Source organism: Excalfactoria chinensis, chromosome 6, assembly GCF_039878825.1.
Source record: "Excalfactoria chinensis isolate bCotChi1 chromosome 6, bCotChi1.hap2, whole genome shotgun sequence".
Classification (NCBI taxonomy): Eukaryota; Metazoa; Chordata; class Aves; order Galliformes; family Phasianidae; genus Excalfactoria; species Excalfactoria chinensis.
Window position 1 is genome coordinate 17,874,481 of NC_092830.1, and position 288,358 is coordinate 18,162,838.

Consider the following 288,358-nt stretch of genomic DNA (forward strand, 5'->3'; position numbering starts at 1 on the left):
GAAGCCCTGTTTGTTTTTAATAAGTCATGATAATATTCTATCGGTTGAACTCATACAGATAACTGGTTTGTTCTCAAAATGATAAAATGTGTCAAGATATAAAGATCATCTCATTCCTTAAAAACAAAAAGACGACATGACTTAAAATACTGTGTTCTACTTCCATGCAGGCAATTCCTACAATCAATCATCCAAAATAAACTATATTATTTAGAAGCTACTTGAAAAGAGAAAAGCTGAAAACCTGCTTTGAAAACCTGTAAAAATGTTTAATAATAGAAAGTATCTTAATTTTTATGTGCCTTTTGCTCTTTTATATTCACTGCAACTTTATATATCAATCTACTAAGCAAGATACTGCTTCACTGCTTCATTATAACAAAGTTATAATGCTAATAACATTACATGTTAGTAATTTATCTGAAGAAATGCACAAGTGATTACTGAGGGAATGACTGTTACATAACTGAGAACAATAAAAGCAACTAGTGGATGCAGGGCAACCAGAATCTTAGAATGGCCTGGGTTGAAAAGGACCACAATGATCATCTCGTTTCAACCCCCCTGCTATGTGCAGGTTCACTGACCACCAGACTAGGCTGCGCAGAGCTACATCCAGCCTGGCCTTGAATGCCTCCAGGGATGGAGCATCCACAACTTCCCTGGACAACCTGTTCCAGTGCATCACCACACTCTGTGTGGAAAACTCCCTCCTAATATCTAACCTAAACCTCTCCTGCCTCAGTTTAAAACCACTTCCCCTTGTCCTAGCTGTAAGGTTGTATTTGAAATCCAAAATGCCTTTAAAGTCAACCCAAAGGATATAGGGTGAAGCAATCATTAGACTAAATGACGAGTTTATGTTACTAACAAAAAGCACTGAGAAGCGATGGGAATTAACATAAGATAGATATGTGGTGTTCATTCTGTAACACTGAAAAGGAAGCAGTGAAATGTGCTTCGAACATATATACGGCGTGAGTTCAATAAAGCTAAAAACTGGTAGCCGACTTTCCTTTTTTGCCATTTGGCATGTAATGTACAGTAGGTTTTTGCACCCATGCAGTGAGAAACTGGTGCTTGCTTTGTGATTTACATCACTTCTTCACATCAGCTTTACCTGAGGAGTATTCTACATTGCCACTGTTTGAGTCACCTAGAAGAAAAACTTAATGTTGCACCCTCTTCAACATTCATTTGAATTTCAGCTGACTATGAAGCCTCTAATTTAGAGAAACAAAAGTCATTAATGCACAGTAGTGAGGGGGGGAGCAACAGATCTGCAAACTCACATCTAAGAAAATGAGAAAACAAAGAGGATCTCCTACACATAGGAAAAGAATTACAGGCCTACCTAAGCTCTTTTGTTTCCTTTTTTTTTTTTTTTTTTTTTTTCCCTTCCCTTCATTCCAAATGCCATGTCTGAAGACACAGAAAAATCAAATATACAGAAGATGACCAAAGCACGTGCATGATAGACTATTTCTTAGCTGTTGAGGGTGGGGTTGGAAACACTAGAAACACTTTTAATACAGTTTGGATTATAAAAGAACACACTTAACTTAGAAGGACTGATTGGCTTCAGTGGATGAGTCACAGCTGCCTAAAAAAAATTTCAGCATTCAGATATTCACTTCCCAAGGTCTTCATTTTAATGTGAAGTTCTACTCTGAACTTCAAGCATTGTCCTCAAATATGCTGTATTTATGTGTGCAATGCATGCTCCCTATAGTAGTTCAGTTCATTTTCAGTTACATATAATACTCAGAGGGAACTTGAGTATTCAGCCTCTGAGATCGTGACTGCATTCTTAACTGAATTCCAGTGGCAAGATCAGATAGCATTTGCCCTTTATGAATCAACACAGTGTGGGTGCTGGGAAGGGAAGGGTTGTGCTTTGTTCCCATTTACTTTTGCATGGAAATAATCATAAACTGCATAGAGACCAGAATCACTTCCTCCTAGCTTCACCTGCAGCAGGTAACACAGCAGTGTGGGCTTGTCAGTCTTTCAACCAGTCTAGCAAGCTAGGCAAACACAGAAGTGTTAAATCAGTCAGCAACACCTGAGCTCTTAGGAATCCCTGGGAATCAGTGCCTGAGCCACCAGGCTTTACTTTTCATGAAGTTCCTGCAATAGCACAAGGCCTCTGCTTCTCTTCCCATCCCCACCACGGAGGCACAGCATGTGGGACCATCCAGCCTACGGCCCAACCAGAAGCCTGGTTTGACTTGCAGATGCAAGTACATTTATCTTGGGCTGTCATACAGAGAAGTCTTTCTCTCATAAAAGGAAAATATGTTGTCTAAAACATGTAGTGAAGTCCACAAGGCTGTTTTCAGTGTCATTTGGTAGAGGAGAAGAAAAAAAAGCCTTCAAGGATACATATGAGTCATGGGATTGGGTTTCCAGAGGGCTCTTTGGGATTCTTTTAGACCAAGAGTTTTCTAACACTGTCAGAGCAGGGGCTGTGTGAAACTCAGCAATTTTGACTGTCATGCTATTTTTCAGTTCCAGCTTTCATCACTTTGTGCCTTTTGGGTCTAACTTTGCCTCTACTTAAGTGGTTGTCAATGTAGAATAAATCACATGAAGAATACTTAGGGCCGTGCTCTTTGCCCAGCCCACATAATAGAGGAAGGAGCTAAATCCTCAAAATAAAGGGGTATGCTCCACTGCTTAGTGTGGCTATTGAAATCTTGGAGACTAACTGATAAGCTGAAATTGAGAAATAGTTGTTTTCTTTAGCATGTACTCCATTAGTATCTGTGAGGGCTTACAGACCTCTGCTGCTTTTTAGAAAAGCAGGAAAAAAATCAGCTGTGACTTTTGAGCACAATGCATGAGTAGAAGAGAGCAGAAACGAATGTATTGCACAATGCATGAGTAGTTTCAGTACAAATTAATATATTGTGATGGGTTTAGAGGACAGAGGGGTCCAGAGCTGGACCAGGAACAGTCAAATCAGTGATTTACAGCTTTCAGTAGTGAAGCCAATGATTCTTGAATTCCAGCCTCTGCAGCCGTGTATTGTCATTCAATTTTTTGTCAGATGCAAACTACTGCAGACATTCCTTCTCTAAGGGATGCATGCTAAAGGACACTGCAACTAGCTAACAAATGGGAAATTTCACTACTGCTTCTTTACATTTTAGGGCAGGAGATGAAGTGGCCTCTTGAAGTATGGTTTTAAAGAAGAAAAAAAGAGTGGCCAGATTCAGGCAGACTCTTGCACAGGAAGCTCATGCAAGTCTGAAGACTTTACAGGGGAGGCTGCTTCACAGTAGGAAAAGCTTATTTTGTTATTGTTAGCAGCCTGAGGTGTGCTGATTATTTTGCTCCTGGTATTTTGCCATCTCTTTTAGCATGCATTGCCACAGAATGACTCACGAGAAGGGGTTTTTGAATGGAGCTCAGTCATTTTGGCACAGATTCCAACTCTGATCATAGGGAAACCATTTACTTTTCCAATTACGTGGTCAAGGCACAACCCCAAGTACTGCAGAACCTTCTCTTCCCATATTAACCTAGCAGGAATAGCCAACTAATAAACAGAAGAAAGTAAGTGTTTGGTGAATATTATAGTCAGAAACTGTACACAAAAGTCTTCAGGCAGTCAATTTCCCCTCATTACTTGCGTGCTATTCTTGAAGGATCTTCACAGAGTCAGCTTTCAGAAACATATTTCAATAGCAATACTACAGATATAAGAATTAGAATTTCTTTCTTCTACAGTTAAAGTTAGAAGTGCCATGTAACTGACTTGTCAGTTTCAGTCCTTCATCTGGTGAGGGTTCTCTAGTGGAAAACAATCTGGTGTAAAGTTAAGCTAGACCAAAGCTAGACAGATCTCATCAAAGCACAAACCTTAAGCAAACGTAAGGCTTCACTGTCACCTACACACTTGTTCTGTCTATCTAATCCACACAATGGACTGTTGACCATGAACTCTTCTCCCCTGCGAGAACTGAGACCAATCCCTTTGCACTTAACTTCAAAACATTCCTTTTTTTCCCCTCTTTTTTTTTTTTCTTTCCTTAATTCCACTCTCTCTCTGATCATAGGAATTCTCTCAGCAACTCTTATTCAACACCGGAAAGCATTTCAGTTTTTCACAGATCCTCACATCAGTTAATGTTTACAGTACTGTAGTCCTCAGTTGGACAGCACTGGGCTGATGCCCCAGTCATTGAAGTCAGAAAAGATTTCACCACAGACTCTAATGAACACAGGATGAGGCCCACGCAGCAGATTTTGTATTACATCCAGGTGTATTTATATGCAAAAGGTATTTTTCAGTTAATGTAAATGACGGTATCCAGTGGGTATATTCTAACTCTGCTCTGTGCAAAAAGCTTTTTCATTTGCTACACTTTTGGTTCAAGTACACAAAATGAAGTGGGATAGTTAAAAACACACAGGTTCTACACCTGATGATTTAACATATTTTATTTACACTATTCTATAATGATTAGATGTAATATTGTCTGCTCCTGTCACTCTCTGCAACGTGTTTGATGATTTGGGGAATAAATAAAACCCAGGGTTAGCAAATAAATGAGAGCAGAATTGGCAGAACACCAAGTCTGCTTTATTTGACTGAGAGAGAGATGTGTTACATGGCCTGTTTGTTTAAATTATGCCAAGAGCTGAGATACACCAGGTGTTGTAGACCATGGAGTAGAGCCCTTAAAGTGTTTGCAAAAACCAGATTTCTGTTTACTAGTTTGCTAGAATACAAAGCCAGAGGATTTAAACTGAAAAGTTTAAGGAATGGAGGTCTGTGCTACTATTTTCCTATCATTGTTATTAATTAAAGTAACAACACTATACACAACAATGTCTATCCAGTCTCTGTGTATCTGCTTCTGTGGGAGAGCCGACAGTATATATAATTATGTCAAATTATTTAAACGATTATACTAGTGATTGTGAAATATCATATGACAGTTCTTCAGTACAGATGAAACAATGGAACTGAACTTTCATTAAATTCAGTAAACAGCAGTTGGATCTGAGAGATCTACTCTGTCAAGATTCCCCCGACAAGCTCTTCCATCAGAGGTGGCTAAGATGGTGGGTTAAAGACATGGAAATCCTGAACTATTCTTTTAGAATGGGTGTGAAAGTACACAGCTTCAGTGCCACAGAAAGACCTTAGTAAAAAGGACCTAGCACAAATGATATGTAAAGATGTGAACTGGTACTTATAGACCATACCAAGGTTGTGTTTGCACATTCATTACAGTGGTAGCTGGGTCACCAGCTGTTTGCGCTGCTTTCCATAGCTCCCTGCAGAGCCAGCAGAACGGGTCAGATGAGTGATCCTCACCCAGTTCATTGCAAGGCTGCATAACCTAGCATAGAAGTCTGTTTGAAGTAATCCACTTAACTTTGCACTGCTGTGGGGGCAATAACCTTTGGCAGTGGAAGAGGTGAAAACAGCAGGAGTTTTGTCTTAAGCTAGTAAAGCAGTTTCTGCAGTGAATGTCAGACTGCAGCCTTCATCAGGTTCAAAATTGGCAGGGAGATGGGGGTGGAAAGAGATAGAGACAAAGAAGGTGTGTGGAGGGAGGGAGGGATGGGGTGAGCAAGGGGGAGGATAGAGAAAAAGGAGAGGGGGAGAAACAGAGAGAGGGAAACTACTATTTTCCTCTATGATCTGTAACCAGCCCTCTGAGCATCTGTCTACCAACAACATAAAGGCTAATGCATGTGAGGCTTCTTTAAGTTTCACCCAGTCATTTATTTGTTTTAGTGATTTTCTTCTCTGCCTTGAATAGAAAAAGATTACTTTTTAAAAACCAACTGCAGCAGTGCTGACATGAGTTATCTTCCAACCAAAGTACATTGCCTAGGATTCAGTTATCTCTGAGGCTGTCTTTTTCTCTGTATCTTCTAGTGGTTATAACTTACAACTGCCTGGAGTGCTTTTATTGTCTGGTTCAAACATCTTGATGGACAAAACATTCCTACTGACTCTCTCTGGAAATCTCTCTCCCTCTTGAAGCCTGCCAAAGCCTGAATTTCTGTGTGCACAGAACACACTGCAAGTAAAGTCTGCTTAATCTCACTTCACGTTTAGCAAAAGGATATTGGGATAGTCCCAAAAAAATGCTAAGAAATGTGTGCTGAGCTAATGAAGAATATGATAATGCCATGTGGAAGTATATAAGTATGTACAGTGCTTAGAGAGGCTGAGTTGGAGCAAATAAAGAAAAGAGATCCCTATGATAAATTCCTAATGCCAGCAAAGTCAGAGGTAAAATTGCAAATGGCTTCAGTGAAAGTAGCATTTTGTCCGTTTCCTTTAAAAAAACAACAACAACGACAACAAAACAAACAACAACAACAACAAAACAAAACAAAAAAAACCCACCTCTGTAATTTGCTAATGGTAGCATATCTGTATGTGATCAGTTCTATGCCCATGTAAGAGACATGGAGATTAGTGCTGTACAAAGTAATACACACATTTCTTAATAAAACTTTCCCCAAAAGTTTCTTGACAAGACAGTAAAAAATCCACTCATTCTCCATTAATACGAGCACAAGCATTAAAACACAGGATAGATTATATGTGCAAAAGTATGGCTTATATCACTGCCAAAGTTTTTTTAAAAACCATTATTAATGGTCTTATGAGCAAAATAGACTCGATGGGTCTGATCTGCCAATGTGTTTCTCCATTTGTATGTCAGTGTAACTTCATTGATTTTCATGCTATTATGGCAGTGTAAAAATGAAATAACACAGCGTTGAAACAAACCTATTCAAAGACTGACTGATGGTCCTGTTCAGAAATCAGATGAATTAAGGAAAGCAAAATACACTGAGAGGAGGTGATGTTCCAGCTGTGCTGTAGTGGGAGGAAGGATCACACAGTATAACAAATAAGCTAGTTCCAATGATAAAACACATGTTTCACAGTGGAGAAATGATCTGAAATGCCAGGACTATATACGATTTATTTAAAAGTCTTACCACTGTCTAAAAATAGCGTCAAGACTGTGTTTATCCTCTTTGAGAAATACGTTGATCTTCAATTCTACATCTCTATTTCTTTACAGAAATAAAGTTTGTTAAGCATGGGTTGCACAGCCAGTAAGATTTGTTGCTTTGGGACTTGGGACAAAATCTAATTTTAGGAGGCTCTATGCTCCTGCTTATAGTGGTGAGGTAGAATATCAAATGAGCTGTTTAGTGGTGTTAGAGCCACATGTTTACACTGGTTACAAGATTCATTTTCATAATTCTTTAAATGACTGGCCTTCACCCTAACATGAAAGCAAACCTTATTCCATTAAGCCCTCAGTTCACCCAGCTTACAAAAAAATTCACCCTCTGTGTATTCTAAAGTTTAGTTCACATAACCAGCTGCTTGGTTAGGGTAATTTAAAACAAAACAGACCTATTGCTTCTCTCTAAGTAGGTAGATAGGCCACAATACGTTGTAGACTCAAACTATGTTAGATCACTTTAAGACATAAGTCTCAAACATGAGAAAAATGTATGTGATAAAATAAGACCAATGTTGTTTTTGACCTAGTTTGAACAAAGGTGCAGAAAATCAATGAGCTGCAGAGCAGCCTAAATGCTTTGTTAGCCTTCTACTACAACATTACATATTACATGCAAATAATGGTACAAATTTAATGCTACCGTTCGTGTCAAGTGATTTCTTTGAATCTATATTTTATATTTTACTGATCTCGAACAGTAACATTTTTCTTTTCAGTGCAAAGTTGCTCAAGGTTCAGTGGAGACTCTTTTAAATTGCTGCTTTCAGAAAAATAACAATGTAAAATGACATTATGATGTATAGCACCCTTCTGAAGACTTGAACCAGTGCAGCAGCAAGCCACTAAAACCTCTGGGAATGAAGCAATCTCCAAAGCTCTATTGTCCAATTGTCCTAACTGGATCATTTTTAATTAGCTGCAATTAATTTCAAGTGACAGCACACTGAAATATCAAATCAGAAATCACAGAACACACTGGAATTTAGAAATGATCATTGTTAGATAGCTTCTCTCATACAAAAGAGAAACAGATCTGAATATTACCTGCCTTAATCACTGCATTTTTATTTTTATTTTTTAATTTATTTTTCTCATAAGGATAAGGCATGCAGTGATGCTTCCAAGGCAGTGATAAGGCTTCAGCAGTCAGCCAGATGATACACATCAGGCTACAAGTAGTCCATTGCCTTTTGCTGTTGGAGAAATTAATGTCTATCAGTTCCAACAGCTGTCCTGTTACAGCTAAAATGGTTTAGGGTTCTGGAGACAATGTAACAGGCTACAAATTATCTACAATTTTGTCCCATCCCAATGGGATGGTTATTCCTGCAGGAAACTCAAATGTTGAAAGACAGTCCTTATCAGCAGATTTCAAAAGAACCCAAGATTTGCCCTACTGTGAAGGCATGTTGGAAATCCTGCCTTTGTTGGTGCTAGAGGCATCCAAATGAAGGGATTTTGCTACCAAGAATTGAAACTACCTATGACCACTCAAGCCTCCAGCCTTGCAGCAGTTGCCCTATCCCTGCCTGCCCTTTGGTGGGTAACCTTTACCCATTTAGCGAAGCTTGAGGTGTGGACCTTCAGATCTTTCTGATCTGTGCAGTAAAAGCACTCAAGAGTTCACACAAAGGGTTGCTGTACCCTAAGGCTAGAAGAAATACATACCAGAGAATGGCTGCCTTTCCTTCAGTGTGTCCTTTGCTAGGATCAATTGGCAGCAGTGTGCCTTACAGATACAGACAGAAGTGCTATAGATCAAATGTATCACACCACTGATAGGTCACTGAATTTAGAATACTGAATTATGCTGTTAAGTGTTTCGATTTTGTAGATATTGTCAGGCCATATCTATGACAAATTAAAATGCTACATCATCTAATCTTGACACTGCTAGAGACAAAATATGTCTGTGAGGTTAAATGGGGCCAAATTTTCAATAAAGTTATTTTTATGACAAGATATACCTCTTGCAATTCATAGTGCAAAACAAATGTTCTCAAATGAACTTAATGCGAATGAAAGAAGCTAAATCACCATCTGCAGAAACTCAAATCCTGGACTGACAACACAATAGACTGGAGAAGACAGATAGAATACTCAGCATTCTGTGTGCCACTTTGCTTCCATCATAGCCAAATGGGAAAAAATATTCTGAGGAGATGGTGTGTGTCCACTTAGTTCTTACTAATTTAACTGAATTTGCCTGAAGAAGAGCAGGTGGTATTGAGAGGTACTCTTGTCCCTATCTCTGTCAGCTTCTCTGCACATGAACCAAGACAAATAACTTGCTTCACAAAACATTTTTCAGATGATAACAACTAATGTAGTCAAACCAGTTATGTACAGCAGAGAGATTATGCAATTTGGTCCTTGGGTATCCTTCTGTCTTACAAACACCATGTTATTTTGTCTCCGTGATTAGCAATTGCATATATTTTTACTTGCCAGATTTTTACAGTTTGGAAATTTAATCATGAAGCTGACAGAGTTAGATGGACCAGGAGCTACCTGAGATAGAAACAATACAAGCATGAATGTAGGTGGGTCAGCTGAGACGTATTTTTCAGGAAAATGCATCAGGAAGAGTTATAGTTCCGCTAATCAAACAATACAAAATAGAAACCTGTGTAATTCTCAAAAAGAAACTTGCCCTCCCTCAAACAAAAACTACTGAATCACATTTTTATAATGGTAATATTTAATTAGTCTTAGAAATTCAAGAAATCTACTGATTCTTATATGATTTTATGCTGGCAAAATGATAACTAAAAATATGAAGACTACCATAAAGATCAACTAATCTATCTAAGACACTTTACCATCTTAATTGAAAATGTCTGTATTTGTTCATGTAACAAAGGCAAAATATTAGAAATGATTGAATAAAGTCAGCTCATACATTTTTAAAATATGATTTACTCAAAGAAGCTCTGTCCTGTATTAGGGCCCCTGAATATCAAGTTTATTTTATTACAGCATCTTGCTCCTCCACCTGCAATCAGAGCTTCCACCAAGACAGCTGCAGTCTCCTGGGACCTTACATTTGGAGTGGGCAGGACTAACAAAGCATATAGTGAAAAATAAAAGCACAGCAACGTGAAGCCACACTGCAGGAAGCCCAAGAAAAGCCAGGGTTTGATTTAGAATAAAATTCTGATGCCTTGATACCCTAATCCAGGCTCCTCGTTACAGGACAAGTTGATGTTTAATGAGAAATTAGATTTGGATGAGGTTCTTCCTTACAGCACAATCTATCAAATTTCTGCTGCATCAAAACACGATCAATGATTTATTTTCTCTCTTTTAATACTTTCAAGGTCCTTTCTTTTTTACTTAGAGGAATAGAATCTACCCAGAGCTGAGAACAAATGCAAACTGCAATAGACTTAGATCTATCTGTTGATAGAACATAACATACACATACACTGCAAGACTTGGAGGGGAAAAAAAGCTACTGAACTATTTCTTTTTTTGTAATGCACATGCTTTTCTTATAACACAGTAGATTGCCCAAAAGTAACAGATGTGTTAGTGGCAAAGATAAGATAACCTGCCCATATTTCTAAGTGCTGGTTAGTGCATGGTGTGTTTTGTGTGTGTGTGTGTTTTTCCTTCTTTTTTGTTACTTGACTTAATTAAAAAGATTAAAAATAATAACATGACCTTTGATGCTGTTCTATCATTCACTATATTCAGGAGCTTCTATTTTTTTATTTTTTTATTTTTTTTAAATATCACACCATAAATGGTGTTGTCTTTTAGCAGAGTGTGACAGGAGCTTAATTCCTGGTGCCTATGAATCAGGTCAAGAGTTCTGTCGATGACAGTGAGTAAGAGATTTACAGTAGACCAGACAAACTATAAAAACCTATGGTAGGGATTATGAGTTATCAAGATGTGCTGAGCTGGCACACACTGCTGAGTCTGTGGTCAGCATTATCCAGAGGGAAGCTATAGCACCACAGCTGCACAGCTTTCTATTACTACCAGTTAGCATCAGAGCGCATATCAGTAATGGAAAGACTTTAAAAAGGTTTGAAGGCAGGAGGATAAAGAAGGGAAATCAGGAGGAAAATGTATGACAAACAATAATGTCTCCAGGACTGGCAACTCGTAAATCCAAAGGTTGCTTGCAAACAAACTGTACGTTCAGCACTTTAACAAAACCATTCAAGGAAATAATGTCAACTTCAAATTGAAAGCCTTCTATTCTCTTGTTCTGGCAGGAAGCGTGAGGAAAGCAATAACTGTGGGAGGCTGCAGTTTTTCACGCAGTGATTCTTTCTTCATTGCACATATTATCAACTGTTTACCTGCAATGGAGGAATGGGCGAGAAAGATCTGCTCTATCATGCTTTTCTTTGAACTCTGTTTATTCCTTTCTAGATTATTAATATACATATAAATGTATCGCTTATTGGCTTTTGGTATGTTTGCATCGATAAAAGCAGAGAGGTATACTACCTCTTCTAAATCACTTGACCCTTCACTAACTAAAATGGAGTTATTATGATTCATATAGCTGAAGATTAAGTCAAAGTTTTCCTTTCTGCAGATTGATTAGATATCCCAAATGAGAGTCAGTTTGAGAACTGAGGTATGTTTAATAAAGATTCGCCACACTTTCTGCAGTTTTCAGTCTTTTTCATTGCAATACAAATGCCACTTACAAAGGTCTTTTACATTTAGTTATTTCACTTTTCCCTTAGTTGCTGGCACTTCAGGACAGATTAAGAAAGTCATGACCACTGCGACAACTGCATTTTTCTCTGGATGCTCTCCTCTGCACATATTTTAGAATAGAATGAGAATCTGGGGATATGGCATTTATTCCAGCTGCCTATTGGCCACTGCAGCTTGCAGTCTTAGGCAGCACTATTCTGTTTTCCTTTCAATAGGTAGGACAGGGAAGTTGGTAGTTCTGAAAGAGGTACAGCACCATACTGGTTTTGCCCAAGGAAAATAAAAATGTAGTTGTGGTTCTCTAAAACATAGAGAACATTCACCCAGTCAGCAACCAGCTCCAGGAACTTCTCCCCAACCTGTCCAGATTCCATTTTATCTGAATTGATGTTGGTCCAACTTGCCTATTAGTCTCCCAAGCAATCTGATTCTACCAAAGCAAAGAGATTAAACCTTTTGGTACAACAGGAGAGAGACAGCTGAGTGCCATCTGCACATTAAGAAAACCACTTATAGTCTCAAATGTCCTCATATACATATCAAATAAAAGTTCTGGCCAGAATGGCATCCTGTAGAGTTTACCATAACAAAGAGTCTACTTAAAGAATCATCCTATAACATTTTTTAAGATTTACTGAAAAGAAAATAACTGACTCAGCAAGGATTAACCATATCATTTTTACCAGAAACTCAGACCAGCTAAAACCATCTTGTAATCAGCTGTACAAAAATTAATTGAAAGACACAATCTGTATGCATATAGATCTGAACTGAGCAAAGTATACATAACTTTCTGAAATAATTAAATGAACTGCACACACCTAAGTCTTGCAGTCAAAGCCCTTATTCCCCAGTTTCCAAGTTTGATCTCTGTCAGGTTTAGGACATGTTACTCATTTTAAGAGATGGATTTTCAAAACTATTTCCAATAACGTACTAGAGGTAACCAATGCCTTATCTGTCTGCAGGAAAGTGCTGAAAACTATCTTTCTGTCTACAGAGCAAAGTAATTGAGAGGTAACTCCAAATTACATGTATAAGATAAAAAACCCCACCACTAACGACAAAGGTCTCCTCTACAAGCACTCCTACTTTCTCAGAATCTGCCTGTTAAATCTGAAAATCTGTGAAGTACATTGAAAATTATGTACCACATGGAAAAGTGGACTGTCTACATGTCTGCAAGCAAGCTGCTCACTGACCTACCAGCAGTGATTCAAATATCCAGGAACTTATTAGTAGAAGCCAGCCATGTAGCAAGTGGTTTTATTTACCACTTCCCAACTTTTTCAACATGCAGGAGCTTCATGAACTCAAACCAAAGTCTGTCTCAAACACAGACACTCCACAGATTTTTTCCTTCCCCAGTTTAACAGTGATGCTACTATTAACATACTGGGCCATGGCCAAGTTAGCACTCATTGTACTGAAAAGCAAGGTTGATCATCTGTGCTCACAGATGATCATTGCTGACTATGAATAGATAATAGGTTACTATTCTTAGACTGAGCTATGCCATAAGCACTGAAGTACTTTCAGAGGATAGCCTAAGCAGAAAGGGTTCAGTAAGCCATCTTTCTTTTACAATTTCCTGTTTTCAAGCTATGAATGTGTGTTAGACAGATGTTTTCTCACATGAAGAAAGACTCTGTTTTAGAATACAATAAATTCTATAACAGGAATAAGATTTCTTTAAATTTGAATATCTCATTTATATTGTTAACCTGAAAGGCATTATAGTATATGGCAGAAAAGGGAGGTAATACGATATCAGCAGCACAACAATTGTATGAGACTACTAGTCACAGCAGTAACTGAAGCAAAATGCTTTTTCATTTAATGCAAGATTTTAAAAATTATTACTTGCCAAAGTCATTACAGTTAGTAAGGCCAAAGGAAGAGACTTCAAGCACTAAAGTTTGGTGACAGCACACGAGTGAGGAAGAGGGAGATGACTGAATTCTAAGACTAGGAAATTCCAATCTGGCTTGGAAATAGAAGTAGGCTCTATACACAAGACATGTGTAATTTGAATCTGAAAACTTTGCTGTGCCATTTTGCACATCATACTAGATTCTACAGTGTTCTAACAGAGGCCCCCTTACAAGAAACATATTGTTTTTCCCCCATTAGGATATCCCTTTCATGCCTTCTGTGCCATAAGAGTTGACTAGTTTTCTCTGCTCAAAAGGGCAGGTGGAAGACGAGATGGAGGAGATGGGACTGTGGGAGAATACGGGTTTAAAATCTAGCCAAGAAGCTAGTTTCATTAGGGTGGAGAAGGTTATAGCAGCTGTGGTTCATATCTTGGAAATTGAGTCTAGTACTGGATTTCATCTCTTTTCCTGTGAAACTCTGTTTAAGTTTGTGCCTAACTCCTTTCTGAAGACTAATATATGCACAGAATAACAGCACTTCTTCACCGGCTACTTATTAATTTAAATGCTAGAAGACTGTGCTTTGATCTAATAGTCTAAAACGAGTTGAGGACAAACTAGCAGCTACGCTATAAGCAATGTTTGTTTTAAATGTGGAACAACAGAAAGAGTCATCTTTTTAGTCTTTCCAAGTCTGCCTATCAAGATTTAAGTGATGAGAATGAAACTGACCACAGAACCTTATTTTAGTTCCTTTGCCCACACAGCACCAAAGCATTCTATTTGTTCCCTAAGACTACTGCCTTGTTGAGAGTGCACTTTGGGTGCTGCTCTGCATGTGCCCAGGACAGTGCAGTTGATGAAGCTGGTACATCAAGGGTTGCTTATCTACTCCACTAACTAGAACACATGAAAGACACAGATATGGTTTAAAAAAACTACTGACTGCCAGTTAGAAGAATTTGAGCTTATCTTTCTTCTTTATCCAAAGATAATATCTTTATCTTTTATCCAAAGAATTTTTATATGATGCTGAACAAAGTCAAGCAATCAACATGAAACACTGAGGCCAGATGCAATGGCCAATTCACATTGTACTTGGTATTGACTGGAATCTCACTTGGATTTTAATATCATTTTTGTAAGAAGCTGAATACTGAGGGAGATCAAATCTGTAGATGACTCGACATAGACAACTTATACAATTCTGGCTTTCTTTTTCTCTGTGCCAGAACTGTGTGTATGTAAAACAAGAAAGCAGATGAGAAGGGTCAAAATGATGATTTAGTCAAATTTTACAAAGTCTGTCATAGGCTGAATGCAAAATTAGGAAGGCAAACAAATCTCTTTCTTACTGTATAAGGCAGAAACCTGACGGAAATAACATGGGACCACATTGAGGACTTACTACATAGTTTTAGGTTGTTGAGGAAGTAAAGAAGAGCATTTTAAGTTGCTCAGGCTGCCTGATAAACAGTAGAGCTAGAAAAACAACACCTAGGGAGAACTCCTCTAGAGGGGAAGAACACAGAAGTACTCAGGAGGTAAGAGCTCCCAACCAACCAGTGTGATTAAAGTGTGTAACCCACCGAACTCTGGAACAGAAACAATAATCAGCTTTTTGTGGGGCAGACATTTTGTGACTCTGAGGGGGTTATAGAAAACTCACACAGACAGAAGCTACACCTGGCTGCCATGCTAGGATGGGTTTGTGGTGCGGAGTAGAACAGGCCTGAGCTCTCTTCAGAGCTCTGCTATCAGGTATTGCTGGTGTAACTGCAAACCAGCAGAAGGAAAAACAGGAATAGAGGCAGAAGCCAGCATGAATACTCTTGCCAATTGAGATGTGCTACTCACAGGGGAGGAGAAATAGGAAGAAATTGGCCTACTTTATAGATGGAAATTGAAGATTTTTATTCTTTCCTACAAAGTTGTCTGGCAGACAGACATAGACAGTTCAGCAGCTTCCAAGCACAAAGACACCAAACTGTGCATTCACCAAATCTCAAGTTGTGGAGAGGCAGATTTTAGCTACAGCTTGTGTGAGACCTAAGTTACAAATCTGACCAGGTAGAACAAGGGGTATTTGCAATTCATTTGAAACTGTTTTTTGCACAGAATGCCTTAAAGCACTGTGCAGACTCATGCTGCTAAATGTATCGGGGTTAGTAGAGGTTTGTAAGGTTGCAGTACCATTGTGATCATTAGGGATAATCTGGCACTTTGAAAAAGACTAACAAAGGTGATTCTACACTGCCCATCAAAAATCTCTGGCATTTAGATAGTTGATTTCCCTTCTGGTTAATTAAACTTTGCAGTATATTTTGTACCAGGTCCCTAAATATGCATGCCTTTTCCTTACATTTTACTTCAGGTTTTGGAGTATTCAGGAAAAATACTGTTTTTGTAATGTAAGACACGTATGTTAACAATGCAAATGTTCTTATGCTAGTGTAAAGATTAACATTTTACACAGGCTTTTGGAAGTTTGTAAAGACTTCCCTTAAAAACTGCTGATCTAAATAAGTCTACTGGGATCTATCCTTACTGTTAACATTGGCAATCCCAAATCAGATGACTGATACGTGTAATGCATGCAAACAGCAATGTAAGAACTGCTATGCAGTTAGAAAAGTGTTAAAAATATTTACATCAAAGGAAATACTGGAAAAAAGAACACGGTCTGGATTATCTCTCTTTCTGCCTTCTCATTTTCAGACCTGTGTTGGGTGCACTGTATTTGTTACTTTTTGAGGGTCTGTGCTTTACTTATAAAAAGACAATTTAAGTCTGCTATTCAACATCCATTTCTCACTAATTTTTATAATCTCTTTTTCAAAAGATATCATAAAATCATGGTTTCCATTCTGTGTTTCCATATTCTCCGTCACTGGGACTTTAAAACAAACTGTGCTTTCTCTTGTGATATGGTAGAAAAAAAAGGGAAAAAAAAACCAAAAAAGATTTCCACTTTGGCCCATCTACTGTGTTAATTACAGCTGTTTGCAAAGCATTGCCTTATGACCAGTATTTTAATATTTTTGAAAGATTTATGAATTTCTATATGCTATATAAGTTATATTCTATATAAGCAAGCTTTTTGTTATTCTGTCAGTAAATGTACTAGCACCTTGAAAGTATTTTAATCTTGTACATGCTGATTATATATCTCGTGCTTTCCATTATGTAATTACAAACAGCTTCTCTTCAAACAGATACAGATTTCCTTCATCCCAGAAGAGTCACCCCTAGCTGGAAATACCAGCAGCTGGTTTTCAATTTGAAAGGACATTGCAAAACCATTTTGGTCAAAATATGAAATTGCAGCAGCAGCAGGAAAATACTCTGTTGAAACTACTCGGTAAATTCAAATGGGCTTAATGCCATATCGTCAAACTGAATCACAGCAGTGTGACAAATAGCACAGTCTTGTCAAAATACTCAGCTGGTGTAAGTCACTGTCACTCCACTATTTTCAAAATAGCAATGCTGATTTACATCATACGATGAACTGGGCTCTCTGTCTCAATTTAGGATCATTAGAAAGTTGGCACATCCAACAATACAGACATCCCCTTCTACATTTCTGGGACACTGGCTCCAGGAGATGCCATCCTCCTGCACCACAAGACTCCTCCTCAGATTTCTTCCCTGATGTCTGTCATCCAAATATTGATCCACTGCTCAGGCCATAAAGTCTGACCAGATTGCAACTTTTGCTGGTATGACAGGATGGTTTAATCACGAGACATTTCATATAAGATCCACCAACATTAACTATACATTATTCAGACAAGCTTATAAAATTCAAAGCTGTCTCCTAAGAATAAAGGGACAACACCTTCCTTTCACTCTCTCTCTCTTAAATAAATAAATAAATAAAAATAAAGTAGATAAAAAAAATTCAATAACTTTATCAGAGGCAAGTGAAATTTATTATATGAGAAGGACCTGAGAGGCTTGGGATTGTAGACTGTATTGATATATGTCTTCCAGGAGCTTAAGTAAAATGTTATTTTGTATCTGCCATAAAGCAGAAGAAAATATTGATGGCTTTTTTTAAGCTTGATGTCAGTGGACTATAATCAGAAAAGGAGAGAAGAGAATAAAACATTGAAAATCTTTCTTCCCTCACTGAGGGAAACTTACATACCTCTATTTTTAGAGACAAAAATCTAATGTAATGCTTATTTGGTTAACCGGGTTTCAGCTTGTGGTTTGGTTTAAACATTTTTTGTTCACTTTATTCTTACAGGGATTGTATGTGTGACTGTAATGTCTTTTGAAGGGACAAATTGGTGAGCACAACTATTAGCAGGGTGACATCAAAGAGCATTAATCTTTTGTTCTATAGCAAGGCCAAGACCACATTAGTGCATTTCACCCAGTCATTATTAAGACTGTAGCCCAAGGGTGTAATAAATGTTTTATGGCATGCAAACCAAGGTAATGGAATGCAAATTCCATAATACATCCATACATTTATTTTCTAATAGAGTAAATGATAATGTATTTTATCTAAGGAGAGCCGCTGAACAACAGCACAAGTTCAGAGATACAGAATTGAAGATAAGTATAGCCCTGACTTCATTTGGGATGGCCATGTGAAACAAGAGGAATAAGAGGTCTATTCTCTTAGAAATTAACCAGCAAAAGAGTTGTAAGAGCAAACACTTTCACCTTATTCTTTAATGTAAATCTCTTTTTGGGAAGGTGGATGTGGTTATCTTACATTTTTATTTCTAATTACATTTCCCTCTTTGAATACTAATGGATTATTTTGCTTATATTTGCCTCTGAAATATATGAGAATATTAATGCATGAGTTTTTAATAGGTATCAGGGAAGGCGTTTTCCCAGCAGAATGTAAGTTATGCTTTATTACACTGTATTCAGAATGTGATAGATTAGGAAATATTCCTCAGGTACTGCAGTTTAAGTAACCTAAATAATTATATAAATGCATGTCAGTGTTCTTGCTTCTTTAACCTGTCAAACTCCACTGTAAAGGCTCTGGTAATCACAGTGCTGGCTGACTGGATTAGTGTGTGAAACCTCTGTAAGCCATTTTATCTGCCCCTAAGAAATGTTCTCATTTCATTCTTACCTTATTTCCTGATAATGCGCAGTGCTTTTGATCCCACCTAATAGACAGCTAAATGTTCATTCATTGCTGTGTTTCTCAGATAGAAATACAGTAACCAAGAGAGTAAATTGTATTACAGAGTATAGCCCAAGTACACACTCAGGACTGATAAGTAAGTTCAAAGACTATAAAAACACTCTTAACTAACTAAGGAGAATGGACCGAGAAAGTTTCTCAGTGACTGCTGGACACCATGGTAAGACTGCATCACACGCAGCCCCAGCAATAGAGTAACCTACCGCAGGAAAGCAAAACCACTCAAATTCTCCTCTCTCAAACTTTATTCCCCAAGGCCACATCTTTCTCATTCCATTCATAAAGTGAAAGCTTTGTCTATGCAGCATAAAAGTTAATGACAAGGACATCAAAGTATTCTAGCCCCTCACATCATTTTTCACCAAAGCAAGCTGTCTCACTGACCTTGGATACACTATTTGCGGGACCCGGTTCTGAGTCACATTCCTAACTGAAAACATTTATAGTCTGATCCAAAGCACACAGGAAAGGTTGGAGAGATTCCCACCGACTCTGCTGGTCTTTGGATTAGGTCTTTTATGGAAACATACTATTTAGTGTGTCCCTCGTTGTGTTTTCTATCTTTGAGAATAAGTTTAAAAGAGAATAAGTTGCCGGGACAAGTTCATCCCCAAATTCACTGGATCTACTCTGGAAGTCTCAGTGTCTGGAAGCAGTCACTTTACCTTTCAGTACTCCTAATGGCTGGGGCATGCAAGAGCTGCTTTTGTGGTGACTGAGTATTTCCAGGTGAGAGGAAACTTATGCCAAAGGGGAAGAAAGAGAACATCAGTTTAAAGGGATCCTTGAGTAACACTAGCGCTCTGATTGAGAAAGCACAATTAGCTGCTGCACTGTGGTTCCTGCTGTGGGTGACAGGATCTCACAGAGGTGGTAGTGCTCTTATTTAGGCTTTATGGCCCAGAAGTTCGAGTGTGGAGTGATGAAAACAAAGACAGGCTAAACCAGACAGAAAATATTCTGAACAAAGCAAACCATTGCACTTAATTTCAATAGAACAACAGAGGAAAAACCTGCTGTTCAGACACACAGCCTGGGGTGCTGCTGAAATATGACTCTTTTAGCACACTAGGCATTCAGACCTATTACTTTCCAGTAGAGAAGGAAGCCAAAATGAGGAAGAAAAGGCATGCACTGTAGTACATATCTCTTACCTAATTGTGATAAATATACCCCAGAAAGAAGACATGCAGTTGTACTTAACTCTGGGAAGTACAAGAAGAAAAGAATATATTTCTTCTCACAAAGATAAAACATACTAGACCCACTAGTTGCCAACTGTGATAGCAGCCACTGAACCAACCCAGTATTACTTTAATGTTTCTTTATGAGTTTAGTAAACATAGAAACCCTCTTAAATTATGTTTGTGTCTTATCTCTAAAGTAAAATCTCAGGGCTGGTAAGCTATGAGATTGCCTGGAGTACTTGACTGCTATGAACCACAGCCTGCTCACTGCTCCTACAGGGCCTGTACAGACTGGGGCTCAAAGTAATGCGGTGGTTCTTAAAGGATTGCCTCACAGCTTTCACTGAGCATCAGGGGCTACCAAACATTTCTATCTACAATGACCTCTATGACTTGGCATGACTTTGATTCTATTTTATACTTTAGTTACAAGACCTGTCTGTATGAATCACAAAGTTATGCAGAATAATTGCTTAATATTCCAAATCTGCAAATGCTAATATAGATGCTCTACTTCATGTAACTGAGCAGCAACTTTGGCTTTGCTTTTTCTAAGGATGGGAACAAACCACGAGACTTAGACACAGTTTGTGAGCATTAGTAATATGAATTTTGGCTAGAAAATTCTATAGTTTCAGTAGAGAGAAGGCAAGAAGCTATAATAAAAAATAACACAAAATAAATATTCAAATTGAACAATTAAAATAGTCTTTGGCACAATGTAAGCACTTTATCACAACACAGGATTTACTGAATATTTGATGCAGGATGTTGGCCTTTGAAGACAGATTCTAGAAAGTTCTTAAATTTACCGTCAATTTTTGTAAGATTTTAAAAATAAGTGTTGTAAAACTCAATACTAACCTATCAGTTATATACTTGTTTACCATATAAATGAATGGAATGGTAGAACTCACTGGTCTATCAATGAAAAAAAGTCAATTTTTATTTCTTTTGAACAGAGTGTTTTGCTTAAAAATGTGAAGCAGATTGAAACAAATCTCTATTGGCTCAGGGTTTTTGATTTGTAACAAAAGGAAAAAGTGAAAGTTTGGGCAATACTAAAAAATAAATAAAGAACTCTCCTCCCAGCTTTTCCCGGGTTTTACCAACTAAGAAATTCAAATGCAACCACCTCAAGAAGGCCTTTATTTTATTTGTATTTTACTAGGGTATTTCACTAGCAGACATTGACTATATTAATCATTACTTCATCAGCTTTTTCCAATGACAGCTAACATTAACCTCTGCTAAGTGACATGCTAAACTTTCAGTTTTCTAAGTGTCAAGACTGAAATGTAGTTCACTCACTGGATCATCCTCCCCTTTATTCTAGGAATGAGAGCTCTTTCATTTTCTATTTCCTTATGAATAATTAAAGTGAACTTGTTTAAGTTAATATTTAATTCTTAAGCAGATATTAAAGAGCTTAAGAGGTAAAATGAAAATGCACAGAAGTTTATGCATTTCTCCAGATGATAGGAAGTTTATTCCATTTTATGCTCAAAACCTATAACGGTTAATTTACTTCTTTATGCCAATAGTGCAAAAATTTCAAGTTTGATTTTAGATCATTTTCTTTTACCAGTAGTATGGATCCTGGAAAAAAAGTAAGGTACTTATGAATAACCTACAACATACATCTCATATAGTTTATAAAGTAGTCTACATGCACACATTTGTTAGGTGAAGATCTAAAAAAATCAGCTGTGAGCTTGGAAGAAAGAAAGGTAGTTCAGCAGTTTTTGTTCCAAGATGTCTTCAGTTAGCCAACCAGAATAATTAATTAATTATTAAAATCATAGCAGCTCCCTCAATTTCTGAACCAGTTTCCAAAGAAATAAAACATCCTCTTGCTGTTTTAGTTTGGAATAAGATTCCTGGGTACTAGTTATCCTCCCCCACTTCATTCAGAAGCAGAAATATCAGCTTAGCCAAATTGTACCTTTGCTCATTTGCCACCACAAACAGTCCAAAACTTATTAGGATAGTAGCATTTACTCATATGCATATAGCTGCTGAAACAAGGGGCAACAATGATCAACTGTGTTTTTTCATGTGCTGCACCACTTCCATTTTCCCCACACTCCTTCCAGCCAGCACAATTGTTGAGGTGGTAACGTTAAAGGAGAAGAGAGAAATGACACTACACTAAGGAAGGACACTGTTACTAATGGAAAATCAGTAGGGTGGAGCTGTTATTTTTACTGGTTTACTGAAGAAAGTGAATTAATTTGTATTCACAGCAAAGGAGAGTAACATGGCAGAATTTATTTGGGTTAGGATCTTAAAAGAAAAACATCGTAAAGAACCATGTGGAGAGAAAAAAAAAAAAAAAAAAAGAACTATACTGTTCAGAATTTCTTCATGCATTGATTTCTTCATTTGTTGACAGTCTGAATATACTGTACAACCCTTAAAATACTAATGAATTGTTCTGAGTCAGGTTCTTTCTATCAGCCTGAATATATAGAAACATACAAAGGTGGAATGGGAATGACATGCTTTACAGTTTTCCTTTCAGCTAATTGCTTGCCTGTAAAATGAAGACACCACTGAGTCTGGGCTAAGGCCTTTTATACAGTGGTATATTAAGGGGCAGTGAGTGATTCAGCACATTCTGTGATTCTGTATATAAGATAGAGAAATTCAAGTGGTTCCAGACATTTTAAATGCTTTCATTTTGCCAGATCTCTATCTTTCTCTTGGCAGGTTAGGAACATTTCTTACAGTCTTGCCTACAGCCTTGGGATATTTTCTTGAAAATTTTGTTTTATCATCATAGTCATCTATTCATGAAAAGACTAAACCAGAAATTACAGTTACAATTTAAAATCTGTCTGGCTGAACTGCCTGATGTGGACAGTGGTAACTCAACTGTCACTTATATCACTGAAAGTAAGAAGGTTAAGATCTAATATTCAAGCCAATTCATTTCTCTGTACCATCCCAGGAAAGAGCTGCCCTTCCACATTTAAGCAACAGTTGAATGATCAGATTTAGATAGTTAGCAGAGATACAAAATAGACAAGGAAAACAGAATGCAGGAGAGCATAGAATGATTTTGTTATCAATAGCATCAGTTCCCTGGTGCACCGTACAAGTCAGTGATTATATCAATGAAGTCATCGACAATATCATAAGGATGAGCAAAAAAAAAAAAAAAAAAAAAAAAAAAGAGAAAGTTCTTGTACTGACAAGTCACCATTTGGCTACAAACGCTGTCTGAGATGTTCTAGCAGTCCCACTAAACCTATATTTACACATTAATTTGACTAAGAGCATGAGCCACCAGATCACAAGGTGTGAAACCCCATTAGTTTGATGACTTCTTGATGTTTCTGAATATATTCTGGATTACCAGTCCTAAATACATGAATCTCAAAGATCCTCATGCAGTATTGGTGGGTGGGATAAAGAAAAAAAAAAGAAAAAAAATGAAAAAACAAGTCAAAACAACAACATAAAAACAAAGAACCAAACCAAATTAAGAAAACCCTCATTTCTGTTGCCATTCCCTCCAGAAGAATTGTGTGCTTTCAGCTAGCAGTTTTCAAAGTTTTCAATAATTTCAATAATTGGAAGTCTGTGGCTTGACCACAGATGAGAGAAATTCTATCTGTCATTCTATGATTCTACCACCCTGTACACATCTCCTTGTAATACACATACCTTCAAATAACGAGCAACATAGGCAAGCTTCTTTGTGGTACAAAAAACGTCTGTATTCATTCATTTCATTTCTAGCTATGGTGCACTGAGGCAGTGCCCTGACAAATACAGGTCAAACCTCAATCATTAGCCAAATCTCAAACAATAATGCTCTCTGAGGTACTTTTCTGGGAACTGAGAATTTATACCTAATGGGAATTGAGTTAAAACGTTTGACTGGGGAGTTTCTAAGGAAAGTGCACACTATAGCAAGAAGCGATTCATTCAGCATGATTTTTCCCTTCTGAACTACGAATAAAAGAGCAATAAATACAGCTACTAAATTAAATACTACCTGTTAGAGAGATGCTGTCTTGTATGGCTGACGTTCTAATAAATGTGAGCACTGCAAATTTCATTGTGCTTCTTCAAGAAGTTTGGAGCAAATTCCAGTCTGAGAAACTACACTGCACTTACCCCCAAATTCCACTTCAAATTTCAGCTGAAAAAAATCCAACACTACATATACTGCACATTTAAAGGCAAACCAGCTCACTAAGGACTGCAAGAAATGATTCACTCATACGCTCTTACCCCTGGAAACAACTGCTCATTACAGGACTTTAAATCTGTGCATACATCACAAAGTTAAGAAGTAGTGTCTCAGTGAAGTCAGCTGATGGGTCAGGTCCTACCTTGCAAATGATTTTCCAGTATTTCCACACACTGGGTATACAACAGATGAAACAGGCCTTTAAGACTTGCCTCATTTTCCCTGAATCCAGTGAGATTGCGCAGTGGCTTTACAGGAACAGGGTCTTTAAGCACTCAGAAGACAACAATGAGAAGAGAGTCCTCATGGTTTGAAACTGCTGTCAGTACATCTTTGTTTTACAGATTGATTCCAACATCTGCTTTCCATTAATACCCATAGGGGGTAAAAAAGACCAAAGATTTTTACTAGCACAAAAACTGCTTAATACTAGCTTGCAATTGCCATGGAAATTGGTGCATCAGCATCCTCTAGGAGAATCTGGAAATGAACCTAACAAGCTGCAACACCAATGCAATTGCTCTGCAAAGAAAGGCTGTGTGGTTAGATAAATGTGGGTAGCACTGCCCTCTCTCATTTTTTCCATTCTCCAGTGTATATTTGTTGCCATTCTTTATTTGCAGAGAGTTTCAGTTTGGAGTGGCTGATCAAATTAACTATATCTTCACATTTTAAAGGCAACATTTGAAAGGTTTCTTAAGCTTGAATCCTAAAGGATATGTTTGTGTGAAGGTCACTGTCTTGCTTTATAGTTGTTTCTTTATAAGTCTAAACCTATAGAATTGATTTGTTTCTAAGCATGTTTGCTCTGAAAATATTTTGTAGTCCATACAAAAGTATTTTCTCCTACAAAGAAAACATGAATTGCCAAGATGGAAATCGTCTACTATCTGTCTACTATGTGATAGGTCTATCACATTGCTTACAAACAATGAGAGGAAAGGTTAATTTAAAAATGTGCCCCCAGTTATAAGAATGAACTTATTTCTTCAGGTGAGCAGTAGGTCTGAGAAACTTTACTATTTTGGCTTTACATTGCAGGTACTTGCAAACTTACACTTTAGATTTCACATTTCTAAATTTTGCAGTATCAGTGACCCACAGTCACCAACTGTCCTCCAATCTCACTTCTCAGATGTCTTCATGTCATGACTGTTCTCAAGTGATAAATATTTATAGCTAGCTGCAGATGTTTCATTTGCAAAAGAAAAATTTACAAGTAAGGAGAAACTGGAAAAAATGAATATTAATAAACTGCACATGCAGAGAAAATGAGAAATTCTATATGGCTCAAATCCATGAGAAGAGAGGGGGCATCAATTTGTAATGGGCAAATGATTCATAACAACTAACATGTTCAATATATTTCCTCTCTCTTTTATTCTAGCAAATTGCACACCAGCAGATAGTGATTTTCTTTAATTTACTCGTAATTCATATTTTCCAACTAAGTACTTTCTGCAAAAAGTTATTGGTCTTAGATAGTCTGTTGCAAAGTATTCCACGGTACAAGATAAAAGTTGAGTTTGAGCAATTCTGATTGGACATTAGTTAAGCTTTTGTCCCCTTACTTAATAAAAGTAACTCTTAAGATTCAGTTTTCTGATCTAAATTTTCACATGTACAGATTTCTTTACTTTCAAGGAACACTTCCAATACTAGATTAAAATACTCTGCTCCTAAAAACTCTCACTAGAAATTGCACTGCCTTGAGCAACTCTAGAAGATAACTAGAAAAGTAGCAATAAAAACCACAAGCAAACTGAACTGTCTGTAAAAAATGAAACTGATGCTCAGCTGTGAATCACAGTAGCCTTTAAGTACGTAAACAAGTAGCATTTATCAGAGGTTCAAGACAGACTGGAGTCAATGCATTCAATAACTTAATCTATTAGCTAGTAAAAAAATAAGGACAAAAAAAGTCTAGTTCATCCTTCTATATTAGAGTGAAAAAACATATGTCCGAGTGGATAGAATGTTTGCTTTTGTATTCCTCTTTCCTCTATTAAGGTCCACTCAGGGTTTTCCTGCACTGATATGGCCCACTTGGGGTAATCTAATACATACACAAAACCTCAGAGCTACACTGGAAATACACAGCTAAGAGAAAGACTAGAACTTTGGCAGATACAGGAAGGTAAAAGGTGGTATCTTAATGTGAAGGAGGTCCAGTCTTTTGAGGATTAATATAAACTCAATTTTGATGAAATCCAATCCAAGCCATTCTGTGATTCTGTGAAAAGCTGTTAGATTCACTTTCCCTATTCACCTCAGAGAGGCTGGATGACCACAGTGACAATTTTAGATACACATTTTGCACTCGGCTCCAGTTTGGAATGCTAACTCTAAATATTCTGCAAGAAATAGGATACCATAACTCTATATTTTCAACCTGTGGCATTCTGGGTAAAGCTTCTGAGATGAGGCTTTTGCATAATTGCAATGCTGTTCAGTCCAAAGCTGAACACAATACCTAACATGCAGCCTTGCAAGAGCCGAGTACAGGGGGACAACAATCACTTCCCTTCTCCTGCTGCCAACACTATTTCTTGTACAAGGCAGGATGCCATTGGCCTCCTTGGCCACATGGGCACACTGCTGGCTCATGTTCAGCTGAGCATTTACCAATAGCCCCAGGTCCTTTTCCTCTGCACAGCTTTCCAGTCACTCTACCCTCAGACTGTAGCGTTGCCTGCGGTTGTTGTTACCAGGCACTTGGTCTTCTTGAACTTTATCCCACTGGCTTCAGCCCAACGTTGCAGCCTATCCAGATCCTTCTTAAGGGCCTTCCTACCTCATGAAGATCAACACTTCCTTCCAACTTGGTGTTATTTCTGAGTTTACTGCGCATGCACTCAATTCCCTCATCCAGACCATCAATAAAGATATTAAACAGGACAGGCACCAATATAGATCTCTGGGGAACATCACTTGTTGCGTGTGTGTGTCTGTGTATTCTAACTGAAGAACACAGCATTCACATATTCCTAAGTGTGGGAGAACTGTTTAATTTTACAAAGTAAAAACAAGGCAATTTTTAGCTCTTGAAGGGAAGTTTTTCTCAGTGAAGTGGGCTGAAGAGCCATGGAGCCATTTTCCAGGAACCTAATGTGCAATGACATCAGCCTGGCTCCATCTATAAGCATCATGCATACATCTCTATACTCATGTGCAATACTGCTGAGAGGGCAGTCTACAGCATGACACAATCATCTACTAAAAGCATTTATCTGTAGAGTTGCAGTTTCTCATTTTTGAGAAGATGGGCAACAAGAGATGTGCATGCTTTCAATATATACATATCACAGAAGTCTGCATGAAAGATCATGCAAGCTCTGACATGATTGGGTGGAGGCTCATGAATATATTGGATAAAAAACTAGTCTTAATTACAGTGTGTGTGAAAGATTCATATCAAAATTCAACAGCTGTGTCATTTATTAATATGTTCTTACTAAAGGCTTGGTGAGTCAGATCTATTTTGTTATCTGCAGTTCTTTATTTTTGGTTAACGCACATTCTGTTGAACTCATGAGTATGTTTCCAGTAAGAGTGATTCTTTCATTTGAGCTCTCAAGGACTGCAAAAGTACTCTTAGCCAGAGAAATCAATATTGCTACCTCCAGACCCCGTTTATGAGGTTTGTGTACTGAATGATTCTAGATGTTCTATTCAGAATTCTGGTTTAGACCTCACAGGACCTCATCAAGTATGTTCAAATTGTCACTAACCTCACTGGCAGGCATCCTAACATCACTCACCCGTAACCTGCAGGTGCTATGAGTCATATGAACTTATTCAAAAAGTTTAAAGTCTGTGGGAATTTCCCTAGGAATTTCCCCAGGAATACAGAATTCACCATGAACACTGCTATCAAAAACACGTGGAAATATTTGGAAAGAGGAAGTAAAAGTGAATAGTTGTGTGTTGTTGTTATTTTGTTTGTTTGTTTTTAAATACATCTACAGCAATGCCATCTGTCCAACACTCCACATATTTTGTATGTACACTTAGCACAACACATTATTGTTTTGTCCTTCATTTCTTTTTCAGACTTACCATGTGGTGACAAAGCAGTAGGATAAGAGCATGACCACTTGGAAAAGAGTGAGTAAACTCAAAAAAATATCTTAACTCAAACGTTATGAAAATGCTAAATATAACACTGAAGAATGAATTTTTTATTACAGTTCTGTTGGCAAAAATGATTATTCTGCCCACAGACAAGGAACAACATTTTTCCCTCAAACCTTATTGCTGGGAGTAACACACTCCATGCTGCAGCAAAAGAGGAGTGGGCTTTGGAGGAAGATTTTTTTTCCCTTTCCTCTTAGAAAACAAGAAAAAAAAATGCAAATAGCAAACTAGGATGCAGGAAGATCTCAGGATCCTAGCAGAAAAAAAAAACTACCTTGCTCCTTTCCCTTTCTCTTCCACCACTTCCCTAAACAGCCTTTTACCTTCATCACCTAAATTAATTTGCTAGGACTTGATTTTGTAGGGTTTCATGCTACAGTACAAGTGCACATAGGGATAACCTGGGCTCTGGCCTGGCTGATGAACAGGATCTTCCAGACTACAGCCATGAACATCAACTCTTCTCAAAGATTTCCCTTCATTTTAGGATACTGACTAAAGTTAGCTCTTGGTTCCAAAGCTATGCAGCATTAACAGGGTACTATCAATACAAATGCTATATATATATATAAAGAAACTAACTTGTACTCATAGAATCACAGAATCATCATGTCAATGATACTTTGGCTGGACTCCCATGACATTTTCATAGGGAACACTGGAAACATGCGGAAGTCTGGACTGATTCATCTTTCATGTATTGTTTCTGTTCTGCAATTTGATTTTTGCAACCTGTCTTTCAAGGTAAGGTAAACTTTTCAGATTCAGTCTTCTTGACTTACCATCAACACCTCTACATCTTGTAGTTTGTTGTTCACTACGACACACTTTCTCACAGGTGAGTTAGCATAACATGATGTTATATTTCAAAAGCAGTTTCAAGGAACAATGGAAAGAGAGCAAAAATGTCAAATACGGGATTTCTATTTTTGACCTATCGTGGAATATGTAGTCAGGTTGCTGGTTTACATCTAGAGCTAAATTAATGCAGCTCATCTCCCATGTAGTCTGTCTGGTGGATGGTGGACTCCTTGGATTATCATTTTTAGCTTTTTTTTTTTTTTTTTTTGTGTGTGTGTGTGTGTGTGTGTGTGTGTGTGTGTACTGAAATCACCTCCACAATGATCAATGTAATTTTTCCATGTTTAAGTGTTTAATGAGTAAATTAAATTCCCCACACATCAAGTCCTATTGCTTAAGAAATCTCAGAGTATTGCTGGAAACAATCCTTGGATGGGAGGATGAAACTCTCCCAGTTCTTTACCCTGTGGGCACATTGCTTTGAACTGGACAACTTTAGATGTTTAATGGAATTTCTCCTATTTATCAAGGCTAAATCTAGCTCTGCAGAAAGTCCCTTTACCTTTAAAGCCAGGATGTCATGATGGCTTTCAAACAAGGCTTCACATACATTGCAAGTTACACAAAAGAGGGAGAAGAGCCAGAAGTAAATAAAAGAAAAAGACACAAATAAAATTGGAGCCCAAGGATATTGTTTTCTATATTCTAATATTTAAAGAAAAGTAACTTTTATGTGAATGTGAGTTTTTCCTGGTGAGAAACAAGCTGAATGTGGCCGATGTATAGAGTTGAACAATCAACAGTCTGAGTATTTAAAGGTATTTTTTCACCAGAAAAATACAGCTTAAAAAGGCAAGTTTATCATTTTACACATAAAAAAAAGATGTTTTTATGGACAATTCTGTGAGAACAAACACTAATTATTGAGTAAGTTAGAAAATAATAGTAATAACATCAGACTGGTGATTGCTGTCAATGAATAATGAACTGATGCTCTTTGTGTATTTATTATTAGATTTCTGTGCTCATCAGAAATTGAGAGTAGCTTTGTTCACTGCATATATCTTCATATTGCAATCAATATAATGGTACACTTTTCATAGACATCATGCTTTAATATTAATTTGTTCTTATTTATACACCACGGAAAGACAGAGAACATCTTCACTTCTATGATAAAGCCTTCATTCAAAATAAAGTATGGTTATATCATCACTGGGGTTAAGAAGATTTTATGTTTACTACTCAAAAGATTAATGGGTCACTCAAGCATTTACATTCTCATACATTTTTATGACAGTGCTATGAAGTAAATTTGATGTATGTTTAGAAGAAAATGATAGGTTTAAATGTCTAACAGCTGCTCTTTTGAATTTCAGCAATGTTTTAAGTGTTGCTACCATTTAGCACTTCCACTATTCACTGCAATTTACTGTTTGCCTGCATTAGTTATTTGTATTTGCACAGGAAGACAAAAGGGAAAGAATTAGGTGCAGAGTAGGAACAATTTTACTTCCTTTAAGTCACCTGAATCTAATCAATCTTGTGGTAGGCAATGCTGAGAAAAGAAACAACACCCCACACACAACTTCCCCTCCCCCCACTTTTTGGAGCACATATAGAAAGATTTTGATGAAAAAGCATCTTAAAAACTGTGTGTGTCAATACACACCCTTTGCCAGATCTGGTTTGAAAACTATTCCATGTTTTGTAAGACATTAGATGTCTTCCCTATCGCAAAACCAGTTTTGATGAGTAAACAACCTGGAGGGGGGGCTGATTTCAGCAAAACAGGCCATTGAAATGGCATGGGGTTGGGAGTGGCAGCAGCAGCAGGAAGTTCTGGTCTTTTAGCTCCAGTCAACTGTAACAACTTCAAATGCTGTTGCACTCTTTTCCTATGTGAAGTACGCAACACTAAATGTAATGCACTTGGTACACTTAAGACTTGACTATTTAACACAGCAGGGGAACATGGTTCTCTAATCACCCCCTACCACGAGCCAGAGCCAACACAGAGGCAATTAAATGAGAAAGATCAGAATGTCACTATAGGCAAGAACAAGCTGTGTTCGGAGACAGGGTAGTCACCAGGGACCACACAGATCTGCCTTCGTGACTCCTCATTCTGTACATAGCATCAGTTGTTTCAAGAATACCTGTGGGCTACAGCAGCCCTTGCAGTGCATCTAGCAGGACCGGGTACAGCAGGGAGCTAGGGTTCTTTTTGAAGCCCTTTTCTACCACAGTCTGTGCTGCATACAGAGCCTCAGTTCTATGATGAAGGAGCATGTGTGTGACCACAGATTCCCATTTGTCCCCATTTTGAAGAGGGCTTAGTTCACCCCTGAGTCAGGGTTTCACAACTGCCTCATTATGTGAATGAGCAAAAAGACGACTACACTGAATTCCAAAAGCAGCCAATAAATCTTTCAGAAGCTTAATTTTATTTTAGGAACGGTGCCTCAGGCAAGACTTGTGTGGCTTAGAAAGGAAAAAGTTTAAAACATTCGCAAAAGTTCTGTAAACCTGGTTCGCCCAGTTTCTGCTGTGTTACGCTGCTCTGAAGAAACTCAAAGCTTAATGGCTCCATCAAATTGGGAAATAGAAAGCATACCCTGTCACTTACAAGAGACACAGGCTGTTGTTAACTCCAGGGTTATCATTGCAATATATTTATTTCATAGTCAACTTCATGACTGTCTGGAGAAACATAATGTGGAATTCAGTAAAAGAGGCACTCTGTTAGAGCTCTAAAGTTACAAAGCAGAGCTTTATCACCCATCCTACTATTGCTTTCAGGCCATGCAGAACAGACAACATAATCCCAGTAAATATCAGCTATGCATTTTACTGGGCTGGTCTTAAACTTCATAAAAACATCTTCACGATTCCTGACTTACTAGCATTACTCACTGACATCCTGTACTCCCTGAACAGCCTCAAGAAACCCAGCTGCAACAATCAGACTCAGTCTCTGGCATCACTCAGTCCTTCCATCCACCCAGTTCTGTCCACGTCCTCCAGACACCAACAGACCAAAAGTCCACAACAGGAATCTTACGCATTCTGCAGAGGAAATGTGTGACTATATATTGCATCCCAGTCTAAGGCAATTTCCTGTATGGGAAATGAGGTTGCTAGTTCCACAGCACATCTTGCTACCTGAGAGAGGCTAGAATTAAAGGGGTAAGGGTGAAATCAGTGATAATTTTTCATTAAATGGAAACTAAAGAGTGTATGTGTTGATGGGGAATAGTTATATTTATCATTCTCTCAATGATGCGCATCTGAGTAGACTCTGGGCCCTCCTACAATAGCAGCCATCCAAAATCTATGAAGTTTTGAAAGAACAAAGAAGAAAATGTCTTGTGAACTTTTTGACGCCTCAGAGAAGTGAGGCCAGCTGACTCAGGCATGCAGAGAGAAGTAACTCAGAACTACAAAACAGAAGTAACACAATAGAGCCGCCCATCCCTAATCTGGATGCTGGCTAAGCAATGCTTTGAAATGATCCACAGACTGTAGAAAGACAAAAGAAGCTGTTTATACACGTCCAGTACAGATAAACTACTTCTTAAGATATTTTACGTAAAGCATATGAAAAACTGATCATTCAAATTATTGGTCGCTTTATTTAAACTCATAGTACCTTGTTTTTCCTATGCCTGAGATTTCCTGTATACTTAATGAGGCTCATAATGGTATTGTACTTTTCTTGTATATCGATGAACAATTTAAAGTCATCTGGACTGAAGGACATGTGTCAGCAGAAACACAAATTCTTCAATTCAATAGTGTGTGGCAACATGTCTAAGAAATAATCTAACAGAAAACTAGAGAATTTGAACTTAGAGAAGTTGGTAAAAATGCTCAAATCAAACTTTTTTTTTCTACACCTATTTTCCAGAATAGATGAATTTCCATAAATAAATATTAAATATTTGTAAATTGAGTTGGCACAAAGTTACAATACTGGGGTGACTTTTGAGCAGAAAAATATTCTCAGGTTCATTTTTGAACAATTTCAATTCCATTCTCCAATAATGTTTTTTAATTTTATTTTTTTTCCTATTTAAGTCCTTGTTACACGGACAGCTTTTTCCTCAAATGATTATTTGCAATATTTTAAGAAATCTATTTATCAATTTATTATATTTTTATACCTATTCAGTAAATCAGAAATATTCTCTTATTATTATAATGATATTGCCTAGCATTATTTTCTTCTATACATAGATTAGTTGCCTGATTTCTCCAAACATACTTAATTATGACTAATAAAAAACAGATAAATAAGTGCAGATACACAAATTAGGACAAATATAATGTTATTAATGCTGCTTTAATTTATACTCACAGGAAAACTTACAGCAAGGTATAAATTTACTTGCTGAAGAAAATAAATGAAAAGATAATTAAACTCTAATTAAAATTACCCTCTGATGTACAGCTGCAAGGATGAGCAATTCTGATTAAAGCATCATTAACCATGTACGTTTGCATTTGTTTGTGCTTACAGCTAGGCATGAATTTATTTGGAGGAAAGAAAAAAGGATTTTATTTCAGCATCCAAGAACATACTTAGTCCACCTAAAGATTGTGTATTTAAGTTGCTCAATAGCAATGGATTATCCATATGCTTAAGATTAATCCCAAATGAGCACTTTTCTGAATTCAAGTCAAAATGACACTTAGTCACAGGCTTCACCGTGCTTCTGTGCTAGCAGGAAAAAAGGGTACTGAACCAAAACACATCATCTTGCATGACTGTGTATCAGGAATATACTTTGTGTCAGTCCTTTAATTCCTAGAGAAAACACAGGAGGACTCAGTCCTGAGGAGCAAGCATACAGAGTAATATCCTGACAGGATCAGCAGGCACGTAGTTAGAAGTAGAGGTGTGCTCAAGGTGCACAGAGAAAGATATCACTTTCAACACTGCATGCAGACATACAGGTAGTGCCTGAAACTGGTATCATACCATGCACACCTGCAGAAATTCTGTTTGTGAGTGCACACAACAGCTAAAATAGCATGCCAATTGCCTGGGTAAAACAGATTTGCAAATGGAACGCATATTTGCATATATGCAAGATAAAAAATAGCATCATATAATTTCTGAGTCACATAATGAGTCACAGAAAAATCATGAGCGAAAAATGAGTCCTCTGCAAGTGCATCCAAATAAGCACACATGCACAAACCTCTCTCATCTACTTGATACAAAGATGAACAAACAGGATTGCATCCTATTGCATCTGTGTTAACTTTGATGTCCTCAGAAACCATAGACACAGTCCTTATATACTACAGCACCTAGGCTAGACCTAATAGCTTGGCTGCAGATCTTCATTATCCCACAAGCACGTCCCTGCAGTACTGTGTTCAAAGCACCCTAAATTTGCAAAGACAAACGATCATTTAAGAAACAGCTTCTATAAGCACAGGAGGAATGAATGAGTAAACATACCTTTTGAACCCTGCAAAGTATGGAAGAATATATTTCCAAAATACATGAAAAAAATAAGTTAAAAAATAAGACAGTTTACACATCCAAAGCAATCTCTTGATAACTTCTAGTTGCTAGACTGTGAGACTGTGATCTTGATTGTAAGGATGCTGTAACTATGCTCTAACTTGCTCTGAAGCTTCTGCCACTTCTTGCAACAGCAAATTGAAGACAAAATGGAACTAAATTCCAGTAAGTCAATGATGTGGTTTTACATTCACTTTCCCTAGGCTGAGATGATGCAAAGATACAGAGCATTCAGAAATTATTCACTAATTTCTATATTCTTCTGAATGGTCTTTATAGAATTAGAAAAGAAAGCAATTTAATTGAGTTTCAAAGAATTCCCCAGTGTCAACAGCTATTTATATGCATATGTTTTCCCCACTAGCTACATATAATATTTTCAGTCAAAATAAGAAGAAATGGCATTCATTTTGGCTTTTGGCTCTCTTCTCCCACCTTACTGGCTGTTTGACCTGCCTTTGGACTGGCAGGGCCCCACTTAAAGTTTTTCACCTTAGGAATTTTCCTCTGTAGTTTATGGAAGAAACATCATGGGGCAAAATACAAAGCACTCTAGACTTGAGACTTCAGTTCTCACACTGCGGTCAGCTTTAAAGGCTGGATTATGCAGCTACAAAACTTACAAACAAAGAGGCATCTCTGACTGTCTTGAATTAATTCTTATGAAACAAGAAAAATCTATGTTATAGTCCTTTCCTGAAAGGGCCTCACAGGAAAGGAATAATTATGGAGGTCTCTAGACAAAGTATTTTAAAAGTCCTATTGTACTTACATTGAAGTGAATGGTAAAGATTCTGCTGACCTCAGGAGTGTAACACTTTACATTTGTAACCAACACAACTGTAGGAACTTATACGGTATAATTGATGCAATTTTTCCTCTTGGATTAATTTCATGGAATTAAATCTGTCCACACTGTGTTTTCAGGAAAGTTTTCTGCAGTTAGCTCTCCCTGCTGTACTATATTTTGTTTAATTTCTATTCCAATTAGCATCCAAAAGGTCTAGGCTCCACCCAAACATTTAATTATTTCAAGCAGTGAAGACTTCAGCACCCACCAACTCTGCTTTATACTCTTCCCTGTTGTTACGGGTATTCCAATTCACACAGCTAGAGCTTTAAGATCATAGCTTAAGAAAGCTGTTCTGAACACACACATGCTGTGAAATCCTCATAGCAAAAGGCACAGGCAGAGCTAAAGCACAGAATGGGGAGCAGATGCATCAAGTACTTGATGAGATGCACTTGATGAGGAAAGGCCAGCTGAATGGTGCCGCAGATCTATGGCCCCTGCCCTTTATGTCTTACACAGCTATTTTGCTGAGCTGACTCCAGCAGTATACTTGACCATAAAAGAAATGAACCTGAGCAGCCCCCGTGCAGAACCTCATGCCAGGAGGGAGAAAGGCAGACAGCACTACACAAAACTGTGCTTCCAGGGAGGGCTGGGGCTGCACCACGTCTATCATGGCTCCTCTCACAACCCTGTCTCTGCAAGGGGAGCATGGCTCAGCATGCTTGGCAAGCCATGCCTTTCTTGATCTGCCTGTTCTGGGAAGCAAAGGGAGTCTGGGCCTTACATTTTGATTTTAAGTTTTATACATCTCATTCCCAACTGGCAAAAGCTTTTTCTGCTAGTTTCCTCAAGGAAAAAATATAAAGAAAGGAAAGAGGAGACAAACATTTCTAGAATTATTTGTTAATATTATTTTGGCAGTTGTGCATGTACTACTCTCTTGCTGTGACCATAATCGAAGCCTAATGTTGCTCCCAAGGAATTCTGTGGCACTATTCCCACTGACTGTAGTGCAAGCAGATTGGGGGCCTTTGTTTGGTCAAAGCTGTTCCAGATGGAGTCCAGAGGATTCCCACCCGGCATTCGAGTTCTAAAGAATGACTCTGCCCTTCTCTTCCAGAAGTAATTTTCTGTCTCCAACTACAACTGACCTATTGGGACCAATAGTGGAAGTGAGCCACTGCATTGCGCAGCATGACCCCTTGGAAGAAAGGAGCAATAGGCGTGTACCTGCATGCTCAGTGTTAAGACTGCATCTTTATCTGATGTCTAACGTTATATTTATCTAAATTCAAAGTGCTGGACATTTACAGGAATACAATTGCTTCTGGGGCAGAAATGCTCAAATGGGACATATTTTGAAGAATGGCAGCTACATAGACAACTTTGCACAGAACACTGAAATCCCAGCACTGGTTCATCTACACACATAGAACCACGTTAGAAACATAATATAGAAAAAAGGCGAGCTTCCCTAGCAGGGAATCTGAGATTCACAGAAGGAAAAAGCGGTTAGTTTTCTAGTGAGGCCCCCTTGGGATCTTAGTGATGGAAAAAGAAGTTAGAAACTTAAATTTGCATTTTACTCTACAAAGTACAAAAAGTAGCCCAGCAGTGGTTTTGTTCCAATGGAAGTGGGCCTAGTTCATAGGGAACAAACATGGAGAAACACCAAGTTTTTTGGTATTTTTAAGTAAGCATAAATATACCACTGTTCTCCTTTGAAAACTTAGGCTGCTATCATCATTATGTATCACCTTTGAAAGAAAACTTTCCCTCCCTTGACTTTGTTAATCACTCACTGCTGACCTATGGCTCTAATCTTGTAAGCAAATCAATCCTTTTTCATGCAAGTAGGACTGCAGCTTTAGGCCAGCAGAAAATAAAAGTGCTGTCTACCAAGTTACCAGAGTACTCAGGTTATTATTTTTTTTAAGCTTCAGTCTTGTTTTGACAATACCACAAAAAGTTTACAAGCTCTCCATTCAGATGAGAAGAATCACCAAATCATACACCAAGTCCCCACACACCTCCTGACATCCCTGTGACTGCTGAGGCCACTTAACAGTTTTTCCAGTGCTCTCTCACTCAATAAGTTCAACTATAGGAAATTAAACATCGTGCTCCCTTCTATTTTGTGACTGAGCCTATGCAGGCTAAAAGCCAGGCACCCTGCTTAGCACTGTAGTATGAAACACAACACCAGCAAAAGCACGGGGACAAAAGGCACCTGCATGCTTAGATGGAAGATTTTTGTGTTCTCAAGTGGGATGGGTGCTGTTACAGCACACAGATACCTTTGGTACACACTGTAATAGCCAGCTTAAGAATTCGTTTCATAAATCAAGGTTTCCTTGTCTTTCTGGTCAATTTAGCCACAGAAACCAGTTAGACTTCCAACACAAAAGGACATACAAACACTCGGTAAACATTTTCTAAGAACTATTATGCTAAAACAGAACTTTTGTCAAGTTTCATTAAAGCATGGATTGCGAAACAAGAGAGCTTACAAAGAAAATTATTTAGGCACCCCTGTAACAAATGTAACATTCTTGAACGTTGAATCAACAGGGAAAAACAGGACTTCTAACCAATTGTTTTGCTTTTCCCTCTGCACAGTTATTATATGGGCTTTACCTTTTAAAAACAATTGTAGATAATACCCATTTGCCAGAGGCATTTCACTGGCTTCATTAGGTTACACTAGAGAATAAATGCAAGTTTACAAACATTGTCAGAAAACAGGAATGGGAGGGTAGGGAACTACATTTTATTTCTTTACTTTAACGTTTCTCTTCACTGAAACAAGCTCATTTCTTACTAGCCTGGGAGGTGTTGATTTTAAGCAAACAGACAAAACCAAGCAACACTATTTTTTGGTAACGTTTTTCAGCAAATAGCTTTCCTTTGACTTTTACCAGGCACTGAATTGGGCTTTGAGGCTCCATTAATACAAGTGAAATCGGTGATTGTCTCCAGGATGACATACTAATGAAACAGACTTTGTAACCAAGAGGCAGAAATAACTAGAAAGCTTTATGGGCTTCTGAAACTTGTCCAACAGTTTTCTCTTTGCTACATTTCAATCTGATGAAAGAAAGTCAAGGAGCAGAAAAGGCACATATGATAAGGTATGTGATGCTTTGCGTTCAGCACACAAATTTGTAAGACATTTTCTCCCTTCTGTTTTCTCAGTGAGTGAGTGAAAGCTTGCACATGTTTGTCAGACTGGCCCTTGACTAAATGTCTCTTCATGGAAATAAGGGGATATTTATGCACAGTGACTAATGAATGGACGCATTCCAGCATCTGCTATTGTGTATTTCCTGTAAAGTCATTTATTATTCTATCTAACAAACACAGTGTTCTTGGGTTGATGCATAAGATTAATGAGGCATTTTCTCCTATTCAAGAAATAAGTTCAGAAGACACATTTTCTCCCATTCAGCTGTGCTGATAGTTTAATTAATGCCATTAATACATATAAGCCACCAAAAACTGTTTTATGGAAACACTGAGGAAAGTTAGCAAAGCAGGGAAATTTCAGAGATGAAGCTACAGCATAACATTCTCCTTTGTTTCAAGGTAGTACAGGATTGTTCAGACAGAAGGGTGATCTTAAGGGCTGTACAAGTAACAAACAGAAAAGATGTAATGAGCTGAGGTAATGACAGAATATTAGTCTTAACTATCTGCTTGTGTGGGCTTAGTCAAACTCTTAATGTAATTTCATTACAAGTTTTTTTTGTTTGTTTTTTGGGTTTCTTTATTAGTATGGATGCATGTCATATTTTTATACCTTGTAGTGCAAAGAGAGGAAAAGAAAGAAAATACTTTCTCATTGGAATGCACGAGTTAATGCAATAGATCATTACCAGTGCTGTGGTTTAAAGACAAACTAGAGGAACATTACAAAATATGTACTATTGCACTGATAAGACAGGAGGACTGTAATGGCACTTTCAGTGCTCCTAAGGATGTTTTGCTAAAGTTTCTACACGGGGAGATTTTTTGTTAAGGATATACAAATGCTTTTTTTTTTTGCCTAATTGCCATGTTCACCCAGACCAGCACAGTAAGCTCAAACAGGAGTGTTGTTGGGTGCACATTCCAAGAACTAAAAACTTGAATGCAAGGAGTGACTGTAAGTGTGTGTAAGGGGGGGAACATGCCATAAAGGTATTTAGCAGTGCTTCCCAGCCTTTTTCAAGTAGCAAAAAATGCACCAGAATACAGGTGTACCACTGGGGCACCAAACTCCAGGCTTTCTCATATATAGAATTATTGTTTCAACCACACTCCTCTGGTAAGGATAATCTCAACTGTGCAGTTTTCCAAATTGCTTATCTCATGATCCCTGCTCTCTCCTGAATCCTACAGGTACAAGATGTTAAACAGCTTTTAGACTGTATTCTTAATTAATTAGAACAATAGTCCAAAGCAAAATCCATCAGTGATGCAGACCTATACATACAACAAACATACACATTACAGATATAGATGGCTGCCTGCTGAGCTTCTTAAGACAGAGCCTCCTAATTAAATTTTTTCTTTCTTCACTTTCACCAGCTTTATCTCAAAGACTGATTACAGGAGGAGGGAAAATTAATTAATCTCCTCCCTCTCACCCCAGACCAAACAGGCTTTCAACATGAGTTGTCTCTCCAAACAAGAGATTGGCAATGCACAACTGGAGCTGTGTATGGAGGAGCAATAGATCACTGTGTGTCTAGGCTGATGGTAGAGCTGTGCAGTGCTCTCTCACCATGTAGCTTTGCTGTTCCAGCTAACACCTGCTAAAAGCAATCACTTGTGTGCAGTGGATGACTCCAGGCATAGGCATGGATGTAGAGTTTGGTACTGTGCTTGCTGGAACAAGTTGCTCCTGGACTCTAAGTAGAGAAAGCCCATTAAGGTGTTCTGAGTGTTGCTATAATACATAACAAGGTCCATACAGGCCACTAAGTATCCAGGGAGATACACTTATGCCTTCAAGACATCATAAACCTGCGCTACAAAGAAACAGTTTTGCCTACACTGGAAATTCATAGATTAATAAAAGGAGTCTGTGTAAGCACCTTATAAAATCACTTTCTCTCACTCTCCCATCCAGCAGCTCTAAACTGGTAAAAGGCTAATAATTTTCTCAGCCTAAAACAGTGATGCTATCCACTGGTGTAGGGACATGCTATGAACAATGGACCTGCCATAAATGTGCTTCAAACCTACGGATATCAGTCACACCGCACACAAAAAAAAAAAAAAAGAAAAAGAAAAAAAAAAAGAAAAAAAAAAAAAGAAAATCAGAGTAAGAAGGACACAGGAAGCAGCATTTCCTTCACAAAAAATATTTCCATGAGCATATCTAGCTATTTGAGGTGCTTGCCCCTTTACTGTGGGAGTAACACATCTGTGCAGAGACAAAACAGAATGAAAAATTATGTATAATCCACATAGCTATTTATGAGAACAGGCTTGTTATTTAGATGTACTACTCCAAATTGCTTGGAAGAAGTTTGGTCAATAGCCTGAAGAAATTTTATTTTTTCTCTGCAATGGTTTCTCAGTGCTTAGCCTGTGGCTGTTAGCATTAGATTTCAAGACACAGTGTACTAAACTGTATTAGGCATGTGAAAGGACTTTCATTCCTCATTAGCTGTGCATAAGAAAGGATTGTAACTTTTAAAAAGAACTAAGCAGCTTTGTAAAAAATTCAAACTTCCCTTTAACAAAAATCATACTTGTTAAACTTTTTTTTTTTTTATTCCCAGCTGAACTATGCTTCAACTCAAAGTAAATAAAGTCATCACTTGACTCCATTCTGTTAGAGGACAGCATTCAAAAAAAAAAAAAAAAAAAAAAAAAAAAAAAAAAAAAAAAAGTCCAATGGGTCCTTGAACAGAGGTCCCTTGTCTGTCACATCAAGACACGGCTTATACTTCACACACTATTGACCACAAAAAGCAATCTTGCGACTTCTGAAGCCCTAACACACACACGCACACACAGGCAAAAAAAGTAAGTAAACTTTTCTTGAAATGTCAAGCATGGGGGCTGACTGCTCTCATCTCCTATGATTAATGACTTGTGGCCTCATTGTGTAGAGGCTGCTAATTAGCTTCAGGCTAATTAAGGCCACAGAATGCAAAATTCAACTTGATAAACCTGGATGGCACCACTCCCCACCCCAAGCAATCCTGATGCAGAAACTCTGGCATCTCGTTTGTCGAGAAACGCACCAAACACTCAGTAGGAACTATAGTAATCTCAAGCAACTCTGGATTTCAGCTTCACCTAACTACAAGCTTAAGCTGTACAGTGCAATAATTATTTTTCAGACCTACCCAAGGTGCCCAGTTGTTCTCTAAAACTTACTTGATACACTTAGAAAGCAGACTTGACACACTAACAATTCTTTTTCAAGCTCCATCCGATGTTTAGTCAAAAAGCAAAACAGAATAGCTAGTGGATACTTTTCATCTTCTGTTATCCACATATTAATAAAGAGGCAGTTAATTATAGCATTTCTAAATAATTGTACACAGTCTTCTTAAGTGTGCTTCATAGATGCTTAATAAATAAATAAATATGCAAAAAACAAACAAACAAACCAAAAAAGCAAAAAAGTATTAATTTCTCCATTGTTACAGCCTTTTGACCACCTGCTTTACTGAAACTTTTGTTTGGTAAAAGCTTCTTGCTGCAGCTATTCAGAGGCAGAGGTGGGCATGCAAAGTTTCATTCTCTTCCACCCTCCTTCTTAACCACCCCCCCACCCAGCATTGGATTAAGTCTCCTTGTTAAAATGATCATCTCATGGAAAAGCATTACATTCCACTAACACGGGAAGGCTGCAAAGATACTTATGCCAGATTTTTAACACTAACTTCATCAAACTGATGCACTACAGCTTAAGGTTGATTAGCTTAATAACTGACTACTTGTCCTCTGGGCACCAGCAACCAAAACTAAAAATTTTAGCAGTTCATATAACTATGTAATACAGTAATATGGGTCTTCTTTTTCAGAGACCTGTGGCTGCAAGAGGAGGAAAACAATGTACATTTGCAGAACACCTCTAAAGAGGGAATGGATGAACTGAAACACCGATCGTTTTCCCTGTACTGTACATAGTATGTACATAGAGATCACATAAAAATCTGTGTACAAAGGAGAAACTAGCAGGATTACTTTGGTGGCACTGTTTTTAATTTCTATTATATATACATGCCTGAACAACTCTGAAGTGTCAGCTGTTAGAATTCAAGAGGCTTCCTGTCATGCTCTGCATTTCCCAGAGAACTATCCCTTTGTGCCCCTCAGCCAGCAGTGGCACCCATTACTCACTCATGCTCCTTTAAACCCACAGGGTACCTGGGCATCTGTTGTACCAAATACAGCATGTCATGTAATGTAAAGATGGTCACACTTAAAAAAAAAAAAAAAAAAACAAGTTCCAGTATTTGCTAAAACACTTCTATACAGGTTAATACTTGAATATCTGTAGTAGGCCTTGCCAGGGGAAGTTTCCAGGAACAGTGCTAAATTTATGATGAATGGCAACAGATGGTCATTAGAAATAGTAACTTAAGGAAATGTGAGATGACTACGATAGGCAATGCAAGCAGGACATCATTCACAGCCTCTGTCAAGTCTCCAACAAGAAGCTTAAGTATATGCCTATCTTGAAACATTTGAACAATCCCTTTGAAGTCACCAGTAATCAGGTTTTTAAGTTCCTTCTGTGACTACAGGTTTATTTTCACTTTAACTGTAAAGCTTATACACTGTGTGGTATAAGCACTAATAGAACAAATTCAGCACTACTGTAAAGTGGCACAGCTCCTCCAACATCAATTGATCAATGTCTTGTTCAAGACCTGGTATTTATGTTTATAAGCATTTTCTAGGCTGCACACTGTTTTTACTGCCTTGTTTTGCTTTCAGCAAAGCTCTTTTTAGTACAACAACTTACCGTCTTTCTAGTCAGACTTTGTTTATAAAACCTTTATTGTTTAGGAACAATATAGTTGTGACCTGTTAGAATGAAGGGCTGCAACTGGGGCCCTCTCCATACTTTCTCAGGACACGCTTTGGGTTAGAGTGAATGCAACACACAGCCCTATTGATGTCAGCCAGGAGGGGAAAAATAGATCCCACCCAATAAATCTAAACATAAATCTTTTTCCTCTATCTCACCATCTGTATGAAGTAACCTAAAGCACAAAATTAATAAGTAGAGCAAGTATCCCCAAGCCTACAAGGCTGAAATACTGCTTGCCATTGTATTTGGTTTACACTTAGTTGGTTTGAGGGAATTTATAGGCATAGAAAGCAACAGGTGGAAACATAGCTTGGGCTAAGACAAAGTGAGCAGGATTGATTCTAACATCATGAGTATGCTTCAGCCTTGTGTGTCAGTTCCCTCTGACCTCTTCTAAATTTCTTCAGGAGGATATTTGTGACTTCTTATTGTTTCTTAGTTTTAGATCTCTTAGGGCAAGTGTTTCAGTGAACTTTCACAGGGGAAGCAATTTTTGAAACTACAACAAATTTCTTCTGCACTCTGAATAATGACTCACGCACTTAGACTTACTCAATCAAAGGGCACATCAGACACTTTGTCCTAATACCTGAGTGGTTTGTGGGGCCTTAACTGGTAGCAAACATCTCAGTTTCACTGAAATCAACAAGCTGTGCTAGCTTACACTAACTGTGGAACTGCCCTTCTACTTCAGTTTGGCCCTTTTGCATTACACAGCCTTTTATAAAGGATAGTACTAATTTTTTATGCAAGTGCAAGGCACAGCTGTAGCATTTTCTTCCTAGTCTGTAGGCACCTTTAAACCTCCTCTGCTAATTTTCAGTATTTATCAAAGCTGCTCTCACAGATGCATATGTAATTAAGAGAGAGGAATGAATCATAAGCAGCATTATCTCCTTTCCTTATTGTCAGGGTTGCAGTGTAAGTTCCTCAGGGCACAGTACACATAGTCTTACGTCTATGATTCCATGCACAGATGTGATCCTGACTGTATCAGATATTCTACCAACTCAAATGAATTACACATAGTAACTGTAATACAATTAACACTGCTAATACTAATTTTCCTTGTTTTTCTTCTCTAATTCAATAGATTATTGAATTCCCCCTGCTATCCCAGTGCTTCATTTTCTATGCCTTCTTTGCATGCTTAGGACCACTACATCTACCTACAAGACACTAAACCCAAACCATTTTAATTACAAAAGATTGAGAGGCCCCAGAAGCTTTTATGACCATCTAGATGTACCCTAGTTACTAACAGAGTAGATAAAAATCTTTACTGTATTAATGGGGCTAAAGAAACAAGTAGATAAGCCAGTAAAAAATACATATTAGGAGAATGAAAGACCATCTAACCCTGGGTAATTTTCACATTATAAAGGATGTACAGCATCACCTGAAGATATGTGAACCTTTTACCAGTAGAGATATATTCAGTGGAAATAATTTCCTGAATTCACTGAACTACAACACTGAATAAAAAGTGCTGAGTATATACTTAAATACAATAATTCACTCAGTTATTTTGACAGTATTTAGAATTGTAATGAGATAAACAAAAGCATACATCTTAAATGACTTTGACCCTTGCTATTCAGATTCTGAAGAAATAGAAAAAAAAAATACTCTGAGGTTCTAAGTAGTTTAATTTCAACTTTTTCACTGTGTAAAACATGTCTGCAAACAAGCTTTTATCTCATCTATGCATTATGGAAAAATCCTGTGGAGTTTTTTATATTAGTATCTATACATTGATAAAAAATTAATAGCAATAGCAGTCAAAATTACAAGTTAAGTTTTACCAGGATACATACACATGCCCACACCCCGTATGTATGTAGTGACGCACACTCGCACATTCCCCTTTCCAAATCCCATGGGCCTTGACTAAAGTAATGTTGCTACGAAAAATAAATGAAACTTTTAATAATTTATTAGCTGGCTACAGAGTTTAAATATAATCCATACTAAATATCTGGGCAAGGAACTAAGGCCCCATACTGCAGAAACGCCTTAGATCATTTAAAACCCAGTTCTGCCCCAAGGCGTATCAAAAAGCTTCTATCAGACCCAGAACTTAAATGACCTTCAGACCACGTCTAGCAGATCCTGGGAATACAGTATTTTAGTGAAGCTGAACAGTACAAGTACAACAGGCTCAGTCACTTCTGGAATACCACTAATAACTCTGGTTTTCTATTTTTGCCTCGAATGTTACAGAGCAATTACACACACAAACTAAGCACTTGCAGTGAAACAGCCACAATTTTTTTGGGTTTTTTTTGTAAATGTTCTTTTGAGAAGGCACTTTCTGTTGTTCTGTTTTGGAGGTCAGGCTACATCTCTTTTAAATATGACTTCCTCTGGTCATTGGCCGATGGTACTAGCCCTCACTCGAATTTACTATGGCATTTGAACATGTTTAAGAACAGGAAGGAAGATGGTCAAAGAACAGAGAACTTTCTTCATAACAGAGCAGAGAAAGGAAGAGCTTTCCATAGCTTCAGTGGATGAAGGCTCAGATAACATCTAAGTGTATTCTAGATGATTAATACAATATGTGCTTTCAACATAAGTTTAAATCACTACTCAGGAAAGAAGAAAAAAAGCCAGGGAAATCACCAAAGCAAGCAAACAAATGAAACCTCCAACTGCGTTGCTTAAACACACACTTCAATGCAGCAGCTACCTTTCTGTCCAGCATCACTATAGCTTCAACAACACAACAGATTTCCAACTTGTGAGACTTTCAAACACTACTGCAGTAAGCAACAACAGCAAAAATCCAGCTTCAATGAAATAATTTCTAAATTTGAATTACTACTTACATTTTTGTAGTCTTCATTCTGACATCAGGATTTTTCTATGTCTTCCATTTGAGCAGAGTATATTCGAGTGCTTTGCAGCAAGTAGATGCTGTTCAAGATGTGGAAAAAAAATCAAAATTAATATTTAATTATTACTAAAGACTTCACCTTAATCAATTTCTGCTAGAGGGAAAACATTATTGTAAATGCATCAAAACTAGAGGCATAACAATAGCTGATTTTGTAAAATAACTATTCTGCTGAATCAATGTGCATATTCATCACATAACCTTCTATAGCAAATTCCAGGGAACTTGATTTAAATTACTACTTTGAAAACACTTTGATGCAAAATAATTAGTCAGGTAATACTATTAAAGTTGCAGTCACTGGTAATACAACCTACTAACATCTGAGCAGTGTTCTCAAATCTGTGTCAACCAACCTGTACACTGCTGCTCAATTACTAACCATTCCTAATGACATAGAATTTCAACAGAAAAGGACGATAGTTATGAAACAGAGCTGCTTCTTGTGCATAAGACAGACATAATGGACTAGACTAGGAGATGAAGTGAAGCAGTGAATCCACTGCTGTTCCTCCAGGACTTGTGAAGGTAAAAAAAAAAATCCATCCAGGAATCTCAACAAAGATCTCATTGTTTTCATTGTTAGGGAAAAGAAGGAAATTAATTGAAGAAGCTAAAAAAAACAACAAACCAAACCTAAAAAGAGCACTTAATAATGCTCCTCTTCCCATCCCACGTAGCCAAACCTATTCACAACAGGCACAGCATACTCATTCAGTAGTACAATAGTTATTTAAGAATTCACAGAATAAGGTGTAAAAGTTTATTTACACATATTTTTAAATCCCACTTATAGTAGAAGTAGAATAACTATGCTTTGTTCTAGCACAAAACATTTTATGAGAAACCATAAAGCAGCCCTACCCTCCATAGGCAATGCCTTTGCTTCTCAGAGTTAAGAAAAATACTTTGCTTCCACTTCATAGCATTTGTAGTTTGTGATCGGCCTGTGACAGCTAACAATCATCACCAAATGAGTGCAGATGTTCTCATTAGCTCCAACAACTATTTTGGCCATGAATTGGATGCTGATTGTTAGGGCATGGGAGGGATAGCAACAGCTTACAGCTGTCACTACTACAATCAGCAAGGAGCTGTAGAGGACTTTAAGGGCAGCTGTGGTTCCACAGGAGAGCATAAGGAGTGTTAAGAGATGCATTTTGGCCTAGTACTCCCATTTCTACTAATGTATTGGGTGCAAAGTTAATTTTGGCAAAGGAAAAGTGAAAATCCTTATCTCTGCACGAGAGCCTGTGTGTCTTCAGCACAGCAGTCAGGTGGTAAGATGTCAGAAACAGTAACCCAGGAGATCCCAGAGCTCAAAGGTGCTACAGGAGGCAACGAGGGAAGAGGAGTAAAGTACAGACTTAGGGAACTGAAGATCTATGGCAATAGGCCAAAAATGTACATTTGGGTTTGACAAAAGAAAATGCCTAAAAACAGATTGTCTGGGTATTGTGTAATAGTTGTTGTCACTGGATGTCACAAGGTAGTAGTAAGGCTGACCAGGTTATCATCAGGAACAAAAGTGAAACCATCATAATTTATAGACAACTGTGAGACAATATTGGGTTCTAGACCAATTTAATACAGTAGGTATAAGAACACAGGAAAGGAAGGGAGGGTTTAGAGCATACAAATTCTTGTTTGATGGCAAAAATAACATAAATAACAGCAGCAAGGTGAAACCTGGCTTCTTTTCTTTTTGGTTGTGATGCAGAAAACTTGGGAGAAATACATTATTATTGCACAATACAAACCAGCTGTCCCAAGCTAGGTCATAACTAAACAAAGGGCAGCCAGAACTTTTCTTTCCTCTTAGCAATTAGGAAATTAACCTGATTTCAATTGTTTATTTTGCACTACAAAGCTGCCCAGATCAAAAACACTTAGAATATTTTAGATGCTTTATAAAAATTAGTGCCCTGGGATGTGAGGGGAAATCACCAGTACTTAAAGTTGGTAATTGAATTTATTAATTATAGTGAACATAATATACCATTCTGCAAGCAAGTCATCGTAATGCTTAATAATTGATTGTAATTTCCCATAATAAATACTAATTAATTCATTTACAAAGTAGTGTAGCTTTATGTTTATTCACTTTTCTATGAAATATTTGTATTTGTGTTATGTCAACAATTTAATATGCTAAAGTCATTTATAAATATTTATATTAGTTTCAACACTTCTTAATAAAAAGCAGTTGTTTCACATAAATACCAAAGCAATCTTCAGAGCACATCTGTGTCCACAGCAAGCGTTCGGGCCTGGCTTGTGAGCCCTTTTACCATCTGTGAGCCTGCCTGCTGACAGCGCACCCGCCAGATTAATATCCCAAAGAGCAGACTGAGTAGGCTAGCGGGACCTTGCCTCCACCTGGGGTTTACTGGCATTCAGCCTGTCTCTCTTCAGAGCCCAGCTTGTCTATGAGGAAGAGATTCAGTCACTCCTCAGAGAGAAGAGCCTCTCCCTAGCCCTGAAACACCAAGTTCTGAATAACTTCTCCCACCCCCATACAGTTTTCTACCTTTCTTGAATTCTTTGTCCATATATTATTTCTATGGCATCAGAGGTCATTCTCAGCTATGTCTGTGAGCTCTAGACTCCATGAACTCAGCAGTTTCCGAGCAGAAAAACATCAGCCCTCAACTCTTAGCCATGTCCATGGCTTCCTCTTGAAACCACCACTTATTAAAACAGGAGGGGTGTGGGCTCTGGTATACCCCCAGTAAAGATCTTTCCATGTGGAAAGTCTCATTATTTATTTCCTTGTATTGCTGAGAAGTATCCTTCCTTCAGGCAGGCTGTAGTGTCCCTGGTGTGGCAGCGGCATCCCTATGTACATGAGAAAACCCTTGGATAGTCTTGCTGTGTGTTATGGTAGTTCAGGCACTGCTCCTCTGCCTTGTAGAATGGCATGGAGTCACACGGAGTTAGCAAGGGCTGGAACTCTTCATCTCAAGTGTGACAAGAGCTGGATGCTATCCTAATGCTACACCCACTGTTTTAAAAAGGCAGATCTTGACACCCTCACCCAGGCAGCATGAGCAAAATCTGCCTTTCAAGGTTCTTCTCAAGGTTCTGCACTGCAGCTGTCACGAAAGGAAGCTGTTCCCAAGCAGCTCAGACTGGGGGAAAATTTTTAGAGATGTAAATCTGCCATTCTGCTCACACCTTTGCTGCAAATGTGAACCTCTGCAGTATGAGGCTAAGATCTGGATTTTGGCTGACTCATCTAGTAGACACAGAGCTCCTGCAGTCTGTGCTAAGACAGAAACACATAAGGAGTAAAAGGATTAGACTGTATTGTAGGTTCAGAGCCAGGCTTGGTGGAGTGTTAATCTCCAACGATATCATTGCCAAAGTCACTTCTTAATCTGACAGTGCAAGAGAGACAGCCTCTGTCTTAGGACCTGGGGCTAACCTATTTGATGTCACACTACAAGTAGAGCAGGTGCTGGGTTTGCAATGTATATTTGATGTCTAGTGTTGAAAAGTGAATTGATTGAAATGCTGTCAGGCTGCATTTTGAATGATTGCACTACTAATGTCACCTACAGGCATCTTGATGGACATTTTGTCTTACACAGAATACAGTAGGCTGGAAATCATCATTTGCAAATCATCACCTTTGAAAGTACAACTACCAATTCAACTGAAAAACAGAATTGGAAACATGTTGAAGAAACATTAACCTGAGGAAGTGAGCAAATAAGAAACACCAAATATTTAGGCTCATGGATTTCTCATTATGGGAATTTCCAGCCTACTGTATTTCTTTTGGGGTGTTGCATTTCAAAAAACATATTTTGCTTGATAATATACTTTACTACAGGAATTCTAATCAGGTTTTCTTCTAACTTTTTACTAGCATTCACCAATATGACATGACTGGGTTTTGCTCATTTATGAAAGAAGTTCTACAAAAATCTGTCACAGTGCATGAACATGAAAAAAAATAGTAAAATTAGTAGTAAAACAGTAGCATATTTTTGAAAGGATATGGGGACTTAGCTAAATAATTGTCATTGAGATTAACAAGAAGCTGGTGTTTAAATCCAATAGTTGATCATATAAATCACAGTTCTGACCTATTTTTCCTTGCCCTTGACACCATTCTGAGTCTTTTATTAACGTTCATGTCACAGGATTGAGGCATATATGGTTTCCCCATTTCCGGTGGCTATTATTTTTGTTAAAAGTAGAATTCTGTGATTAATTTTATGTCAATACAGAGATTAAATTTAGCAACATGGTTAAAATCACTGGCTAATGGGTTCTCAAACCCAGCACCCCAGAAAGAGGAAGAGGCAGGACTAAGGAAGTGCCAGTATTTCACCACTGTCATCTCTTATTGTCAGCTTATATTAGTTGATCACCAGTGGTTCTGAAGCCTTCCTTCAAGTTCCCATCTGTCAAATTTTAAGAGATTTGGGATTTTTTTTACCATGAACATATACTTCTGAAAAGCAATAACAACAACAGAATCTGAGATATAAGCTATATGTCCAGCTGTTTCATTTAGAAGTACTGTTTCCTAGGATGACAGGGTATTTATATATATACCCAAAGTAATGAGGATTACAGAACACAGCATCTCATAGTGAAGGAAATTTCAAATTCTGTATAAATTTGGCAGTGCACCAGGGAACCTCTACCCCTTCCACTAACAAATGGGGACAGGGAGGCCATTTTGATCTGCACAAATTCACAGAGCAGGTGAAATGAGTTCTATACCTAAATATTTTTTAAAAGATTCCATGTTAAAAGAGCCATTGCTTTCACAGGGGCAAAAAATAAACAGAATCATCAAGGGACTTACCCCCACTCATTTGCCAGCCCATGCTCATGGACCTGAGAGGCAATTATCAACTGTAAGGGCTGTAAGAGCCCTGAGCAGAGTGGTATAGCACTTGTGGTAGCACCAACTACAGAAAGTGAGATGTTCACACAGATCCTGTTTCTCTTGAGCAGGGAACTTGTAAGGGGGCTTCAGAGGGGCCAGATTCTGACAAAAGGAAGGCTGGTTGGAAGCTCTTCAGCTGCACAGCATGCTCAGTGATGCTGAATCCTGAAAAAGGGCCCCTGTCACAGGTGCAGCAAGAATGAGGCTTCTCCAAACAGAGATGCCAGAAATGAGAGTAACCCATGTGCAACCCTGCATCTTCTGAATGGATCCAGGCTGGTTGTTGTGAGGGTTCCATTGATAAATCTCAGACAAGGCTATATGTATTCAAGCACAGGATCCACCCAAGAACCCTAACCAGGAGAAAGGGTAGAAGATGTGACACAAGCCCAACATGCATTTAGGACACAGTGCAGAAGGTAAAGTTATCTTGAAGTGGAGATGTGGAATATACCAAAAATGCAGTCAGCAAGCCAGGATAGCAAGCAGACGGCACAGGAACACCAGTAACTTGGTTTAGAGACCAGCTTGGCTCCTGAGACTTAGCTGAAATGAGACTCCTGGACCTGTGGGCAAGATGGTGGTCCCAAGTGAGCTTCTTCAGGGCCATTAAGGCCAGTCAGGGTCCTGACATAACCTAACCCATACCTTGGAAGAAAATTAGAGTCTGAAGCCCTATTTATGCAAGAGATAATGCCGATTACTGAAGACCTATGTTTTACCTTTGAATAAAAATATTTGCACACTCTTAAGCTGGTTAGCTTCCTGCCAAAAAGAGAACAGACATTCTTCAGTATCTGACATCCCTTCCCACACAGGCATGTATTGGGGCAAAAGTAGTTTTGCTCAGGAGGTGTGAGGTAGTTTCTCCTCTTACTTGTCTACTGGTTAAACTGAAGAAAAAAACTGTTAGCTTCTATCAAAAATTAGGTAAGAGATTTTCATAAGTAAATGGTAGGCTTGTTAGCTTTTGTGTCAATTTAAATGTAAACAAAATTAATGGCTCCTAAAGGAATCTTTCAATACTGAGAAATTAGCTGGCTGCCTGATTACTGAGAATTTGTATGCACATTCTTTTCTTTCACTGATCTGCTCTTTCAACATCAGGAATGGTAACACTCTGGGAACTGTTTACCTAAGATCAGTGTGCTTCAAGTGTTACTTAGGATCTCAGTTAGGATTTCTTGGTTTTTAAATGTTTAGTCCTTGGGGGGAAGTGAAAATGACAGCAGGAAGAACCTGGAGGTACTAAGCACTGCTGAAGCTGGCACTTGATGACAGGAGGGGAATGAACACACCAGGCACTACATTTTATGATACAGCAAACAGGGAAGTTTGTATTAGATTGTATCAACTCTTGCTGCGCCTTGAGCACATCTGAGAGGAAAGAAACAAACTGATGAAAGTTACAGGGTACAAAAGCGAGAAAAGCATATGGAGGATGGGAAGTTGGGAGTATGTGTAAAATAGAAATAAACATTTTGAAAAAAGAAACTCGTCACCCCTCTTGTGAAAACAATTGTAAGAGATGGTTCTGTAGTGTGCTCCTTCCTTCCTCACTCGCTCGCAGCTCCACCAGGGGCAGTCACTTTGCCCAGGTAGGGATAGTTTTAGTGTTCAAAGAAAATAGCCCCAAGTCGGCGCAGTCAACCAAAAAGGACTGGGTACATGATGCTAGGTTGCAAGAGCCTTCTACAGATGGACTAGTGACTTTTAAGGGAATCCATCACACAGGTAAGGCAATCTTCTCATAAGAAATGGTGGAAACTACAGATTCTTGTTTTCAGAAAGTAAGCAGGCTGATTCAGAACCTGAGAATAGTGATTTGAAACATAAGTACCCCAGTTCTGAGCACTCACATGCATTTGGATGTGTGTAAACTGAGAAACCTCTTGCTGAGTCTGCTGTAGGTCACCATTTCCCAAAACTGAGTGGAGGTTCCCAGTGGTCAGTGTCCTGCCCTCCTGGGTAGTGTTACTGAGCGCAGACAGCAAGCTTTTAATTTCTCAGTCACATCACTTGCCATCGGTCAAAGCTACAGCAGAGTAGCTATTCCACCACAGAACAGAAAGGCTATAATACACTCTTCCAGGAAGAGAAGTGCTTTCTGATCGTTGAGGATAACTACAGCAGTCATCCATCCATCCATCCATCCATCCATCCATCCATCCATCCATCCATCCATCCATCCATCCATCCCCGTGTTTGGAAACAAGTTGGATTAGTAAAGATTCAACAACAAAAGGCAGTTTGCACTCCCTTTCAGATGTTTGACCCTCTTCCCTGCTGGGTTAAAGTCCTCTCTCAGTGTAGCAGTCATCCTCAGGAAATCCTACCAGAGAAAGAGCAAAGTCTACCTTTCCCATGTTACTTTCACAATAAAAGTGTAAAGTTGTGACACTCTGAGAGCAGACCATGAATTCCATAGGCCAAACTATAAACACTACAAGAATTCAAGGTCCTTGACATTTTCACAGAAAGCAAAACTGTGAGACTGAGGAAAACAAGCTAACGGCTAAATTATGTCTACCAGCTCCTAAGAAGGATCAGTTAAAATAAGAAACTGCAGTCACAATTTCCTGCTTGATTGTCACTTTCTTCCAGTAAAGAAATAGTCTGCTACTGGCCCTTGTCAAGAGCAAATTATTTTCCCTTCAATGCCAGCTCAGCTCCACATGCCCTGTGTAGTGGGGAAGCAACACTTCAAGAAGCCAGTTTTCCCCAGACGAAATGAAGTACATAGACTGGTAATCTGCACAGATAATATAAAGGGGTAACAGCACTCTATGCTGCTCTCAGTAAATAAAGAGAACAAGAGAGTTTTGTCCTAAATGAACTGGAAAAAAAAAAAAAACACCAAAAAACAAAAAACTGTCATGCAACTATTTTTTGCATAGGAACACTCACTGATGAAAAATTTGAATCTGTTGGGAGCAGCTTTAAGGATTGTTAAAACAGAGTCTAAATCCAACCATAACAGAAATGTGGTGAAAGAGCTCTCATAGTTCAGCTTGTATTCTTGGTCAGATCAAATCAGTACAAATACAAAAAATACTTTTTGTAATTAACATTAATTACAAAGAAAAATGTTTTGAGCCATCTTAATTTGGACCTTCCAATTTGTTTGCTTTCAGAATGGGCAATATACACAATAAGAACAGGCATTCTGTTCAGAACATCCTCACCTTATCCTCTCAAAACACTTTACATGTACAGAAATAAGGAAAAACTGACAACAGTGAGGATCCAAACTGCAAGGTACTCACGCTGGAGGGCTGTTTGGAGTTCATTCTATGACACAATTCCAAAGTCCTTATTCAGCAGCAACATCAATTGTAGTTTTGCTGAGGAGGGACTGCCTCAGGGAGTTCAGGACTTAAACCTGAAGAAACAATTTTAATAAATTGAGAACAAAGTCACTGAAGCAATGATGTAAGGCTTTAAATTCATTCAATTATCAAAGAGACATTTCTCTTCAAATGTAAATATCCTAGTTACTTGATTCAGAGGTGCATTTTGGTGCTTTACTTTTCTTCATAGGAATTTCTTCAGTCTAACTGTCTGTCATACTTACAACCTTTAGTAAGTCCAGATTTCGACAACTCTTCCCTGCATACTCAAGTTTCTGAACTTATTTTTTCCTAGGCAACGAGTAACTTGATCCATGTGTCCTGTTGATTCTTTCAATGTCTAAAATTTGGTCTGTGCACATGCACTTCCTCTACCTGTCGGTGTTCTCCCTGACAGAACAGGCTGTAAGCACTCACACACATGCTGGATGCAACAACCGTCCAGCTGTCGCTTTTTTGAAGGAGAAACTGGAGATTTTTACCTCTTACTTTATGTTCAGGGAAGAAATCCCAGACCGCTCTCACATTCAGCACACATGACAAGTATTACTTTGTTCAGCTAAATGCTTAAAATGATAACAGGGTTTCTGAGCACAAGTGGCGGCATCCATCCTAGTATATGATTATCCACACCCATGACTCTGGCAAGCCCAGACTTGGTAGAAATGCCGTGACAGTCACAGGACTGCACAGTTGGAAAGGTTAATAAGAATCCCCCAGCCTCTCACTCCTCTGTTCCTTCATTCTTACGTTCCCATGAGTATCTCCTGGGACACCCCTGCGAGAATAACATTTGTCAGAAAGCGGAAGGTAACCCAATGGGAAACATCAGTGAACCTGTGTTTACTTTATTTAGAAATGACACCCCATCCCTGTCCCCTGGGGCAAAACTTCTTTTCGAGACATGACCTCAGAGATGTGCTACACGCACCCTGCACAATTTATCACCATGCTGCCTATAATTAGGTTTGTTAACATACAGCCTAGTGCAGTCTTGTTGACTGGGAACTTAATCAAGTTACTATTGAGTTCTTGTATGCATTGCTTCGGGTGACTGTTTTACTTGTAGAATTATAGCTTCGACCAACGTGAGGAAATTAGCTCTGGACACAAGTTTTTTACTTTTTTCCCCCTACATGTGAAAATATTTAGCAAACAGTGACAATGATGGAAAACAGTAGGAAACAAAATGTTCTACATTAGTATAAAACATGAAAAATGCAGCAAGGACCCTCAGTGGTACAACATGTGTTATGCTGGCTGGCAGTCCATTAGGCTTGATAGACATTTCACTTACCTAAGTCAAATATAACAGTCTAGTATTCATTAATATAAGAAGGGGGTTGTGGAATCAAGCCTACCATCTGGTTAGAACGACAGAATAATCTACAACTCATGATTAGGTCTAAGGAGTGGAATTTCACTTTAATCTTTTTCATTGCTCGAAATTTCCATCTGCGCAGTACGGCACATCATTTTTCTTCAAGACAAATGTGCTGTTTTTCATGTTCCAAAATTAGATCAGAAGAAAACGATTAATCATGTCATGGCCTGGGAAAGGAAACAAAGCCCTGATATTTCTCTCTCTCCCCCTCTCTCTCACTAGCTCTGGCTGTTTGCAAGGTCTTTTCTTTCCCTGCCTTGATTTTCCTCACAACTTTCAGAGATTCACATTATGTTATGCTAGAAATGTTCAGGAAACAGGAATATGAAATAAAGACGTGGCTTTGATTTGCATAGCCATTTTTATTTTTCCCTTGCATCTCCCTCCCCCCAGTTTGCCACTTCATCTTTTCCTCATCTCTCCCTCCCTCCTCTCTCTCCACCCCCTACCATGTGCCCCCTGGCACAGGACGACAGATGGTGACCTGTTTGCATGTGACACCGTAACTGAATCTAAACTCAAGGAAACAAGTCACCGGGCTGCAAATTAGTGAGACCACACAACTGTCAGGTGGCAGTCCCCTTTGACAGTTGTAGGCCATTATAGGAACATTGATGTTTTCGCAGTGTGACAAAAAGGAATCCTTTTTGCAGCAGACCTGTCTGTCAGCTGGCTCTCAAGTCATAACAAATCCCTGGCACTCAGCTGAGGCTGAACATTCGCAGCGTCAGGAGGATGATAAATGACCTGCAGGGCTTTGAAGTGCCTTGGCAGTTCAGATGGGTCCGCAGTGCTGACAGAGAAATATACACAACAGCGTAACCAATAATGAGAACATTAAACATTCCTGCTTTGTGACAGGCTGACAGAAAAACCAAGCCTCACATCAATCATCTTTGGAGATATAACCTTGACAATTAGCCCCCTCTCTGATACTCAAAGTAACCTTTTTTTTTTTCTTTCTTTCTTTTTTTTTTTTCCCTTCCTAACCCCTCCCACCCCCCTCTCTTTTTTTTTCCCCTTCTTTTGCCTGGCTTATCTTCCATGGTTTTTCTTTCTGGTTTGGCAGAAAGGGAAAAAAAAGCATATGGGAGGGAAAAATACAGAAAAAAAAAAAAAAAAAAAAAAAAAAAAGAGAAACCCAACCACCTACACCAAAAAAGATCTTTTCCTTTTCCTCTGTGCAAAAATAAAATATGCCAGGACAAAGTTTATTTGATGGACTTCCACCTATTTCCCCTTAGGAGAAAGGAATATATTTTTTGCCCTATCTTCAAAAGCATCTGTCACTACAAATACTCCTAGTAGAATTCTGTTTACATTTTATGCTTATTTTGTTCCTTAGGTTTTTCCTTCCCCAACTCATATTCATATCAGTGCATTCTGTTGTCAAGGATCTTTTCCACTTGCAAGAGTGAGATGATTAAGCACGAGACTATCCCCTTGTTATGGTATTCTAGGATCATTCAATAAAACAGATAGAATCTCTTTTTTTTCCATAACCTTGTGCTTTCTTCTTTTAGTATGTTCCTGTGCCTTGGCTTGCCATTTCTTAAATTTTTTTACAGGGCAAAAATAATCTTCAAAGGACAAATGAAAGGTGCACCTAATCCTGAAAACTGAACACTAAACACCCCTCTGGAATAATTCTCACAGCAGTATGGGGATGCATTCTAATCTTGACGATGCTCACTCCACTCATGGGCAATTCCCCTTTCTTGCTAATCAGTGAGGGACTGGCAAGAATTTATCCCAGTACACGACACCTCGCCACACTCTCCTGATGCCTAAGGGCTTTATGAAGTTGGGTCAATAGGCATGGTCTGATTTCCTTAAGAGGTGAATTAGGCTCCTGGGCACTTTCTGTTCTCCTTCCCTCTGGGTTCGAATCTCCCAGGTCATTACTTGGAGCCCCACACAGAGGCTTCAAAGGAGCGTGAGCATCCTTGTGAAATAGTCTCAGTCATAACTGAGGTTGCAAATGGTGTTTATTGCAGTGGTTTAATCTGGAGGAATGCTAACAATCTGAAAAGGCCTTCTGTCATTGAAATTAGTAGCAAACTGTCTGAGGTGTGCCATGTTCAGGTCTTTGTCTCCTTATTCCCTGAGGTAGATCTGCTTTGCTTATGCAATGACAAATATGCACTCTTGTTCTCAAGCACAGCACAGCTCAAATGCTTTGATGTGAAGTTAGGGCAGCAAAACAGATTTACACACAACCAAGCATTTGTAAATTAAAAAAAGCTGGGTTTCTAACCCTGAGGTAAAGTCTGTCCCCAAGGCTGATTTTCCTACACATACTTTAAGGTCCCTCTGCAGTGTTGCTATAGGGGAAAGAAGATGAAATGTTGACAAAACCTAGGTCTTCGATGCAGTGATAAGAGAGCCAGCTACAGACCCAGACAACAGTGCTGGAATAATGCATTCCAGAATCTGTCAGCTGACTCCTGCTGCTGTCAAACTATGTCCTGTGCACATGGCCACAGCTGCTGAAATCACCGTTAGGTCAGTGTGAAGGAGAAAAGAAAGGTATTAGAAAGATGATCAACTGTGAGTAGAAAACACTGCTCATTGCACGGCCTCATTTGCACTGATTATGTTATTCCAACGAAGAGTTAGCGCAGTGCCAGTTTCACAAAAATAGCAACAGAAGATCAGTCTCTGCAGGACTGTGAGGAGCCATTTCACTTTAAAACAAGTACTTTTTAAGAGACCAGTCTGGCAGTGCCATAAAAAAAAAAAAAAAAAAAAAAAAAAAACCACCCAAAAAAAACTACTTCTCTTTGCCTCTGCTATACTTGCCTAGTGGCTACTTACTAACTTCCTTACAGCACACTGATAGCTTTATGTGTTACCACATTGTGTAGCCTACCTGGAGGGGCTGTAGTCAGACAGTGTGATTGCTAAATCCTGCTAAGGCTCTGGAAAGCCCAGACACGGTCATGCTTGCTTGATGTGAGCTGAGAAACCAGCAGAGCCGGGCAGAGAAGGACTGCATTCATCAGCAGGAGTCTTCTTGCTCTTCCTTCCTGGTCTAAGGCCTGTTTCTTGCAATAGAGGGACATCACTCAAACTCTGGTTTCTTTGCTGAAAGAATCCTAAGTTAATTCACACCACTGATTTCCTTAAGTTGCATTCCCCAACTCATTAAAAATACTGCTTTGCTTATTATGAGTCAATCTTGCAGCCAGAGATCTTTTCTCACCACGATGGCCAGCACAAAGGCAAAGGCACTCCTAGCTGTCCCTCCCAAGCACAGGAGCACAAACTGGGGAGTTAGAATCCATGTGACACTTACAGAGCTACAGTCTTGTCACAGTCAGGCTCTTGTGGAAGTGGGTATGATTTTCAACCATGTTCACCAGTGGCTTGGAAAGTCTATCTTTCCACTTTTCCGCTCCACTCCATTATGATACTTTATGGCCTTCTACAGCATCACCAGTAACTGTGTTTGGTTACTGGGTGCTGGGGACTGAATCTAGGAAGCCTCTTGAGAAGACATGCCTTCAGACCTCCCAGCAGCTTTCTCCCACATTTCTGCAGAAGAGGACAGGCTGCTTTCAATACCTCTTAATGAAGAGAGGGATGAAAATGTCCTCCTTTGCCTCCTTGACCAGACAAGGAGTCCTTGTTTTTTGCAGCTACTATTATAGAGTTTATGTTGTGGAATACTATGGCTTTAGGAGGGATGGGATCTGAATGCATCCATATCAACAACAAGACTGTCAGTGGGCAGAGCAGATGGCTTATACCATACTGAGAAAAAGACTGTGGTGCAGTGCAACCACCCTCTTTCTTCTGATCGTGGGGAATAACTGAGCAAACTCTGGCACACTCAAAGATCTGAGCAGCCCTAAAAGCAGATTATGGCATAAGTCAGTTGGTTATCAGAAAGGCTGTGGAAAGGAAGAACCTGGAGAAGGCATTTGGCTCCTCTGTCAGATCAGGAAGCCATCATTTGTATTGTCTGTTGGTAAAATCTTTAAGAGCCAATTTACCTTGGATTTATATGATAACAATCACATCTCCTGGACCCCATAATTCTCACTCTGACATTTCATTTGGTTTGTAGCCTCAAGTTAATCACCACTCCCTGCCTCAGTTTCCTCACAGACAGAACTGGATACATTCAAATTACGCTCACCTGAGAGGTGTGCTGTAAAATTTAATTAAGCCCTGAAAAGTACTTTGCAATTGTAAGATGAAAAAACGCCATTAAAGGCTTGTAGTATTATATTTCACTAAGACTCTCAGAAATATTTTGGATGGAGTTAAAGAGAGAAAATAAAAGGGAAATAAATCATAAACATTGCAATACAAACGCTGCCCACCCCTTCTTATCTGTAACTCACAAGGCATATAGATTACATCTAAATAACCCTTTGTATGAAAAACCATACATACATTTGCACGCAAGATGTAAGGACAGTGCTAGTTTTATATGAAAGAGAATATACATGTTTCCTTGCATACCCTCAGTGAAGCTAAAAGGGTTAATAAAATATAAGTTGAGATCAAAAGAAATCTGAGGTGACATTTTGGCCTTGAGGCCTTCTCTTGGCTGTGGGAAAACAGAACAAGGCTGCTCCATAACCTATAAGCTAAAGTACAATTAGTTGTGTTTTCAGACTGCCTTTATTTTTGTAGGTTAAATCTGCAGAGATATGAGAATATGCAATGAAAGCACTATGAATTTAGTTTTTCCAGTGGAGAATTACTAACGCTGTTAAACATGAATTTGACCTGAGAAAATTGAAAGTTATGTAATTAGAAGACCCGCCCAGATCAGAACAAGATAAAATATTAAAATCATCATCATAAAATGCACTCAAAAGGGAAGGGCTTGGTGAACGGGTGTGCAGCTGCAGTGTCATGCACACATCCTGAGGACAACTGGAGGCGCTTGGCCTTTCATCTTTTGCTAGAGACCTCCCCAGGACCTATGCATTACAGCACGAAGAACCACACACTCTATCAAACCCTGTTATTTACATAACACATGGCAGGGAGCGGTTATGGAATAAATCAATACTTTGTGATATTTGTTACAAGCCACATGGCACAGCTGAGCATTTCTAAGGCCTTACCCAAGGTCTGGCTTAAAGGGAGCTTGTTACAGCTATATTAAAATTGCCTAATAAGTGAAGTTCCCAGGCAACTGCATTGAGCCCTTTTTTTTTTCCACTGGACTGTAGCCTAGTGAGGGCAGGGCATTCATTTACAGATGGGGTCGTGTTCTGTCCTACTCCAGAACACACACTTTCCATGTGAACTGTAAGCCCACCTCCATTCCCTTCTGTTCCACCTCCAATAAATCTGATTCCTAATCACAGCTTCATGCTTGCTCAGTGCCCTGCACCTGGTTCATAATTAGGCCCAATAAAGTACCTAAAATATGAAGCAATAGTAACTGAAAAGTATGATCCTGGAGATGTAGCTTTTGCATTATTGGAAAAAAACAATCTAAAATCCACTAAACAAAAACTCCTCTCTGAATGCAAGATACAGCTTGCATTGTGTAAAAGCACACTAAGAAACAACAGACAACAACAACAACCCAACAAACAATAAGAAAAATGTATCATTCTGTTCTTTCATACATAATAACGATGTAGGCAGTCAGAGGCATAAGGAAGAGCAAGAAAATCATACCGACATGTCAGCCCAGTGAGGAGTCTCCACCAAAGTCAAGGAGAGAATGAAAAAACCTTCACAAACCATGAGCACAGACCAAGAAGCAGTAACAGGTTACATAAGGAACTTCCAGAAAAAAAGAAAATCTTTTCTCACTAACCTGTGAGGATAAATTTATAAAAATTGAATTTATGTACAATATTTACATGTTAGTAAATCATTTAATGAAAAGTCATCTGAAATATTTAACTATGTTTATTTAGATGCAACTGGAAAACTGGGTCTAAAAACGTTAAAAATTCAGCCTTTTCTTTACTGTTTCTCAGAGTTCATACATTAGTCATCTGCTGCCTCAGCTGTATCAGTGTATCTTTTTTTTTTTCTTTTCTTTTGTCTTACATCTTCCTTACTCCCTTTGTTTCAATGGCCATTTCAAATATTTTTCTCTTTCCATGCTCTTCCTTCTCAGCTCCTTGATTTCCAATTATTATAAATCAAGTTCAAAACACCATTTTACAGCACTGCAAAACACTGCCCTTGGACCTCTTTCTTTATTACTTCTTTGACTAGTCCCACTCCTTAAAAGAAATATCAGGCTTGTTTAGACTGAGTCTTCTTTTCCTACTGTAGTCTTTATTTTTCACCTATGTCACAAAGTATGTTTATGACAGCTTTGAATTCATGTTTGCTAGAGGCTTTCCACAAAAGCTCACATGTTCTGTTGTACAACCATGGCTCCACTGAGAAAGCTTTTCATAGCAAAGAAAGCATTAATGGATGTCACCAATTTCCCTCAAGTGGTCTTATGCACATCCATATTGTCATAGAAACTAAACATATAACATTTTCCCAACAGCCCCACAGTACATGCTTTGAGGATACCGTTCCTTGGGAAATTTGTAGGAACTGTGTTAAATTCAGGTATTTTTGATGTTTCAGTAATATTTTAAAACCACCAATCAGGTAATATGAAGAGCTGAGACAATAATTAAATTTGCAGACTATATGGAATTAGGACATGTTACAAACATAACTTAAGACAGAGAAATAATACAAAGCACCTAGGAAAGCTTAGAAATAAGAGCAGGAAATAACAAAATGAAATTCATCCTGGAAACATGCAAAGGTACAGTACATCTGGGGGAAATATTTCAAAATTAAATACCAAAGGTAATCCGATCTTGTGGTTCAAGGTGTAAACTGATTGCCACAGCTGAAATAATCCTCTCAACCCTCCTGCTCAGCAATGTTTAACTGGCAAGGTAGGCTACAGAGGGTTTTGAAAGATCAGGCACAAGTTATTTTTGGAGGCAGGATGCTGAACAGGAGGCCTGTCTCTACAGAAAATCCTCTGCAACAGCTATATTCGGGGAATAGCCAGATCCATTCAGAGCACATCCACATACTTGGGCAAGCAAAATATTTCCTTACTTCCCCTTTCACACTCAACAATTACCTTCATCTGCCTGTTCTTCATGCTTACTGACAATGCAGCACAGATGAGCTGTGCAGTGACATGGTGACAATGGCACTAGTTGGCTAGAACAAGTTACAAGAGCAAGGGATGGGGACACCAGGCTGGTGAGAGGGTGAATTATCAGCACTCTTAGGATTCGCAACCTCAGCAAAACTGCCTGAGCTTCTCTTCATTTTTAGCAGCCACAGGGATTGCTATACCAAAAAAGGAGTAATGTTGTCAGAAACACAGAACCAGATCCTCAGTTGATGTCAGTCAGGGTTTTTCTGCTGACTTCAAAGAGAATAGCAAATTTAATGCGAGTCTGTAGCAAAATAGGATATTGAAATGCTTCAGTGCAGCTTTATTTCATCCTCAGACTCATCACAATCAGGAACTAGAGAAGAGATGAAGCATTGATAAAACCACAACAAATATATCACAAAGCTTTGGCCCTTGAATGCCATCAGCTTGTAGAGAAGCTGGAAAGAGTCAAATGGAAATCAATAGCAATGAAGGATTTCAGACAGATGACTTCAAAAAAGTCACTATTTTCCTCTGTTTCACAAAAAACAAAAGACAAGAAACATCATTAAAATAAATAAATTAATAACATTCCTATAGAAAATCAGCCTCTTCCACTGCTTCACAGCTAAACTTCTACCTAGGAATTAGCTTGCAACTACAGATTTAAATAAACAACACATATATCCTTACACATTCCCTGCCCTTTTCTTCCTAGATAAACAATCTGAACAGAAATGAAATTAGACACTGAGATGAGTCATTGGTTTCACCACTCATTCAGATCTGTTCATTGTCCAACCTCCACCTCCCCACCGTGCTCAGTTGATTCAATTTATTATGAAATTCCAGAGGTGCGAACGGCTGGACAATCACTTAAGGAGTCTTTGCAGTTGGATTACCTCCTGTCACTGAGGCTGTGGTATGGTTGCACACAGGCCAAGAGCAGGATTTAATAGCAATTACACTGGGATTGAATATCTCTCCAAAAAGATTTGCTGTACCTTAAACAACAAACCATATACTTTTTCACAAGAATTTTTGAGTCAAGTTTACAGTTTGTGTCAAGCTAAGTAGACAGCCTGTTATTCCATCTGACCAGACTGAAGCAAATAGTTTCCTGTGGTGCAGCTATTCTTAAAAGAGTTGCATTGACACATATGAAACTTCCAGTCTATCCTGATCTCATGGAAATTAATTTTCTCATGATATTTCAGAGAGCAAATGGAAAGAAAAAGAAAGGAAAAAAACAAAGTTTCTGAATAATCTCATTGTCAATTAGTCACACTAGAGAGGACTAGAAGCTCCAGGGAGAATTTCTCAGTGGGACTGAAAGCATCTTACAAACACTACTAACATATAGGTTACATGCAGTTGAGGATGGGCTCTGATTAAGACCATTATTATACCCTAAGTAAGTTGGTCTGTTCCTAACTGTGCCACACATGTCTTGCATAAACCCAAAGAAATCATTTTGCATATACCTTAATTCCAGGCCTGTAAAGCTAGTGTTTCCTCAGTCCTATCTATTCATGCTTCAATCTAAATATATAGACAGTGCATCTCACAAAAGCAGACAGATTTTTAACAGAGGAGAGAAGGGATTTCCAAAGCAGGTAATACCATTACAGGCAACCAGTGCTGTCACACCTCGTTATACATATATGTCTACAAAATCTCCAACCAGAAGATGCAGAATATCTGTGTTTTGCAACCTCTAGACCAAGAGTTCGTTAACAATCACTTTGGGTGGGCTGAACTTGCATTCAGTCATCAAAACCTGCGAGGAGGTTATGGGTATTATGTACCATTATGCATAGTCAAATAGCTTTGACTCTCTTTGGCATCTAGGTTTTCCAGCAGTCAGGAACCTCCACAAGCTCTTTATTATAACAAAGTTGAGCATGAAGATGGAAATGAAATTCTGATATAATGGAGGGTGGTGTCTGATACTATCAGGGCTTTTAATATTAGTCTCATTGCTGCAGGGTCTGAGCACTTCCATCTCCAGTTTGGTGCTGGCATCATCCAGCTGTCTGATAAAGAGACCTGTAGGCAAAGTTGTGGTCATGAAACCTGAGATGAGCAGATCTTCTACCTGTATAATGAGATAATTAAAAATTAATTTAGACATAGCCTGTATAAAAGTGCTGAAGCATATGATGTGGGGTATAATCCTATGCTGGATTTGACAATCCACAATGGCTACTGCATATTCAGTGTCTATGAACAGAATTACATTCTCCTTCTGCCAGACTTCAGTGAGAATTTACCTCACCGAGCACTTGAGGATCTGCAGATTGCAGACTAAATGGTTGGTCCGTGTGATGATGTGCAGAGATAAGAGTTCACATCTAGAGGTCGTATTGCTGCATTTGCACAACCATGCTGTTTCTCAGACTGAGCAGTATTCTGCAAAATGAGCATGGATACGTCTACTGTCTCTCTCACCATTCCTAGTTCCAGACCATTCATGCTGAACCAGCTTGGGTGTCTCAGTACTTACAGTGTTGCTAATGGGCTGAAAATACCTATATCAGCAATAAGTACAAAAGGTATTTTGCCTGCAAGGCACGGAGACCTCTGGGAAGCACGTGGAAAGCTGAAGGCAAGCTCTGATTGCATTCCTCTGCCAAAGAGTGTCTATCATAGTACAGACATATACGAGTTGTCTGGAGTAGAAGCAGCAGAAATCATTGTGGTAGGAGTGCACTGAAGAAGTCATGCAAGTGAAACAAAGAGCCCCTGAGATTCTCAGTCGTTTTGAACAATCATCTACTGTAAGCCATAATCAAGCCATACCTCAAACCAAGTGACAATTTCTCTACTGCAGATACACAGGAACAAGTGAATTCTCCAATATCTGGTCCTAATAGACAGGCCAAAGCTATGATATAATATTATGGCTCTGCTTGAAGAAAACTAGAGGTGTTCCATTGCTTGTCTGTTTCTTAACTAGATACTGAAACAGTCTAGATTAGCCATATGCTGTAATGGACTTAAAATAAAACAGTATTTTGGTTCAAGTGAGAACAACTGGATAGTTGACTTGGCTTGGAGACTGAAAGCCATATAAATATGAGACCAGATATATGAAGCAAGATAGAATATGCTTACTCAATGTGATAATTAATTATTGAATCTGAAAACAAACTCTACAACTTATGTTTCATTAAACATAGGTAAGTCATTAATTTGTTTACTCTATTAGTAAATGAAACACTTGTTGCTCAATAAGTAGGTTAATTAATCATGTAGAAATATATCCCACAGACACAATTAGGTAAGAATTACATATAGCCACACTTACTTTTGTGGTGTTACCAACTATGGAATCAGTATGACTCCTGACAGGAATAGCCTCAAACAGTCTAAGCAGAACAGTGATCATGTTAAACAACCACCTACGTCTTTCATACTCATGAAGCTTTCTCAAACAGCTTGAACACATTAGCCCTTTACTCACCATCATGAGTCTACCAGCATTCTGAAAGCAGGAAAGACATGGAGGCACAAGCAAGTTCTGTATGTTCTAGTTGAGGAGCCCAAGGATGGTAGCTCTAACTCCTTTTGGACAAAGAGAATCAAAACAACAGATACCATAGCCTGGATGAGATGCACAATATTTATCCTGAGGAGAAGCCTTCCATTATTGACTTAAAGACTCACTAATAGGGAATCAGCATGGAAGAAATCCCTGTTTAATTCACTGATTTTAGCCAGTTACTGCATATTGCTCCTTGGAGCCTCATGGAAGTTCACAAAGTACCTAGCTTTTCCCACAAAAGGGCATGACTATTTCCCCAGCAGCACTGTCAGCAGCATACCTACAATGACTTTTCAAAAATATTATAGCTTGAGTTAAATGTTTTTTTTCTTTTTCAAGATTTCTTATATAGAGAGGGAAGGTAAAGATAGCAATCATTAGTTACAGCCCTCTGTTCCAAAGCTGCCTTTCAAAAGGCTACAGTTTATCTGTACAAGAAGCTGTTCAAGACTTCATTATGAAATGAAGAACAAACAACCTAAAGAGCAAAATAACACTGCAAACCATAGCAGCTTTTGCTCTGTGCACATAGTGAATTTCTTTGACTTTGCTTGCTCTGACATAAAACAGAATAACATACAGATGATTAATTAGAAAAATGACCAGTATAAGAACACATACAGAGCAGAATACATACAAGAAAGGACTGAATAAAACATTCTTCCTCACCCCTTCCCCACATATGAATGCCAAAGATTTGGTGATTCTGACAATGATATTAACACTTACCAGACAAGTTCTGTTTGATGCCTTTCCTGATGGAGCTGGCCAAATTCATAATGATTCTGTTACAAAAGGGAAGAGAAAAAACATGTTTAGTGGTGAGCACAGAAATATAAGTTAGAAAAGAAAAAATCCTCCTGATCAGAAGAAGGAAACAATTCTATTATATCCTGCTCCTTCTTCTGCTTCACACATAAGACCCTTACTTTCTTAAATTTTCCTTATCATATGTATCCTTCCTGACAATTTCATACACAGAATTTTTACTTTAAATGTTTTTAAGACCTGACTCGGTTTTCACACAACCCTAAGTAATTTTCTGGGAGCTTTTTGGGTTTGCCCTGCAGTCCAAACTGTTGAACCCAAAGGCTTATAGCAAGGAGTTAACATGAGCTGTGGTGCATATAGGCTTGCTTCCCACAGAGAACAACCAGAACAAGGCTCCTGAGACACTTTAACCCACTCATGTCCTTGATTTGTTTAGAAGATTCTCAATTCAACAACAATAAATGGAATTTTCCCTATATACTTCTTTTTCAGTTTCATTTGAAAGGGAAGAGTATAACTATCTCACGAGTGACATCATTTAAAGATTTTTGAAACATTTGGGTACTTTCCAGCTGAATCTTGTGTAGTGTCCATGCAACAAAGGTGAGGGCTTTGAGGTAGAACTTGATCTAAGACTTTGATATTCATATCTTTCTCAGACTCTGCTGATGTTGCCTTTCAGCCACACCTATTTCCCAATGAAACTTGCTTAGAAATACGCCTTCAGAGTACCTTTTCATAACATCCCTATATATGCTGGATCAAAAGCACACAATGCCTATGATAGACTCAGTTTCTGCTTGTAGCAGCATCAATCTGGCTTATTGGGAATGTAAAATAGCAGCAGTATTTGCACAGAACACCGTAACTGTTCAATTGGATGAGGTTAAAAAAAAAAAAAAAAAAAAAAGCATCTTTTTTTATGCTAATTGCTTCCATGAATGTCTATATATGTAATTTAAACTGCTGATGAAGCCACCTAACAAACTGAGGCCTAAACAGAAAGAATATGGATGTACAGTAAGGATGTGCTCTGATAGTCAGCTTCATCTAGTTGAACTGTAAAAACCTACTAGAATGGTCAGACTCCTTTCTTTTCCACCCTTTCTCCACCTTGCCTGCCTCTCCTCCTCACTTTGTGGCAACGTGCATGGCTGCGCACCTCAGCTGTCTGCCATATCCTTTCCTTGTGCAGCTGCCTGCACAGCCGGATGGTGCTGCTGCTGACATAGATCAAGGACAGGGTACAGACACTCACCCTTTCAGCACTTTCCACTGTTTTAGAAAATGAGTAGTCGCTGGCTGATACAAAACTGCCCCTTAGGTATCGCCCATTTTTGGCCATAAAAAGAAGCAAAAAGCCAGTAGGTTTCCAAGTTATTTGCTGCTTGACAACAAACTACATTAATGATAATGGGTAAGTATTTGGGATACCTATCTTAGTGATAATGTGGTCCTTCTTAGTACAAATGGCAACAGATAAAAGTCAGACAAATGCTTTTTCAAGAGGTGGGATAATAAATGGAAAATAAAATGAAATAAATTTGAAGGGCAGGTTTTATGGACAGGGAACAGCAAGTCTTGAACATTCATTTTTCATTACTTTCTCATCTTCTCAGAGAATACTACTTCCAAAACAATATTTAATTTTGGTGTCATGCTAATTAGTACTACATGAAAAGCTGGCTTAGGAGGCAGATCTAAACCAAATGGTGGAACAGGCAATACACTAGTGGCTTCAGCAGGATTTGGATTAAGACTTCAACATTTGTTTGTTCCTGCTTTACATCTCTCATTCTGCTAACTCCAGAGGGAAGACTGCAGAAAAACACTAAGAAGCGTAAAAAGAAAAATCTATGGAACTGCAGAATTGAAAGTGCCAAACTAACTTCTTTTTTTAGAAACTGAAATACTTACTATTGAGGGAAAAGACTAATTAAAACCCTTTTTCAAGAAAGAATTAAATTATAGGAGGAAAAGGGACAGCTTCCTCTACAGCAGTTAGCACTATCCATTATAAGTGCCAAGATATCAGATGAGATAGATCACCACTCTGATCCAGAATGGTGACTTCTGTCTAACTCACTGCCCTACCCAACCAGAGCTCCAGCAAGGAACTATTGGTCCTGCAGGAAAATGGGAGGCAGGCACCAGTGCTGTTCTGCAATATGATGTACAGAGGCAGTTCCCACCACTGTAAGAAGCTGCATGGATATGTATTTCCAAGAAGGGTGAGGTGAGAGCTCTTGGGATGTAGTTACAGGAAGTTTAAGTTACCAGGTTTGGAAATTTAGGAAAGACATTGCAAATAACCCAAGGTTTACATGGCAGTTCCAGGACTTGTGTGAATCAGCTCTCGGCTAAGGGAACTTGCCGATACAAAACAGATAAGCTCCATCTCATTTGCAATACTCTGAATCTCGGTATCTGAATCACCTGGATTTCCACCAGCTTTCTAGTTCTTCCTCCAGGCCAAGGAGAATGTGAAAGCAGTGCCTGCAAGGCACTCTGCCTTTTGCAGCATGAAGAAAAATAAAATCCCATCTGATCATGAAAACTGATCCTCCATTTTCGCACAGGAAAAGAAGTTGTAAGAATAAGGAACTTCTTCCCTTTCTTTCACACCCCCGCCTTCTGAGTGCTGACAGAAGTGAAGATGAGGCTTCGATGCACCCAGCAGATGCCCAGAGGCACCAGCACAGCACCGGGCCCCTCCCAATGCCACACTGCAGTTCAAAGCTGTGAGGATGGGAGAACTCCCACCGCGCTGCACTGCAGCTCCCAACCTGAAAGCCATGCGCCCTGCAGCATTCTTTCTGCTCAGCATGTCTGTGTATCTTCTACCAGCACAGTCCCATACTGCTCCTGTTGTGCACACACAAGAAGCAGCCCTGTACCTCCTGCCTGCAGTACCTCCAGGTACAGGTGCCAGCTAGAGCTCTGCTGAGCTTTGCTGGCTGCTTCTGCCCCAGCTCCCCCTTTCCACAGGCTTACCCTGGTGGCTGCCTTTCTACACAATATCCAAATTTGGGAAGAAGTTCATTTCTCAGAAATACAGGGTCTTAGATACTTGGATGATTGGTTTAGCCAATATATCAACAACAGCAAAAGGTGGCTCACAGTGGCTCTGTTAACACCGGTGTTCAAAGCAAATGAAATTGCCTGCTTGTTACAGACAGTTAGGCAGGTCCCAACCTCTGGTTAGAGAGCTCAGTTTTATGTCAAAGCAAACAGTGAGAGGATTCAGACAAGGAGTTCAAGGCTTCTGCTGACACACCTTCAGGAAAGCTCTTGCTGCTTTCTAAACATGTAGCTCTGGTGTGCACTGAAGGGCTGGGAAGAAAAAGACGAGGAGGAGGAGAACAGATCTCTTCATTCTTTCTTATGGCTCTTCCTGTTTTCACGACTGCGTATTCAGTGGATTGCCTTTCCACAAGCAAACAACTGGAGACAAGCTCACCCCAAATGTATGTTCTCTCATGTTTCCAGCACTTGCTCTCTGTTCTTGCTGAATGTTCAGTTACAGCATGAAAAATGGATATGTGGAATGAAGACATTTCCCCTTTGACTAGCACACTTGCAAAAGGTATGTCAAGGATCTGAGGCAAGGGGTATGGGCAAGCTTTCAAGAAAGTTTTTCCCCCCTTCTCCTTTTCTTGCTTATTGGAAGAGCAATAAATATCAAGCAGACAGGCCCTTCTCACAGTTACAAAGCCTACCTGTAACTGAGCTGGATAATTAGCAGCCTTGAAGATGATATATGACTTTCATTACCCTTTGGGACTGGAGACTAAATGAGGACAGAGCTAATTGCCGTGCAAAGCAGTTTGGCATGAATGAGAAAAATGCAGGCGCTGTCTCCTGCCAAAAAAGGGCCCTATTGCTGCTCTGATCTCATGGCTGGTTTTTGCCGCAGGAGTTCACTTGGTGTCCATAAATCATGGTCTGCTTACAGCTGAAACTGCACTGAGTCATCAACATGCAATAAGCTGAGTGACAGATTCCAGCCTGACTACATTAGAACTTCAAACTTAGTCCTCCCCCCCAACACTGCCCGTACTTAACAGAAAATTAAACCCAGACTACACAGACATGAAGGCTGTGAGAAACACAAGGCTTATTTACTTGACAATAGTTTTTTAAGACTAATGTTTCCAGGAAATAGCATCATGCAATCTGAAAGGGAGAGGGCCACAAGTACTGAATTTATAAAATGACCCACTGCTATAGCATTCAGTTTGTCCTTCTCGTATAATTGCTGATTAAAATATATTACCCTCCTTTAATGATCTAAAGTGGCACTTTGTCATTTGAGTTCTCACAGAGATAGATTTAGTCAGCTATCTGAGAAAATATTTTGCTCTTCTTTAAAACTAGGCCAGGAGAATCTGAAACCTGATTGCAAATCTGTTTTCAAAGTGACCTGGGGCACATTATTGTCTGTATTGCACCCTTAAGAAATGTGGGCTTATGGGGAATCTAAACCATAAGTGCGAAAGACAGTCCTTGAAGATACTCTTTTCCTCTCTCATTCTGTTTCTCAGAAGATTTTTTACTTTTCCCTAACGGTACCTTAGATCTATTCTTTTTTAATGGGAGAGATTGTGCTGAATTTGCAATATGGTATCCTGTCAGATCCCAATCAATTAGCCCACATCAGCTCAGTATAAGGCAGATACCAATTTAACTCACAGAGCTAAGCCGTCTGATTTTCTCTGAGGGCAGTCACATAATTCATTCTTTGTAGTGCCAAATTATATTTGACATTTAATTTAAAACTCAAGGTACCATAATGCAAAATCTCACTAAAAATAATGGTGATAAAGCAGAGGAACATTTCATTTGACAGTGAGGATTTTTTCAGCTTATTTATGCACCCAAACTTTCCCTGCCTCCCACCTTTCAGAGACCCTGAACTCACCACTGTTGGCTGCTCAGGCACTTGCAGCTGGTATTGGCCTCCACAGGTGCTTGCCTACTGCAAAGGGGCACTTGGAGGTGAAGCAAGAAGGCAGACTGGTGCTCACCTCCTACATTGCAAGCAATCCTCTCCATGAAGTTATGTGAGCTCAAAGACAGCTCATGTATTATTGCTGCTGTTGCTAGCAGAAAGCACTCTATCAGTAGAGTAGCAGAGCTAACTGCAGTGGTTGTACATTCCCTGGCTTGGACAAGGGAGAGTCAGCCTGAAAAGGCTGAGTACTTTTTACTTTAGAAGATCCACTACGAGAACTTACCAGTTTAATAGCATCATTCACATTCTCTGTCATGCAGCAACTCCTCTCACAGCTACCTGGCACAATGGAAGTTTGGTTCATGAAGCACGTACAAATTCTGATAATACAAACTTAGCATAGATATTAACAAAATAGACCAAGGTCTCCAACTTTCTTGAAATAATATACAATGTGCTGCCAAACCATCTAACCATGGGCTCAGTCAGTGCTTTCAAAGGATGAAGAGTCAAACTATTTCTAATACGAGCACTACTCTGCAAAAAATACGTACCTCTGTCAAAGCGAGTTGCTAGCAAGGACAGTTTCTGCAGGTAGTGTGCACAGTGCTAAGAGGCTGGTGACTTGCCTGGCTCAACCAGACCAGCTCTGTGAGAAGAGAAGAGAAAGTAATGGATAACAGTAGTCTTAGCTTTCTTGAAACAATACCATATAGCAACAAACAAAATATGTTGGTAGCACAAAGTGACTCAGCTCCTGTCCCACTGAAAAAGTTACTACTTTGCAGCAATAAAAAGGAGCAAATATATAATGTTCTCATCCTTTATAAACCAGACTAGCTGTCGGGGGAAAAAATCATCACTGGTCCCAACATGCTTCTCAACTTAAGATGGATGACTAGAATTCTGGGATGTTAGGTCTTCTCATGGATTTCAATCCCTTATTAAGATGAATACTGTCCAGGGCTGAACTCTGGTGTTTTGAGAGTGAGTCTGCAGACCTCAGGTTAGGGATTCTTGTTTTATTTCACTTTTGCATGTAGGTACATGCATGTACTACTGGGAGTCAAGTTTAAAATCTTCTTCATTTGCCCTGGTGAATAGGTCCATTTCTTTTAGTATGTGTTACACTATCCACAGTTGTTTTACAGAGTATGGTGTACAAAATGTGAGCAAGAAACAAAACTGCTGCTGTATACCAGAGAGTACATTATCAGTGTACCTGGAAATGAAAGAAGCTATTTCTGAGGATGCAGTATGTCTATGTGGTAGGCTTAAATTAGTAAAAAAAATTGTGATAGTATTACTCTGCTGTAGATTTTTCTCCATTCTATGAAATTTCATCATGAAATACAAAACACAAACCCAAAAACTTCTGCAAAAGGAATACTTCAACATTACATAACACAGAGGGCTCCTTCCTTTGCTTTGTATCCTATAACTCGGATATTTGAGACTTCCTGAGCTGAGGCTGTAGCAAGACCTACATTTTGAATTGTATGGTTTATGTTTTTCAGTTACAAGGACACACTTGCCCTTCATAAGTCTTGATAATCACTTTTAAAATCTAATTATACTTTGGCTTTTGTGGCATCCTGCAGCAATGAGTCCCACAGTTTACACTGCCTATTTACATCAGTAAGTTTTTACTGTTGCACAGAAAGAAGCTTCTAAAAATAATGAGTACTTTGAAGCAATACTAATAGATACACAGGAAGTAAATTTGCAGATGGCACCAAAGCAAGCAAACAAACAAAAAAAGCAACATTTAAATGGATAAAAAAAGGGATAAATACATTGACTAAGATTTCAGACCATCAAGTGCCTAGGCCAGTTCAAAGTGTTGAAAACTTCACTAAAATAATATATAAACATAGAAATAAATCTAACATTTAAATGTGTCTCCGTTTTGAAGGCCTTATCCTTAAACTATTTTTATATATTTGGCTTATAATTGCTTTATGAGGGTTGTATCAAATATTGGGAATTGACTCAGAGTCCTTACACTAAGTAAGGAAGCTGCTACTTAATTACACTGTGTGAAAACATCAGCAACAAACACATTTTATAAATACAATCATGGTGGGAAGCCATAAGGACTGGAATGCAGAGAGAGAGAGACTGAAAGAGAGGATACAAATGATCTCACGGTATTTACACAGTCTAATTTCTACAGAAAATTGTACTTCAATTTATAGTGATGTAAAGGAGTTCAGAAATTAGCTTGTTTACCCTTCATTTAAAATACTGCCAGACAAATGGATTGCGGTTTTTGAATCCTTTATGATATGGGATTCTACCATTAATAGCAGAGACACATTTGTCACCATCTTTAATCACAGATATTTGTGCAAAGATTTCAGCAAGCTCTGTGCTGCTCTAATTTAAACTCCTTTAAATCCTGAACAGCTCTGCTGTGGAATTTAAACCTCCACACACAGAATTCAAGCCTGTCTGACTGCAATTCAGGGTCATCATACCCACATCAAGAAACACCTTCCAAAGCATAAGCAGCAGATCTTAGAACAATTTGAACTTACTGGTCTGTGTCTGTCCATCCAGTCTGAAGAAATGTAGCACTTTGCATTCCATCATCACCGATTAAAATATTTATGGAATTCCAGGTTAGTTAGCATTGCAATATTCCAAGTCCTGTAGGAAGCACAACTCGCTTTTCAAATTGGACAGCAGAGGCTGCTGCAGCATCCACATACAATAAAGAGAAATCTAGCCATAAACAGTAAAGTATAAGTTGACAGCTAAAAATAAAAAATACCCCAAAGTATCTATCTATTTATCTATCTATCTACCAACCTATCTACCTATCTCACTTCGTAGTTTAGGAAACAATTGCTTTGCCCGAAATAGCCAAGACTGGGAAAAATAAGGACAAAAAATGAATCCAGATTTCTTCAGACTCATTATGGAACTTGTACCACAAAACCATTTTGCTCGGGGAACAGTAACCACAGCCTGGCCAGCAGGCTTCTGAGTTCATCAGAAGAAACTCCCCCTGATTTCGATCAGTCTACTGGGTTTTTCAAAGAGTTTAGTTAAAAGAAACCAGCAGCTAGAAAAAAGGTTGTCACTGAGGCACTACCACAGCAAACTAGATATTTTGGTTTTAGGGCATCACTAACTCAATGGCCACGAATAATATAATATTCATGGAGTCCCATCTGGTGTTCAGATCTGTGTATAAAAATACTTCGCATTGTTGGTCCAATAATTTTAACTAAAACTGGTAAAGTGCTATACAGGCACTTGAAAAAAGTAGTGGAATAAAAAAAAAATAATAGATTGAATAAAGGAGAAAAAATAAGCTTGCTTTAGTCTGAGGGGAATAAAATTGAAGCCTGTTAACCTTGCACATAAGTTCCACACCATTGCTTTTTAAAATCAGTTGAAAATCATTTAAAATCAAATTGATTTTGGCTTTTACATTCAGATGCACTTCATCCTTTCACTTACTCGTCTATACAAGTAATGTCTTCAGCTGACCTGTGTTTAAAATAGGTTGAAAATCAGTTTGTATGTTCACATGCTTATTGGAATTTTCTCATTTCCATTTCACTCAGAGCCAATCACAATCAGATTAACTTGCTGGGGAATATGTCAAGAGGCTGATTTCATGGGTGTTTTAGCAAAGAAATGGTTCCTAATGTAGTGAAACATTTTTTGCTTGTAGCACGTTGTCTATTGCCCATTTGTGTCAATAAGTGGGAAGATGGATAATCAGAACTGTTCTTATTTATTCTGAAAAGCTCTCTTCTCCATCATGTATGGACTCATAATCAATCACGAAAGAGCTGTAAAATCACAGGAAAATATTTCCTAGCTTACGTCTGCTTCTTTCCATTACCAAGATCTGGAATATCTGCAGCCCTCGATATATGGAGTGGTAGGGTAAACTCCTGTACAGGTCACTCCTCTGTTCACCTGCTGCCATCCAACTGCAGATCATTTGGACTGGATATCTGCTATGTGAACTGACATTTAGTCATCCAGACTGAAAGCAAGTGAGCTGGAATGAGGCAACATAATGCACTATCAGGACTGTAATAGGTTGTAGAACACCTGCCATTGACTTGGATAGAAATGATAAAACCCTATGAATTGCCTTGTTTTCTGCATTCTCTTCCCCATGCTCCTCAAATATCTACTTGTACTTAATTTGTCATTGGTGCTTTAAGGAGGGAGGGATGGCATAACAGGAGAACAAGAAAATGTGAAGCAGATGCCCAAGTTCTATTACTGACTCTGCTGGTGACTGGGTAAGCTGTTTATAGCATTGTATCATGTTCATTGATTTAGATGGCTCAGTTTTAGGTTTCCAAACTGAGAAGATGTACATGAGTCAGTACTTCAACACTTATCCTCTTCAAGAAAGAGTTAGAATGAGTTTACCACCTTACTTGCAGACATCTCAAGCTGTGCATTGAACATTCACAATTAAATGATATCAAGAAAATGTTTACTATAAGCTCACAGTGAGTCAATTTACTTGTTTGCAAATGAAGAATTAAAAATATATCACAAGGAGAGACACTGTAGGTTCAAACAATATTTTAAAGGCCTCTGCAAATCGCAAATGAGACGTTAAAAATCCACGTGCAAATATATTTCAGAGATGATGAGTGGGAATGGAATGGAAAGTTATATAATATGATAATATCAAGAATCCAAATGAGATCATTTAGCTATTTATTGGTGAAAAGAAGTCCAAAAGGATCACTGCAGATGAAGAATGGAAAGACAACACAGAAACTGACTAGTGCAGGCTGACATTCTTCTTCAAAGAGTATTAGCACTAGAGAGTAGTTACAAAACTGTAAGTCTTAGAAAACAAGTCTGATTTAATAAATATTTACTAAATTGTATAAGAATTGCCTGGCATCAAGCCATAAATATTAAATTCCAATGTAAATATTAAAAGATGATGGTTTTTCAAATAATCAATTTAAGATTATAAGAATTTTTTGATTAAACATGAAAAATAGAAAAAAAAAAAAAAATCCCAGAAAGTCAAACAAAAGCCCTGACGGTTAGATTCCAAAAGAACAATCCATTCCGAGTTCCTTTCATGTGCCAACAACTATTATTTATATTGTTTATGCACTTTCATCATGACAGCCCTAACACTGAGCAGAGCAGATAGATTCTAACATTTACCACATTAGAAAAAAAGCTCTCAGAAGGTAAATAAAGTGAAGTGAGGCTGTATTTTGGATCTGGGGAGATGTAAGACCATTCTGATACTCTGCTTATATTGATTATTTTATACTGTTTAATGAATTTCAGTACTCTCTCTACAAAATAAATACCGTCTCAATAAACAGAGCCTGCATTTAAAGGAACCATCCTATTAAAACTAGGTTTTTTTTGTGCTTGGAGAATCAGAACTGTTCCATGTTTGTTTCAGATTTTACTTGAAAGCTCCCCCTGCATTAGTATGACACTGCTTCTGAGACAAAGCTTAATTGTAGTGTCTTTCCCTTTTAAAAGGTAGCGACACCATCTAAGCAAAAATAACAGTACAGGGAAAAAAAGACCCCCATTACAGCAAACTGTGGTATTAATGAAATTCTGTTTGTATTAAAATTTTCTTTCAACCCCAGTCTTCCTGTTCATGGGGATAGTGTCAACCTGTCAAGCATTTAATCAAGAGTAGTTCATTGATGCTTCCATTATGTCAAAAAGCCTCACCTAGGTGACTTCAAGGGGAGACAGCAGGTCTGATTCTTCCTCAACATGTAAGACTGTGTTTTTCAGTCCTCACCCCCAACTTTTAATGTTTAGCATGTGTGCATGAATACAGACAATAGATTTGTAGTTGTTATTATTACAGCAAAATTAGTGCTGATTTTGATTGATGTTGTAAAGCTAGGAGAATTAAAAATAATTCCATATATGAAAAAGTACTTTCTTAATTTTTAGGTTGGTGAAAAGGGGCTAATCAGAGAGCCAAAATCTGCATTCAGAAAGCCTCTCACACAACAGCAACTTTAGCCAAAATTTCACAATAAACTATCATAATCCAGTCTAGAATATTCCTAGAAGTGATTTCACTCAGTTGATGTATTTGAAGACATGCTGATACTAATTATGATATTAATTAATATCTAAAGTAAAGAATCCTCTCTATTGCATGCAGCTCAAATTTGGGGCCAGAAGCCGGCCTCCTGCTGTGACTACTTTACTGCAATCAGCTAGAATGAAATGGGCAAAAAGTAATTTTTAGCCAAGAAACTGAACCTTCATGCTCTGTGAGGAGAATGAGGGATTTGAAAAAAAAAAAAAATTGTAAAAACAAACCAACAAACAAACAGGGTCTTTACAGCACCTTCCTTTAAAACATATTACTTACTAAACCACTACAGGCAGACTAAGAGAACTGTTGCTGGGAACAATTCTCCCTGATCCCAGGAAACGAAATTATTTCCTAGGGACTTTAAGAAAGTAGTGACAACCAGGAGCAGCCTTAAGACAGCTCAGATTTCCTTTTCAATATTGGCCTGTTATGAGGTTGACCCATTGTGAAAGTCAGGACAATTTTCGTACCCTAAGCTACAGACAAGAAAATTCCCAAGGAAAGCTCTAGTCCTCCCAGCTTCAGAGTAAAGTCCTGCAAGAATTTGAATTTCTATGATAGAGTTTCTATTCTACCATAAGCAGGAACAAACCAGCTTTTTGTTTTCACAGTAATGCCCATTATTTATCAATTAGATGTATGGTGAAATGACTTAAAATACAGTGCTTGTTTCATGTTCAGGAAGGGAAGTCAGGGAGAATTATGATATCCTGAAGATATGGTTTAAGAAACCTCTTTGACTTTAAATAAGTTTGCAAAAACTTATTAATGGACAATGGTGCCTCATAATCCATCTAAATAATTTACTCTTAACTGTTCTGTAAAAAAAAGAAAGATTCTCATCCAGCTTCTTGCTTTCTTTTTTTTTTTAAACATGTCATGTATAATTAGAAGATGACTATATGGTTCATTTATAAAGCCAAAAAACAAGACAAAAGCTCTAGTAATGTGAAATGACCAGCTAATTACAACACTGGTTTAAATTATGTTCCTAGGTATTACTAGCTCTTTCCAAAGGGGGTTGGATAACTGTACTATTTATTCAGCCCCAAAGACCAATTCATTCTTGCAAACATATAGCACATTTAAAATGTAGCAAGGTTTAAATCATACAAGCTTATTGTTTTAAATTCCAGCATTCTACTTAATGGTTTGCACGTTGTTTTACACAAGGAGAATATAGTTTTATTGTGAGACGTCAACAAATAAAATCACGTCCCATTTACTTTCAAAGTAGATGAGAAGTGATGGAATAAGAGACCTAAACAACAGGGATATTTTGCCTATAGACAGGGAAAGCTCAAGGCTGATCAGAATATGTTTAACTAGGAAAATACGCACTCAGAGTATTAGCAACAGATACACATCTGAATATATCCACCCCTCAAGACTAGACTGGTGGAATTATAAAGAAAGTAGGTTGGCCCAGTCTTTCTCTCACTGGAGTCAACTGGAATGCTTGATGGCTTTAACTGAGCCAAGAGAAGTCCTTAATTTAGACCTTATGACATCTGCACTGGACCAGGGTTTCTGGTTGGGGATCAGAGCTTTATGAAACACATTCAGGGGGTAAAGTACTAAGAGCAACAGGGCCAGGAGGTCTCTCAAAATTTAGCAGAACTGAAGCTAGGGTCTACAATAGCTGACAAAGCTTTCTTCTTTGTCCAAGGAACCTTAGCTGGCAGAGCCTGGAGGTCAAGAGCCACACAAGAATATTTTATTTCATGATGTCTAGTACTGAAGGTGCCACCAACTAGTGAGGTGGAAACACCAGGGCCTACAATGACCTACAGTGAAAGCATTCTAATGGATTGTCCCTGCAAAGTGCAGTCATTTGCCTTTGGCATTAGGAACTCCACTAGGAATTTAAAATAAATATTTCAAATTGTTCTTTTTGTAACATGAAAACTGCTTTTTCACAAGAACAGTTTTACTTAACAGCTCCAACAAAGCATATCCAAGGTAACAGAGGCACTGTATCTGCAAAACTTTTAAAGAACAGGTACTTCCCAGGTGCCCTCAGTTGCTCCTGCTCTACTTGCCTTGACCTGTTGCGTCATGTTATGCGATATCAAACTGCCATCATGTTCCATTTTAGAAGTGATTACACTTCCCTGGTGGGCAACGTTGCTGCTTGCTGAGTGTTTGTGAGGTTTGATTAATTAGTGCTTATGAAGCGCTTTGAAATTCTTGCATGAGTGATGTTACAGAAACACTGAATATTGCTGCTGTTATACAGGCAGGTACATGATTAAAGATTTGATGTTGCAAGGTGTGGTGGGGCCTTACCTTCTCTTTGGGAAAACGTTCTAGTTTCCTCCGCTTTCCCTCTGGCAAACTAGTTCAGTTTTCCAACGAAACCAAAAGACTTAAATCTTTCTAATGTAGGGAAAAAAAATAAAAATAAAAAGATTAGATGTAGGGTATTTCTCAGAACTTCTTGCTTGTCTAGGTTATTGCACCTCTAGGTGGTCTGATAAACTTCAAGGGCACACTGGTGATTAAGTTCATTCTCAGACTCAGTCTTCTTCAAGTCTATTTTTTTTGAATCAACTACAGTTCTTTTAATTGCTTTCTCCTCTGGGTATTTTACATAGACACCTGACTGCCAGTTAAAGCATCTTCCTAAAGTATCTTTATCTGTGATATCCTCTCCTGGGCTGGATAGACCCACCTGTCTCTCCCCGATCTCTCCTGCCCAGAGGGAGCTGTTACACGCTGTATCCCTTTCCATCATCTCTGACTGTGAACCTGACGGCTCCCATCTGCTCTGGGAATTACAGCTCCCCACAAGCGATTCATTCTTGGCCAAAGCAGGAAGCTGCAGGGCTGGGCCCACAGCTGGCCTTAAAAAGCCTGAGCTGAAGATAATCGTTACACAGACTTACCTATTTCAGTATTTCCTCCAACTTGCTTACTGCTGCCACTCTTGGCTGCAGCCACTACCGTGCTGTTGTGGCGCTTCAAGAGCAATGTTTTTCCACACAGCAAAGGACAGGATTCCTCTGCTCATGCTCGACGCCCAGTGCCATTTGAGAGGCCCTAAGGTATCCAAGACATCTGCATGGAAATAGCAGGTATGACGCAGGACGTAAGGCAGACTGACAGTCTACCAGGGTGCAAACGGATGCCAGGCAGGCTATGCTGTACTAGCAAAAACAACTCCGGATACCAGTGATGAAGCAAACAAGTTCTCCCCACACTGCTTAACTTCCCTGTTTTCCTTTATTATTGAGGGCCCTTGATCAGTTGTGTTGATCCTCTGTGTTGATAACATTTTACATCCTTCTTGTCTTGGCCACATTAGTCTAACAGACTACAGTTGCCTGCTTCTACCTTTGGTTCCAATCGCTGCATGGTGCCTTAATTTTCACTGTTCCTGCTTGTTCTACTCATCTCATGTCCTGCACCCAATGACTTCTTTTGTGCCACTACCTCTCCTAATAACTTTAGAGCTATTATGGTATCTACAGTAGCGGCTGGGGTCAGGCTATTGGTGCTTGCTTAGTTTCTTAATACCTGTAAAGAAAGAGATATCATTAATATTTGTTCCAGACTTCAGCAGACATGTTGTCTTAGACTCCAAGACCTGTATCCCAGTGCATGTCACTGTCTATACCACAGGAGTATTTAGCATTTATGAGGTTCAAAATAACCAGTCCAACTACCCTTCTTATCTGTCTAACACTATCACAGTTTTTTTCAGCTGCTTTCAATACCAATGCCATCTGCCTATTCTGCTCTGTATTTCCAGGGAGATAAATTTTGGGCTTGAGTTTTTATTTGCCCTAGAATATTCAAATTCCTAAATGAGGGGTATGAGGACCTTCTCACTTGGTTCCAGTGAGTGAGGCATGTTATAACTCAAAGCCTGTACCTTCAGTTTTCTGATCACTGTTCTTACCTGTGCATCTTCCAGAAACTAGGTTAGTAATCTACTGTGGCCATAAAGTTTCTTTCATTAGAAATGAACCACTCTGTTCCGACCTTTTTCCAGAGCTGGACTGGGATTTCATGAGGCATTTCTTGTCAATCACTATATTCTTTGCACAGCTTGCACCATTCCACGTATGACTGCAACTGGGTGTTCTTGCCTGGCCTGTAGATACATTTCCTGGCTCATCTCAGGCATGTCTTTATCCCCAGGTGTGAAATATGTATCCACCGCATGATCTCAGCTCTTAAATCTCCTGGGATTATCATTCAGTTTCATTTAAAACAAAATCCATGCAGTTCTTCACCCACTTCCTAGAGGGGCTGGGAGCAGGCACAAGCTTCTGTGGCACTTACTCCTTGCTCTCTGAAGGGCCATCAGATGCAAATTGCTTTACTGTCCAACACACAGCACAGTGTTCTGTTGGACATCCTTGAATGGCTCCATCCGAAAAAGCAAAGTCGGTGGTAGCTTTCAGCCTGCATGTCCCTGTTGTTCAAACACCAGTGAATGCTCTAGCCTGCATCTTCGCACCAGAGATGTTTGTCCCCCTTTTCAGACACCACTGCATCAGTGCTTCAGATTCTCTGCAGGCCTGTAATGCCTGTGACACTGTCCACCTTCTTCTCAAAATGCCCATTTTTTCTCATCTTTGAGCATTTTCACAAGATCACACTCACAATAGTATTTCCTTATAGCACTTCGCCAAGTATATGCAAGGTATTAAAAAATACTGAACATCCTACCCATACCTTGGCTCTGGGGCATTTCCACACTGTTCTCAGTGGTCAGGAAACGCCCAGTGTGACAGATTCATAGTTTGGTTGACTTTTAGTTTGTCTCCATTCAGCCTAATGGGAAAACTCCAGCATCCACCTAGAAGAATCATCACAGGTAAACATCATGACCTTTAATTGCCTATTATTTGACATCTCTTTCCCACAGTATAGATGTCATCATAGTTACAGCATTTGTGGCTAGAAGCCCAGTACTCAGGTAACATTAAATATTTTGGTTTCAGAGCCGACATTGGTAGGCCTTTGTGCTCATCAATACCTGCTAGAAGGTGCAGCAAAGGCTGTCAAGGCAGCTAAACAGCTCTTCCTCTTCAGCATGGTACAGTAATTGATTCCCTGATTTCCTGCTTAAGTCTTTAACCAACTACCCATGGTGATGGGATACATGCACAGAAAATAATCCACGTACAAAAGATACAGATGGGAGTGGACAGAATGAAGGTGCATACCCAGCTCAAGCCAGGTGATCACTCCTTCTCTGCCAATTAAATTCACATTGTCATTTTTCTAGTTTAACAGTAAGTATCTATTTTGCATTCAGCTCTTTGATTCTGAGCAGATGTGTTCATTCTTACTTTTTAAACTATGTCACCTTTCCTTCAATGTGGGCTTAGGTTAATAAACCATACATCAAGCATTGCTTAAAAGCTGGCTTCATAGAATGATAACTGATGAGGGAATTGCTTTTAATTACTGTACAAGTGAGTAGATAAAAATCACAGCTCTAATAATCAGCTCCAGAAACTGACAGCAGCAAAATCTCACATTTAAAACGTGGATTATTTTTTCTTTCAGCATTCAGCTACAGAAGGCAAATGTTAGCGGTTGGATCATCTTCTGTAAGCAAGCCAAAGTTATATGTAACATTTTTGGATGCTAACAGGACATAGTTCTGGCAAAACAGAAATAAGGGTAACATTAAAGATTAGTGCAGGCTTGGAAAGGAAGAAAAGTGCTTTTCTCAATCCAGACTTTCAGAAGAACAATCATCTCACCTACATCTGCTGCTAAAACTTTTAAAGTCCAAGGACAGTGAAAACAAACAACTTACTTGCACAGCTATCAAGTCAGAGAGAGCATGAGGCTTCCCAGATTGCCTTCAAAACCAGCAGCATTTGGCCCATTACCATCCACACCAGGCTAATGTATTTTTAATAGTTCACCTCCTAAAGAGATACTGCAGGCCATGAGATGCAAATGAGCCAGCCAGAACTGACTGAGTTTGTGCTATGTGAAATTTCAGGGGAGGATGAAATAAATGAATGTAGGATTACAAACTGGGTTTGGTGCTCTGGTGAGAGGAGAAAAATGTGCTCACGAAGCCCAGTAAAACTTTCTTTTCCTGGTTTATTAGGTGTTTGCAAAAAAGTCTCAGTTGCAAAGTATGACATGTTCTTTTTCTGAAGACTCATCTACAGCACAGAGACTCTGATAAATAACTGCTTTCTTTCTTAGCCAACTATGCAGCGTATGGGAAGCTGAGACTTGCATTATGGCTTTGCTAAAACATTAGACGTTGCATGAAAACTGCCATGTGAACTCCATTTTGAATGTATTTCAATGCAGGTTTTTAACAATAGGAAAAATAAACACTTAGCAGCTCAGGAAACCAGAATCTAAAATACTGTAGACATGGTTTGTTTATTTGTTGCTTTCCTGCTATAGATCAGCCTGTCAGGATACCTCCTTCATGTAAATATTTAAAATCTACAACAAAACAATTCCGATAGGAAAAGAAAAAAGAAAAAAAAAAAAAAAAAGAAAAAAAAAACTCTGAAAAGGAGAGAAGAAAAGGAGGATGCAGAGTTTTTATTAAAAAAAAAAAGAAAACAACAAAAAACAACACAGATGTGTCTCTTTTTGGATCTATCAAGTGTATTCTTTGATAAAAAGGAGAAATACAGTGATTGCAAAGGTGCAATATGTAGTGAACAGTACTTGGCTCCTTGAAACCACATGCTTGATAGACACAAAGTTACCATATTCCTTTTTCTTTCAATGTTTTTGTTGTTGTTTTTTAAAGTATGAGGCAATAATTTTAGCTCTCAAAAGTCGACACGAAAAACTGAAAATCCAGGATTTAAAAACTAAAGAAGTTCAGAATAGTAGTCATCTGGAAGTCTCCTCTTTTCATGTCGGTAAAGTATAATGTTACTTCACACCATTTGGCTGCAAATGTAAATTACACCTTTTTTCAGTTGTTAGGACAGGATAGAAAACCACATAATTCTAATGAGTCATAAATGTTTCACCATTTTTTTTTCTTCATTTAATTCATATGGTGCCAACACCTGTGAAAACAATCAGCATCATAGCTGTGTGCTCTACTTAAATTTGCTTTAGGGTATGCTTGAGTAAAAGCTTTTATATCTCATGTCTCTACATTATTAACAACATGATGCCCTGAATCATTCTATAATTTAAGTATACTCATTTCATTCTCAGCTATTTTATTAGGACTAGAAAAGATGCTCAAAGACTCTGACAGTCTTAAAACAGACACAGACACACATAACTAGGCTTGATTCTTACTGTAACAAAATATCTATAACAAGATCTTCACATTATTTTTTATGTGCTTTGGCAGTTTTGCACCTTGAATTACAAATCTAAACTGTTAGTACAAGAGCCATATTACAAAGCTTTCTCCTAAAAGGCTTTGCAATCATTGCTCTAAGGTGAGTTCATTTCACAAGAGCAACATCTGCACTGAACTGAATTTTAAGCTATTGCCAAAGGAAAACATCTTGTTTTCCAATGTGAAGAGAGCAGTGGATGGAAGCCCAGTTCTGGAGTCACTATATGGTGAAGGACAGGTATACACTTCAGTGTTGCTTTAGTTATAACTGGGTAATGGGGTTATGTTAACAAATGGTGAAGGCACAACAGCCAAAGGTTTTCATGAATACTAGGAGTGAAATTTGCAAATGCACTTCACTGTTTAAAGAATCAATGTAGTGATGAACAGAATATATCAATCAATTGACTTTCAGTGAACACTTGTTCTCCAACCGTCTTAGGAATTCTTGCTAACCCCATTTGTCATCCATGTAGCCTTAAACAACTTCAAACCGAACAATTTGCAAAGGGCTTTTACCTACCATTTTATAATAAACATTAGGGTACTGAGCTCTTCCTGCATTTCAATTAGATTGTGGCTCAGTCATCCTCTACAAAATTCCCCTATAACCATACAGCTTAAGAAAAATAGATGAGTGAGCATAGTATGGTAAGCTGGAAGGTGTAGAGACCATGATCTGTCCCAAAGAGATCCTTTTCACAAAACGTGTCCAGAGAGTACATTCCAGCGTTGTAGTTTATTATGAGCAACCATCCAAGGCCAATTTGTGATCAGGAAACAGGCCAAAGCTCAGCTGATAAATGTTTCAAGCAATCTGTTCAGAGTTGTGATTCACTGCAATAACTTCCACTGTAATCCAGAGGTGGAAACATACTCCGTGTAGCTCACATACTGAGGGCGCTACTGCCTTCAGAATTTTGGGTGAGGACTCAGAATGTCACAGCTCAACAACATGTCAACCAGGACAGACAGATTAAAGCTTGTGAAAACAGCCTTCTCTCTGCAATGGAGTTTGGTCCTGCCTGCATACACAAGAACAACTGAAGGGCTCAACTAATTGCTCCCTGCTACAACTACTTCAACATTGACTTTGTAGTGACAAAAAAAATAAGTGGTTTGATAGCCTCCCTTACCCTGTTGGCCGTGCTTCTTCTGATCTGGCCCAGAATACAGTTGGCTTTCTAGGCTGTGAGGACACACTGCTAGCTCATATCCAGCTTGCCATCCATCAGTACTCCCAAGTCCTTTTTGGCAGGGTATGTTCTATCCTTTCATCCCCCATCTTGTATTGATAGAGGGGGTTGCTATGACCCAGGTGCAAGACCTTGCACTTGCTTTTGTTGAACCTCATGAAGTTCTCAAGCTTGTCTAGGTGCCTCTGGATGGCATTCCATTCCTCAGATGTGTTGACTGACCCACGAAGCTTGGTATCTTCTGCAGACTAGCTGAGGGGGAACTCAGTCCCAGTGTCGATGAAGATGAGTCCCACTAATGACCCCTGAGAGACACGACTTGTCACTGATCTCTACGCAGACATTGATCCATTCTCCAGGTACCATCTTGCAGATAGTTCCTTGTTCATTGAACAGTTCACCCACCAAATCTATACCTTTCAAATTTAAAGAGGGTGTTGTAGGGGACTGTGTCAGAGGCCTTACTGAAATCCAGATAGATGACATCAGTGGCTCTTCCTTTTTCCATTGATGCAGTTATACCATCATAGAAGTCCACTAGGCTGGTCAGGCAGGACTTGCCATTAGTGAAGCCAGGCTGGTTGTCTCCTATCACCTCTCTTCTCTTCCACATGACTTAGCATAGATTCCAGGAGGATCTGCTCCATGATTTTCCTAGCACTGAGGTGAAGCTAACAGGTCGGTACATCCCTGGGCCATTCTTTTTAAACTTCTTAAAAATGGGTGCTACACTGACTTTTTCCCAGTCTCCAGGGACTTCAGCTGTCTGCCAGGACTTTTCAAATTTCATAAAGAGTAGCTTGGTGACTACATCAGCCAATGCCCTCAAGATTCAGAGATGCATTTCATTAGGTCCCATAAAATTCTGGATGTTCAGGTTCTTCGGATGGTTGAGAACCTGATCTTTAACTACAGTGAGAGGGGTTGCATTGTCCAGTTTCACCTCTTTCTAACCTTATTCGTTTTGGTCTTCTAGATATCATTTTGGAAGCTCAAACATAAATCCTTGCAATTTAGACAGTAATGATCTTCACCTTCATTGGGAAGAGGTTATCCTGGCAGAATTCATTCAGGAGGCCATTCAACGTGCTTGCTTCACATTCTTCAATTCTCAGTAGTTTATTCAGTTGAACATCTGTTTGATTTGAATTTCTGCTAAGATGTTTAAAAATATAAAAATAAAAATTTCACTAAAATAATTCTCTGCATTCTTGAAGACATCCAGACTTCCTGATCACTACACTACCCATGAGAAGCAGCATTTGGTGCTGTGCATTCATTTTAAACTTTGAAGTGGACCAACAAGGGAACAATTATGCTGGCTGAAACAAAACTTAATTAATTGAATTAAAATGCAAAAGCCATCTGAAGCTAGGGGGTGTTGAAGCAAGAGACAGGATAGAATTAGCTTTCTTTCTGAATTTAATTTCTGTTACTGAAATGCTCTAGTAAAAACTGAAATTTTACTTATGGTGAAAACTCATTTTCCTGACTGTACACTGCAAATCTTTCTTAGTTTCAATTCTTCCACCGTAAAGGCAGCTTCTATGCTAGGAACTTTAGGAGGGCAGTTCTGAAATGTTATTAATGAGAACTTACTGTAGACTTCATATTTGATGTAGGTGCACTCTGCCTCCTAATGGAAGTCGCATGTGTTTTTCCCCTAAGCATGCACTAGTAAGTAATGACCCATCATCAAGCACTGACTGATGACAATTGATCATATAGTCGTCTACAGCAGCAAAAAAATTAGAGTAATCTCTCAAGAGAATAATCAGAGAACAATTTTCCAGGGCCACTACTATGAAGAGGCTTGCTGAAGAAGAAAACAGACTTAGACTTCACTCTAGATTTTCTTTTCTCTCCTGGTTTTCGTTTTATATACAAGGTTTACATTTGTTTTTAAAAAATTTTATGAGGCAGACTGAAATGTTAAGGGGATTAAGGAATGGGAGACAGAGTCTTTTACCTCCAAGCCTTCAGTTCAAATCCGGCTTGGGTTAGTAATGAACAAGAAGTATTTACCATTGCTGCTCAGTGTCTATGCAAAATGGATTGGTGGTTCTGGCTCAGTTCCCAGCAATAAATGCGCATGCCACAACTGGCAACTCCGTTGCCATTCTCAGCAGACAGGGCCAACAGTTAAATGAAGCATGAGAAGCAGAGTTACCTCTTCTCCACTACGGGCCAGGATGGAGTCACGTTGGCAGGAGAGGCCTTCTCTGATGCTGCCTAAAGTGGGTTGTGCCCTGGATTAACACAAAGACATCAGTATCACAGACTGTCAAGCTAACACCTTTTTTTCAGGAAGTTAAATTACTAATTTTCTGTGAAAAAGAAAATGTGAAAACAATAGTTTAGATGTTGCTTAGTGTGGTATAGATTGGTGACTCAGAGCAGACTACATTCTTCCTTACGTGAAAGCGTAGATTAACCTGCCATTTTAAAGAGATTGAAATCTGATGTAAATGCAATATATTCCTGCTACATAAGGCTTCTTTGTCCTGCCAAGGGCATGGCCCTAGGACAGAAAAAAATCAGAGCTTTTTTCTTTCCAGCAATCACATGACAGATCATTTCTCAGGCTAGGATACTTTGACTCATTGACACCACAAGCCAGTAGACCAGGAAGTTTGTTTTTCCTTTTACCATAAGCTTAGAGTAATTCCCCTGAAATAAATGGAGTCAACCACCCACACAGAAAAGCTTAAAAGGGAGCAGAACATGCCCTATTCTTTTTAAGGCCAATACTGGAATGAAAATGTGACTGGTACTGTTAGCACTGAAATTGTAAAATGCCACTGTGCTGCTGCTCTGAGGCGATCAGCACTATCAACAGGAAGGGCACCAAACGTTTATCCATATATATGGTTACAGCAAGCAAGGAGTACAACCTAGGCCCTTAGCCTTGAAGTGAAAAATGGTAGATAAAAAACACATGATTATTATTATTATTATTTCCTAATAATAGCAAGATGGGTCAAGAAAATAATGATTTCAGTCCATACAGCTAGATAAATTAATGATGATCCTCTTTATACTTAGGATATATAGGATATTCACTGTGGACCCTAAAATTTCCATGGATTTCAACACTTTATTTACCCATATTTCATTACTGCTTTAAACATAATTATCACAGCATCTTCACGCAGAAATTGATAAATTTTGTTACTTGCTTGTCAAGATGCTCGTGTTCACTGTACTCAGTCATCACACCAACCCAGAGACTGATGTCTGTGCTGGTCTATTAATAAAAGTCTATTACAGTACGTTGATGCTACTCCTCTCAAACATTATTAATGCAAGCCCTGCAGCAAGAGGCATATTTTTAACTTGCAACAACACAACAAGGCCTATTTCATTACTATGATTAACCCTCGTACATCTTCGTCAGACTGTCCATTCCTAGCCATAAAGAACAATCAGAGTCTTTTCACTTGTTAGTTTTCTTTGTCTTAATAAGGTGTTGTTCACATGCCTAATTGTTCAAAAATAGTTGGTGATTTTCAGTACCTATAATTGAGGCTTAATAAACTGTGACTATATTAAGTGCAGATGATGTTATGGAATGCTGAGCAGCCACCTTTTGAAAATAAAAAGATTACAAGTTAGCAATTCAGAAACAGAAAGACCCAAAACTAGTCACTGATTATTCATACCTTATGTTAGAGCTCAACTGGCAGCAGACGGTGCATGAAAGCTATTTCTCTAAATAATATGAGATAGAGCAAAAATCAAAAAACACCTTGAACATTGCTCAGATTCCTAAAAGCAACATGCTTGTGGCAGTGTATTTTTTAGATGCTTCTCTAGGACAAAATTTTCGCCTTCTTTCATTGGAGTTTTAGTCTGATTCAAAGCGATTAACATCAAAATGTATTGATGCTGCTGAAGTAGCCAAATTATTAATAGCTGAGACACATTTGATTCTTCAGAGATCTGGAAAAACAACAACAAAAAAACCCAGCCTGTAAACAAGGTGGACAACAAATGGATAAAGACACTGATCTTTTAATACCAGCTAACTTATTTTGCAAGCAGCACTTGAAAAAGTCTGTAGTGACAGAAATGGCATAGTGACTTAATTAATCATAGTTTTAAAATACCACTCCTGAAAATGACAAATCTTCTGACTCAATCCATCAAAATGCTTACAAAGCATTTGACTTTAAACATGGGAGCAATGCCTTAAAGTTTTCTTGAATGATACTCACTTGTAGCAGTCCTACATAATCTTAATAGTTTCACTGAGTATCACCAACCTTATAAAAAAACCCTACAAGGTAACTTATACATCAGTCCTTTCATTTGGATAATAACTCTCATTTTCCAGAAAATCTAAGTTCAACAATCACAACAAGGATTACCAAGCTTAGATTCTCAGCTTGCAGAAACCACTGGTCCTCAAATGACTGCAACAGAGCCCACAACTCATTGAAGTCACAGCCTTGGGACCCTAAACATTGCTGTTAGTCCTAAGCTCTCAAAGACTGATGGCTTGGAGCTGAATCAGAAAGGTCATGCTGGATTTAGTGGAACCAGTTTAAGGAGTTACCTTTCCCAGCTGTCTGCAGCTGTCCCTCACCAGCTGAAACAGAGCCACTGGAAAACAATATGGCCCAACCCTCATCATACAGCTCACAGCCAGTACATTAATTTTAACTGAAAATGGGCAGCAAACTGTGACAGTTGATAAAATGGCACTTGCCTGACCATCCTGCATCTGCTAATAGGATGTAAACCTCTGGTAAAGTGGCATGGATGGAGTCTACCCTTTCCTCCAGTTCAACAAAAACCAATAGCATTTGTTTGCCAGAGCCCTGATCTGGTCAGAGTGCAACTATACACTGAAAGAAGAAACTGCATTTAACATTTTTGGAGGGAATGCAGAGGGAGTATTTTCTACATTTCATGAGGCAGTGAATGGGAAAGAAGTAGTATATATACAGTACTCCTTGTAATTTTAATTCACATTGCCCGTTCTCAGTGAATAAATCTTGTTAAACCTTATCCTCTCAGAGACCATCTGGATGAAAACCATTCAGGAAACATCACCATTGGTACAAGAAGTTAAATCTCACCATAAATCTCAGCATGTCAAAGCCAAGCATGCATGCCTTAAAGAAACTCTGCAGCTGTGACTTGCTCAGAGTTGTAGACACGTACGTGCAAACGGCGACTCCCAAGAAACAGATTGCTACGTTTCAGTAACTCTTAAAAACAAATGAAAGCAAATTCAAGGATTTTCTCATTTTCAGATGGCTTTGACTTTTTTTTTTTTTTTTTTTTTTTAATGTAAAGGAAATTAAATCCTTTAATAAAATCTACATAAAATTTACTAGCTTGTTGGAACGGTACAGTCTCAAATAATCCCCACCCTTGTCCTTATCTTTCTCTGATTACTTCTCCTTCTCTTCCAAAGTACATGTGCTAATGTGGCAAGCTACGCTCACAATTGAAAATCATGATTACTTTGCTCTGTAATCTGATTGCCTGTATAGTTAGACACCTGCCTTCCTGGCAAATTTCTTTATGGTAACAGGGTATGAGCAGGCTGGCCTTTAAATGCCATATACAGTCAAATGGCTTTGATGTAAGCTCAGTGAGAACACAACTCTTATCCAACAGCAGATATTTTTCCCTTTATCCACCCCCAAGCCTAGTATAATTGATTTTACAGAAAAGGCTCTCACATTTAATTAACCAATTAAAAAATACAGAAAAACACAAAGTAAGACTAGCAAGTCTGTCCATCCAGTATGTGAAAAACTGGAAGAAGTAACTAGGAGACCTAATCCAAGCTCAATATTTTGACCAAAGCAATTATGGGGATGAATGCAGATCAAGTGAAACAAAAAAAGGTGCTTTCAATTCACTTCATTTTCAATCACTTATTTCCCTAAAGGAACAAAATCTAAAGTGTGTGAAAAATGACTAAAATAATTCAAGTTTAGTAATTTAAAAAAAAAAAAATCTAAAAAATTCTAAAGGATATTGTTTGGAAATATCTTTTTCAAGTAAAGAATACAGCTCTGTGTATTAAAGGAAGAACATCTCATTTTCATTGAAAAAAAGAGTTCTATTCAGCTGAAACAGAATTTTGTCCCATTTTCTGAGTTCTGAAAAAAAAAATCAGATTAACTTCAGATCAACCCAAAATTATTGTTATATATACATTTTTATTCTTTGAACTGACAGATAATAATCATCTACTTTTTCATAACAGAAGTAATTTGGGAACCTGGCTTAGACACGCTACCAGATTTAGAAGAAAGCAAGTCTCGTTGCCCCCAGAAATGAAATATTTGAGATATATCAACATACCGCAGTTGACGAGTGGAATTTTCTCCAGTAGCTGTAAAAGTTTCTTGATGATTCAGCTGAGATCACTCAACCTCACTCCTGAATTAAGTATAGGTGATCCTGTCTTGTTTTCCCAAGAAACTTCAGTTCTTTGAAGGCACAAGTCACCACCACAAAGAATTTAGTTGCCATCACAACAGCGGATTTGGTTCTGATTTGCTAACTCAGGTTCAAGCTTGATCACCTATAGAAAAGATCAATTATGCTTGGCAGTAATAGATGCTACCCAGAACAGCAAAGACTGCACTGGCAGATCACTGTGATAGAAAGCAATCCATCCTTTACTCAAAAGTGAAGAGATATTTGCTAAGAAATATCAGCCTCCCACTAGTGTTGTCTGGACCTCAGCAGGTGAGCTACAGTATATGGTTGTCTACAAACTGTAGAATAAACAAATCATATTCCCTGTAAAGGAAACATTTACTAGCAAGCATGAAAGATGATCAACAATGTTTTGGTATCATTCAAGGTGTACTGTTTCTTCTTTTTAAAGCTGTATCCCATGCTGAGCACCAGTTCCTCCCACGTGACTTACTACATCCAGATGGGGAGTTGAGGAAGGGGTACTGGTTTAGACTGATCCCACAGCCAACAGACAGGGACACGTGAACTGACCTGCCTGTTGGAGGTGCATATCACTTTCCAACATCAACAGCAGAACCTTGGGCAATTGAGTAACAGATGCCTCGCTTATGTGCTTACAAGTCAGGTTGCTGGAATCCAGGAGCAACTGTAGTGTTCCTGTCCTAAACTGGTACATCCCATACCTGTGTCTTATGAAACAAATGGCATATACTTACGTTTTTGGTGGAAGTGATAACAGTATAAAAGTTAGTATGTTGGATCTAAAGCTGGGAAACTATTATTATTGCAAAAATCCAGAAGTCTGGTGTGTCTTTCAACTTCACTCCTTTAGCTATACAATGTTGCACAAGTGGGCAGATCATGTGAAATTATTTTCACTTTCCATGGAAGTTTAACCTAGAATTAGCCACCACTGCAAGAAAGATAGCAAATCTGCCAGATCAGCTAGCTCCTATACAGTAAATCAGTTGTTCCTTTGGCAAACAGTGTACATACTGATTTTTCAATGCACAGTACAAGGAAAGGATGACTCAAACTGAGTTTCACAGGTGAAGTTCAGATGAGTTCAGATACATTCAAGCCCTCTTGATATTCCCATATGCTTGACTCAAGTTCAAACATGTAATTGTCATCTCTAAACAAAAACTTCCAATGAAGAAGCAGAGGAGAGGATTGTGAACTCCCCTTTCCTGCACTACAGACTTGAGCACAGTTGTAGCTCTTTTTCTATATATATATAATCTGTCATTTGTACTTTTTCATACTAAAGGTGACAGTCTAATTCACATATGACCAACACCCATAAATCATGTTGGGGGGAGGAAATATTCATAAATCCATATCAAACAGCACCCAAATTATGACAAATGACATGGCAGTCATAAAATTGCACAAGCACAACTCACCAAGTCATTAATTTCATGGCCATGGAAAATAAACAGACACATTTTTTTCGCAGCCCTAATAAATTTTAAAAAACTCAAAGAATGGTCCATCTGCTTCGAATAATTTTTAATTTCCTATTCTGTCTCGTTCCCATTAGCTATTCCACTGAGATATTTGCTAAATTCTTTCATTTGCCTCCTCCCATCTGTATTCAATTACTCTATTCCCAAATAGAGTTAGTTTTTCTTTCTCCTAAGCACAGTACAAAATATCCCCACCTGTACCTTAAAGCAAATGTTATGTGTGTTTTATTATCTGTTAGACTCTATGAGTCATTCTAACTCGATTGCCTGTGCTGAAAGACTTGGAGGGCAATCTGATTTTGATGTTTTCTGGCTTTGTTGAAAAACACCTGCCCGATTCTCATAGCTAATCTATTAACTTGGTAAATGCCTCAACAGATGTTCTAGAATCAGCTAGGGATCAGGGTCTGTCCTCGTGACAGCGTCCGCTTGTAAGCTTGAAATATTTAAATGTTCAGAGATCAGAGGCCAATGATGTGTTTTGGGTACAAGCTTTCACTAAATCATATTTTTTCAGGCAGTCCCTGGAGTGCAATCCACATACAATAAGTGGCTGGAGCGTTCTGACTGAGCAGGCCAACAATATAGGCCTCCTTGAACTTTGAAGGGACATGAATTTCTAGGCAGGATTGGCTTCTTTTAATGAAAAATGGAACAAATTTTTGACTGCAATGAAGTCGTTCCCTTTTAAGCTACATGTCTTTTTCCAGCTCCTTTCCTTTCTTCCTAATGAAACCCATTAAGAAAGTACAAACCTTGGCTTTGAGACTTGCCTTTCCAAGGATAACTTAATGTCTCTGAGGAACCTGTTCTAAGCTGTCATCCTCTGTTTGGGTCAACACCGCTCTGCATGATTCACTTACTGTGTGCCTGATGCTCCACCTTGTTACGCTGGTTTTAAGCCAGGGCTGCTCTACTGACTTAAAGCCGTTCCATTCTATAGCAGCTTCTCAGGCTCTACAGACTGGCTAGGATTGCTGGACCAGACCAATCCCTTGAGAAGGCTTTATTTCTCCATTGGAAGGGTGGGATAGATGCATGACATCAGTGTCAAAGCCACGTGAATTCCCATTTTGCAGGTCAAGGCAGTTTTCTAATCAACAAGTACCACCAGAGAAACACAGTGAGAACACAAAGGCTCAGAACATGGCAATAGCTGCCCCCTCTGCTTTCAGAAATAGTGCCTTGTCAATCAAAGCTGGACCTGAAAGGCTAAAGGATGTATTAGTTTTGTAAGATTCTGTACAAACTCGTTTCTCTTAAGAAGTGCTCAGATCAATGAGAAAATGCCTCAACATAATTAACTTGAAATGGCTGCAAGTCTCCCTGCAAAAATTTTGTCAGAAAGATCACATGAAAAGCAGAACAATTAGAAATCAGGATATCTTCCTCTGGTCTTCGCTTACCACTTGACTCAGATCACTTCACTTGCCCTAGATCACTTCACTTGCCCTTTGTTTGTATTCACTTCTTCATCTGCTAAATAGGCTTTATCACTGCAAATTTACTTCGGTGTTTGGAAGCTTAATTAGTTAATGTTTGTGAAGTGTTTTGAGATCAATACAGTGTTATTACTAATGTATTCAAAATCTCATTGCTTCTGTTATTTGCTCTTGGATGCTTGACAAGAAGGCTCTCACTGTTCCACATCTTCAGTGATCCTCAGAAGCAGCTCTGCTGTTAGAGCTCTCATATGAGTGATCAGCAGATGGAGTTGGAGGAGTGAAAAGGAAAATGACTGATTCATATGGTTATTGCTATTACACATTCTGCTTTCTCAAAGACAAAACAGAAAACATGAAGAGAAGGTTAACAACAATTGCTTAAGTATTTACAGGAAGATACTGAAAGCACAGTGAACAACATGTGGTATCTGAAATTGTTATTTTCTGTAGAAGTGCAGCCACTTGTGAGACTTCAAGTCTGGTAGGCATTGGAGAAAGGGTTTAAATATGAGATGAAGATTTGTTAGAGAAGAAAGAATCACTGGAAATGGAATTCACACTTGAGGATCTTTGGTAAGAACCTCAGAAGCTCCACTAAGAAGAAAAAGGAGATTTTTCTGTTAGTAAACAATTGTGGAAGAATTTATCATAGCTCACCTAGTGGGAATGGTTTCTTCTTTCGTCTTACACGCTGTATCTCTGTTGAAATGCAATTCCTCTCCTGTCTCTGAGGGACTCGAAAACGGAACTGGCTACTGCGGTAACGAAGTCTGACTTTAAAGACAAATGCATAAATTTGTCAATTTCTGCAAAATACTCTTTATAGAAAGATGCATTCACAGACATTTTCAAAGAGGTATGTTTTTTAACATATACATTTTTATTGAAGTACTGAGTCACATGCTGGCCCCTTTTCTACCAGCACGAATGAGGACTTGACCTGCTATGGACTGTGCTTGCAGAAAGACACTCTGGCTAAAGGTGAGCTAACAAAATTGACTTTAAGACACATGTTCCCATTCACTTAGAAAATCTGACACCAGAGATAGAAGTAGTTTGATCAGTGCATGTTCTAGAAGAGCTAAACATGGTGCCAAACTTTTGGTTTTTTTTTTCTTCTTTTAATTTTTACTACCTGGTGCAAAAAACCAAATTATTCCTGGACTTAAGCACATTTGCTTACTTACAGCCCTCTTCTGCACAGACTAGATTTTGATTTAGGCCTCTTTCTTACATAGAATATTTTAAAATATCTTTATCTGTATTCTGCACATTTTGTCTTTAATAAGCACTTGGAAAAGGCTATCTTCAAGGAATAGAACACATTTTTCAGACTAGACGCAGCTCCATTGGTACAAGCTGTGTTACATTTGTAGATCCTTTGGTAGAAATAGGGATATACAACTTGTAAATTGAGATTAATTAAATAAGATGTTATTATAGATGTCCACAGCAGAGGGTGCTAAGATTAAAGAGAACTGACCATATACTTAAGATCTGGGGCAAAGGGAGCAAATTCACAGCAAGCAGTAAATGGAAGCTGGTTCATTAGTCACACTATAAGGGCATCAGTTGATTCTTCCTTAATGATGTCTCTGATTTTTATTTTTTTCTTCAATTCAGGCTTTTCATAAGAAAGGAGGTACAGCACCATAGCAGTAAACATGACCCTTGGTTTCTTGCATCAATAACATTTTCTCAAAAATTAGATTTAGTACACATACTCATAAAAACAAACTATATCAAGCAAATAAGACAACTAATGCTCTCCCACACTACGCCTTCTTTTAACCCCAGAATTCTATTAATCAGTCTCAAGAAGATATATTTATCTCATGCCAAAACCAACCTTAAGTAAGTATGAGCAGAAAATTCAGAAATAGTTCTTCCAATTAAACTGGCTGTTACTTAAATGAAAATGAAGTGTCTTACTGATAGCTTAGATTCCATTGTGTTTCAGTGAAAACACATTCTTAAGTTTAGTGTTGCATAAGAATATTATTACATTAAGCTTGTTATTTGAAAACAAACTGTTTCAGAAATATTCTGCTACCAGAGACGTGTTTGGCTTCATCTTTGCTACCAGAGATGACTGAACATCTAATTAAAGCTCTCTGTCTCTATACCTACTTTCCCATTAAGTTTCACAGACTTAAATTTGATTGTGGGGTGTTGTAGAGTGAAAAGAAGGGAAGAGAAAAGAGTTGGAATACCAACAGCCCTAATTTATGTGCCTGAGAACCTGGAAAGGTTGCATGTTTGAGAAGGATTACCAGGTCTTTGGCTAGTGATTCCTGCTGAACTCAGAGCAGGATCAAATGGAAATTTTTACACTTTGATGAAGCAGTGTCCTCTATCAGCAGTTCACAATCTTTCCCGCACAAAGAAAATTCTTCCCAGTTCTCTGTTTCTTTACTCACCTCTGCAGAAGTCAGAATTCTCTCCCAATGAGCCCAAGAGCAGAGTTTGATGTTCTCTTTTTCAGACATCTTGGAAGCTGTCATCCTCAGAATCAGCTCTTAGAGCGATGAAACCTGAACAGAAATAAAAAAGAGTGCATAAAGCCTTTACAGATGCCATCCATGCAGTCCCTACACTGGCACTACTCATCAACAGTAAATACAATGCAAGCATCAAACAAACAGCTGATGAAAGTAGTTAGCTTCATCATAAACAGAAAGTTTTTGCAGGAATCAGAAATCCAAAGTTTTTATGCTTTCTGACCTTGATACCAGGGGAAATCCTGATTTACTCCAGAATGAGCATAAAACAAGTGCTGGGGTCAGAATAGATGATTCAGTGCTTCTGCATGAGAACATAGGGCACTCACAATGGAGACAGGCAGAAGGGAGAGAGGAAAACTGAAATACTGTCACTGAAAAAAAGCATGCACACACACCATGGCTAGGAATTCAGGCTTAGTGCAGAGGCACTGAGGAAGTTCCACACAGAAATCCATTTGTTTCAGTGGAATTTAGGAGACTTAACAGGTGTTGAGTTTGTTGGTATTTTGGAGGATCTGAACTTCACCACTTTGGCAAACTGTTATACCTTTGTGCCTGATGACTGAGGTTCAAATAGTATGGCAAGATGAATCTGGTTACTAAGAATAAGCCAAAAAATAAAATAAAATAAAATAAAAATATATATATATATATAGAAGTGTATCAATGCTAGAGTAGAGCACACAGACAATAAATCTTCAAGGCAGATTTCCTACTATGATTGGCATCATAACACTGAGATTCACTTAGCCACTATTCAATTATATATTCTTTTCCCCCTCCAAATTACCACTCTTCGGTGAGTATTCACACCTAGTGAAAGTGAAGACAAGTAGTAAATAAAATGTAATGAAACTTGTTTTACATCTCTTTTCATCCTCTATGCAGCTTCCTCAACCTTAAAATTGAGAGAAACAGACACTTGGTTTTCTCTTCAGGCAATGAAAAGGATATGCATTGAACGACAATTCTGCAGGAGAGAAAAGAAGTCTGAAAGAAATAAACCTATAAAAGGAAATGCACCACATTCTTCCACCTTCTACCCCAAGAAATCCAATTAAACTTGCCAAGACACACACACATGTCGTCAATCATTCCAGAGCCTATCCTCCCTATCAATATTTCAGCAGCATTTCACTCTCTTACTTCTCAGGACTAAGCACACTCCACACAGCATGCATTCATTGTTCGCCATGCTCCTTCCTTGCCCCCTTCAATCAGTCACAACAAGCCACATTCACTTCTTTCCCACACCTTACGCTGCGCCAAGCTAGCTGGCTAGCTGCATAGCAGAGCTTCCTTGTGCACCATCGATGGCTCGCACTTACCTATTTTTAAACAGGAAAATACAAGGTGCAAAATGCATCTGTAAATGGACACAAGGACGCTGACATATATGATGCTTATAAAACAGATATTTTATTGGGAAATCCTGCTTCCCAATTTTGATGACCACAGAAACAGCTTCACTTTAAAGAGCATAAGGAAAGCAGACAAAAAGCAAAATGTATCATAATATATCAGATCCAAATGTACTCCAAGGACCTTATGTACTTGACACAGGCAGTCTCAAAGCCTGCCTTAGTAACTGTACCATTTTCAAAATAACTTCAGTAACTTCCTGTACAGGTTGTAGAGTTCTGGTTCCCAACAGAACTAAGTCACCCTAACTGAAAAGGGAGGCTTATCGTGACTTTTTTATTCTATGCATCTTGCACAGGACTTTGGGTGCTTTACAGAGGTGCTCTTTAATCACGAACATATGCAGTAACTCATTTTCAGAGATGAGGCTTACTTTGGAAGCACTGAAATATTATAACCATGCCTTGTGCCAGTACAATAATAGGTCTGTCAGCTTTCTTTTCAGATTCTTTCAGTATCAACAAGGAAAATGTATAGAAACCAGAGGAAGGATTTAACTGACTAGGTTGTGCTGCCTTTACTGGCGTTGCACGCAGAGACCTAATGTAGCTTCAAAAAAATGACCAGGCCTTCAAGCAGGTGGTAGCTACTCCAGCTGAGCAATGCCAGTTGGAATTTTACCCTCTTCCTAGCATTCCCATATCCTTCATTGTCCTCCCATGTCCTCCAATTCCATTCCATTCCAATGCCGAGTGGATTCCTGGTTTGAAGGTGAGCTCTTGCTGTCTGCTCCTCTTCCGTTCCTACAGTACTTTTCTTTCATCTGAAAAATTGTAAAGAGAAAATATTGCAGCCTAATATCCATAAAAGATAGGTGGATTTCACAAATGAAATAACAGTAAAATATACGGGCCAGTGGCCACTATGGATGCTGGTACAACAACCAGGCAATAGAGATCAGTTATGCAATTGTTTCCAGTATATATGTATGGCTATATTTTAGTGATCCGTCTTTATTCTCCCTCAATTTTAAACAGGAACTGGGAGGAGAATAAAAAAAAAAAATAATAAAAAAAAAAAAGGTTAAATATTTTCCTTTTTCTCCTTCACAGAGAAGATTTTAATCTTTCTTAAGTAAAAGCCTTTAGTAGGACAGAATTAATCTAGATAGTAATAACTTCACCTTCCATCACACTGAGAATGGCGAGGCATGCTTCCCTGGAGGATTTTATTCTTCTTCCTAGTGTTGAGACCTATTCCACAGTCCTCTGGAATGTGGATGGCCAACTACATGTACAGCACTATAGCTTCCTCAAAAAACAGAAGCCCTACTAATCCCTTCAGAGCTATCTAAGATTAAAAGAACCTACACAAACTTGTTATTCAGATCTACTTCTTTTAACATTCTCACTGGAGATCCAGTCTTTGGATCCCAAACTCTTATCTTCAAAGAGGGGTTCTGAACTTCAGAGCTTCTTTGAAGCAATGATCTGCAACAGCAGAAAGGGAGCTGTGTAAGCCAGGTAAAAAAGGAAAAACCTCACTCTGCAAAGTTCTGGCTTTAATACAAACTTCAATGTTTTGAGAACCAGCATCTCTGGATGCACTGTCCAGAAACTGTTTCTTCCCTGAACTCTTAGTTTTATCCACTTCCTTATCTCTTTGAGGAACTTTCCTGCACAAGGCAGATATCCAGGGGCTGAGGCTGCAGAGGATAAGAAGCAGAAAAAAGGGAAAACAGACAAGTGTTCTTCCCTTAGGTGATAACTTGTCCTGGGAATAATTGGTATTTATGTCCTATTTGTAACAAAGTTAACTGTCAAACAAATACAGACATCCCTTTCCATAAATATTCCAACTAGGATGAACCAAAGTGAAAGGGAACTTCTGAGCTAGGCTCAACAAAATTTGGCCATGGGGTATCTGCAATATACTGACCACAATATGATCTGTTCTGTAAATTTAGTGAGTGAAATATAATTTCCTTATAAATTGGGATGTGATTTTATGACTGAAATCACAGTTGTACTGGCAAGCAGCCCAAGTGCCAGCTCACTTATCCCTGGCAGCACAAACCCAGCTGACTTGAGCATTGCCCACAGGCTTTCGGAGCACTAGCAAACATCATCAAATGGCCCCAGCACAGCCTTTTCAGAAAAAGGCTTGACATGGATTAATGCTGTGAGTCACCCCGTAGATGGGTTTATGTGTAGCATTTGTGGGCAAAAAAAAGACCTGAAAAGCATTCAAGAATGTAACTGGCAAAGTGCTGACATGTGATTTGAGTAAGAAAATTACAGTTTTCCCTCAGCCATGCTTTTGGTAAGAGGTCACTTGATGGAATTTCTTTAGAGTGCTGCATCTTGCGCACTTCTCATCTTGAGAACACAATAGGCAAAGCTCCTACAGTGTGAATAATTAAAACAGTAACTACATGTTTATCTCTGTATTCACTCGATGGTAGAAACCCTCTGCTTGCACACAGCAATTCTGACTGTCATTTATATCCGGATCACTTGCATCCTATTGAACTTGTGGTGTTAAAAGGTAAAGTCACAGCTGAAAAGAGTAAAGTTCCCCCATTTATGCTGGAAAGAAACACAAGTATGAAAGCACTCAGCAGGATAGACCTTATCTTGCAGAAATCTTGCATTCTAACATTTGCTGCATTGTCTGCTTATAGTCATGTGGACTGAAACGGAGACAAGAAAAAAAAAAAAAGGTGCTTACAACCAGCACCCTGAAGAGGGTCCCTTCCAACTCCTCTTTGCAATTTAGAAAAGCTATCTTCCCAGGCCTTGACTTTATTAGTTTCTGTTTGAAACTCGCAGCCTTGATGAAGCTTGGACTTGGAATCCCATTTTTTAGAAATGAAGAAGAGCTGCAAACTTTTCTAACACATTATAGAAAAATGACATATTCTTTCCCTTTCCCTTGTAACCCAACAGTCTACGTTTTAGGTCCCATCTTGAATTTGTGTTCTGAGAAAGCCTATTAGTGTTAATGCAGTGAACAGATACACAAACATGCAACCTGTGAGTCTGGGTGAGTTTAGATACAAGCAAGCCTAGAAGTGGTCAATAATCTCAGTGCCAAGCATCACTTTCGGTACTTTCAGTTTTGAAAACATTAATATAAATGAACTGTATGTGTTGTCAGGGCTGGAATGCAGACAAATTATCATTATTTTTTTTTCTTGAGAATCTGAATAGTTTGTCACTTAAACCACTTGTTGCAATTGCTTTGTCATTTAATTTAATCTTCTCCAATGAGCTTCAGATACTACCATCCTCTCTATGCTTCCATTACTTCTTTGTACATTCATCTTGTGTCTGGTTTGTTGCACTGTGGGTATTTTGAAGCTTTGAGTTCAAGTGGCATCAGTACCATCTGCATGCTTCACATGCTCCTTAGTAGAAGGCACACAGGTTCCCCTCATACAGATTTATTCTTGTTGTTTTTCCCACTCCCTGACACACCAGTCGCTACCTGAACTATCCCCATCACTCCTGCAATTTATAGCAATCAGAATATGAGAAACAGTTGCATGCCTTATGGGGAAGCAATCAGCTTCCCCACTGCTAATGGACTTCAAATTAATAGGGCAATGTATTCATCCTCCAATGATTTAATTAAATTGAAACTGATTTCTGATACAACAGCTGGACAAGCTAAAATTTACTGAGTGAATCTTTCTTTCACTTCCATTTTCTACCACTGTTGTTGCAAATCATAGAATCATAGAATTATCCAGGTTGGAAAAGACCTTGAAGATCATCAAGTCCAACCGCAGCCTAACCAGTACCCCATCTCTAAGAAAAAAAAAAAAAAAAAAAAAAAAAAAACAACAAACAAACAAAAAAAAAAAAAAAAAAAAAACAACAAAAAAAAAACCAACCTCTGCTAAATCATATCCCTGAGTACCACATCCAAACGGCTCTTAAACACATCCAGGGATGGCGATTCAACCACCTCCCTGGGGAGCCCATTCCAGTACCTAACCACCCTTTCTGTAAAGAAGTTCTTCCTAATATCCAACCTAAACTTGCCCTGGCGCAACTTGAGGCCATTTCCCCTCGTCCTGTCACTTGTCACTAGTGAGAAGAGACCTGCCCCACTCTCACTGTAAGAACCTTTCAGGTACTGGCAGACGGCAATAAGGTCTCCCCTCAGTCTCCTCTTCCTCAGGCTAAACAGCCCCAGCTTCCTTAGCCTCTCCTCATAGGGCTGATTCTCCAAGCCCTTCACGAGCCTCGTTGCCCTTCTCTGGACCTGCTCCAGTACCTCCATATCTTTCTTGTGCTGAGGTGCCCAAAACTGGACACAGTACTCGAGGTGAGGCCTCACCAATGCCGAGTACAGGGGCAGGATGACTTCCTTAGTCCTGCTCAGCACACCATTCTTGATACAAGCCAGGATGCCGTTGGCCTTCTTGGCCACCCGGGCACACTGTCGGCTCATGTTCAGCCGTGCATCAATCAGTACCCCCAGGTCCATTTCCTCCACACAGTCCTCCAGCCACTCCGCCCCAAGCCTATAGCGCTGCCTGGGGTTGTTGTGGCCGAAGTGCAGGACTTGGCATTTGGCCTTGTTAAACCTCATTCCATTGGCTTCAGCCCAGCTCTCCAGCCTGTCCAGATCCCTCTGTAGGGCCTCGCTACCCCCAGGCAGATCCACACTCCCAGCCAATTTAGTGTCATCTGCGAACTTACTGAGAGCGCACTCAATGCCCCCATCGAGGTCATCAATAAAGATGTTGAAGAGGACAGGCCCCAGCACCGACCCCTGGGGAACACCACTTGTGACCGGTCGCCAGCTGGATTTAACTCCATTTACCACCACTCTCTGATGAGTGCAGTTAGCAGAATGTGCTTCCTGATAAGTCATGAGCAAGCTAACCCAAATTTGTGGGCATCAATTGAGATGCTGGGGAAAGACCTTGATGCCCTTCTGAAGCTTGATATTGGAGAAATGTGAAAACATTCCCTTGTGCTTCAAGGGCTGTTCCTTGAAAGTCTCTGCAAGAGTACTTGAGAACATCGATCAGGGTTAGAAGAGAAGATTCTCAATGGGATTCAAAAGATGGCAGACAGATGCAGTCTGTTTCTGACCTTTCCATTAGGTGGGTGTACATATCAAATGTGTAATTTCAAAGATGTCTCTGGCTGATTTCCTTTCTAGAGGTGAATTGGCTTTTTAAGAAGGTTTTCTGGAAAGGATTAAGTTAAATTCATTTGTATTGCTACTAGCATGAAAAGATGGAAGATACCTAGAGAATAGACGTCTAAATTGGGGACATACAGCCATTAGCCAAAAGACCAAGAAGGCTAGGTATCAGTCTCTAGTACAATGCTTTCTGCTAGCTTTTCAATAATACCTTGTTTTACATAAGATCACACAATAACCCCCTCCATTTCTTACCAGTCCAAACACTGGACTATTTGAAAAGCTTTCTGCTGGCATTCTGTATCAGGGATGATAACTGTGCCTGGAATGTTTGCACATAGCAATAAAAATAGGCATCTTTTAGAGACATAATACTGTTTTAGTCACATGAATGATTTTTCCTGTGGTGAAAGATCTCAAAACAAGATCAAATAAAGAAATCAACAGAAAATAGGAAACAGATTAAATACTTGACTTACCAAACACCTTGATAGAATATCACAGAAGTCCAGTCTGCATTCTAAAATTGGTCCAGGTGCACAGGGTATTCAGTCTAGCATTTTCAAGGAGATCTACCAAACAGCATCAACATTCTTCCTGCAGAAAGACATCAGCAAGCTCCCATGACAGGGAAAAAAAAAAATCTCTATTTACTACTCCCCAGAACATTCACAACAAGGGCAACACTGAAGGAGCCTGTCCCAGGGGCTGTGCTAGAAATCCTCCTGTGGAGTCCTGGAGGACTCTCTGCCAAAGGCTATCGATTCCTCATGATGGAAAGAAGGTGAAACAGCAGATCTGATGTTATTTGCTCCCTTTGAGTGAAAAACAGTTCCTATGGATGAGACTTGATGGCCAGCGGGTAAATGGCAGTCCTTGAGCCACTCACATTTTAGAACTAAGCACAGCTTGCATGCTGAAGGGAATCAGAGACTGAATCAGGACTGAGAGCTGCAGTTAAAAGTTACAAATAAAATTACAAATTTCAGATATAAAGCATGACTTCTGTGATTTTATATAGCACACAGGTGCTGTTGGGTTTGCCATTTCCATCCTGTGATTTACAAAGCTTGAAACCTCTTATTGGCAGTTTTTGACCTGTGTGAAGCAAAGAAATGGCCAGTTTGCCATTTCAGAATCATGGCTGCAGTTTTGTAGGTTAGTGAGGGCAATGCCCTGTGTCCAGTTGAGAACTTCTTAACAACAACATTTCAGTCAACCAAAACCATTCTTTAGCAGCTGTCCAGTAAAGAGAGGGGAGAGGAAGAGTGTTCAGATTCCAGCTAAGCTCAGCTGTTTCACAACACAGTTTTGTTTTCTATCCTGACAGACATACTGGGCCTATTCCTGAGTTATGAGTGAAACCGCTTTTTGAGAAAATCTCTAACATCCTACAGAAGTATCTCAGCCCTGTAAAACCCTCAAAAGCAGAGGATACCAAAGATGCCTGTCATGTGGCCTGTATATTTACATTATGAATATTAAAAGAGATGATGGATCTCGGAACCTCACATTTGATCTGGAAAGAAAATATGCAAATTTGTATAAAAAAGCTAACATTACTTCTCTGGCAAGAGCTACCTCAAGAGTTCTTTCTTTAAAAGAACCAACCCAAATCAGTGCAGAGGTCAAGCATATTTTATATTACTTGCTCATTTTCTTAAAAACAAACACATACACATCTGCCCTATGTCAGAGGCAGACTCAAACAGCACTTGGACCATATTCACCTCTAGAACTCACTGCAGACTTGCACAACATGCCTTTCTTGGCATGTTATTAGATCCTTATATAAGTGTCCAAAGAAGGACTAAGCACATTTGTTCTTAATGTCCACAGGATTTCTGCATAATAAAGTAATGTAATACATGCTTATTTGAAGTTGAAAAACTAACACATTCTGAAAAAACATTTTCAGACCAAAGGGAAAAAAAAAAAAAAAAAAAAAAAAAAAAAAAAAAAGCATTATATAAAAACATTTGCCACAATCATATCTTTCTATTGCAAAGGTATGATCTTGTGATATAAAGGCAATATAAGCAGGCCTGGCCTATTAACTTGAAAAGGAACTCAAAGTGCTAGCAGCAGTAAAGCCACCACACAAAAATCTAACTTCTTTTCTATAACATCAAAACATCCACATTTATATACTGTAATGCAAAATGCAACATTAGATCGCAAACAAAAAAAAGTCAACATTTTGACACAACGCTGACTCTTTGCTTTGACATATATATATTCAGCAGACGAACAAGAGCAGAAATTCCATCTAGAGAAGTTTTTGCAGAACAATCTTTACCGTTCTCCAAATTCCAAGAAGTTAAATTTCTCACCTTTTATATTGCTTTAGTTTTATGCATTCCTCCCTTTACAACAGGTGTTGCCAGACAGGGTTAGATGCTTTGAACACTGTGTGTTACCCTGTCAGATGTTACCTACTCATCCCAGCAGGAATCATGTCACCAAGTCTGTGACCCAAACATGTATCGTTGTCAAGCAATACCTAGTCATAAGACCTCCTGTAATCTGTAACACTTGCTGTTTTACTAGAGTTGTGGTCAGTTTGCTAACATGATCCTTGTGTTCCCATGCTGTGGAATAAAATTTCTGTTTGCCAGCATGGATGGCTGGATCAGGTCTTTTAATGAAAATTGTTTGAATCCTTCCTCTTAAAAGAAAAAAAAAAAAGTTCAGGTACTCTGTCTGCAACAAGTCTTAATATCATCTTATCCCTGGCAGAAGCCCACCCAGTATTGATGGCATGTTCATGGGCCCTTCTTTATACATGACAGCTTTTCATGCTACAAAGTATATTACTTTTGAAGGAGCACTGGAAAAGAAAAACTGATCTTCCTTCTTGCAAAGAGGGACTTGAAAAGGTAATCAAATTGCCAGGGCTGAGCAGACCAGGTAGAAAGGCTCCTTGCATGTGTATAAATTCTTGAATTTATTCTTGGCTTTAAGGAATCAGCTCTGTTTGACATATACTTCAGCCAAATACCGAAGCATGCTCTGATGCAGAATTGAATGATCATCCTAGACAGAAATGGGTCATGTCTGGAGAAAAGAACAAAAAATATGGCTTCCTGAGCCACTTCTGCAAGCTTGCATGTTCACAGGACACTAAACCAGTGAACAAAAACAAAACAAAATCAAACCCAGGAAAAGATCTGTTAAAACACCAGATCTCAACAGGGTTTGTCACAGAACTTGACCCCTTTCCTCTTTGTTCCTCCTCTGAAAAATGCTCAGTGTGGCCTGACCACAGCCCTTGCTGTAAGGCACAAAGACAGAACAGCTGTGCCATCAGCCAGGGCCTGGCTGAGCTCATAAGGCAACTGCTTGCTTTACAAGGGACAACTGCTTATGGCTGTGGCAGAACAGAACCATGAGAGAAGCATGAGCACACAAGCACACACACACACAAATATAAATCCATAAACTATTGTACATTCACCCAACTTCTAGCACACTACATTTCAAAGTCAGAGGAGTGCTTAGTATACTTAGCTTGCTCTAGCACCTATCTGCAGGTCACTGCATGTGAATTTCTCTTGCAGCCATGTGGGGAAGAGACAGCCTGAGAAGTGAGGAGGAAAGGCAGGCTGCTGCCTTGTACAGGGGCTGCAAAATCATCAAAACCTATCTGCCTGACTGCTACTCTGCAGGAGTTCATTCCTGCAGAGCGTTTATAAATCAGCTGTTCCTGTGGCACCTGGCAGATGAGGGTGCAAAGGTACCCAAAGGACAGAATGGGATGTGAGGACATGAAAGCTTGTGGAAAGCAGATGTAGCAGGAGGCACAGTGATGCTGACCTTGCTGTCCTGCTCAGGTGCTGCCACAGGACAGTGTTTTGCACCAAAGCAAAACACACTCAAATCAAGGGCACAGAGCTCATCCAGTACAAGCATTAAAAATCAAGAATAGAAACTATGTTAAAACTAACCTTTTTTTTTTTTTTTTTTTTTTTTTTTCCCAAGTAATTATCTTTAATTATTGTTGCAATAGCAAAATTAAGGCAGTGATCCCAGATATTATCCATGTCCTGCCTGTGCCCTGAGCAGTTCTCAGGAATCAAGGTTTTCTTAAAAGTTTGATTTGAAGGTGATGAAGTGCCCTAGTGATGAACTGACACAAGATATAGAGACAACTACACTATTTGAAGTATCAGCTAAAAACACATCTCTCCTTATACTCTGGTTCTGCAGCTTTTAACACTGAATCATGCAATCTGTAAACACTTCACATAGAAGTTACCCCATCAGATTAAAGCCTGTGTAAGAGCCTGCACTGGCTGAATGCCACTTTCTAGGACTTAAACCTGTATTTGATACACCATGAAAGGTAATACTAAGAATCTTCATGTCATTTCTTTAGGAAGCGTGTCAAGTTCGGGTCCTTAGACATCTATGGGCAGTTCAATTCAATGAAAACTTCAGGCTCTCTCTTAACAGACATTTCATAGAATTTAGCTTATCCTGCATAATAGATACAGATGATCAACTTCTTTCACACTTTACAGACAACCTTCTTTTCTAAAATGAACAAACTGCTGCTGCAAAACCTGTATAAAATGGTAATGCCTGGCCTCAGCCTGCACACCAACAGCATTTACCTTCATTTCTGCAGTATGCAGCATGGCAAGAGCTGTGAATTTGATAAATACTGTCAGAACCCATTACAGAAGCGCCCCTCTTGATCTAAAACACGAAAACCAAGTATCAGTCACCATAAAATAAATGTGATATAGCATAGAGCAGAATAAAGTTTCTAGCACATATGGTATTGTGAGAAGTGATTTTCTGTGACAGCAAAGTATGACAGCGAACAGAAGACAAATGAATTTCCTGAACTGTTTCAGTAAAGGCTGCCTGTCCTGTAAAGACTTACACAGAACAAACTGACAAGATCACCTAGAATTACCTAATCTGACTGGCATTATATGTGACAGATAAAACATCTGTTTAAAGAAAATAAAACAAACTTACCCATGACTAAGATACTGACCAAAACCAGATCAGAGAGTGGGAAAGTTTCCTTAAAAAAGAAAATCTTAACAAATCTCACCAAGAGTTCTCAAACAATTTACATTAATTCAAAGATCCCATCACCTTTTCTGTTCCACCCATGAGAATGCCACAGTTAATTTACACATTCTATTTCTGTGGTTTATGAGATAGGATTGGTGATCAAGTGTGGAAGTAAAAGGCATTTGAAGAGAAATGGGAAGTATTCCAGCAAAAATCCAATGGCTGATCTATTAGGAAGAAAGGTACTTATTAACTGCCATTGCCTTGTTCTCTTTGCATGAGAACAAAGTTTGTATAAAATTTGCTTTTATACACTTCTATACATCACTTTAAATTTAGACACAAATTTTACTCTGAAAAATCAAGCACTGTTGATTGCAGTGCTTGCCAGCTGGTTGTAAATGGCAGGAAAATAGGAGACATAGGCAAAAACTTGAGTTTTGAGTACAATTAGATGTTCATGAATGAGTGTCAGCTGAAACATTCAGCATTGTCAGTAAAAACTTTCCAAACTAATTCAAAACATAGAGATCATATCTTGCATTCTCTTTGCTAAGAAGTCTAAATAGCCTCTCCTCTTTCAGAATTTATTGAGTGGATCTTAAAGAGTTGCATGAGGCTGTTTCAAGTTCCGCAGCAAAAGAGCAGAAATTTTTAAGCTAAGAATGCAGACAGGAGATTTAGCGTGAGAGGACAGAGCAACACATGGGGAAAAGGCTGGCTGGAAAGGGCTGAGAGCAGAGATGGAAGATCACTCTGGTGCTAAGGGTGATGTGGTGGATGATAGGAAGCTGCCCCAATTAGGATGTGGGTGTAAGTGACAGCATGAGGGTGATGAGAAGAAAATGACTTTACCAGAGATGCTGGAAATCAACTGGAAAGGAGAAGAAAGTCCGTCAGAACAATGCTCGTTAGACAGGTTTTGCAGACACGGACTGTTTTCCTGGCTGGATTCAGCATTCAGACAGCTGAAACATGTGCGGCATAGGAGGCTGCATGGGGAGCCAGGGTCCCACAATAGCCACAAGTTGCCTGAACCCCCTCCAGCTGCACATCCAGGAGTCTGGTGAAAGAACCACAAACCACAGCTCAGCCTACTGTGTACTGGTTATAGTCTGGGAGGCTGCATGATTGCAGTGACACTTGGACGTCTGCTCCAGTTGCCTCGAAAATCAGCTCTGAGATATTTAACCAGAATCTGCTAACATGAATTTGGCAGCTCCCTTCCTGTTAAAAATAACAAAATTAATAGTGCTCTCTACTTACTTAAGGACGCATCTTGAAGCTTTTACTCCTAGTGAGCTAGCGCCTTCAACAGGATTGCTAGATACACCTCAGGTCTGATGCAACTGTCCTTTAACCTGAACTTTCTGGGGTGTTTTTGGGACTACATACTCTTCTCTCCAGAGATATTCCCCAGCTAGGGATAGAAAGATGCAGCTTAATCAACTTACACGGGAACAAATCTAAAAGTTGCATTGAATCTGCAAAAATTTCACAGGGGAAGTAGCACTGGGTTTGCGTTTTGTTTTGTTTTTCTCAACACAAGTTTAATATGCTGCCTATAGTCATCAGAAGAGACCAATTGCTTGAGAGGCTGATTTAGAAGAGAGGTTCATTTAGACGCTCCGAATTTCTTAGGTTCTCAAGAAAAACGTTTTTCTCTTCACTGACTGTATAAGGAGCCTGGAGAGATCAGACAACTGAAACTCCACAGTAGACTTTCTCCTCCAAAAGGAACCTTTTGAAGTGTCAGAGGTATCATCATGAAAATTTGCCTCAAGAGGACAGTTGAAGAAGGCAGACCAAAAGGCATTAATTATGGTTAACCATCTTCAGCTATTTCCCTAAAACTCTTTAACAGCAAAAGAAAGTAGACAAATGAGTTTATACATTAAACTTCTCGGTACATAACATACACAGAGAGGCAGGAACCTGGATTAAATTATTAGGAACAATGAAAATTCTTTTTGGGTAAATCTGAAAGGAAAATACATGCTCTGTTCCACTTGGGAGGATCTGCTTCTTGTCACGTATGGCATAAGTTTGCCAGGGCACTTCTTCATGTTTGTAACAAAATAGCTCTGCGAATATGCTGGTCTCTGAAGACAGATGCAAGGAAGAACTAGGAATCCTTCAGCTCAGAGCTTGACCCATCTGATCAAACCCATACCTTCTCTTCAGCAGGAGATCTCTGTGTTGTCACTGCTTTGTCTCAGGCCCTGTACATCAACCCTAATCTTCCTTCTGTTTCATCTTTTCTTGTATTTTTAGTCTGGACAGATCATTCTGTTGTACTTGAAGATTCACACACTCTCACACAACTGTTTTATTTCAGCCCTCGCTCAGCAAGCAGCGCAACAAAGGCCAGAGGAGAGCAGCGAGCTCTGCGTACTGTCAGTGCTACATAGTTCTGACTATTATTTCCGCTTCATGGCTTTGGTTTTATCTACGGATTACTCAGTTTGGAAATAATGGGAGATTTACATGCTTGTACATAGGTCAAATGACAGTCAGAATGCACATGTGTTGTGATTTCTTCACCTGCAGATTATTCCTGGTGACTGTTTTTCTAAAACTTCTCTAACTGGCAACGGCAGAAATCACTGTTTGAATCCTTCTGTTTGCAGATGGATGCTGATGTCCTCCTGCTGTCCCAGGGGGATATAGCTCAGCCTCTGCTTTTTGCTTCAACATTAAATTAGAAGTTGTTTCTAATAATATAATAGTAACTTTTCTAAAGAGTCATTCTTACAGATACAGAATAGATTACTCAAACTTACTTGGAAAAAATGAAATGTTTCCAAGTAGCTATTCCTTAATTCAAGACTGCTATTAAGCTACTTTAAGTTTTAGGCAAACTTGAACAAATCAGCATTAATTACAGTGCCTTCCTCTCCAACCACAGGAACAACAGCAAATGCCTCACTGTTGTTTGTGGTATTCCTAAAGGTTTCAAAAATCATTTGGAGATCCTAATAAAATAAAATAAAATAAAAATAAAGATTAAAAAAAAAAAATAAAGCAGAAAGATATGCTGATTTTCTGCTTCATAAAAAAACTAAAGTAAACAACCTGAATTCCACCACCTGTCCTGTAACAAAGCAGAGAAATGAATGACAGTTTTGCAGCTTCTGAGAAGCTGCTGTGAATTCTGGATGCAAATAATGAGAAGGCAATGTAGAGAATATACTGCCTTATTGATTGATTTATTCATATTTAATGATGATATAAACATACGGAATCTTACTGGCACCCAATTTAATGTTCAAGTTATTCTAGTTTCCCAGAAGCATGTGCTTCTACCCATAAGAAAGTGAAAGAATGCAGAGGATCCTCCAGCACTTTGTGTCTTTGGGATTGTCTCCTTAAAGCTTTTCCCAGCCACATGTGATCAAGCCTAGTGCCAGCAACACCAACAGAATGATGTAGCATGGGTTATGCAGGGATAAAATCTTAAGTTCTCTTCCACCTCCATAATGTATAGCCATGGGTGTGGGGGGAGAGAGGAAAGAATTGGAGAACCACCCAAAATGGGATTCCCAAATGTACTTAAGGTGTATGAGAAGAAACAGGCACCCCAGCTCCATCAGCTGCATACCAGCAGGGAGTAGCCTCTCAGCCAGTTCATCCTTACTGAGCAAAGTATGCTGGCAACCACATAAAGGTATGTCTCACCTCTGGCATCCTTCTCTTGGCTCCTAACTCCCTTTGAGACTTCTAGGGATGCAGGACATGTGCTGAAGGACAAGTTCTTGGAACGGGAGCTTTAAATAGAGGTCTGTTCAGTGACTGTAATAGATCATATGGCTTTTTTGTTTGCTTGATTTTAACAAAGAAGAGTTCCATCATAAATCTTCACTTCAAATTTGATTGCTTTATAATATATCATACTGTGATATAGCTGGCATCTGCACTTGGCTCTTATTAGGTGATGCCATATGGTACAATTAGAAGTGGAGACATAGAGGACCGTTTGAATAAGTTAAACTTCATTCGATCTACAATTAAAACATCCTCATTCATCTGCAGGCATTCAAGATGCTAACCTCTGAAGAGATTCCCATTTCATATTACCATACCTTTTGTATTTTTGAAACTCTAAATCACTAAGCTGGACTTCTATTGTAATTTGTGTAAGTTGGGCATTTGTTTTTTCCATGAGATGGTTTTGCAGTCTGTAGCATAGTTAGCCTGAAGTTGTGCACAGTTCCCTCTGCCCCACATTCTCCAAGCAAGCAGGGGCTCTTTTACACATTTTTTGCTTCCCGCTGGGAGATCTACACAATTGAATTTAACATTGTGTTGTGATACTTGCATTCTAGGTATGGCACAAAATAAATCTGCATGTCATCAATAAAGGATTTTTAATTGGCAAGACTGTATTATTTATTCATGGGAAGATAAGTGAGTCTTAGAATGCCTTCTTTCCCAGAAGGTTAGGGGGTTGCACACAACTCACAAATCTTTCTTGATAATCCTCTACTTGAACCAGAAATTATATTATGCTTTTGTTCTTTCATGCCGAAAACTGACCAAGCGGGCAATGATTTATTAAGCTAGAGTCTTGAGTCTCCTGCCACACAACCCACTTAGTCACAGTAATGGCTATGAAACAGATCATGCATTCTAAGATAGGCTATAATTTGTGTTAAAGAAACTTGTCTGTTTCAATTACCAAATTTAATTTGCAAAGCCTTATAAAAGGTTATGAAGTAAAAAGAAACAAAGCAGCTAAACTTTGGGTTGCAGTGTTATGTGTTACATATACACATGGAGTAGAAGAGAAAATAACACTTTGGAACGGAACCAAAAGATTTTAAAAAATAAAAAAAAGAAATGCTTTCACATAATGAAACATTAAGCAGACTTTTGCAAATACGTTAGCATTCTTCCAATTTACAGTTTGCATCCTGACTCTCCATTTACAAATATACAGAGATAAAGGACAACATATGATTATATGCTTTTATACACATTCTCAGTGAAAGACTGGAACTGGAATCCAGTTATAGAAAACGAAGCATTTCATGAAGAACTGACTCTGGGTAGCAAACAAAATACCACACAATTTTAGATAACGATTAAATACACCTCAAATTTGAATTTCAGTCTGATTTCAGCTTACATCCAAGGTCATACTATGGAGTAGCTAAACCTGGTGCTTAAAAACTGTTTCTCAGAGAATGCATCAGGTCAAAAGGTCACCGTTTTGAAATAAATGCATTTTCTCCAAATAAAACTACTGCAACATGCTAACTCATTAAAACTCACCTTCAGAATATATCCGGAAATAATTGACACAACTTTGTTATTCACGGGCCAGAAGTCTCATCATTTGCCTTGAAGAATGGGTGATGGAAGACATTTTTTACTACCTCTGCAGTATGATACACCATCTACTTACACAATACAGATAAAAAAGTAGGCAGGAGGAAGCACTTAAGGAACTTTCTATGACATCAAGCACTATGCTGCCCTCAAATTTCACAATAGCTTTAAGGTTTCCTTCTCTTGTGAGAACATGCAGTTTGAAGGAGGGAATGCTAGCTGGGAGGAAATAAATGGTAAGGTAGAAAGACAGAGCAGGAGATCCAAGCAGGTGAGATGTGGAAGATGTGAAGGACAGGCGCAGCTGAGGCAATGGCTAAAAATCTCAGTGTATTCTCAGCCACCAGAGGAGGCCTGAGCAGCAGTGTGTGCAGCATGATGCTTCCAGCCACCACCCAGCACCCTCATGGGAAGGGAATGCTTGTCAGCCTACCTTGGATATTGGCAGGTGCGAAGGGGCTTCTTCCTGCCACTGACATCAATTCCATCTCAACAGATGATTTCAAGAGTCAGGATCCAGGCCTTCCACCCAAATTTAATTACATATAACATTTGCTAGTTAAAAAGAATGAGAGAACTAGATTTAAGTCTCAGTCACACGTGAATCAGGCAGGCACGTCAAGTGGGAATTTCTCCAAGTTGGAGTTTTGCAACTACAAAATGTGATGAAGGACAGGCAGAGGGGGGTCTGCTTCTGCCCATGTCCACAGTTCCCCCCCTCCCCCCGTGCTCCCATGGCCAAACACAACACTCAAGTCTACCTCTATTGTTGTCTCTGTACAGCAATGACAGCAGTACAGTAGAGATACACTCCACTTAGCAGCACGCACATTTCCACTGTTTTAATCACTTCTAGGACAGATGCAGTCCCACTTTAAATGGAGACAGGAAAGGAAGGCATAGACAGGAGCTGGGACAGCCCCGACAAGAACCCAGCACAGCACTGCTCAGCTGAGCAGCACTGCTCAAGGGTAACAAAACCCCAGGACAGCATGCAAAATGATCCAGAGCTGAACACACATACACCTGCACCCACTTAATAGCTACACACTTACAGAGCTAACATTCCTTTTCTAATTGTATTTCACCTCTGCTGCTTGTTCAGCACCCTGAACTGAGGTATAATTTCTAAACATTTTATAATGGCTAAATTTTAGAAATTGCCCTGAATTCTTTGTGATGCATTATCTCAAAGCAGCACAGTCTCTGAAGTTAAGAGATTGCTGAAGAAGATTAAATGTTTTCACCACCTTAAAAAAAGATAATCTTGTTTGTTCTAATGATTGATGAGAGATCACCGTTGCAACCTTCAAGTGAGTCAGCAGTGCGTGAAGCACAGGTGAAGTGCCTCAAGTGCAGAAAAACGTAACACCAGAAAAATTGTCTTGAGATTTCCTATTACAATATTCCTACTTGTTTCTGGTGAGAACAGGCACAATGCATACCCACAGCTTCTCATTCATTAAGATTTTCTCACACAATAATTACAGCAGTTGTAAGACAACATTATTAAAAGATGTAAACAAAGAAAAGGAAAGTTATCATATTTAATCAAATTAAGGCATTAAATCCTCTAGATTCTATAGAATTTCTTTAAGTTGATTAAAAAAGCCTTTGCCTTGTAATAGCACAGATGTTACTAACCATCTTCAGCTGGTCAAGACGTGAGGGAAATTCCTGTCAGAAAATAGCACCAGTGTGGAAAAGTTTGAGATAAAGATGATGATGCATCATCCCAGAGTTCGTTATTGACCAAAATCTGATACACATGTGCAACAAGCATTTCTACTCAGGGGGTGTTTAGCCTACAAGCTAAGGTTTATAGTTAGCATAATGTATTTGTAAATACAGTGGGGTTTTGTTTTGGAAATTTGGTTTTGCAGATATGATGCAGACAAGATAACACTTCAGCGAAACAGAGAAGCCTGTATGCAAGAAAGACAAGGGCCTTCGTTAGTTGGTTGTCTTTTACTTTCTCTTTGTCATTTGTTACTGCTTATTCCTGTTGTTAAGAACATATTAAATAAGGGGAGAAACTACCATGAATCAACAAGGTGAATAACAGTGAAAAAACACCTATCAATGTAAGCAATATTTTAACATAATAGACTATTGCAGAAATGAGAATCTACTTCTAATCATAAAAACATGGACTAAGTTTCTTTACGGGACATAATCTCATTATTTTTATGAATGTCTCTCTTTCAGTTGGTCAGAACATTTTCTGATGCTGCAGAGGACCTAATTTGTGCTCTTTGAATTGTTCTCTGACAAGATCTTGCATGGCAGAAGTCCTACCCATACTTGACTGCTGGTCTCACAAGGTCCCATGAAGGGAAAATGCTCATTTTCCTAAACAGATGAAGCACCCATACCAGTTAGTGCAGTGCCAACTTTCCACTGAAATTACTCCACAGAAGCTGATGCTGTTTAATGTGGTTGTCAAACGGACACAACTGGTTGTTAGTAATCACTGTAGGAGTTCCACAGAAGCATGTCTGCACGTCATGTTATCCTTAAAATCTATTCACTCTTATGCTAGTAATAAAATATGTTTTAAAAGGAAGATGAAGATCCTGACAGAAGGGTCAGAGAACCCCAGGGAGGTACATGATCAGAAATGACAGCTGAATGCTAGCTGGTATGAATGGGCACATGGTCAAGAGGAGAGGTGGCAAAGATGGTGGTAATCAGAAATGAGACCATCCTGAGCAGCCACAAAGGCTGCAGCCCAGACACTCCATCTGGCTGTCCAAACACAATGTACATGCCTGCTGAATTTGGAAAAACTACATTCATTGACACTGCTGAATTGATAGCAGAAGTTCAGAAAAGGGTTGAATGTCCAAGAAGAGAGTCATATGCTATCAAATGTTGAAAGCATAATAAGCCTTCTATTCTGCCCTGGGAAAACCGATGCTTTGCCTTGCTGTAAAGCTCCCAGACAGCAAAGGCTATAAAACTTCCATCCACTAAAAACTTGTGCCTCGGATGATAAAAAGACTTCTCACATATAGGTAGAAGAAGCCAAGGGATCACATGGAGGGTACTGTTAGGGGACACCTGAATAACTGTCCAAGACACCAGACCTCTGGTCTCTGGAACGTGGTAGTAACAACAAAAATTGAGGAATACCAACCAGTTCTGACATACAAAGAGCTCCATAAGTCAAAGGTAACTTTTCCTTAACTGTTAACTGTGCAGACATTGCTGGATTATACAGAGTAATGGCAGGAGCAGGGGTGAAAGAAAAGAGCCAGGAGCTGGGATACACTGAGTGTGGCTTCGCACACATCGGAGATAGCATCAGAAGCACATTTTCACCTCATCTCTCCCTAGATACCCCATCCACACCCCTCATCCATGGGCACAGCAGTTACCACTGAGCTCTTTTCAATTAATTTATTTCCAATGTCCTCACATCAGCTCACCGCACCATTTCTTTCATAGCCAGTTATCAGAAATTTATGATTCCACCAACTAGCAATCACAATTCACAGACAGCCCAGAAAGACCAGCAAACCACACAAAAGCAACAGAAACTTCACATTCAACCCCCATTAACTTCTCTCACTGAAACCAAGTACAAGTGCCTATAAGATGCACTTTTGCTTACACTTAAGCTGCTGCTAATTTTTCTGCCTTCAAAACACTTTACTCTTGAGTTCAGAGTTTATGTTACTTCCATTTCATTCCCAGAGTGAATGTAAACTCAACAAACTCAGCCACTTTTTCAGCAATTTTCAGCTCTTCCACTACTCTTTCTGAAATGCATTACAGCTGTCAGCAATCAGCACAAATAGGTCATGAGCAGAAATGGGATGGCTCTAAATCCCCTACACAGTCCAAATCCTGCTGCATGACTTCTGCAGATTGCCCCCCCCCCTCCCCCTCCCCAACTTCTCACAGGTCTTAGCAATGAGCCTCTTCACTAGGGAAGACATTTGAATCTTTAAAAGTAGAAAATCTACTTTGTAAAACAGTTTCTAATGTAAATCCAACAGTATTACTATTCTTTTCCTAAGCAGGGAGGTACTTTAAGTGTTCTGAAAATCAAGTGTCCCAGCTCTACTTTCCTACCACAAACTTCACATGATTCTCAGTAACTGGCAGAGGGGAATCAAAAAAAACAGCATCCAAAGCAAAGCAACACTGTTTTGGCATTTTTATACAAAGACCTGAATCACAATCCTTCCTCGTGGATAGTTCCACTTCTGTGTGTTCAGTAAAAAATATAAACAGTCGAGAGTATCCAGTGTTACTGCATTGCTTGCACTTGGTTGCTTCACTCAGGACACTCAGAATGCAAAACTCTGACAATAACTTGTTAGATTTTTGATAACACAATTATCAGGGCACAGTCTCACAGTAGCCAATAGGTACCGTAGCAGTTATCATCTAGGGGTCTCAAAGCAGATGATAAGCTGTCATTAGGTATCACAGCACCTTCCATATTTAAGCAAAAAGCTGTGAGGAGCCCCACTGATTATGTGCAAAAAAATCTTAAATAATTTCAGGACATACTCTGCATGTATCACACTCAGGCTCTGGACTGAGCTGAATTCACTATTGCCTTTGTTCGTCAAGATCCAACAGAACTGACAAACCAGAGAGATCAGCTCAGAAGACACCAGCAAACTGATTCAGACAGCCAGTTAAGTGGGGTACCCAGAACCAATTAACACATTAACTTTTCACATGAACTCATTTCATCTAATCTTTTAGAAAGGAATCCTTCAGGAGGGAAAGCTTGACTGTCTCACAGGTCTGCAGTGGTTTGTGCAGTCAGGCAGACCTGCTCCCCCAGGAAAGGCTGAGGACTTGGGGGGCTCTTCATACTGCCCTGCCAACTGGGGCCAGCAGGCACTGCTCTCCTTGTTCATTCTTTCTTTCTCTTTCCAGTGCTCTTGCTGTGACGTTCACAGTTCTGTTCCCAGCTGGAAATGTAAATCCCAGGATTCTAATGTTATTGTTATTTCAACATTTTATTGTTGTTTGCTGTTTTCTCTTGTACTTGCAGAGAAACAAGGAAGGTGGAACACTGTAAATACCTGAATTTTTAGCTAGCTCTGATTATTCCTGGATGACTCCCAATGCCTTTTCGCTTCCACAGACAGGTCCTGGAATTGATACTGAAACTTAAGTAAATTTGTATTAACTACTTTGAAAAGGCTTCAACAATAACTTTTAATCAGGCTTTGATGCACTATAAAGATTGCTACATTTGATTTAAATACTCCCCAGTATTACTTTGCTATTATTTAGGTGAACAATTGCATGCAGATGCATTCCTGCTTTGGTGTAGACTCAGTCATGTAAAGACAACCACTCTGAATAGGTCTCTGCAAGCATAATTATGTAGTCTGAGTAGGATATTGACTACATAGTACCATTTCTGGAGTCCTAAGAAAATGAATTGGAGACACTGAAGATAAAGGTAACTGACTAAAAAGAATAATCACCATACTTTTCAACATCCTCTTATATAAAAAAGTATAATCCCAATGTACAAAAGAAAATTAATTGTACAATTATTAAGCATCATTATATATTCAGCCAAATGCTTTTTAAGTTCAATGCTGTAGAAAGTTTAATTGTGAAAGGGATGTTCCCAAAAAGTATCTGTGAGAGGATCTTGAGATTCCAGAAAATACACAAAGTTACTGATAGTGGCATCTATAAAGGTACTGCATTTTTGCCATTACTGATACAACTTGATTCACTGCTACTATCTTTTGGATTTCTTTTTTTTTAATTACTTATGTTTTCAGACAGTTGAAAAGGATTCCTAGAAGTTTTCAGTAAGGGAAATGTTGCTAAAGGACCTGGTTGAATTTTACAATCACAAAGTGATATTTGGAGTCAAATCAAGTGATATCAGAGAGATTCCACCACAGTGAACCAAGTGGAACTTCTATGGGAGAAAATACCACAAGAATGTTAAGAGGACCATTTCGGCAGAATGACTTTATAAACCCTGATTTATATCATGTGTCATGAGGCTTAGTTTGTTAGCGTGTGTAAAGACACCAGGATGATTTAAAATTAATGATTACTGCGTAGCAAACAAAGTAAAGCTAGTTTATCCCTGGTATGAATTTTCAGTCAGGTTCAAAAATATACACCTTGCCAAAAAAACCACTGTGCTCAGCCTGAGGTGCTAGAGATACAGCAACTGTAGGAGCTACAAAAATAAAATAATATATATATATGTATATATATATATATCAATTCCAGAAAAAAGATAAAGTTATGATTGAATATGAAGAAAACTCAATTTACTCTCACATATGAAAACATTCACAGTTTAAACATAGAAAAACTCTTGACTGCAAAACAGCATACTCAATTTTAATCATCATAGAAGGTATATTTCTTACTTTATTATTGTATATGTGGTGCAGAAGCTGCTCCCCAGATGACATCTTGAAAGAAAAAAGGGACAACATCCTGAAAAAACTCATCACATCTAATCACATCATAATAAATGTCACATTTCTGTTGCTCCGTACAATAACTTCCACATCAACTGTTTTTAAACTGTATTTGGATCCAAAACTCCTTAGCAGTTGGGAGCAGGATGCAATCCCAAAGAACAACAACAGGAATTCAATACAGAATAGCCATATTCTGAAAAGCATGTGCCTAAAGTCTCCCAAGCCTGCTTTAACACCAAAGCTATCAGCACTTCCACAAATTATAAGCCCAAGCAGAGTGCTGGGGATGGAGGTTACAACAGAGAAAACTGCTACTGCTGCTTTTGTTTCTTGTTTCCTCATTTAAAAAGAGGAATGAATTTTAACTGAGACTGGGAAACAAGAGAAGAGTTCAAAGATGAGCTACATATTTACCATATGAAACTTCCAGCCTTCTGCTAATTTCAAATGCCACAGTGGTGACCAAGGCCAGAGATGAGCTGAGTGAACTCAGGTTCTGCAGACACTGGCAAGAGCAAAGGAAGCTTAGCACTCAGCAGCACCTAAACCAATGGCACAAGCAATGAGTGGTCCTGAGCTAGGGGTTTGCCCTGAACAGAGCATTCTTATTCCAGCAGTAACAAACATCAGATGCAAGACAGGATAATACAGATACAAAACAGATCACCAACTGCTGCCCTCTAAAACAAAAGCCACAATTTTAAAATTTATTTTAATTTTATTTTATTTTTCCACATAACTGTACAAGGCTACATCAAATTTGACTTATACTTGCAGGATTCTAAGACGGTCCCTTTCCTGGATCACTACAGGAAGTCTATAATGCTGATGTAGTCACTGCAACTGCTTGTAAGAAGTCAATTACCTGATTCTGCTTCCAATTATAAACATGCAATCCCCACTGTCTCTAGAGAATCATTTAACCCTCAGGATTACTTATGAGAGCACATGGTGATTAGTTGAGCAAAATGTTTAATTCTGAATGGCAAGCAGGTCAGAAGGCTAAAAGCGCAAAGCATGAGAAACTGGCTAAGGACGAATCTGACTTGTTCAGTCTCTCTCTTCCAGAAGAATTTCCACCAAACTTGAGCAAAGCAAAAAACAACACTAATGTTTAATAGGGAGGAGTCAGAGGAGAAGCTTTGCTGGCTAAGGGAGGTACATCACCTTAAGAGCAGACATCTCACCCATCAACTGCAACAACCAGCTGAAGCTATTCTTAGATATAGCTGCTGATACTACATTTCCAAGATGAAAAAGAAGAATCCTGGTGAAAGTATTTAGAAAATTGCACATGCTTGGGTGTTAGTATCCACAGACAATTTATTATGATATTCTATCAGTCTGTCAGAAAATAAGACCCAACACTACCATTTGTTTTAATGTTTACGCTTCCAGCAGTATCAGAGGAATAAAATTAAGCTGCTCACATTTTCAGGTGTTTACAAATACTCTTGAAAGCTCTGGGGTGCTTTCACTTAAGAAGCAAATGCACACTATTCCTTAGGAATGCTTGTTTGCTGTCAAGTGGCTGCAAGAGCACAATACACCTGAAATGCAAATCAGAGGCCAGAAAAACCAGAGGCAGAGCCATTTGGGGGGATTGTTTCATCCTTCTGACAACTAAATAAATTGTTTTGGTATCAAAGGCTTTGGTAAAGACATCCCACTGATGATAGACACATCACCTTATCCAAAGCTTGACTGGTTAGCTGATAATCTCTAGCCAGAAAGGGTTTGGATTACTACCCCACTTTGGTTTTGCTTCTAAAATTTAAACCCAGGAGATTCTTAGAGTAGAAAATTTCTTTCTGACAGATAAAAGGCATGATGCTTTCTTGTCAGGATTGGGGGATTAAAGACAGGATAACACTGGGAAGCATCTCTGCACATACAGCAACAAACCAAGACATAAATCTGCATCCATACACTGTTGTTGAGGAAAATTATGGCGACACCACCATGAGAAATCAAATATTGATAAAAAAAGGCATCTTTTGTCTGAAAAAGAAATGTCATCTAAAATCAGAGGAGGAAGATGCATTGTGCTGCTGTCTCATGGCCTAAATCAGCATGCACGTAAGGCACAGTTTTAGTATATTTAGCCCTGATCTTTGGGGCAATAAATGTCACCACCTGGAGGAATACCCATATTCTGATGAAAAAATTGTTTACAGCATACCTAGCAGGTGGAGCAGTCCCTTGCAAGGCAATATCAGGTGACACCATCCCCCATCACAAGAACATCACATTTTTGTGTAATGTCTCATAAGGCATTTCAAAAGTTTGATGCATTTGAATTTCAGACCTACTAAGAAATTTGTATACAAGATGGCTCTTTAGTCTCAGAATTTCTTATTTGTTTCTTAACAATTGACCTGACTTGTCCTTGCACTTTGACTGCCTTCTGTACCAGTGGACAAGCATGGGTTTTCATCTGCAATCCTGCACTGCTCTTTTACCAGTAGAAATTTATTCCTTGGGATATTTTGTTGTCCTTCTTAAAGAAAGAGAATACTCACAGTTACGCCAAAGGCTGTAGCCCTCTGAACATTTTTTCTACCACCAGGAAATTTAATTAAGTTCATAAATGGGAGTGAAAGCTATTCTAGAAGACCGCTGCTTTTTACAGAACCTGGCAGGGAACTTCAAAGGCTTTAAATAAATAAATAAATAAATAAAAGTAAAAACTATATTCTGAGCAAAGAAAATAGTATTTTGGCTTCACTTTTACTTTCTTGTGGAGATGAGACTTTCACCTTAGATGCAATCCAAACGTGATGAAAATGGCTCAGTCTCTCTCTCATAGGCACAACCGTACTTGATCTGCAAGTGAAGCTAGACTGCAAAGGAGTCCCTGGTCGTTCTTGAGGTAAGAGTAAGTAACTGGAAAGTGCTTTAATTCCCCAGAGAGAAAAGAGCAGCACTGCATCATCTAGAGAAAAAAGCAATCAAACAATGCCTTTCTGTTAAGATATTTGGGTTTTTTTTCCCATCTACTTGTAAAATATAGAGAGCACAGGCAAAGGTGAGAGCTGTCATTAGGCAGCAGAAAGAAGCCATCTTTTGAAAGAACTGTTAAATAAAAGCATTCATTCAAAGAGAACAGTAACACCATGGACAAAAAAAAGTAGAAAGCAAAGGAGAAGTTCTAGTTTCCAAATAGAAAAAGAGTCTCTTCCATAATGAAAGAGCAACAGATATGGACATACTAAGGCACAGAGACCTTTAAAAATTCATAAGCAACTGAAGGAACCAGGGCTGTTTAGTCTGGGGAAAAGGAGGCTGAGGGGAGACCTTACTGCTCTCTTCCACTATCTGAAAGGTGAAGTAGCAGGTTTGGTCTCTTCTCACTGGTGACAGAACAAGGGGAAAATGGCCTCAAGTTGTGCAAGGGTAAGTTTAGGCTGGATATCAAGAAACACTTCTTTACAGAAAGGGTTGTTAAGCACTGGAATTGGCTCCACAGGGAGGTGGTTGCATCACCATCCCTGAATGTGTTTAAAAACCATTTGGATGTGGTGCTCAGAGACATGATCTAGTGGAGGGTTGTTAGAGTTAGGGTAGTGTGGTCAGGTTGTGGTTGGACTCAATAATCTTTAAGGTCTTTTCCAACCTGAGCAATTCTATGATTCTATAGCAGAGGAATTGGTCTGATGGACTTGGTTTTCCTGAAAGAAAAGAGGAACTGGGGAGAAAAGAGGAAGAGATAATATTCAAATGAAAAAAACTAATTCAAGTATCAACCAAATCCACTTTATCTTTTCCTGTGATTTGGTCAGGCAGCATGCAGATATGATGACTGTTGGAAGATGAAACCACTTTCTTTAGAGACTGCTGTACACACATGCACTTCCATGTTTTCCAATGGGACAGTGTCTGTACTTGCTCTACATATATACAGGGCCTGGTGCAAACTCCTTATGTTCCATGCACAGCATCCAAGCAGAATAAACACATCTGTTGCTTATTAGGCACATCTAGCAATACAGAAGAACAAAAAATACTCGAGCTTTTCCTTAAAAAGGATTGAGCCATCAGAAGTAGCTGGTGCCTGACACCGATCCCTTCACGATTCCCTTTCCCAAGTTCATTTTATGATTTATGCATCCTCCAAAATGAGTACTACAGGTGAAGATCAGAGGTAGAGATTTCCTTAGGCTCAAATTTGAAAGCATTTAGGGGAAGCTACCTGACAAAACACTTTAATTATTAATGAGCAAGAGGGGCAGTGAAGCAACTGGGCTTTCTGAAAGTCCCAAATTCTTTTTATGTATTACATTTGGGTGCTCTTCCTCCTTCCACCTTCTTTTTCCTGCAGTGCTTTCTGAACCATCACTTCAAAGGCTATAGTGTAGCTTATATCATAAACATCCATTTCTCCTGCCCTCAGGACACCATCAATGCAACAGAAGATACACTGGTGTGCCGCTGTCAGTGACACAGATGGTTGAAATCTGCACATCTCTTCCACTGAATAGTTTTAATGTGGTATAAAGTAACCTAGCCCAGAATGAGGTATGTGAAAATGGGGGGGGGGGGGGGGGGGGGGAAAGAAGAGCAACCCTTTTTGTGCAGATTCAAGCAGCACCTGATATTCAAGAACAATAATCTTCAGTCATGAGGAGCAGCTTCCTTCAGCAGATCCATCTGGAATGAGAGCACTCATTAAACATATTGATTCAATGCCAAAACCTCAGAAATCTTATGGAGATGCTGTGTATAAAAAAACTGAGCAGGGCTTTAGGAGAGCTGCAGGGCTAATACCTACTGCTTGGTCTTCGCAGTTTATTCAGACAACAGCAGCAAGGTACTTGAAAAGGAAAGGTGCAGAACTGGGCTCAAGTACAAGCTAAAGTCTACAGCATCTCAGAGGACTTAGAAGAAATACAATGTGCATCATCTTACACCAGCTGCCTTTCCTACAGGAGGGCAGTTTTAATCCCTTTCTTTCCTTCTATGCAACAGGATCTCCTTCCTTTTATAGCTCCATTAACCTCTCTAAATAGTTTTCTCCTGTCTTCGGTAACTCTGGAATACAAATGAAAGCCAGAGGGATAGAGAGATGAGTAAGAGTCAGGAGAGCAATGTAGAGTGAAACCAAGAGGGAGCAGAGTAAAGAATAGCACAGGGGAAGCCAAATGCCACAGATGTAGTATTTACCTGCAGTAATTGCACAGGATCAGAATTAAACCTGAAGAAAAAAAGGAAGCCATAAGAGACATACTAGAAAGAGTGCCAAATGCTGCCAAAATAAAATCCATATTTGGCACTCACAAAACTCCACAAGGAAGAATTTAAAAAGAAATATGAGGTCAATGCTATGAGTGCATTACCATCAAGGGCCCACAAGCATTGCCTCTATACCTCTTCCTTGGAAGAGGCAAAGAAGCATGCTGAGGACAGATATCTCTGATAAAGCAACTGTTGTATACACAGAAAGGAAAAATGATTGAAGTTGTAGAGTGTGTATGCAAGTACACACCAAGAAGCATTAGATCATATTTGGAGGGCACAGGACATGCTAACAGAAAGGACTCTGGAAGGGAAATATGAATGGCTTTGATAGCCAATCTTTAATTTAACTCAGTGACTTAATGAGAGGAAGAAAAATGACACAGAAGGGATAAAACAATGGGACAAAAAGGAATGGCTGAAGTCCCATACACAGACAGACTATTCACTTAGCAGGAAGCTAAATACCATCCATGCTGGAGACAGAACCTCACTGTAGTTTCTTCTACTTCCAGTGATTGCATAATCCCTCTCTTTACATTAGAGGTCCCACAAAGACACCAGCTGACTTGCCCTAGATGTGGTTCATTAATCTGTTCCACATTAAGTTATATAGTGAACAAAACTCTTTGGCTGCATGGCATCACAAAGAACAGTAAACCACAAAAAACAGTAGAGTTGAATAGGAAATGCAGAAATATTTATATTGAAAACACAATATGTGGATAAATAACACTATAAAGCACAATGTTGTGACTAGAGATGGGCACAGATGCAAGGCATAGAAAAAGAAGGCCAGATCTACTACACTAATGTTCACTATACCTTTCTACACCCCAGGGACATGAACTTCAGTGTTGTTACTTCTATATAAATTTAGGGAATTCAGATAATAACCAGCTAGAGAGGACACAGCCTGCCAGCTGTGGTCAGAAAAGACATGGTGCAATAGCTAAACTGATAGAAGCCCATGCTGAATTGTTAGTGTGCTTTTAAATGTGAGATGTCTAAGGGCAAACTTCCTTCACAGGAAAGAGACTGATTTACGGGTTGTAGTGACAGAAATATAGACCTATCCTCACAGAAGCAGAAAAAAAACTTTGATGCTTTACCTAATTAAAAATGCATACATTATCCAAGTATGACCATTTTTACTTTGTCCCACTCTAGGTTATTTATTTGAGTCTTCAGTATGGTTATTTACTGCATTATATAACCTAGACATAAGTTTTCAGTACTACATAACTATTTTTCACACAAATGAGCTGCAAATTTTGAAGTCCAGATCATCTGGCTGTCAAAATCCACTTCTAAAACCAGGTCTGCACCAATCTGATTATCTATGAAAGTATCCCCAATTAAGTAACTGAACTCTATGAAAGACTGTTTTTATTTCACCACAGTGCTACAGTTTCCACCCAAATGTGTGGACAGCAGGAGAATGAGCTGCATAACATGAGGCTGAAAGGCAGAAACAAGAGCTCTTTAGCCTCCTCCTGCTGACGGGTGGTCATGTAAAGACCCCCATCCCTTCCTTCGGGTAAGCCAGCAGCATGGGTTTGTAATAGCAAGGTTGCTAATAAAAATGAAAGCAAATGAAAGCATAAGAAACCATAAAGTAAGACAAAGAAAGTCAAAACCAACTTATATATCTTCAGAAAGAATAAAATCTAGAAAGATTACAGCAAATAAACGTGTATGTAAAAACAAAGCATTAGATAATGATACTTCAGCTTCACCACATTTTATGTCAAAGCCACTACACACCTGCAGAAAATGTTCCATCTCACAGTTTGTCATATTACACACAGAAAAGCCAGCCTAAGCATCCAATCTAAGGCAAGTCTGTCTAATTTCTCAGCCTCTCATCTCACCCTCAAATTTGTTAAGCCTTTAATTTACCCTTTGTCAAATCCAAGCATGGTACCGTATGCAGTCTCAGACTAAGTTCAATACCATTTCAGAAGAACCAGAATCCCAAACTCATACAAGGAGAGAATTTTAAAGGGAGCAAGTCAAGTAATGGAGAACAGTTATAAGGCTGTCTGTGTATTTGCAGCCTTACCCTGAAGCACTCACAATCAATTTCTCTATGAGCTGTATGTCAATGAAAAGACCCTCAACTATTTAGTAAATTATTTTAGAGTGAAATGAATAATCTCTCCAGTGTATATTCTAATTTGGAGTGTATAGTGGCAAAGTTGCAATGCTTGCACCTTGGAAACTGCTTATCACACTTGTCAGAATTTGCTGGGAGATGCCGATAGCCTATTTACTCTCTGGTTTGCCCTGGGACCTCAGAACTCAATGTAAATCAACATAGTACTTTTGCTTTCTATAGTTCTTGCTGATTTATAACTGAACCCTTTATACAATATTAAAATAAAAACAAAACTCAGAGTAAGGAATGTGAAATCATTACCTAAGTTTCTACATCAGTTCTTAGAGGCAAGGAGACACCACTTCTACAGTTACTTCAGCAAATTGGAATCTCCCGTGTTGCATGCTGACCTCTACACATTATACAAACTGGAGGCCTTATGAGGGGGGAGGGGGAAGTCTTGTAATTGCAAACATATTATAATATCTTACAAACAACATACAAAAGGAGAGGATTAAGATAAAGAAAGTCCTATCCCCATGCAGCTCCTGCTGCTGCCCAAGTGTTCCTCAGTGGCCAAATGCAAGTGCCCCACAGTTCTCACCCAGTATCCACCTGAGGTTCACTACTGAGAGACAGGGGATGACAATTTGCAAACTATTCACATGGGTGGGACAGTGGGGAAAGCACTTCTTTATCTCATTAACTTCCTTCCCCACAAATTTCAACTGTTTACTGCAAAAGTTGATGTGTAAAAGATACCTTAAAGTCTCGCATATCCAGGAGACTTTGAAGTTTCTCTGATCTCACAGCATTTCCTTAAACTTATTACCACTCATAATAAAATCTATTTGCAAAAGCATATGGCAACATGAATGGCACCACATAGGCAACACTAATTCTCGCTGACATTAAGTCCAGTGCATCAGAAACTGCAGAGGAAAACTGGAAAGTCCTATGTTTTATAACAAACTCAAAACCTGCAGCAGCTAAAATAGTAACAGTCAAGAGTTCTTGTTTTCATTTATGGATAAGGAAAATTTATTCATTCGATTTGGAGGTGCTGAAGGGAGAAAAGTGGATTCCTTTTTCCTTGAAGCATCTTTGCCACTCCACTGCTTGACAGAAATCTACCGGACCCTAGGAAGCATTTAATCTGTTTTTTTGGCAGATGGGCAGACATGACTGCTGGTAGCATGTCAGACAAATCCTCAACTACTTGAAATCTATAGACCTCCACTGGTTTTATTACAATTAAATGGGTGTACATCAGCAGAATAACTTGTCCTATAGAGTTTCTCAGCATTTAATCTCCTGGAAGTGGTCCACACTAAACACTGACCTCACTAAAACCATCAGGGTCCCTATATCATTCCTGAGGGCTAATGGAAACAAGCAACCAGCACTTAACATGCTTCTCATATTTTTGCAGCTAAAATGTCAATTGTGCTCTTTAAATCAGTAAAAGGTAAACTTATTAACCAACATGAACAGAAATAAATAGTGAAATGATTTACATGAACAGAGTTTCAGGCACAAATTTGTGAGTAAATGGGAGCTGTTTAAAAGAAAAAGAGAAGCTTTCTGTTTTCTTCACTCTTGGTCACATGCTATCAAGATGTGATCAAGGTGCATTGTAGCTGGCTGTCTCCAAGCAAATTAAAGTAGGGACTTAAGGGTCTTGCTTACAGCTGACATGTAGCTCCATCCATCACATCTGCTTTCATCATAAATTACTGGAATCCCAGGATAGTTTATGGTTCACTATACTTCACACATCCTTGTTCCCCTTTTCTAAAATTTCTTTGCTAATAGAATATACATGAGGGGGAAAAAAAGTTTGATCTATATTGGTTTGAATGCATAGCTTGTCAAAACAAGTTTTCCCTCCAGCTGACATTGAACTTTGTAATTATTCCTGAACACTCCATTTTAGAGACCGCCCCTGGCCGTGCTAATTTAACAGAGATCATGTTCTCTACAGCTTGCCTACATGTCTCCCACCCTCTGCCTGATCAGAGAGGAATATCATGGCTTTTTAAAGGACTTCTCTCTGCCCCCTTGTCGTTTCCCCTCCTGCCCCCCCCCCCCAACCATTTTTACTCAGTTATTTTAGCCTTTGTTTTTGTGAAGGCAAACTGTCAGTTGACTTTGACAAAACCTCAAGGAGGAAACCACAACACAAAACACTCACATACATACTGAATTAAGATATCAGCAAGTGGATTGGAGTATTCAGTCCAGAAATGAGCTTTAAGGGGAGTGAGGGTTCAAGGAGAACAGAAATCTTCCCATCTCTAAAGCTCTTCGGAATTTCTTTTCTTCCACCCTGACCACAAGCACCAAAGAGGAAGAACTGAGCATACAGAGCTGAATCTGAATTCCTGCCAGTAGCACAGGGCCAATTATTTGAGTAGAATCTTCACTTCTTTAAAGCAAGAACCTTTTCTCAGGTAAGACTGGCACTGTTTTCTCAATAAATTCAACAAACAGAGATACAATTTGAAAATGCAGGAAAATCTCACATAACAATATGTATAGAATAGCCCAACAGCTAAAGCTCTCACCGAGGAAGTTAGCAACCAGAATTTGAACACATCGCACCCCCAGCAGACTGCTCTGATCACCAAGCAGCTGAAGTGCCCTAAGTAGGTCCATGCCTCCTATGGACGCTGGGCTGCTGTATGGCCAAACACACAGGAGACAACAAAAACACCAAGGTAGGTTATAGTGTTATAAGCAAATGTCCATGGCACACACCCAAGGACAAGAGGGGAGGAGGAAAGATGACTAAGTTTCAGAACTGACCAAAATTATAATCATAGAATCATTTGGGTTGGAATGGAGCTCAGGGATCATCAGGCATGAACCCTGCTGCCGTAGGCAGGATCTCCAACCTCCATATCTAATGCTATTGGACTGCAAATAACAGACCTAAACCTCCCAAATAAAATACCTAAACCCTTATGGACAACTTATTACAAAACATTTACCAAGTCTGCTGAAATTCAGTACATACATGATTGCCTAAACCTGAAAAGATTAAAATGAAAAAAAAAAAAAAAAGATCAGGGACTTCTCTATCATGGAAAATATGAGCACATAAATCAAGCTGAAAGGCAGAAGATAAGACTAGGCAGCAAATCATGTGTTGTGAAGGATTCTCCCCCAGAAACCCCAAGATGTACATTAGCTTGTGTGTAATCCCCATGGGAAGCTAATGTCCCTGAGCTACAGGGCTGCAGCTTCTGCAGTGCCTTTGTTAGTCAAGAAGGCAAAAGGTCATCGGCAAGAGTTATCCTTGTAAAATATTCAGATGCAATATTGCAAAATTAGCTCTCTTAAAGGCTAAGCACGATAAGCTGATTACTGTAAATGGCTTTTCCTCTTGAACAATGGTAGGAGAAGATGAAAAACCACACCAGAAAAGGGAGGAGGTGATTTATGGAAAAGAATGCTGGTTGGCTGGAGAGAAGAGCAGAAATACATGTGAACTATTTCCCGCAACGGCACGGCCTTCTCTGGATTTAAAGCTACCTTTTGTGTCAAGCTGGAAAGAGAGGGTGCACAAGGTATCAATACATCAGCATTTCGCTCTCCTTGTGACCTTTCAGAGGTGAGCCCATCTACCCAACTAGGCAATTTCCCCTCTCCCCTTGCATTCCCAAGAGGCAGCTGTCGGGATAATCACCTCCTTCAAGATCCTGGAGCCTCAGAAAACACAAATAATGCACTAGGCCAGCAGTTCAGCACTCTCCTTCAATTACCAATATACGTAAGTCAGGAGAAGCAGGCAATAAAATATCCACTTTAAGGTAGACTTTAAGAGGCAGAAAAAACAAACCCACACATGCACCCTCCCCTGCCTCATAAAGTACAAATTTGTCCTCCCCCCACCTTCCTCAAAGCATCATCTAAGCAAGGAAAACTTTTTAAAAGGAACAAAACATATATTCCTCCTTGGACTCTCCTGTATCAGAAGGGAAATTTATCATTCTGTGCGCCTCAGCAATATTTCCTGCTTCAGCCTATGTGCTTTCAAATTCCCTTCCAAACATAAAAGCAAAGCATCGATGAAAAGAAAATTGATGTCCCAATGAGCAAGAGCTCTTGCAGTGATTACAACCAAACAGCAATTGGCATGAACAGAGCCAACATTTAATACCATTTTAAGGTATAATTAAAAAGGAGAGCTGTTCAGAAAGGGTTCTTTACTATAAAATATGGCAGGCACACACCACAAATACTCCACCAGCTTCTTCCCATGCAGTGGAAGCCTAAAAACCATCAGATGAAAATGTATGGTGGGTCTGCAGAAGCCCTTTACAATAACACTTAGGGGCCTTTCAGCACATAATGGACTTTGGCACCCTGCTCTCCCTGTCATTAAGGGTGGCACCAGGAAGATTTAGAGCCAGAGCTCGCCTCCTCCCTATCTCACAGGGCAACTGCTGTAAAAGGTTGGGGTACTTCCACTCCACATCCGATCACACTCTGATTTAGGGGGATTAGAGAGGAGGACAAATAAAAACAGATTTGTTGTTAGATACCTTGTCTCCTGTTGTAGAGTTTGAGTAATAAGGTAGTTTAAAAGGAGCTGCAGAGTAGAAGGGAAAAACAGAGTAGCTTAACAGCAGAGTGTAGTAACTGCAGAGATATGAGCTATTTCACTGAATGAAATAGGAACTTCACTGCCAGGAATTTACCAGTGTGAAGCAGGGAGGCATTCGGCTGTCTGGGGTTCGGTATGATTCCTTATTTACACAAGAGCCAGCTGCAGCTGAAGCGGATCCAATTTTCCCTACAAAACTGAGGAACTGAGTCTAACCTCAGTGCATGTGGTTACCTGAATGTGCACATGGTGAAACCACAGGCATCACAACCAACTGACAAGAGTGAGGGTGTGTAAGGACACCTCACATGGGTGCCTGGCAGGGTGCGCTCACACATCTAGGCTGGGGCTTACCACTGCACTGACAGCCCTGTGGGCACACCGAGTCCTCTTCACTTCTTTCAGAACAAACATACAAATTTCAAGGTGTGTAAGCCAGAAACGGCTTCTGCAGCATAAGGAGCCCTTTATTTAATGTATAGAATCATAGAATCCTTAAGAGTTAGTATTAAGGTCTTCCAGTCATCACAGGTGGCACCCAGAAGATTTGGAACTACTTCCATCTTTCACAGGGACTGCAGCTTTTCAAGCCACCATTTTAAGGCATCACATAGCACCACCCTTAGACTAGACCTACTTCTTTTCCCCTTTCCCACACCAGATGACTATCCATGAAATAAAGCTCCTTGGGAAATTTCAGACACATGCTGGACATATCCTTTCAGGTTAGGCACTGAATGTTAGAAACTCTTAGTGACTGGGTATGTGGGAGAGATCCCTGAGTCAAGGGAAAGTTCTAGAAGAAACCACAGCTCTTGTGGAAACAGCAATGTCCAATTACTGTTTTAGAGTATATCAAGACCCTGGCTGAATGCAGCAAAACAGATGCTAAGACCTCACAGCCTGCTGCACACATCAACAGAAAGCGCGTGAGAAAAAGCAAGAAGAAGCATCTGAGAATAGAAACAAGTGCTTTGACAGCCTCAGCCTAAAGCATGAGACCAGATGTTTCTGAATACCAGGTCTGAGAATCTATTTAGCCACCAGAGGGAGACAAAGACACCAAAGGACAATACTTCACACTACATTCAGATTTCACCAGGAGGAAGATTTCATGGAAAACAGTCAAAAGGCACAAATTTGAGTTCCATCTTTTAAATGAATATCCCATGCATTAAAACTCAGGGGTTCCTGGATCTAGTGAAATTCAACTCCAATACAGGACTGCTTATGGTGACAACCTGACATTTATTTTTTTTTTCCCCATGTACTAATCCAAATGCAGTAAGCAAATATATAAACCAGAGAAGAAATACTTCTTTTCATTTTAAGTATCTTTTCTAGATGAAAGAACCTTGGATGCCATGTTGAAACATAAAAATTTTCTGAAACATTAGGGTTAAACAGAGTTCACAGCATTCTCAATATACATTTTTATGACATCTATAAGCCTATCATATGTTATAAATTAATGGCAGATACAGCACATTCTAATTACACCACCCATGTCTATGTCATTTAAGTAATAGCTCTAAAGGGTGGACTAAAATGAGAAACCCCAAGGAATGGCTGCAGATACTTGTGAGGTGCAACACCTCAGAGATTTACAACCTACTGTACAATATCACCCTCTGCTGGTCACAGTGAGAAGAATTTTGCATGGCAGCACCCTCAGAGATTCCCACAATGCACCAGGGCAGAAGCAAGACTGGTGGTGCCTTATTTGTTTGAAGCACATCATCTGATGCACAATTTAAAGCATTTAGCCTTCAAGATTTTATTACAGCTCAGCATAAACTGATCAACTGACTTGATGGAACAAAATGGCAAAAGTACATTCAATGTGTGGTAAATAAAATAACCCAGGCATCTCATCTTGCATGCCCCTCACTCACTACAGCAGACTTTGAAAGCTTTGTATATCCTATATAGCCAGGATTAAACCTAAATTGCTTTTCATTTTCAAATCTTCATGTAAATATAAGTTATTTTAAAAAGAGGAATTGTTTGGAAAAGGGCCATTTCACAAACCAATGAAAACAACAGAGAATTTAATCCTTACTTCAAGTAATTCCTAGAAGGTGGTATCTGTGATATTAGGCTACCCAGCACTGCAGATTGAAGCTACGCATCTGGCATTTGGTCTGTAATACCTCTGCAGCAATATAGAAAAACCTGTAAGAAAGTCCAATAATGCAACAGGAAAGAAACTGAAACTATTACCTTAGCCACATTTCACAAACTAACCAGTATTAGCCCAAATATTACACAACATTTGTCCATGGGTTAATTCACTTCCTATTAAGAGCAGTGGGCATTTGCACCCCATGGTGCAGGGTAGGGCCAGCACTAGGGGCTTTATTGCTAGGATGAGTTGGGCCCTGCTGTGGACAGTGGATCAGAAGGAGGCGGCTGCCACCCGAACCATCCCTCGCTACAAGCACAGCCCCAGCTGAGGCCCCAGAGCAGCCAGAACAGCCCCAGGCAATGCAGAGAGCCGCAGTGATGTTCTGTGAGGCCATTCAGCAGTCAAGAGCAGCAAGTAGGCAGCATAGGACTCACTTGCTGTAACCTCTGGGGAAATCACCTTTAAACCAGTCACAGTTTCACTGGCTCTTCAGACCCGACACCTCCCTATAAAGCAGGCCTTGATTGGAACCCTTATCCTCACCCTCTGTTCATTTTATTTTAAAACCCTGCATTCAGACACAGGATCAATAACATCAGAAGCTGTTGCATTTTAACTTGTTGTAGTTAAGAACCATCCCACAATACAATTCCTTAAGTCAGTTCATACAGGCTGCAATTTTCCCCAACTGCAGTGCATGATGGAGAAGGCGCCAGAAGATAAGCTACGCATTTCCAGCCTTCACAAAACTCCAAAATGCTGTAGATTTAAGACAGGTTGCACTGCAGAAATCAGGCACTGTAATATCCCCATACTCATCAGTTTCCAAGAGAGAGAATGCAACTGAACTCCTTTTTTGTTCCATGAACAGGAAGTTTAAGACTACTTTTTATTCTGTGGTTTCTACACCATAGCAACATTTAGAGGAGCATTAGACAACTCACAAGTTGTCCACAAATCCAGATCCACAGTTTCTCAAGGTCAGGCAATTCAGACTTGTGCAATTTTTTTTACGGGTCAAATGTCTTGCAAACACTCTTTCAAAATATTCTGATTCAGATTAAATGAGTATAACTCTAACAAATGGAAATCAAGTTGATTATATGAGTTTGCATCAAACGAGTTTGAAAATGCCTCTATTAAAAACAAACAAACAAACAAACTCCCGTGCGAATTGAACCTAGGTGCAAGAAAATCTCACATTTTCTTTGGCAAGCACTAGATAGGAAAGAACACAAACAACTGATTCCTCCTCAAAAAAGATGCACAAGCACAGGTTTAAACTAATTATTTATGCTCAATAAATCTGCTTGATGTTGGAGACAAGTGATTCCTTATCACAGCCATTTGGATCTATGTCTGAGAGTTTTAGTATGTCTAGCAGCCACCTTCAAATAGAGAAACTATCACCGCCCTTATTATACAACACCCAGATTACACAAGGAACCACACTAGAGCTAGAAGAATGGTTTACATGTAAAAGGGTGGCAGAATCAGGATCCTAGTTTCCTCAAGGAGCAAAAAGTTATCATCAAAACACAGCTGTTCTTTCTGGGCTGCAGAGAAGTCAATTTCTGGAGTGCAAGCTGAGGGCTAAACACATGCACCATCCAAGTCTTATAAGTGAACCTAATTTGCCTGTGTTTGAATTCCCAGTGAACAGTATAACCCATCTCTGCCTAGCATAAACTAAGCCAACAGCAGCACCAATCTCAATTTTATTCAAAACCACAAGTCATGCCTCGAGGATATAAATTTTTCCCCTCCCTTTCCCATCAACACGCACGTTTTGCCACTCGCCTTGGGAAACATGTTATTAAAAAAAAATTCATTTCCCCCTTGGATACATTTTTATATTGTATACTAAATTATGCATTTAAAATCAAATAAAAAGAATTTACTGCCTTCAGATTACTGCACACATCAGAAAGCTCTCTGTTTCTAAATTTTGGAAGAATTTTCCACCTTCCCACCCAAGCCAAGCAAACATCCAGTGTTGTTACAGCTGAAGTAGCAGGAAAAAAATATATATATATATATATTTTTCACATTAGAAAGCTCTGGGTCAAGTATTAAGGAGGAAAAGAGCACATCTCAGAAAAGGTACTGTTCAGTGCATCCAAGAAGGGAAACAAACTCAAATTCTGAGGGCATATCTGAGAAGTTTACAGCTTAGGTCAGCCTGAGATAACGATAACAATCCTATGATACTTTCTCCTGAACAGCATGAACCTTAGAGACTGATCAATTAGCAGCCTAGCACAGAAGTTTATCTCATGGCATTTCACTCCATTCAATCATGGCTCTCATTGTTAGCAAGAAGGGAAGTTCAGCAATGTAGAGTCAGTTCAGATATGGAAAATGTTACCTGAGGTTTTTGTTTTCAGGAGAGTAGAAGATGGGGGTGAGATGTAATTTTTTTCATTTTTTTCCCTCATATTATCAATGGAGACAAAATGCTATACACAACAGTAAGCATTTGCAGAACCTGGAAATAATAAAATATAAATCCCTCAGTTCTTATGTGGAGAAATGAGTGAAAGTGTCCTGATTTCCTGAGATGAACTGCTTCACCCACTTTGCTCAAATCCTCTAAAAATAATAAATAAATAAAAATGAAATAAAAATCAGGAGACTTTTATGCTTAAGTTTAAACTTATCACATTAACTGCAGGTAGTCACACTTGGACAAGTTTAACTTGTGCTTCTAGGGGAGTGGCTGCAGTTTGAATCAATCTCTGGCTAACATAAGGTTAGTTCTTCAACTTATGCAGAAGAAATAGCTCAATCAAGATGAAAAGGACTGCTACCAGGCAGAGACAGGTATAGTTTTTACAGAAAGTTATGTTTTTCCATGAACTACAGTATAAAGAGAAACTACAGCTGGACAGGGATGGAGATTCACTGAAAATACTGCTATAACTCTCCCATGGAAGTCCACCAATGCAATGAGACCTGATGACCAAAAAGAGTTCTTTAAGGTGTCCACAGAACTTGACAAGGGGTTATACTTACAACTAGGTATGAACGGGAATAGTAATGAAAGAGTAGATAGAGACTCAAGAGCTGTTGTAGCTAAAGAAGGCAAAAGTAAAGCAGACAGAACACTGAAGGAAGGACAAAATCTTAGAAACACAAGGATACATATCTGCAGATAAAGGGGGAAAAGTGGATATTTAATAAATAAGTTAAAAAAATATTAAGAAGCCAGCATAATATAGGGTCAAGTATGGTCTAGGAGCATGGACATGAACACAGTCCGAATATCTCAACCTAATCAGTAACAATACAGAACACAGTAGCACTGTTTTTCTTATTGTATGTACAAGGCAGTGCCCCTCTTCCCTCCAGCAGCCCCTCCAAGCAGACAGTCAGGTGGCAGGGAAGATGACATCTGGAACAGCAGGAACCCAGTGGCAGGCTACACTATATTTACTGTAAATCTTTGCTCATACCTGAGCTTCTCCATCAAGAAGGGTTTATCCAAAACTTTTACATAGCTCCACTGCTCTCTTACCCTTATGCTTCATCCAAGCAGAACATGTGTTGGACTCCATCACTGAAACGGGTTTAACATTCCTACAGTCTTCCCCAGCTTTAAAATGCAGGCCTCTGGGTTGCATGTAAAGAATACCACCATAATTTAACTCAGCTCATAGACACTCAAGCAGGTCAAGCATTTGTCAATTCCCTTTAAATGTCTTTTAAAATATTTCCAGAACCACTAAATAAGCCCCCAGAGAAGCATGAACAAATAGCTAGAGTCTGTTAAAGAGAAGCGGAAGGATTGCTCTCTCCCAAAAGGGGATAGTCAGGACATCTGTTGAACACTCCAGGTATTTTTCCTTTCCTAAGGTAATTGTTGACCCAATCCCATGGTCCTACTTATGCTTTCAACTGGAAAGCTATAATTTGGGTAGCATCATAATTCATTGTTGGATCTTTCTATCCCTAGGTTAGATGAGTAATTAACATGACACTTGGGAAATTGTGTTTGCACTTCTTGCCAGTGCAGGTTTGAACTGGAAGTCTCTAATCTGTACCAAGGAAAGCAATTCTGTTGTAGCATGCCTACTAGACACAAGGCAGGCAGCGGATTTGTACCATATGTTGTGGGTGGGAAGACCATTAGTTCACCAGACTGTACAGTTCTTGCAGAGAGAAAAAATAAATAAGTATCAGTTTTGCCATGGCCATTTTGGCTACTGCTCCAGATCCTGTGTTCTGGATGGGATACGTCTGCAGGGATGTACCACGACAGGTGACAGAAATCTCAGCATTAACAAAGCTGATAGAGAAGAGTGCATCTGTGTCCCACATGTGCCGAAAACAACAAATTCAGCAGTTCTACCTCTGAGGAAAATTGCTGCCTTCTGTGAATACAGCAGTTGCTGTTCTGCAGCCCAGATAAAAACCGTGCATTCCCCTCCTGTGAGTGAATTTAATGATAGTAACAGTTGCCACATCAATGAAACAGGAGATTTAAGCTTTCTGCTCTCGCAGAGGTCATTTTGCACAACTTTCCTTCTGTACCTGATGAAAGAGTAATTCTCTCCCTTCCCCAGCACTCAGCTACACTAATGGGATTGTCAAAAAGCACAGAAATAATGGTGGAGCTCAGACTTCAAATCTCCTAGGAGCTCATCTGAGCAAACAGATTCCTTCCATGGTATTGGTGCCCCAAGCTGCATATGAACAAACGCCCTGCTTCTCATGTTATCCATGTAAAAAACAGGCTCCACTAGCAAGAACCTTGCTAAGAATGGAGGACCTTACCAATGCAACAAATGTTTTTCAAGTAAATTCAAATCTCATTTAGTAGAGCTCATACTCAGTTCCTCTCACTGATCAGAGGTCTCATGAACATCTTCAGCAGGAACAGATTTGATGGCTGCCAAGAGTCAGCCTGTTAGTGAAGCTTCATATAAAACCCCATGCTGAACAAGCAAAATACCAAAATAGAATGTCAACTCAAAATTGCTGCTGCACAGTAAATGCAGTCTCACACCTACAGGCCATCACCCAAACCAAATACTCCTGATGGAAACAAAGAGAATGAAGAAACCTTACTTGTGCAAACATGGTCAATAAAATAATATAAAATGCCCTGTACATTTCTTTCACATTCTTAAGAGATATCAAGACCTGTCCTTTTGTGACTAGCTACATCCCGCAGTGCATCACAGAGAGACCAAACTCCATCTAACCAGCAAAGACTCTACTAAAAACATCCTGCTGCTTGGTGAGCTGTCAAATCCAGTTCCAACCAGCAAAATGCATCTTGCATGACTTCCCCTACATGAAAGTACTTCTGTATGTGATGGGAGATGACCTTTAAGGTTGTCCAGTTTTGAACTGTATAGCAGACAGACTCATTGGCACTAATGTAAGAGAATGATTTTCAGTATGAAGTGACCAGTATTTCACACTAAACATTTCATACACAGCATAAACTGATGCTTCTGCATTTGTTTCTGTCCCGAGTTTTTCAACTGCTCCCTAATGGAATATACTCAAGTGTTATATTTTGATTTGCATGTTTCACATGAATCATTAATGCAACAACACAGAACATAATGTTGTTCCCACCAAAACCACATTAAGTTCCTAGCAATTGAGCATGCCCGCATTATGCTCACGCTAGGAGAAGCGTATAGCTAAAGAACAAGCACATGTATATTCTTGGCTTTCAAAAGCCACTGTGGGCAAAGGTCTCTTTTACTTGTTTTCATTTAAGTATTCTCATTTGTTTCCTTATCCCCCCCCCCCCCCCCCCCCAAGCTTGTCTAGATTTGTTTGGATTTTTTTTTTTATTTTTTATTTTTTAAACAGTTGTGGGATGTTAAATGGACTGACTTAAACTATGCAGAGCTGGTGTTAGGCGATCTCTACAAGATCGCTGCCATGTGGATCACAGACTGTAGGTTTTTGTTTCAAAAAGATGTTGATGCCTGCTGGCATAATTGAGCTAACACTTCAAAACGTATCCCTAGACACCAGCTCATCCTAGCTTTTAAGACAGACCTGCATATATTTTCTACATATCTCATTTCCCAAACTCATTGCTAATGCTACAAATAAGACAACTCCATCAGCCAAGAAGGCCAACCAACTGGTCAAAAAGATAATTTACAGTTAATGTAAACCTACTCAGTGGGATTACCAGCACATTTATACACTTACAGGCATTCATGAGTGGCACATGATGCTAATGGACATTAAAAGGAGGGCTGCATGATGAATGATGGTAATTAATGATTAAAGCATTACACAACACATTTCCCTGGGAGTGCCATGTTAAGTGTCACAAAGTTAAGAACCATCAACCTGCAGCTTAAGAGGTCCTGAGGTTACAAATCACTTTGAAAAACAGAGGTACTTTACCCTTGCACTTTCTTTCTGTAACAGCATTTAGGAATATTAATACAATAGTGAATACACCTCCAGTGTGAAAAACATTAAATACATGCATGGGGAGCACACATGTGCTCTTTTCTGAAAGTTTTAGCATTTCCTACATGCTAACAATTCCTGTCTTACCCTCCTTTTAAAAATGCTCCATTAAGAAGTACCTTAGATTAAGGCATTGTTCATGTAGGCAATTAGTCTTAATAACTTAATGCCAGCTTACTGAGACAGACAGGAATCCTGTTTGCAGTAGCGTTGCTCATGGTTATGCATTATAGTAGTAACTGTGAAAGAGGGGAAAGAAAAAAAGAAAAAAGGAAAAAAAAAAAAAAAAAAAAAAAAAAAGGAAAGATTGCATTCACTATTTTCTGCCAGGAAAGAGAACAATTTTCATGTCATGTAAATATATGGAGAGCATGCATTCTTCCTCTGGAAGGAAAGCAGCAGCAGCATATGCTGTATGTAGTCTCATTAAGATAGTGAAGTGCTCAGTACTCTGCACAAATGAATCAGAGCACTAGTAACTCTGAGAACCACACTAGTGTATTCACACTGACCAGCTGAGGATTACTCAAGTTTCCCCTGGGCAGGTCTAGAGGAGCAGGCACATCACCAAGGAGATGGTTGCTGACTCATCCCAGGTTAGGTGGTCTACAGTGGCACCTGACAACAGCTGTTTCTCCCAGCACTGACTTTTTCAGGTCCACAGGCAGCTGCCCAGGCTGCTATGACACTGAGGAAGAGTCTGCAGAGGGTAGCGTGTGCCCACATCTCAGCTAAACCCATTACCTTCCACTCTCTCAGCCCAAACTATACTGCAATGTTTGAGTTTAGTGATACCAACTGTGAAATTAAACCGCTAACACAAGTAGACATGACAGCCTGCCAAAACTGCTGTGGGGGCCTTCATGTGGAGGGAGGTAGTATCACCTTAAACTGTAGCACAGAGCCAGAAACCAGTCTGTCAGACTGCTTGCTTGACATCAGGTCTTCCTGCAGCAACCAACAGCATGCTGAAGAAAGCTTGGCAGGGAAGGAGGCAGGGATGAGGGGGAAGTGTTTGTTGATTTTACTACCCATTTAAGTGCAAGATCAGTCTCTTCAGGGTTGTGAGCCTGAATAGACCTACCCTGTGCTACTCTTAAATCTCATCTACTTAACCTGTTTCTTAGAGGATTAGATATAATGGTGCAGAAGAGACAAGCATACACAAGAACCAGGTCTGCAATGGAGATTATTTTCTTTAACTTAGCATCTGCTGGAATGATGATGACACTGCTGATCTGAGTAAAGAGAGCTGTTACAGCAAAGGATGCAGGCACTGAAAGAGTTGCCTTGGCTCTACAAAAGTCATTTGCTCGCATTACAACTATTTTAAAAAACAGTAATTTTAAGAGTCAAATAATACCCTGAGAATACCAATGGAGGCAGTGCACATAGGCACATATGCATTTCCCAAACTGTACGATCAAACTCATTTCATCAACCATCTATAGCCTAAACTTTCCAGTATCAGTACAAACAGCACATTTTCAGAGCATAAGAGGCAGCCAGCTAGAAAAGCATGAGAAACTTGAAGTGATCACTTGATCCTCATAAATGCTGCTAAAGCTGATTTCAAAAGTGGGACTTTGTCTTCCTAATCCCAGTAATTCCTTTAATTGAAACTACAAAAGTTGTCTTTTTCAGCTAGGAAGTGCTAATTCTTCACTGTTAAACTGTTTCAGCCTGGAAGCAGGTAGCACTTCGAAGAACACACTAGCTGAAAGGCCTAGGAGGAGCAACAATCAAAAAAAGCCTCACGTGAAATCACTGGGCACTTCATTTTCACAAGCTGGAAAGAAGAAAATGCTGCAAAGGCTCCAAGGAGAGGGAAGAAAAAGAAGGAGAGGGGATTTCTACTACTACATTATTTCCCATGGAGTGAAACTAGAAACCTAGGGGAAATTAATCATTATGAAGAAGTAAGAAGGAATTACACTTAACAGTTTTGTTCTGCTTAAAAAACTTAGAGGACAATTAGGAGCCACAGCTCTTGGGTTCTGTCTTATGCTTTGAATAAAATACTTAGGTCCTGATTCAAGAGAGAAAGCCCCTATGGGGCCACCAAAGAACATGCTTCACATCAGCAGAACTTCCACATGGGAACCTCAGTCATCTGAGTACCAGATTAAGCAGTCCAAGAGACTACCATAAATCTGATTGTTCACATACACCATATGGAGGTACAAGAAAAAAAAAAATCACTATTTCCAGATAAAACTACTCAAGTCCAACAGCAGGAATCCCTATTTCTGATTTCCAAAGGAAACCAAGTACATACTGCTATACACTTTCCCAGTAAAGAACAGCACTTTGTTCTGGCACTAGAACTAGAAAGGCAATACTGTCTGTGTGCCAGGACATCATTCAAAGAGTTACTGTGGAACTTAGATTTTGTCAAAAGATATTTGTGATGGTATCTTTTCTCCAAAGAGGAAAGTTCTCTAAAAAGGAAAGGGATCTGCAAAGAGCATTACCAATTATTTCTGCATCCCCCAAATAGCTGGAAAGAGACCTGAAAGATGAAAGCTGGCAGACTTCCACTTCTAAGGACCCAGGCCACAGTCCACCTGCTTTAGGCTATTTGATCATGATTTAATTGTAGACTGCTGCATGTAGGGTACAGCTGATGATACCCAACAGACTTTATTCATCTTACATCAAGAAACAAATTAAGCTTTTAGAAGCAGAGAAGCCAATGGATGTCCATGGTAGTGAGTGCAGCAATACCACTCATAAAAAGACTTTAGAAAGGGGAAGCAGAAAATGAACAAGCTAATTTAAAATGAAAATATAGTTTCCATCCTTCCACAAACAGAAGGAGAGACTGACTGTAGATGCCTAAGAAATCACTATGATACAAATATCACTCTACCACATTAAAAGCATTCAGATTAAGTTGAACAACTGAAGAGGAAGCTCAGCTTCACAGCTTTCAAAACTGCTCTTGGTTCCATCTGGCCCAACTGAGATGAGAACCCAGCCTGCTGCCATTAAGCTGCTTAAAACAATACTTGTAGATTTAAGTGACAGTTTTTGCAAGTCAAAATATAGAGAAAGATAAATGGATATAATGTATACCATATCAAGTATTCATAATCAAGAAAACTTAAGTTCAGTAGCACACAAGTCTGCATTCAACGTGAATAGAAAGACCAAGCGCCAAAATGAAGACAAGAAAAAGAAAACATTTGGGTACTCATTTAAATGGAAAATGACAACCTTAAGAAAAATAAGTAGATACTAACTATACATACTCCAAAACATATTATGTTACATTCTAAGCTATTAACTACCTCTGAGGTTTCTTACAAAAAATGTTGAGGCTGTGATTTGAATATCTTGCATGAGTGAACTTGTACTACTTCAATAAAGTCACAATATAGGTCACTAGCAACACCATTTCCGCTAAGTTGGCAATGAGATCTCAGATCTGACATATGACTTCACTGTCACAAGATGTTAATTACCCCCACTGAGGCAATACACAGGCAAACACACAGAAGTGCACATTCACTTCTGATTTATTAGGAACTGTATTAATTTACAAGAATAAACACAGAACTCATTAATTTCAAATAATCTAATTTAGCTGCACTGAATTACACCTGTTCCTTAGCTCCAACACAGAACAGAAAGGCACAAGGTATAATAAAAACATGAAAAGGTTTAAAATACCGAGTCAGGCTAGGGACTATTGCCTTTTTTATTTAATGCAGGCATTGTCTATTACAAGCAATTTTCTGAAGGCGATGCTCTTGCATAATATGCTGTATGAACACGAAGAGGGTGGGGTCCCAACAGCCCAATTCTTTTAATTCACTGAAGTGGAAACAGTCAAGAACAAATGGAAAGCAGAGATCAATTGCTCCCACTGGCGATGTCACCAATTATGAATTTTGCAGAATTAAAATGAATTTACCATCTTGGCTGTGTTATTATGGTCACATTGTGTAACATTATGAAAGCATATTCATATCATGTATAAGATTAGCTGAAATAAATGTATGATTTTTCTCTTTTGAAATACTGTACATTGTAATGATACTTGATCAGTTCTAACAGGATGTCTAGGGCTCACTTGTTAACTAGTCACAAAACAGCTGCCAGCAGTATCAGGAAACAAATGCTGCAAGAAAGGTAAAACATTTATTCCCACATCAGCAACATCTGGTACAATCACCGATAGCCACTGAGAAACCTAACAGCTTACATTTCCTACACTACCTTTCTCCAAAGACAAATTATCTTAGCATTCAGAAGACTGGCTTCCAGTACACACTGACTAAAAATGAGACATTAATTTGGTCTGTGCCTTCAGAAGCAGACTAAGCAAATCAGTGATCTAAGTAGCAGCAAGCAGCACCACCCTACCCAGAGCAGGACAAATGGGAAAAGCAAATGCATTGTTACTTTTTACCCAACAATGTTGATAGCCTGATGTTCTACAGCAAAGACCAAACCATGACTGGCCACAGCTGAGGGCTAGACAGTTGGAAATCCCCATTGCATTTAAGGGTTTATGTACTGTGGAAAGAGTAATCTTTTTAAGCATTCCAAGGAAATTCAGCAACACTCATCCAACTACAGCTTCTAGTCAGCTCCAAGGTCATTTTTCATTTTTCTTTCCATGAACCCAAATGACTTCTTATAGACAGCTGATACGCTAGAATTGCCAAATTTGTGTTAGGAAGTGAAACAAAGATATTAATCACTTGGCTAACAATATTTATTGGTGGAAGGCAGAAAATACATATGACTATGGTGCAAGGTAATATGGATAGAAGACTTACCTGAATCCCTAGCTCCTAGCAATGAAAGTACAGCCATGCTACTGCAAGCAGTTAGAGTCACAAGGGTACCTACCCTACATTACACTGGTGCTAGGCACATATTAGCCTTATTAAGAAACTGCATTACAAAGGGAACGGGAACAGGCAAGACAAGAGAATGAAACAAAAGCTCTAAGAGTTTAGATTTAAAGAGAAAATACAACCTGTAATAACGTGGAGGTGAGGAAAGGAACTTCAACATATTATAAAAGGAAAGAAAATCCTACAAGGCAAAAAGAGAGGTTGCACAAAACCTCTTTTTAGAAAGAGAGAAAAAACCCAAATGATCAGGACAACAGTACATGACTGACACCTTGCATAACATGGACAGCAGAGAAAAGCATACAATGCTTCATCAGGAAAATGTCTTTTTTCCAGGCTGCCAGAACAGCACTGCTTCACCTTAAACAGCAATGATTGCACTGTCTGCTAAAGAACCAGAACTCGGTAAACAACAATAGATATAGTAATTAATTTGTGAGCATCTATTAGCATTAAAAAATAAGTTTACCGTGATGGCATTTCATTTTCTAATGGGCAAAGCATGGACAGTGATGCTTGAATACAGTTACCTGGCATTTTAGCATGAATGGCAGGCAAGCTATGGAGGAGAGTGTTTCAGCTTTAGTAACATTTATCTCAAGATTCTTGATTGATTAAGAATTGAATCAAGAATTGATCAACCCACAAATGAAGAAGTTCCCTGTGAACAGGCTTTTTTTTTTTTTTTTTTTTTTCCTCCCCTCCAAGACTGTAAGATGCTCCTTTAAACTCCCATTTTAATAATTGATATTGCTGTAAGAATCCAGGCTCAAATCCCATCAAGCTAAACACATGCTGGGATGGTGTTCTAGCCAAGAGCTGAAAACTTTAACACTGCAATTACACAAGAAATAGAAAGAAAACTGTGATGAAATTTATGTGTTAGGAGATGAATTAACTTGCTCTGGGCCCAGATCAAAGGAAGAAGCAGAGAAACAATTGCACAGCCTATAACCTATATGCCTGCAATACCTTCTACTCCTAAGTAGAAGTCAGAAACATCTCTGAAGAAATGCAGAACTGTGAGATGAAATTACATGATTTTTTCCTAATATGGATCAGCTAGCTGACATTGATAGAAATAACTTTAGGAACTGAGAAGAATTGTCCATTCTGTATAATTGCAAACTGCCCTCTCCTGGACGGCACTGGAACACTCAGGTATTTCATTAGCCCAGCATCATGTTTATACCCCTCAGAACACATGAATGCTAACTTCTTTAAGCAACTGCAAATCCTTAGGCAATGGATGACAGGTTCTGAGTAGTATGGAAGATGGCAACTGCCTCTCTGTGGAACCCAGTGGCAGTACTCTCTCCAATCTGATTCAATACACTGTCAGGCAATAGCCACCAGTTCACAGTTGCAGTCTATAATGAGCTATAAACTTCCAAGGGGGTGTGATGAACTAACACAAGCCTTACTGAAGCTTGAAACAGCAGCCACATACACCCAAAATAGTGGCAAGTTTAGGAAAGCTCTGCTACAGAACATCCAGTTCCCCTTGAGATCCCAAGCAGCAGCACCATACAAAACAGTTAAGGAGATTACACAAAGGATATTCAGAAACATCCTGCAATGAGGCCAAATCCAGCAAGCTGCTGAGTAAGTACCTCCCACAAGGTGCAGCATGCCCCTGACTCCTGCCTCAAGTTATACTGCAGGAACCTTGACACATTCGGACGCGTGGAGGACACCCATTATTTTAGCCATTTGAAAGGAAGCCTGATTGATATAAGGCACCCACAGGGGCAGTAGAAGATGGCTGCAGCCTGAGCAGTGACACAGGAAGGTCAGAGAGAGGCAGAGGGACTGCGCTATGTCAGATTTAAAAAATAAATAACCCCTCCCCCTCCTTGAGCTTCGGAAATGACCTACATGCCATTTGTCAAATAGTTTCTGCGGTGATACCAGCAGACACAATAGTTGTATAGCAGTCCTGAGTGGGATGGGGCAGCCAGAGAAGGAGCAGACACATAACAGCTGGCTCCTCCTTGCCAACTGCAGCTGAGCTCATGGCAGCTCAGTGCAGTGCTTGGGACCACAACAGGGCCCTGCTTTTTGCTGTGATTTAAAAATATTAAGCAGCTTCCATCAATTAATAAGCTTTTTGAAATAAAAAATAGCCTATCAGACTGTATTAGAAGCATGTAGCTTACCAGATGTACGGAGTAAAAGCAGCATCACATTGTGCCAGTTAGTAAACATGCTTAAGGATATATTTTTCACAGTGGTTTAAGAGAGTGAGGACTGGTAAATTATACAAACAATTCTATAATATACATTTCCTGCCTAGAGAACCTAGTCTTGGAGTCAGTATTTCTAGAAATGTAAGTACTGAAACTGCACTTTAGTTGTCAGTAAATTCATTATCACACGAACTAGGTCTAAATTATTAAACCTTAATGATGTAGGTTCTCAAAATGCGTTGGGCTTTATTTTCCCACACAGAATCAATGTTAAACATTAGCAGTATAAATTAAGTAATACTTTACCATGGCACACTGCTGCTTTGAATTGAGTTACCCTAGGAAGATGTATATTCATGGCTACAGGCTCTCTTTGGCCTCCTAGTGAGGATGATATAGTTTATTGTAACAAATGAGCAGTCGAACTGTAATGACTTAAATGATGTATACGTTTTTGCCAGTGAAAATGTACCAGTGCAGACCTTTCTGCTTAAGGGAATGAGAAGAAAACAGGAGCATGTACTATAAACATAATTTCCATGAAAGCCTGGGGGAGCATCTCCCTTTACACGGTTTAGAAGCATGGCGCATATCACAAAACATTTTAGGACTGTTAAATTAATAGAATATAGATTCAGGCAAACTTGAGAAGGATTATTTTTTAAAAACAGTATTTTGGCTTTAATCCTGTGCTGCTTTTTTGTGTGGCCTTTAATCTGAGCTGTGCAAGAAGACAAGTAAGGAGACAACACAGTCATTATCTTGATGCAATTTATAGCTCCTTAAAAGAGGAAAGTATTTGTATTGCAAAGTCATCATAACGATTGTCACATATTATTGCTGGGTTTCAATCTCTTTTGTTGCTATTTCTTTTACTCACCCAGAGGGCTCTAACATTGAAATGACTGTCTGATAGCCTAAAGTTTACTGCAATATACATTTTGCAGTAATATTTGAATTAGACTAGGGAAGGTAAAAATACACATTTCATTGCTTTTCAACAGTGCCTAAAAAGGCAGCCTGAAGAGTCATGGATGCTAACTTGTCAAAATCATCAGTAACTATCACCAAGACACACTAGCAGGTTGATAAGAACAAATTAAAGACTGATAATCCAAGGCCCTTTTCTACAGATCCTTTGACAGCACTGCCATATCCAAAAAGACTATCTCACCTCATTCAGAAGTGCAAAATGAATGCTGATTCTGCCCACATGCAGAATCAAAGACTAGTGAACTGACAAAAGGTATGTTATAAACCAGGAGGTGAGAGACTGCACAGTCAATGTGCCAGCAAGCCACTTTCTCTTCTACTGTTGGAAATACAAAGAAGTAAAAGAAAGATTTCCTGTATCGGGAAGTATAAAAGACTCATGTTATCAAATAGAGATAAAAACTGGGAGGTAAAGAGAAAAAAAATGAAGACGACAAACTTGCTAACAACAGCAGTGCAGTACAGTCCCATGAATGGCACATGGAGATCCAGCTCAAAAGAATTTCCCCTATTTCCAGGGATATAAAAGTGATCCAATCATTTCTCACATGCTGGTATTAATTACATTATGACTTTTTTCAGCAAAGCCCTACTAGGCAACAACTTCCAACACACACAAGCTTAAAGAGAAATAAAACTGCGGACCAACTTCTCCTCCCACCCCATTTAAGTACACTGGGCCAGCTGGACCAGTCTGTGTACGGTCTTCTCTTGGTGAAGTCACTTATAAAGCTTGCTTTATATGGCAGCAGAGTGCACGCAGAACGAACTATTGTAATGAAGATTCCTATCTCTAACCACATTCAAGCTTGTCCACAGAAAAGGTTCAACTTAACTGTAGCAAGACAGCAAAACTCCATCAACATAATGCAGCAAGTTAGGTACCCGCATGGTTGTTGAAGTCTGCTTGATAAAAGGCCCGATAGTGGGTGGTAAAAAAAGTCTCTATGAAAATCTCAGGAAGGTCTGAGAAGACAAAGGGAAAAGCAGAGATGTTTTTTCAGCTACAGTCAAAAACCTCTTCTGCAAAATCTTTTATTTTGCATTCACATAAGCAGAAACTACTTAGGGGTAGCCAATATTTTACAAATGTGAATCAACGCCTTTAGTCATTTCACACCTGGTTTCCCCTTCTCTATCCACTGTCAAACTTACAAATGCAACTGATACGTAGAAATAGGGATGTGAGACTTGCCCCAAGCTATCATCCATATTACATGGTTGGTAACACATCCAGAAAAATCTCACAATTTGTGTCACTGGTGAATTTTAGTCTCGCATACTCTGGTTTTTGAAACATGCAAAATTTCTTAGAAGTGCAACAGTGAATCATAAGCTGTTTTCAAGTCTTCTACTGCATGCAATAAAGGACTGTGCTTTATGAGGTCCCTGAGTTCTAACACCCTTTATTTACAAGCACCTTTTGAAAATTTTAATTTGGTATGAGGTCTTAAAAGAAGCGGGACATTAACTCTTGAAAGTATCCACAGACAACTCTGCATGGTACCATACCAAACACTGCTGGTGTACATTAAGCATGTCCGGGAATGTCTCCACAACACTGCCTGCATACATCTACAACCTCCACAATGGTATCTCCCAAAGCTACCATGTAATAGTTTCAACCTGAACAGAGTACTTTTTCAGTCACATAACATCATCAGAAATAGTACAAGTCAAATGATGATTTAAGCCGATTTCTCTGGGATAGGTGACAAATACTGATTGATCTATTTATACATTAAAATATTTATTAAAAAAAATGTTTTGCCCCTTTAAGAATCTCATACTAAGGCCTAATGTGTGTTGTACCAGAAATGTAACTCTTTAAGCTGTAGAAACTGCTGTAGTAGTAATTGTGGTCAGTAAGACGCAAAATAAAACTAAACCCGGATTTCCATTTAAATAGTATGCTCGCAGCTGGAATTATTTGTATTTATATATTTCCTCTTGGGTTTCATTCATGGCACAAGGGATCCTTAGATCCTATAACCCTAGTGCAACATTTTTATACAACGGCAATTCAAGTATACACTATAGTTTAGAGTACATTACTTCCCTGTGGGAATTAGGTTTCCACTCACATAACTTTAAGTACATAGAGTGCTATTGCCAGCAAAGTAGTAATAAAGCCCTTCCTTGACTCATTTGGCGCAACTTCTCATTGGTTAAAGAACAGCTCACAAGTCTATCTGTTCCACTTGTTTAGTAAACCCAGAAAATGGAGAAAATTGCCTCCCTGCTCCTTTGATCTAAATGCTTATTCAGAGGACCTCAGATAGGTTCTGTTCCAGTTTTGTATTAAAACTGCTCCATCAGTACCCTGCACTCTGACATGTAACTACAGAAATCAGATGCGCTTCTCCAGCATTTTTAGGTACAATGGCATGACAGTGGGAAGGTATAATGTTACCATCCATTTACACAGCTTCTAATAAACAGCTTTTTCTCCCATAAAAACAAAATTAACCTAACAAATAGAAAAATGGGTTTAACAAATCAATAAATACCAAAGACAAAATTCTTGGTGGAGAATGATAGTGACTGTACGCATATGACACTCAGAGTACACAAAAAATAAATAACCTAGCTATCATATCAGCATCCCCAATGCTGTTGTCATCTTCATGTCACCAGTTTCAAAGGAACTAAGTCCAAATCCAAATAATTACATGTAACTGTTTTTTAATTCTTTAACGGCCATCCCTCAGGGTCTCCGTCATAAGCCAGGATACAGAAAGATAACCAGATAGTATCCAAGTGACCACTTAAAAGTTAACACACACCTACAGAAGAACGGGTACAGAAAGGAGTACTCCAGAAACACCAGGAGAAACATAGCCAGATGCCATAGTCACCATACTGTGTCCACTCTGCCAGCAAGCAACCCAGGGAACATTATCCTGAGATACACAGCAGATGATGTGTTTGGTTCAGCTCTTAAGACTGCCCTGCCTGGATGAATCCACTGTACACACCAAAGACAAAATGCTGTACTTCAGGCCTGTGTGAGAGCAGCATTATGCCCAGACACACAAAGAGATACAGGGAAAGGTTTGGCATTTCAGAATGGAAAACATTAAGCATGTGATGAGACAGATATACAGACAAAAAAGTGCAAAACCTCTCAACCTGTTTGTCATTTACTCATTACATTAGAGTTCATGTTCTCACCTGCAATTGTCCAAAACCAGACTCTTACAGAAATTAGAGGTAAACTGCATGTTTCATGTTCAGGCAAATGTCTGTCTTTTTTAATAGACATCTCATTATGTGGCTATGGGATAACTTCCAGATCTTAACATTAAAGGAGAACAGGATAAGCCTATTAAGATAGCCCTAACTGCTGGCTCCTACTTGGTACGCTAACAGTACAGGTGAATTGCAGAGCTAAGCTATTGCAATTTTTTAGATTTCTCTGAGCCAAGCAGAATCTCATTAGGGACCTCTTCAAAGATCGGCTCCTCAAAAAGCAAATTCAAATTATCCTGTATGTTATGGCTACTCACAGTAGCACCTTTATATTAGGCATGGCTCGTGATTGCTCTCTTTGTGGGCAAATTGCAGAACGCACTATTAGGGATTTTTCACTTTTACGAAGGATGAGAATTTATCGCTGTTTTTATGCTAACGCATTGGTGTTCTGAGTATTTATAACATACTGTTGCATTTGTTATTAATAGAGCTGTGTACTGGGGAGTGCGTAAGAATCAATAAAACTCTCTCACATCTGCACTTATAGTATTTAAAAACAAGATAGAGCATATATAGTCCACAGGGTTTACTTGAGGAGATGCATTTCCTGAGCAATTACATTGTTCTGCCTTGTGTGGGGGTTTTGGATCACTGGTATTGATGGAATGCAATAGCAAAAACAGCAGAAATCATAAGGCAGTATTTTCTATGTGCTGGAAAACACTAAGGCTGAAGTAAAGACCTCAAGTTCCATCTTCATTATTTATAAGCTATGGGATCTTGGAAAGTATCTTTGAGCCAGACTTTTAAGAACAGTGAAGGACCTGAAGACAGCACATTGCAGGATTCTTAAAAAAGCCTTACCCTCAGACTCCATGACAGAGTACAGAACATGATTCTTAGGCAGCCTGTGTAGGGTGAGATGGGATGGGAGTATCTATGTGGAAAGAAGGATGCAGGAACCCACTTACTCTCATCAGCTCTAAATTATCCCATCTTCCACACCAAATGTCACTTTGGTCCTGTTCCTGTTACCTGCAGGGATTTCTCAATATCTATGCCTCACCTGTACAGAACTGGCCTTTCAAGAAGTTTACGCATACCAGGGGCTCCTCCTAACCATCAACAGAAGGGAGGGATACTGCTCACTATCTGTGCTTCTTGCATCCATCCTCACTTTCCCTACCAGACCTCCCAGTGCCACCCCTGTGCCAAGCATTCACAGACATTTTCCACATTTTGGCTCAGCAAAGCTACTATGAGACAGCAGCCTTCAATCACCAGCCCCTTTCTGGAAAGGAGACCAACAAACCCAAGCAGCAAAGAAGTAGCAGTATATATCACAGGGGCTTTTTAGAAACCAGCACCCTTCAGCTACCAGGGAGCACAAAGAACACTTACATCTTCTGCCTAAACAGATTCTGATTAATGGAAGATAGGTAGGTTATGCAGAGATTGGCACATACCAAGAGGACGAATAGTCATCTCTTGACAGAACAAATTCACATTTGTGGGTGTGGCAGCAAATGGCTTTATGTTCCAGTTGACTCCCCTAGGGGCATTTCCCTTAGAGCCATTTGCATGGCACAGAGACGCAGCATTTCTTCTGGGTGCCAGATTGGTTTCAGGCATTTGTGGATGAAAACACTAAACTATGCAGATAAATTTCAGAAGATGAATGAGCATCTGCACTCCAATATAATTTATATGCAATAATATATGTTATTTATACACTCTGAAGTCTCTGCGAGCCAAAACATCACCATTTTGTCTATTTTCCAGACTTATAAATAAGACATAGGATTGTAGAGAAATTATATTGGAGTACAAAGGCTCATTTATCTTTTGAAATTTACTTGCATACCCTTTACACTTGGAAAAATAGCACCATCCAGAATTTACAGAGAAATAAAATCAGTCAGATGAAAGGCTCTATATGAAGTGTTAAGGTAACATACTCAAATTAAGTGAAGTCAGTCTTTTTCAACATCATTAACCCCCCCACCATAAACTAAAAACAACTTCCCAAATTTAAACTCTCCACACGTAAGAAACGATTCAAAGACAAGTCTGGTTAGCTTGAAAACTAAGAACTTCTTTTGCAAGGAGGACCCAGCTTTGCTTTTGCTTATACCAGGTTGACAGCCATGACCTGGAAGTTACTGTTCTAGATCAGCATGGACCTAACAACAGCACAACATGCTGCAAGAAAAGAAACACTTGCTCAGGCATTAGGAATCTCTGAGCTTTAGGACATATTCACTGTAATACTGTTCTAATTCTACGGCTCATTTCTAGCATGTGTCTGCTTGGAAAGAACCTACACAACACACCTATTTGTTACCAGTAAATGCAAAGTCAACTAATTAGACCTTATGCTTTTCAGTTACAGCATTTAAGAGAAAACATTTCAAAAGCTTTCCATTCTTAATGTATACATATTTCAATTTTTCATTTAGGCAATAAATCTGAAGGCAGAAGTTTGATTCCTGTGTCCTTCCCTTAGTCACTGCCCTGTTCTTTCTTACACAGTCCAATCTTTTATAATATATCACATACTATGTTCTCTGCTTCACGGCCAGAGCAGATCCACAACTTCAATGGCTCAGGTAGGGCTCCAGCTCTTAGACCAGTTGAGAACTCAATCAAAACTTATCCTACAGCTACATCACCTCCTTTCAGACTGTCTCCTGCATTTGAAATACTCTGCTCTCGCTAAGTTCACATCAAAACATCTTCTAAAGGCTTCTACGTCAGTTTTTCAGTAAGCAAAAGCATTCTGTGCATCCTGTAGGACAGTGTAGACACTGTGACAAAACCAACAAAATGCATAAGTTCTCAAAATGCCTAAATCCAAAGCCACTGAGGTTTAAGACTACATTTGGTCCAAATATTAACAGCTAAGCAAATAGTTATGCCTCATTTTCCCCAAATTGCTCTCTTCTAACACTTTTTAGCCTCACTTTTCTCCTGAAGTTAATTGCACCATTACCTTTACTGCAGAAACAGCACTGGGATTTCTTGCTTCCATAAGCAAAGATTAGCTGAGTTATCTAGAACTGATTAAATAATACCAAATATTGCACTAAAATCATCATCATAGTATCATAGTATTGTGCAAGTTGGAAGGGACCTTAGAGATCATCGAGTCCAACTCCCGGGATTCGAGCCCTCTGTGTAGCAGAGCGGCACTTCTACCCCCTGCTCCACAGGAGGGGATTCGAACCCGGGCCCCCTGGTGTTGCAAACGGGAATTCTACCGCTGCACCACCGGAGGCACACAAAATGATGGGTTTAAATTTTATTTATTTTTAAAGAGAACAGTAAAAGAGGAGAAATCACTCTTGGTAAAACAAGAGTCAAATCAGCAGACACCAAAGTACTGCCTAACTCTGATTCTTACTATAACCATCGAACTTCCTTGAAAAGCAAGGAATGTGAAAAGGAAATATCAAAACAACTGGAAAAAACTCCTACTTTCAATAGAAAAAAAAAAAAATAAATTGAAGGAGTCAACACTAGAATCTAGATTTCACTAGTCACAAGTATAACCAGTGGTTATGTTGTCTTCTGTGCAATGCAATCCTTTAGGTATCCATTCTGGTCTGGTTAAAACAGCACAGTATGCTAAAACTTCTGCGAACTGCACAGATAAATAACTGATGTTTAAGTGCACCATGGGATGAAAGCTTTATAGATCCAGAAACATTTTTCATCTGCTCAATTCTGCAGCACATACCTACTTTAGGCCTTCTGGCAACATCACAAACAGCCACAGCCAGGGAGCTCCCAATCCACCATCCTGCCCTTGTATCTTTCCTTTATTGCAGATGCTATATAATCTTCTCTGCACACACTTAGTACCAAACAGCAAAACCAAAGCCTGATAAAATGACAACGGAAGATAAAGCATTTCTTAAAATCTAAACAGCCAGAAGCAAACGTAACTACATTATTTCTATGCCTCTGGCTGGGAGGCAATACATAAATAGAGAAGTATCTCATTTAAACTATTCAGTCAAGCTTGGTTTCCAGGTCTGAGCAAGCTGTCTTCAAAGGGTAATCTTTTCAATACAGAAAAAGGAATCTCTACAAATTCAAAACAAGTATTTTAAGTGTATTCCCTGTGCTAAAAAATGAGTAGAAAATATCAAGTCTCAGGTGCCATGCTTTTGACACAGCCTAACTGGTGATTTGTGTCACATGGTGCTGCCTCTCCTCATAGACTGGGTGCCTCTTAACACAACTGCTCCAGATCCAGCTCTGTAAACAACTTCAGAGGGTAAATGCAGAGTCTCATGCACACAGACATTGCTGATGCCTCCTCCACTCAGTCCTGAAGACTCAGCTGACTGACCCAGGAAATCAGAAGTCTGGGGTCTGGGAAAAGAAAGGTGAAGTGAGGTAGATGTGATGCAGACAAGAACTACAATACCACATCTGCTAGGGGTTGATAAAATGAGATACAAAGCCAAACAGGATATGGGTAAGAGTAGTATCAGTTCAGTCTCCTGGAAAACTGCTCCTCCCTCAGTATAAGACAGAAAAGTACTGCCAGGATGTCTGCTATAGTCCAGGCTACTTAGAGGCCATACCATTCTATGAAGCTCTACTGGGAGTTTCAGGCACTAAAACCTTCCACAATTAATCAGCCATAAGGAGAAAAGGACAAAACTTGCATTGAATAACTATCCCCACTGACATCATTGGAGCAGATTTTAACTCTTCATTATGCCAGCCTGAAAACAAAGCTGCCTGACTCTCTCCTTGTGAGTGTTGCCCCCACTGGCAGGTAACTGCCAGCACACAGTATGGAGATTCCAGCTTGCACAAGCACATTTTCCAGTTACCTGGTTAGAATCCACTTAAGCATACCATAAAGGTAGCTTCCATCTCCCTACCTCTCAAGTAAGAAAACACTTATTTGGACAAGATATTACCCTAATTCACAATGAAATTTAAAACAGAACTGCCTCTTTGGGTTCTTGCTGAGACAGACCAGGCAATCTCTTGAATATATCTTTCTAACGTGCATTAAGATCGCATCCTAGTGAGAGACATCTCAAACAGCAAAGCTCTTGACACTGCTCAGCATCTGTCCAACCCAGGTGAGACACATTGGATAAAGGACACCAGGGCAGGCAGGTGTGGTCAGGATCAGAGGACAAGGGAACAGCAGTTTCTTCTTGGCAAGATGAATGTACGTGGTACCTGCAACTCAGATATCTCACATCAGTTGTGAAAAATAATCACAGCAGTGGTGCAAAGATCACTATACTGTTTGCAAAGACTGTTTTTGTTTTCATTGTCCATTTTAAAAGTTGGGGGCTTTGTTTATTCTTACACACACCATAAGAAAGAAAACATGGCTGAGAACACCTAGTTGCTCTTAGAAATACATAGAACTGCCAGCCCTGCCAGTAAAGCTGTTTATAGTTTCACAATAGCTATGAGAGGATTACTGCCTGCATTTTACAGTTAGGAAGCTTAAAGAAAGAGCAAATAGGACTCCAAACCTACTCATTTTTAGTATTGCATCCTGTAGGTATTTCTAGTGTGGGAAGAGAACCATGAGCGCACAGCCAGCATCAATGAACACCCAAAGAGCTACCATTTAGATAAGCATGTAAGACAATGCATACTGAATGTATGTGACTCCTCGTCACTCTGCTTGTCACACTGAATGCTCTTGCCTTTGACTTCCAAGCCTGAGAAGGTGCTGCGCACCCACCTGGATTCATCAGCCCTTTACTTCAAGCAGTAATTTCAGAGGTTCCTGTCCCATTGCAGCCCTTGGGTGTGGTCACAAGGCAGGCATGTCTGCAGAAAGACAAAGTTAAACTACTCTAAAATCAGACTTGATTTAGCAGTGCCAGGCTGTGATTTGCATGCGGGTTTCACATCATGTCAAGGTTGGTATTGCTGTGGTTCAACTACCAGAACTTCAGCCAGTGAGTGTAACTGTTTCTTCATCAACGGCTCTCATTTCTTCCCCCACCCCCATTTTGACAGCCACTTCACTGCAGAGAGAATGTTGTCCAAGAACACACCTGTGAGAAGACAGCTATGATAACCCAGAAAGTAAAAAGACCAAGACCTACTGACCCAGCTCCACCCAGGGAAGGTGCAGACATAGCAGCAGCCTGTGGCACTACTTCTGAAATGCATTCTGGCAGTCCTGGTCTCCTGCCATCCCTGCTTCCCATACAACCTGTCCTTCCCCAAGGCCAGAGAAATCCCAGCCCAGCTTCAGCCTCACCCATGGTCTTCCTACACTGCAGCACTGATGAAGATCCTTTCCACTCTTCCCAGACACAATCCACATTCTGCCCTCCCTTTGAGGATGCTTTCATCTTATTATAAACTCTTTCAGGCAAAGATGATCTTTTATTATGTGTTGGTACAGTGCCTAGAAAAATGGGGTTCTGATCTCAAGGCACTGCTGTAATATAAATAACAATAATTCACTACTATTTGCCTTCAGTAGCTCCAGGAGTTTCACTGGGAGATGGTGAGTCATGCTAACATGCCTTTCCACAGCACAGAAATAAATCACTTTTGCACATTCCAGTATTTTGGGGAGATGGAAGAAAAGGAGGGAGGAAATGCGAAATGAATCTAAAACACATTTGATTCTTTAAATTTATAATAAATCCAAGTGATTTACCAGAACATAAAATTCTCACATGCAGAGTCAAGGACAATATTCTATTCATATGCAGGAGTCATTTATTCACTTATAATTAGATAAAATGAACTGCAATTTTTTTAAGAAAAAATTTGCATGTGGCAACAGTAATGTATTATGGAAGGGTGGCACTCTGTTACATCCATTTGTTAGTCAGGACACTGGAGCTGCAATTTAATAGACAAGAAATAAGTACAGTAGAGGAAGGGAAAAAATTAAATTCCGCATGATCAGCAAGGTTTCAAACAATCGCTAGCCAACTGAAGTGGGTGCCATATCTATAAGTCATTTTGTTTTATAGGCCATTAGGATCTCCTGAGAGAGGCTGCATGGAGACCGCTGCTTTTTGTTGAAATTAAAATGTCAGAGAAAAAGAAATAGAACAAAACAGGGAATCTGCAATTAATTACAAGGCCATAAAAATTCAATAATCAGGAGGCAGTGCTGCTGTAGGCACAGCGGTATCTGATTCAGGCTAACAGGAATGGAATACATTAATCTTTTCAAATTAGTTTTTTAATCTGACGGGGATATATAGTGACGTGTTCTTTTACCGTTTGAGCAGAGCTGCTGTCTAATATATAATGCTGAGTGTCTGGAATTAGGACATCTATAGCTGTTTTGTGACTACAACATTTTCACGGCATTTATTCAACCCTATCTGTACACCTGTCCTACAGGAATCAGGAAAAACATGTTCAAAGTTCACATCCCAGATACTGCTGAAGAAAAAGACTTCACATACTAGGATTAAGACAAAATATAAGGCCCCAAACAAGCTTGCAAAAGGCTGCTTAAGATGGCAGTCCACTCTTCAGGATATATCATTAGGCTTTGAAACTGCAGTCCCTGTCCTTGTTCATAGGAGTTCTCTTTCACTTTTGGTATTGTTTTTTTAATCATTATTTCAAGTGATCTGCAAACGTCTTACAGCTTTCCATGCTTTGTATGCTGTAAAGCCCTAAAAGTTCCACAAGTCCTTGTTTTACACTTTCAACATCCGTAACATCCCTCAGAGTTATTCCTCTCATGGTGAATGCTTCCCCACTGTTCCTGGTAGCCATCTTAGAAAGCGCACTACAGATTGTTACATGTGAACTGAAAATCCAGGAATGGGATAAATAATTTCTGGCTACCTGTTACTTAGAATGAGTGCTCACCCTCAGAGCTGTAGTGATACACAAAAACTTTAAAAAAAAAAAAGTGCAGTCAAATAATGCCTTTCCTCTCATTTGTTCAGCTTTGCCCTCTAATTCTACCGAAATTACATAATTTTCTTCAATTAGCACTGTATGCGGCTAGAGACACCCTCATAGTGAATGAAAAAATTGTCATCTGTTCCCTTTTTCCCCACTGGCCTAAATATTTTTTATCCTTTGTTTAAAAAACTTCTGAAGACCTCTTTCAATATTTTCTATCATGTGTGGTTGGTTTTTTTTACAATTATTATTAGATAAATTTTCACACTTTATGAGAAGTCTTTAAATAGACTTGAAAGCAACAGCAATACAATTAATCAGGGCCTACTAGCTCAAAACTTTCCCATAGGTGGATGAAATCACTGCCATCCTGTTTGTCCTGGGCACATCCATTATTCTGTTTGAGGTTCCTGCAAGCATGCATCCAAAGAAAGACATTCTCCAAATGGACATTAAAAAGACTAAGCTCAGGTTTGAATTAGACCTTTCGTTAATTCCATTTTTTGTTTACAGATTTTTTTTAATCAAATTCCAGTGCACTCACTTGAAAAGCTATTTCTCAATTTTTTACACTGTTTGCATGTAGAGTAACATCATTTATGCATTCATTGCTTTTTCCTGTGAGGCAGGATAAATGGGCATGGATGCATCTTTTCCATGGATCCTTCAAACAGATAAATAATATGTTGGTGTGAGGGTAGATGAAAAAGTGAGAAAGGGAACAAGTAAGCAATACCTAATTTCCTAAGACAGGCTTTTCAGGTTAAAAGAAATAGTAGATCGATTTAGGAAACGTATTCCAAGCTAGGAAGGACAGGAAAAACTTCCTGTAATAAGCATTCATCACTTTCGAGGCATCAGTTTTCTTTTCAATTACTATGACAGAAGAACTCTGCCTTATGCAGTTAGTTTATCTAACACCCATTTCCTATGAGTGTATCATTCATATGCATACAAAAAACAATTTCATATCTAGAGGACAGTGGAGGGCACAAACTTAACTCCCCTGAAGTCATCAACTATCATCAGTGTTACTATGGCAAGAATCTCTCCCTACATCTCCACACTGAATAGATCTGCCCTAGCTGTCTATTGTTTCTTGATCTTTAAAAGCCAAACACTTCAAGCAATTTCAGTGTGAGATAGCCATATTCTGTCACCATAATTGTCCATATGGAATTCCTCTCATCTGAAGGGGTCCCAAGGTGCAGTTTCTTGACTCTGAAAGCCAGATGTAGTGATAATATACTCATTAAAATAGTTGAATGCAGCACCCATTCCTTACTACAAGATGCTAGTCTCCAACAACTCTAACAACCAGCAAGAGAAGATCATTGCACAACAGAAATTTGAGGTGGAATTCAGGCAGGTGTAGTTTCCCCAATTGTATGGTACTCACCTGTACCACTTTTATGATGTCTCATGGGAGTCACAGCATACTAAACCAGTCAGAGAGAATTAATTTACATTGTCACATCCTAACTGCAGCCTCATCAAGCAAGAGGTAAAAGTACAGCTAGGAAAGCTGGCTTAAATTAAATGCATTAAAAGACTGCTCTGTTCATAAAGTGTTATGAGCATATGTATCTCCATAAGTGTTAATGACTCAAAATTATTTGTAGATGATCATCATTGCAAGTTGCCTATCACAAGTGGTGAGAGTTCAGAGTAAACTAGATTGTCCCAATTATTCCATTTACTTTTCAATCGCAACAAGACAAGCATAACAACTGAAATGACATTAAAACCTCAGTCCTGTCGGAACTTAAGTGCTTCCAAATACTGCTTTGCTGTTTGAACAAAAACGAAGTATGTACAGAATTATCATGAATATGAACCACAATAAAAACAAATTAAAAAAATAAGAACAGAAAGATAATAATGTCTTCACATATTTGTCCAGCTCTGATGAGACAGAAAATTTGTCCATAGTACACTTTGACAGTTTTGACCACTGTCTCACACTGTGCAGCTCTATTAATGGCAGCACTAGAAGTCAGGCCAGTGAGTGGCACTTGTACAGCAGAAATACCTAGCCTTAAAAAAACAAAACCTGAAGACATTGGCTGTAGCAAAAGCTTAATAAGGCTTACGTACAGCATGAGAATGGATAAGTACAGGACAGTTTCTTTGGACTTTTTTTTTCCCACTGTCCAGACTCTGAGGATAAACAGATGACTCTTGAAACATGTCCTGTTGGCAATAGACAGCAGCCTTAAATTCACTTAGGACAATGACACATTCCAGGGTAAATATTCATTGTGACTTATGAGGAAATTAACCATGAGGCTCTGATTAGCAATAATAAAGAGACAGACAGCAAATATCTACAGCTCACAATGGATATTAAACATATAATGTCTTTCCTTCAGTTCCTGTGTTTTAACAAGAAAAAACTGTAAGAAGAGAAAATACTTTGTACTTATCTTACATTTTCTTCAGCTGAGAAATAAAACAGTGTTTCAAAGTTGCTATGTTCATGGGATTTACTATGAAGGTACACATACACAGATGGGTAACCTGAGCCATCTGTTACATCAGAACAGCCACAAGTTTAGAAGTCTGGACTACCAGTTGTAAAACACATTACTGATGTTATCAAGGTATTTTTCTTTACAGTAGTCACAAAGATAATGTATATTTTCACAATAAGATAACAAAATCAAGTATAATAAAACATATAAATCAACATATTATGAGAAGTTGATTAGACAAAAATGTACTGAAATGCTTGACCAGCCCAGTAGCTTTCTACAGTGAGATTATTCTCTTGGTGGATGAGGAAAGGTAACTGGATATCGTTTATTAACTTTCACAAGAATTTTGACACTGTAACCAATGAACAGTGAGACAGGCTGAAATCAGGCTGAATTGCTAGGTTCAGAGCTGTGATCAGCATATGAAACCCAGCTGGCAACCATTCACAACTGGTGTACCCCAGAGGTTGGTACTCATGCCAGACTAACATCTTATTAATGACCTGGTGACAACACAGTGTATCCTTAGCATTTCTTGTAGATGTTAACAAAATGAGAGGTTGGCACATGAGCTCACTGTGTCCCATTCAGGGGGACCTTGACAGGCTGAAAAAAATAGGTCAGTGGGAATCCCATCAAGTTCAGAAAAGACAAATGAGAAGTTCTGGATCTCAGAAAGAATAACTCCATGCACCAACACAGCCTGGGAGGCAAACTGGATGAAAAACAGCTTTCTAGAGAAGGATCCCCAGATTGTCCAGTTGGCAAACTGACCACGATCCAGAAACATATGCTTGCAGCAAGTAAGGTCAGGAGCACCCCAGGCTGCATTCAAAAGACAATCACAAGCATAGGAAGAGAATTAGATCTGCATTAGCAGTCCCTGGTTTGAGCAGACAGATCCCTTCCAATCTCAATTTTGTATTTCTCTGAAAAGTCTCAGTATATACAATATATATCACTACATATGATATATATACACATGCACATGTACATATATCAGAAGGATTACTATTTGCATAATGATATCCACTGCAATTCCTTGCCATGAATCCTAATCTCTGTTCTGAAGTCTTTACCACATACTGGCAAAAAGAAAGACAAAGGACAGCAAAGAGATAACAGAAGATCCTTGCAGTAAAGTCTGTTGACTTGCCATATTTATAACTAACTGAAGTTACTTCAAATTAGGATTCAACATGAGTACCCCCAAGCTCATCTTTCATTCTCCTTTTGCCTGTATATCACCAAAGCAAGTGTCCCAGCTCATGCAGAGCCAGTGACAGAGCTAGGCAATGAAACTAGAATGAAGACTCCTCTGAATTATAGCCTCAGGTGTTTCTCCCATCTTCCTGAAAATCTATTTTATTCTAATGTAGGGTTTAGAGATAGTTCAGATGCTGTATATACAGGACACATTCTTTGTGTAAGAGAAGAGACAGGCAAGAGGCACACTGAAGCAGCAGTAATTTGCCTTGAGGACAGAGGCCATTCCCCCTGGAGTTCAACCTGTCCAGCCACACACACCTGGTACCCCAGTAAAAAAGACAGCAGTGAGGAAGGCATGTGTCCTACTGCTGGTCTCACTGAAGCCACCAATTTCTGCAGGTAAAGGACTTGGCCTCTGGCTTGCCAACAGAGACTGCTTTTTCTCTTACATGGATAGGAATATGTTAGCAGTAACAGTTATGTGGGTTGACTCTGAAAAGAGTTTGAGTTTGTGGAGAAAAATGACATAATCAGCAGTCAAGACAAAGGATGAAGGCTAATTGAACAACAAAGCACATGTGTTGGGAAGGAAGGGAAAGAAGAACATGGAGGGAAAAAATAATAAAAAAAAAAAAGATAGCCAAAGTCTTCAAGACATGACAGCTTCTCTTCAGAAATTAGATATCTAATACATCAGTCCTCTGCTCTCACAGTTTCACTAAATCATGCAGACAACAACTGATCCTTCCTCAGCATCTCCTGAAGTATGAAGATTCAACCTTAGCCTCTAGTCCATTAGCAATATGGATTCAATTCCATCTTCCCATCAACACTCATATCTGGAAACTGTAAAACTGCACAGCATATTCTAGACAGGCATCCTGTTGCATCAAAACAACAAGCTATTTTCAGCATACCTCTATATCAATGTAACACCTTCTATATAAATATTTTTATATAATAACAAATGTGTATGCTCTTATTACGTATAGCCTCACTCATTCGGTACATCATCATTAATTCTTTCTGTAGGCAAACTGAACTAAGAACAGGCGAGAACAAATGCTAAGCAGGCTGTAAGTAAAACTTCATTAAGTGGGTTAAGGGAAAAGGTGAAGAGCAGCCAAAACTGCTTGAATAAGAAAAGGAAGAAAAAACAAATTACAGAAACACAATTCATGAATTACAAGGAAAGGAACTATATGCTATATACACATATGCTAAACAGGAATACATGATATAAGCCTGAATATCCTGCAGTGCTTATGTTCTATAGGCTGATGTTAAACATCCAGAATCAAAAGAACATCAAAATTACATGAGCGGGGGAGGGGGGGAACAAAACAAAACAGAGCAAAGGCTGTGTGAGAAGGAACCAACTAAAGGCACTGAATGAGAACATGAGATAGGTCATTTCAGCCTCCTCAGAAATGCAAGACGAAGTTGGGGGTGAAGAGAAAAGGAACGAAAGGTGAGAGGCTGCTCCAATTCCTGAATGACATTCAGAAGCCAGCTCTGCTCAGCGAGGCAGTCATTACATGTCATTTTGTCAGCCTGCTCAAATCTGGAAACCTTATAAAAGACCATTAGCTACAACCTCCCAAAAATTATTTAAAATGCAGCCCATGTTTTGGCACCGTGAATTGACACTGCATGCCCTGTCTCTGTTTTATTCTCACATGTGCAATAGTAACACCAACCTTTCAACAATACACCATAATAACAGATGGCACAGGAAAAGAAAGCCAAAAATGTAACACAGGACCTTATGCTGAATGGCTTCTGGTATTAAAAAAAAAAAAAAAAAAAAAAAAAAAAGCAGTAAAAGTGTATCATTTATGAAAAAGATTTGGTTGTGTGAGCCAGAAGACTTGATGATTTAACAGAAAACTTATGAATGATTTCTTGTCCTTTGAGCCTTGCCTTGGTTGCCAGTAAGTCTTCAGAGTCTGAAATGCTGACAGATCCTCCAGACACCTTGGCTGCTGTTCTCCAGCCCCACCACTTCTTCTTAAGCTTGATGTGAAACACCCTACAGAAAGCTGCTGAGTTACAACAATCTCTGCAATAGTATTGCAAGCATAGAAATGCCAGTGATAAAGCATTCCTCACTGCAAAGAACTGAATTACATGGGCAGTGAGAAAGCTCCCAGCCCTAGTCTCCTGCATAGGTGATTCTGTGGTTCAGATGTGAAGATGTATATTTAAAGCACTTGTATCATCTAATTATTTTATGCCCGAAATCAGCAAATCCTCTGCCTGCCTTTCATTATTTAGCCACTCATGCCACGTCTGGCAAAAATAATAATAATCCCTTGTAGGATTCATAGCCTTATTCTTTTGGCTCCAATAGTTAAGGAATTTTTCAACTTAGCAGCCCTGGATCAGCTGCCCAGCATTTGTGTGCAGCATTACCTGATGCTATACCTGCTAGAATTGCAGCAAAAGTCACGTTGGTTTCACATGACACAGCACAGTGATTCAGCATTTCAACCACAACATGCAATGCAGCATTCAAAAGAGTGAATTTCAATGATTTAAAACACAAAGAGGGAGAAATGATGAAGGCAAGCAGACTTTCTCAATCTTCTCAGATTGATGAGCCTGCTTTTTCAAGCAAGCCAAAGCATTAAGATTGCCTCAACTTGACTATTAAAGCTAAGAGCAAAAATTATAGCCATCAAAATACTCCTACTCATGTGAAATTCACCTGTGTTTCAAGAACAACTGACAGAATATTCAGCCTTCAGCAGTAATAAAACAGGAGCAAGAGTTTCTTTATACTGAGCTGAAATCATGTCTTCAATGCTTTTAGAACCTTAAATGTCTCTTGAAACATAGCACTCTCCAACTAATAACAGCAAACAGACAAATGAGAGATTTTATGGATATGGTGCCATGTATGATCTTGATAAAAGAGAGAAGATTTGGCTATGTCAGTATAATTTAAGATAATCAGAACGTAACAAGGACAGACAAATAAAAACAAATACGGGACACAAAGGAGCTGTAAACTCACTAAATCAAGGAAAAAAAAAAAAAAAAAAAAGGAAAAAATAAAATGCTAACAAGTGAGATTTCCCAAACCTAAAAGTTTGATTAAAAATTATACAGAATTAACAGTTTGAGGAAAGTTGCACTTTTGCCATAAGAAACATTGTACACTTTGTATTCTCCCCATCAAGCAAAGATTAACAAATGACGTTTGTTTCACCACAGACAAGTTCATACATCATTCTGAATCACAGCCATCAATCTGGAGGAATAAACATCTGCTGAACAAAGTTTCAACAGTACATTAATTGGATCAAATGACTGCATCTCTTCTAAATCTTACAGATAACTGACAGGCAAACCCCAACTTCCACCTTTCTGAACATCCCTGGTCCCTCTAGTTTATCTCCTAATTGTGATAGCCTGATTACTCTTAAAAGGAAGTCTCCAAACCTGGGAGGATTTTTGTTTTATTTTATTTTAAATCTGCCAATATTTTTACCAATTCTTCCCCAGACGTACTTAAAACTAGAAGCAAATGAACCTATTCTCTACTGTCGTTTGCTCTTATCAATTGCCAACAGCTGCACCATGAAGCTCCACTGGCACATATGGTCAGAGATAACTTCCTCTCTAACTATGCTATGGAAGTTACTTCAGTATGATCCATGAGATCACAAGCTGTATGTGCCTCTAATCAATAACTCATATTTCTGATTCAGAAGTTAAATGCATTATTAAAGCAAATATATTTGAATAGCAAATAATGAGGAATCAGCAAAGGTATGGATGTACACTGCACATACAGTGAGATGGATCCAAATTAAGTTGGCCATTGGCATCCATTTTCACCATTCTCCATTACTTCCATGAATCCTTCTGGATGATGGTCACCAAGATTAATTATTACTCTGTTGCAGTTACAGCTCATTTGCACATCTGTGTTAACTTTGGATTTCCTCATTAAGGCAATCATACTGATATATTGGACAGAGATCAGGTATGAGTTACAGAAATGATTAAGAGACAGGGTGGACTAATTTATAGGTAAAGATAAAAAGAATCCAATATAAATAACTTAGTTTACTGAAGATTAAGCAGGGAACAGGGGTAGTGGGCACATGATCAAGGTCTACAAATACTGGATGGGTGTTAAAATCAGGAAGGCGTAATAACTATTTAATCCAGTAAGAGAGAGTTAAATAGAGCAATGAGAAGAAGCCAGAGAGAACATTTAACATAAACATCATGGACAAATTTCCAGAGCAGGAAACCAGCTGCAGCACAGCCTCATGTAGAAGATGGTAGCTGAAATATTTTGCAATCTGCAAAGCAACAAGGAGGCTGGAATCAGAGAAGGCTCCATGCCATAGGTGGATTTAATGCAGTTTCAGTCTGCTCAGGTTTATATGATGCAAGCTCAAGCACTCCACACAGGCACACACAGCCACTTTCATAAGAACGCTACAGTGCCTAATATGCCCAGTCACTCCCACATTATTCTCAGCTAGCTACCCGAGGAGAAGCAAGCCTCATCATGTGAGGTGTTTAGAAATAGATTGGACAAGCATTAGAAACTGTACTGCAGGGTACTGGCCCTGGGGGACAGATTAGATGACCTCAGAGGATTTTTTTTTTTTTCTTTATGTCTCTAATTCATGCAGTCTACAATGAATACTTGGCTCTTACTGAAGGTCCATCAAGGATACAATGATTGCAATAATCATGATTTGATAGAACAGTTTTCTTCCAAATTAGATGGCTAATACAGCCTTTGTCTTATTCCCGCCTTTCTCCCCCCCATCTCTAATTAACTCCTCTGTGCAGTGGCTCAGGAATGCATGTAATCCCTCCTCGAAAGGTTTTTTTCCTAATCCTCTGTGACAGGACTCACAGCATGCTGATACGGACTCCAAAGACACATGACTCAGTCAACTAGAAAGGCATAAAGCAATCTTGCTATGAAAAAAACCCACAACACCACCACATTCTGCTCTGTCCTGACTGAGTTGAGTACCATCATATTCCTTTGTAACAAAAATCGATTCACACAGCACTAGCATCCAGCTGACTTCAGAATTCACTAAAGAAAATGGCCTGCAACTTCCCAGTTGCATAGGATTAACAGCAGGCAGATAGAGAATATCAAAGGCATTGACTAGGGGTCATCATCTGAACCGCAGCAACAAGGCTTTCAAAAAAAGCTTTAGTAGTAGTATGAAACAGTATAAAAATTAACCTGAATCCCAGACTGGTTGCTAATAGCTAAATTCATTCATAACTTTTTTCCTGCAATGATCCTAAGAAGCAAGAAAGAAAAATTAACAAAAATAAAGATATTCATACTAGATAACCACAAAAGACTGACAAAGAAAAATGAAAATCAGAGTGGAAGGAAAAAAATGTTAGGCTATAAGGAAGTGATAGAAGTAGGTGAATCACAGGAAAATATAGAAGCAACAAGTATTGAAAGTGACCTTAAATAGTTTAAGTGTCTTAGAAAGTACCTAAATTATTAAAAATACATAATTCAGTATTTAACATTGTATGCACATACATATACACACATTTAAATCTGGTTAGATTTATTAAAGGATCAGACTTAAGCAGTTTTCCATGTTGTAGATCAGTAAATCTCACTGTCCATTTGTAATAATCTCTTCTTGTTTCACTGAAATATGCCTCCATTCTCAATTTATGACAAGTAATATAAAAGGTGAAGAGTAGCTGGTGAGTTGAGAATAATCAATGCTAGAAAAAAAGGCAAGCAGCTGTAAAGATTATATACTGGTGAACAAACCATTCTGATAACTACACATACACTCCTTAATACAAATAAATATACATTTTCTCATTAATAGAATTTGTTTGCTGCCACAAATCCTGGTAGTTCTAATTAATGCATGATTTCTGAAAATCTTTCAAGTTCCTACTTTGCAACACCTCCACTCTTCAGGGCTCAGATTTTTCAGGACATTATCCATTCAGTTTTCCTCCTCATGATACATATCAAGGTGATGCTATCTAGGGTTTCTATTGGACAGTTCAACTGCTCCCCATGAGCTACCTCAGAACCATTATTCACAACTGAAGTAAGACTTGTGTAATATTTTATCTGAAGCTTTGAGTATTCAAATTGTATCATATTTAATACTGTTGTCATCCTTAATCATGTCAGAAACCTCTTGGATTTTTTACTATAGCAAAGATAAATAAGTAGTAAGCTGCTTTCAAGCCGACATAACCGTAGATGAACGATCCCAGTCAAGTCAATTGATTTTCCTATTTCCCCAACAAAGCATTAGATAACAGGCAAGATGGCTAAATGTAAACACTGTACCAAATCAAGTTTCTGGACATCGGAGCCAAACACAGAAATCGATCTCATTCACAGGATTAGGATTTCATTCACTGTGATTCTCACATTTGAAAGGTGATGGCAACTTCCTAAGAGTTCCTCAAAAGATTCTGCATAGAAGACAGATGCTGATGAGAGGATTCAGTGTACAGGAAGAAGCTGCAGTACAATTTGACTCTTTAAAGTTTGGTATGAAAGACGAATTTAGTGCAGAATTTCCAAATTCAAAGAATATCGGCCATTAGAAGATTCAGGAAAAAAGAATCTTGATCCATTATACAACTGCATTAAAGAGACTTAAAGTAAATGTTAAAAAACAAACAATTTTAGATTAACATAGCTGCCATGTTAGTAATAAAGAGAACCATTCTTATCTATACTGCCCTGCTGTCTAATGCAAAAGCAAAATTTTTCTAGAAGGTAAAGCTGTGCTGTGTCATTATCAGGTGTTCAAAGAAGGGTCTCACTTCTGGCATGTAGAAATCCAAATGTGCCTACGAGTCACACTTGTCAAAGGGATATTGATTTCACTTGCAGCAATCCTTCCCTAGTCTTGAAAGATGAACTCATAAGTTTGCCTTGAAAAATTCAGTTCCCCAGTAGTCCCTATGTCTCTGAGAGGCTCTAAAATAACCTTTCTGAGCTTAGGAGGTATTTGTAAATGAGCACAATTACTATTTCATACTCCTCCATTTACCCAGCTATCCACTCAGAGTAGAAACTCTAAACAAAAAACAACTGATACAAGGCAAATTAACTTTACATAAAATAGTTTATGGTGAGAAATGGTAAAATCACTGCAAACATAGGTAGCCATGAAGAAATTAGCAAAACAAATGAATTCAACTAAGAATCCCAAAATAACTTTTCTTAACGATTACAGATAAAGATGCCAACATCTTTACGCAAGAAATATGCTACTGGGATACACAGAAATCCCCAGATTTAATAAGAGTTTATCACATAGAGCCAACAAAAAACAAAAGAAAAAACACCACCACAACGCATACAAACATAGGAGAGATGTTCCAAGCAACAAAATGAGGAAAAATGGAAAGACAGGCTGTAGTAGGGCAGTAAATTAAAATGTCAAGCTAATGGGATTTTTAATGTATCATTTGTTGTTTATTCTCACTTCAGCAGCCCTGCCAGGTCATTAGAGTAAAGCGTATCACATAGGAGTAGGGAATAGCAACTACATTTAAACAAACAAGTTATTAAAAAAAACAACAACAAAAACCAACAAAAAAAAAAAAAACCCACAATATTCTTAAGAATTTACCTTCCACCTAAAACACCACTTATAGTATGAGAAGGCAAAGAATGAAATTCATTCATCAAACAAATCAAGACTACAAGTTAAGCTTATCCTAATCAATTCAATACACATGGTGAAAACAGGGTAAATAGCCAAGTCATTAAATTCTTTAAAAAAAAAAAACACAACAACAACAACAAAAAAAAAAACAACAATATAAACATATGATATCAAAGTCAGATAAAGATGGAAGAGTCATCAGAAGGAAATCCTATGATTTCAAGAGTTACTCTGGATTTACACTAGCGAAGCTTAGATTAGAATTCACCCTTCAATATATTGGCTGTTCACCCATAAATCCGTCTTAACAGAAAAATATTTATCTTCAGGAAACCATGGAGCAGTCCTTAATACCACTGGTGGATTTTTAAAGCTCTGTGTCAGATATGAGCAACACTGCTTCCTTTAACAACTCACCACATGGGCCTACCCTACAAAGTTACTGCAAAAACACCATTGTGAAGTTCTATATGTAATCTCTTCCAGTAACATTGGATTATATGTAATGAGTTTACAAAGATGAGAAAAATAATTTTTCCCAACCACCAGCTCTGAAAACTTAGTCCAAGCTGACTCAATCTTTTCCTCACCCCTTGTCCTGCCCTTCTGCTTACGACGAATAGTCCCACAGAGTAAACCACGTCACTGCAGTAAAGCTCCAGCATTTTTCCATTGTCTTCCCTTGGGTCACACAGATAAGATCCACAATAGGAACACACTAACCAGTTCTGAGCATACACAAGCAACCCAGCTGAGCTACTATCTCTTCTCCCAGCCCATTAGCTTATAGTTCAAAATTCCCTAGTGTGTGCTACTGCCAGACAACTGCCCTGCTTGCCAGTTTGAGCAGAAAACCAGACTAACTACCCATTGTGTTTTCTGGTATATTTTGATGGTGCTGAAACCAAATGGAGAAGAAGTTTTTTGTTTTAGTAAACCTGCAGGTAACAGAACTTACAGACTAAGACATCTTTTGCTACCAGCAAGTTCAGTATTCCCACATAATCTAGACAAAGCAATATCTCCGCATCTGTCTTCATTTATTTCTCTGGTACGTTAAGAGTCCCAAGACAAAATCTGAGTACATCTTACAACACTTGAGAACATCTCGAAGGAAATCTAAGGAGAAATCCTGCCTCCATTCTAAATAAAAGGACATCTAATGCCGATGCTATTGTGGGCAGTACATTATGAACATAACTTGACTTTTAACTTGGGTTATAAGATAAAGAGTTATGAATCAGCTTTATGCAGGGCATAAATAAATCTGCAAGTGATAGTTTAGTTTGACACAGTTCTATTGCACCTCCCTGTAACAGTAGTAGTAGTAGTTCAAGACAACAATTTTAAACAAATTTTTAAAAAATTATATAGCAATTCAGATTTAACATATTAAAACATAGCTAATTGCGTTTGCAGAATGCTGTCAATGTAAATAGCAGCAGAAAGGTATGAGTACAGAAAAGGGATATAAAAGTACGTGCTTATAGAACATGGACCTTATCGATAGTGAGAAATAATTTTTGTGGATCAAAAGATACTTAGAATTTTTCTTCCAACCCTGGGACTTTATAATCCTCCTCAGTATGGCAATTCTGTATCTGAATGGACAGTGTGTTGTTTGTATTATTATTTGTAGCTGGTTAGATCCATACCCTAGCTTCTGAGTAATATGACATTACGACTAGCAATGATAAGCAAGTGAAATACTTTCAAACATACAGAAGACTTTCAAAGAGGTCTTTACTTGCCTGATGTGAACATGAGCAGTTGAGCAATGAGGCGTACAGTATAATTTGTACCTACATGAATGACACAGCAGAGATGCAGTTGGAAACATCAGTGAGAAACTTCAAATAAAAATCTAAAAGGTGGCTTTCTTATCTCATGATATGTAAGTATTTCCCAGCAGACAAACATAACTGGTTTTCACCCAAAATATATGAAGTGAAATACAGCAATCAGATGCTAAGCACAGATTCTCAGGACTAATTATCCCAGACAAGCTGACATCCAAGCAGACTATGAATTTCACTGCAGCAGCGGCTGATAGGGATACTTAACAATAAAACTAGTCGTTCTTTCACAGACGCTATTGTAGGTCCTTACGAAAGCATCTAAGGTAGTATTTTAAATGTGCAGACAGTCATGTGTCATTATACTAGACAGTTTAGTAAAATGTTCATTAATAATGGGTCCTCATTCATTTTATTAAGGCAAGAAGCCAGTATTGCTGAATGTTCCTGAGAGGTTAATGTTTTTCTTTCATTAAACAATGCATGCTGCTGCAAAGCTGTAAAATAGATGGTGACTGACCTAACACTACAGGACAAGGTAAAGCAAACAAGTTTTTGGTCATTTTGCCAAGAATAAATATTTTTATTCTCAGGCCTGACTTTGTACAGAATGCTGGTCCTATAATAAATTCAACTTCAGGACATTACTATTTGAATGAAACCCAAATCTACTGTTTGCGTTGGAAGATTCTAACGAGACCAGTCATCTAAATGGATCGGATTCATAACTGAGACCCAGAAAAAACATTACTTTTGGTTAAAAGCCATGCTGTCAGTGAGAGTTCCAACCAAATTAACCAAAAACTAGATGAAAGAAAGACGCCTCACACTGTCCAGTGAACTAAAAAGTATCAAAATAATCAGCTACATCATAACGACTGGAAAACTGATAGTGGTTTCTGTGACCTAGAGTAACATGCTTGCCTCACATATAGGCAAGCAAGATATTCTGCTAAGTGTCACTACCATTATTTTTGCAACAGCTATTAAAAACCCTCACACAGGGAATGAAAAATTCAGCTACTGAATGGTCTATTTGACTCCAGTGGAAAATAGGCTTGAGTAAGACTGTGGGAAGAAACATAATATTACAGTCAAATGAACTAGCAGAGAAAACAAAGGAAAAATTCAAAGAACATTGAAGGAGAAATTCTAAAGTACAAAGGCAGATGGAAGATGGATATGCAGTTCCCTTTACCATCTTTGAAACGCTATCCTTCAAGAGAAAATGAGCTGGTCAGGACTCCAAACATGACTCACAGTACTGCTAGAGAAACTCAGGAGCTCATGATCAGAGTTAGAAGAGGAAAAATAAAGTAACACTGATTTGACAACTTCTGTAAACTATAGCTAAACAGTAACAAAGAAATCAAGATCTTTTCCATGTGTCAACAGGGAATGGATGTTTTCCAAGGAGCCAAATTCCCAAGTAATTCTGTTCATCAAAATATTTTGAAATGCCATTAGCAGAACCTGGTACTATTTTAATATTACCTCCCCCTCACACACCTTGGATTTTAAACTTTAATATTGTTCCCTTGGGACCTTTAAGAACTGGCAAGAATTTTTCAAAAATGAGAGGGGGGGAAAGGGTAGGTGTGGAACAGGCAGTGCAAAAGATTCCATGTCTGCTTTGGTCATCTGGTCTTGTAAGTTCTCAATGTCATTTAGCTTCTGAGCTGAGTAAAATAGAAGCCACTCTCAAACTGAAAGGAAGCAATCTGCAACATGATTGTTGCAGAACACAACAAAGTGGTCCCTACACAAATCACACAGCCATATCTGGTCTTAACAGTACTTGATCTTAACCAAAATCTTTGTTTAGAGTTTGTGAAGCAGTTTGGAATTTGATTTATGTGAAATTAGTACTTAAGAAAAAATGTAGTGAATTCACTACATAAAGGAATTGATACAGTGTTGTTTTTAAATCAAGCACAAAAACAGAACAAAAAAACAAAACTAGGTTTCTACTAATAAGGCCTACCAAAATGCTACAGGATCATAAATAAGCCCTACCAATCATGCACAAGGAGCAAAATACAAAAGAGAGTTCAACTCAGAGACAAGCTTTCCTGAAGATACATGGCAGACCTCAGCCTCATGGCTGTCATTTTGTGTTTTGTTGTTTCTCATCTTCTAAGTAGAAGACTCTGCTTCTTTTACTAATTAGCAAGTACACAAAACTACAGAAAATTACAAAAATAGGAATGATTCTATTCTCAACTATAGCCTGAAGATATTTATACTTCCCTGTCCTAGTGAAGAACACAACTTAAGCCAGAGCAGACTTAATTTAGAAATGTGACATAAGGTACAAAAAAAAAAAATAAACAACAAACCAACAAACCTTCCAAATCAGAATTTCAAATCCAGTTCAGTGTATTATCAACGCAGATTCATCAGGTGGCTCTTCTTGAAATGTGTTCACTTTCTTGGCTAAAGAACTTATAATTAGGTCTAATTGTGAATTACTGAAAAGACTTCAACCAAGAAGAAACATTTTCAGGTGGCAAATACAATTTTGCCAACACTGCAAACTATTGAAACAAAGAATTCAGTGATGGAATGTTTAAATGGAATATTTAATTTTACTTCCTTGATTTTGGCTCTCTGACTATATTTCATTCTGACTTTTAATTATTCTGCATTGCATTTTTATTATAGTATTGGCATATATAATGTTATGCAATTGTGGAATGCTCCAAGATAAAAGCATTCTGACATCTTTAAAAATGAAGTATTTCTGACTTTTCATGCTGTGTTCAATTTCATGACCAATGAGGGAAGATGAAGAAAAAAATTCAAAACATCACATTCACCCACAAGGACAGCAAATACATTTCTCAACCACATATATTCTCAAAGAGCAGTTGACTGCATTAGCTTGCTACCTCCTGATGCACAGGCGTCCATAAAACAAAGACAAAAAAGCATACCACATACCAGTATCCCCAATGCCCCAGTCACAAATTCATGAATCAGGAACCTGAAAATGAAGTGACGTTCTACTTCTTTCCAGTCTGAAGTATTATGATTTATCTGGGTCACTTAAGATGTGTTCTGTGACTAAAGAGGATTTTTGCCTTCAGCACCTTTCTCCAACAGCAAACTGTGCTCTAAAAAGCATAAGGGAAGAAATGGCCTTTGCAGGCAAAACATGTTGAGAGCCAGCACATTCAAAGCAGCAGTTACAGTTTTGTCAGCTGAGGAAATTAAAGATCTTCACTGTGCTACTGTCAAAGCCAGGGGCCACTGTACATCTTCCAACCATCAGTAAAGGTGGCCTTTGACACAATAACACAGATATTCCATTAAAGCTCAAAAGCACAGCTCAAAAACACATTTGAATGAGGTGTAGAGATGCATTTGTCAAGCAGATGAAGTTAGGAAGCACCAGGAAAAAAAATTCTCAGCCTCACTATTATTTCATAGCCTTACGAAGCCAAGACTCCACAGAAACTAAGAGCTCAAGTAACATTTTTGTGAGGAGGCAGATAAATGACTATTTCAGGTGCCTGAATATCTCAATATTACTGGCTTGTTCATTTTCAAAGTCAAGTGAAAATAAGCTTGCATCAAAACTTATTGAGAGACTCTTGCTTAGGAAATGTGTCTTCAGATACAGTTGCAGACAACTCTTGGAAAAGGAAAATGCACTGTCCGGTTGCCAGCTAAAGTATGTTTTATGAAAATAGAAATTCAATTTCAATGCTGTCAGCTACAGAATATTGATGGCATTGATGATGCTTCCCTGATCCACAAGACTGTGAATCACCTTCCTAGAAACACAGTGGCATAGGCAGTGGAAGACAGTAAGACTGTCACTGTCTACTGAAGAAACTCCCTTAGATTCATGATCAGTCAGATAACAAACCAAGCTGTCAAGGGATAAACAAATCATTTCTCAAGAAATCCACACCACACATCTTTATGTGGATACTGATGCTGCCTTTGATTAATACACACTATCATTTAGCAGCCTCAACTTTACAAGAAAGCTTCAGCTGTTACTGACCTAGAAAAGCGACCGCTTTTTTCACACAAGTGTCTTTACAAAGAAGATACAAAGTTTACAAAGAAGATGTAAAGGATAAGTGTCACCTACAGTAACAAGTCAAAGAAAAGCAACTGAAAAAACATATATACACCACAAGCAATTGAGTCAACTATCTCAAGCCAAAGTACATTATTTTGTAGCTTCAAAGTTCATGTATTAAAAGTAGTCAATAGCTTCTGCTTCTCCTGAAGCTCATGTGTCACTACTGATAGACTGCATGACATTCTCTTTGCCCCAGATTTTAACACACACAAAGGAAAATACCTTCCCCAAATCCACTTTGCACTATTCAGGGATCTCCCAGGCATCAGTGACATTACCTTAAAGCCAACAACTCTGAAGCACAGTCAATAGCCTATTTTATTCTCTGGATAATTTTTAAAAAAATCCAAACTACTGACATTTCATGAGTTAGCAGGTGGTGTGAAGACAAGCGCAAGCTTCTTTAAGACTCCAACAAGAGAAAGTATTCCACTTGGTGGCAGCAGTGGTCTAAAATGCAATGAAACTCCTCATTCCAAAACGTCAAGATTCACACCTTCAGATTCTTCATTCAGCAACAGAAAGTGATACCTTCCTTTCTTAGAACAAAATACAGGAGGTTTTCAATCTTTTAAATGATTAACCAAGTTCATATCTTACTGATTTATTCTTTATGATTTTCAGCTAAATTACAGGAATGGAAACAACTTCCAAGAAAAAAAAAAAAAATTAAAAAAAATCAAAGCTTCCTGTTTCAATAAGTTTGGTATAGATACAAAGCTATGCTGAACAATAGTCTCTGTGACAATGACTTCACAATCCACTATACCCAACGTATGGCCCTGTCAAACTTCTACAAAGTTAGGAATATGGAAAAGTGTCACCTCTTCACAACATTCAGCCGATTAGTGTTCTGGTGACAGACATGAGACTGACATTGAGCTATGTCATCACATGGCCTTTGATGCAAGGTCCCACGTGAGCAATTTGACAGGCCAAATCCTTATTCCTAGTGCAAATTCCTGCCTTGTGCTGGGATTCTTGTCAAGAAACAAAATATAAAACCAAACTCTGACATACTAACAAAACATTTCAATGATGGCCATAACATGTCTCTGCATTTCCACTAAGATATGTACCATCTTCATAGACTACAATAGCACCTCAGATTTTCTCCTTACTTAAAAAAAATATTCAATGCACAAATAGCAATCTGTGTCTCTCATTGTGGCTCCCTTCTTGCTTCACCAGAGATATTTTCTAAGTCACTACATCAAACATAGTAGCAGATCACCCTCCAGAGCAGGGAATTATTGATATGTGGCTATTGGCCCCAAAGTCCTCCCCACTAACAGCTCTCTATCTGACTTGAAATAATTTGATTTGCAAAAGTAAATCTTTCCTACAGGCCTGAACCATGAGAATAAGGAGTGGAAAGATCTAGAAGGCAGGCACTTAAATGAGGTCAGAGTTGCCTGGACAATTGATATTTCTTTATCTACAGCCCTTGCACTTGATCTTTCCTTGGACACCTTTCATGTGCTGTTGACCAAACTTTATCTGTGCATCTTAGATTATGTCACCTAGATCCTGTGAAACACTTCATTAACCACAACATCAGTTAGCTACCTTGAGCAACAGCACAGCTGAAACAAAGCTCTCTTCACTGCCTTCCAAAAACACGTATCTATTGCTGGAGCTACAGCAAGACTTCTTCAACTGGTGGATGCCAGCACCTTTGCATATAAATATAGACAAGCTATACCACCTACACAGCACCAGGTGAACGTAAGATGCTATACATATTAAAGTAGCAAAACACTTGAAGGAACAGCAGTGCTTTTCTATGCACCCCAAAGACATTTGGACCAATAAGACCTTCAGCCCATCCTCTTGAAACTGCTGTGACAGCTCCTATATACAATTACTATGGGGCTTCAAACTTCCATTTCCCCCCCTCATGTATATTTGTTTTGTTTTGTTTTTTTTGCAACAAAGAAACATCCTCATCCTCAATTACACTCCTGCATTTGATTTACCTGTAGAAGGGTTTTTTTGTTTTGTTATTTGCCTTTTCTTAGTTTTCTTTTTTTCCTCCAAGAATCTGAAAATCTGGTAAAAGCCTCAGTTGTATTGATTACTTTTTCAGGTTGAAGGCGGAGAAGATCTTTTAAAATCTTTATATGTAGTTGAAAGCTCATTTTCCTGTTCTCCTTCATATTGGTTTGTTTGAAAAAGCAAAATCTATTTGTTACCCCCAATTTATCATCAAAAAGGGTCTGACATTAATTGCATTCTGTTATTACAAGCGGAGGTCATACGTGCTTTTCTTAATAGAGTTTGCAGCTCCTACTTCTATAGATATTCCACGCGGGCTAAATAACATTAAGAAAGCTAAGGTCAAAGCCCAGTCATTTCAAAAGAATAAAGGGAAAAGATTTACAAGACATCCAGTGAGAATGTTTTGTAAGTAAGCAAGAGTTTTCTTCTGAGATTACACCAATTGAAGCCTAAATTGGTGAAGAAATCCCAAAGGAAGACACATTCCACTTGGAAAAAAAAAAAATAAAAAAAAAATCAATATTGCTCAGAGATGCAACTGATTGGATCCTGAATTTTAAATAGCTGATAACTTCGCACACTCCAGAAAGCTTCCCTACAAACTGTTTTGACTTCCATAAAGCATTTTCAGGATTTCTGCCTCTGCTCAAGCCTTCCAAGAGTCAGGTGTCCTGTCCCAAGTTCACCACTTTTAGCTCATCCCAAGTGTCTGTTAGCAGCATACCTTTACACCCACAGACACCTTCACCCAGATATACTGGCATAATCACTTCTAAAATGATTTCCTAAGCTACTTCAAACAAAGTAATTTGTCTGGGTTACACATTCTTCCTATGCTAAATTATTTCTACCATGTCATATTACATGAGCAGTTATCTCAGTTGACCAGAGAGAGATCTCCATGACTCCATGAAACACCAACTTGTTAATCTAGTACAGCTAAGTTCAAAACAGCAATGACGAAATTCATCTTCCAGTGCCAATGTTTGTATCTACTAACACAAAACAAACATATAAAAACAATAATGAAATAATAAATTAAAACTAAAATTGCTAAGGTTGAATTTAGTGTTTCTGAAGAGACATCACATTTTTCTGCCTCAACAGAGAGGTATAAGATTTAGGCTTTCTCTAACCAGACTACTGTCCATTAGAACACTCTAGCTTCTCCTGCAGCTTCACCAGACAGATCTCTATTAAAACAGGTTACAGCACCTTCATCCAACTGGTACTATAGAGATGGAAAAAGAAAAACAACAAACCAAAGCCATGAGCTGCTATCTTTTTCCTTTTGTGTTCCTTTTACTATTTGCTTTGAAAGTATAATTAGTTGTTCTATCTTCCCAATCTTTTTCCAATAAGTCCTCCTCAGTTCCAGGAGATAATTGTGCTAAGTGTTGATTTCTTTGGGCAAGGCTGCTACCAGTCCTTCTCAATCACTGCAAGATTTGGCTTCAGCAGGATCCACACATCCAGCCTGCATCATCTGCTTTAATTATCACACAACTTTATCCATCTCCTATTGCACTATTTTCCTGTAAAGATACTTATTCTGCTATGTAATCTGAGATTGCTTCTCATGTACGTTCACCATTTTTGAAATTAAGTAGTCTATAAGAGAGAAGATGCTTTTTTGGACTACATATACAAAAGACACTGTGGACAACATCCTTTTCTACTCCTCTCTGTGACCCTTTCAACTATTATTATCAACACACTGTCTCTCTTCTTTTTAACACTCACTTCATCCCCATTTGCAAATATCTATTTAGAGACCAAGATCTATCATCTTGCATGGCTTCAAGTCAGCTCTGGAACTGTACTCAGCCAGCTGAAATATCTGTAGCCTGTAGGTTTGCCTCAGGCAAACCCATCTCTAGCACTAGTAGTCAAAGCAAGTACCTTCCTCATTCATTAGAAATGAGTTGCATTCAGATATCTCAGGAAGCTGCTTTGGCTAGCTGCACAAAAAAAAATAAGCTAGAGTCAACCAGTTTGGATGAGGTCCAATCAGACCTTTAGATCCTGTCTCAAAAGAACAGGTTCCAAAGGGAAACTTGAGCTTAGATTTTTCATCTCACCATCTGCAATTATTTAGAAATATCAGCTAGAAATATGGAGCTTGAAGAAGTATGGCTTCAAAGTAACTCAAATACACTGAGGTTCATAGATCCTTGGACATAGATTTCAGTCCAATCTTGTATCTAAAACCAGAGGTAAAAATCAGAGCAAATACAGTTAGATCCTGATTACAGTTTACTAGCCTCAAAGGCCAGTATCTTAAATTTAGCAGTTTGGTTTTAAAGATCACTGCAGATACAGCAAGGTCCTTCCTGCAGCTATAAAGATTATCACATTCAGCAACTGAGAAGACATTTTGTTTAATTTCAGTTACCAAGGTATTACTGTTAACCTCATCACTATTTCTTAACAGGATTGTTACAATAAAGAAACAAAACATCTGATTCAGGGCTAACAGACAAACATTCTTAAGTGTCATTCAGAATACACCATTAATCACACAGCCTCACATTGGAGTTAATGCTCTTTCTGAGCCTGATGTGCTGGAATCCCACTGTCCTACTTAATTGGAAAAAAAAAAAAAGATACAGCATGAAGGAAAGTTATCTGATTAATTTCACAAGAGAAAAATATTAATCTTCTGATAGTTCTGCAAAAGTTATTTTCCCGTATTGTCCAGGGTGACTAATATACTAGAGATAATCTATTTTATCTGATGGATACAGACTCAATACAGTGAAATCTACTCCTTGTAGTATTATTGAAGAATTATTGAAGAGGTGAACATTGATAAGCCTGCAGATGATCTTGTCCTAAATCCCAGGAAAATCAGAAGTCAACTTGCTCATAAAACACAAAAGCTCTTAAGTAACTACATACAGAAATATTATGCATAAACTAATTTGTGATAAGCAAAATTTTAATAATATACTTGCAGAGTCTGGTTTCACATTACACAAATCAGAGTCAGAATAATTTGGACTTGTCGAGAAAGCTCAGCTGCATTATATAATTTTCTTCAGCTATCTCTGTACTTAAAATTTTAGATTTTGAGGATAGTAGCATTACTCAAAAATGAGTTTCTGCAGTTCTTGCATCTTCAGTCCATTTAGTTTCTTGTTCTAAAGAGCAGCTTCATATCCAAGATCCTAAGCTAGAACCTGGACTCATTAATTATTGGAGGGCCTTGCCAGTCATTTCACTGTTTTTAAGTCAGGCTCTGTTACTTCTGTATCTGTCAAATCAATTTCCCCATCTCTAATGACTAGTGATAGTACCCACCACACCTTGCTTTTGCTTGCCTAACCAGATAACAAACCTTAATAGCAAGGACTGATTCTTAAAACATGTCCATACAACACCTGGCATTCTATGGCCCCAGGTAGGCTGGTAATAACAATAAATAAAACAATACCAACCTCAGTACAAAGAAAAAAAAAAAAAAAAAAAAAAAAAAAAAAAAAAAAAAGCAACACCAACATAATAAACAGAACATGACTTTGGAAGAAAAAAATACAACTATGTTCTATTTTCGTTTTATTTTTTCCAGCCCATTTTGTTGCAATACCTTTTAGGACAACTGTTAAGAGATGGAACACAGCCACACAAAGGGAAGGCCTCACATACCAAACACTGAACACCATCCCATCTCCCACTCAGCAGAACAGAGGCAACACCCACATGCCAGAAGAGTCAAGTGCAGAAATAACTTCTGCACCTAACCAAACTCAGGGCCATCTATCCTGAAGGATTTTAAAAGATCACCTTTCTATACTTTTTGCACAGAAACAGCACCTACTTCCTAACCCCAACACTGCAGATACAAAAGCCCAAAGGGAGGAAGATCCTCCACATATTTATACCCTTCCCTGACAGAACTGCAAATTACACTTTAGTCAACGCTATTTACTAGATCCTATACAGTAAAAAAGAATGCAATTTAACAGTGATATGCAGGAGGGTCACTTAGGCCCTCTCACCTTCTGGTCCTTTTTCCCCAACTCAGTTCACAAAGGAAATCATCTAAGTACATGTAATACAGTATCAGCCTCCGGCTACAAAAATACACAGGATTCTCTACAGACACTGCTCTCACTATGCAGCAGACTCAGTAGTCACCATGGCTTCTTGCAGACTGTTTTCCTACAAAGCAGCTTGATTTGATTACCCAAACGTGACACTTGTATCCTTCCCCACATCTATAAAAATTCAGTCACTTACATTTTGAATGCCATGACTGTAACTTCCATATAGATGTGGCAAGTATAGAAGACACAAAAGGAGACAAGCGTCTAACCACTCTTAAGAAGTTCCTAATTTTCATTCAAATACTAGCTTTCAAACAAATGCTACTCCGTAAACACAATAGAAATCAAAAGTTAAGGATCACTTCCAGGGAATATTCCACAGTTAAGACATGAAAATCCTCTTTAGCAAAAGCATGACCTGCAATATATTAATGAAACTAAAAGTTTCTTCCCAAGTCTCCCCCCAAGAAATGACGGGAATCAGAGTCTTAGGCAGGCACACAGATTCTTGGAACAATCTAAAATACATCTTGAGCTTTATAGTCTAATGCTGCAATGGTTCTTAAATGTATATGTTATCATGCAATTATCCCAGCATCATTTTCTGTGAACTTTTGCCTTCTCTTGTGCAAGAAATCTTAATTTTTTCCCCCTACTTTCCACAAAGTAACATGGCTCATCAGAACAGCTCTAGTGTGATGGTTCTGTGCTAAGATAATATTCCATGTATAATAATTTACATTAAATCTTTTTGCTAAATACATATTGTTCCCATCAGTGAACAAACAGCCTATCCAAATGTCCTGATAATTTGTTTTAACAACATGTTACTGTTCTTGGGTAATGCAACAAAGCAGGCAATCACAGATGAGTGAGCAATATGCCAATAAAATTGAAAGAAATAAATTAGTATCATGGTAACACATGTGTCTTCACAATTAATAAATTCCACTCCATCAGTCTATGATTTAATTATGCATTATGTATAGGGCTACCATGAATCATTCATGTATTCTGTTAACTAAATGGCTAGATACAAAGCTTATAATGAGAATATTTACATGAAAACTTAAGTGTTCATGAAGAGTAGAACACAAAATGATCTGAAATTATTTTTCCAGGCTTTTTCTTTAATTGTTTCTTGGTTGTTGTTTGTTTTTGTTTTTGTTTTTTTTAATAAACATGCACATAAAGCACAATTTTGTCCAGATTTGAAGTAATTTTCTGTATATTTCAACTGAAATGATTAGTTTTTATTGCACAATCTACAGTTAAGTTTACTAAGCAATTCCTTAATACGATTGTTCCCAAGAAACCCAGCTCTGACCATTGTCTGCCAATAGAGTCCTAAATGAGGTTGCTCAAAGTAAGATTTGTCCCTATGGCCTCCTCACTCACCTCACCCTCTGCTACTCCTTTCTGTCAAGAACCATATCCATCAGGACTTCCTGACTGACTGACACATCTGCAGATTAAAACAATTTTTCCTACAGAACAGAAATGCACATATAATAGGAGCAGAACATCACATTAAGCCAGGGCTATATTACTTGTATCTATTGCAGGGTAAAAAAAAAACTTGATCATTCATTGAGTGGTGGAATTACTCACTCCCTTATTCTCAGGCCTAACAAATAGGAGAAATATATTTTCACAGAATCTGCTTCTCAGATCACTGAAACAAGAAGTCTTTTGATTAACTTCGGTGAATTATTGATGAAGTTCATAGTTAGCAACAAACGCCAAGACAGAGAGACATGTCTGTTTAGGGCTCACTTTTTGCCTCCAAGACAAAAGCATCTGAAATCATAGCAAGATTCTACATCACCGGGCACTGTAAGAAGCAAGAAACCCATGCAAAGGCAATATAGGAGCACAGGGTCCCCCTTCTGTACTTCCTTTACAGCAAATTTTGATCAAAAGCTATTTAGCTAAAACTTCCTAATGATTATATAAAGACCTGAAACAGTCTTGTCTCAGAAACTATATCATACAATTCTGGTACCACTGTTTAACTTGTACATATGAATAAGGCATGGGCAAATAGTTCAGAGACTTCCATCATATAATGAAGAGTTGGATATTTCTAGAAGTTTTTGAAAGTTTTTTCAGATTCATCCTCCTCTTATTTACACTGTATTTTCCCAAATCTTACAAGAAAGTGTTGTGTTACATCATTACTCCTTGACTGACATTGATAGAAGCAGCTTTTGAGCCCCTTGCATTAATTTCAACACTAAAATGCTCTGCAAGACCACTACTCTCTTAAGCAGCAGCTAAGGAGAGATTCTGGCTGCAGCTAAATTCAGACTTGCTGACCTCTATCCGTCCAGAAATACTGAAAATAGTCTGCTCTGATTCACTGCTCAAACAATTTTCTCTGAAACACTGTTTTAGAAGAGTATTCCAGATTTTTACACAGTACATTGCATCTGACATGAACAGTCTGCAGCATATCATCCTTATGGCTGCAGTACTGCCTATAAGGTAAACAAGGTATTATAAGGTAAAAACCAGTGCTTTACATGATGTCTACTCTTTATAATAAATAAATAACAGGAGCAATCACTTCTTGACATCCTGGAAAAGAGAGAAAGGGCCTGGGAAACTCTCCTTACAATACTGGTGTCTAATTTGCAGCTGAAGAACCAAGATCCTCAGATCACCATGATCATTATCAAAAACCTTGTGTTTTAAAATGGAAAAAAATTCTAGTTGAGTTTTACTATAAAACAGACAGTGTGCGATGTTCTCCCAAATCCCACAATGGTGACTGCAGTGAGGTACAAGACATTCCATCACAGAAGCATCTCCACTTTTCAGATAGAGCCTTTTCCACAACTTCTTGTGCAGACTTGGTTGACTTGCCCCAATTAGAGACTGCTAATTAGTTAAGAGATATCTGCAAAGCCTACAGAAACACCAGAAGACAAATAATTAGTTACTGCTCCTGCATCTTCTGTCTTAGAACTACCTGGAACTGCTTGGGGAACTGTCTTCAGCAAGAACCATTCTCAGGCAACCATCTTCCATTGCCAACTGCAAATGTAAGCTTTGCAAAGCATCCATACCACCACATACCACAATAAACTTAAAATAAACATTAAACATTAAAAAAGGCATACATGCTTGCATCTAGAGTATTGGCTCTGGTCCATCACTGGTTTAAGGGGAGGAGAAAAGAATCTTGTATAGGTTCTTTGAAGTTGCAGAGTAAGTCTCAGATGATAGTAATAACACTAACTGTATACCTGCTGCAAAGTCCCTGGATAATCAGAGGCACTGGAAAGAAGTAATTACTTTAAGAGATGGAGTGAAGAATGTAGCTGTTATCAGTAGAACACATATTCAGGGATTTAGGGATTATCTAGTGCCTGGTTCTAGGAAACCCTAAGGTTAAATCCAGTTTGAGCTCTTCAGTTTAAGATGAACATATGTAGCAGCCTTTCTTTAACAGTCCAGTCCTTGAAGGAGCAACACCTGAGCCCACTATCTGAAAGTTCCTCCCCTAGAAGGAGGAAGTTCCTCCCCTACTGCCCCACTTAGGACTGAAAGTCAAATTAACTTCTGAGTACATGAAAAGGATTTTTAAAGCTGCCTATGCACCACAGGGATATCATAACTTGAAGCAGGGTAGCTGGAGTGTTAGAGGTTGCTGGGGTCAGCTTGTGTCAACAGTCAGAAGTGCTAAGAGTGGTTAGTTAAGAAAAACTTGTTTAGCCAACTAGGAAATCCAGAAGTGATGTCAGTTCATATGCACATAAGGTTTTGTTATTTTTAATCTTCTTCTCCCTGTTCATTCTATTTCTCCAGAATACATAAAACCACATGTTTTCATATTTGCCGTATCCAGTTTGGGAGCTACAAAAGGTATCAAAACTAACTCTACCTACAGGAGGTGTATACTCCTGCCAGAAGGAAAGATGGAATACTCAAGCAGTGCATCCTAAAAACAAAGGGCTAATGGCTTTCTAAAGGAAGGCCAGACACAGAACTGAAAAAGGCAACGTTTTCTCCCAAAGGAAAGATAGCAGGTAGACATCCAAATGTGACACACATATCAAAGCAATATGACTAAATGTTTCCTCTCAATGAGTTCCTGTTGTACGATTGACATTTTTACAGGATGCAACAGAAAACCCTGTTCACAGTTCTATAGATAATCAGTGAAAAAACTCATGGTGTAAAACAAGCAGAATTATCTGTGCAAAGTCAGTCAGCTTTTTTCACAGTACCATAGCTATTGTGGATGTTAACTGACTTTTCAGTCACATATACCATATTCAGTCCTTGGTAGCATTTGGGAAAGAGGGCAGTAAATTTAAAAAAACATCAAATTCCTATGCCTTCCTTATTCCCATTTGCTCTGTGTCACCAGTTCTCTTTAACAGAACTTTCCAGGTTGTTTTAAATATGCTCTAATTATTATTTATGATTACCCCCACCCACAGTAGAAAGCTCCTGTTTCTTGTGGCAGGTGATGTTGTACACTGTTTAAAAAAATAGTTATGCATGATACTAAATATGTCAGGAAACAGCATCAAAAATGAGATACTTGGACTTGTTTGTTCAACAGGTTCAGACAAATAGACCAAATGATCCAAGCTTTCTGCTTCATCTGAACCCATAAAGCATTAAATGTTTATTTGAACACTGCCCATATATAAAAGGATCAGCTTTTCACCCCCCAGTTTCAAGATATTGACATGCTCAACCTTATGTTCTACTGAGCTAGATTGTGCCTAAAGAATGGGACAAAAGTTTTTCAGATGCAGCATGATCACAGCACAAGGAAAAAGGCATCATCCGGATTACAGGAAGGCAAAAAGAAAACAGTGATGCCAAAGAAAACACACATGAGATCTTTAGCATGCACCTAGAAATTCCTCACATACAACTCAGAAAGAATGAATGTTGTTTGTGCCAGGCACCAATAGGAACTCAGGGAAATAGTCTTATAAGAAAGATATAACAGACGTTTTCCACAGGAAGTGGCTGAAGTTAACTGCTAGGGGACATAAAAGTTGCCTGCAGTGCACTCATGCTCTATACCAGATCATTGTGCAACTTAAAGATAATCCAAATATTCAAATAAAGTGTTTTAGTACATAGATATTTCTAAACAGCTTTGGACAATTTCCTTTCTGTGCACTGAAGCACAGGAATTTTTCTAGACCAGTTGAATGACTCAGTAGATAAATCTTAGGGAAAATGTCTGTAGTTATACCAATTCAAAAACATGGGATCTCCAGTTTCCTGGGATGCCTTGAAGCATAAAAGCTATTTGTCTTAGCTTATTAAAGAAGTGAAAACAGAGGAAAAGGTTTGACAGTTTTCTGGCAGGACCTGGCCTATGTGTATTATGCCAAATGCGTTCTAGAAAAATCACTTTAGTAAAAGGCTTCTTTATGTTTCTGAACTAGTTTAGTTTCATGAAATATTAAAGACCAGCCGTCAAAAGGGAACATGTCAGTATGAACATTCCTTTCCCATACAGAAACATCCCACAGTAAAATGACATTAACATTATGTTCTTGTTCTATTCCTCTCCCATGGCTGCCTGGGTCTTTGGAAAAAATGGAGACTGACTTTGTGTCTCCATTTTTACCTGGGTCTTTTTGTGTAACACAGAAGAAAGGTAGACACAGAAACAGGCAAAGTTTCAAGAGTAAACTGTTTCAACTGATGAGAGCTGTGAAGCCCAGTTGTCCTGAAACATACTGGGGGACTAGGCAAGATGCTGGCAGGTGAAATTTGACTTATATGAATTTAAGCTAATGCTACTGTCAAAGCAATCTTAACTTCTCATGTATGCTGATGAGGCCTCTCAGAAGAATAAAGGCAGAAGAGTCAGCCTGAAAAAAATCAGACTAATGTTGCCTGTCCTCTTCTCATCCAGAAGTTACTAAAGCGTATTACTTCATTCTTTCTTGACTCCTTTAGACAAAACTAAGACGCAGTCAGTGTTCAAACAAACATCTGAATCAAACTGTCATCTGCAATACTTATACTCATTCTTTTCAGGCAGAAAAGAAAGCAAAAAAAAAAAAGAAGATTCGTAGAATCAAGAGGCCACACTGGAACCAGAAACATTATTTTTGTCTGTTACAAAGCAGCCTGTGCTCTTTGTCCCCACACAAAGGCACTTACAAAGAATATCCTTTATTTCCACTGCATTTTTATGCAATGGCTAAAAACTGCCATATCCTTTATCGAGGCCATTAGGACAAGCTCTGATCACTTTTAACACCACAGTCATTCTTGTTATGTTCAGGACAAGGGGAGAATAGAAAGAAAATAAGGAGGGGATGATACTTCTTTCTTCTATGCTGACTAAAAGATGTCCTCCTTCAGATCTACGCCTTATCAAAAATATCTGAGACCTCCCTAGGGGGCTCTGCTCGGAACTTGTGAAAGCCAGACTGAATGACAGCATCACAAGTTAGGAGTCAAAAATGTATAAACACACATGAAACTGGTTATTTCATAGCACAGAACCAAAGAACAACCAGAGTCTAAGACACTATGAACTGCCATTTCAACTGGCAGAGGACACTTCAGGTCAGCTTGTTGGTCCCAGAGTGGGAAAACTCCATGGCCATTTTGAACAACAGGCAACAAGTGATCCAAAGGCCAGCAGAGATGACACATCTGCATGCTACAGTAGCTATCAAATCACCTCCTGAACAGCAGCAAAAACATGCACACAGATAAGCTAATGTTTCCCAAAATACAGCACAAATAGAAGGATGGAAGTGGATAAATATTACATGCCAGAAGTTCAGCACAATGGGCACAAAGCAGGGAACAAGGGAGTAGTTCCAAACTGCAGAGCCTGTTTGGGAAGGTCAAGTAACAAAAATCTAGAGGAGCACCGGCTTTGTGGATACTGGCCAGGGACACTCAGAAGGCACTTCTGCTATTCAGAAGAATGGGATACCACTTGGTCTTTCTCTCTCCTATTTCTCTGTGCAAGGCCACTCCTCTTGGAGCAGAAACTGTTATTGTACGTTTATGTAGCATCTTGTACAAGACAGACTCATCACTCACTAAATTGGCCCAAGAGGTTGATGGAAGGAGATGTGCACTAAGTACCTCACTCAGCACACTGATATAATACCTAAGGGAATGTCAGTGACAAAAATTTGGAGGTAAAAAGAACAAGGTTCAACTTGCCTTCTCTGTAAGGAGCTACAGCCTGAAAAATCTAAGTTACACTGATCAGAGCTCTTCTAAGATGAAAATGTCACTGAAAAGGTTCACCAATGAATTTACTTGTTGATTACAAGGATGCATTCTTCTGAAGCAGAGCAAAATACAGGACTAGAGGTAAATTTCAGAGGAAAAAAAAAATCTGGCATCACAGATTTCCAGTGTACCAATAAACTAAAATTAAAAATAATTCAAACAGTACACATGGGATTTGTTACTTAAAAAGGATGATTTCTACAGAGCACCACTTATACATGCTGGTTTATCTCAACAGATAAAGGAAGCCAGCATCTTCTCCAGACTGGAGGTCACCTGTACCCACTACATCTAGAAGTGGCTGTCAGGTTTATAATTAATCAGCACTCATGGATCCATTAATTGGATCAGATCAGTGCTGAAGCAATGTGGGTCACAGTGCTTTAACAATACAAGTACAAAGCAATCAGTGTTTCAAATGACCTCATGCCACTACCATTTCATTGCAGGGAAAAAAAGGCCTCCAAAAAGAGAAATCCTTGCACCTTTCCCCATTTCCTTTCATTACAGTTTCCTATCATAAAGAAAGATCAAGCTGAGGGCAGATGTGGGAAAAAGTCATTTGCTATGCTGGTAAATGTTAGAGGCAAACGCTGTACTGTCAGTTACAATTTGATTTTACAAACTGCTTCATTGGTAATTTTAAGTATAGCAACAAGATTTCCCCACTGCACCAAAAATAAACCTGCTCATCCAATTACCAGCAAATTATCCACCATTACCTTTGTTAGTGAACAGTAATTTTTTCCTATCCCACAGAGGGGGAAGGAAGAAAGTCCCTGCCTTATTTCAGTAATAGGATAGGCGTTTCCAATTCATGATATTCAATGCACCTGAAGTGACTTCATTGGTTACTGTACTGAAATGACATTGAAAAATAAAGTTTTTGAGACCTCTGATGTCAGCACGAGCTCTGCAAGCAATAATGTTTCTGAAGTCACATACGGTTTCTTTTTGGGCTGCTGTGATGCAGGCTTCTTGTGTCACCCCACAGATACTTTCTCCCCTCATCAGATGGAACAAGTCTGGGATCACAGCTCCCCTGCAATGCACACTGGTGCTCTGACTTGCACCATACATTTGAACTGTTCTCAGTAACTCAAAAAGGGGAAAGGTTAGTTGGAACAAGCTTGTAGCTTTAATTCTAAGTACTTCACCTTCAAGGACTTTATGAACAGCTAACCTCTAACTGTTCCTTGGGGAAAGCAAATACTATTAATTGCAGACTAAGCAGAGAGGTTGAAGCCAACCTTTGTACAGGTCTCCATTAATTCTAGGCACTCCAGTTTCTCATGCCTTTTAAGAGCTGATCTTCAGTAGTACATATGAAGCCACATGGTCCTTAAAGATCCAGAGGCACCAATCAGGACATTCTTGATTGCCACCTGCTGGCATTCCACATATTAGAGTGAAGTTTAGAAATAAGCACATGATATAAACTACGTCACTTCAGGAAATCTTGGCCTGAACACCTAGCATAAGTATTTCCTGAGCCATTTTCCAAGTCTCTTAAGCACGGGCAACAACAACAAAAAAGGAAAGCATTGTACAACCACAAAAACTGGTTGCGACCAATCTGAGAGATCACAATCAGAAACTTGGCTTCAGAAATAAAACAATGCAAAGATTCCCTATATGTTTTTTCCTACAATTATCTGTTTAAACAGGGAAAGTCCATCTTCTAGGCTCTACTGCTTTTGAAGTAATCAGGCTTTAATCTGACTTGACACACACTCAAATGCTCCTTGAGAGGACTTCATATACTGATATTTCCCTTGGATCTGAAAGGGAACCAGAATCCTCAAACCTAGACACAAACCTGATTTGGCCACAAGAAACAGATTCCCCCACGTACCTGGCAAACCAGAAGTAATACCAAGGACAGACAGCAAGTCTTCTCTAATATGTTGACCACATGAAATGTCCCAAAACAGCATCCAAACCACCTTCCCCACAGAACAGCTTCTCCAGCAATGGAGTCAGCCTTGTAAGACCTCTGGAAATCACTGACTACTATTAGGACATGGCATTGCAAGACTGTCCCTACAATCAACTTAAAGAATTCAGTACTGCCTTTACTGAATCCAAACCATATTACTCAGCGTTCTGCATGTTACATCTACTCAAGCAATTAGCTTTCTTCTATTCCCCTGCAGCAGTACTGAATGCCAACAAGGCAATACGTAAAGATATTCAAAGCATTACCAGTGAAATCATGAACAAAGTAAGATTCTCAAGCTTTATAGTCCATTAAAACCACGCTCTCTGAAAAGACTTTTTAGGTGATGCCAGAGTGATGAAGAAGGAAATGTATCAAAACCATACCAAGATCACAGCTGTGACATGGAGCCATGAGAAACTAAGTGATGCATTCAAACCAGAAATCACTGAAAACAAAACTCAGTCAAGTGAGTGCTAAATCACAAAGAAAAAAAATTGTGTTTTGCATTTAATTCTTAAAAGACTGATCAAGATCAACACTAAGAAGAAAAATAAATTAGCCTCTATATCAAGCCATTCATCAAAAAAAAGCTTTAGTGTGAACTAAAGTCCCAATTCATAACTCCTATTAACATTACCCTATTTTCAGCTTTAGTGCACAAAATCAGGTACTGACACTCATGCACTTTGGTACAAATTAAGGACTTAAACAGCAGCAAGTATTATTTTTACAGCCCCACACTCGCGTAAGTAATTGGGATTTGCAAGTTTGGAAGCTATATCCTTCACCAATTGATTTCAAAATTAAATGAGGGAAAGAACAACATACTTCGAGGTTCTTGTAACCATGAACATCCAGTTCTCCCAGCACCATTTTGAACTGATATAACTTTTCATACATATGCCAGCCATCTCATATTTAGCACACTTAAGGGTTACTTCGCATTTTCTTTAGATACATTATTTACTTGTGCTTGACATAAGCCCAAGTAAAACCCAACAGAATTCCCAAGTTATTTTATTATTATTATTATTATTATTATTAAACCATCCATGTAAACCAAGAATCAGTATTTAAAAACATTATCCATACTTAAGGATTAGAAATCCTGCTCAGCACAAGATCTGTCATAAGACAATCATTTCCTGAATAATGCATCAGAACAAAATAATAATAATAATAATAATAATAAAGATGCCAACCACACACCATCTACAAGCAACCTCATTCAAACGAATAAACCAGCATTTCATTCTCCTCCCTTACCTGAATTAAAACGAGAAGTTCAAAATATTCTCTATTTATTTTTCTCCACATCTCTGCTTTACATCTGAAAGATCAGTTTTCTACTTGAGTGGGAAGAACAAGATAGAACATGAGTTCTGTGGCAGGCTAATACTTCTCTTTAAGTTGCAATTAAACTACATTTTTAATGACAGCACCCTCCCCAACATAAAATGCTTAGAAAAGAATAGGCTGCAGTGCAAAATCCTAGAAGCTTCCCTGCCTATCTGCTGCTTACTGAGGACATACACATTGGTTACCACAGAGATCAGCACAGTATTCCATCAAGTAACTGAACTGAAAACAAGCTTACCATCAATAGAATTAAGACATCAACATTACATTCAGATCAAGACTTCCCTAACATAAGAGATTTGATCCAGGTTTTGCAACTGGTTCACTTCTGCTTTGGGGAATAAAAAGAAAATTACTTATTTTCTCCAATTTTCCTGTCAACATCTCTGTAACCTCAAAAGCTGCCCTGCACTACATAACTGTGCAAGCTATTCTTTCATGCCCAGCTTTCTCCAGCAAATCAGATAAAGCTATATACTTCAAAGGTCAAATATATCTTTGGTGCTGAATATTGGCCAATTAATTTTAAAGACAGAAGGTTGTAGCTTATGCTTATACACATTCTATATTACAAAAAAAATAACTACAGTTGATGAGAGGCAAAAAGGTTCCAATTAAGATCTCACAACCAGATTAAGGAATAGACTTAAATGTGACAATTTTCCAAGCAACACTTCTATTTCTTGTTTTAAATCCTGGAATGGCTTGGGTTCAAAAGGACCTTTAAAGCCTACATAGTTTCACCACCAGGGTAACTTCCCCTGTCTGTGAACAAATACAGTTAACAGTACAAGCAGGTTAACCTCTGCACTCAGCCATACACACTCCAGTAAAATAAATAAATAAATAAAGAGTTTATTTTGCAGGGAGAAAGTCAATTTCATTCAAATCACTCTGCAATACAAGCATGGGAGTCTCCCATTAGCCACAGGGTAAAGTAATACTATACAATCATCTTAACAGCAACATTTTTGAAGTCTCTGGTAAAGAAGTAAAGAATGGAGCCAAACAGCCAGGGATTCAAAGCTGCAGCTCATTTTTACCTGATTAACTTCTCAATTAAAGAGCTTGAGAGACAATAGAATATAACCACTTTAATTAGGCATTATGCAAGCAGCTGAATGACACTACAGTGCATAATTAACAATAGATTCCCCACCTGCCTCCTTACTTCATATTCAGACAGGGGTCCTCTCTTTACAAAGACAGTCTCGCTGATGACAAAAGACGGAACCAAACAGAGCATAAGGAACATGCTCCCAGATGACAGTAGGGAAATGAACAGTGAAGAAATCAAAATGTCTAAATTTCTCTCAGCTGCTAAAGGATATATGTCACTTCAGACTGGAGGCATGCAGTTTATAAGTAAAGTCAGAGGCAAGTATGGCCCTGCTTAACACATGGCTGTTGCAGAAGAATGTTTTATGAAAACCGGGCAGTGAAATACAGCTCCACTTGTGCTAATACAGGTTCTATTCTAATACCACCCAACTGCCTTAGTATAGGAGCCTCCTTCACAAATACTTTCCTCTGTTTAGGCTACCACTAAGTTACGCAGGAAGCACAGTTCCTGTTTGGCATCTAATGTTTAAAAAAAAAAACAAACAAACAAACAAAAAAAACATGCCTGCACCATAATGAAGATGCAGACAACTGAAAAAGTCGTGTACACAATTGCACTTTAATGCATATCCACCATCTCCACTGATCTAACACAGGCCATCCTGTTACGTGACCACAGTATAGGCAAAGTCCAACCTGTGCTGCTAGAGGGACAAGAGATGGGACAAGGCAACCAGGCTCCGGAAAGCTCTTCCATGGTGTATGCATCCATTACCCAGACACTGTACATTTCACCTGGCCTCTAGGCAGTTCTAAAAGCATCAAGCCCACAGATTTGTTGATGAGCAATTACAGTATACTCTGTCAGCTGAGAAACAGAAAGAATGGCAAGATTCTCAGGTTTCTCCACTGTACTGCAGAGAGGCCCTCAGAAAAGGCCAAGGAGGCTTTCGGTAACCTAATATCCCTAAGCATTATCAAAGCAAGACAAACAGAAGTTAGAGAGAAAACACTGATGTAATTCAGATTTTTTTCGGAATACAGGAAACAGATTCAGAATCACACCAGAGTCCTTTGACAGCTTAAAAAAAATGACATCAGGTCCCCCAGGTCCTGAAGCAAAGCCTCTCCACTTCAAGGTAAAGTCAGGCAACCAACTGAATCCTGCTGAGCTCCAAATGATACAGCTATTAGCACAGTCAGAACAACATCTGAACCAACAATGTAGAAGCAGGAAACCACCCATCTCTTATTAAATGAAGAAGGAAGGACTGCACACATGTATCTATGTTACACATAGATGTGGTACATGGATTCCTCTTTAGTAATTGCACTTTTTCCTAGAGGGAAGGGAGGAAAAAAAAAAAAAAAAATCACTGAAAAGAGAACTCGCATGCTGTAAGATACTACTCTGGATAAGCAGAGGAGCCTCCAGCAGGTTGGGTTCTTAATCTAAACTATTCTGCACTGGCAGCTGACAGTCCTTTTAGTGAAGAAGCACCTGAGTACTTAATAACAGAGAATTAACAACCTGACAATAGGCAAGGTACTTGCACAGGCATTAGTAAGGAAACAGAGTGACACCTTACATGAAAAGCTACTTGAATGCCATTTAAACTTGTCAAATTGCAGAAAATAGAGCTGCAACTTGATAAAAAACAAGGTTATTCATTATGTGAACTAATGTCTAATTTTATTAAATTGCATCCATTTTACACAAGTTAAAACAAGAGGTTCCTCTTGAAGTACTAACATTTGGGAGCAATCCTGGACAGGCCAGTACTGACAAGAATTGGAGTAATGTGCACAGAGATCCTACAGCTCAAAGACATGAAAGCAATCATCCTGTCTGACCTCCTATAAAACACAGATCATACCAGCCCCTAAATGAATTCCCTGTTTCAACCAGAGCACACTGTCAAGACAGTGAGATTGCTAACGATAACAAATCCACAACCACCCTTGTTAAAACACTCCAGTGGTTAATTACCCTCATTATTTTCAAATAGAGCTTTTTCTTATAGCCCAAATGTGTGCAGCTTCAGCTTGAAGCAAACAGCAATCACTTGTCAGCTAAATGGAAGAATGCTTCTGGTCCTAATATAGGTACTTACAGACTGGTCAAGCCACCTCTAAACCTCAATTCAATAAACTAAGAAGATTGTGCTCTCAGAGCATGTCACTGAAGGACATGTTTTTCAGACCTTTTAATCATTCTGACAGATTGCCTCTGATACTTCTCCAATTTGTCAGTATCCTTCTAGCACTGCTGAAACAAGACTGAGGCATAGCATCACAAAAGAAATTACACCAGTGACTAAAGAATTACCTCCTGACTCTCACTTAACAATTCCTCATTTTTACACTGAAACATCTCACTAATCCTTCTAGTAATCTGAGAAATGATTATTAAGGAGGCTCCTCAAGTACCTCTCAATGCTCTCCCCTTCCTCAGATGGTCTTCCACTCTACAAAAGTAACATCTTCAGCTTCTAAATACCATATTTAACATTTGGGTCTATTAAAAGCTCCACACTTGCATTCTCCTAGATGGTACTTCTGGCTTGGAAACCCAGTATTGCAAAATGCCATTTCCCCCCCAAGCTGACACAAGACTAAGGGACAGCATATCTGCAGGCTTTGATCACCAGCAATCTGTGACTTTCCTTCACATTCAACTATTAAAAATTAAAATAAAACAACAGAGCTACAAACCATTGCTGCAGGACCTTACTGGAAACACACCTACTCAGCACTGATTCCTTGTTTACCAGTTTAACATCACATTTAGAAACTTGTCACAACTAGACAGTTAGCAATGTCATTAGTGTGTGCCATGCTAATTCTGTATTTTTTTCCCCCCAAAATGTCCTAAGGTAGCAAGTCAACTGCTTTAACGGTATCTGTAGTATTTTCTGTTATCAATTAAGTTTACCATAAAAGAGAGATCAAGTGAGTTTGACAAGATCTATTTTCCATGAACTCATTTTGAGTGACATTAATTATATTATTCTCTTTAACTCTTTGCTATTCAAATCACCTTATCAGCCATTTCATTATTTTGCTCAGGATCAATGTCAAGTTGACAGGGCTATAATTACTGAGTTTGCCTTTATTTACCCCTTTTATACACTGATACAATTAAGTTTCTTCCAGGTTTCTGGAACATCCTCCATAGATTGAGGAAGAAGCATTAGTGACCCTGAGAGACAGACACTCCAGTGTTGAACAAACCACTTAATCATGCATGGGACAAACTGTCTCCAGCACCATTTTACCAAGCACAAGACATGCCTCAATCATCTCCCCTAAGCACAACTAAATCAGGACCAGATCCTGAGAAGCAACAAGAGAAGAGTCAAAAACACTAGCTAGCAGGTTCTTCAATCTAACACACCTCTAAAGACTTAAATCACCCAGTGCAGAATGCTAGAGTTGCAAGACGCCTAAGAAAAGCCTTCCACGGTTGCCCACTGACCTGTCCACCCCAGGCAGACTCTAACTGAAATCAATGCTAAACTCTCAAAGTTAGGAGATAGAGAAGCATAAAATAAAAGTGTCAGCAAACATCTAACTCCTAATGAAAAAAGAACAGACGTGGAAATTGGGCTAAGAAGAGGCTAGAGGACCTAGATGGAAGTGATAAGCTGACAAAAGAGATTGGGACATGTCAAAGAATAACAGAGGCATTGCAGAAGGACAGAAAGGCACCAGGAGGGAAAGAAGCAGTTAACATAGAGAAGACAGTGGAGGAGAACAAAATTAAATTGATAGTACCATCACAAAGCCAGGTGTAGTTGCAAGAAATCACATTTCGACAATCCCCCCTCAGCCTGCTCCAATCAGCTTTCACAGTCTTTGCTAAGTACTATCAATCTCCATACCGCTGCACAGAGGAGAACAAATGTTGTAGGCAATGAGAAAATGAAGAAAGAAACCTTCAGGATTGAACACAGGGTCTGCTTACTGCTCACTACTGCCATGAAACGAGCTGCTCTGCTCCCCCAGGGCTACGATACAGTATAATACAAACTGTGTTGACTTTAGGCAGAGTCCAGACATTTGGATGTGACAACTCTCCCAAAATGGTAGATGACAGAGGTCTCGTCTGAGGTGCTGCAGGCCAAGCTTGTTATTTGCCTGCTGACACACTAGCAGCATTGTGTTGTTCTGAAGAAGGGAGGTCACAAAAGGCAAAATCTCAAGGGGCTTAGTAATTTCAAGAAACCACTCACACAAGCTACCCTGGGCCTTAAGGGGATAGAAAGTACTTGGGAGATGGTGACTGAGTGTTCCCCATCTTACCCCACTACATTACCCAAATTAATTTCAACAGGAAAGAGAGAAAGTGAGGAACATGATTTTCAACTCAGAAAATGAATAGTGAGGCAGTATTGTGAAAGACAGCTGTGTATTTTCAAAGCACATGTTTAACTGTACTTAATGCCAATAACTAGATGGCACAAGGACTTCAACTGCAAGTGTGACAATACTGGCCCCTAGTATGCCAGTTATGCCTCACAGTGATGGTAACAGAACCAGACAAGACCAACAAAACAATAAGCATCAATTTACTCGGTCTAGTAAAACTTTATTTCACTATATTCAAAGCATATTTGCCTGTATGTAAAACAATATCGATCCCATTGCAAAGCTGGCCAAATTAGCTGGCAACTTGGAAGAGATGGCACAGCTGAGAGGAAGCAAACTAAAATGCTGGGACTAAATCAAACTGACAGTGTCCCTTTAAGGGAACAAGCATAACCAAATGGGTCTATTTTTAAAGCCACTTTCGCAGAAGGCTGTTGCCATTCTAATGCTGTTACCAGCAGCCAAGACAGCATCTGTGGCCACAATTTCAGGGAGATGGTATAGCAGGAGGGTGTTCCTCTACCTCCCTACCCTGCTTTGTCTGGAGAGGAAAAAAAAAAAAAAAAAAAACCAACAAAAAAAAAAAACAGCAAAGCACCTCAAAGCAAAGCAACCAGTGTACAGTGCCTTCATCAATAGGAAAAACAACAGCCATGTCTGTGCATGTTCAGCACTCTGGTCTTTTAAACTGTGCTTCTGTCATTAGACAGACCACTTGTGACTCTAGAATATAGAAGAGAGAGAGATATGGCAACTTAGCAGTATGTGTAAGACAGAGTGAAATGTATAACCAGAGTCCCAGGGTAGCTGACCTCTGCTGCTAGGAATGATTGGCCTCCAGAGAACCTTTGTACCTCTTCTAGATCGTGTCCCCCCCCCAAATGCATTATTTTTTCTAAGAATGTTAATGCACAAGAAATAGAAAATCCTGTGGAGAAGTGACCTTAGGTCCAGCAGAAAGAATTAAAGGACATCAAGGTTATCTTAGAATCAAGGTTATCTTATCTTAGAATCTTAGGACTTCTGTGGTCACTCCTATACAACATTAGCAAACCTAAATCCAAAGAAATCTAAAGAATACAGACAAGAGATCCTTTTAAAAATAATTAAGCCAATATTAGATTTGGAAAAATCAAAGGGACAGTTGGCTTAGCCAGTTGATTCAGAAGTAAAATCCAAGACAAGTTCCTTGCAACAGATAAGCTATACTTTTGAGCTAGTAAGTTCACATCCATGCAGCTCTTTGAACAGCCCTTGCTCATTTGCAGCCTGTTGTCACAAAACAAGGAAACAGCTGCTAATTAATAACCATATTTCTGACAGCTGTGTGGCTGCACTCAATATTGTCAGGATTTTAGGTTTTCACACTTGGGAACAGAGCATGAGCTTCTGTCAAGCCAACTCTGAAATTCTTAATCCTTCTTTCACACCAGAAAACACAATTTAATAGAGACCATCTCCCCCCAATATCTTCCCCTTCTCCCATTAACACAGCTCTAACATCCACATGGCACCTAGAGCAATTGCTTACACAGAGAAGCACCAGCAGGGAAGCATTTAAACTGTTTCAGCTGTCTTCCACACAGTTTTTAACACCATCTGATCAGCAAACACTCTATAGATTATGGCAATCCAGAAGCTACAACTTCATTATCTGCTGCAAAACTGGACGTTTATATGGGTCGCAACAGTGTAGCACAGACTTCATAAAGCATCCTCTTCTAACCTTAAAAAGCATAATTTTCAGAGCAGAAAGTGCTCCCTTGTTCATTAGCATCAAAATGTCACTAATGGTGCCACTAGACATCAAGCAGCATCCTTTTGAGAATCTGGCATATTCTTCACTCTCCTAGCTTTCAGATGAGTACAGCATTCAGCTGAATAGCTTTTTCAACAAATGACATGTCACAGCCTTGACAGAAAAATTCTTGCACCTTGTCAATCATTCACTCACCATCAAGTTCAAAAGCTCATCTTCACAGAGATGGATTTGATCTGCTCTGCAGTTAAGAATATTAAATGTGGACTCTCAGAGGAGAAGATGACTACAAGTAAAAGTACAAAGCAAGTGTGGCAAATCAGACAAAGTACAATGCCATTTGTAGAGTAAATAGGCTACAGAACTTCTATAGCATGTGGAAATTCAGGCATCAGCTATACAGAACAAAAGCAGAGCATTAGATGACAAGGATGGAAATGTAAACTCGCATGGATGGTCTCCAATCTTAAACTGGTGACCTAAACAGCCCAGCCCAAAGGTTAGATACTGTTTTATCCATCAAGATTGTTATATTGCAGCCATCACTATAATGTAACACAGCCAGTCAGGTCCTTTATTGCCAGAGAGAAATCCATGTGTCATTTCCAACACCTCAGTTATTTCTTTGATAGATGTGTAAAACAAAACACTATTGTGCACAGGAAGGTGCCTCTACTAGACAGGGCATCGTTCATCACTCCCTTCAAACCAGTTCGACCTGAACTGAAACTATGGTAAAAATTAAACATAGTCACTTTAGAATTATTCAAGCAAGATAATAACTTTCCTACTTAACCTCTCCAGGACTGTTACAAAAATAACGCAAATATCTTCAAAGATCCCTATAAGGAGGCACACTCCTCTTGTTGGCTTCTTCTCTGATTACCTGAGGGTTTTCTTCTGAATGATATGGTATTTCACAGTTACATTTTTAATGAAGAATTACATTTAATTGAAAAGTTCATTTTCTGATGCAGCACTGCTTTGACGTGACATTTTTAGCCAGCCTGTTTCCCAGCTTTTACCAGTGCTCCCAAATCACCCAGAGAAGCCACTTTAACCATCTGTGCATGCTGTCTTCCACAGAGACCCTGCTAGGCCAGTTAATGTAGCTTAGACATAGTCAAGTTGTTGCCATGTATGTTTCTCCTTACAGTTTAATATTTAGATATTTTATTCCTCTCATTTAACATTCTGGTTACATCATTTTATCTTGGTGCCGACCATCCTCAATAGTGAAAAATTACATGAACTGATCAGCCAGCATAGATCATCTAAGATGATACATGACAGTTGTGAAGTTATTGATTCTTGTAGATTTTAATATCCCAATGAACAGCCCAATCTGATCAAGTCAATTTAATTTAATGCCACTCACTCCTTACTTTGAGCTCTTAATTGCCACATGCTAAGTTAGCTAGTTTTCTGTCTCTTTAGTTTCCTTCTTAGCCCTCTTTCATGGGTCAGGTAACTCTATACTATATTCACTGCCAAATACTTCTGGGAATTAACTCAAGAGCAGCCAATCTACAATAAAGCTGAGTTGCTCAGTTTAAAAAGGCTCCACTTAATTGCTCCTTGAATAAAGGCCCTCCAGCTTCTGTGAGAACAGCTCCAGTGCAAGACATTCCAAGGACTCCATCCTAGTGCATGACTGGCATGCCAGGATGCAAAGAGACACATCAGGAAGTTGTCTCTATGTTCAGTGGCAGCAGATTCAGACAAAGAAGCCTGCTCTTTAGCCTGTCTCTGTCTTTTGGAGTTTTGATGTTTTAAGACTCTCTTTGAAGCCTAGAGGCAATACACGTACTTATGTCACTATGAGGTGCACATAGGCTTCTTTGTGCCTTCACAACTGTGCCTGTGCAACACAGCCATGTCTCTGGTTCTATGCCACTTTATTCTAAGGAGGTTTCTTAGAAATGAACACTGGCAAGGGCAGGGAAGGACCATAACTGTAAGGCCTGGAGCTCTTAAAGCAATGTATTTTTCTCCTGGTTCTAAATGATTCGATTATATTTCAGATTCTCATCAAATTATCTCAAATGGCAGGAACTGGCCCACCATTTACTTTCATAGCATTGCCATTACTGTAAAGTAGCAGCTATTTTAATTGTGCCAGGGTTAGTGGCTCCAAACACACACAAAAAAAAAGAGGATTATGGTAGGGTGCCCATTTACCCACTGCTACCTCATTTTACCAGCCATTTATCAACATATTCTTCATTTGGAAGAAATAAAATCAATGGTAGGCAGAGCTCTTTCAGTGCATTTAACTTCCCTGGCGTGATACAGGTGGTAACACAGCTGAGATCAAATACTTCCATCTTTCCTCCAGAGCCAGCTTGGCTGCAGACTAGCTGCTCCACAATTAGAGACTGTAGTATTTTTGGCAAGGGTTGAGCATCCTTTCCACACCTGGGATTTGAGCAACCATTGCTTTCTACCTAAAGAACATTCACTTTCTTCTCACTAGCTCATCCAAATTTTATACATGCAAGAAAACAAAGGCCTCACTCAAATTATGCAGAAGCAAGTCTTAAACCTAAAGAAAGCTTTAAGCTTTCCTTAATAAATTAAGAATACTGAGATATTAAAACACTGTTGCTGTACTACAACTTTTACATCCTGAACTAAGTAGTTCTCTGCTAGTGTCCTAAAGGAGAAGTGATTTAACTACATTTATGGACAAAGCCTGACTAAGCTTCAGGATACTACGTAGCTTGTTAAGTCATTTCTGCTAAATGAATATTTTTACTCCAACCTGGAATAACAAGAGTTGTCCAACAACAATTGCTTTGCACAGGATTTTTCACCAAGTCTAATTACTTAGTATATCGATGACGGCAATAGGAAGTAGGTAATATCCAACATCCCAGTGCTTTGCAGGGAGAACGAGCTACAGTAGTGGCTTATTCTACTTCAGAAATCTTCATCTCTCTGGGTTTTCTATTGAACTTGTAATGTAAATACAACTGTGCTGCCTAGAAGGACTAGAGATCCTGGAATCAAAGCATCAGTAATGAATCATGTTCATGTGACACACACAAAAAACAGATCTGTCAGGGCTTGTACAACTCTCAGAACTGCTGGTACAGAATCAAAGCATGAAGAGAAGACACAGCAACACAATCCTTTTCTTTCTACCAAGACATAGTATTTCAGAAAGTAAAGCAAGGAATAAGGAACCTGCTCCTCTGCTCTTCTGAGACCCCACCTAGAATACTGCATTCAGCTCTGGGGCCCCTAAAATAAGGGCACAGACCTGTTGGAGCAAGTCCAGAGGACCACAGGGATGATAAGAGGGCAGGAGCACCTTTCCTGTGAAGAGGGGCTTAGAATGTTGTCGCTGATCAATCTTGATAAGAAAAGGCTCCAAGGTAACCTTTTAACACTTAAAGGGGTCAGAAGAAACCTAGAGATAAGCTCTTTATTAGAATGAATAGCAATAGGACAAGGAGTAGTGGCTTTAAACTAAAAGAGTGCTTTGTCATGTATTTCCCGTATGATTTTTAAGGACAACTATTATTTGTGATATTTAATATTGCAGTAGAAAAGTCCTCCATACCTGGCACCTCTCTATGTCCTGTTAGATCTGCTGCAGGGTCTACAGGATGATGGTGTGTCACTCTTAGACTGTTTGAGTTTCTATAGCATTTCTGTCCAAGTGCTAATATTTTCTTCACTTAGCCAGTCCTTGCAGCATGACAACCCTTCAAATGTAAAGCATCAAAGTAACTAGGATTCCTGGTTGTAAAATTTAAAGCCAAATAACTCGTGGTCTCACCCCCTCAAACTGAGATCAACAATATTTGGTTGACATACAATTTAATCATATGAATATACAGTATTTAAAACACTATATACTGGAGAATTTTTTCATATTCAGGCTAGCTTCTCATTCAGTAATGCACACATTGTGTTTTGTACTTTATAAATTTCTAGTATGCATGTCACTCAATAAATCAGCATGTATAAATCAGCCACAGACTCTGTGTTGCATCCATCTTTCCACTCCCTCTCTTGAAATGCTTTGTCAGCACAGGCTTGAGATATTGGTTCTGCAGGTGCATGTAGATCAATATTAAACACACCACAGTGTAGTCTGCAGTGACTAATGTTAGCTCTGCTTCACCAGTCATTTGGAGTGTGTAGTTAGCTGGGTAAGATTTCCAAAGCACTGAACATGGACAAAGTCTGTTTTCAACCAAGTCAGCAGTATAACTCTTGTTGAAATCCAGTGTACAGGTCCTGTTAAACACAGGATATCGATCACAACGTTTCTTAAACTGTATTAAGTAGTACTACATTAAAAGAGGTGTCAGATGAGTCAGATCAAGCTGTTCAAATAAGCTAAGAGCTCTTTCACTTGCTGAAACCCACAAATCTGTCCTCAGAAAAGTCATATCTGCCACATGCATGCTGTGCAAAACACAACTCTCAGCTTTTCTAATCTTTCTCATGTTTAAAAAAAAATAATAATAAAAAATTTAAAAAAAATTAAAAAAAAGTGAAGTGAAGTGAGGACTCTCACTTCAGCCAACGTGCCCTCAGTCCAGAAAGCCAACTATACCCTGGGCTGCATCAAAAGAAGTGTGGCCAGCAGGGTGAGGGATGTGGTCCTGCCCCTCTGCTCTGAGCTCGTGAGGCCTCATCTGGAGTACTGCATCCAAATACGGAGTCTTTAGCACAGGAGAGACATAGACCCATCAGAGCATGTCCAGAGGAGGGCCACAAAAATGATCCACGGGATAGAACTTCCATATGAGGATGAATAAACTATGCACAAGAACTATTTCCTTCATCACTGAAATGCACCCCCCTCTGGAACAAAACATGGAAGACATCTAACAGAAAAAAAAATTAACTTTGAAGGAAACAGGCTATAATAAACTTGGCCAGGTATGAAAGACAACACCAGCTGCATGCAGTGATGTGGACTAACACCATACGTTAACAGCCACATCTGTCTGGGGACAACAGGAATGTCCCAGACTAGGAGCCTCCACTACAGAAGACAACTGGACACAAGCCTTATATATCCAATAACTATCAGATCGGATACTTATTCTGTACTAAAAGCACCTTCTTACTGTCTCCACCAATAAGAAACATGCAGGTTACCACACTACATACCACCTTTACATTTCAACTGCTTTATGAACAAGATAATCCATGGAAAATGCTTCTGTTGTTTCCTTGTGCCCAGTTGTATACCCCTGGGCTGCACTGCTCGCATCGAATACCAAAGAAACCAGGCTTTTGTCCCCCAGAGCAGAACTCTTCCCAGAGGGAAACACATCAGAGCTGTCAGTCCCACCATTTGCTGAAAAATCACCCTGTCCTCTCACCCACTCACCCCTCAACAGATGAGCAACTTCACCACATGCATGTCAGCCTACAAGACAAAATGGAAAAGCCTACAGCTGAAGCAGCAGCTGCCACAGCTGATTTAGCTTTCGATTAAAAAAAAAAAAAAAAAGTGAGCAAAGCAGTGGGAGAAGACTGAAACACTTTAGATCACAAGTGTCCAACCTGATAGTATCATGGGTTTATTATGGGATTTTTGCCCTCATTTATTCTTTATGTCTTGATAACAATTATTAAAAATAATAGAAGTTTTGTTGCCTATAAACAATAAATATAATATACATTTTACATGCAGCCCAGGCAAGCCAGAAGTTTGGACAACCATGCTTTAGACTCTGTTATTTGTATTACACACGGCTTTGATCAGCCCTGCTACAGATAAAACACATATATAGACAAAGGTGTAGATTCAGGGTACTTAAGACTCAATGCAGGAGTCAGGAAGGTGAGTTAGTATTTCTAAGTTCAGTGAATTAAGTGACCACATGACACAACTAAGCTCACAAAAGGTAAATTAGGATTTCTGTCTCCTTTTCCATGACATTAATCAGCATCAAACCAGGGAATAAGGGGCTAGTAGCACCAGAAGCAGAAAAGGAGCCCTCAGAGTGAAACAGGAGGGACAAGCCTCAACCCTGTAGTAGTTAAAAATGGTAGCTCTAACACTTCCCTTGGTAGCAGTTTGACTACCAAGGGAGAACATTTTTATTTAACTTCTTAAACTATTCTTGATATTCCAATTCCTTGCCTCAGAGGCTGTTGTCCTTCTTCTGAACTTCTTCATTTCCCTAAGCAACCACTGGAAAGCCATCCAGAAGATCCCAGATCCCAAATTGTAGTGTTTTAGTCTTCCTTCTCTCCTGACTGTTTAGTTTCCACTCCTGGATTATTAAAGGTAAAGAACTGTGGGGAGCTACAAGCCTCCTGGCTATTCCACTGGCACCAATTATGTATTCCTAAATTCCAAGATGCTGCCAAAGTCACACAACTTTACAGACTTCACTGCTTTAAAAGATGCATTTATCCTGTCCTCTGAGCAGATGTGTGTTTGTATTGCTGTGGTGAGTAATGGCTCCAACCAGAAAAGGATTCCACAATGCCAAATGCAGCACACATGCACAATAAGAAACAGCTCCTGCACCCAAAAACAGACAATTTAAAACAAGACGTAATGAGGGGGGTGAAACTAATACAGAGCATAGGATAAGAAGATGAAAAACCTATTACATGAACAGGTGCTTTCACTGACTGTTTCTACTTGCCTCCTATTTCTTTTTCTTTTTCCCTCCCAGAGCTTAGCTGCCTACAACCAATGCATCATAAAAAGCAAAACGATGAATCAAGGTCTGAAGGGCTTTTTTGGTCCAGAAGAGGGCAGAAACATAGCATAAAGCTATCCTAATCCAGGCAAGTTCAGCTGTTCCAATGCATTTTCAAGCAAGCTATTACAAGTGATAGAGTGACTCTCTAGAGGAGTGTTTCAGAAGGCAGGGATTTAAATGCTCTTCTGAATTTTACAACAGGTGAAGGTACTTATCTACCCTGACCTGGCCCTGCTTTTTATGACCAGCTTGTTTCATTCTCTGATGTCTAAAAAGGATGAGAAAGAGAGAATGAATGAGGGAGTGTCTTTCTTCCTATTCATGCCTGCAGCAAAGGCAATGTTTAATTTATCGCATGCCCACTATACACACCCTTACACAGCTTGTATTACTCAGAACCCACACCAGAAGGGCATGACATTTCCCCCCAGACTGCAATACGCCCATTCATTTTCAAATAGCAGTGCCACTGCTCAGGATGACTACTGCATACCAGGAAATTGCTAGGAAAAAGAAAGGCATGCCAAAAGAAAGGGAGACACATGTGCCAAGAACTGGGCAGTGATCTGAAAGGACAACTTCAGATGAATGCTCATATGTACTTAACCTGTATGCCAACATGCAATATAGCACAGCTCTGCTGTTCATCCCATCTGATTGTAGAAGGGTGGGAGTTGGAAGCTTTCTGCTGCCAGAATGTCAGCCACAAGCCAAAAGGTACATTTGGTTGCTTGACAGTGCAGCAGATGTGCAATGGGCATCCTTTTCCTTCTCTGACCTCCTCAAGGACAGCAAAATCAGCTCCAGAGAAGGTAATAACAAATCAGAACAGGTGGGAGGGTTGTAGTTTTTGTTTGTTCTTAAAGAAGTTCTGCTTTTAAGCACAATTTTCACATTGTGTTCTTCTACCAGAAATTCATTTTAAAAAAAAAAAAAAAATCCCCTTAAGATTTATCATCCATGTAAGAAAATCCAGGGAACAGAGGATATTTATATCAAACACATACAGTAATTGATAGCAATGAGGAGGACTTGTACTGAAAGCATTCAGAGAAGAGCTGACGAGCATATGGAAACACTGAACACACCAAAATGGGACATCACAGTACTGTGAGCCCAGATGAAGCTTCTCAAATTGCTCTTATAAATACCCTGCTTGCTCAATGCCTATCAAAGATCTAATGTGCAAAATTGGGTATCCCAAACCTGAATGCATGTCCTTCACTCTTAATGGTTGAGACTAAATACTTACATAGTTGGGAAGGTTGCTCCACACAGCTATAAAGTGTGGAGGAAAAGCTCTATAACCACATGTAAGTGAAAGAGAAGGCAGGAAAGAATGAATCTCACTACCCACCAGCCTCTTCATGTCTTGACTAGATTTAGGGCTGTAGGGAAATTAGACACCAACAAACAAAGGAGGAAGCTGTACATAATCCTCCTCTCAAACAAGATTCCCCTTTGAAAACAGGACAAAAAAGCGCCTTTTATGCTTTACATAACATTAAAATATCTTACCAATCCTAGCATACCATAAAAAGTAAAAAGAGGGAGTCAATTGCAGCAACTATTAAATTCCACGTGAACCTTAGAAGGCAGAGATGTGAGGCATCGCTCAACATGTTGTTTGAATATAGAACATGGAGCTAAGATCCTTGTTCTCAATAATTTTTGCAGCTTCAGTAGGAAGGGGGGGAGGAGAATATGAGGAAGAGAGGCGTAAGCCCTACAATCAACAGCTCATACATAGTCATAAATCCTCATTTGATTAAGTGAACATTTTGATTTTATAAATATCTAGGAGGACCTGAACTATGCTGATGCTGTGCATTGACTTAACAGGCAATTAAATTACTTTATAATGGAGGAAAATACCAAAAGGAAACTTATCTTGCTACTGTCTTCCTAGTATTACTACTTATATTGTTTGGGTTCTGGTTTGTGCTGGGAATATATGTAATGCTTCACTCAGAGAAATTACTGTCCTTTAGAATGGACTCCCAAAGGATGATTTTGCTACTTTCTGAGTTCAAGCTTCTTAAAAAACAAACAAACAAAAAAATCTCTCAGTTACACTTCAGAGAACAGAAGCAAAGGCTGACTGGCTGTAACTCTACTGAACACTGGAGAGGAACAGGAGCAGCTTTGCTTGGGTTTGATGTACTTTAGATTACAAAAGTAGAAAAAAAGATGTATGGCATTAGCCTGCAACACCAGGAAGCAGTATGTTTTGCCAAGGGTTCAGGAATATTCAACGTGTAAGGTCAGGTATGTTTTAGGTGTACTGATGCCTAACAGGAGCTCTCAGCATCCTCCACGTGGAATCAAATTTCCTAAGGCTCCAGCAAATCTCCAGGAACTCCCAGATTCCCATACACCATCAGATTCCACACAGTGACAAAGAAAGTAGTCCTCCAATACTTGCATGTTACAGCCTTACAGTATTCTCCTTAAAGCACTTTACACCCAGGTCCTCAGAAAACAAAATAAACCCTCTTTCTAAGTGTCTAAATTGCTTTTGTTTTCTCTTACTGTATTGCATCTGTACATTAAGAACAGACCAGATTCCACTCTTGTGCCTTAAGAAATAGGTTTGATTTAACTGACTAGAGACAGGTTTTCAAGCACGCTGCGTATTTTGGTCCACAAGTTTATTTTAGCACCAGAAGAACTACTACTTCTAAGAATGTGCCAATACAGAAACCCACAGAAAAGGCGTGGAATTGGGAAGGAGCAGTCATATTTCCTCTGACCATCAGAAACAAGCATTCGATCTATGACACCACTTACCCTTTTTAACTCCAAACTGAATGCACAATAAGCACTAAGTCCACACTTCATGGCTTATTTTGAGTATACAACAACTCTGCAGGTATGTAAACATCAAGACGCTAAACAGTCCATGAATGACACCGCAGCTAGGCTGGAAGAGTTACTAAACCCCATTCGGTCAGAGAAACTGCCTCTGCCTTGGAACCAAACAGCTTTGATTTTCCAAAAGGCATTTCATCAGGAAGTTATATGGCATGCAGTAATTACCTGTGTTCTCAAAAGCAGTGAGACAGACGACCAGCTGCATACCTATCCTCCTCCTGGCCTAGCTCCCAAACACTCTGGCATTTTCCACTGTCGCCTACATGAATTAGACAGAAGACAATGGCAAACCACATCAAGGCTCCTGCCAGTTGGTTAGTGCATTGGGTTTTAAGGACTGCAGCCTAGGATTCAGTTACAACAGTTACTGTTTACAACATGCTACAAATACCCTGTTAGGAAACATAACAGTTCTCTATAAAGCTGTTCTACACTGTGAGCTATTTCAGTAGGGCTCTGCCAAGGTACAGGACTGTTATGTATTTTGCATGTCCCTGAAATCCAAATGTTCACATCACCAAGTCTGACCAACCATTCACATATACTACCTGGATGAAAAGTTACTGCTGAACAATTTCATTTCTTGCTTTCTGAATTAGAGCAGCTGTCTGTTTATTTGTTTGTTTTAAACCAGAATAGCACGTTCAATTATCTGCATTATCTTCTATATATACAAGATAGGGCATGTGAAAATCCAGAGGCAGAATGGGCAGCTTCTCCATGGCAGTATGATAGGATCAAAACTTCAAGTGGCCTGCGCCCTCATTCAGAAACACATTTGCATCTTTCTGATGGAGGAATATGTACAATAACAAGCACTTGCTGACTCAATAGTCGGTTATAGCTTCTTCTCATTTTCACACAAGACTGTACTGTTTCAGGCATTCCTTGGCTTAGGAGAGCCTTTGCTGACATCGTGAAGGTACAGTCTAATTACTTCAGATAAAGGAGATAAAGAGAACAAAAGCAGAGCTCCCAGAAAAGAACACAGTATGATTGCACTTCCCCTCTGTGATAAATGGCAACAACTTCAGAAGTAAAATGGCACCAAGGAATGCAAGATGCAACAGAAATAAAAAATGAAGTAAATCTCTCCCAGAAATTTCTTCAAAGAGCTTGGCAAATTCAGGAAAAGATTCCTTACTGATTGTGCAATGCAACACAAAAGAGCCAAGAGTTGTCCAGTGATATTTATGGTGCTTTATACAGAGGTTATTATCCCTTGGAATGGACTACAGAAGAATCATTTTGCTACTTCAGGGGTCGAAAGCTCTAAAAAAAAAAAAAAATCTGTGTTACACTTAGGAGAGTAAAAGTGAAGTATGCAGAAGTGATCAAAGGAGAACAGGCTGGTTTTACAGCCTGCAGGGAAAACAACTGATCATATATTCTTCCTATGACAAACAACTGAGAAAGTAATTGAGAGCCTAGCAGAAACCAATGTTGTTACCTCAGCATTATTGATTTTAGGCAGACATCTTAATCTAACACATGACAAAACTTTGGTCATTGCAGTAAGATATAGCTTTCAAGGAAAAAGGATATTTATAAAGGTAGTTTTATAGTTCAGTGAAAGATTCTCATGAAGTCAAGCTCAGGCCATACATGAATGAAAATAAAGACTTCCAAAATGGATACTAAGTTTGACTAAAAAGTGAAAATGTAATATATTAGTGTATTATAATATACCACTGCTTAACAGTATACTAATGCAGAAGGATCTTCTAATCTTCTAGGCACTAAAATAAAAAACTTCAAAATGCAGTACCGAGAAAGCCTTGTTCTTATCAGAGATGACCATCACTGAAAAAATGGAAGTTCATTATTTTTAACAGAATCCCAACTAATCATTAGATTTAACGAAAGCATTCCAATTGCTTATATTAAAAGGAGTTGAGTTTTTTGTTTGTTTTTAAACAAAAACTTATAATAAAATCAGGCCAGAACAGAATAAACAAATACTCCTTTGTTAACACTAAAAGCTAAATAAACAGAACAGTAAAGAGCACAAATATATAAAATCATAATAAGAACACCCCTAATCCTGCATCTCTCCTGTTGTCATGCTGTTGCTTTTGTGCACTGGAGACTTCAGGAGTGTTGCCCTTAAGGGAATGGGGAAGAAAAAAAACTACCAGGCCTCTAAAACACAAGTCTTTATCTTTAGCATCCGTTCACATAGATTGCATAAAAAAAAAAGCAACAAAGTAACACCGATTTCTTTAGATATCAAATATTTTTTGTAGAAGTAGAGCCTGGTTGATGAGGTGTTATGGCTATGGTTGATTTGTTCGCTGCTTGTTACATTTTATCACATGCAGCAGGGCGATAAGGAGCAAAAATTCTCACATTTTGTTTATGCACTATACAGTTTAAGTCTTACATGTCACAGCATCTTGAGACTTACAGCACCCTTTGTAAGTAGAGCAGTACAACTGAAGTTATACCTATTTCAATTACATGGGGATCACTCACAGGAGAAAATTAACAAGTTTTATTCCTCAGTAGCAAGCATTCATTGCACCAGTGTCCTCACAACCATTCCAAGGGTGAGGCCAGGCTATGACCTAGAAGAATATAATTCAGAACAGTCTGTCACCTATTTTGAGAAATTCAAAGCGCCTCTGAACGACATCCTTCAATGACAAACTCTCTTTGTCAGGAGAACTGCTTCTATCATTGGATCTGTCAAGCTGAGCCACTGAACGAGCTATTTTACTGGGTCTCCCTCAGTCCTTGATACTTGTGGGGTATTTTCATAGAAGCCATTAACTTACTTTGCACCGGGAATTACACCACTTGGCAGGAGCTATCTCTCCTCACGATACCTGCATGTCCAAAGCCGAACCTACTCTTGTAATGAGGTGGCAAAAAGTAGTCATATATATTCAAAATGTTGGCCTGTAAGCCGGCAAGACCTGAAAATATTTACCAATACGTCAAAATGCTTCTAGCTGAAAACCGTTTCTAAACCATTCGCTGTTTGCAAGTTTAATGGCGTAAGGCTTATGGGCTCATGAATCACCAGCTTTCACAGCAGCAGCATTTGAAATGTTGATACCTTAGCCTTGAAATAGATGTGAAGGTACCACAGCCTTTACTAGCTGTTATCGAAAGACATACTTTAAAAGCTTCCGCAGAAGACTGAGTGCAATAGAAGTAGCTCAGCAAGATGAAAATAACGAAACCAACTTAGTTAAAGTCATTGTTCATGTCTGTGTTCCATTTTAGCGATTACCCTCCAGTTGGACGATGAATCATATTAAACGGAGATTTGATACTTACAGTTTGTCTGATAAGAAATCCAGATGACTTGAGAAGCAATGACGAGTATTTGGGAAACTATTAGTCTTATTTCAAATTACTGAATGCAACTATCAGAAGAAAATTTTGGAGAGCAATTCCATTTATCACAGATTTAAAAAAAAAAAAAAAAGCAAACTAACAGCTTTGTACTATTCTTACTATTCTAAGATTTTCGGTTGAGAAGACATATGAACAGACATAGCAAAAACTTGCTACAAGAGATACATGTAGTTTGAGCATCTCTAAGGTCAAGGGGGATTTGCCAGTAAATGGCAAATGCTGCATTACAGAACTGTAAAATGAAGTACTCAGTGTATCAGAAAGTTAACAAGGATGTAACAGACCAATACAAAAGCAAATCCAACTGGAAGAAAAAACTCACAAATAAAAATAATTCCATACATTGTTCTCTAAAATATGTCACCATAAATTGATTCACCTAGGTTTTCCAAGGGAAGATTGTCTGTGGAGTGTAAAATTATAGTATAGATGAGTGTGCTTTTACCTACAACACCTATGACAGATGAAAGAATACAAAAATGAAGAAAATAAAGTTATCCTTCAGTATTAACCGGGGAGATTAAGAAAACCCACTAAACAATATTAATAAATACATATAATAGAACATTTACAGGTTTGTTTCTCTGTGAATGGTGTAAAAGGCAGGTGAAGTAACAGCTCCACATTTTTTCTGATGACTGCCCCATCTGTACACATGTTCATCTACCGTGTTGATACTGACAACTTGCAGATCTCCTTCTTCCATCACAACTCCTTGCAGCCAGATTAAATTCCTAACCTACTCCCCTCACTTCTTTAAGGATGTCTAAAATCAACTCAGCCTCAGCTCTACGATATTTCTCCCACATCAATACAGATGAAAATGACATTTTGGCCATCACTCAACTCATAATACTTCATTTTCAACTCTTATTTCCCCCTAGGCCTTCACATTCAAACCATACAAAAATAATCAGAAATATTTTGACACACTTCCAAAATGATTTATTTATTTTCACCTTCACATCTAAAAACTTATGTCCAAGTTCCTATCATCTTGATTACCGTAAATTCTTTCCACAGATTTAATCCCATTCAAGTCCCATCTATCCAGAATGCCATCTTCAAGGAGCACTTTTAGCAGCTATTTTACATTGAGGCTTGTACTCCTATGCTCATACTTGAGTGAAACTCCTCCTAACCAGCTTCAAATCTCATTTTCCTTCTTGAACTCTCCTTAGAACTTCTTTGCTCTGATTTCTCCTAAGAAACATCTCAAGCAATATGACTAGTACACCCCTAGATCCATACTCTCCCTTCTTGTTGCCATTTTTCTTACATCCATATTATCAACTACTGGGGAGCAAAAACCACTGCATTCTCTTTTTTCATCTGTACAGAAGCTCTGAACACATTTCTACTTCACTCAGTAAACTAAATATATTTTACATGAGTGCTGCTGTGTTTTAGAAAGCTGTGTGACTGCTATCCTCATCACGAATGCAGGAAAAAAAAACAAAACATAGGTAAGCCAGGTTTGAGGCAAGCACTACATAAATTATGCTTGAAGCCACACCAGCAGACACAACACATAGCTCCACTAAATTATTTTTAGCACCCACAACTATCAGAAAGATCAACACAATGGAATGGTGTTACAGGAGATGTAATGACAAGAAAATCAGCACAGTAGAAAAGTGTTACAAAGGAAAAGTGCTTACCTGCCTCTGAAGATGTAGGCTCACAAGGGAAACTCCATGCAAAAGGGATCACCAACCAGAGAACCTTCCAGAGTGGCAGTCAGCCCTTAAATGAGGTCTGAGAGTGATGCAGCCAGGCTCTACCCCTTCCAATCACACAGCGGAATTGCCTTCACCTGTGCTCTCAAGGCTGACTGGGTCCTTTCCCCAGGTGCTCAATCAGTGGTTCGGGCCAAGACTCAACATTTGCCATACAATGTTACAGGCCAGTATAACTTCAACATATGTACTGAGACTGTTTCTGCTGGGTTCTGCCATTCCAAGAGGTCTACGCACACTTTTCTCAGACTGTCTGTGGTGTACAATAATTTTCCACAACACGGCAAATATCATTCTTAGAAGAGTCACCTGTACCCACCCTCACCTGGTAAAATCATATTAGCAACCATGCTGGTTTACTAAAAGAAACAATGTGTATAGTCTAATATATACCCCATGATATTAAAAGCCCAGTGACTGCTACACAGGTAAACTATCACTGTGTGAGAACTTGGGGCAAAAAACTGTTTCAGATTTGTTTAAGTATGCTAGCAGTTCAGTTCACCAGTTCTCTGGGTGATTTCAGAAACCCTGAAGATCCTGGAGAGGTACAAGCAAGGCAACTCATTGAGTTGTCAGTCTGGAGGCCAATACAGCCTTCTTGCTCGCAATTCTTGTCAGGAAGAGCAGAAGCCAAGAGAATTTTATTAAATGAATGAATTAATAATAATAAAAGGCGGAAATCCCACAGCTGATCTTTCCCTCCTGCAGCTGCAGTTATAGAGAATGATCACTAGATGGAGCTACAGAGTCACAAATCTGATTTATGGCCGCTAGTAGAGTTTGTTGCCTCGCACAGTTCATATTTGGCCTAAAACTGACATATCCCAGCGCTTCCTGTTGACTCATCTTCTGAGGGATAGGATGAAATGCTTTCATTTACAAAAGCAAAATGTACACAGAGAAATTGATGAGACACTGAAGGGGGGAAAAAAAAAGAAACCAACAACATTCACAGCCTTCAAAATCAAATAAATTTTAAAAGCGAACTGAGAGATATTTTATCTGCCAAGATAGATCAGATTTCTTGCTTTGTTCTGCAAGTCAGAAAGCACAGCAGACTCCTTAGTGCCTGACATGATTAGCTGAGCCGCTGCAAGAGAAATACACGAGCTCTGAGCCCTAGTCTTTATAAATAAGGTCTAACACAGAAAAAAAAAAATGCAGTGATAGGCAAATTCGTGTCCCATAAAAATAAGTACAGCTTCTGCCTTGGGTGAAATACTTAATCCTGCACTTAAGATGCACTTACAGGAGAATCTTTTTCTGCTAACTGCATCGACACTGGACAGCTTTGCTAGCTTAGGGACACAGCTGAACAGTTACCATCCTAACCTATTGCTGCATAGTTCATCAGGCTTTATACAAGTTAACTACGTGTCAAAAGGGAAGCATTACCTGCTTTCATCGTGCATCTCTTGAGGCCAATGTGCAGCCCACTCAGTGCCTGCACAGTCCTGGTCTGTGTGCAGGATCAAAGATTTCATTTCCCCAGAGCTACAAAAAGATGGATCTATGCAACTTGCCAGGGCTTTGTCTGGCATTGCCAGTACTTCACAGAAAGACAACCAAACCCCAGGCCCACCTGCAAATGGGACTGCACCATCCTTTCAGCACTTATCTATGCATTCTGTGATGAAACAGAGGACAGAGTGCTTTCTAGCCTGGTTTCTAAGATAACAAGATAGCAGTCACCACTGGTCAGTTCCCTTGGCCACAGAGCAGGACAGGAGGGAGACCTCTAACCAACTAGAAGAGCAGAGGCCCTATTCCCCATCCTTTGCTTGATTCCTTGCACCCAGAAACCCACAGCTTTTGGGCACAGGCCCCACAGTCCGATGAACTTTGTGACAAGGAACCGGCCCACACCTCACTATAGGTGTGGAGGAATGAGAAGGCACACACCTGCAGGACTGGTGGAGGCCACAGAGAAGACACTTCTGCCAGGAGCTCCTCCACCGCAGCGCTGCCAGCCCACACAGCACCGGGGCACGCTTTGAAATGAAGAAGCAGCAGTGAGACGCGGTGCCCGCAGAAAGCAGAGCACAGCCCTTTCTGCACAGATACTCCATCAGACACACGTTTCCCTCGAGGGAAGACACGGCATCCCTCAACTTCCCGCTCTCGCGCCGCACGTGGCACGAATGTGATGCAGAAACCGCCGGCCGGCCGGGAGGAGGCGGGCCCGAGCCGCCCCGCACCACGCGGCGGACAGCTCCGCCCCACCTGGCTCCGCCGTGTCTGCACCGCGCCGCTCGCAGCCGCCTCTCCGCGCCCCGAGATGCCGCTTTTCAGCGTGCCCAAAGAGGTGGCCGTCGGCACGGCCATGCTGGGGGTCGCCTTCGCCACGGGGATGCTGGCAGGTAAGCTGCGCGCTCTCAATTCCCTCCGGGCCGCAGCGACAAACGGGCTACCGGAGCCCGAGCCGCGCCCTGCAGCCCGACTGGAGAGATCGGAGCCAAAGTCCTCTCCAAAGCGTCCCGCTACCGGCCCAGCAGGAGCGCCGTGCGCTGCGCTGGGGGGCGGCAGCTGCTCCGCCTCTTGGCTGGGTCGCGGAGCTGAGCGGCCGCGTCCCGCGTGACACGAACAGCGACGGGCGGCGGAAGCCGTGGGACCAAAGCGCTCCTTAGCGGCGCGCCGCCAGCAGGAGGCGGAAGGGATGAAGTTGGGTTGGATAGAAGCGCGGAGCCCGGGGAGATGCATCAGCCGACAGCCACAGAGCCCCGCGGCTCTGTCATCTGCTGAACGAGGGCCCCTGGCTAAGGAAACAGTGCCAGGGCTGCCGTGCGAAGACCGTCCGCTGTGTCACACCCCGGTCACGCTTCTGTTCCTACGCTTACCGCAGGACTTGCAACAGTTGCTCCACTAGAGTATGCGTCCAGTAAGGTCAGGCTTCCCTAGGGCCTTCACCTCCAGCTGCTGAACATCTAAACGTCTCTAAACATCTCATGCCCAATCCTTTTCCTTTCAGTCTTTACAGCCTTGGGCTGTACAGTTCAGAGTTCTGTACATATATATTTATATGAGGTCCACCAAGCCGTCCAGCTGCTTTGCATCTCCATTATTCACTGCAGATTTTTGAGCAAAGCACTCTAACTTCGGTGCTTTCTTTCTTTAAGCAGCCTATTGAAAAACTGAAAAACTTCATTAGTGGAGCTCAAAGTTATCTTTTGTTTGTTTGTTTGTAGGTAAAAGATATCCATCCCTATTGTTTGGGACATCCAAACCACACAAGAGTATTATTGGGAAAAGCAGCCCTCTGTGGCAGTACATACTGGATCATTCCTTGCGGGAACACCCAATTCTCAGGAAGCTGCGCCTGGTCAGTACTTTGCCTCCCAGCAGTTTTCCATTCGGTACCATTGCTTTACAGTTTCAACACGACGTCTTATCCATGTGTTTGGACCTCACTTAACTTTAACACGTGACTTCTGGAAGTTAATTTTAGTTGGCATATAAGGAAACTGTATATGAGAGAGGTGATGGCACCCAGCCTGCTCCAGAGCTCAGAAGCAGCACCTCCTGCTTCACAACTGGATCTGAACAAATGAGATGTAATGCTACCATATAAAAGCAATTAAATGTTATATGCTGGGGTTGGTTGGCTCAAATGGAACCCAGGAAAGAAAGGAAATTGTAGGACTGCCCTTTCCACTAAACTGCTGCGGCATAGCTCTGCTTCTCCTGCTGTCCCTTCTACTGTGCCAGGGGCCCTCCTGCCCTGACTTCTCCAGCTCTGTGCTGTGCAGCCAGAACTTAGTAGACCAACCTACAGAAACAGGCTTAGACTTGGTAGTTTAAAAGTGGAAAAACCAGCCAATCAAAAAGAACAAAACCAAAACAAAATCCACATCCTACACGTCTTGGAGGTTTAAGAGAAGCAAAGGTTGTTATTAGGAAAATAAATAAAGAATATGCGGGACATTTACAATCAGTGTTCCACTAAGGTTCTTCATTATTTACATTTCTGAGTTTGCTACAGCCATGGGGTGTATTTTTGCTTTGAATAACTAGCCACTGCTTACAACCTCCCCCCATCCACCTTAGTTACTGTTAAATTCAAAACAATTTCTACCTCACAAGTGAAGCACAGTACAATCTAGAATGAGAAAAATAAGATTATATATTTTCTCTGGTTTGAAGCTGTTGTGGTTTTTGTTTGTTTTTTTCCCCTCTCTCCCTCCCTTTTAGGATATTGGTTTGGGTTCTTTTTGTTTGTTTGTTTGATGTATCATTTCTTCTCCCTTTTTAGCTCACTGCAGAATATCCCTGGGGCAAAATGATGGTGTCCTGTGACCAGGCTCAGCTTATGGCAAATTTAATCAGACTCATAAAAGCAAAGAAAGTTATTGAAGTAGGTAAGAGTGTCACTTTGTCTTCTCTGTAGTAAAATAAATCTGTCCATGCTTGTCCAAATCCAAACATGTTTACGTAAGATAAGGCTTTCAAATACAAGTAAGGTACTTCATCTTTATGTCAGCTTTAAGGTGGACAAGCTACAGTGTGAAAAGCAGCATCTGATTTGCACATACCTGCCACTTGCATTCAGTATTTATGGCATCAGCATGGGTGTCTCAACAACTCAGAGGCAACCTGAAATATTAAGCTTAACAGATCACTTGGGTCCTCAGCGCGGGCCAGCAATTGCAGGGCAAGGTGTATTTCTCCTTTTCTGTATCAGTTTCTTGCTGGAAGGAATTCATTTGCTGCACAGGCCCAACATCCAATTAATTTCCTTTAACACCCCAATGTTAGAAGGAGCTCCGAAAGCCAGACTGATGCTGAGCAGCCAGGTATAGGTCCCACCCTTTTCCTCCCTTATGAAACCCTGATATTTTTTTCCTGGGTCGATCCAGTCGCTTTGGGTCATTACTGAGCTCCACCTTTAAATAAGTGGGTGATTCTCCGATATAGGACTAGACTTTGCCAGGTATGTCCAGGAAGCTCATAGGGGGAAGAAATAAAGAAGCACAGCACATACCTTTGCTACAAGATGGATTAGAAAAAAAATCTTCCTGACTCCCATAGTGTTAAAATTGAGTGGAAAGTTTTTTGAGTTCAGTAGCAAATCGCCTTCCTTGATTCTAATGTTGTCGTCCTTTCTTTGTTTTTTAATTCTTACTTCCTGAAGGGAGCATTCTATTTCACTATTTATCAGTTTTTCAGAATATTATAATTGTTGATGCCTTTCGTGATTTTCCCAGGTGTTCTTACAGGATATAATGCCTTGAGTATGGCACTTGCCCTCCCAGATAATGGCAGAGTTATTGCTTGTGACATAAATGAAGATTATGCCAGAATTGGAAAGCCACTGTGGAAAGAAGTAAGTAGTACCTTTACTGTTACATGTTTGGGACTTCTGCTTTGCATGACCAGAAGTGCTGGTATCTTAGACTTGTACATTCACACACAAGCATTCATATTGTTAGGACAAGGGTTGCTGCAGCTTATTTTGAGAAGACAAATAATCTCTCTAGATCCTAGAAATAGTAAGAAAAGATATCTGAACACTAATCACCCCCTGGCTGCAAGCTACTCAGAGGTTATTTCTTGACAACGTTCATAATCTCTATGTTCTTTTTCACCCTAGGCAGGAATAGATCATAAAATTGACCTACGGATTAAGCCAGCTACTCAAACACTTGGTAAGTAACGTGAAATATGTTTTTCTTCCCTCCTTAAAAACCATTAAATACACTATTGGATCTGATAACTTTGCTAACAGTGAAATAAGTATTCTAATCTAAAGAGTTCCTTAAAAAATTTAAAAAAATAATAATATAAAAAAAAAACACAACAAAGAAACAAAAACACAAAATGAAGCACAACTTTACAGTTTACAGTTTTTGTATGTGCTAGCAGAGGGGTGATAATGCTTATCCTGTGTAGCAAGCTGTGCTGGTCACTCAGCTGTCCTGTCCATTGCCTTGTTTAATCTATGAAATTCTATTGTCAGCTGCTTCTGGAAAAGCTGATTAAAACAGATTAATTAGACAAAGCCCAATTTTTCTTATCCAGTGTCCATTCTAAGTAAGTATAACTATGTTGTAGAGAGGAAGAGTCTTCTGAAAGAGCTGAAGTGTGAGAAAAAAGAAAATACAGAAGCTGAGATAAAACTTGAGGTCTGGTAATAGTTGGTTTGGATTCAGGGAAGTTGAGATGCAGTAAAACCACGCAGGACCATTAAAATAGCAATGATTTTTCTGAGTCAAGAAAAGAGAAGATATAGAGCAAAGGGAATAATAAATATTCTGAAGTGCAATAAACTTGTTAGGAATGCAGGAGGTATTAGCAGAATATAGAAAGATTCGAGCAGGGTTGTTTGATGATCCATAGACCCATCCATCACCTTGTATTACTTCCAAATTCATCTTTCTTTTCTAAAGAGGAAAATACTAGCAATCTGCCAGGATGCACAGTCCTTGAAGCCTGATGGACAGCTTTGTCTAGGCAATCCTTCAGAAAAAAAAAATCTTATGACAAAAGATGAGGGTGGGAGAGAAGAGAGGCAGCGAATCTTATGAAGACAGCAATCAGCCCCTTTGAAACAGCGGGTTTGGAATTTTCAATAAGATAATTTATAAGAACTTTAAGTTCCACTTGCCTTGGCCCATAGATGAAATACTTACAGCTGTCTTTTACTGTGCTCGTAATTTTTGGCAGGGTTTGTTCATGACCTGCATCATGGCACTTGGTCATCAGCTAGAGATTATCGTATAGGACATGCTCATAAATGAGAGAAAAATAACAATCCACTTCAGAACACAGTTCTTTTTCATCATCTCAAAGCAGCTAGAGGTATAGAATGCATCCCTTTTCAGACTGCTTTGCTTACTTTTACTGTACCATTCAGCAGCCCCAGCTGTATCCTGCAGGTTTTCACAACTGCTCTTTGAACTTCTTCCACATTGGCAGCACTCAGTGACCCAGTGTTTTATTATATACGCCTTACCCAAATTGGTTTCTATGTGTTAAGCTTTACTGGTAATTAGCTGTGGAGGAATAGGCTGCCTGGTCAAAGCACCAAAAACATTATTTAATGAGAACTTTGACACAAATAGATTACTTCCTCCTTTTACAGAGCATTAACCAGGGCTTAACGACTCACTTTGTTGCCCATCTAGATGAGCTGTTGGCTGGTGGAGAAGCGGAAACCTTTGACTTTGCTTTCATTGATGCGGATAAGGAAAGCTACAATGAGTACTATGAAAAATGTTTGCGCCTCATAAAGAAAGGGGGAATAATAGCTATTGATAATGTAAGTACTCTGGTTGTAGTGGTAGTAGCATAGGGAGTTAATGCTTTCCCCTCTGGGAAGGGAAAATAAAGTCACAGTGGGATTCCAATGACTTGATTTCTTACCTACATCTTTTTTGAGAGTTGCAACATCTTTGTTCCCTATTATACAAAGAAGGCTTTAAAATTCAACAAAATCTCTTAAAATAAGCTTTACTCAATACTGCATATAGAACTTCTTGCCTACATAAGTAAGTAGTAGTTATTAAATTTATGTCAGTACGTAAACAGCCTGAGATGAAAGGTTTATTCATTGCAGATAAAGCTCTGTATTCATTTGTTTTGTCTTGTAGTGTTTTCTACTATGTACACAAGAAGTAAGGTATTATTTGTAATCAGTAACTGCTTATAAGTTATAAATTAAGGACTAACAAAGAATGATGGTAAACTTCAGAGACCTTTAGGTTTATGGTGTTGGCTGGATAGAGGCTTTTAAATATACCTGTCTGTCATACTTTTTGTTTGTTTAGGCTTCTGTTCTGCAGTAGAAGTACAGTTACCCAATTCTGCAGACTTCCAGTCCCACTTTATTATGACAACTCTATGATGGAGACCATTAGCAGTCTGAAATAAGATATCAATTCCTAGAAAATGCACATAATCTTTTCTAGAACTTCCTCTCTGGTCCAGGAAACTTGCTGGAACAAATGAGGTGCATGATATCGCTTTTTTCAATAGGTTCTTCGGGGTGGAATGGTGCTAAAACCAAGAAAGGATGACTTGGCAACGCAGAGCATCCACCATCTCAATGAGAAGCTTGTCAGAGATGCACGAGTCAACATCAGCATGATCCCAATGGGGGATGGAGTGACATTAGTGTTCAAGTTGTAAAGGAAGGAGGCCCAGCACATGGGAAACTGCAAGCACTGGATCACCAGGAAAAATGTAGCCAGAATGCTGTAAAAAATGATTATTTAACCCATACCTCCACAGGATAGCACAGCCTGGGAAAGTAGACTTAAGAATCAGCAAGACTCTAAGGGCAGCTAAGTTGAAGATAGAGATTTGCTTGGAGGTGTACTATGGCTTCTTATTTTAATTATAATGAAGGAAGCACATTAGAAAATTGCCTTTTTAAGACAGTGATTGAAAAAATAAATAAATGTGTGTAGAATGACTGACTTCCAACTGTGTCAGCACAACAAAGAGTTTTTCTATCCTGAAAGAGGGCATTGAGTCTGAGACAAAAGGAGGGTGAGGGCACAGGGAATTAAATCACAGTAATATTAAGTAATTGGAGCAAGATCATGGAGAAGACCAAAATCACTCTCAGAAATAAACTTTAATCACTAGAATATTCTTCCCCTATGTTTTCACAGATTAGAAGGGACATTAATTACACCTTCCACTGCTGAGGAGTAAGTCTTGAATTTGGACAGGAAGAAAGAGCTTGAGTAGCAGTTAGTGCTGGTTGAGCTGAGAGAAAACAAAAAATGGTGATGTAACTCAGCACAAATTTGCATTAATTGAGAGCAGAAGGGTCCCACATTTTTTATAACTAAGAAGGACAAAGCAGAGAGTCTTTTACATTACTAGGAGATCAGTGTTCAGCTGGAAAAAAAAATCATTTTCTGGTTGCCTTATTGCTGTCTGTTTTGTTGGGTTCTGTCTGTGGAAGTCATATCAAGATGGATAAAGAAGTGGCTAAAGTACATGTTTTGGTGCCCCATTTTTGAGGACTGCAGAGGTGGGCAAACACTACAGAGTGAACTTGGAACTCACATGTGATTAGTCTCTAAAAGCAGCATCGAACTTGGGCTATTCAATACTTCCTTACAAGCTAAAAATCCTTGCAGGTAAGAGTGTTCATCAGACTGTTTCTGTGGGGTTCCCATCTGTTGGGAACATCTGTCTCAAACTAAAAGAGTGAATCTGCCCAGTTTCTCTGGGTCTTTGCACATCCTGCATGTTTCTAACAAAACTGGGCCAATAAAATCCCCATTTTTCCCAGTTATCATCACTGGCTTAGACACTTTGATTTTTTAATGACAGTGTAAATAAACAGAAAGTTAAGGGGTCATTGTCTATGAAAACTCTAGAGGACACTATTTAATTGAAAAAGTCCAAATGAGAATTTATTTTGGTGACTCATTTTTGTGTGATAAGACTAAGTAAAAATTACATACCTTCTGGAGAAGACGACTTTATGCTCTCTTGGTATGAAGATATTTGCTGGGTGCTACAAAGCACCAAGAACCGTGGCCTTTATTCCTTCAAGGTAAATGGGTAGCTGAAGTCATATTTTTTAAGGCAGAAAAAATAGCATATACAGCTGACATTCACAGGACTTGGAGACTGAGTTTTCTGCACCACCGGACAGCAAGAAATGGTAGCTGAACTCAGGAACCTTGCTCTTAATAGCAGAATAATCAGTCCTGTTGTCAAAAGGAGAAGAAGCAGAGTTTAATGTTAAAAGTCATAATAGAAAATAAATAAATAAATAAGAGAAATACATGGCACGGAGGAGAGTGCTCGCATTCTTGAAGCAGAAATTAGAAACTGTTAGTAATCATTGATGGATACTGTATTGAGAAGCCTCAAATACATGCTATCTGAAAAGAAAGTATTTTAAAAAGCGTGTTAAAGGACAAACAGAATTTCCAATATACAGCATTCCCTAAAACTTATGTGTGCCCAAAGACCGTTTTGTTGTGTAAAATTTAAGTGTGTGTACATTTATTTTTAAGTCAGAGTAAGGAAGAGCAGATCAGCAAGAAGAAAGCCAAAACACCTCTTCCTCCTTCTAGTGCAGCACAGAGCCTCAGTGGCAAGTTACAGAAGGAGGTACTTGTATGAGTATGCAGTACAGCTATTAACTGGCTATCCAGGTAATTACTGCAAGCATGGATTACTTTCCCTAAGCAGCAACAGTGCAACAGTGAAGCTTCTTCACACCTACTGTATTGTTTTGCCTACAGCATTCTTGACACCCAGTTAGCTTAATTTGCTGCTGCCATTCATTACTCCTTTCATCTTGATGCATTCTATGAAATTCTTGAGCTCACCTTACCTGAAATAAGAGATACTTAAGGGGACAAGGTAGAGGGAAAGGAAATTCTGTTGAAGATAGAAAAGGAAAATCTAGCTGGTAGCATCTTTCCATGATGAATTACACATACTAATACCAACTCATTTTTAGGGATTTCAGTTTCAGCCTTAGATTCTTTGTATAGAAGAAACACAATTAAATAAGGAAGTCCTAAATAGCCACTGAAAAACTCTATATTGAAGAAAAATGTTATTTTCAATTTTTTGGCCTCCTGTAGAGAAACCCATATCAGAAACTAAGAGAATCCTCATTTCCTTAAATAATGCATTTGAATGACTCAAGGCACTGGGGGCAAAGGTTTCAGGCCTCAAAATAATTCTTGAAACTGGCTAAGTAGTTCATATTTGTGAAATGATAAATGGGTTTTGGGGTTTCTGGTAGGGGGCAGATGTTCAGGGCACCAGCCTTACCAGCCTCAGGCAATATGCTGCAGTGGGAAAGTTGGGAGGAAAGGAAGTGGTGCCTGGTGGTGTCAGAGCGAGATCTCTGTTCTATTTCTGTCTCTTCCAGTTAAAACCCTGATTCAGCATAGCACGTCAGGATGTACTTAAGTACTTTACTGAAATGAGGGCTGGCTGCTGTGAGGTAAAATCCATGCCTGGGAGGAGGCCAGGACAAGGTTTGTATGTCCCTTACATGAGATTTTAAGTAGAGCATAAAGCTTGCCCAATTTATTTCTCGGGGTATAGTTTTACCCTTAGAGCTGCCAGACTCTTTGTGCCTCAGTATTCTTGTCTACATGAAAGAAATAACACCTTACAGAAGTCTTAATGACTGTAATAGCTTTCAGATGGTGTGGCTTAAGAAATATACCAGGTCATCATGTTTTCATGCAAAGCGTCTGGCTGTGTTCCACATTACAATCTTACTTAAGTGAATAACAAAAAAGGTAAAGGATGCAAACAATACTAGACATTTGAACTGGGTAAATACTCTTTGTGTTTTGGTCCCAAAGGGCTGTGTACCTTCCTGACTGAGCTTCCAAACCAAGCTAAGAGATGCCAAACTCCAGCTCTGCAATGGCACAAAGTCCCTCTGATTTCTCTGAAGTTCTGTAAGAGTGAAGGCTCTGCCCTAGCAAATAGGATGGAAACAAACAAATCCATACATACCTTATTCACAGCAGCATCTGTGGCGATATTTAAGTCCTGCTAGAGATCATAGCATTGTTTGTAACATCTGCAATATCAGGAGACTAAAACCAAGCTGGCTGTACCCACTCGGTGAGCTCACCACATAAGGCATGCAGTGGGGAAGAAAAGTGGTACCTGGTTTTACAGGGAAGGCAGAGATAATAGACAAGAGACGAAATAGATAAAGACCCCTAAAGGACTTAGATCTTCTGATCTCTATCAAAATCAGGCTTTAATAGATTATCTCTGCTGCAAAGAAGGTTCCCATGCTTCACTGACGCTTTGTTTCACAAAGCCAGGGATGTGCAGGCAGCAAGTTTCACTGACAAGCTACTGAAAAGGCAGTTGCACCTAATAATATGTTTGTCATACAAGAATATTCAAATAACAGACAATTCCATTTTACTCAGTATGAAGGCAAGCTGAAATGAGCTAGAGCTTACAAAGTTCAGTGAGTAAAGCTGAGACACCAAGCGGCTCGTCAGTATTTCACCATTTTTGGATGCTGCTTCATGGAAGACAGACAACACAACACAATCACACAATAAAAGTAAGCACAAAGCATTTAAAGATACTGCTTTCTGGCATAGAAGAAAGGGTTTTGTTACTGATAGATAGTTCTAATAAGGAGGATGAGACAGAAAGTGAAGTGTGATTTTGAAGTTATTCTTTGCATCTGGATCTGCTGCAGAGGTAGCTACAAGCCGGTAAGAACACATACGCTAGTCCAACAGTTATGGCCTTTCCTAAACTTGCACAAGTCAGTGGAAGGCTATCACAGACTCTGTAGTTATGTTAATAGCAAAATCCAAGTTATCTTCTCAGTAAAGCTGATCTAAAGAGTCAGCAAGTGACAGAAAGGTTTTAAGAAGAAACAGTCAAATAACAGTTCAGCAAAATTCAGAATCAGTCTTTGACTTAATAATTCCTACCTCTTGAATGGTGGGAGCTGTCAAAGTCCCCGTCACCTAGGCTCACAGAAGACACTGGTTTTGTTCAGATGGCTCTGCTAAGTGCCAGAGTCTGAATCTGCATGCAGTGGGGCTAGCACATCACCTCTGCTATGGACTCAGCTCCATTTTAAATATGCAGAGTGTAGTGCAAGCATTTAATCAGACCTGTCTCCATCCTGATCATGTAATTACCATTAGAAAGAATAGCAATGTGTCCCTAAACTATAGATTGATGAGCCATCTGTAAGCTGAAACAAAGAGCAGAAGGAAGCTTAATTGAATCAAATATTTAGAATACATTACACTTCATCTTGTAGTTACTCAGAAGCTGGCCTTCTCTTCAAGCTCCTGCCCCGTGCGTCTGGAATTCATCACTACTAACTGCATTTAATCCTTCAACCTTACTGTAAAGTGACTGCTGATAATATATAATTATGGTTTAATTCAAGTGGTGGATCAGCTTTGGGGAATCTGTGGGGACCACGGGAATTTAGGCTTTCATTAGGTGGTGAGAACAGACCACAAGACAAATCATCATGAGTCTTTGTCTCTCTCTAATGGCGAGATCATGTATAGAAGCTTACGGGCCCGAACCTGACTCCCAGCATCACACCTGTTGCTCACACAGTAGAGACTCATTGCTTTCCAAACAAAAGACTTGCAAAGTGGAGTTAGAATTTTTTACTAGCTCATCTAATAAGCAGCCAACATTCACTCAGCATAAAGCAGGGCATGGCAGCACTGCTGGCCTCCTTCACTGTACCCAGAGGGAAGACAGCAGGATCCTGGAGTTACCTGCAGCTTGGGAAGCATGCTTAGGACTGAGCTGTTGAAGTGCTTTTAGTCTGAGTTTACCACATTACACATGGTCAGCAATTCCTGTGAACTGCTTCTTGAAGACAATTGGTGTGCTTCTTGTGATAAAGCCCTTAAGGTACAGGGAAAGGAACATGACTAAGCCTCATTCAAGTCCCCAGCCACTCAGGAGCAGGGACCTGGCAAGTACCATATCTCAGGCCCTGAAGCCTCACTGATGCTCAGCACAGCAGTGGTTGCTGTACCTTGCAGCTGCAGTGTGGCCATGCTGAGCAGCTTGAGATGTTCTTATTCTGCAGGTTCTGGCCCATGTTTGCTCCAGGTTCAAGGACTCTGCCTCAGGATAAAGCACTACCCCTGCCTAAGTCTAATCATGCACAAATTGGTCTCATGCATTTGCAGCTACTCATGGTTTTTAAGTCACCTGGTTTATAATAATAATTTTAAAGGCAATGTTTCGGGAAAGGAAATGAACAAACATAAAACCTTTAAAAGAGGGAAATTAATGTGGGATTTCAGACAAGTTATTTATCATCCTTTCTGCCTCTGTGCAATACTGTAGGGATAAGCACATAACTAGCTGCTTTAATATTTATTCCTATTATAGAAAAAGTAAACATTGCTGATAAGTCACTGCTTTCCAGGATTAGATTTCATATTTTAGAGACTGCTTTAAATTAATGCAGAAGCAAACATTATCTTTTCTTCTTATTCATATATTTCCCTAATGAGTTCCAAGCAAATTGTGCCTACTTATATTTTATGATTTTAAATAATTAAAACATTTTATGGAGGCAACTAAAATTCTCCCCAGAGTTAGCAGAAAGATTATTGATTGAACAGATCTCAAGCTACAAGGAAAAAATTATTATTTAGTTTAAAGGCTCATAATTTTATCCTAGTATTCAACCTACTGAAAAACCAAGGGATTGTGCATTTTTACAGCAACCTTCTGAGTTATGCTGGGGTAGGGACATGGGGTTTGTTGGTAAGTTGAAAGCAGTAACTTTCTGACGCTGTGAAATTACATTCGCAAATGAGTTAATGAGTGTTGTATTTACTTGTGACAGCAGTAACAATGCCCAGCTACTGCATGCATTCTTTCAGTGAGTTGTGGGGTTTGATAGGGTCTCCCCTGAGCCTCCTCCAGACCAAATAATCCCAATTCCCTCAGCTGCTTCCCGTAAGACTTGGGTTTCAGATCCTTCACAGCTTTGTTGCCTGTCTCTGGACAGGCTTGAGGGCCTTGATGTCTTTCTTGAAACAACGGGCTGCAAGTATACAGTACTTGGGGTGCAGCCTCACCAGAGCCAAATACAGAAGGATGACCACCTCCTTTGTCCTGCTGACAGCACTATTTCTAATACATTTCTAATACCTGCATCTGGTCTTGTTGAAGCTCAAACAATTGGTCTTAGCCCATCATTCCAGCCTGTACAAATCCCTCTGTAGGGATCTTCCTTTATAAGCACTGATAAGATTTCGGTCTTCTTCAAGCTAAACAGCACCAGGTTTCTCTGCCTTTCCTACCATGGGAGATGCTCCAGGCCCCTGATCATCTTTCTAAACCTTCACTGGACTCTCTCTACAAGATCTCCATCTTTCCTGAACTGGAGAGCCCAGAACTGGACACAGAACTCCAGCTGTTATCTCAGGGACTGCTGGCCTGTAGCAGAATCCCAAGAGACAGCAAAAACCTCCAGCAGAGAACATGAAAAAACCCATCCACCAACAACTAAGAACAAATCCAGACAGATTTCTTGAAGACCAAGTGAATAGAAACCTGTTAAAATATGTTCTTACAAATGTAAATAAAAAAGACTTACGTGGAGATGCGCATAAGGAACCTCACACTTGTTCATGATACAAGTTTACAATTTGAAATGCTTTTTTTTTTTTTTTTTTTTTTAGGAAGTAAACATCAGAAGTTTACTTTTAAAAGTTAACAAAAAATACATCTCCTTGGGGTGGCTTAGAGTTAAAAGTGGATTCACTTAAAAGAATATACAGACAGACCAATCCAAACTGGTGATTTTTTTTAAGACCATTATTGCTTACTCTGGAACAGACTCCACACAAGGCCACAACAGCTGCACAAAGGCAGCAGCAGCATCTCCTCACCACCCTGCACGAGGACTGCATCTGCCTCCAGCCCCATGTGCAGAGGTGGGCAAGGGGCCTCCACCCACAGTCCCTCAGCCTCCTGTCAGCAGGCACTGGTGTGCCATCTCCACCCACAGTCACCTTCCACGTCCTCCAGCCACCTAAATGTCAGCTGCTATAAAACACTCTCCCAAGCTACTTAATCCATCTTCTCAACGAAGAGTAATTAGTGGGGTCATTCCAAAGCAGAAAGACACAGTTAATTGTGCAACTACTGTGCTGTCATATGCATTATATCAAAGAGATTAATACAGCTTGAAAGAAATCACAGGGCCTTCCTCTGTTTCCTTTGAACAGCTGAAGTAGGCAGACTTCTAGTGAGCCTCAGAAACATCCCCAGCACAGGACAGCATTAATTCTCAACCAGAATGCAATGACAAAACCACGCTCACTAGGTCAAACCCTCAACAATATGATTCATGAACAAAAAGCAGCAGTTTTTTCCCCCAGCCCCTCACTACAAGAAAGACATCAAAACCCTGGAGCACGTCCAGAGAAAGGCAACAAAGCTGCGAAAGGTTTGTTGCACAAGATTTATGAAGAGTGGCTGAGGGAATGGATTGTTCAGTCTGCAAAGGAGGAGACTCAGAGGACACCTTATCACTCTCTACAACTACCTGAAGAGAGGATGAGGCAAGTTGGGGGTTGGCCTCATCTTCCAGGTAACAGCAATGCAACATGGAGAAATGGCCTCAAGTTGTGTCAGGGGAGTTCAGGTTGGAGTGGTCAGGAACCAGAATGGGCTGCCCAGGGAGGTGGTGGAGTTACTGTCCCTGGAGGTTTCAAGAAAAGGGCAGATGTGATACTGAGGGACATGGCATAGGGTGGTCACAGGCTGATGGTTGGACCAGGTGACACCAGTGGTCTTTCCAGCCTTAACAGTTCTATGATTCTACAAACACACAGAGCCATCCTTGCTGTGCCACTGGGCCTGCCTGCAGCCAGTGCATGCACCAAGCCATTCCTCATCTCAGGAACAAACAGGCCAGAGCCAGAGGAGTGCCCTGCTGAGAGCCCAGGCTGCGATTCCAAATCTACATCCCCCAACCCCTGTGAGGGTCATGTAGTACCAAGCCTTATCTGATAGACTTGATTGCTAGAGAGAAAATCCCTGTCCAGCCTTGGCTGCAGTGGGCTTAGCTAGGACACCAAGTGGACTTGTTGAAGAAGACAAACTTGAAGGAGACAAAAGTACAGGTGCATTTGATCAAAACGGAGATCTGGGGCCCACACTTAACTCCTGTGTAAAGTGAAAGTAGCCCAGGTACCATCAAGAACTTCTCTCTCCTCTCTTTCTCCCCAGGCTATGGTTTCTTGTATGGATACCACCGTGATTTCCTTCCTTAATTTACAGCACAGTCACTTACATGACAGCTTTGCCAACATGCCCTTTAGCACAAGCATAACTCCAAGGGTGAATTTAAACCTCCAGCCACAGACTACAGTACAACCTTAATGAGAACCAAGCACATGCAGCCAGAGTTTGTTCACTGAGCTCTCATGGTCACCCCACAAACTGCATTAAACACACATGGTTAAGGCTGCAAAGCTAAGGACTGGAAGTTCACAAAAGACTAATTAAATATGCATAAGCAATCTTAATTTTCACCACTTCAATTACAAACGTGCTTTATACGCATATTGATCAAGAGTTTCCATACTATACCTCTGATTTGCTTCTTCCTGACTTAATTAATGCTTACCTTATTTTCTTCAGGTTGAGGTGCGGAGAACCTCCAAATAGGGCATCATCTCACTTTAGGCAGCTCTAGATAACTGCTGGCTAGGTGCCCAGGCTGCCTCATGCTGTGATCGTGGTTCTCCAACAGAAGTGGAGGAAATCAGGGAGCCAAGCTCACCAGCAGAAGCTGCAAGCACTTTTCTATGCTTTAGCATCTTTTCCTTCCATCTTGTGTTTGGTCTCATCTCCAGAAAAGGAAATTGCACCACGACAGCTACAGCAGGAACAAATTGTTTTGACTGACTCCCGCTGCAGTCAGAGGCCTGCAGTCAGGCTAAGCAGCAGCAACTGAATTCGTTGCTTATGAACTGTGGTTTACTTCAGTATTTTCCATAAAACATTGATTCCCCAAACACCTGGTGCTGTCTTCTGGCAGGAAGAACCCCTCATCTCCCCTACAGGTGCACCAGACAGAGCCAGTCCCACTAAAGGAAGACACAGGTACAGCAATCAACAGCCCACAACCAATCTGTCCATCCCAGAAGCACCTGCTGTCAGTTAGAGAAGCAATAAAGGCATCAGGTGACCCTCGTGATCAGCTGTAACTTACAGGACTGGTTAAAACACCTGTCACAGCACCATCACAAAAACATTACAAAACTGAGAAATCACAGTCACGCTAAAACAGCTTATCCTGTGCTAGAATGGGCAGGTTTAGCTGCTGTCCTCTATGCGGCATTCAGTCACCTGCTCCACCTCTGCCCCGGGACTCCCCACTGTGTGTAAGAAACAGCAACGAAAGCAGCTCCGTCTGGTTTTATGACCTTCCCCAGACTGACGAACGAGGCAGGCAGCGGCCGCCAGGTGGCAGAGCAGACGCACGGGCCACGCGTCACCGCGCTGCTGCCACCTGCCTGCGCTCCGGGAGCAGCGGCGCACCGCAGCTCCTATGGCCGGGTCGCTGCAGCTGTAACTACGCCGCCTCAGCAGCCGCGGGAGAAAAGATCCCGGTCTCATGCCTGCAGAAAAAAAAAATACCCCTCCCCAACATCAACATTCGCTACTTCCTTGTGAGCTGCTCCTTGTGCTCCCCTACCCATATGGGCTGTGGTTATATAGAGCACAGGTAGCTGTGACTCATACAGCACACCCAAAGGCATTCCAGGGAGCGCAGCAAACAAGGTTAGTAAGATTTGGTAGTACCCATTCATGTTTTAATGCTCCTAGGAATATAAGTAAACACAGAAGATTCACAGTCACTAACAACGTGGAGTTCAATAGGGCAGAGCTGTTAGTTTCGCATCAGGGCCTTCCCCTGTGGACCCAGGACAAAGCGTTTTCTGACAGCACCCACAGACTGTTGACAGATTTCTGGTGCCTGTGCTACTACTGATAACCAGCAGGAGCTTACTGCAAGCTTCTCAGCAGAAAACTCTATTATAGCACGCATTTCTACACAAAAGGTCAAATATTTGGCTCTGAACAAAACTCTTGCTTGCCACCTTTAACACTGTCAGCACTTCCCCCAACACTAGTAGTTAAACGGGAGTGTAAGATGAAGTGCAGGCTGTAACCAACTCTGTGACACCCCACATTCTTAGTAATATTTTAGACTTTAATCACGTATTGCTTTTCTCAGAAATTACTGTGCATGTCAGTTTTGCCTCTCTTTACATGAGTATCAGTATAATAATCATAGCTGAAGCAAAAACTAAGTGCATCATCGGGCTAAATAAACAAATAAGCTGCTTATTGCTTTCTATTTGACCCCACAGCACATGGAAAGATTGGTAATCACAAGTCAGGTCCAGGAGAGCTCTGTAATGAGAAGCGTCACTAAAATGCAACGTACACACTACAGGAACTGATATGAGTTTTTATTTCCATTCCAGATCAGGAACAAAGCTATTCCATGGCAAAGGGAGGCTGAGCAGCACATTAGTACAGCTTGCAACAAACACAGCCCTTCCATGTCACGTATGAATCCAGACAGACTGTTCTCTGGGCTTTCCTTTTTTGGCAGTGAAACATTTGTATGTGCTGTTAGGATTTATGTTAGTTAGCGGCTTACCTTGCAGAGTTCTTCCTGCCTTCACTGTTAAGGAAGCAAGGACCTCGGAATCATTTGCACATGGACGGTAATATCTGCGCAGTTCTACTTACTGTAGAAGCACCTCTGCCAAAGATTCAAACGCAGTAGCTCCGTGCCCACTAGAGAGCACTGCTAGCAGCAAACCCAGCACAAGAACGGGACGGCAGAGGGCAGCACGTATGCTCCAGTGCTACCTGGCGGTATCCCAGCAACGCCCAAGGGAAAGTTACAAGCCTGTGCCCCAGCGCTGAGTGCGAAAGGCTTCCACGCCCAAAATAGCTCCAGACAAGTCTCTTGATTTCTGAAGACTCCAGTGCACACAAGGCAGATTTCAGAATACAGCACGCCAAGCTGAACTATGAGTCAGTTCATGAGACCTGGAGAATTTCTACAGCATAACAACTCATGTTTGAGTCACCCAGTAACTCACAAGATAAAGGGAGGCGATCGGCATCATATGCAAAGTTGCACTTAAGGAAGTACTATTAAGCTTCCTTGCAGTATGCACACAGATAACCCCTATTCCATCTGCACCAGGTAGGAATGTAGTGCTGCAGTTCATCACTACGTATGCACAACCACACTCAGATCACTAAGTAGCTCAGCATCTTTATTTTGTTCAGAACGATCAGTGAGGAAAGGCTGGCTAGTGCTGAAAATTATCATTAAGGCTTTATACATTTTCTAACGAAAGGGAGCTATTAACACTACCAACAGTCCTCACCACACAACTCCAGGTATGTCGCTAGCTTCTGCAGCACACCTGGAAAGAAAGTTTGAAAGCCTTTTATAAGCTCTACTCGAGAGATGTCTATAAATAAGACACTGAACTTCTGCTTACTTAAGGTGGCGACTTATGACATTTCCAATTGACTGCTATATTACTTACTTGTACTTTATCCACAGCCTATCAGCATTGCAACAGAGAACTGTTTAAGGTTTAAAGGCTAAGGACTTGTCCACTTTAACTGACAACGGAATAAAATGCCATCACAAATTTGTAGATGAGCTAAAAAGAAACCCTGATGTAGCTGCTTTTATTTCACTTACCTACTATACAACCTTGAGAAAGACAACTAGAGGTAAACAGATGGTAAAGAAAAGGACCAAGGTAGTTGGCTCCTGCAAGACCAGGTGCCAGACCACTAAAAGCCCTATCAAAACAATGCAGAGAGCAGCTTTAGTGCTGTAGCAATGCTGCTTTAACGACGCAAACAAGGCTTTGCTCATAAGCAAAACAGTCCTTAATCTGCCCAAGTGCTACAGCCAGTTCATATATGCAGGCACACAGCGTTATTTTTTTTCCAGGACTAGCCTGGAGGCACTGTACAACACTGAAGAGAATCTGGACTAAAGTGCAATTGTCCAGCCACAGAGTCTCTAGTTTTAAAAGCGCTAGCATATATAAATGCTTCAAACTACCAGTTTACAAATGCTTGCATGCAACAGAGTAACAAATTCCATCTTAAGTGCTGCTTCTTGCATCACTAAGTGATGGAAATAATCCTAAAAGGACATTTTGACTGGGCGCCAAAGCTATTCCAAAGTGACCCACACAGCTGAACTTTCTTCAGGTGACAGAACTGGTCAAAGACACCACACAAAGCCCGTTCATAAGGCTGAGATGACAGTCTTCTCAGAAGGTAGAGCAGAGCTTACACGAAAAAGGTGGCTTAACAATTCCATAGCTGAAGGCTGAACACGGGCAGTTTACTGGTGCACTTAAGAATTCAATATGAGAGCAACAATGCAGGATGGGACAAAATCTCAAATAAATCATTAAGACTTTTAGATAAGACTACATGAACCAGTTTGCAAGACATAGACAGAACTTCCTGATAAAGCAGCCCCCTTCCCTACAAACAAAGTTGCTGTGAACTAAAGGCTGCAAGATCAAGTAAAGACACACACCCATCCCAGCTATGAGATACAAGAACCAGACCCAAGGCACTCCACTGAAAATAATAAATTCTTCCTCTTAAAAAGAGCTGCATGAATGTAAAAGATTCCACATTTAAAACATTCACAGGTAGCTATGCTTGGCCTTAGGAGCGCAATCTTAAGAGATTTGTTCCTCACGCTACCATCTCTTAGAATCACAGAATCACTCAGATTGGAAAGTCCTTAACGATCAAGTCCAACCACAACCTAACCATACTACCCTAACTCTAACAACTCTCCGCTAAATCACAGCCCTGAGCACCACATCCAAATGGTTTTTTAACACACCCAGGGATGGTGACTCAACCACCTCCCTGAAAAGCCTATTCCAGTGCTTAATCACCTTTCCCATAAAGAAGTTTCTTCTGATATCCAACCTGAACTTATCCTGGCACAACTTGAGGCCATTTCCCCTCGTCCTGTCACTTGAAACCAATGACAAGAGACCAACCCCGCTCTTGCTGTAAGCAAGAAGAAGAGCGCAGTAAGGTCCCCCCCTCAGCCTCCTCTTCCCCAGATTAAACAGCTGCAGTTCCTTCAGTCTCTCCTTGTAGGACATATTCTCCAATCTCTTCAAAAGCCTTAATCCTACTCCAGAAAATTTGAGTTCTTCTACTATTTCACATTTCTTAACAAATTTGCCAATATTCATCTGTCAATGAGAAAGCAAAATTGGATATATTTTCTTCCATTTCCACTTAAAATTAAGCCTTTATTTTATTCAGTTTAAGCAGAAACCTCTCACAGTATTTGGGCTAAGCAGGCTGTTGTACCATTACATTCAGTTGCGGCTGTGAAGTCTCACTTCATACAAATATTAGCAAGTAAGTGTTTGTGGGATTTCTTCCCCCTCTTCCCTTGTGTAAAAGCATCAAGGAGCAGTTTTTAAGTGCCTCAACACGGCATGGAAATCACTGCACTCTTTACATGAGCAGGCCAGCTAGAAATGTGGTAAATCTTGCCCACGAAACAAAAGGGACTTAAGCCATCGTGATATGACAGATCTTACCTTACCTGAACAAAAACATAACAAAACCAAATACACGACTTGCTTGAGGAATCCTAACTGTTCAGTGAAAACCAGCTATTTTCAGCACTGTCATGGGTGAGGTGAGTCCTTAATTGCACAAAGATACAGAGCACTACATCTTGTGTTAGCATTAGTTAGAACTTAACTGAGCACTACCCTATTATCTAAACTCTTAAAATATCTGAGGCATAGGTATGTGTGTACTTGTTTTATTCATAATTTGAGTCATCTTGGGATACCAAATGTATTTCTACTTAAGGTGATTTGACAAAACTGTTGACCTCATTTCAAGATATCCACTGATCCGTTTTTCATTCAACAGCAATATCGAACGTTAAAAGGAACATAAAACAAACATGCACACAATTGTACAGTTTTCTCAGATGTCTATTTCATTATTTGTGGGTAGCGCATTGAACAGTTAAATACATTTAAATAATGTTTAAGTGACTGCGCTAGTGCAGACTTGTAACTAGACGGGTAACCAATTTAACTAGAAACCAGCTAACAAGTAACTGTCTAAATACAAATACAGCTCTTGTATTCTTTTTGGGAAAAAGCCTGCTGGTCACATTGGAAATACATTTTAAGGCCAAATTCTTCTGATATCCCTTCTCTGCAGCAGTTTCTTCACCTTTTTAAGCCTCCAATTCCAGGCCAAGACCAAGTTTATGGCCACCAGCATTGATGCTCTTTCCATCTATCAGGGCAGACAAAGTAAGCTTCACACCTGTAAAATGTAAAAGATTATGTTTACAACAGGTTAGCAGAATAACTTTCACGCAACTCAACGTCAGTCATTACAAATCTCAGTTATATCTTATTACTTTGCTCCAAGGTTACCTACATTCATTTACATATGAAATCTACAGAAAGCTAGTTATGCGGACCCAACAAACTAGACACTTGTTTAAAATACCATTTTATAAGCTGGATATCCAAAGAATTCATTTGATAACTTTCCTACCTGAAGGTGTGCATTAAGAAGGAAAACTATGCACAGAAAGACAGATTTGGGAGGGAATGCAACTGTGATTTTTATTGGTTTTTAGACAGAGAACTAACCAACAGTGATATAGCATTAACAGGTGTTTGTGTGTTTAAACAGAACAAGTTCAAAGGTAAGCTATCAAACATGACAGTCAGCTGTTAAGCAAACCAACGAGGAATACGATGCAGAAATATCATTAGACACAGCATAATTAGTCTTACTTAAAGGTGCTTTGTGCAACAGAACTTAATGTCAAGTATCTACTTTGCCTTCAAGACGAAATTATTCTGAAAACTCAAAATAGTTGCATATAAATACACTGAACTTAAGTGTTTGTGTCATGCATGAAAGGTATGGATGTGAAAGCCCTTACCTGGCCTCAGGGTCTGGGTGTAACCCACTCCAACTAGACTAGAGTTGTTCACTTTTGCCTGGAAAAAAATAAATAAAAACACAAAAGCAATTGAAATGTTTTAATTGGAGAGTTCTTGGTTATAATTAGGAGTTAGCAACATGCTACGTGTTCTTTCATTATCTCTGTGCTTCTAGACTGTCTTCCTAGCTATGCCTTTGCCCAAGAATATAAATCCATTTAAGTGCAGACAGGATTGCAGAGGCAGGGAGAACTAATTGTTAATGGAACGTAGTTTGGCTGGTGAACTTCTCTCCATTCTTTTGAGAGCACAGCAACTCATCACCAGTTGCCCAAAACAATCCACTTTGGAAAAAATCCTCTATATTTATATTATTAGAAAATAATCCATATTTTGCATATCCAATCAAACAAGTAGTAGACATTTCAGAGTATCAACATAACAACGACGTGCAAAACGTTTTTCCCCACATTTTGCATCACCTTCTCTGTGGACTATTGGAATAATTTTAAGTTAAATTCTAGCTTTATAACAAAATTTTCCTGCAGTATGGATTTCAACCAGCATCTCTTACAGTTCTTACTATGAGAACTAGAATGTTTCCAAAAAAATGTGGTTTTTTTTAATCTGTAATCTTACAGAATCAGACATGAAAGGGTTTTTGCTTTTATTATACAAATATGTGTAGTTCTGTATAGTAATACAACATTTGAGCCAGATTATATAACAAACTTCACTGTAGGCAACATTTAAATACTACTTGTTTTATTAATAACTGCTTGGATTCCAAGACTAGCTCTTGCAAGACTTTTTGATTAGTCATCTTCTTTTGTACTAACACACATGCTCAGAAACTGAAAAGCAGCTTGGTTTAGTATAACCCTTTTTGTCAGAACTATACTTACAGAGATAGAAGCGGTGGAATCCAACTTGTATTTAGCTGCAATTCCAAAGCGAGTGCTGTTGCTACCAGCTGTCCATGCCAGGTTTACGGCAGTTTCAAGCTTGTCACTCACTTTCTGGTAAATTGAACCGCCAAATTCCGAACCATCATTGCTGCATAGATGAAAAATTCAACTTCTTACATCTACATAATCTCTCTTTTTTTTTTTTTAAAGAAGCAGTTCAAATTTCTAGTTAAGTAAGAATTTAGAAAGTTTGTTTCCCACTTTTAGATTGGATAAAGGAAGATGAAAAAAGCTTCAAAATGAAACTGGATTCTGATATCATGCTTTGTCGCTTTCCCCATTTCAACTTCCACAAAACCAGACAGAACAATCCCCGTTCAAAAGAAAGTCCAACACAAAATCAAGCTATGCCCTAAACAAACATACTAAAACAATGTATTAGAGTAGAGTGAAGTATCATGTTCTTCAGATTTTAGTCAGCTTGCTCTAATGAACACCCAAAGTCTCTAACTACAGCTATTTGAATGAAGTTCAGAATTATCTTCAATTCATTCACACTTCAGTTGTACTCTAGGCATTTTACGCACTCATCCCATCAATACAGGAAAATGAACCTACTCAAAATGTCTAAAAGCAGAACTATTTTTGCTCCAGAAATTGCTTCTGGCCCACTTAAATTGTGCAGCACTAATTGCTACCTCTAACAAATGGACTGCCTCCTAAATTAGTCAGATACAGCTCAACACATGGGAAAAGCTGAATAAAGTCTTTCAACCAGCGCTGCATAACAAACCTATCAAGCTTCCAAGTATCTGGTAAACGGTAGCATGTAAATCTTAACAAGTCATTATTTAGTGTATTCAGCATTTTGAAAAAGAGACAGAGTATTATTTATTTACAAAGTTTGATATTACAAAAACGCATGCTGCTGATGTGCCTTGCAAGCACATCTTGGTAGTTTAAACATGTATACAGAAGGAAGGCAGAAAAAAAAACCTGCTTTTGTAGAACAGGACACAATTACCAGTACTTACACGTTGGTGTGAAGTTGGAAGTCTCCAGTCTTGTAACCCACAGAGAAGTTATTCCTTGTCAATTTTGATTTGGCACTATCAAAAGTCATTTGATAGCCCGCTAGCCATCCTTCGTAACCAAAGACAGCTGACCCATGGATTGCAGGCCCAGCAAAATCAAAGTCAACATCACAACCTAGGTTTATGCATTCACGTTTATATGCTGACTTAATTTTACCACTTTTCTTTCTGAAACAGAGAAACAGTTAAGACAGTTTGATCATTCTCAATGAGAAGACAAATTTGAGCGCCATGCCTCAACAGAACGCACCCAAATGCCATGCATATATATCCAAAAGACTGACCCAAAGCACAGGTAACTCAAACTATAAAAAAAAAAATAAATTAAAAAAAAAAAATCATACAAAGATGTGTTGTGATGAAGGTAGAAACATATTCACACCTCCTGCAATAGTCCAACTAAATACTTCTGTCTCAGAAATTAAGAGATACAGACAGTTGAAGTGTCCAATACTAAGCCCTAGAATAAGATCCAGTGTGGAAAAGCAGAAGTCTTTAGCATGGGGGTTTGCTAATTTGGACCAATAACAAACATCCGCTGATTTGACGCACCAGATGGAACATTTACCAACCACATGTGTAGCATGATACACAAGGTAAAAAGGCAAAAAAAAAATCTTACCCTGTATTTGGTGAGAAAGTTGTATCAAACGTCAACTTCAAGCCTTTGGCAATCTAATTGAAGGATGAGAAAATAAAGCTATAAATTCAGTCCTGCTAGTTAAGTAAAAGAAAGGAATACTCAGCTAATCTATTACCTGATCTTCAATTGCAATTTCTGTTCCCAGAGTGTTATCTGTGTTCCATTTTTCTGTGAAAGTCAGCCCATACTCAGCCCACTTGTATTTGGTCTCCAAGCTTCCATTCACTTTTCCAGTGTCTGTGTTCGATGAACCAGATGTTGTGAATTCCTAGAAAGGACAGTGACTGTGTTATACTAAATAAACATGGGATCCTGAAAGCCTTACAAAGTGACAGAAAAGACCTTTCTTCACTGAAGATTTTGTTCTATATAACATCAGATAATTCAGGGGACAGCAATGTAACATGGATTAGAAGAACCAGATGACTCACATCCACATTACAGACTTCTCCCTTCTCACCCTCCATCTCAAATGTGGCGTGTACTGCTATTACAAAATAGAGGTTTATAATGCAATCAAAAGCAATATAGTTGTTACCATAAACATTCTTCTAAAAAAAAAAGAAAAAAGCTTTCTGAAATAAGGTAAAGTCTGGTACTCTTGAGGGCAGGGAAAAAAGAAAAATCAAACCAAACCAGGAGTCTTTAATATAAGCTTATGCACATTCTCCTCCTGGGAAGGAGGTGTTGTAACTGAAATGGGATTCACACAAGAGCTTGAATTTTGCAGCAAGTTTTAGCAGGATAACCACCAGACTTTGACAGAAACAAATGGAAGAAAGACTACACCTATAATAGGGCCCTTGCAAACAGTGTTTCTGCTGGAACACAGGCTTCTACAAAGAAATAGCACAAAACCCACACACCTTGAATTTATACAGCCAGTTACACAGTTAAAACTTCCTGCTCTTGGGGGGCAAAATCTACCTTTACATCTTGCAAAGTCTGCTATAGAAACAGATGAAAGTTGCAGGAGGTACTGCTTACATTACCAAGATATTTATCATGGAACATAACAGCATTTAAATACCTCTTAAAGGAAATGCACAGTGCTGTTTCACTACCAACTACTTCACACATGGAGTAAGATGTCAAAAATTTACGGAAACAAAGTTGCATGCTAACAGCAAAAATGCGTCAAATACTTGTTTAGGCTTATCATGAGGGACAGCTAAGAAACCTTTTTATTTTACAAAGACAGCTTTTTTGTTGTTTTTTGTACTATTTGTAATAGTGGCATTATATTCAGAGTGAAGTCAGAGCTTTAGGTGCTTCTGAAATTTTCATTAATATAACCTACAAGCTACCTGTTGGTATCTGGAAAGCGCTCACATATAATTAAACAAGCATTCAGGCCCCAGAAATACAATGAAAAAGTATTTAAACTCACCACTCCACTTGCAGATTTTGTCTTCACATCCAGTTTCACCAACCCAAACCCTTAATAAACAGAAGTTACATTTTAAAAGTTAAGCTTTAACTAAGACTATGCAGATTTTCCATGGTGCTGGTTTTCTAACATGTGCATGTATATATACACATACAAGCATACACATAAAAAACCTAGTGTAGGCTGACTTCTGTTAAGCTCAAATTTCAAATGCTAAAGCAGTAGAGGTCATCCTAAGAACAAATTAGGAGTTCTGTCTGTCATCACTAAAGAATTAGCAAGGAATAGCCTCTCTATTGTATATGGTACTTATTACTAACAAAATATGGCTTCCAAGAGTAAACTTAGTGACAGACAGAGTACATTCTCTTGTTCCCTGGACGGCACCTACTCTGTACTCAATGCCATTTAAAGAACAACCCTATTGCATTACATCGTCAGGTCAGCACTAAGATCTCAAAGAAAAGTCTGAATGGGGAGTCACTGGGAAATACACAGCCACCAGAACATAAGAAGGACTATGGGAGAATAATTTCATTTTCTTACACTCCAACTTGAGTGATAACCTTGGTGAATGAGCTCCTGCATTAATTCCCAAAGACCTGAAATAAACAGCACTGCAACTAAGCGCTTGTTTATTTTTAAACTACATAACTGCCTACTTAAAAACTTCAGAGAATTCAGGCTACTCTTTCCTCTTGCTGTTCCAAAAAAGAAAACACCCCAGCAACAAAATCACACTAAAGTTACATTGATATATATGCCGTTGTGTATCAATAAAAGCTTTGGCACAAAGATCCATAAAGGAAGTGCAAATATAGTCCTAAACTGTGTAACAGTGGATGCTTCTAACCTCGCACACTGCCACAGCTCTTTCCTTAACATTAATGGGATTAATGCAGTAAGGTTTAACAGACCTCATATCAAAATAGCTCACAAAAAAGCCTACACTGCCTCATTAGCTGATAGAAATGTTTTAAATGAAACATACTCTCCTCCCTTCCCAGAAGCACAGGCATTTGATCACTCACTGAACTCCACATACATGCTAAACTAAGTCAATTAATTGCTGCAGCACACTCAATACAATATATTGACTCACCATATCCTTTATTGAAGACATCTCTGGCAGATTTGCCAAGGTCTGCATATGATGGAGGAATCGCCATTGGAGCTGAAAGGTAATGGTGTAATTACAATTCTATCTTTTACTACGCACACATACAAAAATGCTACCACAACAGTTATCGGTGTTCTTTAAGGCAGATTCATACATCAGGGCATTTACCAGATGACAGACAGTTCAAACAATTACATTATGTTGTGAAAAATCTACAGATTTTCTGATAATCGTTGTAAACACTGAACATTTTCCTGGCTCAGGTAGCCCACTTAGTGTCAAGAGGCCACCAGAGAAATCTTTGCTTTTTAAATAGATTTATTCCTTACATCTGTAATTATCACAGACCAACCGAAAGCTCACTGAAAACCATGGAGCGAGAAATATGGAAAGCTGCAACACTGGTAGATGTTTTACAAAGTCAGGTGCTTATGGAAGTTATCTGAGAAGACCCATAATGTTTCATTTTCAAAATGTGAAAGTGTGTGTATTTGTTTTGCAACATCACTTCCCCAATATTTAAAATGGTAAAGATAAGATTTGGAAAGGATCTTCAAAGGCTGTTAACCAGCAATTATTCAGATGAAGATCTTTCCTCCTACGCAGGGCAAGAGTTTAAGTCCCGGGGCAAGGGTGGGGAGGGTGAGCTTGTTAGCTTAGCAAGTCATACAAGTGAGAAAGGGAAATGGACTTCTAAGGAGAGCTCTTCTCAGACAGAGCTTCTGGCAAACTCAGTGTTCAAGAACCTGTCATTCACGTCCAGATCTGACCCAGCTTCCTTGGCCTGCTGGATGCCAGTCTAAGGTCCCACACAGATCTGCACGATGCTCCTCCTCCCTGAGAGGATAACTCTCCATCCATACCTTCCTTTGATGACTACTATCCTTCTATTTCAATAGTAAAAGGCCCCTATCAGAGGCAGCCTATTCTGAAGTTTTAAAATTCAGAAAACAGAACATATTTCAGAGTTGATTTCCCCAAAATGGTCACAAAAACAAAAGGGAAAACACTAACACTAGCTAGGAAAGCATCATAAAAAGCCTAAATAATCAAAAATCCTTCCTTTAAAAATTGCCTAAACAAAAATTTAAAAATCTTATTTTAAAATTAATTGGTCAGGTGTGCTTTTCTGGAAGACAGATGAACATAATTCACTATCTCGTTCCTCTGTGGGTTTTGCTTCAAACAGAAAAACACCTTCAGAATCTAAAACAAAGATCATACTCTTGCATATTCATTTTCAACTGAACGCACTTTCCATTCTTATAAAGGACTTTTAACCAGATTTCAATTATCATCATCTGATTATAGAATTATTCACCTCCTGCAGATCTCTACAAGTTAAGTATATTAGTCACATGGGATCAAAGCAGGCTCTTCCCCCCCAGCACTCCCCCATCTTTAATTAAAAGTCTGTTTTCTGGCCTTACCAACAAAACAAGAAAACTTGCCTGAAAACACCTGTCCCAGAATTATTTCCGAGGGCACCATTTCACTAAAGCAGACTGCTTAACTACAGCGTCCACAAAAAATATACACTGCTTACATACAGCCTAACTGTATGAACTACTACTATTTTAAAAACATTTATTGTACAAAAAAAGTCTCATGCCTTAACATTAGTTTCCTATAATCTACTGCAGTTTTTCCAGGTGCCTCTCTCCATCTTCCTAAAGCCTAAAAGGAAAACTTCAACTGCATCATCACAAAATCATCCAGGCTTAGCTTAGTTTGAAAGAAAAACCAAGAACCTCTTCAGCAAGAAACGCTAAGCCCTACACAGAAGTCAGTAAAGGAATCTATCCTGCACTTGCTGAAGAGTATAAAACAAATCCGTTCCTGCAAGGAGTAAATTCTTAAGAAAATAAATAATAATAAAAGCCTAAAGAAAAGATGATTCAATAGCAGAAACAGATGTGAGCCCCAGTGATGAGACAAAATGGTTTCTATTATTTATTCAATAAAAAGTAACAGAAGCAGGACAAAACTTCAAGAAAATGTCTGGTCTTCTCTCACTCCAAATCCCCGGTGTCCAATTCATTAGTAGCTTAAAAGGGCTTTGAGAAGTTTCAGTTATGTGCTCTTCCTCTGAGTAGGTCCAACTACCATCTCCACAAGAATAATTACTGCTAGTTCAGAAGTGTCAAAAAGCGTGTCTGTGCTAAAGGCTACTACATACAAAAAATATATGACTGTATGTATAAACTTCTCTTTGGTCTTTAATGACATTCATCACAGACAAGAGATTTACACTAATGCCCTAAAGTTTAAAAAATTGTATTCTTTTAAGTGCTTGTAACTAAATTTGTGGAATTACTGCAATAAAAGGATACTGCTGTTTTTATCTAGCCAAGTTAAGCATCCTCCCTACTGCAGGAAACTGACTAATCCTTGTCTGCCACTCCAGCCTACAGGCCCAGGTTTCCTGATAAGAAGTTAAAACAGCTTATGACCTTCACATTGCTGTTTCAATTCATATACTGACAGGGGCACAACAAGAAAAAGCACAAGTTATTTGGGGGTACATAAAACACCCTGTAAGCCGGTATCACCATCAGAAAGCTCTTTAAAGGCTAAAAAATATCATTCCTGTTTCTTCCAGTGTTGATAAATTCACTAGATTTGCAAATCCCTATGATTAGAAGCAATTTTATTCGAGCACATTTTGAAGTGTCTTTCATCTTTTTATCTTCTTACTAATTAGAAGCACCTAAAATAAAGCTACCATTTAATAACAGGCCTGCTGTGACAGTAGATAACAAATATCCTAATTTCAGGAACACAGAAAGTACTTTATATCAGGTAAGCATCCTGCCCAGATTTTTCTTTTTTATTCCCCTTTCTATACAGACCTAAAAGAAATAATCTGCTATTTAAATATGCTTTCTTCCAAAGCAAAAAGAAAATAAAACGCCAAGATGTGCGAAGGCTGTCACAAGTATTACATCACAACTTTCTTTCGAGGCAATACTTGGAAAGAGCCCCACACCTAGTAATTAAGGTATGCCAGTGGCTTCAGTAACCATTTCCAGACCTCAGGACATTGAGGATCAGCCTAGAGGGCACAGAATTAGGGAGAAAATACATAAACACTCGTATATACTTTTAAGGCAGCAACAACTAAAGTGAAACTGTATCCTATCATTGAAAATAGCAATAAATAGATAAATATCGTTAAAAATATATCCGATCTAACGCTGACCTCCTTTACACTTACAGCGCTACTAAACGAGAACTACTACCCTTGCTGTAACTAACTCCCTACTTACACCTCGACGCCTGGCACGCGGGCGACGCAGCCATAGCTAGGCCAATGCACAGAGTCTCTACGGAGAAGGGAGAGAGAGTCAAACAGCCGTAGGTTCGCTACGTGCTCAGAAAGCCGAAGCAGCGCGGAAGCCCCTCTCGCTACGGGCCGGGCCGCAGGCCGCGCGGCGCCCGCTGCCGCCGCAAGGTGAACGCTCCGCGCGGCCATCTTGGGCCTCGCGCCTGACCCCCGCCACCGCCGCCGCCGCTACCGCCGCCCCTTATGTAACCGCGGCCCAGGCACGGCCGAGGCCATCGCGGGCGGCGGACCGCCCCGACCCCCTCCCGATCCCCCGCCGCCCCGTTCCTCCCGACCGCCCCCAGCGGGACTCCGGGGAACGCGTCCCCGGCCCCGCTCACCGCCCTTCGCTCGCGCCCCACCCGCCTCCCCTGCCACCGCGGGACGAGCCCAGGCCCGGGCCAGCACCTGGCTAGCGCGGGAGAGCGGCGGGGCCGGGCGGAGCGGGACCGGGGGCGCGGGCGGGTCTCGCCGTGAGGAGGCCGCGCTGCTGCAGCCGCTGGCACTGGAGGGCGAAGTGAAGGAGACACCGATCCGCCCGCCCGCCGCCGCCCCGCAGGACCCCGGTCAGCCTGGGCCGTCCCGAGAGGTGCCCGTCCCCACGGAGCGCGCCGCGCGCCCGTCCGCCCGTCCCGAGCAACCCCCAGCACGGGAACACACGCCGTCAGCCGTGCGGAACGCCGTGCTCTCACCGCGGAGCCGGGCGGGAGCGGTGCGGACCGGCAGGCGCTAATTCGGGCAGCCCCAGAGGAGGAGAGAGGTCCTCGTGGGTGGGCGGGGCCTGCGGAGGAGGGCGGCAACGGCCGCGCCTGGAACCCGCGACGCGTCCGGCACTGCCCCGCTGCGGAGCGGGTGCGGCCCTGCGGGGTGCGGGGCGGGCGGAGCGCTGCCTCGGGTGTCTCCGTCAGTCGAGCGGCCCTCGCGTGGGAAGCCCCGTACAGCGGGCCAAGGCCCTGCGAGCGGCCCGCCTGGCTAAAGTACGACCTGAGAAACTTCCGCTCCCGTAACGCTGCCGCTCTGCCTCCGCTCGCGGGAGGGCCCCGCGCACACCGGCACACAGCGCGGCTCGGGGCGAGCGGCGGCCTTCACGGCTCTGTACGCTACATTCCGTTCTCCGGGAACGGCCGGACGACAGCGCGGCGATCGCTTTCCGGCAGCCCGGGCGGCGCTCACCAGCCACAGCCCAAGCGGTCACAGGCCCAGACTCCTTTCCTGTACTGAGTTAGTCATAGCCAGAACCCGACAGAAAAGTGAAAGCGATTCAAAATTATATTTGAATCACATGAAAAGCGCGTTAACAAGCACTACCGGTTTCCCACAACACATGGTACAGCAGCAGTTTTCCCTGTTACTAAAGCAGGGATCCTGGCAGTAAGGTCCAACTGCCCATCAGCATCTCGTTCTGTCAGCTGGCAAGCAATGGGGTCTTGTTTGTTTGTGCCAAATGCTTCCCCGTCTGAGGGCCCACCAGGTTAATGCATTTTATTTTGATATTTCTAAAGAAGAAAGCTTGGCAGTCTGCAGGGGGGTGTTATGTATCAATGAACTAAGGAAAAACACATGGAGAGATCAAACAATAGCCAGCCAGCCTGACTGCGCTGTAACTGAGGTCTGGGTAACTAAAAATAGACTGTGGCATGAATTGTTCACAATACAAGTTCATTCTGAATAGCATTTCAGTTACTTGCATCAGAATGGTGGGGTGAAGTTTTTTTTATATATATATTAGTCATGGTCTGGCTTTATCATTCTAAGCAATCCAGTGAAGTCCTTACTGCCCCACCCCGAAGGAAGAAGTTCTGAATCACTTGCCTTGTGAAACAATTTTGTCTGAGACCGCAGTACACAAACTCCCCAGTGAATGCTGCAGGCTTCTGCAGTTAGAGCCTGTCTCCATTTCCCACACTCTCCTACAACCCTCCCTTGCACCACACAGCATAGCCACAGAACCTCAGCACACCGAATGCCTCTGGGGCTGCCACAGCAATTCACCAACATTATTTTGGACCTCTCTTCCCCAAGCCTGGGTCTGGGCCATGCCCTCAGCACCCAGCACACAGGTGTGTGCTCTAAATGAGTGGGTTTCTGTTGAAGCTGACCAGTGCGCTCCTATGTACCTCTCAGCAGCATTCTCCCACTTGCCATTAACTCTCTGCTTTCCAGGACAGCCATGCATATGCATGACTGACATCAATGAATCACGTGCTTCACTGTATCACTTGGAAATAATAATAATAATAATTTCCTAAGTATACTACAAGAACATACAGTTTCAATACAAATCCTGCGGTCTATCCATACATTATAATCATGGTTACTTGAAGAAGACATGTATGTAACCAATAAAAAGAGAGCTATAGTGCTCATCAGTTTCCATCAGAGGTTTATATTTACTTCTAGGTCAAACCTGCAGTCATTATCTGTCCTTCCTCCTAAATTCGAGCCTTCAAAGATTAAAAATACAGTGGAAAAGAAAACTTAAGGTAAGCCTAACTGCATAAACAAGGACTCATCCTGAAAAGGAACTGACCTATAGCATTCACCACAGACAATAAAATTATAACCAGCAGAAAATAGGTGGGAAATAGTTAAATTTAGCAGGAACTGAATTTAGAACAAGCAAAACAGTGTTTGTTTTTCTACCAAAGGAGTGACCCTCAGAAAAATTATTTGTTTTGTTTTTGTTTGTTAAGGCATTCCTTGCCTAAATAGTTAATTAATTGTCTGAGAGGCTAGCTGTACCTTGTTTGTTAATACATTACTTTCTTTGTGCAAACCAGGTCCCTAGTAAACCCTAGGACCCAAGGGGGACAACAAGCTGAGGCCCATGCTAACAGAATCCTTTACACTGACAAACTCAGTGCCTTCTAATTCCCCTCCTCCAGCAGTTTTATGCAGCTTATTTTTTTTTCCCCAAGCTCAGCTTGAACAGTTAGGAAAAAACATAACTTAAATCAGCTTCTAAGATACATATAAAACAACAGGCCCATGCAGAAACCAACGCATTTACATAAGCTGATATAGATGGGTACCCAGGTAACCTCAGGGAAATGCCAGTGAACAAGCAGAAAACCTGTGACTTCAGAGATGAGAGGTTAGACCAAAGGCAAATTTAGGAAAACCAATAAGGAAGCAAATGTTTGCAGGCCCTAGCGAGGTTGACAGAGACACAGAACCCCTTGCAGTTACCTAGATAACCAAAGCTAGATCCCCACAGTCCTATACCCAAAGCAAACTAGAACTCAGTTCTCTTTATGGTTTACAGAGATAACCACACACTCTTCTAACAAATGAGCAGAGTTATACTGACCCAGCCCCAAACAATCAGTAAAAGGGGTGGCAAAGAGGTGCTGGAAAAGTGCAAAAAGGTACTGAAATAAAAACCGAAACATACAGAACTTGTACTTATTCCATCTTCTAAGTTTTCATTTGGTTGATCGTAAACTCCTTTCCATCTTCTTTTTTTCCCCTCTTTCTGCTGTAGTTTGTTTCTGTTCCTCTGGATTTTTATCTTTTTCAACACTGGTTACTCAAGGAATATGGAACTCTAAAAGATAAAACAGAATAGTAACTTCTGTTGCTTGCTAGAGCTACAACCTACCAGGTTTCCTGACATCCTTAAGCAAGTAAACAAATGGACTTCTCTCCTGAAGGAAACACCTTCTGGAAAGGGAGGGGCAATTAAATAATCAAATGGTGATTTGCAGGCAAAACACACTGAGAAACTTGAGATCAGCCCAGTGCTTCTAAATGAGTTATGTAAAGCAGCAGATTTGAATAATTGGTGCAATAGTTCTCACCTGCAGTAAATAGGAGAGTAACTGATCATTTCTGCCATGTTAATGATGTTTCTCCTTTTCGTACCTGCTCAAGGCTTCTATTCCCTGACCTTGTGTTTCATTCAGGTTCTTCCTCCATTTTATACCTGCAGATAAGACTGGAATCACAAAAAGGACAGAAGCATGGAGTTTTTTGGTGGTCAGACTCCTGTTTAGACCATATCCCTCATGCTGTTACACTTAGTCATTCAGATAATCTGTATGTTATGGAAGACTCTTACTTTTTGCGGGTCTATATTCTGTTATCTATACTAGTTAGGGCTGAATTTGCAAATGAACTTTGATCAAAGTTTGATTTATACACTGGAAAATACTCCTAATAAAAAAAAAATAAATAAATAAAAAAAAAAAAATAAAAAGGTAAGCGAGGGGAGAGGGAAGGGGGGTATTTATCAGAAGTATCATTTTGAAAAGCTATTAGATAGGCTGTTTTTGATGTAGAAAATATTTATGGCATGAAAATACTCATGTCAATAAAATTACACCAGAATTACTCCCACAACCTGTATCTGTAAGAGCTTCAGTATCAGCAGGTGTTGTAAAGCACTGAAATTTAAGCTAATCCAAGATAATGGTTAGTCATAAGTGATCTCATTTATTTTCTTACATTGCCATGAATTAAAGACAAAATCAACAAATACATGTGGGAGCCTACAGCAGATCATAAGCAAACAGCAGATATTTAACCAGTAATGGGTAACCTTTTCTATCCTCCAGTCCTGCAAACACACACACACCCTTATGCATACATGATTCCTTCAATTCATGTACCTGCCAAGTGAAGACTTGCAGCTGAAAGCAGATTATACCTCTGTAAGTCCCTGATGAGTAGAAGGGGAGATGTCACATAAGTCCAGCCCTGCATTCATGGTGCACAACAGGACAATTACTGTGACAAGCAGAGGCGTGCCTCTGGCATCTAGAGGTCACCAATTTTTCAGTCATCTCAAGTTTTTCAGAAGCTGTTGAATGAAGATTACATGCCTTAGAAAATTCAGTGAACCAAAGGAATTACAACACAGATTAACAGGCCTCCAAATTTTTCCTTGTGTAGATTAAACAGATTTATATGCCTGCATGCAACAGCTGGCTTGTCTCTGTGTAAGCCATGTCCCAGCAAGGGGCAGGGGAGTGCAGGAAGCTGAACGGTGGTTTTTCTGAGCAGTGTTCCCTGAAAATCCTTGTCTCTCACTGCAGCCATGCCAAGGAGAAGCCTTGATGCTGTAAATACCATCCTGAGGGCAGGGAACAAGGTGCAGCTGGATGTGCGCAAAGCAGTGCAGCCATATGCTGTGCTCAGGAGGAGGGTGGCAGCAACGTACCCCCAGGCAAGTCCTTCACTCAGAAGGAAGGTGTACTTCCCTGCAATCATACTGTTACATTATTTACAGGTTTTGCTTTTTATGCTCAAAGTACTGCAATAGTCTTGGCCATAAACCACTCCCAGTGTACAGCCCCAAACCTGAAGGCATCTCTACAGCAATGACAATTACATTTGATTTTTGAGGGACAAAGTTTTTTTCACTATTTGCTGCAAATACTGAAAAAACAAAACAAAACAAAACAAAACACTTTTCTCCCCAAACATATAACTTCTCCTCAAGTTGTCTCTCTTTCTAGGGCCAGCATAGGCCCAGGGCAAGCATAGCAGGTGACACAGAGCCATGTTGTACAGCTGCTGCAACCTGAGCTGCTGCCCAAAGGTCCTGGACTTCGAGGAAGCAGCAGACACAGAACTGACATGTTCTCTGGCTCCCAGAGGATAAGTGCCACTGCTTTGGTGAGGCAGGTGAGCCTGTGGTAGGGATTGCTGTGGAACCTCAGTTTTTCTTCAGTCCTGTGGGGTTTATGTTTTCACCTGGTTAGAAGATATTAGACTACCAACATTGACCTGCTGTCCATGGCAGAATTTTCGTCTTTTACAGAAACAAGACTGTGGGTATGTATGGTCACACTCTGGCTAGTTGCTGGCAATGCAATAGAAAAGTCCATCTCTGCACTGAATGTAGTTGGTCTAAATCATCTCCCAGGAGCAACTGTGCATACTTCATTCTGACACTGAAGAAGTGGGATGAGATTTCTGATGTGATTGGAGCTCTGAGATGCTACACCTGACTGTAGTTCTGAACAGAATGATAGAGAAAGTTTCTACAGGGAGCCCTTTGGGAGCAAACAAATCCCAAGTGTCTTATGCAGGAGAGCAGAGATCAGAAAAAAAAACAGAATGCAGGAAGCCAGAAGCATGTAGGAGGGCTAACACAAAGTGTGACAGGAACAAAGGTGAAGGTGTCTGCTGAGAATGCAGAAATCTGGGGTTATTGCAGATTTACATGCAGCAATTAATTTCCTTAATGTGAATAATGATATTGACCTCTTTTGTAAAACCCAACAGAAGGTGAAGGTTGAAAAAAAAGATGTCATTCTTTACAGCCATTACATAACTGCAACTTTTTCAGTGTCACATTGAAACACTTGTGTACCTGGGTATACCACTAGCAGAGAGTGTAATAGAAAGACAGACAAGATATTGCTCAAAAATCTATACGGACAGAAATCTTCCACATTCAGAGGTGGTAGAATAGCTACAATAAATGCATCCAAATCACCAGGAAAAATCATGTACTATTTGAAATGAAACTGAGCAGCTTCTCAGCTGTTCCCTTTCTGTCTGGAAGGAAAATGTGTCTCGGCCTTCCTATTTCATACTCTGAGAACAGTCAGCATAATTTTACAGTCAGGCATTTCAAGATTTTCTCCCATGCTGTGGCTCAGAGAGAAAAGTTTGGCATCGTTTGCAAATGATGGAGGGGGAGGGAGAAACATGGATTTCTGTATAAATTTCAAAACTAGCCCAGGCTTTATGCATCTAGCTAAGGAAATATCAAGAACTGTTTTAACAGTCACAGATTTATTGTCTGTGTTAAGGGCGTTAAAGTAGGACATACAGAGAGAAATAACACAGGGTTCAGTGCTCATGAGGAGTGATCATAAGGAAAGAACCTTTTCAGAGAAAGAAGAAGTGATCCATTGCTCCTTTTTTATCACACAGAAATAGGTTTTCTAGAAGGACGGGTTTAGACCAAAGAGGAAATTCTCCAGGCTTCCACAACACTCACATGATTCAAGGAGAAAATAGAGTTTTAGGAAACAGAATATAATAAAGAACAACAAAATAGAGCATGTATGGCTGACACTAATCTTTTAGTATTTATTTTAAAAGCGTATAAATAGTTAGTATGTCTTTGGGGAGATGCTTAGTTAACACTGCTTAGAAGTAAGAATTCTATTAGGTAGGAGTGCCTCGTTTGTTAAATCTGTTTAACAGTGTCTAATTAATTATGCTGTGTTAAACATTACTCTCCCAATATGCAGTGTGTAGCTGAAGGGATTGGCTGAAATGCTGCTTCACCCATAACAAATGAATTCTTTCTGTTCCTTCCTCCCTTCCACCTCTCTTAAACCAGAGAATGAGGGTGTGTGTAAACATGACATCCTGGATTAAGTCCCTTGATTCAGCAGAAGTCCCCATTGGAGACCAACACCCACTGTATACATCATCATTAGAACCAGAACAAATTTTTACAGTCTTTCCTTTTCTAAAGTAATACACAGGTGACATTTTATTATTTTTGTCTGTATTTTAGGAAATTGAGAAGTTTCAGAAATTCAGTCACAGGAAATTTTTCTGTTTAACAGATAGCCCCATAGATAAGGTTGGATGTTCTTGTTTGTTCTGTGTTCTTGTTTTCACATTTTTATGACATTGTGAAAACTTTGTTTATAAAGAATTCTGGAAAAAAACCAACATTAAATGCCAAATATTAAATTAATGTGAAACTGCTTTAAGTTATCCCACCCCCAAGATGTGGAAAGGCTTAATCAAATTTCTCATATTTTACCTCAATACTTTCATTTTCCTTGCAAGTAGGCTTGGAGATTCGGCCAACTCAGTATAACTACAGTTACAGGCTGTCTGTATTTCCCCTGGTGATAGGAATAACATGTAAGCTTTTTATGAATGAAGTGGTAATTAGAATAACCCAGATATATGCCTACAAGTGGGGTATATAAATTCCTCCATAAATGAAAAAAAAAGAAGCGATTATGCTGTACAAGGTCACAAATAATAGCAGTAGCAGGGATGTAACCATATGGGAGATCTCAGGGTTGGTGCTTGCAGCCCTGTGTTTCTAGTGCCTAAAAATACATATTTCCATACATTGAATTCATCCACCAAGATAAGATGTTGGTAGGAGAAAGTTGAACTGAGACCAGAGGATAATCATAAAAGATGTATTATATGCTACACTGTAAAAGAAATCAAAGAATCACAAAGACAGCTCTTGTAAGCTGCTTACATGCAGAGAGCTCTGTTCTGCTGGGCTCAAATCCAGCATCCAGCAGCAGCCTGACCTGCCTCAGCCCAATGACACCATCATCCAGAGCTATGCCATCACAGAAAGGACACCCAGAAGCAGTGAAGTGAGTCACCTACATAAAACAGAAATCTTAAAAATGAGCAGAACTGCAGTTTCAGCCTGTATATTCACCCAGGCTGACTGAGTCGGTGACAGGCCTCTGCGCCTCTTACACCAATCAGCACACAACCTCCTCTCTCCATACATCTATGACTAGCACTGCCAGCAGCTCTAAAGACTTTTGTGAGCTTGATGAGTGCATGGGACCAAGAACAATTGAGTACATATTGCTTTTTTTTCTCTCTCTCTCTTTTATTTTTTCCCTGTAGTTTTACTCAGCTGTTCATTGCAGGCACAAGCACACAGATTTAGCAGAAGCACATTCATTTCTTTGACCGGAATGCTGAATTCTTACAGCTCAGGGAATTTATATGTCAGCAGCTATGATCTGAGGATATCAAAACTGTTTTAAGTAAGCTGTCTGAGAAGCCAGATGCTGTATATCTGTCTGATTAATCCACTGCAATCTTTGCCATGCCTAGGACTACTTCCTTGCTTTTATTTCACAGGAAGATGAACGTGCTTTGAAACCTTCAGGGCAAGATAGAGACATCCAGGAGACAAATGCAATGTGCTGTGATCTTAAATGCACAAGCAGGCTCCTGGATGGGTGCTGGCAGTCCAGCTGCTGTGCTGAGCTGCTGCCCAGCTGCTCCCTTTTTATAACTTCTGGCAGAAAAAAAAAGGCCTTCAAAAGGTCTTTCACCCTTGGCCTGTACTTGAGCAGCAAAAGGATGATGTAGCACATAGAGCTTATGCCAAAAGGGATCTTTAGCCCAGCCTGAGCTTCTTGCCACGAGATTCCCCATAACCCCTCCTAGAAGGCTCAGCAGCCGTTGGCCACAGCACAGCTTGGGTTCCTGTAGCTAAATAGGGCGTTGGTGCTCAGTGACCCTGCCTGCATTTGCACTAAGCTGACAAGTTTGTTCCTGCCTAGCAGAGCTGTCAAGACAAAATCACAGGGTGATGACTGAAAGGGGTAATGCGGCACAAGCTTTTTAAAACATCTGTGGTTGAGGGAAAAGATGAAAAAGGAATCAAGAAAAGATGGGTGTGAATACAAGTTATCTTCTTCCTTCTTGCTCTTCAATCTCTATTTGGGGCATGTTAGTATACAAAACTCTAAGACAAAACTAAATTTATCTTAGTGACCTAAAAAGGAGAACGTTTCAAGAATGCTAGATTTTATTAAAAATCTAGATTAAATGTTTAAGAAAGCACACTCAATTAAGGAATCCAAATGACCTTTATTCTGCTTCTGCTAAGTAAGTGCCCTCAGAAATCCCAGTGAGGTCACTCCCCTGTCAGCATGCTCTTCTTACAAGGAGTAAGGAAACCTTTCTAAGCCAGCACCCTTCTTGGCTGCCCCAGAAGAAACAGCTCTGCTGTGGGACTTGCACTTTGAGATAGCAGGGGTTTCAGCCTACTGTCCCCAGGTCCAAATGGGTTTTCCACATCCTCCATGTCTGGATGCTGAAACCTGTGCTTTCTCTTAAGAGCTTGAACTAAGAACGAGGGATCTGTCCCTTTTCTGAAGTAGCAGCAGTAGGATAAGAGGTAATGGCCTTAAATTACACCAGAGGAGGTTCGAGTTGGGTATTAAGAGAAAATTCTTCTCAGAAAGAGTAACAGTGCACTGGAAGAAGCTGCCCAGGGAGATGCTTAAGAAACATGGAGATGTATTAAGGGATGTAGTTTAGTGGGCATGGTGGGGATGGGTTGATAGTCAGACTAGATAATCTGAGTGGTCTTTTTAAACCTTATGCTTCTATGAAATGAACACATGATTTGGTCTTATCTAGGAGATTTCTTAAGGTTAACGCAGCAAGCTGAGCTAGTTTAGTTGAAGTTCCTTAATGCATCTGCTGTGATAGCACCTCTAAAACTGTATTAATTGGCATTGGTCAGGGCAAGCCCAGGCTGGATGTGTGTGTCCACAGTAAGCAGCCATTTGTGGGTTCGGACCACTCTAATCTCACATCTGAGGCACTCAGCACTGCACCTGCTGCCAGGAGAGGTGCTGTGAGCTGCTCTGCACTATGGAGAACTGGGCCAAGCTCTGGTTCCTTGCCTCAGGGGAAGCACTGGAGGGATTTGTACACATAAATAGTATGTGGAAAAACAAGGGCAAATCAATAGCGATCAAATGATATAGTCTGCATCCTCACTGAAAAGCCCTAGTGAAAATGACAGGAGTTGCAAACCATACATCAATCATGCCAGCTAGCAGAACTTTGACTTCAGCTCGTGTTTTTGGATGTGGCAGTAATGCTCACATGGGACCCTGATGTGAATTGAACTTCTGGCTTACCTCTGGGTAGGTACTGCTCTTGGAAAAAAATGCATTAATTCTAGCACATGACCCGCAGTTTGTTTTCAGTCAGCACACACCTGCTGCCAGCAGCACACTACAGTAGATGGGTTCTGGTGCCCCAGGTAGAGCCAGGCCTGTCTGAGTGCTGTGAGAGAGGCAATAACTCCACACCTTCCTGCTGTCCAGCCCCCTATGGAAGCTTTGGTTTCACTTATGACACAGGCTTACACAAGCAGCCTCATGAAGAGCAAACCACAGTCACCAGGCCACCTTTGTTAGAAAGCCTTCTGCCTGGTCACCATCCAGCAGAGCCCGTTGCAAACCCATCTCCTCTGCTACCTCCTGCATGTTCAGTACAAGCTGCAGCAGAGCAAAACCTCATGTAGGTATTTCCAGCCATGTGACTGACTGCTTGCAACTGTCACATGCACATGGAGTGTGCCCCACTGCTTTAGCCAGGGCTATTCTTAGCAGGCAGGCAAGTAACAGAGAAGCAGTGCACATACTCCAACTTCTGTTATCCACAGATTGAGTCACTTTTTGGCGCCCTCACTAAAGCACTTGGCTCACAAACTGTTTACTCCCCTCCTCAAAAATGCCAGGCGGCCATTCAGCATGGCACAGGCTGCCGCACAGTGCCATCCCTGAGGCACTCAGTGCAGTGTTCACTGATGGGACAGCCCTGAAGCTTAACTGATATTTTCAAGAGAAAAGTGGAGCTAGCACTGAAAAATACTGAGAAGGAAAGAAAGCTTGTCTAAGTATAATGTGAAAATAAGGTACATTTTAGTTTGGCCCGAGTGTGATCTAGTGCAGAAAAACAGTTGTTTTGCAGAAATCAAGCGATAATACTTTACATGTGTGTTTTTACTGCCTTCTCTTCCCAACTTCTGCTCTTGTCAGGTCAAGGTGCCAAGCACTTCAGGCATGTCTCTGAGTCCTCCTAGCAGAGCCAGCACAACCTCACAGGAGCCACCTCCCTTCACTGTCCTCATGCTTATCTTGGTGCTCAGCAGGATGGGGGAGGATGGTGCCGCTCCTCTCGCAGCTGCATAAGTGGTGATACTTGCAGAGCCCTTTTGATTCTAACACACAATTAGAAGAGAAAAAAAACAAAACAAAACATTTTTCCCCTTCATTCAGGATATGCTGGTATTCTCTCTTAATGAAAATAGGTTTGTAAACATTCTCTTTTTCACAGTAAAATAGTTTTTAGTTACATTTTTGTTTTCCATACTTAATAGCTGGCATCTTTTGGAAAATACCATAAGGATGCAGGAATCTTAACTTTTATTTAAGCTCCAGAGGGCTCTTTGTGACAAGGTTTGTGATGAAGCCACATGCAGTAGCACCAGTGCTGTTAACTTCCTGGCTCCTCACTGCCTCCAGCCACACACCAAAGGGGCTTCTGCCAGCTCAGGCACCTCTGAACTCCACTCTCCTTCACAGTACTGGTTTTCCCTTCCTTTACTGAGAATCCATTCTCAGGGTTACAGTACAGACAGCAACCTTGCTGTCTGCTGCTCATCCTCTCAGTCCCACTCCTCTTGTCAGGGCAACTGCCTCTAATTACACCCAGCGATGCAAAGATAAAGATTCAACTTGGAGTTCATTGAGCAGAGGAATGGGAGAAAAAAAACGAATCCCTTTTTGTATTTAAATTGATCAACACTTCTTTGAAAATAAACATTCCATACCTCCTTCCAAAATGGATCTTGTTTGCTGCAGCACACTAAAGCTTGAGAAAAACCATCTGAAGAAACTAATGACAGGGAAAGAACTCATCTAGGTGGCTGGCCAATATTTTTACACTTGTCAAGTGACTGCAGTGAAGAGTCCACTGAGTTCCCATCGCAGCATCAAACTCCAGTACAGTTTTGACAGAAACAGGAATGACTTGAATTATTTAGTATTTGGCAGCTGCTTAGAAATCCAGATGGAACCTGTACTTTAACAGTTTAGTACAGATCAGAGCAAAAAAGAAAAACCAAGAAAACAAACAAAAAAACCCACCACAAACTACAAAACACAAAAGCAGCATCCAACCACCATTCTACGTAGCCACAGACACAAGACGGCAGCTGTAATCTTTAATTATTATATCACTCAGGGCAGTTATTTCTTCAGAGAGAGTTTGAAGTATATGCACACTACTGTAATGAATCCACATACTATATAACAACTACATTTTGTTAACACTACTTCTTTCCTTATTGGAGGAAAAGCTCATAACACAAATCTTACTCTCACATCTGTTCTTTAAGAAATCAATTTCAGGTAGTCCAAAAATTGGTCACACAAATATGCTCAGTTGTTGAGAAATACTTTGACAGCTCTGTGCAAGTCCAAGATTAACCATTCAACATACATTTCAAATGATGAATGGTACATCAGACTGGCACCTACACCTGTTCTGCATCAGGTGTCCTTGGGAGAGTTTTGAAAGTAAGCCTGAACAAAAAATAATCATGTCTCATAAGGGCAATATGAATCTAGTGATTCCAGATTCTTTCTAAAGAGAGCCAGCAAGCAAGAGGTGTTTCATCTGATTTTTAACACCAGACTAAAGCTTACCTGCATAAATTGTGTTTTATTTCTTCTCATTACAACATCTGTTTTTCCTTTCTGGCTCTGGTTTTAGTAGCTGTTCAGAGAAGTACAATCTATGGCAGAGGGAACAGATTTTGATTCCAAGTTCACATCTCCAAGTAGTCTTGTAACATTCTGGGAAGCAGGCAGTCATGTTCTCTGGAAGTTTTCCCAATCCATGTTTACACCACACAAGGCATACACTTGTTTAAGGTTTCCAAAACACAACTTATTGGTTCCCAGAACATTAGAGCAATGGATACAGTAACCACACTGCCACTGGTGTACTGGGCCTTACTGCCTCCAGTTCCCCTTTCTCCATGCAAGTTTTGTTTTGTACAGAAAGGTGTACTGCCACATCCATTTCTTTTTTTGAACCCCCTCTTGAACTACTAATAATAACACAGTGACAAAGGGTTTCTTATTAAGGACTCTCTTAATTATCAGGTTGATCGAGACTATATAATTCTGAGGGAGGTAAACAAAGAGCTTTACAGCTGTTGAGTACGTTAAAGTGCACCTGGCCTGATGCTAATGGAAGTGTTTCAGCTGGACACCAGTAGTAGTTCTACATCAGTAGAACATAGCTGTGGGAAAAAAGCAAACCTACACCCCAGACTACTCAGGTATACTTCTATGGTCACAGCACTAACAGAGAGAACAAAGCCACCGTTTCACACATGAAGTAAAACAAACATTTGCCATCTTTCAAATATTTTATTTTAATACTTTTAAATATGTTTTAATACAACAAAGATATAAAACAATATATTAATTCAATCTGAGTTTATAATCAAACAATATTTACTTATTTACAGCACTTGCTTCAAACTTCACTGGCATACCTTCTAGCCATTACATAATACTATTTTCTCCATGATAGGCAAATTAAAGTAACTGCTCAGTGTGAAAACGCATTTTCCTGTATCCCTATTATGTTAAGGAACACGCACGATGCAGTTTGTGCTTACTCACATGTGACAAATGTTTCATATTTGACAAAACCAAATTCAAAGAGACAGCAATACCAAGTCACATATTGTCTTTAACTACATAATCACTGGGCTAACACATCAAGTTATTGTCCTCCACATTCATCATCTGACGTCCTTACACACCTATTACAAACTGGCTTTAAAAAACATGCATGTGACTGAATTATGTACATAATGCTCACTGCACCTTTCTCAAGATACAAACAGTAAGTATCCAGGAAACTGCTATAAGCAAAGTTCAGAGTTCACAACAGTATAGTGCTTGAAGGGCTGTGAGGGTTTTTTGGATGCTTTTCTCAATACAACAAGCAAGACATCTGCACAATCGCTTCAAAGGCCATTTTTCCACTCCTCCCCCAAGAAACACAGTTTCAATTAAAAAAGTGACAATGTCAAAGATGCATCAGAAAGAGTGAAGCCTATTAATCATCAGTGGTCTAATAATTAATCCTTGTTTCATAGTCTATATGCACAAAATAATTCAGAGGACAAGCTGGCTCACTGCTAGGAGTTCTGCGAATTGACTTCCTACTTAAAGATTTTGGTGTCCTCTGTAGTTGCAGGTCAAGTTTTTTTTATAAAGGAATCTCAGATTACTAAAAAAGTAAAATCCAAAAGCCACAGAAATAATCCAAATGCAAATTCCAGCAAACTCCACAGCTTTACAGTATAAACTACATGGACTGGACAGATGAAATACTATTTGTCACTTATAACTGACTACTCCTCTTTTGCTTCACATCCAAAAAAATCTACTTTTTCTTTTTTTCCTCCAAGACATCTTCTATTTCTTCAACTGGATGCTTAATGATTACATTTCAGCTCCACAATAGTTTTGATGCTTGAAAACCTCAGTGGACTTTAGTAGACCAAAAACCTAGCTAAATGGTAATGGGTAAGCAAAGCACCTACGTGTGCAAGTGTTGCATTAAAAAATAATAATAATAATAATAAATCAACACCAAGGAGATGCTAATTGCTGCAAAAGACTTATTTTGATGCCTGAGTTCTACCCTCCCATCTTTTCTTTAAATATTTTCTTTGGTACTACATGAGAAACTACACAAAGTGTCCTCATACAGAAAATGAGATCATAGGAAACTGCACTTCAGCGCTCGTTGGAGGATTCCAAGTATTTCTTCATAGCATTTAACATGTTTTTCTCTTCTGAATATTTTATTCTTTTATTTTTTTTAAAAACGTTGTTCTCTCTTAAGACAGTTACAAAATTGTTGGAAATTCTACTGGAATGTTTTCTTTGATGGCAGATAAGGAAAAGGAAAAAAGGAAAAACTAAAAAAAAAAAGGTGACACTACCTACTCCCATTACTTCATCATACACAGGATGCACTTGACCTAATCCATGGAAATGCTTAAACTAAACTGACAACCCTCACTAAAATCAGAATATTTAATGATTTGCTTACACATTTAATCCTACCATTTGCTTCACCATGAGCAGTATACTTACAGGATCCAATTCCTGCTAGTTTTGAGCATTTGAAACTTCAGGCCTACCTACATTTCCATAACAAAGCTCTGCATTAGTGTTATCTTGTTTGCCAAAGGACATAAAACAATTAACACATACATAAGTTTTTAATATTGTTATTCAAGAACACCTGAAGTCCAGGAAGGGCATTCTAAGAAGCTATGTCATAAGGTACATGGAAGATGAGTGAGTGGCTGTGCCTATCACCTTCAGGTCTGTGTACACACATACTTATTTTCAGACATTCCCCACACATATAACACCAAAGCAGTAACAAGGAAGATCTTAAGACTATTTCCAAGTTCCAAGTATTACTAGATTTCCAAAGCTGCTAGAAAAAAGAAGCAAGGGGGTATTCCCACAGACAACAGAAGATGACTTGGCACATAAGGGATGCAGCCAGCTGAAAGAGCAAAGAGACTGGTGCACCAATGCAAAGGAGGACAGAAAGCCCTCAACATATTTAGCATTAAATCCAAGTCTCAGTGATGCTCTGCTGCATTTCCTCAAAAAGGCTTCTCAGCAGCAGAGAAGCAGCAAAACGCTTTTTAAACACTGACTCTGCAAAAAAAGAGGTACAGAATTTTAAGCCTGTCAGTCATTTGCAACTTGTTTCCACCTCATTAACAATAAAACTTTCACTACCAGTTCTTTAGATTGACTGTAATCTTATAATGCATGAAATCAGAATTTGTGTCTTCTATCAATTTCAAACTTTCCTCTTCTGTGTTTACAGATAGACAAAATCAACTTCTAAGACAGAAGAGCACAGTTACCTGGGCAGTGTTTCAATGCACTTCAGTTCTCACCAAACCAACCTCTACTTATTACTGATCTCAGATATTTAGCAGCAAGCAAAACAGCTTGAACAGAAGAACAAGCTTCCTTTAAAGAACACTGATAGGCAATGGTGATTTAAAACATGGATTTACTTAAAAGAATCTGAAAAATTAAATTAGAACAAAAAGAGAAGCCTTATGTTTCGAAGAATGCAAACTTCATTTTAAAAAGCATTGAAATGATAGCTGTACTTTATGTAAACATTGTTACACGGGGCTGCACTTGAAAATTCTCCTGCGTGCCTAAATTGCAGAATATTTTTTTCAGCCTAGACACAGCTGTGCCAGCTAGCACTGACTTGTTTCTTGTCAGAATCAACGGCTTTGCAAGTCTAATAGCACACACCTCCACACATGGGATTTCAGAATACAACCCTGCACATCCTGAGAACAGATCCTTTCCTAGAGTTTTAAAAAAAAACAAAAAAACAGCGTTCATAAGCACACGTCTATTGCAAAGATAAATTTAAGTTAACAAACAGAGATCTTTGATTATAAAGTCTCAAAAGGAATGTTCAAATTGCCATTCTCAAATCAGAAAGGTAAGGACAGCAAGTAATAGTCTAAATCTTTTTTCCCCTTAAGTGCAAACATATTTCATCAATCTGGATGGCAAGAGCCACTAGGCTACAGCACACTGAACAATACAGTATTCTTGAAATTTTACTAAACATTGGAATGTTACAAATATAAAGTCTGCAGAATAGCATGATGTATGTGTACTCAATGCAGGTGGCAGAGATACTTTAAGATGTACGGTTTCTCTGTGAAAAAGGAGCTAAATTATTTTACACAAGTAATACATCACAAAGAGCTTGTGATGGTCAAACAGTGTAATCCAGGTTTATGAAAGAAATACACTGCAGAGAAGTGCAAAATTCCAAAAAGGATTCTTCTTTATGCAGACATAATGGTCATCAAGACAGTTTGAACTAAGCCAGAACTAATTCATGCTGCTTTCCAAGGCTGTCTTAGGTCATGACATACCACCTATTCTGAAATTGCAACAACAGATTAAAATGGCTCCATCACTTTTATGCTTGCACCTTTTACCTACCAGCTTTCATTGAGAATAAATGCGTTTCAAGCCTCTACAGACAATGTTAGTGTTGCCCACTTACAAACCACTGCGTAAGAGATCACCACGTAATCCTTATCCTTGCTTTCACATTAAGGAGCATGCTATTTTTTAAACAACTGAAACTCAACTGCTTATGGTAATTCTATCTTTCAGAGTACCAAATGAGCAACTTAATTAAGAACTAGTCTCTTTCACGTATGTTAGAAGAACATATACACTGTATGCCTATATACATATATAAAACGTATGGTGTTTGCATATCCAGAGTTATTCACCATATTGTTGACACCAGAATGCTACAATGCACATCAATATGAGCACTACTTCCAAACTCACTACTATTACTCCTCTTGAAACGGTTACTACATGCATTTTCCCCATCCATTTATGGGACAGTAAGATATGTGGAACTGTTCTGTTCTTCCAGCGTTAAAGAGCTGCTCCTAAAAAGCATGCACTGGTCTGAGTATAAAAAGCAATGAAAACCACACAGAAAAGTTATGCTGTGGCTTTAAACGTGCTAGAGCTAAATTAACTCTGCTTTCAGTGTCTGTAGCAATTACTTTAACTAATTTATTTAGAACAAAAGGGAAGACTTCCCAGTGCTAGAATAACTATACAGATGACCGATAGACTAGACTAAGTAAGCTCTCATTGAAAAAAAACAAAACCAAACCAGACAGCATCACTGCATAGCCACAAGGCAGACTTTCATTTTTGGCAATCCATATGCAGACCATTTATATTGTCAGTTACACCTTAAGACTCGTTATTAAATAATAACAGTTAAGAGACCCTTTTAGCATGAACTATATTGCTTTCCTCATTATGACACAGTACTCCTCAATCTTTAAGCACACACAGTTTGTTTCAATTATTAAATTTATGACTGTTTTAAAAGAAAGTCATCATAAAGTCCTAAATTTTTAGTCAGTGTACAGAAAAGATGGCATGTCAGGGAATGAAGATTAACCGAGCCTGTAAAGGGTATATCGTATTCAGTACAAGCACACATTTGAGGTTAAAGTTACTTAAACATTCACACAGAACCTTACTAAGGGTAACAGTATTCTGGTTCACATTCAGGACTTGCTAACTGCCTCTCTACCAGGCCCTGCATTGTTTTCTCTTAAAGCAACAACAGAACACATCCCTGTGAAGTGTGGCAACCCCATTCTATGGCTAAGAATCTAAGAAACAAGACAAGGAGGCGGTGGCCACGGAATGAAAAGACAGTACTTCATAACCCCTCCAGCTAGCCTTGTAGGGTCTTAGACATAACACTTCATAAAAATCTGAACTGACCCACACACTCTTCAGCCAATCAGTCTTTTCATTATTGTAGGTTTTGAAAATGGCCAGCAGTACTCATTGGGAACAGTACCATTAACGTTGCATTCAAAAAAAGAAAACATTGGAAACCAGATCCTCGCTCTCCTACTCTGTTGATACGCTCTAGTATTAGCCAATGTGTGGTAATACAGAAAGAGTCTTGTAGTGATGTAAAAGGCAATGAAGACATCTATAGAATAATGTTCATGTGCAGCCAAAATGAAGAAGATTCCAAAGAGGTTGAGGACCCAAGACAAGGTGTGTAAGAAGTTCCAGCTCCTTGGTGTATCTAGGAGAAAACAAAGTGTCTTGAGTGTCTCAAAACCCTGGGTCATTACTCAATCCAGGCCTAGATCCAGTAATTTTATAAGCAGTGTTTGTTTGTTTTTTTCATCTAAAAAAGTATGAAATTATTGTCTTCATCTTGTTTATGCTTCACACATCAAATAAATCCAGTGCAAACACGTTATACATGTCAATCATTTCATTAATGCTTTACAAATACAGCTGTCATTCTTTTCTGAGTTAGCCAAGTATCCTAAAATGCTTTAGGAGCATGCAAAGCAGAGCTTAGTCCCAACAGCTTCCGTTAATGAAAATGCCTGTTCTATGCATTAGGGAGAAAATTATCACGAAGTATAGATTTTTCTGTTATTCCAGTCATTCCCTTGAGCATGAACTCAGACTATCTTAGATTGCTATATACTGCATCAAATCACAGTTCATATTTACAGAAGGAGAGAACTCTTTCATATATTCACACTTATGCGAGGTTTGGTATTTCATATTTGTGGATTGTACCAAAGGCACACCTAGCCTAAGATTTTACTGACAGATTGCTGACAGATATCAAGGGAAGTGTATAAGGGGAACAGAAAATCATTAATAACTTCCCTAGTATTCTCCAGAAGCAAGCTACAAAACCTTTCTAATTTCTTGGCTTGCTTGTCTTTTCAGATGTATCCTATTTATCCTTTCATTAATTGATGTGGTGCTGTTCCTTTTCTGTCTGCAACTGAATTACCACAAACCAGAGAAAAAGCAGAGGATCTGAATTTGTTAACTTCAATGTTACTCTCCATGCCTTTGGCTGACGACAAGCAGCAAAGAACACTTAAGGACATTTAAGTATTTACACTTGTGCACCTTTGGTTGACAGCAAGCAGTACAAACTCTTAGCACTTTAGGACATTTAAATATTGACACTGTGTACTTACATTCTGTGACAAAGAAGTTGAGCATGGTCAAGACAACAGTGTGGCCACTGAACATATAATCTCCACATGTATGTACTCCAGTAAGAGTCATTCCAAAGCCACTCCATATTGCAAATGCCCGCTGGAGTTTTGCCCAAACATTGCCGTACAACTGTGTGTAAAAAACCATAACATTTACCTTTAATAAGTTCCTACCCAGCACAAACAATACATTCTTCAAGTTATACCACAGATAACTAGAAGTTAGCTGTATAGTACTACGTGTGGTTAGTAGAATTGATTCTTTGGGGTCTTTTATTAAAATACAGGATAGCACATCATTGTCTTTTATTGTGGTGGTGAGTTCCATTAGTAATGGAAATTAGTGCCTCTGATTAATTCTGGTATTTAGAGCAAGTATTTTGTTGCAAGTTGGTTACATACCACCAAGTGACACTTGTTTTTTTTCCCTGAATATATTCTAGCTCATACTGTGTCACTGTCAATCTTCCAATATTCAGCTCCAACTCCTAACTAGAAGCTAGGATAAAAATATGAAATCCCACATTCAGTGGAATATTTCTTCTTAGAACACTAACATTTTGTACAAAACCATGCACTCAACAAGATGAGGAAGTGATTACTCCATGTCATTGCAAGCAATAGCAAAAATTACAAAACCATGACACTCCACCTTCAGATTTTCTAAGTCAAGGCTTTATGTGCATATTTCTTTGAAAGATTCTCTCCAGTTGATATTGTGAAATATTTTTAATAGTTCTTCTTCTCCCTTTACCAAGTGACTCTCCTTCAGAAACAACAAGTTTCAAAGACTCCTACAGGTTTAACACCTGCATAATGGGAATGAATGAAGGGGTGCAGAGAGGACAAGAAACACGCTGATTTTACCAACATACATCTAACATGTTAGCCACAATCACCTTTATCACAACTTAAATAACATTTAAAAAAAAATCTTTTTAAAAAGAAAACAGGAGAAAATTTGAAGCATTTCATGCTTTTACCTTTCCAGTACACTGCAAGTGCTGGCCTGGCACAGAGAGTGAGGTAACAAACATTGTAACGCAACGTAGTAAGAATACTGTCCCCATAAGGCTGCACAGCCTTCGCAGAAGTATAGATCTGGGAAGAATACACAGAAACTGATAGTAAGAATCCCAATATATTGTATTTTTTGTGTATAACATTTTCTGCCACTGCAGCTTAATTCCCAGGAAGCTCCAAATCACTGGATTTTAATTGTAAGCAGCACCATAAAGGCAATATTCCACATGACAGTGTGAGACAGTGGAGCAAGCTAACAAAAGCCCTACAGCCCCACTCCTCTGCATTTACATTAGCTGCACTTGTACTGGCTTTGGCACTCATGTCTTCTGTTGATGAACTGATAAAAATAAACAAAATGGTTAAAAAGTTAACTTATAAATAGGTGCACACAAATGAGTTTTCTACTATATCTCCAGTGGCAACAAACACGTAGGCTGGCTCAGCCATCCTGTGGAATTTCATTCTCAGAATGAACAGAATTGTTACAGCATGAGAATATATAATGGTGAGTCCCAGAAATATGCATGCTCTGCAGGAAATTATCTGCAAACCTGATAGAAAAATAAATTCAGATTGCTCCATAATTTTTGCAACTCAACCTTCTTGATTAAATCCACTCTATTCTAACAACATATTAGAAATTTACATGTTATTAATTCTAAAGTCTTAAACAGTCCTCAAAATTCTAGTAACACTCCTTCCTCTAAATCACATTACCAGTTACTTGCCATGAATAAATACACTGTACCTGTGTTTATGAAGCAGAAGAACCAACAGCCAAATGTAGCAAAGAATTACACCACATACTTCAGTCATAGCAAATGCCCATGGTATCCTTGGGACGCTAAAAAAAGATGAACCAAGAAAAGTTTAATACAAATGCTTAATTTTTCTTTCTAGTCTCAATATTAAAACAAAACAACAAACCACATAAGGTTCTATCTACAAAACTAACTTGCATTACTCTTACAGTAGTTTAAACTACAATCACAATTATAGTCAGACTGTGTTAAATATAATTTTAATTATCTTGTAATTAAATTATCTCCTGCATTTTCAGGAAACATTTACATTGAATTCACCAAACAAAAGAAAATTTACATGATTTACTAACAGGATGTGTTCCTTTACCATTGTTTCTCTACAAACCATTCTGAAACAAACTTGCATCATGCCAATTACGCTGCTTATGCTTGTAAGAATGGCATGTCAACACAAGTAATGAAATGCTTCAAAGCTTAAAACCATAAGTACTTGTAATGAAACAGAACTACAAGAGAAAGCATTAGGGCAAGTATAAATTCCTTTCAAAGGTAGATTTCAGTGATAATCACTATATGCAAATCATCTAGCCCAGCTGACCAAAAGATTCAATACTTTCTTGCATACATGTTGCACTAATGATTTCCACTCTACATCCTCACCAAAACAGAGACTATCAGTTCTCAGTTGTGTGTTCCCTTTGGTACAAAGGGGTAGCAAAGCACTGCTCAAATGCTTAGATTAGTTGTGATCCTCCTTTTGTTCAGTGAGCTGCTGCTTTCTGACCTCCTCCATCCTCTCACCCACTGAATACTGTGGAATTTGCCCTGGGAACAAAATCCAGCAATGCCACTGCTCTCATTCCCTTTCACTTTGTTTGATGAGGACCATCCTGGCTGAGCTATATATAATTCACAGAGATTCTGTGCACTGCCTCAAAGGATTAGATCCCTACTGACTTCACCGAGTCTGATAATAAAAATGAACATTGAAAGGAATGAAGCCACAGAGACGTGACTTCTGGAAAGTTTGACTTGTCTTTTGAAAATCTCCATGCCATAGATTCTCTGTGGTGCAATTCCTCAATGGGAGCATTTATCTCTTACGGAATTTCTGGTCAGTGATTAAGATTTCACCTTTGCTACTGCATATCTTTTCTGACTGAAACTGATTGTTTAATGCCAACAAAATGCACAGACATGATTAAAGTTATGAAAATGTTCTAGTACACAGATGTGGTTTATAAAGATGCTGGCTTGTTCAGTCTCCTTCAGAGTTTCCCCAAGCAATATTCAGTAAGTTGATAGAGGGGAGACAGCATAAATACAGTATCGATACTATCCCCTTTCAGTTTCCTCACTCACTGGCACTTTGTTTACCAACTTCCCCTAAGCAAAAAGCATACATCTTCTCCAGAAAGTCAGCCATCAGTGGGCTGCCACAACTGAGAGAGAGCCTGAAAATTAAGACCAGAACATTCCTTCATCAAAAGTTTGCCTATAGCATGACATACTAAGGTTCATAGCAGCATCTGGATTTCAGGAAAAGCAAACAGCTGCTTACCTATGACAGCTGACCATCATCCTTTTTACTAAAATGAGAAGATTGAATAATTAATTCCCATGTTGCAATTAAAGACACAGAATTAAATATAAACAGGATAGAATAACAGCTCAATTTGTTTTCTTCTGTGATGACCCTACATCTAACAGAAACATGTTTCAGTTTCTGGAGTGAATGTACTACACTCATTACCATTTTGCACAACTACCTTCAAGAACATACAAAACTTTGAAAATGAAAAAAAAGGCAGCCCACACTTTAAACATCAACGTACTGCTTTGTCATAAAAGAAAATTTCTTACCTATCCAGAAATATGTCTGGTAGAGGTGGATATGTCTGCATGTCAGGTACTCGCTCGTGTACTATAACCATAACAAATGATGTAAAGCCAAACACTATGAAGACATAAACACAACTTAAAACTGTCTTCCAGTACTCTGGGTCCAGTCTTCTTGTTGAATGTTTGTTTTTTCCATTGGCATATTGATACTGATCACCATTCAAATCAGTAATTGGTCCATCACAGTCCCGAGGTACTTCACCATTGCAAAACCAATCTGCACCCTGCAGTGAGCCAACAGTAGCACACACAGTGCCGATGTGACTATCACTGTTGTATCCCAGCTCTTCTAGCACATCAACATGTTGCTTCTGTAGCTTGCGTATGGATAGCATTAGCCTTTTGATATCTCCCAGGATTTTGATTTCCAATGGAGGAGATCGTAAATCATACTCCGTGAGTGTCAGCAACGTAATTCCATCTAGTCTGTGTCTATTGCACAAAATATCCACGTATTCACAGAAGCCTTCTTCCTTCAGCCACTTGGCCACATTCTTGGTTGTCCAACGTTGAATGCAAAGCTGATTATTGCCTGCCATCATCCTTCTCTATCCACCAGTAAAACTGACCTGCTTTACATTGGAGAAAGAGACAAGACCTCAATATTTACTGCAGATTATTAGAACATCAGTCTTTCATGCATTCTTAGATGCTTAATTAGCCAAAGATGTTTTATGTAAGTGCCGGCCAAAAACCCGGCATAATGTATTAGGTAAGTAAATATTTAAAACAATTTCATTCTAGTAAAATTAAGTTTAACTTGTTCTTACCTAGGAATGTAAGGCCACCCGGAAGGAGAATACTTCCTAGATCTAACCAGCCTTTTATTTGTTACAAATGAAAATCTGAGTTCGTGAATTACACTAGTCAACAAAAAACAAAGATTAAACAGTAGCTTAATCATTATTCTTGTCTACTGTTTGAACCTCCAAAAACTAAGGAGGGAAGTAAAACCAGCAACCAAGTAAAACTGAAATATAGCTAACATAGCATATCACAGGTCCAACATACGCCACTGCTTTAAAATACAAACGAAAGCTTTGGTAGCATGAATTCCCACCCCAGTAAACCTAATGCTTGGTATTACAGTCATGCTGACCAGGGCTGCCTCAGCTGGATGTTAATGGTGCTGTTGTCCAACTTAGACATGTATGTATGAGCTGAGTAATTAATATAGATGCTTGCAAATAATTTAGGATTTTATGCTCTTAAAATAACAGCATTGGAAACCAAGCACCATTTTTTAATCCAAAATATATTTAGAAGTGGTCATAATAGAGACCATATCAAAAATTGAAAAAAATGTATTATCTTCATACAAATTTCTCAGTAATCCTTTTCTTAACTCTAGAATATTGTTTAAAAAGGGAAGACAATGTAGCAACACTCTGGCCCTATGTGAATAACAGCTTCAAACTGTGGGGTTAGTCCATAGCGCTACAAATAATTTAGTGCAGTTAAAAAATAATCATCATCATCTCAACATGTTACATAGAGTATATGAAAAAAAAAAAATAGTAATGTTACCAGTGATATAAAAGTATTTAAAAGCTTATTCAATATTTAAGACTCAGAGCAGTACAGAATGGATTGGTGCATAATTTATACTTGGTAGCTTTTGTACAGCTACTGTCTAAGAAACAGCTATGGTTTCACAGCTCTTTCCTGTGAGAAAAAGCAGTGTAATTAACCAGAATGCTTCAATCACATCAACCAAATCTCAGAAAACACATAACAGTACAAAACACACTACATATCTTTCAAGATCTTCAGAGGGAAGATCAGGAAATAGTTTGTTAAACATTTCTATTATATTAAGCCTCTGTACACAGTAAATAGACACTGATCCCAACACAAACATTCAAGAGTTTTCAGCTCTTCCACACACACAAGCTTTACTTCTACTTTTCTTTTTAAAAAGGTACCATGCCCATCACCAGAAGCAGCACCTATAATGACTGAGTGCAACTTCTTCCACTGTAAATCTAACAGCACCACTCACTACTTTCTTCTGTATCAGAAAAGACTCCATTTGTCCATCAACATTTCCCAGTATTGCAAAAGAAGTATTTTAGCTGAAGAATGGGAGCACAATTCAAAGTTGCCCTTGTTGCCCTTTAAAAGGCCCAAGGGAGGGTACTCCTTAAAATATTCCTTGTGAATAGTACATAAACAGCATGTATGTTACGCACAGATTTAACTTCTCAGGCCACATACAGTCAATACGTATATAATCCTTAACACCTTGATTTAAACAGCTGCCAAAATATCCACAAACCATCACTTGTCTCCACATCTACCATATTCTTCCTTCTCCATTTAAGAGCAGAGTTGTTCATTTGTTCACTTAATACTACCGAAGATCTTGCTCAAAGGAACTGTATCAACCATAGCTATTACAAAACAAGAAACATTCTGTAATTACTGAATAGTTAATTGATCTTTTGATATACTTAAAATTTACTCCACACCAAAAATAAGTTGCTCATCAGAATTTCCAGCTTTCCCTATTTAGAAGTACAGATAAAGCATGCCCATGTGTTAATGTGTGCCTTTATAAGCCTGTAAACATCATATATTTTCCAAAAGCAGTGAATTCAGACTCACCAAAAACACACTCAGCTTTACTGACCTGCCTTCTAATCAAAACACCTTCAGAGGGCAAGTGCAGGAAACTCTCTTTACCCAGTAAGAATTCTGTTCCTTTGGTAAAAGAATCTCAACACCTACTCAGTGTTTCTTCATGTAGAATTCCAGAAATGTAAATGAATGAATAAATTAATTAATAGAAATCAGCCCTTGCATGACATGCAATAAACGTGACCTCACGACACTGAGTAAGCACAACCCAAAACATCAAAGGTCATTAATTACTGGGCAGACCAGGGAGAAAGTCTGCATCAACTTAAGATGCACCTGATAGCACCTGCTCCTGCTTTCAAATGCTGCCAAAGAGAAGACATTTAGCCAGCTGAAAAGGCAAAAATAGCACTTAAAACACTAAGTTAACCATCCCACATAACTCATAGCTAACTTCAGTGGAACAGCAGCAGTTAAGTTTACTTTTGATGACATGATATTTTCCTTCAACTCAGAAGCTGCACTCTCCTTTGAACTAAGCATTCAGTGCCACTTTCATATTTTACACAGTTAAAAGTACATTTTCCTAATAATCTTAGCACCTGGAATACAGCACAGATCTCTATACCAAACTGTTCCGTTTCTAGGCTTAAGAAAAACGTTAGCTTAAAAGACAGAAGCAGAAATATTAGCAGAGATAGTTTGAAACCTTATTTTTTTCCCCATGCCTTTTATGTGATCTCTTTTATCCCTCTGTTAACTTGGAAACATTATGAAGCATACATACATGGAGTCTGCACTGAAGTCCAACACCAGCAGCCTGCACTGTGTGACTGACCAGTGTAACAGAAGAGCAACACAGATGACTGTATGCACCTTTTGGAAGAAAGCACCAAGAGCCTCCTATATTACTGGGTTTTATCTCCGAAAACAGATAAAGGAACAGATGAATAACATTAAGCAAGCGCAGACTTAAGTGTCAGAGGGCAAAATATACTTTTCTCCTGACATCAGCAATGTCTGCAGTGAGCTGGTTGATTACTTTCCTGTTACTGTTGACTTTATATTTAGTCAGCCCATCAGCAGTACATATCATGTGTTCTATTTCCCCTTTTCCTTCTCCAGCCTCTCAATTAACAGCATGAACATAACTGCGAACTACTGCAGGAGCAATAGATGCATATTTAGATACAGAAAACTCATATTTCTCAGAATTATTACCCACAGTTCTAGCATGTTTTCCTGCACTAAATTACCTTTAGTTAACCACCAAGCCCATTACTTCTCCAGCACACAGACACAGAGTCACTGTATTGAGGTACAAAGGTGGAAAGTTCCTGCTACTGTTGAGAGACAGTAGCAGTATCATTACACTAACATGAGGCAACAGACCTGATATGGAGATGCGGATCACGTACACCAGCATCACAGCAGAAGGGTTAACTGAGACTTAGCAGGGTGCTGTGTGTTCACTGCGTGCCGGGCAGCCCGTGACCCCTTGCTGTCACACTTCTTGATTGTTATTCCCAGTTAGTTTCAATTTGTGCCATCCTTGAGAAGAATTCTAGGAAGGTGACTGAAGAACAATCAGATCTCAAGGGATGTAACCTACATTTCTTTGCAATAGTTTTCAAGCTGAAGTCAGAATGTAGGCAATCCCAGTTCAGCCTCCCTCACTGACTCAGGTGCCTGAGGAGCACCACATCTCACATTTTTGGAGAAAAGATTTCCATGAACATAGGCATGACATGGGCTCTGCTGCTGCACTGAAAAGCCAGTAACAGTAGCTAATGCTGAGCCAGCCTGCCATGGTGAGCCTGCTGTCCTGTATGCTCAGTCGGTACTGCTGTGCTGGAAAAGGAATATGGAGAACCACTCCCTTGTCACACAACAACAGTTGCATACTCTGCTGCTGCTGCTCACCCCGTCTCTTTTCGAAAACCCTGAGCACTCTGAGGTTGAGAAATGGGACAGACTTCCTGAAGTGAGCCCACAGTAACTTCACATGCAGCAATGCTCCTGCAAATCCTGCTTTCAGTTTTACTGAGTGACGTCGCTGTCAGAGTTGCTCCATAAACATCTCTACCAAGTGACCTTATCGGCAGCATTACAACTGTTCTGACAGATCTCACTGCAAGGTAGGAAGGCAAGATACAAAGTCTCACAAACTAACACCTGTCTGGCTTACTATAAGCCTTAGATCACCAAGGAAGATCTGCTTTTCAAGAATGATTCAGTGAAAGCGCTGCACGGTAGAAAATAAAGAACTGACACGGTAAAAGCAAAGATTAGCTCCATATGCTTAAAGAGCCCTACTGATGGAATGCCTCCATGCAAAACTGACAGCAGCTATTACACGTGATCCTGGAAGCTAAACTCATTTGTCTTGAGAACCACTAAGTGCGATTATACAGCTCAGCAGCTGAATAGAATACATACAGCACCTCAACTGCTGCACCTCATTAAACCAAATGGGCTGTACAACACTCAAGCGAACAGCGAGATCATCTCCACCCCTAATCTGCTAATCAGCTCACATAACATTTTCTATCCTGCCACCATCATTCATGGCACACACAAGTGACTTTCATGTAACTGACTGCCCCACTTCACTTATCTTAGAATGTAACTCATGGTATTTCGTTGATATCTGTGCAAGACCTTGAACATTTCACATGCTAAATGTGAAATCAAGGATTTTTTTTTCACCAACTTCAAGAAATCCCACATCCAGCTGCTCCAAGAACAACTCAGGTTTGTTGCTTTCCCCTCTTTAACCTCTTTTCTTCTCACACTCTCACTCTTGTCTGGAAACAGTGGAATACAGAAACAATCCCGCCATCCACATTAACATCAGAACAGCATTTGTAGTCAAGCCGTGTCTGCTCTTCCTCTCGACAACCACTGACAAGCTGATCTCCCTAGTCCAACAAAGATCAGTCTTCCTCACTTTAAATGCTTTAAAACACGCAAGAAATCAGAAGCTTTGGGAGGCTGTGAGTATCACGTATAGGGGCAGCACAGCTCCCGGCCCTCGGCCGTTGATGAGTGCAGCACCAAGCAGTGCACGAGGAGCAGCGGTGGCACGAGCCTGAGGGACGGCCGCTCCGAGGCCACGCTGTGCTTCTAACTGCGCTTCTGGGTAAACACGCAGCAAAAAGACCACAACGTAAAACACAACGATTTAACACCTTTGCTTGTTCCAAGCCTACAAATCATTTCCTTCACGTGTAAGCGCTGCTCTCGCGTTCCAAACTTACCCGATTTTTAAAGATGCGCAGCCCCAGCAGTACCTCCCTGAGCAGCGACAGCCACCCAACGCTGCACCCAGGGATGGATGACAGTGTCACAGCCACAACTTTTTCAGCTCGCGGCCTTAACCCCTCCAAAATCCTCCCGGCACATCCGCCCACCATTCCGCGAGGGGCTTTACCAGCACAGCACCCGCGTCCTCGGAGCCCCGTACCCACCACGCACCGGCCCTCGGAGCCCCGTACCGCAGGCCCCCACCGGGAGCAGCCCGCCCGCAGCTCAGCCTTTCCGCCGCCGCACAGCCCGTGAGCGCTGCCCGCCGCCTCTCGCGGCCGCACCGGCAGCCCGGTGCCGGAGACGCGCCCCCGCGGTCGGACGGGCTCCGGCACCCACGGACGACGCGAGCCCCGGGGCGGGCGATGCAGACACCGCCACGGAACCACCCTTCTCCCGCGGTCCCACCGCCACTGCTGTGCTCCGCCCCGCCTCGCCTCACCTCAGCAGCGCAGAGCGGCCGTGCCGCAGCACCCAGCTCCGGGGCGGCAGCGGCTCCTGCCCGCCCTGCCTCCCTCCGGCGGCGGCGGCGGCCCCCGCAGCCACCCCATCCCCGGCAGGAAGCGGCGCGCGACGGCGGCGGAAGGGGCGGGGCGGCGGGCGGCGTGGCTGCGTTCTCCGGTCGGGTCTTGTTGAGTTGGGGTTCCGTGTGCGCGTTCCTAAGGTCGGCGAGGTGCTGGGTCAGTCAGTGCCCGAGGTTGGTGGCCGGTGTTGTTTCCTATGGGACTCCTCCAGCCCCATCAAACAGCCTCAGAGAAGCAGGGCTTGTTGCTCACCGAGATGACAGCGGAGCCTGTCTCAACTGGTGTGGGGGTACAGCATGCTCTATAGATATTACAGCGTCGTTTGCTTGTCCTAGTACTGGCTATCTGGCCATCACTTGCAATACCTTGGTACGACCTGGATGGAGGAAAGCTGGGAGTTTCTCACCACAATTCCCACAGGATTGTCTCTAATTTTATTATTAAACTTAGGAATATAGAGTTAACTATACATCACTTTAAAAAACTGCAGTGAAACAAAACCCACCGACAACAAATATGTGCATTGCCATTACGATACCCCTCTCCCTCTTTCTAAAGCATACATGTAGGAAAACAAAAAACAAAAAAAACAGCAGGGGAAACTTGCAGGCTCTTGTATAGCTCTGTTTACTATCAAGCTGTTAATAAACATTCCTCTCTTCAGCTGTGCCATTATTCTTCCCAGTCACCTGTCCAAGGTGATCCCAAGCACAGAGGCAGGTAGGATAAGTGACTGATGGAACCTTCAGGAAACTAAGGTGCTCCACAGCCTATAAATAATACAAATGGAGGGGATGGTAGGGGACAGACAAATTAGACCCAAATGACTCCAGAAATACATTTATTTTGTCTATCAACTGATATTTAGCTTTCAGCATCATCATGCAGTCTGAAGAACATTCAGAAATTTCTGTATTGATGTAATTACAGTGAGGTCCCACAGAAGTCTCCCAAATTGTTGCTTCCTTTGAAATAAAAGACACCAGTGCCAGCTGTCACTCCATTAAGTTAACGAGCTAAGCCTTTCAGAGAGTTTAGTCTTGTTCTCTTTCTTCAGAGGAAAAAGGGATCTTTCGCAATCCTGATGAGCATGCAACTACGCTGAAACAAAGTAAGTTTTGCATTTCAAAATGCTTCACAGCTACATCAAGTTGATGAGTCAATGGGCAGCCTGGTGCAGCTGCACAGGACTGTACACTCAGTTGTAACAGAATGCATCTGTTGTACACAGATGAAGCACTGGACCGGCAGAATAGAAAACAACCTGCTCATGATTACATGCCCCAGTACTGGTTTGAAGGTCCTTCTCTGAGCAGTTTGTTCCATCTAACTCTTATACTTTACACCATACAAAGCATAGCTTTCCAAATAAGTGCTCGAGTTAGAGGTGGCCTTTCTTTGCCAAGATCTGGTCGCCTCTGCAGGCAGCACAGGAATAAAGGGCTGTTTCAATCCTTGCAATGGTCCCCTTTTTCCCTTCACTTGCACCAGATGAAAAATTGACAAGTCCAAACATGCCAGTGACAAACTGTACTGCATGAAGGTGTGATCTGAGAAATAAGCAAAAATGCAGCAGACCTGAAGATAATCCATTAATAAGCAATTTTGCCTACTCTATACCCAGCTCATTTGTAATAAGAAATGAAAAATTAGAAGTGAAAAGCTTCTTCTCCCAGTTCCCTACACTGTTGATTGCAAGACCAGCATGAACCTACAATTACGCAACTCCCTGAATTCAGTCTCCAGGCTTTAAAGTTGGAAAATGATCTCTGTGTATACATATATATTAAGTACACAGGACCCAAGGTATGTTATATCAGCAGCAGATGTTCATGCTGTAAGTCCCTGGTCAAGAGTGCTGTGTCAGCCATAAAAGTTGAAGACAGAGATGTATGCAGGCTGGCCCTGCCTCTCAGGGATTACCCCAGTGCCTGGCTGCTGGCCTGGTCTGCATCAGCACTGTGGCATCTGCAGCACAGGAGGGAGCCCTGCCGTGTCTATCTGAAGCTGTCACTGTCAGTGTCATTTTTCTTCCACTGAGTTTCATTGCCTAACATATATTTCCAAAATGACCAAATTAGCTTACACAGGAAAGTGATAAGAGCACAATTAGGACTTAGAAGTGGGTATGTAATAGCTGTTGAGCCACTGTGCTTCAAAACTGATAACTACTTCTCCTTGCTAGCACTTGATGCTTTTTAAAGAGTGAATTATCCGGATACGTGCTTTATTTAGCAGAAATTTCCACTAAACCTCATTCTATCACTGTGAGTTATGTCACCCCATGCTATGTTGATCTCAGTTTGACAGGCAGTGCCAATGCCTACATGTCAGTCTGGGAATTTATGACAAACGACGTGCTATTGAAATTTTTAGAACTACTGCAGATTGCCAAGAAAAAAAAAAATAAAAATCTTTAGAATATTTAATTACACTGGGTTCATCTTCAGATTGAAAATTATTTATTCAACTTACACAGTTACATTGATATATAATTGATATATAAACACAAAAATATACCAGAACTCACTTAGTTGAATTCCTCTTCAACAGCTAACCATCCCAAAACACAATTCCTGAAAGCAAGCAGAGCAGCGAGTGCAGTAGATCCTTTGAAAGTGGAGGTGAGTGTATCTATACAGGCAGGTTTGTTTATGCTAGCTGAGCTTCTGTACTGGTGCATTTTCGCTATAAAACTTTTTCTTCTTGCAGGATAGGTGAAAAGATTCTGATTCTAGTTTTTATGGGAGAGACAAAGTTGTCACAGATTGGCATCAAGTGGGATTGATAGCAACACTTTGAATAGAAGAGCATACATGAGCACCCTGGCTTTGACTGGCACACATTTTCCTGGCAGTGCTGTGCTGCATGCTAATACAGCACTCCCTGGCTGCTTTCATGGTTGCCACCTCTTACATTATTAGCCAGGGAATGTTTGATCCCAATCACTGCACTAAACACTACAAAGAAATCACAAAGGCATAATCCACCAATTAAACGATACCTTCTGTCAGATGCTGATAATCATGCATTAACTTCAGCTGAAACAGCAGCTACTTTTAACATCAGACATAGTTGCACATGTTTGGCTTAGAGTTGTCTGATGTCCTAACGGTGAGGAGAATGTCTTATTTTTCCATTCTTAGGATTTTCATAGCTGTATAATGAACAGTCAGACCTCACTGGCTGCCACTGCTGCATTAGGGACACCACAAAGGATCATCGTGACATCCTATGGGCTGGGGGCTGAAGATCTGGGAGGATGAACTGCAGGGAGTGGACTGGAATCATCAAGGCACAATTAGGTCCAGCAAGACAGCCAGCCCTGGGGAGGGAGCTCGAGGATGTCACAGTGTGGGGGCAGTGGTGGGAGCTGCTGTCAGCACCTGCTCCAGCCCATCTCCCAGCCATCTTGTGACTGCTGTGGCTGCTGGCAGCACTCCAGTGCCCAGCATGCTGCCTCTAACTGCTGGGAGCAGGTCATTTCTCCAGCTCTCATATGTCTGGGGAGGAAGTATTGGGTCCCTTGGACTCCCCAGGTCCTGGGACATGCATGGAGGATGTCCCCTCACTTAAGGAGCTGGAGCAGCTCCTGAACACTGGGCGGCCCTCTTGTAACCACGTTGACGAAGTGTGGCCTAATCTCTTCCTGGGAGACCTGTAAGTACAGCTGCACAGAATGACTGAGCTTTAATGCCACTGCTGTACATTATGCTTCTTCAGCCAATTAGTGCCTCTTATTGATGTGGCATTAGGTAGCTCATAGTTTTGCTAATTGATGCCATTTACATTGCAGACAGTAGAGTTCCTGAAAAAAAATAATATATATATATATGTATATATATATATATATGACTAATTTGATAGTTGGTTCTCACTTATTCCTTGGAAACAATGCACTGGCTTATGTTGAGTATACAGCATGAGATGCAATTGCTGTGCAGTTCCTGCACACAGTTCCTGTGAGTATCTCTGTACCAATCTTAATTTGTTTATGTTGGTCTTCCTCTTAGAGTAACAGCTCACGACAGATTTGTTTTGTGGAAGATGGGTGTAACCCACGTTTTAAATGCTGCCCATGGCACAGTGTACAGCCACGGAGGCCAGGACTTCTATGGAGCTACCATTGATTATTATGGTGTGCCAGCACATGACCTCCCCAGCTTTGATATAAGCCAGTTCTTTTTCTCTGCAGCAGAATTTATCCACAAAGCCTTGAACACACCAGGAGGTATGGAATGATCATTCTTCACATCTGTACACGTGTTGGCAACCTCTCGTAACCAGTCAGACCCCGAGCTCAGTGGTGGACAGGTCAGCACGCAGCCTACTTCCAGTACCTGCATGATGCAGGGAGGGGAAGCTGTGCTGTGCAGGTGGATAGCTACAGCTTGGTCCTAGAAAAGCAAGGAAGATAGTGAAAAGTTGATGTGAGAAAAGGATGAGTAGTGGCTGGGAGAGACAGGAGTAGAAAGGACAGGAGTTAGAACAGAGAGCGAAATGTCGGGGGGAGGGGGAAAGACCTGTTCATGGAGCAGAAAAAAACATATATTTGACATGGAAGCAGTCTTATCTGGCCTAGTCTTTTGACACTCTCTGATGGCAACTGTGTTTGTCATAAAAAATGAATAGGAAGATAAGTCCTGATTTCTCCAGCCACCATCCATGTGAAGAGGCCCACACACTGTGGATGTTCTTCCTGTGAGAATAAAGCCTGCAGGGTTGTGCTTGCAGGGAGGAGCTTCACCTTTACCCAGGGGAATTTCCAGTGTGTTGCACAGGAGACTGAGCGTCTTGGCACTGGTGCTATAAAACACTAACAAGCATGTATTACATGAAAGATCGCTCCTTAGCATGAGTAAACTGCATTGATAGAGTTCTTTCTCACATGTTCTGCCTTCAAAAGAGAAACACAACCATGACAAATTTCCTTATTACTTAAAGGTGCTAGGCCAGTCATCTTTCTTGGTGGCTGATGTGTAGTGCCATCCTTTCAGGCCAGGCTGCGGCATTCTTCTTCACCTAAGTAAGCCTTTCTGAAAGCACTGGTTCTGGTTTTCCTCTTGCTCGCAATAGAACAACATCATTACTTTGTCTATTTTTTTTTTGGTTTTCCAGTGTTTCTGAAATCAGATTGTAACCTCATAGCACTACTCACACAAGTGAATAGAACAATTGCAAATTAGACTTAATTGTTAGCAGTTCATCTGTTTGGACTAGGTGATCTTAGTGGTCTTACCCAACCTTAATGATTCTATGAGTTTATGATTCTATTCTATGATTCATGTGGTCTGCTGGAAGGGTAAAAAATAAATTGTTTGCTATGTAATCGTGACCAAACTGAAGAAGGCAGAAGAGGGTTGCCTTCTGTTTTAGTTTAAAACTTCATCCACCATACTGCTCCTCTTTTATGGTTATAATTTGCCTTTCTTCTTTTTTTTTTTTTTTTTTTTTTTAACTAGCTAAAATTTTGGTACATTGCGCAGTTGGAGTAAGCAGGTCAGCATCTCTAGTCCTAGCATATCTCATGATAAATCACCACCTGCCACTGGTTGAAGCCATCAAAACAGTGAAGGAACATCGTTGGATTTCACCCAATCGTGGCTTTCTGAAACACCTGAGAAATTTGGATGTTCAGCTACGGCAAAAGAAGGGCTGCTGAAAGGGCAAAACCTTTACATACTCTTTTCTGAGTTTCAGCCTTCAAAAACACTGCATATGCTACTTCCCAGGATCAGCACATACTAAGGAAAACAAAGAAAGCTATGTATCAAAGCAAAGCAACAAACAAAACCAAACAGAACTGTCAGTGGGTGCATTCTGGCAGCTGACTTCCTCTGTGACAATCACTGCCAGGATCAACCCCTAAGCACTACATGCTACAGAGCTGTTATGCCCAGTGTGATCATACCAGAGGGCTCCACTGGAGCTGTGAAGATGGACTGACGTTGTTCCTGATTTGTGCTAATGCCAGAGACAAGTTCAATAATTGCATCTCGCAGTACTGTATGTTTGAGCCCCCTTTTCTCAGAAGTGTAACAGCACCATCTTCTTCAGTTTGGTTACAGTTTTCATGAGAAAAGCTTGTTGTGCTGCAGGCCTGATGATGTGATGAAGACAATTTCTTAGGCCCTCGAGCTCTGCAGCACACACCTTTGGCCTTTATGGGTCTCTTGAATATTATGCTGCCACAGAGAGCTGTGACATGTCAGTGGAATAAACTTCCTCTGCATAGCTCTCTATGTGGTCTCAGGGTCAGCAAACCCACAAGTTTTTCTTAGGTAAATATGTTGACAGCATATATATTATGTTGTATATTGAGGATATTGAAAATGGAGATAGATTTTAAAGATACTTTGTAAGTGTAAACTCGTCAGTTCTATGTAAGTAGCTTTGAATCATCTCTGTTTTAACATCAGGTAGGAACTTAGGCATTCAGCATTACCAGGAAGCTACTGGCATATGTTTCCCTGTGTTTGCAAGCTCTTGCCTACAATAAATGTAGATTGCTCTAGAGGCTTCTTGGATATCAAATCCATGAAAGAAGCAGGTAAGCAGTAAATTTGGCTTTAAGCTAATAAAGCACTTACCTTGCACCATCCTCTGCTCCTTACCCCTTAATCTGCAAGCAGGTTGCTGAGCCCCACTCTCAGTGACTACTCCTGTACCCCAGCAACTTGAACCTGAACAAATGCATTGCCCCCCAGTGCCTGTTCTCCTGCCTGTACTCAGTTCCTTATTGTTTCCCAAATTTAAGCTGAAATATAAGCTGATCTATCTGACCTCTTTCTTCTCAAAGGATTAGTCCAGATCTTGGAAGGAAATAAGCATCAAAGATCTGGGAAGTCCAAGCATTACTTTCCATCCATCTCTGAATAAGGATGCTGACTCCTGACTACAGTGTTGTCTGCGCTCCAGATTTCAAAACTTCAATTAAAAATAAGCCTAAAACCCAGACAGTCAGATTCTTTCCTGCCTAAACACCCTTTATTTGATTTAAGTTCATCTCATATTACTGTTTTCTAAATACAGTGGGGAACTTAGTTAGCTTAAGTCAGTAGCTAGGCTTAATTGATACAAGTTACTTGTAAGCTGTTTTGAGGCTGTCGCTTTTCCTATCACCAGTTAATCAGTTACTTAAGCAACTTGATTTTTAATACGGGAACAGCATTTGCAATTCATGCTACCACTCTACCTGAAAATTACCTTGCTACCTTGTGGTGAACTATAGAGCAATAATAAAATCTATTTTTGCCCTTTGCTACTAGATTGATTTATTGATTAGCTGGCCTTTTGAACTTTCTCTGCCAGACTGAGTAAATATATTTCTGCATGCTTGTTTGCATTTGAAGCATTAGGCCTCATTTTTCCTCTCTTCTGGAGGAGGCTTACAAAGGTTATTAGAAGACATAAGTAATGGTGACTTGTGGGTTGTAATTCTTCCTTCCCAGACCTCTGTTACCCTTAATTCTTGAAGAGGCTGAGACATGGATGCTGATTCTGCCTAGTGCTTATGGGAACACAGAAATCCCTCTCTATTTCAATGTTCTGCAAAATAAGCATATTTAAGATCCTATCAGAGGTCTATTCAACTGCCTGTTCAGATCTTGCTAAGTCTTACCAAAGAGCTCCACTGGCAAGAGAAAGAGAAAATTTGTAGTGTAAAAAATGATCAAATAGAAAATAGCATTTGAAATCCACCAGTGCCAGCATAATCTTTATACCTCACAAAGCAGCAGAGCAGCGGAGGAGGAGCTGGGTTTGCTTTGAAGTTCTCCATTAGAGTTAATAAGGATTTACATGAGTTAACATTTCAGTATAATTTATACTTCCTTCACATTACAGTAGATTTCAGTCTGGAAGCTTTTTGAAGACACGGCACTGAAAAGTCTGAAATTCATGTGAGTGAAATAAAGCATCTTAATGGCTTTAGGCTGGGCAAAATTAGACAAGTGTGAGAAAGATTGATGGAACCTCCCATCAGGATAATGCTTTGTGTGCCCCTGAACATCTGTCCTACAAAGCCACAGCTGTGAAAGCTGTTCCCATTGTAGATTAGTACCTGCTCTCTTACATACTGCTCATCCTATGAGGGCATTGTTTCACAAGGAGCACAGAAGTGTTGAGCCAGTATGGTATCCATGCCACTAATGACATGGCAGTGATTTTGTACAGCAGGACTGGCATACCCCAGTGGATGGAGTAAATTGCTTAGGAACTCTTTTTCAAGGGCACTGGCAAGTCACAGAAGTGTTTTAAATCTGCAAGGGTAGTGTTGCCTCTGTTTCCTGCTTTGCTCTTTTATATTCTGTGCACTGTTGGCTCCTGCTCTGCACAGGGAAAAGGATTCCCATCAACATATGCAAAAACAGTAAAATTAGTCCTGTAACCTCTGTGGCTTGCTAGGAGGAAAAGAGACCTTCTCCCTGGTTCCTTACACTATCCATAGTTCAGGCTGTGAAGGAACGTGACAGTATTTCTCCCTTTTC

The 288,358-nt window shown here is 39.6% G+C and overlaps 4 protein-coding genes and 2 long non-coding RNA genes across 10 annotated transcripts; 2 read left to right on the top strand and 4 right to left on the bottom strand.

The window, feature by feature from the left end:
• Positions 1–10,940: 10,940 nt before the first annotated feature.
• Positions 10,941–47,340, bottom strand: LOC140253698 (uncharacterized). The gene is made up of 3 exons (XR_011903953.1): positions 47,239–47,340; positions 46,307–46,394; positions 10,941–11,338 (listed from the first exon to the last, which is right to left on the bottom strand). It is a non-coding gene; the product is annotated as an uncharacterized lncRNA (long non-coding RNA).
• A 51,443-nt stretch (positions 47,341–98,783) lies between these two features.
• Positions 98,784–217,536, bottom strand: LOC140254369 (uncharacterized). 2 transcript variants are annotated; one of them, XR_011904177.1, is made up of 4 exons: positions 217,494–217,536; positions 105,875–105,992; positions 100,911–101,052; positions 98,784–98,897 (listed from the first exon to the last, which is right to left on the bottom strand). It is a non-coding gene; the product is annotated as an uncharacterized lncRNA (long non-coding RNA). The 2 variants fall into 2 exon arrangements; XR_011904176.1 differs by lacking the exon at positions 98,784–98,897 and having other exon boundaries at positions 100,281–101,052.
• Positions 217,537–219,779: 2,243 nt separating this feature from the next.
• Positions 219,780–227,292, top strand: COMTD1 (catechol-O-methyltransferase domain containing 1). The gene is made up of 7 exons (XM_072340435.1): positions 219,780–219,934; positions 220,760–220,893; positions 221,824–221,929; positions 222,776–222,894; positions 223,162–223,216; positions 224,696–224,829; positions 225,546–227,292. Exons 1-7 carry the CDS (start codon positions 219,853–219,855, stop codon positions 225,696–225,698), a joined length of 783 nt encoding a protein of 260 aa, XP_072196536.1. The 5' UTR covers positions 219,780–219,852; the 3' UTR covers positions 225,699–227,292.
• Positions 227,293–236,527: 9,235 nt separating this feature from the next.
• Positions 236,528–250,119, bottom strand: VDAC2 (voltage dependent anion channel 2). Of its 2 annotated transcripts, XM_072339600.1 has the most exons (10): positions 249,979–250,119; positions 249,515–249,571; positions 246,228–246,299; positions 245,126–245,175; positions 243,851–244,003; positions 243,715–243,767; positions 243,033–243,260; positions 241,996–242,146; positions 241,090–241,147; positions 236,528–240,455 (listed from the first exon to the last, which is right to left on the bottom strand). In XM_072339600.1, the coding sequence occupies exons 2-10, from the start codon at positions 249,546–249,548 to the stop codon at positions 240,364–240,366; spliced, it is 891 nt and encodes a 296-aa protein (XP_072195701.1). In that variant the 5' UTR covers positions 249,549–249,571; positions 249,979–250,119; the 3' UTR covers positions 236,528–240,363. The 2 variants fall into 2 exon arrangements, with proteins under 2 accessions (XP_072195701.1, XP_072195703.1); XM_072339602.1 differs by lacking the exon at positions 249,515–249,571.
• A 13,377-nt stretch (positions 250,120–263,496) lies between these two features.
• On the bottom strand, positions 263,497–279,996 carry SAMD8 (sterile alpha motif domain containing 8). 3 transcript variants are annotated; one of them, XM_072340281.1, is made up of 6 exons: positions 279,788–279,996; positions 273,421–274,028; positions 271,542–271,637; positions 270,751–270,868; positions 269,747–269,897; positions 263,497–268,818 (listed from the first exon to the last, which is right to left on the bottom strand). In XM_072340281.1, the coding sequence occupies exons 2-6, from the start codon at positions 273,999–274,001 to the stop codon at positions 268,514–268,516; spliced, it is 1,251 nt and encodes a 416-aa protein (XP_072196382.1). In that variant the 5' UTR covers positions 274,002–274,028; positions 279,788–279,996; the 3' UTR covers positions 263,497–268,513. The 3 variants fall into 3 exon arrangements, with proteins under 3 accessions (XP_072196382.1, XP_072196380.1, XP_072196381.1); XM_072340279.1 differs by having other exon boundaries at positions 273,421–274,031; positions 279,788–279,993; XM_072340280.1 differs by lacking the exon at positions 279,788–279,996 and adding an exon at positions 276,827–276,910.
• A 2,937-nt stretch (positions 279,997–282,933) lies between these two features.
• DUSP13A (dual specificity phosphatase 13A) lies at positions 282,934–285,531 on the top strand. Its single transcript, XM_072340641.1, has 3 exons — positions 282,934–283,529; positions 283,883–284,100; positions 285,332–285,531. The coding sequence occupies exons 1-3, from the start codon at positions 283,369–283,371 to the stop codon at positions 285,529–285,531; spliced, it is 579 nt and encodes a 192-aa protein (XP_072196742.1). The 5' UTR covers positions 282,934–283,368.
• Positions 285,532–288,358: the final 2,827 nt, after the last annotated feature.

What these genes read in the sequence shown, in the direction of transcription:
- VDAC2 (XM_072339600.1), bottom strand. Translation starts at nt 249,548, where the DNA reads ATGGCTGCGTCGCCCGCGTGCCAGGCGTCGAGGT. An exon ending in TGTCTTCAATAAAGGATATG is followed by an intron (nt 245,176 to 246,227) that starts GTGAGTCAATAT and finishes CTGTTTATTAAG; the next exon opens with GGTTTGGGTTGGTGAAACTG. An exon ending in CACCCAGACCCTGAGGCCAG is followed by an intron (nt 240,456 to 241,089) that starts GTAAGGGCTTTC and finishes TACATTTTACAG; the next exon opens with GTGTGAAGCTTACTTTGTCT.
- SAMD8 (XM_072340281.1), bottom strand. Translation starts at nt 274,001, where the DNA reads ATGATGGCAGGCAATAATCAGCTTTGCATTCAACGTTGGACAACCAAG. An exon ending in CCAGACATATTTCTGGATAG is followed by an intron (nt 271,638 to 273,420) that starts GTAAGAAATTTT and finishes ATCTTTTTTTAG; the next exon opens with CGTCCCAAGGATACCATGGG. An exon ending in ACTTGCAGTGTACTGGAAAG is followed by an intron (nt 269,898 to 270,750) that starts GTAAAAGCATGA and finishes TTTTACACACAG; the next exon opens with TTGTACGGCAATGTTTGGGC.
- COMTD1 (XM_072340435.1), top strand. Translation starts at nt 219,853, where the DNA reads ATGCCGCTTTTCAGCGTGCCCAAAGAGGTGGCCGTCGGCACGGCCATG. An exon ending in CGCCACGGGGATGCTGGCAG is followed by an intron (nt 219,935 to 220,759) that starts GTAAGCTGCGCG and finishes GTTTGTTTGTAG; the next exon opens with GTAAAAGATATCCATCCCTA. An exon ending in TTCTCAGGAAGCTGCGCCTG is followed by an intron (nt 220,894 to 221,823) that starts GTCAGTACTTTG and finishes CTCCCTTTTTAG; the next exon opens with CTCACTGCAGAATATCCCTG.
- DUSP13A (XM_072340641.1), top strand. Translation starts at nt 283,369, where the DNA reads ATGTCTGGGGAGGAAGTATTGGGTCCCTTGGACTCCCCAGGTCCTGGG. An exon ending in AATCTCTTCCTGGGAGACCT is followed by an intron (nt 283,530 to 283,882) that starts GTAAGTACAGCT and finishes TCTTCCTCTTAG; the next exon opens with AGTAACAGCTCACGACAGAT. An exon ending in AGCCTTGAACACACCAGGAG is followed by an intron (nt 284,101 to 285,331) that starts GTATGGAATGAT and finishes TTTTTTAACTAG; the next exon opens with CTAAAATTTTGGTACATTGC.